We start from the raw sequence: 285,817 nt of genomic DNA on the forward strand, positions 1-285,817 counted from the left end.
GGGAAGAGGAGACCAGGGGGGGAGAGGGGTCTGAGGGAGGGGGATAGGGGTCAGGGGGGAGGGGAGGTCTGAGGGAGCACGGAAACATAGAAAATAGGTGCTGGAGGAGGCCATTCAGCCCTTCGAGCCTGCACCGCCATTCATTGTGATCATGGCTGATTGTCCCCTATCAATAACCCGTGCCTGCCGTCTCCCCATATCCCTTGATTCCACTAGCCCCTGGAGCTCTACCTAACTCTCTCTTAAATCCATCCAGTGACTTGGCCTCCACTGCCCTCTGTGGCAGGGAATTCCATACATTCACAACTCTGGGTGAAAACGTGTTTTCTCACCTCAGTCTTAAATGACCTCCCCTTTATTCTAAGACTGTGGCCCCTGGTTCTGGACTCACCCAACATTGGGAACATTTTTCCTGCATTGAGCTTGTCAATGCCTTTTATAATTTTATATGTTTCTATAAGAACCCCCTCATCCTTCTAAACTCCAGTGAATACAAGCCTAGTCTTTTCAATCTTTCCTCATAAGACAGTCCCGCCATCCCAGGGATCAATCTTGTGAACCTACGCTGCACTGCCTCAATCACAAGGATGTCCTTCCTCAAATTAGGAGACCAAAACTGTACACAATACTCCAGATGTGGTCTCACCAGAGCCCTATACAACTGCAGAAGAACCTCTTTACTCCTATACTGAAATCCTCTTGTTATGAAGGCCAACATTCCACTAGCTTTCTTCACTGCCTGCTGTACCTGTAAACCAACTTTCAGTGACCGGTGTACAAGGACGCCCAGGTCTCGCTGCACCTCCGCCTTAACTAACCTAACCCCGTTGAGATAATAATCTGCCCCCCTTGTTTTTTCCGCCAAAGTGGATAACCTCACATTTATCTATATTATACTGCATCTGCCACGCATCTGCCCACTCACTCCACCAATCCAGGTCACACTGCAACCTCCTAACATCCTCTTCACAGTTCACACTGCCACCCAGCTTTGTGTCATTCGCAAACTTGCTAGTGTTGCTCCTAATTCCCTCTTAACCCTGAATATTAAGTTCCCAGGCCCGATCTTCCTGCAGCCACATCTCAGTAATCCCCACAATGTCATATCTACCAACCTCTAACTGAGCCTCAAGCTCATCTACTTTACTTCTTATGAATCGCGCATTCATATACAATACTTTTAATTCCTTACGCATCTCACCTTTCACATCAATCCCTATTACACTCTCCTATCCCTTTGTGAGCTTCCTTTCCCGTTAATTCTGGGATCATTAACTATCCCTCTACTCTCTTTCCCTTTAACTCCATCCTCGACTATCCCATTTGACCCCCAACACCCCTTATTCAGTGTAAAACCACCCGTGTAGCAGTGGCAAACCTGCCTGCCAGAATGTTGGTCCCCCACCTGTTAAGATGCAATCCGTCCCTTTTGTACAGTTCCCCCTTACTCCAAAACATACCCCAGTGATCTAAGAATCTAAATTCCTGGCCCCTGCACCAGTTCCTCAGCCACACATTCAGGTCCCGTATCTCCCTGTTCCATCTCTCGCCAGCACGAGGAACCGGGAGCAGGGATTGAAGGGGAGAAGTAGAGGGGATCAGAAGGCGAGTAGATTCTGCGGATGTGTGTGGGAAGGGGTCTGTGGGAGGGAAGGATTTTGGAAGGAGTTCAGAGTAAAGAGGGTGCTGTGGGTGGGGGGGGGGGGTGTTGAGAGGAGGAGAGTGGTTCTGCGGTGAGAGTGCGGGTGGGCGGGGAGTCTAGGACCACAGGTCGTAGCCACAGAATAAAAGGTCGTTCCTTTAGAACGGAGATGAGGAGGGATTAATTTAGCTAGAGGATGGTGAATCTGTGAAACGTATTGCCGCAGAGGCCAAGTCAATGGGTATTGGTTAAAGCAAAGATTTAAAGGTTCTTCATTAGTAAAAGCGCCAAAGGTTACAGGAAGAAGTCAGAAGAAAGGAGTTGAGAGGGAAAAATAGATCAGCCATGATCGAATGGCAGAGTGGACTCGATGGGCCAACTGGCCTAATTCTGCTCCTGAGGGGGAGTGGAGGAGGAGTGGAGGGTGAGTCTGTGGGACGAGGACGAAGAAAATCTGGGGAAGGGGAGGGAGAGGCTGTTGAAGGGAGGGAGTAGGGATCTGAGGGAGGGGCGACCGTGGGGTGAGGAAGAGGAAGTGTACTCGGAGGGAGGGAAGCAGAGTTGGTGGAGGGTATCAGAGGGAGAGGAGGGGGTCGGGGGAGGGGAGCGGAATTGGAGTGAGGGAAGGGGGTGGGGAGGGGATCAGAGAACTTGTGACAATGAATGGGCAGGAGGCATGCAATGGGAGCTGAGAGGAGTGGTTGGTTGGATCATGGATTAGTAAGGAAATGGGAAAAGTATTTTCACTGGTTCAATTCCTGGGAAGGGATTATGTCGTCCAGGACAAGTTGGAAATTAAGGTCCCTGCTCCCACTAACTGGCGAAGGTTGGTCCGTCCACGGATTGATGGGGCAAGAATGGTTGGGTTCCTGGTCCAAGGGAAGATGGAGGTGCATGTGGGTGGTGATGCCTGTTCCAAGGATGTGGAAAAGAAATTAGGGATGTCAGGATGTGTCCTGACCCGAAACGTCACCCATCCTTTTTCTCCAGAGAAGCTGCCTGGCACGCAGAGTTACTCCAGCACCATGTGTTGGAGTAACTCCTATTTCAGGGGCATCAGGTGTTGTGTTGGCAGTGAAACAAGGGAGAAATGGGTCTTCAGAATTTCTCTTCAACTAGAGTTACACCGAGGAAACAAGAAACAGGCCCACCGAGTCTGCGCCGATCAGCTATCACCCCGTACACTAGCACTATCCTACGCTCTAGGGACAATTTACAGAAACCAATTAACATATAAACCTCTTTGCACGTCTTTGGAGTGTTTGGGTAAACCGGAGCACTCGGAGAAATGCCACACGGTCACAGGGAGAACGTACAAACTCTGTAGGACAACACCCACAGTCAGGATCGAATGTTCAAGAAGGAACTGCAGATGCTGGAAAATCTAAGGTAGATAAAATTTCTGGTGAAACTCAGCAGGTACGGCAGCATTTATGGAGCGAAGGAAATAGGCTACGTTTCGGGCCGAACCCCTTCTTCAGACTGAAGAAGGGTTTTGGCCCAAAACGTTGCCTATTTACTTCGCTCCATGAATGCTGCCGTACCCGCTGAGTTTCTCCAGCAATTTTGTCTACAGTCTGGATCGAACCCTGGTCTCTGGCACTGTAAGGCAGCAACTCTACTGCTGTGCCACTGTGCCGCCCTGTGAGTCATAATGGGAGCTGGGAAGCTGGAGTAGAAAGAATATCAAAGAACATGCCCATCCTCAATAATGATGGTGTTTGACTTCAGATCTCTATACTTCATGCCTGATTGTAGCAGCAAGAAGAGGTCATGGTGGGGATCCTTGATGCTCATTGCCACGTTCCTGAGGCAGTGCCTCACGGAGATGCCTTTGATGGTGGGGAGGGCTTTGCAGTGATGGACCGGGCTGAGACTGCCATTCAATGCAGCCTCCGGCATTTCTGTGCCATCCACATTGGGCAGTAGGCTTCTTGTCCTTCTTTACATTTTACAACAGCCCAAATAATAATAGTCACTTTCATGAAACTGAAAATCTCAACTAAAAATCAAAACTGTTTGCAGGTGTGAAGAGAAAAATGTTTAACGTTTCAGTCCATAACCTTTCCAGAACGGGAGCATGAAAACTTAGAAATCAAACATGTTTTAAACGAGAGAGAAGGGCGAGTTGTCTACAGGCCCCCAAACATTAGCCTGGATATAGGGTGCAAGTTGAATCAAGAGTTAAAATTGGCATGTCGCAAAGGTAATGCTGCAGTTGTTATGGGAGATTTCAACATGCAGGTAGACTGGGAAAATCCGGTTGGAACTGAACCCCAAGAAAGGGAGTTTGTGGAGTGCCTCGTGATGGATTCTTCGAGCAGCTTGTACTGAAGCCTACTAGGGAGAAGGCAATTCTGGATTTATTGTACAATGAACCGGATTTGATAAGGGAACTCGAGATAAAGGAGCCAACGTGATACAATTTTAGGGGGAGAAGGGTAAATCGGAGGTGTCGGTAATACAGTTGAACAAAGGGGACTATGGAGCCATGAGGGAGGAGTTGGCCAAATTTGACTGGAAAGGTACCCGAGCAGGGATGACAGTGGAACAACAATGAAAGGTATTTCTAGGAATCATACAGAAGGTGCAGGATCGGTTCATTCAAAAGACGAAGAAAGATTCCTAGGGGAGTAAGGGACGATCGTGGCTGACAAGGGAAGTCAGGGACAGTATAAAAATAAAAGAAGAAGTACAACATAACAAAGATGAGCGGGAAGCCAGAGGATTGGATAACTTTTAAAGAGGCAACAGAAGATAACTAAAAAGGCAATACGGGGAGAAAAGATGAGGTACGAAGGTAAGCTAGCCAAGAATATAAAGGAGGATAGTAAAAGTTTATTTTGGTATGTGAAGAGAAAAAGACTAGTTCAGTCCAAAGTTGGACCCTTGAAGATTGAAAACGGTGAATCTATTATGGGGAACAAGGAAATGGTAGATTAATTGAACAGGTACTTTAGAAACATAGAAAATAGGTGCAGTAGGCCATTCGGCCCTTTGAGCCTGCTCCGCCATTCAATATGATCATGGCTGATCATCCAACTCAGTATCCTGTACCTGCCTTCTCTCCATACCCCCCGATCCCATTAGCCACAAGGGCCTTTCTAACTCCCTCTTAAATATAGCCAATGAACTGGCCTCAACTACCTTCTGTGGCAGAGAGTTCCAGAGATTCACCACTCTCTGTGTGAAAAATGTTTTTTCTCATCTCGGTCCTAAAGGATTTCCCCTTTATCCTTAAACTGTGACCCCTTGTCCTGGACTTCCCCAACATCCGGAACAATTTTCATGCATCTTGCCTGTCCAACCCCTTAAGAATTTTGTAAGTTTCTATAAGATCCCTCCTCGATCTTCTAAATTCTAGCGAGTACAAGCCAAGTCTATCCAGTCTTTCTTCATATGAAAGTCCTGACATCCCAGGAATCAGTCTGGTGAACCTTCTCTGTACCCCCTCTATGGCAAGAATGTCTTTCCTCAGATTTGTAGACCAAAACTGCACACAATATTCCAGGTGTGGTCTCACTAAGACCCTGTACAACTGCAGTAGAACCTACCTGCTCCTATACGCAAATCCTTTTGCTATGAATGCTAGCATACCATTCGCTTTCTTCACTGACTGCTGCATCTGCATGCCTACTTTCAATGACTGGTGTACCATGACACCCAGGTCTCGTTGCATCTCCCCTTTTCCTAATCGGTCACCATTTATATAATAGTCTTCTTTCCTGTTTTTGCCACCAAAGTGGATAACCTCACATTTATCCACATTATACTGCATCTGCCATGCATTTGCCTACTCATCCCGCCTATCCAAGTCACTAGATCCGTCTTCACTAAGGACGACACAAACAATCTCCCTGATCCACTATTGGCCAGAGGATCAAGTGTGGCGGAGGAACTGAAGGAGATTCACATTAGGCAGGAAATGGTGTTGAGTAGACTGATGGGACTGAAGGCTGATCAAGAGAGTCAAGAGAGAGAGTCAAGAGTCAAGAGTCAATTTAATTGTCATTTGGACCCCTGGAGGTCCAAACGAAATGCCGTTTCTGCAGCCATACATTACACACAAATAGACCCCAGACACAACATAATTACATTTTACATAAACATCCATCACATAGCTGTGATGGAAGGCCAAAAAAACTTATCTCTCCACTGCACTCCCCCCCCCCCGATGTCAGAGTCAAAGTCAAAGCCCCCGGCTGGCGATGGCGATTGTCCCGCGGCCATTAAAGCCACGCCGGGTTGTGCGAGGTCGCACACCGGGTCTTGGTGTTGGAGCCCCCGGCGTGCGCTCGCAGAGTCCCGCGGCCATTCCAGCCGCGCGGGGCAGTGATGTAGGCCCCGCTCCAGGGCCTGATGGTCTACATCCCAGTAGCTCTAGAAACCGTGGACGCATTGGTGATCATTTTCCAATGTTCTATTGATTCAGGATCAGTTCCTGTGGATTGGAGGGTTGCTAATGTTATCCCACTATTTAAGAAGGGCAGCAGAGAGAAAACAGGGAATTATAGACCAGTTAGCCTGACATTGGTGATGGGGAAGATGCTGGAGTCGATTATGAAAGATGAAATAGCGGCACATTTGTATAGCAGTAGCAGGATCGGTCCGAGTCAGCATGGATTTATGAAGGGGAAATCGTGCTTGACTAATCTTCTGGAATTTTTTGAGTGTTACCAGGATAATGGACAAGGGAGAGCCAGTGGTTGTAGTGTATCTGGACTTTCAGAAAGCATTTGATAAGGTCCCACATAGGAGATTAGTGGGCAAAATGAGAGCACATGGTATTGGGGGTAGGGTGCTGACATGGATAGAAAATTGGTTGGCAGACAGGAAATAAAAGGTAGGAATTAATGGGCCCTTTTCAGAATGGCAGGCAGTGATTAGTGGAGTACCGCAAGGCTCGGTGCTGGGAACGCAGCTATTTACAATATATATTAATGATTTGGATGAAGGGATTAAAAGTAGAAAATTTGCTGAAGACACAAAGCTGGGTGACAGTGTGAACTGTGAGGAGGATGCTATGAGAATGCATGGTGACTTGGACAGGTTGGGCGAGTGGGCAGATGCTTGGCAGATGCAGTTTAATGTGGATAAATGTGAGGTTATCCATTTTGGTGGCAAAAATAGGAAGGCAGATTATTATCCAAATGGTGTCAAGTTGGGAAAAGAGGAAGTACAATGGGATCTTGGAGTCCTGGTTCATCAGTCACTGAAAGTAGGCAGGGAGGTACAGCAGGCAGTGAAGAAAGTGAATGGCATGTTGGCCTTCATAACACGAGAAGTTGAGTATAGGAGCAAAGAGGTCCTCCTGCAGTTGTACAGGGCTCTAGTGAGACCACACCTGGAGTATTGTGTGCAGTTTTGGTCTCCAAACTTGAGGAAGGACATTCTTGCTGTTGAGGGAGTGCAGCGTAGGTTCACGAGGTTAATTCCGTTCAGTCACGGGATGGCAGGACTGTCATATGTTGATAGATTGGAGCAGCTGGGCTTGTATACTCTGGAATTTAGAAGGATGAGAGGATATCTCAGTGAAATATAAGATCATTAAGGGTTTGGACACACTAGAGGAAGGAAATATGTTCCCAATATTGGGAGAGTCCAGAACCACGGCCATAGTTTAAGAATAAAGGGTAATCCATTAATAACGGAGATGAGAAAAAATGTTTTCACACAGAGGGTTGTGAGTGTGTGGAATTCTCTGCCTCAGAGGGCAGTGGAGGCTGGTTCTCTGGATGCTTTCAAGAGAGAGTTAGATAGAGCTCTTTGCGATAGTGAAGGGATATGGATATGGAGAGAAGGAACGGGGTACTGATTGTGGATGATCATTTGGTAATTTCTATGTTTCTATGTTTCTATGCAAAGACCTCCCCACCATTGAAAGCATTTACGTGAGGCACTGCCTCAAGATTGTGGCAACTATTAACCCCTAATGTACATATCCAACAGAGGGATTTGAGGGCAAGGCTGTGGAATTTAATCTTGATGAGCTTGGAACCAATTTGGATTGGAAAGCAAATATGAATGGAACTTGCCGTGGGGTAGAATGTGGGCAGAAAAAGAATGGGTCTGTGGTACTTTGCAAAAAGCTGCAACTTCAGTACAGATGAGAATGCAGAGTTCCCCGTAGATCCCCGTCGAACTTCAAGAGATGTGCTTTAAAAAGTATTCTGATGGGATGCATCTTAGCCTGGAATGGCAACTGCTCTGCTCTAGACTGCCTGAGCCTGCAGAGAGTGGAGAACTCTGCCTAGTCTATCACAGGCTCGGAACTTCCTTCCATCTGCTCCATATTCTCAGTGCATTGCCTCAGGAAGCCAGGGACTACTGTTATGGACTAGACTAAGTGGGACCCGTCACACAGGCCAGGTCACCCAAAGCACCCCATTCCCCCAACACAACCCGTTCCCCCAACATAATATTCCACCACTCACCCAAAGCCCCAAACTGTGCAGGCGCAGATCATTGCCCCTCATCTCCCAGCACTCCCTCTCCCTCCTCTTCATGTGTGGGAGGAGGGGAGGGAAAGGGGTTGTGGGATGGGAGATGAGTACGAGTGTGTGTGGGAGGGGGGAGAGCATAGTTCAGGGGGAGCGGCTGTGTGGGAGAGGGTGGTGTGGGGTGGGAGGGGATGTGTGTATGTGGGCAGAAGGGGTGTGGGAGGGATGTGGGCAGGGGAGGGTGGTGTGTGTGGGGGCGGTGGGTACGTGGGGGAGGGTGTGTGTGTGGGCAGGGCGTCGGGAGGTAGGATGAGGGAGGGGGAGAGGGGGGGTGTGTGGAGAGGAGGAGTGTGTGTCGGAGAGGAGGGGGTGTTGGCAGGGTGTGTGTGGGGTGAGGGGGGTTGTAGGGGGGAGGGGGTGTGTGGGCGTGGGATGGGCGTGTGGGGGGGGGGGGTTGTGGGGGCAAGGGGGAGGAGTGGGTTCATGGGGGCGGTTATGGGGCAGGGGGTGTTGGGGGGGGGGGGGGGAGGGCCGGCCTTAGGCCGATTGGACGTATTTATCCAAATTGGGCCCCGCGCCCAAGCGGGGCCCCGCGTTAATTTTCCGTATTTCATATGGAAATACAAATTCGCTTTGTTAAATTAAGATTTAAAAAAAACATTCGCCAGACGCATTTTTTTTACAAAACAAACATGGATAACAACCATTGCATGGCAAACGATCAGTTAACATAAACGACTTGTTAACAGCCAGTAGTTAACAAGTGGTTATACAATGGGTCATCAATGCATCGATCCACATTCCTCAGTAAATGTAATTGTGTTTTGACTCGCTGCCGCTGTAGCGGCCGAGACTCTGGCCTAGACCGGGGGGGGGGAGAGAGGATAGGAGAGGAGATGGGGGGGGGGGGGGGGCAGTACCAGCTCTGGGGGGGTGTGGGAGTGTCGCAACCCCCATAGACTACCATGTCCAGGCGCAAACAGGGCAGCAAGCCCCAGCACTGCAGCGAACTCAGCCGTGAGTATTCAATGCTAAACGCCGGGAACGGGAAGGCGGGCTGTGTGTGAGTGAGGGGGGGGGGCGAGAAAGGGTTGTGGGGAGGCGGCAACGGTGAGTGAGCTGGCGAAAAAGCGTAGAGCTATCGAGTACGGTTTTTGCACGAATAGAAAGACCTCGCAAACCGGAAGAGCACAAGATCAGAGTTTTAGACATAGATACATAGATGTATGTGTATGTATGTACGTACGTACGTATGTATGTATGTCTGTTACCCTGACCACTCTCGATCTTAAATCTTCTGGGACAAGATACAGGAGCTTGAAAACCCAGATGTGCAGACATACAAACAGCTTCTTTCCCACAATTATCAGACTCCTGATCCAACCAGTTTTTTTCCACACACCCTTGCTGGAGGCACTGCCACGTATGCTTACCTTCAGACTGTTATTATATGTTTAGGCCACTTCAGCTTGCACTAGACACTATCTGTACACTGTGGACGGCTCAATTGTAATCATGTATAGTCTTTCCACTGACTGGACAGCGTGCAACAAAAAGCTTTTCACTGTACCTCGGTACACGTGACAATAAACTAAACTATGTACAGTAGAGATTTTAGGGGGAGAGAGAGGTGAGGGCATGGAGCGGGGCAAAGGCTGGCAATTAATTAGTGGATCCATGGCCGATCAGTCTGGTGGTGGGGAGAAGGATGGAGATAGTACCTGAGGCTGGAGGTGATAAATGGAGAAGACAGATGGGTGCAAATAATGGGATCTGATAAGGAAGAGAGCGAAATGTAGAACCAGAGGGAGCTTTCTCTCCCTTACTCCATCAAAGTGAAGGAGGATCCCGACCCAAAATGCCTGTCTATTCTTCCACAGATGATTCACCCATGACTTTATTTTTTGCTCAAGATTCGAAATTCTTGTGTCGCCATTTGTGTGGAGATTTATTTCATTATTGTCGGCATACGTGGCTGTGAAGTAATAGGCAATCCTTCAATAATCTGCACGATTAAAGGGCCTGTCCCACTAGGCAATTTTTTTAGGAGACTGCTGGCGACTGTCAGAGTGGTAACAGGTCGCAAAAAAACGGTGACTGGACCAATGGGCCTGTCCCACTTAGATTTTGTAGGCGACTGCCGGCGATTACGACAATGGAATTCACCAAAGTCAGGAACGGCGACAACGTCATCCTGGCGACAACCTACGCCATCCTGGCAACAACCTACGATAGCACCTACGTCAGGAGAAGACGAGCAACGACAAGCCCACGGTCGGCAACTGTAGCTGAAAAGTTTTGAACATTTCAAAATCCAGCAGCGTCAGAAAGACACTATGACTCTTTGGGCGACTGAGGAGACTACTCACGCTCAAACAGGTGATGACCCCAGCGACCGTGTGGCGACAGCCTAGTCTCCAGCAGTTGCCGAAAAATTCACCTAAGTGGGACAGGCCCTTTACACATTAAAATATTTAAAAACACCACATAAAAGCTTCAAAAATGAAGACACAAGGAAATGCACATGCTGGATACAAATACAAAGTGTTCCATTCTTTCCAGAGATGTTGCCTGACCCGCTGAGTTACTTCTGCACTTTGCTCAAACAAAAATGACACTGGTTTAAAGACTGGGGAATGAAGATAGATAATGAAATAAAAAAGTGGTTAAGAAAGAACTGCAGATGTTGGAAAAATCGAAGGTAGTAAAAAATGCTGGAGAAACTCATCGGGTTGAGACATCACCCATTCCTTCGCTTCATAGATGCTGCCTCACCCGCTGAGTTTCTCCAGCATTTTTGTCTAAATAAGAAAGTGGCACGCTTCAGGAAAGATACAAAAGAAAAAAAGGGACAGTGATGGGAAGTGGATTGCCATTGTTCACTGTCGAAAGGAGCATTAGTGGAAGAAAAGTCCAACAATAGACAATAGGTGCAGGAGTAGGCCATTCGGCCCTTCGAGCCAGCACCGCCATTCAATGTGATCATGACTGATCATCCCCAATCAGTACCCCGTTCCTGGCTTCTCCCCATATCCTCTGACTCTGCTGTTTTTAAGAGCCCTATCTAGCAATTTCTTGAAAGCATCCAGAGAACCTGCCTCCACCGCCCTCTGAGGCAGAGAATTCCACAGACTTACCACTCTGTGAGAAAAAGTGTTTCCTCGTCTCCATTCTACATGGCTTACTCCTTATTCTTAAACTGTGTCCCTTGGTTCTGGCTTCCCCCAACATCGGGAACATGTTTCCTGCCTCTAGCGTATCCAAGCCCTTAACAATCTTATATGTTTCAATGATGTTTCAATGACACTAGCGCTTAGTCAGCCCAGGCCTATGAGATCTCCCGGTTACGCTTGGGTAGCTTACAACCCAGAGGTATGAACATTGAATTCTCGAATTATGTCACTTCTACCCATCTACCTACCCATAAGTTCACCACATTGTAACCCTCTTGCACAGTTCACCACATTGTAACACCTTCCTAGCCTTCTAGGGCACCACCCTGCCTGATATCATTTGGGTCCAACCTTCATAAGTTAGATTTAGCTCTTAGGGCTAAAAGAATCAAGGGATATGTTGAAAAAGCAGGAACCAGGTACTGATGTTAGATGATCAGTCATGATCATATTGAATGGCAGTGCTGGCTCGAAGGGCCGAATGACTTACTCCTGCACCTATTTTTCCATGATTGGTCCTGGCCTTTTCTTGCCTCCAGCACTTCAACCCGCCCCTGCCCCCCCACCCCGTACTTTCAGTCTGAAGGAGGGTCTCGACCCAAAACATCACCTATCCTTTTCCTCCAGAGATGCTGCCTAACCCTCTGAATTAATCCAGCAATTTGTGTCTATCACAAGTATATTTAAGACATTGTTCCACACTCCTTACTCATGGTAACATGCTGTTCTATTGCCCTCTGCTGGCTAGCTGTTCCCATTGTATCAAACAATGATTGGAGAAGTAATTGAATGAAGCTTTATTGAGTGTGGTAGTGTAATCCTTTGTTTTATTGCATTAAAAATCAGTAAGTGTATTTTTAATTTGGACCGTGGCAATTTGAATTCAGTTTTAATAATGTTGGGAATTATAAAAAGACCAGTGTTAGTAAACAAAAACAGAAACTGCAAGAAACACTTGCAAGTCATGCAGCGTCTATGGAGAGAGAAAGAGTTAATATTTCAGGTCAATGATCATTTGTACTCCAGCACTTTACGTTTTCCGTGATCTTTCATCAGAACTGAGTAGGGTTAGAAATCAAATGCACTTCAGGTGGCAGAGATTCTGAACAACATCTACAGATGCAGCGGAGAAAGTATCCTCAATAGGATCCCAATGGATGCATCACGACTTGGTTTTGGCAACAGTTCTGCCAAAGACTGTGAGAAATTGCATTTATGGATGTAGCCCAGTCCTTCACACAAACGAGCCATTCGTTTTGTAGATCCAACAACTTTATATTCCTCCAACTACTTTGCTCATTCACCTCCTCCCATGCATACTTGCTCCATACAGATTAGTTGTGACCAACAAGGCGTTGCCACTCTCTTACAGTGAGCACCACCACCCTTTGTTCATTCTCTCTTGGTCTCCACCCTATCATGAACATTCCCTTTGTCTCTCCACACAATAGACAATAGGTGCAGGAGTAGGCCATTCGGCCCTTCGAGCCTGCTCCGCCATTCAATATGACCATGGCTGATCATCAACTCAGTATCCCGTACCTGCCTTCTCTCCATACCCTCTGATTCCCTTGGCCACAAGGGCCACATCTAACTCCCTCTTAAATATAGCCAATGAACTGGCCTCAACTACCCTCTGTGGCAGAGAGTTCCAGAGATTCACCACTCTGTGTGAAAAAAGTTCTCCTCATCTCGGTTTTAAAGGGTTTCCCCCTTATCCTTAAGCTGTGACCCCTTGTCCTGGACTTCCCCAACATCGGGAACAATCTTCTGTACCAAATGTACCAAAACCCTGTCCAATTGCAACAAATCCTCTCTATTTTTAAACTCCAACCTCTTGGCAACAAAGGTCACATTTTTAAGCAAATAACAAGGTGCTTGAGGAACTCAGTGGGACCGATTGAACTATTCCCTCAGCAGATGCTGACTGACCAGCTAAGTTTCTCCAGCACTGTATTTTTCTCTCAGGATTCGGGATGGCTTTTAAAATCAATATGTAGATGAACCGACTAGGAAGGTAGACAAAAATGCTGGAGAAACTCAGCGGGTGCGGCAGCATCTATGGAGCGAAGGAAATAGGCAACGTTTCGGGCCAAAACCCTTCTAACTAATCCTTTTTGAGGAAGGATTAGTTAGCTACCTTCTTGTGCAAGGCCCCTTGGGCAACTGTGATCATAATATGGTGGAATTCTGCATTAAGGGCCTGTCCCACTTTCCCGAGTTATTCACAAAATTCTCCCGAGTTTTCAAACTCGCAGAATGTTCATAACGAGTGCGTAGGAGTCCGTGGATATATCGTAGCGGCTCGTTATGCCAGCCGTAGGTACTCGGGGCTATTTTGTTTACTCGTGGCCATTTTTCATCAGGCTGGAAAAAACGTCCCAACCTACCTGATGTCCCGAGAAAGGCAAAGATTTAAAGAGCGCGTGGATGAACTCCAAAAATTGTTCATCCCTGACTGGCGAAAAAATAAAACGGGGAAGGCAGCTCAACCGTGGCTAACGAGGGAAATCAAGGATAGTGTTAAATCCTAGGAAGAGGCATAATCCTAGGTAGACGTAAATCCACAGGGCCTGATGGTCTGCATCCCAGAGTACTCAAGGAGGTGCCCTTGAAATCGTGGATGCATTGGTGATCATTTTCCAATGTTCTATAGACCCTCGATCAGTTCTTGTGAACTGGAGGGTAGCTAACGTAACTCCATTTTTTAAGAAAGGAGGGCGACAGAAAACAGGAAATTATTGACCTTACAACGGTAGTGGGGAAGATGCTTGAGTCTATAATTAAAGATGTAATAGCAGCATATTTGGAAAGCAGTGACAGGATCAGTCAAAGTCAGCATGGATTTATGAAGGGGAAATCATGCTTGACTAATCTTCTGGAATTATTTGAGGATATAACAAGTAAAATGGATAAGAGAACATAGAAACATAGAAACATAGAAATTAGCTGCAGGAGTAGGCCATTCGGCCCTTCGAGCCTGCACCGCCATTCAATATGATCATGGCTGATCATCCAACTCAGTATACCGTACCTGCCTTCTCTCCATACCCCCTGATCCCCTTAGCCACAAGGGCCACATCTAACTCCCTCTTAAATATAGCCAATGAACTGGCCTCAACTACCCTCTGTGGCAGAGAGTTCCAGAGATTCACCACTCTCTGTGTGAAAAAAGTTCTTCTCATCTCGGTTTTAAAGGATTTCCCCCTTATCCTTAAGCTGTGACCCCTTGTCCTGACCTTCCCCAACATCGGGAACAAACTTCCTGCATCTAGCCTGTCCAACCCCTTAAGAATTTTGTAAGCTTCTATAAGATCCCCTCTCAATCTCCTAAATTCTAGAGAGTATAAACCAAGTCTATCCAGTCTTTCTTCATAAGACAGTCCTGACATCCCAGGAATCAGTCTGGTGAACCTTCTCTGCACTCCCTCTATGGCAATAATGTCCTTCCTCAGATTTGGAGACCAAAACTGCACGCAATACTCCAGGTGTGGTCTCACCAAGACCCTGTACAACTGCAGTAGCACCTCCCTGCTCCTATACTCAAATCCTCTTGCTATGAAAGCCAACATACCCTTCTCTTCCTTTACTGCCTGCTGCACCTGCATGCCTACCTTCAATGACTGATGTACCATGACACCCAGGTCTCGCTGCATCTCCCCCTTTCCCAATCGGCCACCATTTAGATAATAGTCTGCTTTCCCATTTTTGCCACCAAAATGGATAACCTCACATTTATCCACATTATACTGCATCTGCCAAACATTTGCCCACTCACCCAGCCTATCCAAGTCACCTTGCAGTCTTTGCAGTGATGGATCGGACTGTGGTCTCCAACATTACTGTGCCATCCACATTGGACAGTCAGACCAAGTTCCAATCATATTTGCTTTCCAATCCAAATTGGTTCCTAGCACATCAAGATTAAATTCACCAGCCTTGCAATTAAATCCCTCTGTGGGATATGTACATTAGGAGTGTACATATTGGAAGCTTTGTATTTTGGAGAATGCTTGTGCTAAAGAGTGAATACTGGGCATTGAACATTGAAGATAAAGAACAGAACATTTACAAAAAGCCTCGTTCAAATTCCAGCATCTTGAGTTCTGATCTTGAAACAATAAGGGTAAAGGGCAGTTTGCATTGAGTGAGAGGCATGTACTGTAGACAATTGTGTAGCTGTTCAATTTTAAGGGCTAGGTATCATTTAAATGGTGATATGGTGGGAAATGTTGTTGTACAAGTTTCCGGGTGTCCTCGTATAACAGTAAGACAATCAATGATACATATTCGGCACACACTCAAGGCTGGGATTGGACCATATCTAAAGCAATGTGGGCAGTTTTTGCCTTGCCTAGGGATATACTTGTCACAAAGCAAATGCAACAACGGTTTATAATGTAAAAACAAGAAACCATAGGTGCTAAGTTACAAAATAGGCATACAATTTGCCCGAGTAACTCAGCGGGTCAGGCAGCATCCCTGGAGAACACGGATAGGTGATGATTTAGATCAGGACCCTATTTCAGCTTATGGTCCCGACTTGCACAATCCGCATGCATTGCCACTTTTCATTTCACTGCACATCTCGTATGCGTATATGACGAATAAACTTGACTTGACAAAAGGTCACCTCTCCATGTTCTCCAGAGATGCTGCCTGACCCGGTGAGTTACTCTATCATTATTTGTCTTTTTTTGCCTCAAAGGTTTAGAAACATAGAAAATAGGTGCAGGAGTAGCCGACGTGTCTGATATTCGGAATGGAAGGCATACTGTACAAGAAGAGATTGGGTTAACTAAATTAGTATTGATTAGAGGAATGGGAGCAAATTTAATTGTTCTAAAGATGCAAAACTCTGCAGAATGTTCCTCCTTAGCTGGCCAACATGTCTTCATCTGGAACCATACGTCACGGAAATAGGGCCTCTGGCCCACATTGTACATGCTGAACAAGTTGCCAAACTGAGCGAGCCCCGTTTCAAGTCCCATCTGGTCAATGTTTCTGATCTTTTCTAAATGTTTCTAAACTTTTCTGATCCATGAACCTGAGCAACTTTTGAACATCATAATTGTAACACCATCACCTCTGGTTGCTTATTCCCGGTATGCATTCACCCTCTGAGTGAAAAAATTTGCCCCTTGGATTCCAATTAAATCTTTTCACTCTCACCTTAAGCCAATACCCTCTATCTTTAGACTCCCTCACCATAGGGTAAAGACTATTCACCTTATCTACGATCTTCTTGATTTTATAAACCTCCATAAGATCACCCCTCCACCTCCTATGCTCCAAAGAATAAAGAACCAGCCTATCCAGCCTCTCCTTATCTCTAGTCCCAGTAACATCCTCGTAAATCCTTTTTGCATTTTTTCAGGTTAGTGTTGATGGAGAGAGCAGTGTGGAATTCTGTCACAAAAGGCTGTGGAGGTCAGGTCATTAAATAAATGTAAGCAGCTTGATTTTCAGATACAAAAAACTTTTAAAAGAATGGGAATAGAGGGGAAAGAATCAGATTCATAGAACATAAAAAAGTACAGCATAGAAAAGGGCTCTATGGCCCTCAATGTCTGTGTCGAACATGATGCCAAGACAAACTAATCTCATCTGCTTGCACATGATTCATATCCCTCCAAACCCTGCATGTCCATGGGCCTATCTAAAGATTCAGATTCAGATTCAGATTCAGATTCAATTTAATTGTCATTGTCAGTGTACAGTACAGAGACAACGGAATGCATTTAGCATCTCCCTGGAAGAGCGACATAGCAAACGATTTGAATAAATAATAATAAGTGGGGGGGGGGTGGTGATTGGCAGTCACCGAGGTACGTTGTTGAGTAGAGTGACAGCCGCCGGAAAGAAGCTGTTCCTCGACCTGCTGGTTCGGCAACGGAGAGACCTGTAGCGCCTCCCGGATGGTAGGAGGGTAAACAGTCCATGGTTGGGATGAGAGCAGTCCTTGGCGATGCTGAGTGTCCTCCGCAGACAGCGCTTGCTTTGGACAGACTCAATGGAGGGGAGCGAGGAACCGGTGATGCGTTGGGCAATTTTCACCACCCTCTGCAATGCCTTCCGGTCGGAGACAGAGCAGTTGCCATACCATACCGTGATGCAGTTGGTAAGGATGTTCTCGATGGTGCAGCGGTAGAAGTTCACCAGGATCTGAGGAGACAGATGGACCTTCTTCAGTCTCCTCAGGAAGAAGAGACGCTGATGAGCCTTCTTGAAAGCCCTTAAACACCCCAATTGTATATACCTCCAACACCACCCCTGGCAAGCACATTCCTGACACCCACCTGCCTTTGTGTAAAAGGAAACTTGCCCCACACATCTCCTTTAAACGTTGACCCTCTCACCTTAAAGCTATGCCCACTAGTCTACCAGCTTTCTCTCTCAAAGGATACAAAGGACATTTATTATCACATACACCAATTGGTGTAGTGAAATTTGACTTGCCATTGCAGCACACAAATAAAGATAAGATTTAACATTAAAGAATTTAACAATAAACATAAAAACATCCCCCCACAATGGTTCCCATTGTGAGGGAAGGCACAAAGTCCAGTCTCCATCCCCTTGTCCACCCACCATAGTCGGGCCTATTGAGTCCTCTGCAGTCGGCGCTATGGCGGCCCGATGTTTCAGGCCCTCTTGCCGGGTGATGGTGCTCCGGCGTTGGGAGAACCCTCTCAGTGTCTTGGGACACCTGGAATGGCTGGTTCCTTACTGGAGACCGCGGCTTCCGAAGCAAACAGGCCGTGCTGGATGGAGCTTCACCACTGGTGATCTCGCCGAGAGATCCCAGGCTCCCGATGTTAAAGTTCAGCGCCGCCACTCCACAGACCCGCAGCTCCGCGATGTTCATCGGCGGAGTTCCATCGCAGCGACCCGGGCAAGTCATCGCCCGCTTTTTATGTTTATTGTTAAATTCTTTAATGTTAAATCTTATCTTTATTTGTGTGCTGCAATGGCGAGAATCTCATTGAAGGACACAAAGTGCTGTAGTAGCTCGGCGGGTCAGGCAGCATTCCTGGTGAACATGATAGGTGATATTTTGGATCGGGACCCTTTCAGAGATGAGACGGGTCATTTTATTCTTTGTGTCCTGCTTAGTAAACCAGTATATGCGGTTTCTACACTTCTTAAGAATGTAATTGTTCCGTTGCCGGTAATTAAACCCTCTTAACTCTTGGTCATTAAGATCTTAAAGTGATATGTGTGAAGGCAGAAAATACAAAGCTGAGATCTCGTATCCTCTCACCATTCACATGTATTTTTTTCACAGGTCCATATTCTCCTGGTTTTGCCTAGTCTAGATTTTAACAGCAAAATGCAGTTTAATTGTTCAAAGTGCACTTCGTATTAGAGTTTTCTAATGTGCTGAGAAAACAAAACACTTTCAGTGATTATAATATTTCTTAATCCACCTCAAAGCTTATCTTGGACAGTTTAAATATTTACACCAAGCTACAAACAAGACAATAAACTGCCCACATCTCCTGTGCAGTATGGTAAACTATATCAGATCTATTTATTGATTGTTTTTTTTTAAATAATATTAACTCATTCAGCCCCAGAACAGCCTTGTCCAACTGAAATAACGTGAACTTGGTGTGACTGTTTTTCTAACAATCAGCAGCATTTAACTATGGGTCTGCTGGATGTTGCAGGATAACACTCCCATGGTGCCATTTCCAATTAATTATTAACAGGGCATTTTGGGTGCACTGCAAACCCATTGTACATGATAAGAACAGAAAGTGCTGGAGTAACTCATGCAGTCAGACAGCATCTCTGGAGAACATGGATAGGTGATGTTTCAAGCCGGGATCCTTCTTCAGTTTGACGAGGAGTCCCGAACAGAAATGTCACCCATCCATGTTCTCCAGAGATGCTGCCTGATCTGCTGAGTTACTCGAGCATTCGGTGTCCTTTTGTGTAAACCAGCATCTAAAGCTGCTTGTTTGTACAAGATAGGACTGATTTATAGAATTTTTTTTGGTATGTTTTGCACAAAGTATGTCTTTTAAGTGTTCCTTCGTGTGTTTTTTGTGGGGGGTGGTGTGGGTGGGTGAGGGGGAAACCGTTTCGGCCGCCTCCTCCATGGAGAGGCGACTTTTTCCAGGTCGGCTCCCCCATGGCCTAACAGCGAGGATCGGCGCGGCCTTTCCCGGAGACGCGCCCGGGGCTCGGGGCTCCGGCGGCGGGTGCAGCGTGGACTGTCAGCACGGAGCTGGGGCTCGCTGGAGGGGAGCGCTCCGTTTCGTTGGCCCGCAGCAGAAAGGCAGCCTGAAAGCCGCTGGTCTGCACAGCTCCAGCTGGCGCGGCGTCTACAGAAACCCGGGATCCCCTCGTGGCCTGACCCACTGGGGGAAGAAGAAGCTCCCACCGCCGGTAACCCGCGGCACAAACTTCTACCGCGGGTGCAATATGGACTTAACATTTTCACCCTTTCCCTGGAGGGGAGCTTCGACCGCGGCCCTGCAGACTGCGGTGCTCTTATGGCTGCGACGTGGAGGGAACTTTAAATCTTCAGCCGCCGGCCTATACCAACTAAAAGCTGCGGTCTCCGGTGGGGAGGAGCCGACTCTGGACTTACCTGGACTTGTACCTTGTCCTTACCATCTGGACGCCCGCAGCGACTGCTGCGGAGGGTTGAGGTCCCGACCACGGGGGAAAATGGAGGAGGACTGGTCAAATTGTGTGCCTTCCACCACAGTGATGAATGCTGTGGTGGATGTTTATGTTAAAATTTTATTGTGTTTTTGTGTGTGCCCTTTATCATTGTATCGCTGCTGACATATCATTTCACTTGCACTTTTTGTGCAATGTGACAAATAAACCGTTGTATTGTATTGTATTGTCATCCAAGATGGCGCCTGCCTGCGGCGACTTTTGCAAAGCACAAGAACAGAAAATAATTCTCTACAACTCCCGTCAACTCACCGGGATCTGGAAAACAGCAGAAATCGGTGCCGTTTCGGTCAAGCTGCTTGGGCACCTGAAGGCTCTGGCAATTTTGTGATCTCCCGCAGCTGCGGGAGCCCCGGACTTTAAACTTTCCCACGCTGGCTGGAAATCACCCGACCCGACGGAGGTACACAGGCACTGTACCTGGAAACTCCAGGATGACCTCCAGAACCGACGAGCTGGATCTTCCAGGAACAACGGAGGAGCTGCCGACTTTGAGGGAACCCCCGTTCGTTACGGAGCTGGAGCTGCCGTCTGTGAGGGAATCCCCGTTCCAGCGCAGGTCCACAGATACAGCAGGTACAGTAAATACAGTACCTGGAAACAAAGGGGAAGCCTCCATCGTGGCCGGAAACGTGGCCGACGGGCAGGACTTCAGGTCAGACTGAAGCGCAGGGGACATCGGCCCCCTCTCCCTACTATCCTTCTGGCCAACGTACAGTCCCTTGAAAATAAAGTGGAGGACATAAGGGCAAGACTGCTTTATCAAAGGGAGCTGAGGGAATGCTCTGTGTTCTGTTTCACAAAGACATGGCTCACCCCCAGCTCCCCAGACTCAGCGGTCCAGCCTGTAGGGTTCTCCATCCATTGCATGGACCGTACACTGGCATCTGGGAAAGGGAGAGGAGGGGGCGTCTGCCTCATGGTCAACTCTGCGTGATGCTCAGATGTGGAAGTCCTGTCCAACTCCTGCTCTCCACACCTGGAACACCTGGCTGTGAAGTGCCGTCCCTTCTACCTCCCAAGGGAATTCACTTCCATCATCCTGACTGCAGTGTACATCGCACCCCAGGCAGACATCCGTCTGGCACTGGAGGAGCTGCACTTCATGGGCAACAAGCACCAGACGTCTTACCCCGAGGCGTTCACCACCATAGCTGGGGACTTCAACAAAGCCAACCAGTAGAAATCGCTCCCAAACTTCCACCAACATGTCTCCTGCTGCACCAGAGGACCAAACACCCTCGACCACTGCTACACCACTATCAAGAATGCCTATCGTTCTATCCCTCGCCCTCAGTTTGGTAAATCCGACCATACCACGGTGCTGCTTCTTCCTGCCTACAGGCAGCAATTGAAGAGCGCACCGCCAGATGTGAGGACAGCACAGAGCTGGTCGGGGGGGGGGGGGGGGGGGGGGGGTCTGGACAGAGGAACAACTCCAGCACTACTTGGAGTCTGTAGACTGGGCAATGTTCAAGGACTCGGCAATGGACTTGAACAAATACACCACAGTCGTTACAGACTTCATAAAGAAAATGTGGAGGACTGCATCCCAACAAAAACCTTCCAAGTGTTTCCCAATCAGAAGCCTTGGATGAACTATGAGATCCACACTCTTCTGAAGATCAGACACCAGGCATTCATGTCTGATGATACAGTGGTCTACAAGAAGCCCAGATACGACCTTGGTAAGGCCATCAAAAAGGCCAAAAGGGACTTCTGCTCCAAACTGGAGGATGAGACAGATTTTGGGCAGCTGTGGCGGGATCACGAGGCAGCTCGAATGTCGGCGAAGCATCACTCCCTGACGAGCTCAATGCATTTTACGCACGCTTTGATAGGGAGAATACTGATGTGCCTTCCCGAGCCCCCATTCGTTGTGATGGTATTTCAGTCACAGTCACAGAGGCCGACGTCAGAAAATCCTTCAGAGGGGTGAAGCCTCGAAAAGCACCTGGTCCTGATGGTATAACTGGTTGTGTTCTAAAAACCTGTGCGGACCAACTGGCTGGAGTTTTTACGCACATTTTCAACCTATCACTTCTGAAGTCTGAGGTTCCCGCCTTTAAAAGGCATCAATTATACCAGTGCCCAAGAAGAGTAAGGTGACGTGCCTCAATGACTATCGACCAGTGGCACTAACATCTGTGGTGATGAAGTGCTTTGAGAGGTTGATTATGGTGCAAATCAACTCCTACCTCGACAAAAACGTGGACCACTGCAGTTCGGTGGGGGCGCTGCAAGCCGGCAGCCCTGTCAGCAGCGTGTTAGTCTTTTCAACTTTTAAAAAAAAATTTTTTGTGTGTTTTAATGTATGTTTTTAATGTTTCTTTGTGTGTCTTGTGTGGGGGAGGGAGTGAGGGGGAAACAGCTTCCGTCGCCTCCTTCACGGAGAGGCTACTTTTTCCAGGTCGCCGCCCCCGTGGCCTAACATCGAGGATCGGTGCGGCCTTTCCCGGAGACGCGCCCAGAGCTTCAGCAGCGGGTGCAGTGTGGACTCTCGGCGTGGAGTGGGCGAGCGCTCGCCGGGGCTCGCCGGGGGGGAGCACTCCGTTCGTGGCCCGCGGCAGCTGGCAGCCTAAAGCCGCGGTCTGCAGAGCTCCAGCTGGCGGTGTCCGGAGCCTGAAATCCCTCGTGGGGGACCCGGGGGAAGAAGAAGCCTCAACTGCCGGCCCGCAGCCAACTTCTACCGCGGGCCCGGCGTGGACTTACCATCAGGCGCGGGGTCCCTCACTGGGGATCACTGGAAGGGAGCTTCGACCGCCGGCCCTGTGCTTCTGTCTGCGGCACGGCGGAGACTTTAAATCTTCGATCGCCGGCCTGCGGCCTACACCAACCCGAAGCCGCGGTCTCCGGTGGGGAAGAGGAGACTTACCTGGACACTTACCCGTCTGTACATCTGGACGCCTGCAGCGGCGACGGCGTGGTTGAGGTCCCGACCACGGGGGAAACTGGTCAAATTCTGTGCCTTCCACCACAGTGATGAATGCTGTGGTGGATGTTTGTGTTACATTTTTTGTGTGTTTTGGGTGTTCTTTATCATTGTACCGCTGCTGACAAATTCATTTCACTTGCACTTTATGTGACGAATAAAACTGATTGTTGTATTGTATTGTTCACTTACTGCCACAACAATCAATGGTGGATGCGATCTCGTTGGCCTCCCACTCTGCTCTGGACCACTTGGACAACAAAAACTCATATGTCAGGCTATTATTCATTGATTACAGCTCGGCATTTAACACAATCTTCCCCTCCAAGCTGGTTACTAAACTCGCAGAACTGGGTCTCTGCGCATCCCTCTGCAATTGGATGCTCGACTTCCTCATTCACAGACCACAGTCTGTTCGTATTGGTGGAAATGTGTCAGCCTCGATAACAATCAGCACAGGAGCACCTCAACGCTTTGTACTTAGCCCTCTGCTGTACTCTCTCTATACTCATGACTGCTTAGCCGGTGTAATGTAATGTGTCCAATGCCTTGAGGCTGGTCTTGTTTGCATACGACACAAATATTTTTTGTTGGGAGAATTTAAAACAACTACTGGACAAAATAACAAAAGAAATGGGCAAACTGGTTTGACAGGAACAAAATATCTTTAAACTTGAGCAAAACCAAAATAATGTTATTTGGTAATTGCAGATCAATTACACAAGCAAATATAAAGATAAATGGGGTTGAAATTGGAGTCATGAAAATTGTTACGATGGTTCATAATAATAATAATAATTTTTTTAGGGGTTAAAAACAAATAATAGCTGATAGTGCTGTAATCACAGCTGACAAAAATCACACATTAAAAATAACAATCAAAAGAACTGTAGGAAAAGACATGTTCTGTAAAGAAACATAAAAACACCACAAACAGAAGCAAAGCCTCAGGCATGGTCAAAAGCCAGGGAGTACAAATGCGTTTTAACACTGGATTTGAAGATGGACAGTGAGGGGGCCTGTCTGATGTGCAGCGGCAGGGTGTTCCAGAGTGCCGGAGCAGCAACAGAGAAGGCTCTATCCCCTCTGCCTGCAGAAGTCTGGAGCAGCTGACCAACTACCTGAGGGAAAGGAGTGTATGGGTACAGCTCAGAGAGGTAAGGCGGGGCGATTCTTCAGAGAAAAAAACAAATACAGTACTTAAAATTCACCCAATGCACCGGGAGCCATGTGGATGATAGAATCACTGGAAATCACACCATGTACAATCCAAAGTCAAAAAATGTATTAAATTCTGGAAGCATTCTCTGGTTGCTAATCTTACCATATTTAAATTACTGTGCAGAAGTCTGGGGCAATAACTATAAAAGTTCGCTACATTCATTAACTATTCTGCAAAAAAGAGCAATACGTATTATTCACAATGTCAGGTATCTGGGTCACACTAATCCATTATTCTTACAGTCAAAATTATTAAAATTAGAAGATTTGGTTGCATTTAAAACAGCACAGATAATGTTTAGGGCCAAAAATAAAAACTTACCTGGAAATATACAAAAATTATTCAATGAATTTTAAGGTACAAAGAGTCCGCACGACCAGAAAAAACTTTTTGTATTTCGGTCTGTGGAGTAGGATTGTGGAACAGTTTGAATGTGGAGTTAAAGCAATGTCCAATGTCAGTTCAAAATGACATAGAAAAAACTTTTTTTCACAAGGTACAGGGATGAAGGGGATGGTTGACAAACAGGGGTTAATGTTTATTTATTATTTTATTTATTATTTATTTATGTTTTTTTGTTACTTCATACATATTACTTGTATGTGTATATCAGTTGTATGTATATATATGTCTGTATGCATCTCTAAAAATTGTCTAGGGTATTATTATTATTAATTAATTAATTATTAAATATGGAAGAAGGGTTTAGGGAGAAGGGGTGAGATTAAATAAGTTATTCTTCTTCTCACTCCTTTTCGAGCTTGTAAAGAAAAAGTGTTGGACATTTAAATTTTGCTTTATGCTTTTCATTGCTTTGCAAATATTGCCTGGAATGTCCAATTGTTTGACTACTTCGATTTTGTTGTTATTTATTACTATTTATGTCTTTACTTGTTCGGAATCAATAAACAAATAAATAGTGCGAACTCCATCAACAAGTTCGCTGACGATACCACTGTTGTGGGACGTATCACTGATTGGGACGAGTCAGAGTATAGAAGTGAGATCGACCGACTGACCAAATGGTGCCAGCACAATAACCTGGCCCCCAACACCAGCAAATCCAAGGAACTGATTGTGGACTTTGGAAGGGGGAAGATGGGGACCCACAGTCCCATTTATATCAACGGTTCGATGGTGGAAAAGGTTCAAATTCCTGGACGTGCATATCTCTGAAGACCTTTCCTGGTCCAAGAACACTGATACGATCACAAAGAAAGCACATCAGCGCCTCTATTTCCTGAGAAGATTAGGGAGAGTCGGTTTGTCAAGGAGGACTCTCTCTAACTTCTACAGATGCACAGTAGAGAGCATGGTGACCGGTTGCATCGTGGCTTGGTTCGGAAACTTGAGCGCCCTGGAGCGGAAAAGACTACAAAAGTAGTAAACACTGCTCAGTCCATCATCGGCTCTGACCTCCCGTACATCGAGGGGATCTATCCCAGTCGCTGCCTGAAAAAGGCTGGCAGCATCATCAAGGACCCACACTATCCAGGCCATGCACTCTTCTCCCCACTACCTCAGATAGAAGGTATAGGAGCCTGAAGACTGCAACGACCAGGTTCAGGAACAGCCACTTCCCCACAGCCATCAGGCTATTAAACTCGGCTCGGACAAATCTCTGAACATTAATAGCCAATAATCTGTTTATTTGCACTTTATCAGTTTAATTATTCATGTGTGTATATATTTATACAATGGTATATGGACACACTGATCTGTTCTGTATTCGTGCCTACTATGTTCTGGTGTGCTAAAGCAAAGCAAAAATTTCATTGTACTATCAGGGACACGTGACAATAAAACTCTCTTGAATTCCATAGATCGAGGGAACTGTTAACACTCTCTCTGCTCCCATCTGCTATGTCTTTTCTTACTTAGATGTCCATGTTTATGTGGAGATTGTGTTATTGCACTAGTAACATTACTTCTACCCAGTAAATTTGAGGTCAGATTTTACCACAATGGGAAGAGAATTTGAACTCGGCATCACAAATCTGGAAATTAAAATTGGGAAGCAGTAAAAGGAGTCCTTTTTCTCAGCGAGACCAAGCACAGACTAGACTGGGCGATCACCTTCGCTCAGTCTGCTTTGGCCTATGTGATCTCCCGGTTGCCAACCATTTTAACTCCCCTACCCATTCCCCATGCTGACCTTTCTGTCCTGGGCCTCCTCCATTGTCAGAGGCCAGACGCAAATTGGAGGAACATCACCTCACATTTTGCTTGTGAAGCTTACAGCCCAGTGGTAAGAATATTAATCTCTCCAAACTCAAGTAACCATTGCATTCCTTCTTTCCTTGTCCCTCCCCCACTCTAGTCATCCTACTAGTTTCACCAAAGATCTTAGAGCAGAGCAAGATGGGTTACTTTCACGCAAACGTGTAGTCCGCTCATGGGCGGATTCATGGATGATTATAGGACCCATTTTAGCAACCAGCCCCCGCCATGTTGCTCCACCATCTTGCTTCCGGCCAAAGATCGGATCTTTGTTTCCGCAGCGGGAGAGGGAGTATGCGGCCCGGGGCAGCGGGGAGAGGGAGTGTGGGGCCCGGGGAGAGGGGCATAGGAGGGGGACATGTCCCTTGTCTAGTCTGAAATAAAGTTCATCATTGGATCAGAAGAAATATAATTGTGTGTGTTATATGATTATATACATTTATATCACATTCATGTATATGTGTTTATAAACATTTTATTCTTTAACAAGAACTAACAGAATTATGAATCTAACCCTATATCACACACAAAAACTTTCCCCGCAATGTCAATTATCCTGCGAGTCGGGTCAGGTTGGTTCCGGTTACTACAAAATCAACTCAAACACTGCTTGTGAGCCATTTAAAAAGAAATGATTTAAAAAACATTAAAAAAGACAATTACCAGAGTCAAATTTTATTCTTGACAAGAAGTATGAACTGACAGAATGATGAATCTAACCCACACAAACTGTTGCCCCGCAACATTGATTACACTGCGAGTTGGGTGGGGTCAGGTAGGCTCCGGTTACTAAAATGGGCGGTGAAAAATGCCCAGGATCCCCTCCGTAGCGTACTACACGTCAGCCCATTGTATTTCGCAGGAGTGGGCTATCTTGCTCTGCTATAAGATCTTTGGTTTCATTGTTTGTATCCACTCGTTATCACCTTTTCCACAGCCAACAATGGGCCATTCGGTGCAAACCAACACCTGCAGTTCCTTCCTACGCATTCATTACAAGTAATCAGTTATGATTACAGAAATTCACCCTTACAGAATGCTACCCAAATGCGGGAATAAAATGAATTATTTTCAACCTATGATTCTGGACACATGGGACACAAGATTTTGTATAGTGGAGAATCATGATACTGGCCATCTTGCCTACCGGACCAACAGGTCTACAGAGGACGCCATATCGGCGGCCCTACACTCTGCCCTGACCCACCTGGACTACAACAACTCCTACATCAGGCTGCTATTCATTGATTTCAGCTCTGCCTTTAACACCGTCATCCCCGCCAGCTTGATCACCAAACTCAGTGAACTTGGCATCTCCACCTCCCTCTGCAACTGGACACTGGACTTCCTCACTAACAGACCACAGTCTGTTAGGGTAAATAACCTCACCTCCTCCACTATAACACTGAACACCGGAGTGCCACAGGGCTGTGTGCTCAGCCCTCTCCTCTACTTCCTCTTCACCCACGACTGCATCCCAAAGTACGGATCCAACGCCATTATTAAGTTTGCTGACGATACCACGGTAGTAGGACTGATCAGCGACAACGATGAGTCAGCCTACAGGGATGAGATCCAGCACCTGACAACCTGGTGTGCCAACAATAACCTCGTCCTCAACTCCAAAAAGACGAAGGAGATTATTGTTGACTTCAGGCAGACCAGAGGAGGCAGTCATACCCCCATCCATATAAACGGGACTGAGGTGGAGCGCGTCTCCAGCTATAAATTCCTCGGAGTACATATCTCGGAGGATTTGTCCTGGTCCCTCAACACCTCCAAGCTGATCAAAAAGGCACAGCAGCGCCTTTACTTCCTTAGGAGGCTCAAGAAAGCCCACCTGTCCCCCCGGATCCTGACCAACTTTTACCGCTGTACCATAGAGAGTATCCTGACCACCTGCTTCACGGTATGGTACAGCAGCTGCACTGCTGCGGACAGGAAGGCACTGCAACGGGTGGTGAAAACCGCGCAGCACATCATCGGTGCCCCGCTCCCTGCCATGGATGCCCTCCACCGAAAACGGTGTCTGAGACGGGCTGGGAAGATCATCAAAGACCCCTCACAACCCAACCATGGACTGTTTGCCCTCCTCCCATCAGGGAGGCGGTACAGGAGCCTCAGGTCACGTACTAGTAGGATGAGGAACAGCTTCTACAACAACACAATCACATTGCTGAACTCGGAGTCCCGACAATAGATTTTCTCTGGTCCCTCCGTCCCCATTGTTTAATTATTCTGTATTTCTTGATTATTCTGTATCTTCCCTCTTTCTATTTGTTTTGTTTTCTTTATGTACAAATACTACGCACTGACCCAAAACTGCATTTTGTTGTACTGATACTTGTATTTGTGCGATGACATTAAAGTTGAATTGAATTGAATTTCTCAGAGACGCCCCCACTCTCCCACTTATAACATGCCAGAGAGGAATGGGGTGGGGGGGGGGGGATGCTTGTACTATCTTTCTGTACCAGTCTCAGTGCACTTTCAATAATAAAAATCAAATGAATTTGAAACAGAAATGTTTAAGGCATTCACTTTAAAGGATAAAGAGTCAGACAGAAACAATGCTAACAATGGAGATTAGATTAGAAACGGCCACGTGGGAAAGGGATATGGAAAGAGGGTGGGTAAATGTGATTAGAACTATTTGCTTGTGCAGTGGATAAACAGCAAAACACACCAGCTGGACCATATGTCACCTTGTCATGTTGCAACTTCTATGTATTTATTGATATTGTACTCGCATCACATGGTTATTTGTGGAAGCACAGCTTCACCAGACACACAGTTAATATAATACCATGCTGTATGTGTGGTTGAACGCAAGGTGCTGGATTAACTCAGTGGGGCCAGGCAGCATCTCTGTGGAGGTGACGTTGTGGGTCGGGACCATTCTTCAACAGACTGGATTTGGAGGGAGAACCCTGGAAACAAGAGGTGGGGGCAGGATAAAGTCTGGTAAGTGATAGGCGGATACAAATGAGGGGGAAGTGGTTTGATTGGCAGATGGGCGAACAAAGACCAGAGTTGAAAGGAAGTCAAAGGGGGAAGAAAGTGAGACAAAAATAGGAACAAGAGGGTCGATGAGTGAAACAGGAGTGAAATCCAAAGCCAAAGAGAGTGATATAGTTTAGTTGAGCTTAGTTTAGTTTATTGTCACATGTACCGAGGTACGGTGAAAAGCATTTTTGTTGCATGCTGTCCAGTCAGCGGAAAGACTAAATATCATCCCAATTGAGCCGTCCACAGTGTACACAGGATAAATGGAATAATGTACAGTACAAGATAAACTCCAGTAAAGTCTGATTAAAGATAGTCCGAGGATCTCCAATGAGGTTGATGGCAGCTTGGGACGCTCTCTAGTTGTTGATAGGATAATTCAGTTGCCTGAAAACAGCAGGGAAGAAACTGACCCAGCATTTTCACACTTCTGTACCTCTTGCCTGATGTGAAAGGGGAAAAGAGGGAGTGACGGGGTGGGACTCATCCCTGATTATGCTGGTGGCCTTGCTGAGGCAGTGTGCAGTGTAGACGGTATCAATGGACAAGAGGTTGGTTTGTGGGATGGTGCGTCTGCGTCCACAATTCTCTGCAATTTCTTGTGGTTTGGAATGGAGCTGGTCCCAAACCGTGCTGTGATGCATCCCATTGAAATGCTCTCTAAGGCGCATCTGTAGAAGTTGGTGAGAGCTGTCAGGGACATGCCAAGCTTCCTAAGCCTTCAAAGGACGTGGAGCTGTCAGAGTGCTTTCTTTGCCATTGCCTCGGTATGGCTGGTTCAGGACAAGTTGCTGGTAATAATTACTCTTAGGACCTTGAAGCTTTCAACCATCTCTACTTCAACACAACCGATGTATACCGACCGGGATATGTGTACCTCACTTCCTGACGGCGATCATTATCTCCTTTGTCTTGCTGACATTGAGAGAAAGGTTGTTGTCTTGGCAACAGGTTACGAGGTTCTCAATCACCTACCTGTACTTCGCCCCAAGCAGAATATGAGCTGCTGTTCCTCCAATTTGCACATGGCCTCACTCTATCAATGGAGGAGACTTAGAAGGATCTCGACCTGATACGTCACCCATCCATATTCTCCAGGGATCTTTGTGTCTTTCCGAGGACAGAAAGATCAGCATGGGAAGGGGATAGGCAATTAAAATGGTTGGCAACCAGCAGGTCCAGAAGGTCTTGGTGGACCGAGCGCGATGCAAAAGAGCGCGTGCGGATGTGGCGTTGACGGACAAGAGGCCAAAGCAAAGAAGTCGAAGTCAAAGAACCGAATGGAAACGACGCCAATGCCAGTACGAAGATGAAACGCCAACTAACCGAAAAGGATGGGATGACTAAATGTGAACTAACCGAAAGGGCGGGGCGCCTAAAAGCCAACTAACCGAAAAGCTGCGTCGCCTAAAAGCAAACTCACCGAATGGCCGCTCTGTCGAAACGCCATCTACCCGAAAGGTCCAGACCCCCACGTCCATCACATCACTGTGGAGGGATGAACATTGTCCCACACCTGCGCTGCACCTGACCCACAGCCCGCGGAGGGTGGCCATGTGAGAGTGGGGGCTGTCCCGAGGGATGGGATGCGAACCTTCGGCCGCTTACAACTTGGTGCTTGGGTTCAGCCTTACATCACCGCCCCGTGCGGCTTGGAATGGCCGCGGGACTGTGCGAGCGCACGCCGGGGGCTCTAACACCAAGACCCGGTGTGCGACCTTGCATCACCCGGCGTGGCTTTAATGGACGCGGGACAATCGCCATCGCCAGCCGGGGGCTTTGACTTTGACATCGGGGGGGGGGAGTGCAGTGGAGAGATAAGATAAGTTTTTTTGGCCTTCCATCACAGCAATGTGATGGATGTTTATGTAAATTATGTTGTGTCTTGGGTCTATTTGTTTGTAATGTATGGCTGCAGAAACGTCATTTTGTTTGGACATCAAGGGGTCCAAATGACAAATAAATTGTATCTTGATTGCCCAGTCACCTATGACTTGTGGGGAAAAATGACCCCCACCCTCCTGTCTCCCCCTTCTCTCTCCCCTCTTCACTGTCTTCCCCCTCTCTCTCTACCTTCTCTCTCTCTCCCCCTTCTCTCTCTCCCCCTCCCCCTCTCTCTCCTCCTCCTCTCTCCCTCCTCCTACTCTCTCTCCCCCTCCTCTCTCTCCCCTCTCTTTCTCTCCCCTCTTATCTCACTCCCTTTTCTCTCTCCCCTTCTCTCCCCTCTTCTCTCTCGTTTCGGGTCGAGACCCGTATTTCCCCATTCACCAACACACATTGATAAAAACCGCAGTTTGATTCATTCCATGATGCAATAGGTATTATTCGAATTTAAAATTTACTTTAGACTTTAGAGATACAGCGGGGAATCAGGCCCTTCAGCACACTGAGTCCGCACCAACCAGCAATCCCCGTACACTGGCATTATCCTATACACTAGGGACAATTTACAATTTTATCGAAGCCAATTAACCTGTATGCCTTTGGAATGTGGAAAGAAACCGAAGCATCTGGAGAAAACCCACAAGGAGAACGTACAGACAGCACCCATAGTCAGAATCAAACCCCGGTCTCTGACACTGTAAGGCACTAGCTCTTCTGCTATGCCTCTGTGTTGCCCTTATTTCTGGGTATAAATTGCTACTCTTTTAGTAGTAGATCTCAATGTACTTGGTCTCTATCTCAGTACTCTTGCTTAGTGTACACTTCATTCTACTGCAATTGGTGGACACAAAGCTATCACTTGATGCTATACCTGGCTTTAGATGTCCAGTACCCAGAGGCTCCTTTGTGACAGGAAGTATCGATTCCATGTACCGGCATCTTCAAAAAAATTAAACTCCATTATTTTGACCTGCCACACTTGTTTGTTAAGGGGGCATCCCAGCACCTATTTGTCGACAAATAAAAGCGATGCCAGAACCCACAGACAGACAAATATAATCCAGTGTTAATGTTTCCACTAAAGTGAAACACACACGCACACACACCCGCACGCACGCACACACACACGCACATGCACACACGCACGCGCACACACACGCACGCACACACACAGCGCGCACACACACACACTCACACACACATCTATATATAGGCAGAGGGAGGAAATACATGTAAACCTCTGCTCGCCTGGAGGGGGTGTTTAGGTCCCTGGATGAAGGTGAGAGAAGGGGTGCAGGGACTGCTTTTGCATATCCTGTGGTTACAGGAATAAGTGGCTGTAGTAGGGGAGGGTGGCGTAGGAGGGATGAGCAAACTAAGGATTATTGGAGTGAGGGGTCTTTGTGGAAAGTAGAAAGGGGTGGGGGCAGTAAGATGTAACTGATCGTAGTAGGGCCTCATGGAAGCTGATGGAAATGCCAGAGAATGATGTGTTGTGTGTGAAGGTTGGTAGGTTGAAAGTTCATAAATTTGTAAATCATAGGAGCAGAATGGACCATTTGGCCTCTTGAGTCCACCATTCATCCATGGCTGATCTATCTTTTCCTCTCAACCACATTCTCCTGCCTTCTCCCCCAAAACCTTTGGCACTCTTACTAATCAAGAAACTGTCAATCTCCTCCACAGCTGTCTGATTCACCAACCTCTGACTAAAGAAATTCCTCCTCATTTCTAAATGTACGCCCTTTAATTCTGAGGCTGGTTAGGGATAAGGGCTTCTGGTCCGAGACGCTCCCGCTAGTGGAAACATCCTCTCCACAACCACTATCCAGGCCTTTTGCTATTCTGTAAGTTTCATTGAGGTTCCCCCCTCATCCTTCTAAACTCCAACAAGTACAGGCCCAGTGCTGTCAAACGCTCATCATAGGTTAACCCAATCATCCCCAGGATCATTAAAGAGAAGAAACAAGGGAACAAGAAGCTGTGTGACTTGGGTGGGGGAGGAATGCATTCCATCTCTCACTATCTCTCCCCCACCCAAGTGGCATGGCTTCTCGTTTTTACTCAACAAACAGCTAACAATGGCTTGCTTCCTTTATCATCGTTACTTGTTTGCATATCTTTCATTCATTGTTCTTTATCTCTTTACATTATCGTCTATATCTCTTGTTTCCCTTATCCCTAACCAGTCTGAACAAGGGTCTCGACCCGAAACCTCACCCATTCCTTCTCTCCAGAGATGCTGCCTGTCCCTCTGAGTTACTCCAGCTTTTTGTGTCTTTCTTCGGTTTTAACCAGCATCTGCAGTTCCTTCCCACACGGGATCAAGCAAACTCTATCCCTGTTGTGCCTAGGGTGGGTGGTAGTGAGAGCAGAACTGCGTGGAATGGATGAGACATGGGTGAGGACTCGACTGTAGTGTGGGTGCGGGGGAGTTCTGGGTGGGGAGACACAATTTCTGAAGAAAGAGGAAGTTCTTTCTTGAAATAAAGTTGATACATTATCGTGTGACTTGAGTCACATACAGACAGGAATAAGAACAGATTTCTTTCCTTATTTAAAACCGGATAGATTTTTTACAGCAGTGTTTGCACCCGATTACTAATCCTAACTTATTATTCTAGAGTTATTAATCAAACTAAATTCAAAACTCCCCATTTGTTTTTGTGGTGGTGGGAATTGAACTCATAACCCAAATCCATTTCCATCGGGACTTGAGATGATTAATTCAGTCACATAAAGACTTCGCTGCTGATCTCCGCATTCCAGAGGCTCCCTCAATCTGTTTTTGTGCTGGAACTACTGAACTGAAGGATGTCCAATCCCCAGACCAGACTATTAATTACATCCTGTCTCAGCCACACATTACCAATAATGTGGTGTTTATATAAAATTCCCCTTAGCAGAGGTATTAAAGGATGCCATCATTCACCTGTTACCTCCAACTTAAATGAGAATTAGGAAATTAAAAATCACTGGTTAATGTGGTTATAGATCGTCAAAGATTCACTTAAAAAATAGTTTCTTACACTTAATGTGTTAAGGTATAAGTCCCCATGAGCTCTCGATATAACAATTCAACACATTTATTTCCCAAATGTCCATGTGATCTTAATTAAATGCTACATCAACAGACGGTTAACAGAAAGTCTATCAGATAGTCTAAAATAAGCAAGAATTAAGTCACTGACTGTAAACTCGTGGTGGGGCCCCTTGTCTGCATACAGATGCCTAAAGATGCAGATTTCAAAAAATTATTCCCTCTGTATTCTCATTACAGTCTCCAGATTTGGTCTTCGACTTAGACAGCATTGAAACAGGCTCTTCGGCCCAACTTAGTCCAGCATATTGCATCTATTTCTGTATGAACATGAATGAACTTGAAGAAGGGTATCGACCCAAAACATCACCCATTCCTGCTCTCCAGAGATACTGCCTGTCCCTCTGAGTTACTCCAGTGTCTATCTTTAGTTTGTTAATTAGTATTGTTTATTGTCAAGTGTACCGAGATACAGTGAAAAACGTTTTTGTTGCGTGCTATCCCGTCAGCAGAAAGACTACATGATCACGATTAAGTGTACAGAATGTTGAGGAAGGAACAGCAGATGCTGGTTTACACTGAAGATAGACACAAAATGCTGGAGTAACAAAACGGGTCAGGCAGCATCTCTGAAGAAAGGAATAGGTGATGTTTCGAGCCGAGACCCTTCTTCAGACTGAGAGTCAGGAGTCTCCTCTGCCTGAGGACATTGGACTTTGTCTAAGGATCTAATCCACTACAATGCTGAGAACTATATTCTGCACTCTATATCTTCCCCTTTGCTATCTCTATTATACTTGAGTTTGAACTGATTGTATCTATGTAAGGTATATCTGATCTGTTTGGATAGCATGCAAGACACAGCTTTTCGCTGTACCTTGCTACACTTGGCAATAATAAACCTCCAGCTAAATCTAAACTGTGATGCTGCTGCAAGCAAGATTTTCATTGTTGCTGCACCTCACTGTACTTGTGCATATGACAATAAACTCGACTTGACTTTCTTTTATCCGGCATGATTGTCTCCATCAGTAGCTTAATGATAGCACTCTCACTTCGACCCTAGCTACTGGTGTAACGCAATGCTGCACGAACTGTCCAAAGACCTGTTGGAGGTGTTGCTGTCTCATGATTGTGTTATTAAGACATTGGCCTACTTAGACAATAGATGCAGGAGTAGGCCATTCGGCTCTTTGATGTGAGTATTCTTTATTCAGAGTGGAGCATGCAAGTTATGTCATAGCGTCCTGGCGGATATTCAACCAGTGTCACTAAGTCATGTTTTCTCGTCAATAGAGACAAAAAAAACTTGAGATGCTGGTTTACACATAAAAAGCACAAAACGTGCTGAAGTAAATTAGTGAGTCACACAGCATCTCTGGAGGACATGGTTAAGTGACATTTTGATTCGAGATTTGAAACATCACTTATCCACGATCTACAGAGATGCTGCCTGACCTTCTGAGTTACTCCTGCATTTGGTGTGTTTTTCTTATCCAGCCAACAGATGTTTTTGACATCTGGGGACATGAAGCTAATGCAGAAAAATGATACAGAAGTACAAAAATCTGCCATGATCTTATCGAACGAACCGAGAAAGCTTCTGGGATTAATCGTTTAATTGTGCCTCTATTTCTTCTGACTGTTGACACGTTAACTTTTTTTTTGAAGATAGACACAAAATGCTGGAGTGACTCAGTGGGACAGGCAGCATCTCTGGAGTGAAGGAATGGGTGACGTCTGGTCAAGACCCTTCCCTCCTCTCTCCGACGAGTGTTCAGCAATATCTTCTCTCCCTGTTAAAAATATATTCGATTTAAACCAGTATCTGCAGTTCTTTCCTTAACATTTTTTTTACCTCTCTGAGTGCAAAATTGCTTCTGTGCACCCTGTGGAAACAAGGAACTACAGATACTGGTTCATAAACAAAAGTACAATGTGCTGGAGTAATTCAACTGTTCATCTGTGGAGAACATGGATAGGCCGCGTTTTGGGTCGGGACCCTTCTTCAGACATTTCAAGTCCTGGTCTAAAACGTTGCCTATCCATGTTCTACAGTGATGTTGCCTGACCTGCTGAGTCACTGCAGCACTTTGTGTATCACCTGATGAGCAGCACTGACCACATTACAACATTTCAAAGATATTTAATGGACTCTAACTGAAAAGTGCAAATCATTCCTCCTGTCATCAACCCCTGAGATCGCCCACATCTATTTTCACTCTGACCTGCCCGGTATGTCTAGCATCTTCTATTTCTATTTCAGATTTCTTGCATCTGCAGAATCTTATTTCTGTTTCAGATTCGGTTAGCGGCCACCCCTTTTCACCTCGAAGTAATTCTCCTCTTCTCTGCACCGGGTTTTACATTGTTGCTTTTTACCTCGTTCATCGACATTCCTGTCTATCCATGCTGATGATAGATAATTGAACTGAAACATCAACACAGTTTCTCTCTTCACAGCCGTTGAGTTTTTCCAGCATTATCAATTTCTATTTCGTGACACCCTTCAAACTCTGCATTCCGCTTAGAGTTTACTCTTTCCCGCAAAGGATTAGTCAGCATTATATCAATGTTACTGCTGTTCGCCTCCAGGTCTGTATACTTCAGGGATAGAGGAAAATAAATGAATCTTTGGTCCCCTGCTTTAAACGCATGCTGCTTTAAACGCATTGACAGAAGATGAATTTATCTCCAGTTAGTTTGCCATAGCCATTGAGTTTCTTCTTGTCGAGTCCACACACAAGATTCGAAGTTGTTCAGCCAGAGCTGCATGTTCATCTCAGCATCTGCATACAATGGTGTCTGTCTTGTCGCCTCTTGTGCGCGGTGGTGGAAAGATTGGTGGAAACGGGGCCACGATGTGAACGCTCCTTCCTGGACCCCGCCAGTGGAGAGGTGGAATATTGCATTGGGAGACCAGCCCTCCCATGTGAAGTTGGGACCCAGCGCGTCCCACTTAGTCTAGTATCTTTTAAATTCTTGAACTGGTCTTTCTGTTGGGAAGTTGCAGAGAAATCTACCATCATAAAGTAATTCCTATCAAATTCATTGAGGGGAGAAATTTAAAGGGGCTTTCTCATACAGAGTGCGTGAATAACTAGAGCGATCTGCCAGGGGAGGTGGTGGAGGCAGATACAAAGACAATTTAAAATGCTTATCACCAGGTAGCTGGATAGGAACGGCAGAGTGGGATACTGGGTTATTGCAAGCAAATTAGATTAGCATAGCAGCCAGGGTTGGCATGGACAAAGTGGGCCACAGGGCCTGTTTCTGTGCGGTATAGTACGTTTCCATGATTCTAGGAAGTCAACAAAGAAAAATATAATGATTGAGAAATGTTATAGGCTCATGCTGTTCTGAGTAAATGATTCAGCCCTTTGAGCTTATTTCCATCGTTCAACTTCCCAACTGTCATCGGGCAACTGAACTATCCGACCAACAAGTAGAGAGTGGTCTGAGCTACCATTAACCTCATTGGAGGCCCTCAGACAATCTTTGATTGGACTTCACTAGAATTTATCTTGCATTAAATTTTACTCCCTTTGCATCTGTACACTGTGGATGGCTCGATTGTAATCATGTATCGTCATTGTGCTGACTGGTTAGCATGCAACAAAAGCTTTTCACAGGCCAAAAGCTTACCCCCCCCCCCCCCCCCCCTTAGTCTAGTTCAGTTAAAACACTGAGTCAAGCACTGGAACAACTAAACTTTATTTTTGGTACAACAACAAGTCCCCCTATACGATACTTAAACCACCATGGGTTCGATCCTTGTCTCTGCCAGGCCAAGCCCTTCAGCTTCGTGCGAGCAGACACTGCCCAAAAGATCACACAGTCCCAAGCGCCCTTCCAGAAGATCGACACCGATCTAAATGGGGGCTACCTTTTATAGGTCAAGGAACCTTGAGGGGCCAAACGACATAAGGGTGGTTCCCCTTACAAACCAATCATACATATCAATTACATCAAAGTATTATTGACAGTTTCCCAACCCAATTACAAAGAGCCCCAAACAATGTTTCTTACAGAAGCTTCTGGAAGGAAGTCAGGTTAAGTGAAGAATTCAACATTTACCCTGGAACACAAACAATTCTGCCAGAGCTTCACACTCTGGCCAATCAACAAACAACTGTCTTGCGCATTATTTACATTATTTACAATCCCTTTGCAGTAATCCAATCAAACTCAGCATTTACAATACCTTAGAGTTTCTCTGCAAGATTCTAATACATATTAACAATTGCATAGATACTTGGACCCTTATCTGATGTACTGATCTGGGACCTAGACTTCCCGGCGCCAGCTGTCAGCCTGTGGCTTCTTTCACAGAAAGGGCTAACAGCCCTTGTAAATTCATGAATCCTCTGCTTTATTTTGGCTCTATTTTGGCCAGGTTTTACAACTGTACCTCAGTATATGTGACAATAAACTAAACTAAAGATGAATGATTGAATGAAGAGTGAATACGTTTGTGGGCCAAGTATTCACATACAAGGAATTTGCCTTGGTGCTACGCCTGCAAGTGACAACATGACATGCAGTGACAGTTAAGAATGATACATAAAACATTAATAATAAAACATTATTGATTAAACATGTGAATTAAATGAAATACCAGAGCAAAAGTAAACTACAGATTTTTGGTTATTGAATAGAGCAACTACTTGTGGATAAAAACTGTTTTTATATCTGGCTGTGGCAGCTTTGACAATCCGGAGTCGCTGTCCAGAGGGAAGTGATTCAAAGAGTTTGTGGCCAGGGAGAGAGGGGTCAGAGATGATCTTACCCGCTCACATCCTGGCCCTTGCAGTGTCCAATTCGTCAATGGAGGGAAGGTTGCAGCCAATAACCTTCTCAGCTGATCGGACGATTCGCTGCAGCCTCCGGGTGTCGTGCTTGGTGGCTGAGCCAAACCAGACCATGATGGAGAAGGTGAGGACAGACTCTACGATGGCCGTATAGAATTGGACCATCATTGCCTGTGGTAGATTGTGCTTCCTCAGCTGCCGCAGGAATTACATCCTCTGTTGTGCCTTTGACTGTGGAATCGCTGGTAGCCCCCCACTTAAGGTCCTTGGAGATGATGGTTCCAAGGAACTTAAAAGACTCCACAGATGTAACTGTGGTGTTGCTGATGGTGAGTGAGGTGAGGGGAGGGGGAGCTCTCCTAAAGTCTACACTCAATTCCACTGTCTTAAGTGCATTAAGCTCCAGGTTATTGCTATGGCACCAGGACGCCAGCTGTGACATTTCCTGTCTGTATGCAGATCTCTCCCCATCCTGGATCAGTCCAATTAGGGTTGTGCCATCCGCCAACTTGAGAGCTTGACAGAGGAGTCAGTGGAGGTGCAGTCATCGGTGTAGAGAGAATAGAGGAGAGGGGAGAGTATGCAGCCTGGTGGTTCTCCTATGCTGAGGGTTTACGGGTCCGAGATGTGCTTTCCCAGCCTCACATGCTGCTTCCTGTCTGTCAGGAAGCTGGTGATCCACCAACAGAGGGGTTCAGGCACAGTCAACTCAGAAAGTTTGGAGTGTAGTAGCTCTGACACAATGGTGTTGAATGCAGAGTTAAAATTAACAAACAAAATCCTCGCATAGGTCCCCCGGCAGTCTAGGATGAAGTGCAGGCCCAGGTTGACTGCATCCTCCACAGATCTATTGGCCCAATATGCAAAATGCAGAGGGTCCAGCAGGGGGTTCGTGAAAATGTTCAACTTGGCTAACACAAGCCTTTTAAGGGTCTCCATGACTACAGAGGTCACTGCGACAGGCCTGTAGTATTTTAGAGTAGTAATCCTTGTTAGATAGACACAAAATGCTGGTGTAACTTCTGAAGAAAAGTCTCGATCCCAAACATCACCCATTCCTTCGCTCTAGAGATGCTGCCTGTCCCGCTGAGTTACTCCACTTTTTGTGTCTATCTTTGGTGCAAACCAGCATGTTCAGTTCCTTCCTACACATTTTCTAAACTAAACTAAACTAAACTAAACTAATGTAGCATCTTTTACCCTCCTAATCTTGTAATTGTTATTACCACTGCCCATGAAAAATGATTCATCTCCTATATAACACCTCCAAATTTGAAACCCATTCTTCCTTCCCAACATCCCTGGCATTAGACCTGATAGATTTTTTTTGGACAGCTCTTGAATTCTACTCCCCTTTGTGTGAAAAAGCAACTAGTTATGTGGAGATTGATCACTTACAAAGAACAGTGTCATTGTCAGAAAGATATTTCCACATATCTTGTGGAAATGTGGAATGATTATATTTGGAATGTGAAAATGATTATATTTGGTCATTTATAAATCGTGTCATTGTTGTGAACTCATCAATTACAAAGGCACAGTATCGCTGTAATGCTTATGCTTTCTATTCATGAAATCGGTGAAAGGTAGCAAGAAAATCAGAGGATAACTTTGTTAGAAGCAGCACACAGAAGTCTTTCTGTGGAACATTACAAAAGACCAAGCCTGCGGATCAAAGTGTAAAATACTTCCTGCTCTTGGTTGCAGATATGAAGCACTACCCTGCACTGTTTGCCACCCCTTTCCGATAAGTCATGAGTTCCTCTTCCGAGCATTGCCCTGGGCTTGGCTCTGTTTAAGAATGACTCATGAATTTTAACAATTCAGAGCATTATAGGTGTGTTGCAGTGTGAACAATCTTATTAGCTTGAGCAGGAAAGAACTGCAGATGCTGGTTTAAATCGAAGATAGACCATCAGATAGACTGATGCCTGAATCAGGGTCATGACCCTAAACGTCACCCATTCCTTCTCTCCAGAGATGCTGCCTGTCCCACTGAGTTATTCCAGCATTTTTTGTCTATCTTCTTTGTTAGCTCATTTGGTTTAGTTGAGTTTAGTTTATTTTCACGTGTATCAAGGTACAGTGAAAAGCTTTTTTGTTGCGTGCTAACCAGTCAGCGGAAAGACTATGATTACAATCAAACCATCCACAGTGTATAGTGTATAGATACAGGATAAAGGGAATAACATTTAGTGCACAAGGCTTTCCTTGATACAGTGGTCAGTGGTCACGAGAGAAAGGAGCGGCACAGCAGTAGAGTTGCTGTCTTACAGCGCCAGAGACCTGCGCTCGATTGTGACTATGTGTGCTGTCTGTATAGAGTTTGTACATTCTGCCTGTGACTGCGTGGGTTTTCTCTGGGTGCTCTGGTTTCCTCCCACACTAAAGACGTACAGGTTTGTAGGTTAATTTTTCCTAGTGTGTAGGATAGTGCTAGTGTATGGGGAGATCGCTGGTCGGTGCAGATTCAGTGAGCCGACGGACCTGTTTCCTCGTTGTACCTCTAAAGTAAAGCCTAAAGTACTTACTAAAGTAAAGAAATAAAATACTGTAATATGGAGCAATAGACAATCTGCTGGAGGAATTCAGCAGATCGGGCAACATCTGTGGGAAAAAAGTAATTGTCAACTTTTCCAGTCAATAACCTACGTCTATCTCGTACCTCCACTTCTTCCCATCCCCTACCTAACTCCATTTGTCTGTCATTCTTCACCCCTCCTCAATCCATCAATTATCTCCAACCCCTATCTCACCACTCCCACTATCCACTCTGATTGATTGAAAGATACAGCGTGGAAACAGGCCCTTTGATCCACTGGTTCAACCAACCATCCATCACCCATCCACATTAGTTCTACACTAACCCACTTTCACATGCACTCGCTGCGCACTGGGCTCAGTTTACAGAGGTCAATTAGCCCACAATCCTGTACGTCTTTTGGGATGTGGGAGGAAATCGGACCCGCCAGACCCGCCGAGTTATTCCAGCACTTTGTGTCTATCTTTGGTATAAACCAACGTCTACAGTTCTTTGTTTCCACAACTCCATTTGTTCTATTTAATAAAATGAACTGCTTACATTACAGCCAACATTGAGTTGGTTTATAGCTGTTTTCTTATGTCTGAAAACAGTCAGAACCTTTTTTCCGCCAGTGTGAAAATGTCAAAGAATAGCTTTAAAGTAGGAACGGCAACATTTAAAGAAGATGTGTGTGGCAAGTTTTTTTACAGAGTCCTGGGTGCTGCCAGGAGTGGCGTTGCAGGCAGATATAATTGTGGCATTAAAGGGGCTTCTGCATAGACACCACATATAGGTTTAGATTTTGGTTTATTATTATTTTTATGTGTAACAAGGTATAGTGAAGAGCTTTGTTTTGCATGCTGTACATAAATAAGGGGCTGTCCCACTGCGGCAACCTAATCTGTGAGTTTAGAAGAGTTGGCCCTCAACTCAAACTCGCAGCATGCTCGACACATGGTCCTAGGAGGTCCTTTGAGGTCACTGGAGGTCTCCTTCATGCTTGAGAGAAGTTCCCGCCTCAGCTAGGTCGTGGAGACTTTTTAAGCATGTTGAAAAAATTTTCGCTAGTGAAAATTGGTCGGCATGGTTCTCATAGTGCAGTAGAGTGGGGTCGCTATATAGTTACAGGCAGTCGAGGGCAGCCGTAGGCAATCTCCTTCGCTGACCGGGCATTTTAATTGGCTCATTGGAGTTTTCAGGACCAAGGAAAACCGACTGGTGTGTTAAACGCCTGCTAAATTTTATTATAAGTTGTCTGGTTTCTTAAAAAGTGTCTCCACTCTTTCTCCCCCCTTTCTTTCCCCCCCCCCCCTTCTGTCCTCTTCTCTCTCTTTCTCTCTCCCCCCCCCCCCCTAAATTACTTACCGTACACTGTGCAGCCCATCTTTTACCTTCCTCTTCATCATGAGTGTGAATTTCAGACAGCGCTCCGCCGCTATCCCTGGCCCCCGCATTTGCGATGTGTTTGTGTGCAGTCGGTCAATCCAGCTCGCGGTTTCATCGCTGATGGTCGATCCAGCTCTAGGTTTTTCAGGCGAGTGCCCTCGAGCTTGAAAGTCGAAGACACTCTTCTGAACTCGCGGATTAGGTCACCACAGTGGGACAGCCCCAATGCAATTATGCCAAACTGAAGTACAAGTGCAATAGGTAGATACAGAATGCAGTATATAGTTCCTAGCATTGTATTGCACTAGATCCATACACCAATGTCCTCAACAGGGTAGAGGTGAATTGGGACTGTACCCTGGTTAAGGAAGGACCATTCAGAAGCTGTTAACAGAAGGTAAGAAGCTGGTCCTCATTCTGGTGGTGCATGCATTCAAACCTCTGTATCTTCTACCCAATGGGAGTGGGAAGGAGAAAAAATGATGAGGTGGGACGTCTTTCATTAGGTTGATAGACACAAAATGTTGGAGTAATTCAGCGGGACAGGCAGCATCTTTGGAGAGAAGGAATGGGTGACGTTTCATGTCCAGACCCTTCAGTCAGGGGAGGGGGAGTCGAGAGATGAGGAAGAGTAAGGTGTAAGGTTCAAATGTTTAAGAAGGGACTGCAGACACTGGAAAAATCAAAAGTAGACGAAAAATGCCGGAGACACTCACTGGGTGAAAAGGAGTAGGCTATGTTTCAGGTCGAGACACTTCTTCAGACTGATGCCCATCGGGGGGAGTGGGGACGGGAAAAAGAAAGGAATAGGCGGAGACAGTAGGCTATGTGGGAGAGCTGGGAAGGGGAGGGGAAGGAGGAAGAAAGCAAGGACTATCTGAATGAGAAAAGTCAATGTTCATACCGCTGGGGTGTAAATTACAAAAGCGAAATATGAGGTGTTGTTCCTCCAATTTGCGCTGGGCCTCTGACAATGGAGGAGGCCCAGGACAGAAAGGTCAGATTCAGAATGGGAGTGGGAGTTGAAGTGCGAGGCAACTGGGAGATCAGGTTGGTTAAGGCGGACTGAGCGGAGGTGTTAGGCGAAGCGGTCGTCGAGCCTACACTTGGTCTCGCCGATAAAGAGAAGTTGACACCTATGACAGCGGATGCAGTAGATGAGGTTGGAGAAGGTTGGGCAAGAGTGACCATAATATGGATGAGTTCTTCATTAGGATGGAGAGTGACATAATTAATTCAGAAACAAGGGTTCTGAACTTAAAAAAAGGTAACTTTGAGGGTATGAGACGTGAATTGGCCAAGATAGACTGGCAATTGATTCTTAAAGGATTGACGGTGGATAGGCAATGGAAGGCATTTAAAGACTGCATGGATGAACTACCACAATTGTTCATCCCAGTTTGGCAAAATAATAAATCATGGAAGGTAGTACATCTATGAATAACAAGGGAAATCGGGGATAGTATAAAAACAAAAGATGAAGCATACAAATTAGCCAGAAAAAGCAGCCTACCAGAGGGAGAAATTCAGAGTCCAGCAGAGGAGGACAAAGGGCTTAATTAGGAAAGGGAAAATAGATTATGAAAAAAAAACTGGCAGGGAACATAAAAACTGACTGCAAAAGTTTTTATAGATATGTGAAGAGAAAAAGATTAGTTAAAACAAATGTAGGTCCCTTGCAGTCAGAAACAGGTGAATTGATCATGGGGAACAAGGACATGGCAGACCAATTGAATAACTACTTTGGTTCTGTCTTCAATAAGGAAGACATAAATAATCTGCCGGAAATAGCAGGGGACCGAGGGTCAAATGAGATGGAGGAACTGAGTGAAATCCAGGTTAGCCGGGAAGTGGTGTTGGGTAAATTGAATGGATTAAAGGTCGATAAATCCCCTGGGCCAGATAGGCTGCATCCCAGAGTACTTACGGAAGTAGCCCCTGAAATAGTGGATGCATTAGTGATAATTTTTCACAACTCTATGGATTCTGGAGTAGTTTCTGAGGATTGGAGGGTAGCTAATGTAACCCCACTTTTTAAAAAGGGAGGAAGAGAGAAAACGGGGAATTACAGACCAGTTAGTCTAACATCGGTAGTGGGGAAACTGCTAGAGTCAGTTATTAAAGATGGGATAGCAGCACATTTGGAAAATGGTGAAATGATTGGACAAATTCAGCATGGATTTATGAAAGGTAAATCATGTCTGACGAATCTTATAGAATTTTTCGAGGATGTAACTAGTAGAATGGATAAGGGAGAACAGTGGATGTGTTATATCTGGACTTTCAGAAGGCTTTTGACGAAGGTCCCACATAAGAGATTAGTATGCAAACTTAAAGCACACGGTATTGGGGGTTCAGTATTGATGTGGATAGAGAACTGGCTGGCAGACAAGAAGCAAAGAGTAGGAGTAAACGGGTCCTTTTCACAATGGCAGGCAGTGACTAGTGGGGTACCGCAAGGCTCGGTGCTGGGGCCCCAGCTATTTACAATATATACTAATGATTTGGACGAGGGAATTGAATGCAACATCTCCAAGTTTGCGGATGACACAAAGCTGGGGGGCAGTGTTAGCTGGGAGGAGGATGCTAAGAGACTGCAAGGTGACTTGGATAGGTTGGGTGAGTGGGCAAATGCATGGCAGATGCAGTATAATGTGGATAAATGTGAGGTTATCCACTTTGGTGGCAAAAACAGGAAAGTAGACTATTATCTGAATGGTGGCCAATTAGGAAAAGAGGAGATGCAACGAGGCCTGGGTGTCATGGTACACCAGTCATTGAAAGTAGGCATGCAGGTGTAGCAGGCAGTGAAGAAAGCGAATGGTATGTTAGCATTCATAGCAAAAGGATTTGAATATAGGAGCAGGGAGGTCCTACTGCAGTTGTACAGGGTCTTGGTGAGACCACACCTGGAGTATTGTGTACAGTTTTGGTCTCCCAAATTTGAGGAAAGACATGCTTGCCATAGAGGGAGTACAGAGAAGGTTCACCAGACTGATTCCTGGGATGTCAGGACTTTCATATGAAGAAAGACTGGATAGACTTGGCTTGTACTCGCTAGAATTTAGAAGATTGAGGGGGGATCTTATAGAAACTTACAAAATTCTTACTGGGGTTTAACAGGCTAGATGCAGGAAGATTGTTCCCGATGTTGGGGAAGTCCAGAACAAGGGGTCAGTTTAAGGATAAGTGGGAAGTCTTTTAGGACCGAGATGAGAAAACAAAATTCATAATATTTGGAAATCGATCAACCAACAAAGCGAAAAAGCTCATGATAAATGGCACAGAAATAGATAGAGTATCTGAAATAAAATTTCTTGGAGTATTAATTGACAACAAACTAACTTGGAAACCTCACATAAATCATATTAAAGCCAAAATATCCAAATCAATTGCAATACTGAATAAAGCCAAAGACCTACTAAATCAAGCCTCCCTGCATATGTTGCAGTGCTCCCTCATACTCCCATACATGATCTACTGTGTGGAGGTATGGGGGAACATATACAAAACAAATACACATCCAATCTTCATCCTCCAAAAAAGAGCAATACGAATTATACATAAAACCATGTACAGCCAATCAACAAAACCATTATTTATCAGACTAAAAACATTAAAATTTCAAGATCTGACAGATTATAAAACTATCCAAATTATTTTCAAAGCAGCTAATCAGCAATTGCCTTGTAATATCCAGCGGTTGTTCCAACGGAGAGAAAGCAAACACAACCTGAGAGGAACCTATATGTTCGAAAAACCGGCAATAAGAACTAATGCAAAACTCCATTGTGTTACAGCAAAGGGTGTTAGTCTCCGGAATAACTGCCATGATGAGCTGAAAAAATGTAAGACTCTATTCAAACTAAAAACACTCTTCAGAAACAAAATATTGAATGGTTATGAGCTGGACCAGTGATTTTCTCTTCTGTTTGGTTATTTCTTGTTTGTGGACTGTTCAACAGATTTTGGGTCCATTTGTTCCCATTATTTTGTTTTTCCATGAAAATGTATAGAAAATAAGAGGGGTTAGGACCAGAAAAGTTTTCAAACTTTTTCTTACCCCTTTTGAACATGAATGATATTATTTGTATTATTTGAGTTACTTATTTGTTTGTTTTCCTTTGTGTTTTATTTTCTTTTTTTATTGCTTACAAGTTTATTTGTGTTTGTATTTTTTAACATGTTCAATAAATTAATAAAGTAAAGTAAAAGTAAAAGAAAAACATTTTTTACACAGAGAGTGGTGAATCTCTGGAATTCTCTGCCACAGAAGGTAGTTGAGGCCAGGCTACTGGAATTGGGGCTCAACACCTCCCTGTGTGCCTGGGTCCTGGACTTTCTCACCGCCAGGCCCCAGGTAGTCAAGATGGGAGGGAATACATCAAAGTCCCTCACCCTGAGCACAGGATCGCCCCAGGGTTGCGTCCTCAGCCCCCTATTGTACTCCCTGTACACACATGACAGTGTGGCTAGGTTCAACACCAACTCAATAATTAAGTTTGCTGATGACACTGTGGTGGTGGGCCTGATCTCAGACAATGATGAGAAGGCCTACCGGGAGGAGGTGGCTGATCTAGTACTCTGGTGCCAGGAGAACAGCCTCCTCTTGAACATCAAAAAAACGAAGGAGCTGATCATGGACTTTAGGAGGGCACATCATCCGAGGACGTACACTCCATTGAGTATAAATGGGGATCCTGTGGATAGGGTGAACTGTTTTAAATATCTGGGAGTCCACATCTCTGAGGATATGACATGGTCATCACACGCCTCAGCACTGGTGAGTAAGGCAAGGCAGCGTCTTTACCACCTCAGGCAATTGAGGAAATTCAGAGTGTCTCCGAGGATCCCACAGTGCTTCTACGCAGCGGCGGTGGAAAGCATCTTGTCCGGGAACATTACCATCTGGTTCGGGAATTGCTCTGCCAAGGACAAGAAGGCTATGCAGAGAGTAGTGCGTCCGGCTGAACGCACTATGGGAACTTCACTCACCCCCCTGCAGGAACTGTACAGCAGGAGGTGCAACTCCAGAGCAAACAAAATCATGAGAGACCTCTTCCACCCCTGCAACGGACTGTTCCCAGCCGCTACGGTCAGGCAAACGCCTCCGTTGCCATGCAGTGAGAACGGAGAGGTTGAGAAGGAGTTTCTTCCCAGAGGCAATTCGGACTGTAAACACCTTTCTCACCAGGGACTAACTCTACAGAACGTTTTTCTTCTATTATTTATTATGTAAAAGAATATGTGTGTTATGATTGTGTTTATAATTTGTTTGGTTGTTTTGTTGTTTGTCTTTTGCACAAAAGTCCATGAGCATTGCCACTTTCATTTCACTGCACATCTCGTATGTGTATGTGACAAATAAACTTGACTTGACTTGACTTGACTCATTGACTATATATAAGAGGGAGTTAGATGTGGCCCTTGTGGCTAAAGGGATCAGGGGGTATGGAGAGAAGGCAGGTACAGGATACCGAGTTGGATGATCAGCCATGATCATATTGAATGGTGGTGCAGGCTCGAAGGGCCGAATGGCCTACTCCTGCACCTATTTTCTATGTTTCTAAAGTACCTACTCAATTCATCTGCCATTTTCTTGTTCCCCATAATAGATTCACCCTTTTCAATCTTCAAGGGTCCAACTTTGGTCTGAACTAGTTTTTTCCTCTTCACATACCAAAATAAACTTTTACTATCCTCCTTTATATTCTTGGCTAGCTTACCTTCGTACCTCATCTTTTCTCCCCGTATTGCCTTTTTAGTTATCTTCTGCTGCTCTTTAAAAGTTACCCAATCCTCTGGCTTCCCGCTCATCTTTGTTATGTTGTACTTCTTCTTTTATTTTGATACTGTCCCTGACTTCCCTTGTCAGCCACGATCGTCCCTTACTCCCCTTGGAATCTTTCTTCGTCTTTTGAATGAACCGATCCTGCACCTTCTGTATTATTCCTAGAAATACCTGCCATTGTTGTTCCACTGTCATCCCTGCTCGGGTATCTTTCCAGTCAAATTTGGCCAACTCCTCCCTCATGGCTCCATAGTCCCCTTTGTTCAACTGTATTACCGACACCTTCGATTTACCCTTCTCCCCCTCAAATTGTAGATTAAAACGTATCATGTTATGGTCACTACCTCCTAATGGCTCCTTTACCTCGAGTTCCCTTATCAAATGCGGTTCATTGTACAATAAATCCAGAATTGCCTTCTCCCTGGTAGGCTTCAGTACAAGCTGCTCGAAGAATCCATCACGGAGGCACTCCACAAACTCCCTTTCTTGGGGTTCAGTTCCAACCGGATTTTCCCAGTCTACCTGCATGTTGAAATCTCCCATAACAACTGCAGCAGCCACAGAAGGTAGTTGAGGCCGGTTCATTGGCTATATTTAAGGGAGTTAGATGTGCCCTTTGCTAAGGGGATCAGGGGGTCTGGAGAGAAGGCAGGTACGGGATACTGAGTTGGATGATCAGCCATGATCATATTGAACGGCGGTGCAGGCTCGAGGGGCCGAATGGCCTACTCCTACACCTATTTTCTATGTTTCTATGTAGGAGGTGCAGGTGCACCTCTGCCTCACCTGGAAAGACAGTTTGGGTCCTTGGATGGAGTCGAGGGGGAGGTAACGTGGCAGTTGTCGTATTTCCTGCGGTTGCAAGGGAAAGTACCAGGGGAGGGGGTGGTCTTGGTGGGAAGGGACGAATTGACCAGGTAGTTATGGAGGGAACGGCCTTTTCACCACCTCCGACATTTTCACCAGCTCCCGAGATCCGACCACTGGCCACATCTTCCCATCTCCCCCCCTTTCTGCTTTCCGTAGAGACCATTTGGAGAGTTGGAGGAGGTGCTGTTTCTTTAGTTTTCGTGTGGCCTCACTCTGGCAATGGAGGAGGCCCAGGACAAAAAGCTCATTCTGGGAATGGGAGAGGGAGTTAAAATGGTTAGCAACCGGGTGATCTAGTAGGCCTCCAGCAGGTGAATGAAACTAATTGCAAGAGGCCAGAATGAGTTGAGCGCAGAGGGTGCTGGAGAGTTGTAGGACTGAAATGTTTGCAATGGGAGGGAGTAGCTAGAAATCCGAGAGCATTGTCAATCTGGAGGAGGTTACAGAGATAGAGAGGAATTTGCAAACCACATCCTTGTGCCTTAAAATTACAAAATAAATGCAAATGTCGCCATCATAGGAGACTCTGCATTAAACTGGTTTGCTTTGAGATCTTTATCGTTGCGTATTGAATGAAAAGCTTGAGTTAAGTTCTAGTTACACTTTGCCTGAAGCAAACACATTTTTTATACCCCACAAAATCCTGGAGTAACTCAGTGGGACAGGCAGCATCTCTGGATAGAAGGAATGGGTGACGTTTTGTGTCGAGATCCTTCTTCAGACTGGTTAGGAATAAAGGAAACAAGAAGTATAGACGATGATGTAGAGAGAGAGGATGGGGGGGGGGGGGGGGGGTCTGTTTGCTGGCTAGTTACCTGGGTTTCGACATCAGAAGCCTTTGGACCATCCCTATGAACAATGACCCAGTAATGGTGTTGGGTGTCTTGTCAGCTACTCTGTACTCCCATTTTCTTATTCATTTACATGTCCAAGTGTTTTTTTTTAAATGCTGAGATATAGTACCTGCTTCAACTACCTCTGGCAGCTCGGGTTCCTATTACATCTTGCCCCTCACCTTTAACCTATGTCCTCTAGTTTTTGATTCCCCTCTCCTGGGTGATAGACTTTGTGCGCCTGCTCAACTTCTCCTTATAACTCAGGCCCTGAAGTCCAGGCAACATCCTTGTAAATTCTCTCTACAACTATTCCAGCTAACCAACATCTTTCTTATGGCAGGGTGTTCAAAAACAAATGCAGTACTCCAAATGTGGCATTTTGTACAATGTAACATAATATCCCAACCTCTATACTCATTACCCTGACTGATGAAGGCTAATGTACCAAAACCCTTCTTCACCACCATATTTACCTGTGACACCACTTACAAGGAACTAATATCTTTTTTTTTTTAACCCCTAGATCCCTCTGCTCTAAAACACTCCCCAGTGCCTTGCCATTCACAGTGAAGGTCCTACCCTTGTTTGACTTACCAAAATACAACACCTCACGCTTATCTGCTTTATGCAGATAATAATTAACTACATTAATCATTCCTCCGCTCACTTGCCCAGCCGATCAAGATCCTGCTGCAATATTTGATAACCATTTTCCCTGTCATTGATACCACCCAGTTTAGTGCCATTTTCAAACTTACTAATTCTAGACAACATCAACATCCTTGGCCTGTTTTAAATATCTGGGAGTTCACATCTCTGAGGATATGACATGGACATCACACGCCGCAGCACTCATGAGTAAGGCAAGGCAGCGCCTTTACCACCTCAGGCAATTGAGGAAATTCATAGTGTCTCCGAGGATCCTCCAGTGCTTCTACTCAGCAGCTGTGGAAAGCATCTTGTCCGGAAATATTACAATCTGGTTTGGGAATTGCTCTGCCCAGGGACAAGAAGGCTCTGCAGAGTAGTGCGTTCGGCCGAATGCACCATGGGAACTTCACTCGCCCCCCTGCAGGAACTATACATTAGGAGTTGCAACTCCAGAGTCAATAAAATCATGGGAGACCCCTTCCACCCCTGCAATGGACTGTTCCAGCTGCTACTGTCAGGCAAACACCTCCGTTGTCATGCTGTGAGAACGGAGAGGTTGAGAAGGAGTTTCTTCCCAGAGGTCATTAGGACTGTAAACTCCTATCTCACCAGGAACTAACTTTTACTGTACCACTCTACTGCTTTTTTTTTTTTAATTGCTGTTTTTTTCCCTTTTTCCTTCTGCCCACAATATTTAATATGTAAAAGAATGTGTGATTCTGTTCCATTCTGCTTGTAGTTTGTTTGGTTGTTTGTTTGTTTGTCTTTTTGCACAAAGTCCGTGAGCATTGCCACTTTTCATTTCACTGCACATCTCGTATGTGTATGTGACGAATAAACTTGACTTGACTCGACTCAAAAACCTTTTTGGTTACCTCTTCAAAAGTACTCCATCAAATTTATAAGGTACGATCTCCCACGTCCAAAACCATGCTGACTATCCCTAAAGAGCCCTATGTCTATCTGGATAAACACATATCTTATCCCTCAGTATCCGGTAACTTTACCTACTAAAGATGCCACTGCAAAGGCTTTATGGGGAAGGACCACAGTGTAAGATTCTACATGTACAAGATATTAAGGGGATGAGCTCTTTGTAAAAGCCTTTTAAACACTTGAAGTTTGTACCATCTAAAGAGACCACATAATGGTAATGGTTCATGTGGACAGTCCTTGCTGTCCATCTGAGGAAGAGCCCACAGTTCCATCAGTCACCTTAAAGATGCAGAAGTGGGCACAAGTTATCCACAATCCTCTGGCAATACCTAAGAAGAAGAAAAAGACACAATTGAACTGAGCCGCACAGCCAGCAAAGTTTCAAGTTCAGTTTTAAAGCAGGACAGTAACAAGCTGGTAGAGCTGCTACCTCGCATCATCAAAAACCTGCGTTCAATCCGGACATCAGCTACAATGCCGTCTGTATGAACTTTTCACGTTCTCCCTGCCACCGCATGGGTTTAATCTAGGTGCTCCAGTTTACTTCCACATCTCTAAAGACCTGCACATTTTGTAGGTTAATTGGCCTCTGTAAAATTCTCCTTAATGCACAGGGAGAAAGTGGGATAACATTAAACTAGTGTGACCGGGTGATCGCTAGTCGGCATGGAGTCAGTGGGCTGAAGGGCCTGTTAACATGCTGTATCTCTAAACTAAACTAACCATCAACGTCTGGCCACCCATCTGACCCCAGATCACCGTCTGGGCACCCATTTTACCACACCATAACCAGAGTAGAAACAAAGAACTGCAGATGCAGACAGACACAAAGTGCTGGAATAACTCACTGGGTCAGGCAGCATCTCTGAAGAAAAAGGATGGGTGAGGTTTAGGTTAGGAACCCTTCTTCAGACTACACCACACTGTCTGAAGAAGGGTCTCGAACCGAAACGTCGCCTATTTCCTTCACGCCATAGATGCTGCCTCACCCGCTGAGTTTCTCCAGCAGTTTTGTCTACCTTCGATTGTCCAGCATCAGCAGTTCCTTCCTAAACATCACACTGTCTGGTCACCCATCTCCCCTGACCACTCTGTCTGGGCACTTGTCTCCCCTGACCACGCCATCTGGGCACCGGTCTAATGACACTGTGAATTAAAGGTAGGAAAACAAGTTGTTTTTTTCTTAACTTGCAAGCTCTCGTCCAGTCAAAAATCAAATTTTAGCAGAAATTCTACCAGGCGGGAAAGAGAAAGGAAGGAGCTCCCAGTTTTGACTGAAGGGGAGCGGTGCGGCGAGAGGGCGGCTCCCAGCGCCGGGTGGGCGGAGGCTGAAGGATTGGGATCGCTGCGAGTCGGCATCGCTTCGTCTCCCCACCCCACGGTCCTTGTCCCGCACACTGCGGGAGGGGCTGGACATGAACCCTCCCAACTTCGGCAGAGAGCTGGCGAAAAGTTTCTGAAAGGAATGTCTCCGCGACACAAGGCGGCGGTTGAGGAGCCGGTAAGAGCGACCTGTTGCAGGGTCCCGGGGGTAGGTGTGGATGGGACCACCACCTCGCTGGCTTGCAGATGTGGTGGGCACGCTTCAAAAGTTACGAGGAGCTGTTGCAATTAAAAAAAAAGTTTCAAAACTTTCTTTAAAGGACTATTTAAAGAGGTTACTTAATGCCAGCAGTTCAGTTAGAGATTGAATTTCAAGGAACTCAGAGGGCTGTTCCTTGGGCTGTTGGGAGGGCTACTGGGAGAAAAGCCACAGGGTGGACCACAATCTGGAGCGAGATACCAACTGCTCGAGAGACTCAGCAGGTCGGGCATCATCTGTAGAGGGAATGGATTGACCACCTATCGTCTGGGTCAGATGAAAGGTCAAGACCTGAAACATGTTGTTCAAGAAGGAACTGCAGATGCTGGAAAATCGAAGGTAGACAAAAGTGCTGGAGAAACTCAGCGGGTGCAGCCGTATCTATGGAGCGAAGGAAATAGGCAACGTTTCGGGCCGAAACCCCTTCTTCAGACCTGAAACATCATCTGTCCATTTCCCTCCACAGATACTGCCCGACCCGCTGAGTTCACCTCGCCACCCTCTGTTCTGCTCTGGATTCCAGCATCTGTAGTCCCTTGTGACTCCCCTAACTGTGTTTTGTTGTAATGTTGTTGGGAGTGAAGGGGGTCCAATTTGAGGAGGGGCTGAGGCAGAGCTGTGAAAGAGGTCGTGCAGCTTTCAATCAAAGATACTAGAGCAAGCTTTGCTTTCAGTGGTTCATTTCACCTCGGCTGTGGTCCGCGGGTGGGTGGTGATCCGTGCTAAACCTGCCACTCGCACCAAGGTTTTCTGGTTTAGTTTTCTTTCCCGTGGAGCGAGGAAAAGTTTTTATCCAGCGCTTAACGCTTTTTATGCTGCTGCCAGGGACGATTTGTCACCGCTTCTCTTTTCAGTGGTTAGTAAAATTGTTCTTTTTAATGTCCCGGACCGCGGTTCATCCGCTACTCCTGGGTGTTGGCATTGGGTGTGTTCACAGTGTTCTCAAACCCCGGTGACTCAGAAGAAAAAAGTTCACTCCGTGTTTTCTGAATGACAGTGAGTGAGGTGGCTACCCGCTATCAGATACAATTGTGAACTACCTGCAGCTCGGCTTAAAGCAAAGCGCAGCATCGTGCAAAGTACAACGTTTGCACTGCACATGAGGCGCATGATTCCGATTCCAAATATTTGCTTGCAATGGATAAGGAGGGCCCTTCCGCCCATTGAGTCCATGGCGGTACATCAGCCCTGTTCCTCCACTCGTTTCTCTGTCACCTCTCTCCTTACAACAGAGAGTGGCGAGTGCCAGAGAATGTGATGGAAGCAGATATGTGGTACATTAAGGTAGCCAAGGAATAACGACAGGAAGGATATGCGCTAGCAAATGGGATAGGTTTAATTGGGCATCATGGTCAGCTGAGACATTGAGGTTTAAAGGAGTGCAGGTACATGCACGAAATGCTGGTGTAACTCAGCTGGACAGGTAGCATCTCTGTTTAAGTAGGTATGTTACAAAACCTACCTGAATCGTCATTGAGAATCTGCCCCAGCCCGTGTGTGTGATTTTGCCGCTGTTTAGAGGGGGCGGGTTTAAAACGCGATTTTTACTAGGCTGTTGCAATCGAAAATGTTCAGCCTAGTAAATCATTAACGGAAAATCGCTGAAAGACTCCGTCGCAAAAGGTATTATTAGTTTTTATGGCCTTGTATAATAGTTATAGTAGTTTAAAAATCACTCTCTCAACCCGCGACCTCTCGCAGCCCCAGGGTTTTATAAAGCAAACAATTAAAGGTGTGTACCTTATTTTTACATTAAAAGGGGCTTCTTAAGAAAATTGTATATAAAGTTTTCTATAGCAAATAGTTCATTTTGGGCTCTTTATATCCCGCAGTATTTTTCTGGGCATTTGAGGGCAAAAATCCACTGCATTGTGAATGTGCTAAACCAGCGCGTTCACAGGAACCCACTAGAAAGCCGATTTTAATTGACTTTAATTTACAGCATTTGAACACTAAATTCCTTCCATTTGGCCTATAAATTGATGTAAATGAGATTTAAAAATCATGTTTTATTGTGAATTATTTGTGAATATTATTTGGACACTTAGGCTATTTAAAAATGTTAATCATTTATTAAGAAATGGATAGATGTCTAGATCTAGTAATTGAAGTTTGAAATTAGCTACAATTGGGTAACTAACTAATTATATGCTTTAATTTCAGGTCCTCCAAGTAAGATTATTTTATATTTGTTTCAGAATGGTTCAATCTATGATAACTGAAAATTTCATTCAGTTCTCTTAATTGTTAAGAAGGTTATGGGCTTTTGACTGTCCTCGATCACAGCTTTTTTGTTATGTCCATAGAAAATCAATAGAGAACAAGGTGCTAATTTCCGAGTATGAAAATGGCCATAACTTTTTTATTACTTGAGATATGAAAGTGAATTAGGTGTCAAATTAAACTTATTGTTATGCTTTATCTGATGGGATAAATTGCAGACTTGATTTTTTAAATCTCAAAATTTTGTTACATTGCTAGTTTAAGAAGGATCTGCAGATGCTGGAAAATCGAAGGTGCACAAAAATGCTGGAGGAACTCAGCGGGTGCAGCAGCATCTAGCGAAGAAATAGGCAACGTTTCGGGCCGGAACCCTTCTTCAGACTGAAGGCAGCATCTCTGAATGCGGGTAGAGTTTCGGGTAGAGACCCTTCTTCCGACTTCACAGTGCAGCAGGTTCAGAGTTCCTTGACAGTGGTGTCACAGGTAGATAGGGTGGTCAAAAAAAGCTTTCGACACATTGGCCTTCGTCAGTCAGAGTGTAGAAGTTGGGAGGCCTTGTATTTATGGCTGCGCATCGGTAGAGTTGCTGCCTCACAACGCCAGAGACCCGGGTTCGATCCTGACTGCGGGTGCTGTCTGTACGATGTTTGTACGTTCTCCCCGTGACCTGCTCGGTTTCCTCCCGCACTCCATCGGCTTGCAGGTTTGTAGGCGATAATTGCCTTGGTATAATTGTAAATTGTCCATAGTGTGTGTAGGATAGTGTTGGTGTGTGAGGATCGCTGGTCAGTGTGGACTCGGTGGGCTGAAGGGCCTGTATTAAGTTTCAAGTTCCTTGGAGTAAATATCACCAGCAACTTGTCCTGGACTAGCCATATCGAAGGGCCTGTTTCCATGCTGTATCTCTAAGTTCTAACAGTGGGAATAGACAATAGGTGCAGGAGCAGGCCTTTCGGCCCTTCGAGCCAGCACTGCCATTCAAAGTGATCATGGCTGATCAGCCCCAATCATCCCTTTCCTGCCTTCTCCCCATATTCCCTAATGCCGCTATTTTTAAGAGCCCTATCTAGCTCTCTCTTGAAAGCATCCAGAGAACCTGCCTCCACCGCCCTTTGAGGCAGAGAATTCCACACTCACCATTCTCTGTGAGAAAACGTGTTTCCTCGTCTCCGTTCTAAATGGCTTACTCCTTATTCATAAACTGTGGGCCCTGGTTCTGGAAGTGGCTAAGATATAAAAAGTATATGGTCCTAATGCAAGTAAATGGGATTAGTGTAGGGCAAAAGGGTCAGGATGGATGTGATGGGCTGAAGGGCATGTGTGAAGCACACTGACACATGTGTTATTAAAGCATGTTGTAGGAAGGAACAGCAAATGCTGGTTTAAACTGAAGGTAGACACAAAATGCTGGAGTAACTCAGTCAGTCTGTCGCGCTGAGTTACTCCTGCATTTTGTGTTATTAATGCATGATTGAGGGATGGATGTTAGCCAAGATAGCAAGAAGACCAGCCCTGCTCTGTCACTTCAGTGTGGTGCTGCTGTTAGAATCCCTCCGGTTGCTGACTCGGGAGTGATGCTGCTCCCTGCTGAGGGTTTATTACCCTTTGCCACGTAGAATGTTGTGGGAAGGGCAGGCACAAATGATCCAGTCCACGATTGCGCAGTTCCCTGATTAGATAAAGAGTCAGCAGTAAATCAAGCGAGCGGGTGGACTTTACTCTTTACAGATTGTATAGGTGGAGGAGAAACTTAAAAAAACAGTAGATTCTTGACAGACACAAAATGGGAGCAATTACACAGAGGTCATATTGATCAAATTCACATTCATCCCTGTGTTTCTTTGTCCTTGGGTCAAAGATCTAAGGGTCCAACTTTAGGTTTGGTTTTATTATTATTGCAAGAGTCAAAAGTGTTTTATTGTCATATGTCCAGAAACAGAAACAGAACAATGAAATTCTTAATTGCAGCAGCACAACAGTTATGTAAACATAGCTTCAATGTTCTAGGAGTAAATATCACCAGCAATAGCCATGTCAAAGCAATAGCCAAAAAAGCACATCAACACCTACCTTCACTTCCTCAACAGAAATAGCATGTCCCCTACAACTCTCACCAACTTGTACAAGTGCTCTGTAGAAAGCTTTTTATCGGGATGCATCACAGCTTGGTTGGGGAACAGCTCCATCCAAGAACTCAAGAAATTGCAGAGAATTGTAGATGCAGCCTAGACCATCACACAAACCAACCTCCCTCCTGTTGACTCCATCTACATTTCACGCTGTCTTGGCAAGGCCACCAGCATAATCCAGAATTAGTCTTACTACACTCTCCCACCAGGTAAAGGATACAGATGTGTGAACATGCACATTTCCAGATTCAGGAACAGTTTCTTCCCAGCTGTTATCAGGCAACTGAACCACTTTATTAACAATTAGAGAGCGATCCTGAGTTATAGCTTTTCACTGTATCTCAGTACACACGATAATACACTAAATTAAACTGGTACTCTCTGAATACCATAATAAACAGAAACAAGTTCTGTACAGTATTTATCTATATATTTAAAAAAAACAATACCTGGACTGAGGTACAGTGAAAAGCTTTGTTTTGCATTTTATACAAACATATCAGATACACTATACTTAAATACAATCAGTTCAAACTCAAGTACAATACAAAGGGTCTGGAGGAAATTTACGAGAATGATCCCAAGAATGATTGGGTTAACAACATATGATGGATGTTTGCAGTACTCGCTGGAGTTTGGAAGAATGAGGGGGGACCTCATTGAAACTTACCAAATAGTGAATGTGGAGAGGATGTTTCCACTAGTTGGAGAGACTAGGATCTGAGGCCATAGCTGTAAAAGAAAAGGGCGTACCTTTAGAAAGGAGACAAGGAGGATTTTATTCATTCAGAGTTTGGTGAAATTCATTGTCACAGATGACTGTGGAGGATGTCATTAGGGTATTTTTAAAGCACAGATTGACAGATTCTTGATTAGTAAGTGTATCAGGGGTTGAAAGGGAAAGATAGATTAACCATAATTGAATGGCAGTCGACTTAATGGGCCGAATTCTGCCCCAATAACGTATGAACATGACCAATAGGTAGAGAAAGGTACAGAGTGCAAAAGGTAGTTCTCAGCATTGTAGCACATCAGTTCCTTAGGCAAAGTCTTGGGCAATGTCTAATGTCATTGCAAAAGGATTTGAGTATAGGAGCAGGGAGGTTCTACTGCAGTTGTACAGGGTCTTGGTGAGACCACGCCTGGAGTATTGCGTACAGTTTTGGTCTCCAAATCTGAGGAAGGACATTATTGCCATAGAGGGAGTGCAGAGACGGTTCACCAGACTGATTCCTGGGATGTCAGGACTGTCTTATGAAGAAAGACTGGATAGACTTGGTTTATACTCTCTAGAATTTAGGAGATTGAGAGGGGATCTTATAGAAACTTACAAAATTCTTAAGGGGTTGGACAGGCTAGATGCAGGAAGATTGTTCCCGATGTTAGGGAAGTCCAGGACAAGGGGTCACAGCTTAAGGATAAGGGGGAAATCCTTTAAAACCGAGATGAGAAGAACTTTTTTCACACAGAGAGAGTGGTGAATCTCTGGAACTCTCTGCCACAGAGGGTAGTTGAGGCCAGTTCATTGGCTATATTTAAGAGGGAGTTAGATGTGGCCCTTGTGGCTAAGGGGATCAGGGGGTATGGAGAGAAGGCAGGTACGGGATACTGAGTTGGATGATCAGCCATGATCATATTGAATGGCGGTGCAGGCTCGAAGGGCCGAATGGCCTACTCCTGCACCTAATTTCTATGTTTCTATGTTTCTATGTCACTATGGGATAGAAGTGAATTGAACAGTCCCTTAGTTGGGGAAGGATCATTCAGAAGCCTAATAACGGTGGGGACGAAGCTGTTCGTGAATCTGATGGTGCACGCTTTCAAGCTTCTGTATTTCCTACCGGATGGGAGAAAGGAGACGAAGGAATGACTCAATAAACTTTGTCCTGGTTGCACTGATTTGCAACACTTCTAATTGTTAAAACAACCATCTGTGTCTCCTCAAGTGTCGATCAAAGGGCTGAGTCAAAGAATAGCTATGGAGTAAACTAGTAAAAACTGATCCATCACTCGGGGCAGATCATCTAAAACTTAGTATATGGACAAATGGGACTAGCTCAGGTCGACATCTTAATCAGCATGTATGCATTGGGTCTATGGTCCTGTTACCATGCTGTATAACTCTATGACTTTAACCATCTGGTTTCACTGCCCATGCAGTTACTGGGGTGCAGCAGTGTGAAAACTGGTGGTTTACCAGAACAGAAAGTACAGTTTAAAAACATATATTTCTTTTGCTTAGTTTAGTTTTTAATTTTGTTTAGTTTAGAAATACAATGAGGAAACAGGCCCTTCAGCCCAGAGTTCATGTAGACCAGCGATCCCTGTAAACTAGCACTATCCTATACATTAGGGACAATTTACAATCATTACCAAAGCCAAAATAACCTGCAAACCTGTATGTCTTTGGAGTGTGGGAGGAAACCGGAGCACCCGGAGAAAACCCACGCAGTCACGGGGAGAATGTACAAACTCCGTACAGACAGCACCCGTTGTCAGGATCAAACCCATGTAACTGATACTATAAATTTGAAACTCTACCATTGCACCACCGTTGCACCCACTTGGAAATTTAGAATCATAAAAATATATACAAAACATGAGCAGTGCCAAAACTCTTCTGTCATTCTCAGCTTTCATACATTCATTAGTGTTACACAAAATATCCTTACACCAAGCACCAACGCCACTCACATGGCCCCCGAGTTGATATATCTTCCCTTATTTGAGGGGCGTCTTCTCCCCCCCCACTCCCATCCACCACAGAAGGATCCTAGACTGTGGTCCTTTCCCACAGAGCCTTGGCGTTGGCTGCATCAAGCTTCAGAGACTCCGACAGCACGTACTCCTGCAGTCTGGAGCGGGACAGCTCGCTCTGCTGGAAGATCAACAAGTTTTGAGCAGAAAAATATTTCACTTGTAATATTGAAGCTGTGAATGTCTCTTAAATTGTGAATTTTTTTAGTTTTGTTTGAGTTTTTCTTTTTCGACATACAGCTTGGAAGCAAAGACGGTGGTATAAATCGGCCCACCAAGTCCGCGCCGATCTGGGACTCCCATACACTAGCACTGTCCTACATACTAGGGACAATTTACAATCTTTACCAAAGCTAATTAACCTGTACGACTTTGGAGTATGGGAAGAAAGCAGAGTGCCCGGGGAAAACACACTAGGTCACGGAGAGAATGTACAAACTCCGTACAGACAGCACCCGGAATCGGGATCAAACCCAGATCTCTGGCGCTGTAAGGCAGCAACTCTACCACTGCGCCACTGTGCCGCCTCCTCTTAAGGTTCTTCTCTTGTAAGTTTACAGATCTGAATACAGCATCAAACCATGAGCTAATATGGAGGCACAGGTCAGCAGCTGCAAAATTATCTTGGCATAAAATAAAATGAGAGCAGCATTGCAAACCACTGTATTTGCTAGAAGTGGGCATAATGCAACTGTTGTCGAGTAGCATTAGCTGCTTTGAATGGATTGTGCAGTGAAGGGTGGTGAGCCATGGGCAACTGATGTATTGTGGGGAAGTTTATTACTTAAGATTGTGGTGTTAATTTAGGTTTAGCTATGTTATTGTAAAGCCTACCGAGGTAAAGTGATAAGCTTTGTGTGGCACAAAATCCAAACACATTTGATATGCTGTCCAAGCCAAGTCATTGTGTATTTTTAAAGAAGAAGATATTTTTGCGAGGATGTCGTCAAGACACGAGGGCCTGAGCTATAAGGAGAGGTTTAGCTGACTCAGACTTTATTCCTTGGAGCGCAGGAGGATGAGGGGCGATCTTAGAGAGGTGTATAATATCATGCGAGGAAAAGATCAGGTAAACGCACAGAGTCTCTTGACCAGAGCAGGGGAATCGAGAACGAGCAGACACAGGTTTAAGGTGAGGTGGGAAAGATTTAATAGGAGCCTGAGGGGTCACTTTTTCACACAAAGTGTGATGGGTATATAGAAAGAGGTGCTGGAGGAGGTGTAGGAAGAAACTACAGATGCTGGTTTAGGTAGTTGAGCCAGGTACTAAAGCACCATTTAAGAAACATTTGGACAGGTAGGTGGATAGGGCAGGTTTAGAGGGATATGGGCCAAATGAAGGCAGGTGGGACTAGTGTAGATGGGGCGTGTTGGTCATGTGGGCAAGTTGGGTTGTGGGACCAGTTTCCAAGCTGCATGATGCTATGTTGGAGCTTGATAGGTTCTTGATTAGTACGGGGGGTGGGGGGGGGGGGGGGGGGAGAAAGCAGGAGAATGGGGTTGAGAGGGAAAGATAGATCAGCCATGATTGAATGGCAGGGTATACCCAATGGGCTGAATGGCCTCATTCTCCTCTGACATGAACTGTACATGAATACGATCAATGTTCATCTCGAGTACAATAGACAAAGCAAAGGGGGAGGTCCTCTGAGTTACTCCAGCACTTGGAGTCCTTTGGAGATTGGATGACAGGAAAGCTATTCACAGTTGGAAAACATTTAAACTGTACCTGCATCTGACATGGGCGGGAGGGATGGGGTGGAGGTAAGATGTGTTTGATCTAGAGAAATGTAGTCACTGTTTGGAAGGGGGGGGGGGGGGGGGGGGATTAATTGACAACAAACAGCCAATGTATGCAGTTGCTGGTTTACAAAATAAGATACATGTTGCTGGAGTAGCTCAGCGTATCAGGCAGCATCTCATGACAACGTGGATAGACTCTTCTTCCGACACTGCTCCGCAAGGTATGCATCCTTGCAGTTCTGTCTGACGAAAGGGTCTCGACCTGAAACATCACCTACCCATGTTCTCCATAGATGTTCCCTGACCTGCTGAGTTACTCTAGCACCCTGTGTTTTATTACACAAAGGCCAATTTACGCAGCAAACTAAATCTTGTTCAAACTAACTCTTGAACAAACTTGGATTATTTTCTCTGGGGCATCAGAGGGTGAGGGGAGATCTTGATAGAAGTTTATAAAATTATGAGAGGCATAAAACCTATTTCCCAGGGTGTGAAAAATACATCTTCTAGATGTGATGTGACCTGGGGTCATCGGGTGTTTCGGGCCTCACAACATCAGACACCCTCGCCCAGGCGACCCAGCCAGGGTTGATCAGGCCCCGACTTGCTTCCCAGCAGCAACCGCCCACGGATCAGCCCTCTTAATCCAAAGCCACCTAATGGCTATCTCTGCGGCTCCGCTTGCGGATTGAATCGCCCTCTTCTTTGCCAGCCCCTTAATGCCCAACTGGTTGAGGACTTTGCCGAGTGAGTATCCTGCAAAACCTCTACAGCCCACCTCTATGGGCTCATAGTATGTCTTCCAGCCTCTGTCCTGGCACATCTCCACCAGTTCCTGGTACTTTGCGCGCTTCCTCTCGTTAGCCTCTTCAATACGCTCTTCCCAGGGCACTGTCAGCTCCAGAATGATCAGCTGTTTTGTCACTTCGGAGGTGATGATCATGTCTGGCCGGAGTGATGTTGCTGTGATGTGCTGTGGAAATTTCAGCTGTTTGCCCAGATCGACGTGCAGCTGCCAGTCGGTGGCTGTGTAGAGGAGGCCCGTCCTTGTTTTTGGTTGTGGAAGAGGCTTCTCTACAGCCTTAGGTAGAAATATCAAAGTCTAGCGGAAAAAGCTCGAAGGTGCAAAGGGCAAAGTTGCAAGGAGATGAGCAGGGCATGTTTTTTAAAACAGAAAGTGTGGGTGCCTGGTATATGTTGCAATATGGGGGGTGGTGGAGGCTGATATGATAGTGGCATTTAAAAGGCTGTTTGGTAGGCACATTGAAATGCAGGGGATGGAGAGATATGGATCACGTGCAGGCAGAGGTAATAGGTTTAACGTGGTATCATGTTTGACACGGACATAGTGGGGAGAAGGGCCTGTTTCTGTGCTGTACTATTCTAGGTGGCGCAATGGGCTAAGTGTTCGGCTGGCGACCGGAAGGTAGCCAGTTCGAATCCCGCTTGGAGTGCATACTGTCGTTGTGTCCTTGGGCAAGACACTTCACCCATTCTTGCTTGCGTGTGAATGTGTGTGAGTGATTGGTGGTGGTCGGAGGGGCCGTAGGCGCAGATTAGCAGCCACGCTTCCGTCAGTCTGCCCCAGGGCAGCTGTGGCTACAGAAGTAGCTCACCACCACCGAGTGCGACTGAGGAGTGAATGAATAATGCGATGTAAAGCGCTTTGAGTATCTAGAAAGGCGCTATATAAATCCCATCCATTATTATTCTAAGTTCAAACGTGAAATATCTTATATAACTAAAAGTCTCATCTTGACCGCTTCCTGTCTGCGCTGTATATTGATTTTAGAAAGAATGCTGCTTTATATCGCTATGATTTTTGGCCATCTTACTCGCAGTCCTCCTCTGCTAAGGCAGCCCCGAGGATTTTTCCGATCGATTAAAAATATAATAGTTATGAGTGTTTAAAAAATCTTCAGCTGATTAGTCCCTCGCTTGTCAATCACCATGATGAAGGTAACGCCCCTTTCGGGTGAAGGGCAGAACTACATAACCCTGGATATGAGTCGGTTACTCTGAGGGAACGGTCACAACTCTGATTCTGCTGTGAGTCTACTGAACTGTGAGTCTACCCTTTATGTGCTTTATGTGGTTAACTCTGTATGTGCTTGCAATAAAATGATTTTTTAGCTAGCAATGTGCTTGCAATGAATAATGATTAGCTAACCCTTAATGTGCTTGCAATAAATAATTTGTTAGCCCTTAACGAAATGAAATTAGTTGTTTGGCCTGCCCTGTGCTTTTGCTTTGCTTGAGCTCACCTGAAATGAAAGCAAATGGATTGTATTGTAGGCTGGCCCCGCCTGCCCTGTACTTGACTTGACTTGCAATGGATTGACTTGACATGAAATGGATTGAAATGGATTGTTGGCCTTGCACTCACTGTGCTTGATTTGACTTGACCTACAACACCCATGCTAGCCCCTCCCCCCCCTTCTTGGTGGAGAAGTGGAATATTGCGTTGGGTAAACAACCCTCCCGTGTGAACCTGGGACCCAGCAGGTCCCACTTAGTCTAGTATAAATATATTCTGTGGAGTGGGTGGGAGGAGTGGGGGTGGAGGGGGTGGAACAGAGGGTACAGAAAACTGTCCCAACAAAAGCAGGGTAAATTCCCCAAAACAATCAGTCAGTGGAGAATACTTTGATACAAATCATGGGCAAAAATCAATCCCACTCATTTGCAGTGCTGCGATTAGAAGATTGATTAATGTGTCTCCACTCTACACACCTATTGTATTGTTACTGCATGCTTAGGTTTTGGTGTATTGTTGTGTGTACTGAGGTGCAGTGAAAAACTTTATTTTGCGTGCTGTTGCTCAGATCAGATAATGCTACACATAGATACAATTAAGTCAAACTCCAGTACAATAGGAATAGCAAAGGGGAAGATACAGAATGCAGAATATAGTCCTCAGCATTGTAGAGCATCAGTTCCACAGATAAAGTCCAATGTCCGCAATGGGTAAGAGGTGAATCGAACAGTACTCTAGCTTATGGAATGATTGTTCAGAAGCTTGATAACGTTGGGGGGGGAGAAGCTGTTCCTGAATCTAGTGGTGCATGTTTTCAAACTTCTGTACCTTGTATGGGATGGGGGCGTGGAGAAGAAGGAATGACCGGAGTGGGACAAATCTTTGATTATGTTGGCAACGTGAAATGTAAATGGAGTAAATTGTGGAAAATTAAGTCTGTGGGAAGGACTGGGCTACATCCACAACTCTATGTATTTCCTCCCGGTCCTTGGCAGAGCTGTTTCCAAACCAAGCCAAGATGCAATCTGACCTGATGCTTTCTAGAATGTTATTCCGTGGAAATTTTGTTGAAGTAATTGGAGACATGCCGAATTTCCTCAGTCTCCTATGGAACGTGCCATCTTGGCTGTCGCTTCAGGGTAGTGGGTAGATCAGAGGATGTCCTGATTGATTTACTCCTAGGCCTGTCCAAGCGTGGGTCACGGCGCCAGGCAGACGAAGGATTTGCTCGAGGTGACTGCAAGCCCCTTTTCCGGAATTTTGTCTGTGCCCGGGTGCGATGTTCACGATCAAGATCAGGGACCGCTGGGCACCGCAAGGCATTGAGTGTGTCCTGGATCAGGATTGTAATGTAATAATTTGATGTTTAGTTGTAAGGAATACTTGTCAATTTTGTATTATGGTGGTGGGTGGTTTATTATTGTTTATCGTGTAAATGATTAAATACATTTAATAATGTAACAAAAGCTGTGGTTGGTCCTCGACAAATCATTGGTAATATTAGCACCAGTGAACTTGAAGCTGTCAACATTTCCACTACTGCACCATTGATGCTGATTAGGGCATGTACTCCCACTCTGCTTCCTGAAGTCAATAACTAACTCCTTCATCTTGCTGAGATTGAGGGAGGGTTTGTTGTCCTGACACCACGTCACTAAGTTCTCTATCTCCTTCCTGCTTGTTTGTGATCAAGCTCACCACGGTAGTGTTATCTGCAAACTTGGAACCAAATGTGACTTCACAGTTGTGAATGTAGCGGGAGTATAATAGGGGACTGAGAACACATTCTTTGACACTAATCTCCAGTTATTAAATGTACCATAGCTGGCTGGGGTTGTCCAAATGTAGGTAAGGTAGTCTTGAAATGTTACAAGCTGATCTCTTTTCATCACGCACGTTGCCTTTTCTTTCTCTCTCCAGAGTCTGAATGTGCAGGATGCTATTTCTCGTGGAAGGCCACCTAGTTAATGTGAAGGTGATGATGGAAAGGTTGTAAATGGATACTTTACAATATGAAATACCGGTTACATTTCTGCAGGGCTGTGATCTGCAGACACAATACATGCATTATTAAAAATACTCTGCCCATTTCTGGAAGCTATGCTTGATTTAAGAAAGGGTTCAAGTTGTGACTTTGCATCTGATCACATGTCACCACAGTGCTCCAAAACTAATGAGTTAGTTTGTAATTTTAGACTTTGTACATCGAAATAGCTGTCAGTATGGCCTTTCCATGTCCCACAAACAATAGATGTACAATGTGTAGGAAAGAACTGCAGATGTTGGTTTACACCAAAGATAGACAAAAAATGCCTTGTAGAATTCATCCACCCGTACCAAATCTGTGCTGTACCTGGCAGGAAAATCTCAGACAGCCTGGCGCTGCTGAGAGATACCATTGCCTATGTGCCGGACAGACGGGTGGATGCCTGCCTAGTCAGCTTGGACCAGGAGAAGGCCTTCGTCAGGATATTGGACATGTACATGAGGGACGTGCTCTCCAACATGGGCTTTGGGGATGGAATCCGAAATTGGATCCAACGACTCTACATCGATATCTTGTAGTGCAGTCCAAATCAATGGGTGGGAATCAGACAGCTTCCCCATCAGGTCTGGAGTCAGGCAGGGTTGCCCTGTCTCCCCTGTCTTGTTCATCTGTTGTATTGAACCTTTTGCCAAGTCCATCAGGAAGGACGTGAGCATAAGAAGAGTGACATTGCGATGGGCCACAATGCACAAGTCGGCAGACAACGGGGGTAAAAGCGTGCCTAACGTCACCCTCACCCTGATGGCCACCTTCGTGTGTGCCTGCATCAGGCGGAGCGTAGAGCCAAGGCACGTGGGCAACAAGTGTCACTACTTGCTGAGGTTCTACCTGTCCCCAGTGTTGCGAAGAACGGGCCTGGCACAGATGCCACGCAATGTGCCAGCCAGCTGGACATTGCCGCACCATCTGTCATTCGTGGAAAGGTTCTTCCGGACCAACACCTTTGACCACAAGTCCATGGGGCAGTGGTCACCACGGAACGTCCTGCAGGCACTGCAGGGAAATGACTCTATGGATCCTGTGGTGTGGTTCCCAGAGCAGACTGCCCAGCTTGTCTAACGAAATGCCTCATCGCCAGAACTCACCAACAAGCACCATGGCCTGGCTTGGCTGGCGGTGAGGGGAGCCCTCCCTGTCAGATCCTTCCTGCACAGTCAGAACCTCACTACCAGCGCACGCTGCCCTCAGGACGGCTGCTATGGAGAGGAGACGGTTGCCCACCTCTTTGCGGAGTGTGGATTTGCAAAGACAGTCTGGAGAGGTTTGCAAGGGTCCCTGTCATGATATATTCCGACAGCTCTGTCATAGAGGACTCTGTGATTTATGGACTGTTCCCAGGGGCGCATTCAGAGACTGACATCGAGTGCTGCTGGAAGGTCATCAACTCTGTGAAAGACGCTCGTTGGTCTGCCCGAGCTTTGTTGACCTCCCAGCCGAGTGAGATGTCCGTCGGGGAATGTTGCCGACTGGCCCGCTGCAGACTGCAGGAGTACGTGCTGAGGGATGCACTGAAGCTCATTGCAGGGTCTAGGGTCCTTCTGCTGCTGGACATGGAGGCCAGGGTGTGTGGGGGAGACACCACTCAAAAATAAGGGAAGGGATTCCATGACAGTGGACCACATGAGTGGCAAGGGTGGGGGATAAATTTGTGTAAACAGTATTGAATCTATCCCAGTCGCTGCCTCAAAAAGGCTGCCAGCATCATCAAGGATCCACACCATCCTGGCCACTCACTCATCTCCCCGCTGCCTTCAGGTAGAAGGTACAGGAGCCTGAAATCTGCAACATCCAGTTTCAGGAATAGACTCTTCTTCCCCACAGCCATCAGGCTATTAAACTCAACTCAAACAAAACTCTGATCATTAATAGCAAATTGCACTTTATCTGTTTATTTATGTGTGTTTATATATATATATATTCATTGGTCACACTGATCTGTTCTTTATTTATTTATACCTACTATATTCTGTTGTGTTGAAGCAAAGCAAGAATTTCATTGTCCTAACTGGGACACATGATAATAAACTCTCTTGAATCTTGAATGTTTGTACAGCCTCCGAGACTGTTGGATGGAGTCTTGTGAGGATCATGCATTGGATATATTTATTTCTCGAATAAAGTATATTTTGAAATTTAAAAAACATATATATATCTAAAGTCTGAATGGCGGGTGCAGTGTCATTTGGGTTTTTACGTCCCGTGCTTTCAGTTCTGTTGTGGCTGTCCCAGATCCGGTGTGACTGGTTTTATCTTGTGCAATTCAGAGTGCTCTGGAGAACACTGGGATTCCTGCCAGGCCACCTGGGGAGCGAGGTTATGCAACAACAAGTTGCATGTAATGTGGTCAAATCCCCCCTAGGCATGAGTATAATCAAATAGTCTAACCTAGTGTAGCAGAGTTACAGAGCCGAACAGATGCTGATCAAAGAGATATTGCAGAACACAGTAAAAGGAGAAAAGACAGGATTAGCAAAGGGATTCCAGCAAAAAAAAAGGAAATAAGAAATTTAGTTTATAATCATGGAGTGATACAGTGTGGAAACAAACCCTTCGGCCCAACTTGCCCACACCGGCCAACAATGTCGCAGCTACACGAGTCCCACTTGCCTGCGTTGGTCAATATCCTTCCAAACCTGTCCTATCCATGTACTTGTCTAACTGTTTCTTAAATGATGGGATCCCTACCTCAATTACCTCCTCTGGCAGCTTGTTCCATACACCCACCACCCTTTGTGTGAAAAAGTTACCCCTCGGCTTCCTATTAAATTCTTCCCCTTTCACCTTGAACCTATGTCCTCTGGTCCTCGATTCCCCTACTCTGGGCTAGAGTCTCTGGGCATCTACCCGATCTATTCCTCTCATGATTTTGTATACGTTTGGAGAGTTACAGCATGGAAACGGGCACTTCGGCCCACCCATTCACACTGGTTCTATTCTACACACTAGGGGTAATTTTCAGAAGCCAATTCAGCTACAATGCTGCACGTCTCAGGTGGGTTTAAGCTAAATAGCGGGGGGAGGGGTTGACAAATTGGGAGTATAAGGATGGAGTTAAAGGGGAAGAGAGTACAGGAAAAGTTATGAAAAACACCCAAATTAATGGAAAGTTCAAGAATGGATAAGAGAGTAAGGTCAGGTGAAATGGGAACCGGTGTGAGAGGGGAGGTGAATACCCAATTAAAAGTGTTGTATCTGAACGAAGTATAAGAAATAAAGTAGATGCGCTTGAGGCTCAGTTAGAAATTGGAAAGAATGATGTGGTAGGAATTACAGAGACATGGCTGCAAGAGGATCAGAGCTGGGAACTGAATATTTAGGGTTATACGTCCTCTCGAAAAGGCAGGCAGGTGGGCAGAAGGGGTGGATTGGCTCTGTGGGTAAGGAATGAAATTCAGTCCCTTGCGAGGGGTGACATAGAATCAGAAGACGTAGAGTCATTGTGGATGGAACTGAGGAATTGTAAGGGTAAAAATACCCCAATGGGAGTTATCTACAGGCCCCAAACGGTAGCCTGTATATAGGGTGCAAGTTGCAACAGGAGTTCAAATTGGCATGTAACAAAGGTAATGATACGGTGGTTATGGGAGATTTCAACATGCAGGTAGACTGGGAAAATCAGGTTGGTACTGTATCCCAAGAAAGGGAGTTTGGGGAGTGCCTCTGAGATGGATTCTTATAACAGCTCGTACTGGAGCCTACCAGGGAGAAGGCAATTCTGGATTTAGTGTTGTGTAATGAACTGGATTTGATAAGGGAACTCAAGGTTAAGGAACCATAAGGAGGTTGTGACCATAATATGATAAGTTTTAATCTGCAATTTGAGAGGGAGAAGGTAAAATCGGAAGTGTCAGTATTGGAGTTGAACAAAGGGGACTATGGAGGCATGAGGGAGGAGCTGGCCAAAGTTGACTGGAAAGGGACCCTAGCAGGGATGACAGTGGAACAACAATGGCAGGAATTTCTGGGCATAATCCAGAAGATGCAGGATCATTTCATTCCAAAGAGGAAGAAAGATTGTAAGGGATATAAGAGGCGACTGTGGCTGACAAGGGAAGTCAAGGACAGCATAAAAATAAAAGGGAAGACGAATAACACAGCCAAGATGAGCGGGAAGCCAGAGGATTGGGAAACTTTAAAAGATCAAAGAAGGTAACTAAAAAGGCAATACAGGGAGAAAAGATGAAGTACAATGGTAAGCTAGCCAAGAATATAAAGGAGGATGTTAAAAGCTTCTTTAGGTATGTGAAGAGGAAGAAATTAGTTAAGACAAATGTGGGTCTTGATGAGAGAACAGGTGCTTTTACTATGGGGAACAAGGAAATGGCAGACAAGTTGAACAGGTTCTTTGGTTCTGTCTTGACCTAGGAAGACACAAACAATCTCCCAGATGTACTAGGGAACAGAGGACCTAGGGTGATGGAGGAACTGAATGAAATTCACATTGGTTAGGAAATGGTGTTGGTTAAACTGATGGGACTGAAGGCTGATAAATACTGGGCCTGATGGTCTGCATCCCAGCGTACTTGAGGAGGTGGCGCTAGAAATCATAGATGCGTTGGTGATCGTTTTCCAATATTCTATAGATTCAGGATCAGTTCCTGAGGCTGGAAGGGTAGCAAATGTTATCCCACTTTTTAAGAAAGGATGGAGAAAGCAGGGAATTATAAACCAGTTAGCCTGACATCAGTGGTGGGGGAGATGCTGGAGTCGATTGTTAAAGATGTAATAGCGGCACATTTTGATAGCAATTACAGGATCAGTCCGAGTCAGCATAGGTTTATGAAGGGGAAATCATGCTTGACTAATCTTCCGGAATTTTTTGAGGATGCAACAAGTAAAATGGACAAGGGAGAGCCAGTGGATGTAGTGTACCTGGACTTTCAGAAAGCCTTTGATCAGGTCCCACACAGGAGATTAGTGGGGAAAGTTAGAGCACATGGTATTGGGGGTAGGGTATTGACATGGATAGAAAATTGGTTGGCAGATAGGAAACAAAGAGTAGGGATTAACAGGTCCCTTTCAGAATGGCAGGCAGTGCTACAAGGTGCTGAGACTGCAACTATTTACAATATACATTCATGATTTAGATGAAGGAATTAAAAGTAACATTAGCAAACTTGCAGATGACACAAAGTTAGGTGGCACTGTGAAGAGGATGCAGGTGACTTGGGCAGGTTTGGTGAGTGGGCAGATGCATTTCAGATGCAGTATAATGTGGATAAATGTGAGATTATCACCTTTGGTGGCAAGAACAGAAGGGAAATTATTTTCTGTATGGTGTCAGGTTAGAAAAAGGGGAAGTACAATGAGACCTGGGTGTCCTTGTACATCAGTCACTGAAAGTAAGCATACAGGTACAGCAGACAATGGCATGCTAATGGCATGTTGGCCTTCATAACGAGAGGAGTTGAGTATAGGAGCAAAGAGGTCCTTCTGCAGTTGTACTGGGCCCTGGTGAGACCACATCTGGAGACTTGTGTGCAGTTTTGGTCTCCTAATTTGGTGAAGGACAGTCTTGCTATTGAGGGAGTGCAGCATAGGTTCACGAGGTTAATTCCCGGGATGGCGGGACTGTCATATGAAGAAAAGAATGGAGCGATTGGGCTTGTATTGATTGGAATTTCGAAGGATAAGAGAGGATCTAATAGAAACATATAAAATTATGAAGGGATTGGACACGCTAGATGGAGGAAACATGTTCCTGATGCTGGGGGAGTTCAGAACCAGGGGCCACGGTTTAAGAATGAGGGGTAGGCCATTTAGAACTGAGATGAAGAAAAACTTTTTTCTCATCGCAGTGTGAATTTGTGGAATTCTCTGCCACAGAAGGCAGTGGTGGCCGATTCACTGGATGCATTCAAAAGTGTTAGATAGAGTTGTTAGGGGTATCGAGGAATATGCAGGGAAGGCAAGAATGGGGTACTGATTGTGAATGATCAGCCATGATCCTATTGAATGGCCTCACGAGGTTAATTCCTGGGATGGCGGGACTGGCTCGAAAGGCCGAATGGCCTACTCCTGCACCTATTGTCTATGTATCTGTGTAACATGGATAGGTGATGCTTTGGGTTGGGGTCCTTATATATAACAGCAGTCTGAAGAAGGGTCCCGACCTGAAATGTCACCTGCCCATGTTCTCCAGAGATGTTGCCTGAACCTCTGAGATACCCTAGCACTTTGTTTCCTTTTGTTTTTTAACTGGCATCGGCAGTTTCATGTTTTTCTGTTAACCAGAGTCCCTGGCACTGTGAAGCAGCAGCTCTACCAGCTGCGCCACTGTGCCGCTAAGATTATGGTGCAATTATTTTTGGACCATTAAAGCTGGGGATGTCTTGTAGACGTAGCACCAAATAGTGTTAAATCCTGTTACTTCCACCTTCTGATCTCACACTCCTCAAAGTCCATTGAAAATTGTGCTGAAGGGAGAGAAGTCCAAGAGTAGTTTGGAGACGCAAGGAACGGCAGATACTGGAACCTAGCGTATAGCACAAAGTGCTGGAGTAGCTCAGCGAGCCAGGCAGCATCTCTGTTTAGTTCAGTTTAGTTTATTGTCACGTGTACCGAGGTGCAGTACTAAACTTGTATTGCGTGCTAACCAGTCAGCAGAAAGACAGAAAGACGATACATGATTAACAGAAAGACAATACATGATTATTGTGTCGAGGACATGAATAGGTGACATCACGGGTCGAGACCCTTCATCAGACCAAAGAATAGCTTTTTTTTAGGTTTAGGTTCATTATTGTCATGTATACTGTTGTACTGTCACGCGATCCAGTCAAAGGCGACAGCGGAAGGCCCTGCCGGAGCCTGGGTCCTGCCTGGATCGGGTGCTGCTCCAGTTGTCTGAGGTAGGGCGGACAGGACTTTGGAAATGGCTCCAAAACACAGTGGCGTCTGCATGTATAAATATGCAAACAGAATTTTGCTGTGCAGTTGGACATGTAACAAATAAAGCGACATTGAAGCTTTGCTTACATGTGATGATATCAATGCATAAATAAATGCAATCTAGTCAATCTCAAGTACATTAGGTAAAGCAAATGGGAATCTACGGAGTGCAGAATATAGTTCTCAGTATTGTAGCACAACACAATACATGATCAAAGTCTAATGTCCTCAATGGGGTAGAGGTGAATGGGACAGAATCCTAGCTTATGGAAGGATGTTCAGAAGCTTAATAAAATAACACAGTTCCAGAGTCTGGTGGTGCGCACTTTCAAGCTTCTGTACCAAGTATGAATGTGATTGTTCCGTTGTCGGTACATATAACAATGAGACAACCTTGACACTTGATATACTGTAGTCCAAATGGTAAATGTTCCACCAGGCTAGGGCAGCTTTCTGATTACCCGATTCATTCATTCATTTTGAATAAGTGATTAAACATTAATTAATCACTTCGCTGTGATTAAAATGATTAATTTTCAAAGATCAAATTTTCATGATTTTCAAATTAACTCATTCTTTCTTGTCAAATTTACCTTCATTTCACAAACGTAAACCTACTTTAGACAGTCATTTCGTAAGATCTCAAAAAACACAAGGTGTCACCGGTCTGATCACTCAATGATGTGCACAATTTTGTCACAAAGATGCCAGCAGCACTAACACATCTTTCAAATTCAACTGAGCTAGGAGGAATTGTCAAGAGCGTTTTCCAAGTCTGCTAAGGGATTTCAACTTAGTTTCCAGGACAGCCGTTTCTCACCAAAATCTTCAAAATGTCTTGCGGGTTTGAGTGTGACTGCATCCATCGGCTTTGGCTTCTTGACATTCTTTCTGGAGAGAATGGCATCAAGCTCTTCTGATGTACTTTGCTTCGCAGTGGGTGCGGTTTGATCATTATCTTCTTCACCATTGTCATAAATTAATTCATTGTCTTTGTTTGAGAACAGCCACATTGTATTTCTGATGGCGCTGGTGCTAGCTGCCTCCACCTTCAGCCCGGTATCTTTTTGTTTTTTTTGTTATGTTGAAGTGCGTATTTGTGTGGTTTTTTAATGTCTTTATGTGGGGGAAGAGGGTACGGTAAGGGGGATACCGTCCTTCAGTCGCTTCCTGGAGAGGATGCAACTATTATTCGAGTCCCAACCTCGACCCCTCCCCCAGCGAACCTCCCTACTGGATTGGCACGGCCTATCCTGCCGGGACCGACCAGAGCTCCAGCAGCACCGGTGCAGCGTTGGATACATCGTGGGGCGGACGATGCCTCACCGGGGATCGCCGTTTGGAGCCCCGGGTGCTGGGCCTGCTGCACCGACATCGCGATCGGGGACTTTAGAAGGGCACATCATCCGAGGACGTACACACCATTGAGGATGAATGGGGATACTGTGGATAGGGTGAGCTATTTTAAATATCTGGGAGTCCACATCTCTGAGGATATGACATGGACATCACATGCCGCAGCACTCGTGAGTAAGGCAAGGCAGCGCCTTTACCACCTCAGGCAATTGAGGAAATTCAGAGTGTCTCCGAGGATCCTCCAGTGCTTCTACTCAGCGGCTGCGAAAAGCATCTTGTCCGGAAATATCGCAATCTAGTTTGGGAATTGCTCTGCCCAGGACAAGAAGGTTCTGCAGAGAGTAGTACGTTCGGCCGAACGCACTATGGGAATTTCACTCGCCCCTCTGCAGGAACTATACATCAGGAGGTGCAACTCCAGAGTCAATAAGATCATGGGAGACCCCTTCCACCCCTGCAACGGACTGTTCCAGCTGCTACGGTCAGGCAAACGCCTCCGTTGTCATGCTGTGAGAACAGAGAGGTTGAGAAGGAGCTTCTTCCCAGAGGCCATTCAGACTGTAAACTCCTATCTCACCAGGAACTAACTTTTACTGCACCACTCTACTGCTCTTTTTTAAATTGCTGTTTTTTTCCATTTTTCCTTCTGCCCACAATATTTAATATGTAAAAGAATGTGTGATTCTGTTCCATTCTGTTTGTAGTTTGTCTGGTTGTTTGTTTGTTTGTCTTTGTGCACAAGGTCCGCGAGCATTGCCACGTTTCATTTTTACTGCACATCTCGTATGTGTATGTGACGAATAAACTTGACTTGACTTGACTACATGTTTCTTCAATCAATGTTAAAAGTTTTAAGTTTATTGATGATCAGTTTTAGCCCTTTCTCAGCAGGCATTGATCCATTGGTTCATATCATCCCACGGCCAACGAGCCTGTCAGTGTGATGTAAACTCGGAGACATGCCGTGTCGATTTCTCTTTGAGATCCACTCATCTAAAGTGAGTGGAAAAAAATGCTCCCCAGATTCCAGTATTCTCGGATTTTTGATCCAAAATTCATGACCATATCACAAATTCTCTTTCTCATCCTTGGGATTTTCAGACCTTCCAGACGGAATTGTGTCTAAAGCTGTCAAGCATACAATAACAAACTTGGGTGTTACTGGAAAATTCTTCTTGAATTGCAAAATAATTATTCCCTGATTTGTGCAGGATGGAATGCCAACTGACTTGTTAGAAGACACTGAGTTAAATCTGCAGGCATGTTTGTGTTCCAGATATTTGAATGATGACGGAATGGGTGATACATAGCGAAAGTTACATAGAAAATAGGTGCAGGAGTAGGCCATTCGGCCCTTCGAGCCAACACCGCCATTCATTATGATCATGGCTGATCATCCCCAATCAAGGTTTCAAGGTCAAGATTCAAGAGAGTTTATTGTCATGTATCCCTGATAGGACAATGTTCTTGCTTTGCTTCAGCACAACAGAACATAGTAGGCATGACTACAGAACAGATCAGTGTGTCCATATAACATTATATAAATATATACACACAGTGTCAGTTTATTGTCGGGTACCAATTAAGGTACAGTGAAATTTGAGTTGTTATACAGCCAATACTAAGTGAAAAGCAACAAGCCACACATCCACATAAAAGTTAACATGAACATCCATCACAGAGGATTCCACATTCCTCACTGTGTACCCTGTTCCAGCTTCCCCCCCCCCCCCCCCCCCCCCCCCCCCCATATCCCTTGATTCCTTTAGCCCCAAGAGCCTTAAGTTGTTTCACAATCCTTGCATTTCACTCAATTCCTAACGCTTTTGTTCATATGAAAGATGTGCCAAATGCGACTTGCATTGAAAATCAATCCTGCAATACAACATATTGGCACGAGGTCTGAAAATCGGGCAGCTCAGTGGTGCATTGGTGGAGTTGTTGCCTTACAGCAGCAGAGACCTGGGTTTGATCCTGACTGCAGGTGCTGTATGTACAGAGTTTATACGTTCTCCCGATGATCACGTGGGTTTTCTCCGGGGGCTCCGATTTCTTCCCACACTCCAAAAACGTACAGGTTTGTAGGTTAATTAGCTTTGGTAAAATTGTAAGTTGCCCCTTGTGTGTAGGATAGTGCTAGTGTACGAGGGGGATTGCTGGTCAGTGTTTCGATGGGCTGAAGGGGCTGTTTCTGCGCTGTATCTCTAAAGTATAACTTTGCTGTTTGAAATTTTTTAAACGCATTTAACTGATTGATTATATTTGTGGGAGAAAACCCACATGGTCTCAGAGAGAACGTGCAAACTCCGTACAGACAGCACCTATAGTCAGGATCGAACCCGGGTTTCTGGCGCTGTGAGGCAGCAACTCTACTATTGTGCCACTGGGCTACCCATATTGTCATATGTCCCAAAACGGAACGATGAAATTCTTACTTGCAGCAGCATAACAGACATGTTAACCTCTGTAAGTAAACATAGTACTGAGCGCCAAAAAAAAACTCAGTATATACTGTAGATGACATATGCATGTGACCCTTAATATAGTTACCTCATCACTACTAACCACTCCCCACATCACAAGTATAATTACAACCTCCCCACCCACATATCGCTCTCTAGTTTCCGTGACAGATCACGTACAGCCAGTCCTCTCTGTAATGCCACAGTATGAATGTAATAAAGAAGTAAAGTCACAGTGTGTCGATAACACTTCTTTACATACACAAAACAAACAGATTAATAAATAGATAATAGTGCAAAATAATGTCCCAAGTCTCATGTAGTTCAAAGCCTATTTCGAAGTTGTAGTGTTTAGTAACATGATTGCTGTCAGGAAGAAGCTGTTCCTGAACCTGGATGTTAGATTTCAAGCTCCTATATCTTCTTCCTGATGGCTGGAGTGAAATGAGTGTGTAGCCAGGGTGATGTGGGTCTCTGATGATGCTGGCTGTGTTTTTGGGGTAGTGACTTCTGTAAATCCCATCGATGGTGGGGAGGTCAGAGCCTGTGATGGACTGTGCAGTGTTCACCACTTTTTGCAGTTGGCTTCGCTCCTGGGTGATGCAACCGGTCAATATGCTGTCTACTGTACATCTGTCCAAGTTCAAGAGAGTCCTCAATGACATACTGAATTTCCACAATCTTCTCAGGAAGTAGAGGCGTTGATGGGCTTTCTTTATAATTGCATCAGTGTGCTGGGTCTACAAATGTCAAGTCAATTTTATTTCTATAGCACATTTAAAAACAACTCTCGTTGACCAAAGTGCTTCACATCAATGCAGGTATTAATGTGCTACATACAATGGTACATAGATCTAACAATACATACATAAATACATACATACAGCGCTCCCTCAGAGGACCTCAGGAAACGCTTGTGAGTAGAAATAGGTTTTAAGTCTAGACTTAAAGGTGTCGATGGGAGGGACAGTTCTGATGAGAAGAGGGATGCTGTTCCACAGTCTAGGTGCTGCAACTGCAAAAGCACGGTCGCCCCTGAGCTTAAACCTGGACTGCGGGATAGTCAGTAGCCCCAAGTTGGCCGACCTGAGGGACCTAGAGGTAGGGTGGTGGGTTAGCAGATTTTTGATGTAGGTGGGGGCAAGCCTGTTAAGGGCTTTGTATACATATAGGAGGATCTTCAGGTCTTCAGAAATATGCACTCCCATGAATTTGAAGCTTTTGACTCTCTCCATCATCGTCCTGTCGATATAGACAGGTTTGTGGGTCCTCATACTTTTCCAAAGTCTACAATCAGTTCCTTAGTCTTACTGACATTGAGAGCTAAGTTGTTGTGTTGGCATCGTTTGGTCAGTCGATTGATCTCACTGCTATACTCTGATGAAGCTGCTCCTGAACATTACAATTGTCAGACTCCTATACATTATTCTCGATAGCAGAAATGAGAGTGTGGTTCGAGTCGTGTGGGTTTCTGATGCTGGCTGCTTTTTTGAGGCAGCGACTCTTGTTGATCCCTTTGATGGTGGGGAGGTCAATACCCATGAGGGACTGGGCAATGTTCATCACTTTTTACAATCATCTTCGATCCTTGGCGTTTGCGTTGCTGAACCAGGCCGTGATGCAACCAGTCTATATGCTCTCTACTGTACACCTGTAGAAGTTCAGGAGTGCATTCGTTGACATACTGAATCTCATCAATCTTCCACATATCTCCAACATAACACCAGACTGTCAAATATCTTAACTAAATATCAAATTACTATTTACAATCTTGATCCAAGATAAAGTCGATCCCCTCTGACACCCAGCAATGCCGAAACTCCTCCATGATGCCAGAGATCACCGACAATTATTTTTCAAGAGACACTTGGGCACGAACGTAACTCTGGACGAGGGCAGGCAGTTGGCTTGGGCAGAGCCCTAGTCTGCTGGTGCTGTGACCTGCAAGTGGCCAGCTTGGTTAGGCCCAGGAACAAACCAGCCAGGACTTCTGATCTACACGCCCTCCGGAACTCTTGTTCTCCCTGATGGTGGGAGGAGGTGCGGGATAGTTAGGAAGTGACGGCAATGAAGACTCGTTGAGTTCTCCAATGGATGATGTACACTGGCCACAGAGCGGCAGTGAATGTTTGGTCTTGTGCGCGTCAAATAGTCCCTCATGATAGTGTTCCGTTTCCCGACCATTATCCAAACTATTAGAAAGGAGATGAGGAGGAATTTCTTTAGTCAGAGGGTGGTGAATCTTTGGAATTCATTGCCACAGATGACTGTGGAGGCCAAGTCAATGGATATTTTTCCAACGGAGATTAACAGATTCTTGATTAGTACGGGTGTCAGGGGTTATGGGAAGAAGGCAGGAGAATGCGGTTGAGAGGCAAATATAGATCAGCCATGGTTGGATGGTGGAGTAGACTTGATGGGCCAAATGGGCTAATTCTGCTCCTAGAACTTATGATCTTAAGGGCCTGTCACACCAGCATGCGACTGCATGTGGCGAGCGCGACCTAACGTGGTCGCTTGAGCCGTACGGCACCGCGGTGCCGGTCCCACTTCGATCGCCGGAGCCATATGGAGTTGTGCGGGGCTGGTCCCAACATCGCGCGGGGCTCTGAAAAACTGTCACTGTCCAACAATTCCGCGCGGCAACGGCCTGTCAGCCCGCAGCTGCATTGCGGCCAAACGCAGAGCCTCGACGGGCGTACGCAGCTTCTCGGCGGGGGTACGCAGCGTCTCAACGCCGTACGCAGCGTCTTGCCGACGTACACAGCGTCTTGACGGCGTATGCCTAGCGCGTGGCGTTGCGCAATGACATCACCGCCCGGCGTGCCATTCAGTCGGCCCGCCTCCTGCCCAGCTGATTGGTGAGTATGATGTCGGGACCAGCCCCACATAACTCCAGACGGCTCCGCGGTTGGAAGTGGGACCGGCCCCGCGAGGCCTTACGCCTCAAGCCGCCACATTTGGTCGCGCTAGACGCATGCAACCGCATGCTGGTGGGACAGGCTCTTAATGAACAATTAGAGTATTCTGTAATGCAATGGATTTCTGGATGGTCAGAAAACGTGGGATATCGGGTGGAGAAGCACCTGCAGCAGGATTCTAAGCTTTTAACGTGGCAAAGTATTAATGTGGTTGGAGTAGGTGGGTTACTGCTCCATGGTGAAGTGTTTGATTGATGATGGCTTCGCGACTGTAATGCCATTAAAATGTCATGGCTAGGTAGTTAATCTCCCACACTTGGCTGTAGTGTGGACTTCTATGGGGCAAAGGTTTCCTACCATTGAGTTTTGATGCTATCCAGGTCTTGTTGCATGTGGTCATGGATAGATTCGTCTAGTTATGGTAAATAAAGAAGCTGTGTTGTAAATAGAGAAAGTTACACATTGTCATATTGCAACTCCGGTGAAGATTGAACCTCCAGTACATAATGGAATTTGGCATTTGTTGTTTGCAAAAGACATAGCATTTGTCATAATAATTAACCTAAATTGATTACAACTAGTTGCTAATGTTTGAGTGACTTGTTCTAATGTAGTGTGGTTTACCATAACATTAAATTGCTCTGAAAATAATTGCAAATAATTGGGTTTCATTTCATTTCCTTTAAATTACATTTCTTTGCACTTTAATTTCTTCTTCTTGTTTTAACCTCCTTGCATATAATCCTTGAACTTCTAATGCATAAAAGGTTTAGTTAATTTAGTTTAGCGACAACCTTTCAAACCACCGAGTCCACGCCGACCATTGATCACCTCTTCACACTAGTTCTACTTTCCACTTTCACATCCTCTCCCAATACAAATTGCAGAGGCCAATTAACCTACAAACTTATGCATGTTTGGGATGTGGGAGGAAATCCGTGCGGTCTCGGGGAGAACATGCAAATTCTATTCAATCAGCACCTGAGGGCAGGATTGATCCCGGGGGTCTGGTGCTGTGTGATAGCAGCTCTATCAGCTGTGCCACTGTGCTGCCCTGCTGTGTCACTGTGGTTGCAAAAATGTCGTTTTAAAACTGTTTCAAATGACAGCAGTAAGTAATTTCAAAAATCTACTTCCTCTGAGGGGAAAAAGGATTGTGAGGGAAGGGCAAAAGGAACAATAAGGCACATAGAATCTATTCGGTTAGAAAACCAAAATAGAAATTGGTGGATTGAAGAAACTGAAGAATTGACTCAAAGTACAGGAGTAACTCAGCAGGTCAGGCAGCATCTCTGGAAAAACGGCTGTAAAGGGATTATGGGGAGAAGGCAGGAGATTAATATTGAGGGGGAAAGATAGATCAGCCATGATTGAATGGTGGAGTAGACTTAATGGCCTAATTCTGCTCCTATAACGAATGAGTTTATGAAAAGGAAAAGATGACGTTTCAGGTCAAGAACCCTCTTCAGACTGAATCAGGGAGAGGGAATCTGTGCAGAACAAATTGGAGCTGGCACCAATGGCCCAAGGAGCCCACAATGGTCTATTGTTGGCTGTGGAGGAGGTGCGGGAGATTTAATGGAGAGATCCATTTTTCAAATTTAATTTTAAACTGGGAGAAACAGCTGATAATTAAAATGACGCCGAGAATGTTAGTGAGAATCCGGCCATTAGTTTCAGTGAGTCCATAAATTCTCGATTGTAAGATGAAGAACTGCAGATGCTGGTTTAAATTGAATGTAGATACAAAATGCTGGAGTAACTCAGCGGGACAGCATCTCTGGAGAGAAGGAATAGGTGACGTTTCGGGTCGAGACCCTTCTTCGGACTGAAGAACCAACCCGAAACGTCACCCATTCCTTCTCTCCAGAGATGCTGCCTGTCCCGCTGAATTACTCCAGCATTTTGTGTCTGCCTTGTAGTGCATCAGTTTCATAGACAAAGTCCAACGTTTGCAATAGGGTAAGGGTGAATTGAACCGTACCCTAGCTTGTGGAAGGACTGTTCAGAAGCTTGATAATAGTGGGGAAGACCGGAGTCTGATGGTGTGCATCTGCACCTGTACCTGTAGCTTCTGTACGTTCTGCCTAATGGGAGCGGGGAGAGGAAAGAATGGCCAGTCTTTGATTATGTTGGCTGCTTTTCAGAGGCAGCATAAAGTGTAGATGGAGCCAATGGGTGACGGGACTAGGCAACATCCACAACTCTCTGATTTCTTGCAGTCTTAAGCAGAACTGTTCCCAAACTAAGGTATGATGCAACCCGGTAATTTGCTTTCTATGGTACATCTGTAAAGGTTTATACAGAATCGGCTGCATGGGCTGAGATGGCATAATATTTGATTTCCAGATCTATGCAGCAAAGTGGCAGCAGGTAGAGGTGCTGCCTCACTGATCCAGAGGCCTGGATTCAAGCCTGACCTTGGGTCTGTCGATGTGGAGTTTGCATGTGTTCTTCCTATGATCACATTCGTTTGACTTTTTCTACTGCAGTGCGGTTTACCAAAGAATTAAATTGTCCTGAATGTAAAAAATGGATAAAGATAGGTATGAATTGGGTTAAATTTCATTTTCTTTAAATTAAATTTCCATGTTTCACTCCTTCCCGTTGTTCCTGAGCTTCAGCCTCCTTGCGCACAGACCTTTGGATTTTGATCACAAAATGATGGTCAGGGTGCTCTGTTTTTCATCCACAGCCCATAGACTTGTGCAAGGTGGCAAGGTATTTGGCCACTGTCTTTGGATCAGTGGTGGAATCTGAGGAGAATGGTTGCAAATCTGGGGAGAATAAATAATGGGAATAGTGTAGGTGCTGAGGACTCTATGGCTGAAGAGGCTCTTTCTGTGCTGTATCTCCCCATCACACTACTTGAATTTCTGTTTAATGTGCAGTTTTGGTCCTCTATTTTGAGGAAGGACATTCTTGCTATTGAGGGAATGCAGCGTAGGTTTACAAGGTTAATTCTCGGGATGGCGGGACTGTCATATGCTGAGAGAATGGAGCGGCTGGGCTTGTATACTCTGGATGAGAGGGGACCTTATTGAAACATATAAGATTATTAAGGGTTTGGACACGCTAGAGGCAGCAAACATGTTCCCGATGTTGGGGGAGTCCAGAACCAGGAGCCACAGTTTAAGAATAAGGGGTAAGCCATTTAGAACGGAGACGAGGAAACACTTTTTCTCACAGAGAGTTGTGAGTCTGTGAATTCTCTGCCTCAGAGGGCGGTGGAGACCAGTTCTCTGGATACTTTCAAGAGAGAACTGGATAGGGCTCTTAAAGATAGCGGGATATGGGGAGAAGACAGGAACGGGGTACTGATTGGGGATGATCAGCCATGATCACATTGAATTGCGGTGCTGGCTCGAAGGGCCGAATGGGCTACTCCTGCACCTATTGTCTCTTGTCTATTGTCTATAAAGGCTTCAACATTGCAATGGCTTACACATGGTTTTGTATGTCAAATGTCACATTACTATGGAAGGGCAGTACTCCAAAAGCAATTGCTTGGCCACATATTCTTGCAAGAAAAGGAATAGAAATCTGAGGGGTAACTTATTCAGACAAAGTGTGGTGGATGTATGGAACGAGCTGCGGTGGAGGTAGTTGAGGCAGGGACTATCACAACATTTAAGTAGCAATTAGACAGGTACATAGATAGGACAGGTTTAGAGGGATGTGGGCCAAACACAGGCAAGTGGGACTATTGTAGATGGTGCATGTTGCCCGATGAGGGCAAGTTAGGGCGAAGGGCCTGTTTCCACACTGTATGACTTAAAAATAAAGTGCTGCTGAAGGAACTCAGCATCTGTGGAGGGAAATAGATTTGATGTTTCAGGCTGGGAACCTTCATCCCTCTGCATAGATGCTGCCTGACATGCTGAGTTTTTCCAGCAACTGAGAAGGTGAGTTTATTGTCATGTGCAAAAGTATTTTGGGATGATGGTACAAAGAGAATCTTGGCTGCAACAGGAGCAGGAGCAAAATCACATAGACCTGGATAATACATAAATCCTGCACAAACCATGCAATTCTACAAGCCAGTGAAAGGATAATAAGCTGTGTGGGAGAGGGTGGGGGGGGGAACAAGTAATTTACTGCAAAAATAAACATTTAGAAAATAAGTCCACAGTGCTGCAAGAAGTGGAGAACAGTGTTCTGTTGCTGAGGTAGGATTAGAGTGATGTAGGTTGGTTCAGGAGCCTGATATTTGGAAGACCGGAGTTGTTCTTGAACCAGACTTCTGCCCAATAGTAACAGTGAGAAGAGGGCATGGCCTGGATGGTGGCGATCCAAGATTATAGATGCCATCTTCTTAAGGCAGCGCTTCTTGTAGATGTTTTCAATGCTTGGGATGTTACTGCACCCGTGATGGTGCAGGCTGGGCCCACCACTCTCATAGAGTGATGCAGTGTGGAAACAGGTCCTTTGACCCAACTTGCCCACACCGACTATCATGTCCCATCTACACTGGGGGCAATTTACACTGGTTAATTTACCTACCAACCTTGAGACATTAGAGATACAATGTGAAAACAGGCCCTTCAGCACACCGATTCTGCGCCAACCTGCTCTCACCCTGTACACTGGCACTATCCTACACACTAGGGACAATTTACAATTTATTTTACCAAGCTTATTAGACTACAAACCTGAAGGTAGACGCAAAATGCTGGAAAAACTCAGCGGGACAGGCAGTGTCTCTAGAAAGAAGGAATGGGTAAGGTTTCGTGATCGAGTCCCTTCTTCGGTCTCAACCCGAAACGTTACCCATTCCTTCTCTCCAGAGATGCTGCCTGTCCCGCTGAGTTACTCCAGCATTTTGTGTCTACCTTCGATTTAAACCTTTCCTAGACTACAAACCTGTACGTCTTTGGAGTGTGGGAGGAAACCGGAGCATCCGGAGAAAACCCACGGGGTCACAGGGAGAACGTACAAACTACCTATGGACAACACCCGTAGAAAGGATTGAATCTGGGTCTCTGGCGCTGTAAAGCAACAACTCTACTGCTGTGCCACTGTGCTGCCTGTATGGCTTTGGGACAAGGGAGGAAACTGGAGCATTTGGAGGGAACGAACAGAATCAGGGAGAATGTACATACAGCACCAAAGGTCAGGATTGAACCCAGGTCACTGGAGCTGTGAGCAGCAGCTTTACCAGCTGCAGCATTAAGCCACGCTGCCCTCCTTTGATCTCGTTGCTGCAGAAGGAAGTTAGTATTTGGGTTGATTCGGATGGATGGCCAGGAAAGGACTAGTGTAAAAGTGTATAAAAGTGTAACTGTTTTGGAAGCAGCTTTTTTGTGTAACCTAGTGTAAAAGTGTAACTGTTTTGGAAGCTGGGACCTTCCAACTCCTTGCCCTGGGCTGCAATTACTCCCATCTGACCCCAGTCTCAACATGCAGTGGTTGTAAATGAAGGTGACATTGACTCGTATAACACTTGGATTGCATCAGCTGTCACGCAGTTGAAAATGTTCACTGAACTGCTATTATGTCCAATCAAGCCATGTGTTTTTGTATGTGCGTGTGCGTTGGGGGGGGGTGGATATTGTTCACAGCAAGCATTGAAACACAACTATAACATACACTTGTGTGGTAGAACGCTGTACTTTGTGCAGTCTTTGACCTGATCCATTCCCTTGCCATCTCATTCGTACAAAAACAAGGAGCTACAGACACTGGTTTATAAAGAAAAAAAAAAAGCACAGAGTACTGGAGTAACTCAATGGGTCAAGCAGTAATTCTAGAGAACATGGATCGGTGATGCTTCAGGTCAGGACCATTGTTCAATCAATGGTTCTTTATTGTCACGTATGCACAGCACAGTAACATTATTTTGCACAATCCACAAATACACAAATCACGATATTTTAGGCAGTAGACAGTAGACAATTTTGGCAGTGTTTACAAAGAGAAAGGAAAAGTGCAAAGTAACAGTGAGAAGGTCTACGTGTTGGAAGCCCAGGTATACCCCAGGCTGCTGCAGGCCCATGACCCAACGTCCCTCTCCTCGCCTGATCGCTTCTGCGTCCCAGCGATCCACTTCTGCAGCTGACCTTTAAGGTGCTGGAGTCAATACCCCGGTCCCTCTACGACCGGTCCACTCCTCGTGTCCATAGTCGCCGGCAGTTCCCTTCTTGACTCTGTGGTCTTTGGGCTTCCAACCTTCCCCCTGCAGGCAGTGGCCTGCCGGGCCCTTCGTCACAACGGTGACGTGGCTGCGGGGGTCTTTGTTCTCAGCAGCCGCCAGTTCCACCCTTGCTCTCGGCTGGTCACCAGGGCAGCTCTTGCACAGCTCCAGCTTCCCTTCGTGTGGTTTTTCCCAAAGTAATCTGTCACGTGTTGATGATAGGTGATGAAATATAACAATTTGAGTAAGTGGTTCTGCTGGCCAGGTTAACATCTCCCAGTTATTCCATCTGTCCCAGAACCAGCTCTTTCACACCACCATCTTTCATAAAATTCAGTCCTTTCAAACTTTCATCCCATTATAGATCTTCCCTTTAGTTCACTCCTGCCTTCTCCATCGCTTTCCAACCCTTGATTGTGCCCTTGCTTTAAACATTTGTTATCGCTCACTCTTTCCTGGACTCTTAAAAGGCCATTGAAATTTTTAGATGGAGATACAAGACTTTTCAAATGCCGGAATGTTGAGCAAAACACAAATTCCTGGAGTAACTCAACATGCCAGGCAGCATCTGTGGAGAAGGTAGAGAGATGACGTTTTGGGTCGGGACCATCATAGCAGTCTGAAGAAGGGTCCCGACCCAAAACGTCACCTCTTCATTCTCTCCACAGATGCTGCATGGCCCCTGAGTTATTCCAGCACTTTGTGTTTTTTGCCATCGAAACAATAACTTCTTCTTTAGAGGCTAACTGATTATTATTTATGTTATTCATTCATAAAATCTTTGCTTATCCGTAATTAATAACCAAGAAAACAACATATATTTAGTGAAAATATTTTAGAAGGAACTGCAGATGCTGGAAAATTGAAGCTAGACAAAAATGCTGGAGAAACTCAGTGGGTGAGGCAGCATCTATGGAGCAAAGGAAATAGGCAACGTTTTGGGTCGAAGAAAGGTTTCGACCCGAAATGTTGCCTATTTCCTTTGCTCCATAGATGCTGCCTCAACCACTGAGTCTCTCCAGCGTTTTTGTCTACCATATATTTTGTGAATTCTACTTAGTTTTTATTGTGAGTTATCATATCCTTTTACTGTGTCATAAATAATAAATTACTTGTAAAAATTGTTATCTGCTTATCCATGCTCCCAAAGCATTATGTCGTTTTTTAACCTATCATTTCTCAGTAATCATACCTTAATTACTTCTGAATGACTGAAAGTGAAAGAATAATGCCAGGAATATAACCAGCGTTATCAGTGAACTTGAGGGTTCAAAATGAAAGGCAAAGCTTGTACTTGGTATCTCCAGTGACCTCCCAGTTTCACAAAGTGCTTCTCAGAACATTGAATATTCAGAGGGGCAGTTACGAGCTTCTATCCACCTCATTGGCGACCCTCAAACTATCTTTGATCCGACTTTACTGGACTTTATCTTGTACTAAATGTTATTCACTTTATCCAGTACCTGTACACCCTGGCCAACCCGATTGTAATCATGTATTGTCTTTCCACTGACAGGTTAGCATGCAACAAAGAGCTTTTCAACGTACCTCAGTGCACGTGACAATCAACAAAACTAAACTCAATTATTTGCGATAGCCATTTTATACAGAGCGAGCATCTATAATTGTGAACGGATAATCTGTTTCTTGTTTGCCATTATTGCTGACTTAGAGATATTAAGAAGAGATCTGAGAAAAGGGATTGCACTTGCTTGATTTCTTCTTATCAATCCAATTGTCAGCACTGCCTTAGAGTCATAGAGACAACTTGGAGTCATGCTTCATGGGACTTGCCCATGCCGACCAAGATGCCCCATCTTTATAATTTATAATTCGACAGTCTGGTTAATTAATCAAGTGTAATTGACAGAAATTGCTACCCAATTCAACAGCTTCACAATTATTGTTACTGCAAAATCCCACTCGCTAAAGCTCTTTATTTCTCATCTTCTCTTATCCCTCTTGCCCACGCTTTTGCTCTCTAGCACACACTCATCCTCTGCCTCGACTCTCCTCCTCCTCCCTTTCTTTCCAAGTATCAGCTAGTTTACACGGCATCTGTTAAGTCTTGTCAGATATTCCATCCACATTCTTCCTCTAACCTATGATTGCACCCACAGTCTAGTGTTACGGAGCAAGGGGATCAAAGCCACTTATTAAAAGACTGTTTCCAATAATTCCAGTTTGATACATCCGTGTATTGTACATGAGACGCATTCTTTTGTCGGCTAATCTGATTGTGTTATTTAAAACAATCAGACGCATTCACTTGAGTAAATATAGCAAAACAGTTTGGTGAGGGGATATTATGAAAGAAATGCTTTTATTTATATCGGGCCTTTACATCATCTCAAAATGCTTTTGGAACTGATGGAGCAATTTTGAAATGTAGTCAATTCTAAAGTGTAGTATTTCAATGTTTCACCATTGAAATGTAGGAAGTACAAGTCCATTTTGTCACAGCAAGGTATCACAAATATTAGTGATAATGGGCAGATCATCTGTTTCAGTAATATTGTTTAGTTTACTTTAGTTTAAAGGTACAGCGTGGAAACAGGACCTTCGGCCCTCCGGGTCCACGCCGGCCATCCTGTGAACCTGTTTACACTAGTTCTATGCTATCCCACTTTACCATCCAATTCTGCCACACTAGGTAGTTGAGACGGGTACTATCGCTGGTACATGGATAGGACAGGTTTAGAGGGATAAGGGCCAGGTGCAGGCAGGTGGGACTAGTATAGATGGGACATGTTGGTCAGCTTGGACAAGTTAGGCTGAAGAGCCTGTTTCCATGCTGTACGACTCTAGGAACAATATACAGAGGCCAATTAACCATGAGAGCTGCACCAAGTAACCAAGAAAGCCGCATGTCTGGGATGTGGGATGAAACCAGAGCATGATGAAATTTACACTCATCCCATTTTATTTTCCCAACAACTGCCCTCCCAGATTCTACCATTTACATTACCAACCTAAGAAGTGATATGTCCCTGGGATGGAGGAGGAGGCTTGAGCACCCAGAAGATATCTAGAGGCTCACGGGCTGAACATGCAAACAATACAGACAGACAACATTGAAGAACAAGTCTGACCACAGGTCACAGGAGCTCTGAGTCAGCAGCTCCGTAAGTGTCAGCATTCTGCTGCCGATTGCCGGAATGTTCCAAAGTGCATAAGTGCCAGCTAAGCATTTCTGACCAATAACTGTGGTTATAATTTGTAAAATAGACTGGCACAGGGCATGCAGCACTGGGATAAAAGTTGAGTTAGTTTTAGCAATGTTGAGCATCTTTAAGTTAATGGTTTAAGTACTTTTAAGTAACAGAATTCGCCAATACTAGTCAGTGGAATTACATGGAGACTAAATGGGTAGGAAGGAACTGCAGATGCTGCTTTATAATTAAGATAGACACAAAGTGCTGGAGTAACTCAGTGGGTCAGGCAGCATCTCTGGAGCAAGGACTAGGTGATATTTTTGGGTGGAACCCCTCTGGGACCATTGGGACTGGGACCATTGAACACCCATTCTTTGGTTTAGTTTGATTTACTATTGTTATGTATACTAGGATACAGTGAAATGTTTTGTGTCTATCCAGTCAAATCAAACTACGTGGGTCACAAGCCATACACAAGTACAACAGAGAGTGGAAAGAGATAAATCCCAGAGGGTAGAATATGGTGTAACAGTATTATAGCGTTACAGCTACGGAGACAACGGTGAAGTAGATTGGAAGATCGGGACATGTTGGTCAGATGGGCAAGTTAGATAGATGGGACATGTTGGTCAGCTTGGGCAAGTTAGGCTGAAGAGCCTGTTTCCATGCTGTACGACTCTAGGAACAATATACAGAGGCCAATTAACCATGAGAGCTGCACCAAGTAACCAAGAAAGCCGCATGTCTGGGATGTGGGATGAAACCAGAGCATGATGAAATTTACACTCATCCCATTTTATTTTCCCAACAACTGCCCTCCCAGATTCTACCATTTACATTACCAACCTAAGAAGTGATATGTCCCTGGGATGGAGGAGGAGGCTTGAGCACCCAGAAGATATCTAGAGGCTCACGGGCTGAACATGCAAACAATACAGACAGACAGTATTGAAGAACAAGTCTGACCACAGGTCACAGGAGCTCTGAGTCAGCAGCTCCGTGAGTGTCAGCATTCTGCTGCCGATTGCCGGAATGTTCCAAAGTTCATAAGTGCCAGCTAAGCATTTCTGACCAATAACCGTGGTTATAATTTGTAAAATAGACTGGCACAGGGCATGCAGCACTGGGATAAAAGTTGAGTTAGTTTTAGCAATGTTGAGCATATTTAAGTTCATGGTTTAAGTACTTTTAAGTAACAGACTTCGCCAATACTAGTCAGTGGAATTACATGGAGACTAAATGTGTAGGAAGGAACTGCAGATGCTGCTTTATAATTAAGATAGACACAAAGTGCTGGAGTAACTCAGTGGGTCAGGCAGCATCTCTGGAGCAAGGACTAGGTGATATTTTTGGGTGGAACCCCTCTGGGACCATTGGGACTGGGACCATTGAACACCCATTCTTTGGTTTAGTTTGATTTACTATTGTTATGTATACTAGGATACAGTGAAATGTTTTGTGTCTATCCAGTCAAATCAAACTACGTGGGTCACAAGCCATACACAAGTACAACAGAGAGTGGAAAGAGATAAATCCCAGAGGGTAGAATATGGTGTGACAGTATTATAGCGTTACAGCTACAGAGACAACGGTGAAGTAGATTGGAAGATCGGGATGGAGGTTAAAGATACAGCAAGGAAACGGGCCCTTCAGCCCACTGGGTCCATGCTGACCGACATCTCCGGCAGTCTGAAAAAGAGTTCCGACCCGAAATGTCACTTACTCCTTTTCTCCTGATGCTGCCTGACCAGCTGAGTTACTCCAGCATTTTGTGCCTATCTTCAGTATAAACCAGCATCTGCAATTCCTCGCTACACACGTAGTCGCCATGTAATTTCACTGACTGGTATTGGTGATTGGAAAATCTGATACTGGAATTCTGTTATGTTTTAATTATATTTATAATGCAAGCCTCTCTCAGTATGAATGCTTGGAAGCACGGCATTCCAGCGTGTGGTACTCAGGATTTGTACGTTGTTGGAGGTGACAAGCTTCAGGCATTAAGGCAATGTCCTCCCAAGAGGAAAATTGCAAATTGTAAATGGGGCAATTGGAGGAAGATCAGAAAGCTCCCAACCTGTGAAGCATATTTACCTCTTAAACAGGATATTTGGAAATATTTCTATTTGGAAACATTGATCCTTAAAGTTTGACTTTCTACATCTAACCACTGCCCAACAGTGAATGCATTTTTACTGTTAGAAACAAAGAACTGCAGATGCCAGTTTATACACAAAAGGGCAAAGTGCTTGAGCAACTGCCTTTACAATTCTTCAAAACTGCCTCATGTCTTCCTTTCTTTCTTATCTTAGGCTACTGGTTAAAACAAAGGCCAATCACCCATACCCCCCCTGCCCCTCCAACCTCTACTGCATCCGCTGTTCCAGGTATCAACTTCTGTATATCGGCGAGACCCATTGTAGACTCAGCGATTGTTTTGCCGAACACCTCCGCTCAGTCCACCTTAACCAACCTGATCTCCTGGTGGCTCAGCACTTTAACTCCCCCTCCCATTCCCAATGTGACCTTTCTGTCCTGGGCCGCCTCCATTGTCAGAGTGAGGTAAATTGGATGAACAGCACCTCATATTTCGCTTGGGTAGCTTACACCCCAGCGGTGCGAACATTGACATCTCTAACATCAAATAGCCCTCGCTTTCCCTCTCTCTCCACCCTCCCCCCCTTCCCAGCTCTCCCATCAGTCTATCTCTGTCCCGCCCACTCCCCTGACATCAGTCTGAAGAAGAGTATCGACCCGAAATGTCATCCATTCCTTCTCTCCAGAGATGCTGTCTGTCTCGCTGAGTTGCTCCAGCATTTTGTGTCAACCCACCTCTCTCGCCTAAGTCTACCTATTATCTGCCACACGGGCCCTGTCTCCCTCCCCTTTTCCAGCTTTCTTCACCCCATCAGTCTGAAGAAAGGTCTCAACCTGAAATGTCACATGGCCCTGTTCTCCAGGGATGCTACCCGACCTGCTGAGTTACTCCAGCACTTTGTGTCCTTTTGTGCCTTTTTACTAGTGATCGATTTGCTGTGAAGTGCTTTGAGATGTTCAAAGTGCATTAACTTTTTTTTTTTTAAATTGTCTTGTCATGTCGAGTCTTTTTTTAAATTGTCTTGTCAATTCTTGTCTTTTTTTAATTGGCCCAGTTAGTTTGTAGAAACGAGGAACTGCAGATGCTAGCTTACAAAGTGTTAGCATAGCTCAACAGGTCAGGCTGCATCTCAGGCAAACCCTCTGACTGAGAGGATGCAAATGTTCCTCACAAATTCAAAACCTTTATATACTGATTTAAAATGAAACCACATTCTGCAGCATTTTTTTCCACAGCGAGGTGAATAAAAGTCTGGAAGTCTCTTAACCAAAGTTTGGTAGACTACATCAATTGGAGCTTTCAAGTCTGGGGTAGATCTTTTGTTGGGTAGGGATGTAAAAGGAAATAGTGTGCCTGCAGGTAAATAGATTTATCACAGATAAACCACAATCTAGTTAATGTGAGAGCATGCTTAACTAACTCACATGGCCATTCCTGGTTGTACACAAAAACTACTTGGTTAAATCCCATTGAGAACATTGGAACATCTAGAGTAATCTACTCAAAGTAATTATGTTTAATACATTCCTTTATCTCAAAGGAAAGGACATGGTGACAAGTTTCTTCAGAAAAGGTGGCACAGTGATGTACTGTAGCTAGTAGAGCTTACTGCTTCACTGCGATAGACCGGGTTTGATCCTGACCTCTGGTGCTATCTGTGTGGAGTTTGCATGTTCTCCCTGTGATCACGTGAGTTTCCTTCCACATCCCAATGACATACAGGTTTGCAGCTTAGTTGGTCTCTATAAATTTCCCCTAGTGTATAGGAGAGAGGTTGAGAAAGTGGGATGACAAAGAACAAGAGTGAACGGGTGATCGATGGTTGGCATGGATTAGGTGGGCCAAAGGGCCTCTTTCCATGCTGTATTTTGGTACATGTGACAATTAAACCTACTTGACTCTAAATTCAAGTCCAGATCCAAATGTTGACCATCCATTTCCAAGTTTGTTCTTTGCTCAGGACATCAGCACCTGCAGTCTCTTGTGACTCCTCCAGCAGTTTATATTTTGCTGAAGGTGACAATGGGAGCAGACCTGGTTCCGTCTGCCTCTTATTTGTCTCGTTTGTCTGCCTCCATTGATCACCCACCTGCCTCTGTCTCTATACCTTTCCCTCTTCCCCCATATGGCTCCAAATTACCCGTCATTCTTCACCCCTGTTCACCGATCACCAACGGTAAACCAATACCTCTCGCTTCTATCTCGCTTCTTTCTTCTCCTCGTTATACTGACTCTCACTCTCAGTCTAGATGCAGGGGTTTGACCCCAAATGTCACCACCAATCGATGCTGCTCTCCCCGCTTAGTTCCTCCGGCAGGTTGTCTGATGCCCATTGCTACGCGAACTAAGCTCAGTGTCTCAATTCTGATGCAGCACCAAGATGCTGTTGTGCTGTCAAAGCTGATGTCTACACTCTCTTGGTTGGAAGAGTTATGCCCCTGTCCCACTTAGGAAACCTGAACGGAAACGTCTGGAGACTTTGCGCCACACCCAAGGTTTCCATGCGGTTCCCGGAGGTTTTTGTCAGTCTCCCTACCAGCTTCCACTACCTGCAACCTCCGGCAACCACCTGCAACCTCCGGGAACCGCACGGAAACCTTGAGTGGGGGCAAAGGCTCAAGAGGTTTCTGTTCAGGTTTCCTAAGTGGGACAGGGGCATTAGGCACTGTGCCACTTTTTAAAATCAGACGATTTATATATCGCCGACCTGACCAATATTTATAGTTTGATCAACATCACCAAAAGTGATTATCCAGTCATTTTCACACTGCCATTTGTGAGGGCTTGCGATGTGCAAATTGCTGCCATGTTTCCTTCATTGTACAGCAACATCACTTCAGAATATTAGCTGTAAAATGCTTTGTAGTCTTCTGAGTTTGTGAACAGAGCTGACTCAAAATAAGTATTTTCTTTTATCTGCCTTTAAACTAATTGACAATAACTTTAGAAAACACATCTCGCTCTCAATAGAGAGGCTAAGTATCTGACCCATCCTTCTCTTTTCTGATTGGCTTAGAGCAGCCAATCCGAGATGTTGCCTTTGCATGGGAACCATGGCAACCGCATTGTGTAGATAGGCCACGTGCTGATTGGCTCTAATAATGAAAGATAACAGTATGTCCAGTGTTCATTGGATGATCCTTCAAGTAAGTTGGTGTGTACCCAACACTGAAGTGCTCGAGATCGACACAAAATGCTGGAGTCATTCAGCGGTTCAGGCAGCATCTCTGGAGAGAAGGAATGGGTGGTGTTCATCCATGGTGGTGTTCAGACCCTCATCAAGGGTCTCATCCCAAAATGTCACCCATTCCTTTGCTGCAGAGATGCTGCCTGACCGGACAGTTCCCTCAACCCAAGTAGTAGCAGTCAAATATGGGGCAAGGGCGGTCCCGTATGGGACAAACCAATTTAGCCCAATATACCGGATGCTTTGGCTAATACGGGACAGTTGGCAACCCTGATAATAATATACAAATGGAATTTGTCAGCCTCTGCATGCCAAAGTAGTAAAGACCTCAGCTGATGTGTGGAGACACAAGAACTGTGTGATTATTTGAATTTCAATATCCTGGCTACCATGGCAGGATATGAACTCAAAACTCTCTGTAGACAGACTCCAGATACACTACGTGATCCAAAATCATCTTTAATCAGCACATACTTTAACAGCACAAAGGATGGTTAGATGTCAGAACATTCCAACTGCTGCTTGAACTGAACAGTGCCGGAAGCAAGCGTTAATATAAACGTTATAGTGGGGTGGGGTTAGTGATGCTAACTGTATGCGATTGGTTGACATGCATAATCAATCTACACTCTCCATCCTTTCTGCCAGCCATTTTAACTCCCCTTCCAATTCCCATACCGACCTTTCTAAAGGGTCCCAACCCGAAACGTCACCTATCCATGTTCTCTGAAGATGCTGCCTGACCTGCTGTGAGTGTTTACCAATACCCTGCATTGATGCATCTGCTGAAAATAATGCAACAATTTTGGCAGATCCCATCTCACCAGACATCAGAAGTAAAATGTAAACTTGGTTTATTGGCATTGTCTGTGCTATTTGCTTTAAGATGTAGAACATGCCAAAATTTTAAACTAAATTAAATGCTAAAGCTGCATTTGTTTACCGTGCAAGAAGTTTGATTCACCCATGGTGGGAGATGGAGGTTCAAATGCAAAAAAAAACAACCTGCTGGAGAAAGTCGGCAGGTCAGGCCGCAGATGTGGAAGGAAATGGACAGATGACATTTTGGGTCGGAACCATTCTTCAGTCTGATGGAGTAGAGGAGAGAGAGCTGGTAGAAAGAAATGAGGTCATATAAGGAACTGCAGATAAAAAAAAAAGACACAAAGTGCTGGAGAAACTCACCGAGTCAGGTAGCACCTCTGGAGCACATGGATTTGTGACATTTTGGGTCGGGACCTTTCTTCGGACTGAGAAGGGGCGGTACAGTGACACAGTGGTAGAGCTGCTGCTTCAAGGCATCAAGGACCTTAGTTCGATCCTGACTACTGTCTGTATGGAGTTTGCACATTCTTCCTGTGATCTCGTTGGTTTTCTCCTGGTGCATCAGTTTCCTCCCACATTCCAAACATATGCAGGTTAATTGGCTTCTGTCAATTGTCCCCAGGATAGAACTAGTGAACAGTCAGCGTGGACTCGGTGGGCCGAAGGGCCTGTTTCCACACTGTATCTCTATTAAAAAAGTGAGTAAAGGGTGGAGGAAATGTGGGCAAATGATAGGTGGACACAGATTGGGCCAAGTATGAAGAATGGTCTCATCCTGAAACGTCATCTGTTCATTCCCTTCACAGATGCTGCCTGGCCTGTTGAGTTCCATCAGCACTTTGTGTTTTGCTCAGATGGGGAGGGGTTGATTTGAAGGCATATCAGGTGGGGGAATTTGTGTTTTGCTTAGATGGGAGAGGGGTGATTTGAAGGCATGCATATCAATAACTAATATGGTGTGAGGGTTGTTTGGATTTCCAGGGGATTTGGAAATAGGTGGGGGATAATATGGTGGAGATGGAAACCAAGGCTGGAAATGATAAGTGGAGAAGACAATGAGTGTATATGGTGGAATATGTTTAGATGCACTCTGTCTTTGTAGAAATAATATGGTGTGAGGGCCTGGGGTAGAAATGGCTTTTTGTGAAGGAGTTTATAAAGCACTGTGATGTCACTGCCCGTGGTAACGGAGCAGTTTAGTGTAAACCCCAGGGTTTAGTTCAGCATCACTTGGCATCCAAGTCATGAATAGAAATCACTCGAAATTTGAAAGACTTGGCAGCTGTTTTTCCAGTTTCCTTTTGCTGTGTTATGGAAATTAATTTTGTTTGGAAAGGAATGTAGAGCTGCGTTCAAATTATATCTGGTATTTCCCCTCTTCCTGACCTTGACTAATAATAAAATGTATCCGCACCACCCTCGCCACACTCACGTTTCACTCCTGCATTTGGGAAGAAGGCATACTGGAGGAGCCTGAAAACTGTAACGTCCAGGTTCAGGAGCAGCTTCTTCTCCTCAACCATCAGCCTATTGAACACTACCCACTCCAACTGAACTCTGAGCAATGATTGCACTTGGGACTTGTTTTTTTTTGTTTTTGCACTACATTTTTTTAATGTATTGAATTTCCTGTTGTTTATTATGCCATCAACTGTGTATCATGTCTACATACCTGTCGTGCTGGACATATGACAACAAAACACTCTTGATTCTTGATTGGTGTAGGAAACGTTGCAAGTATAATCATTCTTGGGGATCTATCTGGCCATCTAAAATTAGTACCCTGTTCCTGCTTTTTCCCCATATCCCTTGATTCCTTTAGTCCTAAGGGCTAAATCTAACTGGTGGTCAGCCATGATCATATTGAATGGCAGTGCTGGCTCGAAGGGCCTACTCCTGCACCTATTTTTCTATGTTTCTACACTAGGGACAATTTACAATTCATGGCCCCGACCACGGGAGGACAATGGAGGAGGAATTACTGTACTTTGTGCCTTCCACCACTGTGACGAATGCTGTGGTGGATGTTTGTGTTAAATCTTATTGTGTATTGTGTGTTCTTCTTTGATTATGCCGCTGCTGGCAAATTCATTTCACTGCACTTATATGTGTATGTGACGAATACAACTGATTGATTGATAGATATATTAACTCCCTCTTGAAAACATCCAGTGAATTCTGTGGCAGAGAATACTAAAGATTCACAACTCTCTGGGTGAAAAGGTTCTTCCTTATCTCAGTTATAAATGGCCTACCCCATATTCTTAAACTGTGACGCCTGGTTCTGGACTTCCCCAAACATCGAGAACATTTTTCCTGCATTTAGGCTGTCCAATCCATTAAGAATTTTATATGTTTCTATAAGATATCCTCTCATCCTAAATTCCAGTGAATATAAGCCCAGTCAACCCATTCTTTCATCATATCTCAGTCCTGCCATCCAGGGAATTAACCTGGTGAACCTATGTTGCACTCCCTCAATAGCAATAATGTTCTTCCTCAAAATTGCACACAATACTCCAGGTGCGATCTCACCAGGGCACTGTACAACTGCAGTAGGACCTCCTTGCTCGTAAACTCAAATCCTCTCGCAATGAAGGCCAACATGTCATTAGCTTTCTTCAGTGCACCTGCATGCTTACTTTCAGTGTTTAAGAAGGAACTGCAGATGCTGGAAAATCGAAGGTACACAAAAATGCTGGAGAAACTCAGCGGGTGCAGCAGCATCTATGGAGCAAAGGAAATAAGCAACGTTTCGGGCCGAAACCCTTCTTCAGACTTACTTTCAGTGGCTGATGTAGAAGCACACCCAGGTGCATGGGATAATGCTAGTGTACGGTGTCATCGTTGGTCGGTGCAGTCTCAGTGGATCGAAGGACCTGATTCTCCACTGTATCTCCAAAATCAAAAGTCTAAATTCTACTTATAGCTTGGAGTCTGCTGCCCTGACAGGACCAACAGACCCAAGTTTGCGTGAACTGAACTCGTCACCCAAACTACTGCTAATTTCCATAAATCATTTCTGGGACAAGTGTGGATCCACGGAGAGACACTCCACCCACCAGAACTGGCTTGGCTTGATTTGAGTTCATAAGACATATAGCATGGAAACAGGCCCTTCGGCCCACTGAGTAGGTGATAACCTTCAACCACCCAATTAGCTTAATCCTACACTAATCCCATTTCATTCTTTTAATCGTCATAGAACCATACAGCAGGGAAACAAGCCCTTTTGCACAATTTGCACACCAAAATGCCCCATCTACACCAGTCTCACCTGCCTGTGTTTAGTCCATATCCTTCTAAACTTATCCTATCCATGTACCTGTCCAAATGTTTCTTAAATGTTGTGATAGTACCTACCTCAACCACCTCCTCTGACAGCTCTTTCCATACACCCACCACTCTCTGAGTATTAAAAAAAAGTTGCCACTCAGTTTCCTATTAAATCTTCTCCCCTCACCATAAACGTATGTCCTCTGGTTCTTGATTCCCCTACTCTAGGTAAAAGACTGTGTTTACTCTATTCCTTTCATGATCTTATACACCTCGATAGGATCACCCTTCATCCTCCTGTGTTCCAAGGAATAAAGTCCTCGCCTACTCAACCTCTCCCAACAGCTCAGGCTGTACGCTTTCCAGTTTAACAACATCTTTCATATAACATGGTGAGCAAAACTGAACACAATACTTCAAATACGGCCTCACTTCTCCCCCCTTTGGTTCTCCTACACACTAGGACCAAATTACAGTGCCCAACAACCTACCAGCCAGGTTGGGCTAAGATTAAGGGATGGTCTAATCCAGTGATTCCCAACCTGGGGCCATGGCAAATTTCAGGGGGGCCACAGAAAAAGTTGGGGATTTAGGGGGCCACAGATTCAATGAAGGGGGCCACTTTTTTCCCCGCTAATAATGTCAGGGGGGGCCACAGAAAAATGAATGAGCCCAAGGGGGCCATAAACTAAAAAAGGTTGGGAACCACTGGTCTAATCAAGTAGTTCAAATGTATAAAGGAAGCTGGTCCTGCAGATACAAATAAACTATTTTTAGCTGAAAATAATCCAGAACAAAGGTGGATACATTTAAAATGGGCCATTGGCTGTGAAATCTGCAGGCAACTACTAATCTCTCTCTTTGATCTTGGGTTGATGAACTCTGATATTGAAACTATTCTCTCTCTACAACTGTATAACTCACTATTGCTTAATCTTCACCATCTCCTCTCGGCCTTGTTTGCTACAAAGAGAACAGCCTCAACTGATCTAATCTCTTTATACTTCACTTGAGGGCAGCACAGCGGCGTGGCTAGTAAAGCTGCTGCATTTCAGCTCTGGTGACCCAGGTTGGATCCTGACCTCGGTTGAAGTCTGCGTGGAGTGCGCATGTTCTCCCTGTAACAGTTTTGATTTTGCCCAGATTACCCTGTTTGAAATGAAATGAAATGAAATGATTCAATTTATTGTCATTGTCAGTGTACAGTACAGAGACAACGAAATGCATTTTTAGCATCTCCCTTGAAAGGGAGACACAGGGCGTCGCGGTGTGCCCGCGCCTGCCGCCGTAACATTCCATTACAGGCAAAGGTGGGTGAAGTGTCTTGCCCAAGGACACAACGACAGTATGCACTCCAAGCGGGATTTGAACCGGCTACCTTCCGGTCGCCAGCCGAACTCTTAGCCCATTGTGCTATCTGTCGTCCTGTGATGCCAGAGGAAGGAATATAGGTGAATATAGGAAGAAAAATGTTTCCTTCCACACAACAAAGATGTGCAGATCAAGCAGTTCATGGTCCAATGAAAGTTATCCATAGTGCGGAGGCGGGTAATAGAATCTAGAGGGATTGATGGGAATATGAGGAGAATAAATCGGAATTGGTGTAGAATTAGGACTAATGGGTCAACAAGGTCCCATTGAGCCGAATAGCCTGGTTCTCTGTTGCATAGTCCATGACTACACCTCTGCTGTCTCCTCTCTAGGACCTCACATACTCCCTAAGGTGTAATGACAAGAACTGGACACATTAAACCAGTAGACACAAGGAACTGCAGATGCTATTTTAGAAAAAAAGACACAATGCTGGAGTAACTCAATAGGTCAGGTAACATCTCTGGAGATCAAGGATAGGCGATGTTTTCTGTTTGGATCCTTCTTCAGACTGACTGTATCAAGTTCAAGTTCCATTTATTGTCACCTGCACCAATTGGTACAGAGAGATTTGAGTTACCATAAAGCCATACGAATAAAAAAGAACACGATACACGATAGAGTTTAACATAAACATCCCCCCACAGCGGAATCAACGTTTCCCACTGTGAGGGAAGGCAATGAAGTTCGGTCATCTTCTGCATTGTTCCTCATTGTATGGAGGGGTGGGGGGGGGGGGGGGGGGGGGGGGGGGGGGGAGGGAGCTGGAACATAGGAGGGGCAGGACAAAGCCTGATTCGTGGTAGGTGGAAGGACACATGATCTTGGAGTAACTCAGTGGGTCAGGCAGCATCTATGGAGAACATGGATGGTTGATGTATCAGGTTGAGACCTTCAGACGGATTGTGGAGGGTGGGGAGAAAAAGCTGGAAGAGCGGAGGGGCAAGGACGATGGCCAGAGTTGAAAAGACAAAAGTTGTGAAATAATGATAGAAGAGGTGCGAATTGTGATGCCAGAGGAAGGAATATAGGTGAAAGTGGAGAAAATAATGTGAGTCCAGTTGTAGCACGGGGGGGGGGGGGGGGGGGGGGGACAATTCTGGCTGTTGATTTGGCTGACAATTGCCGCAGGCCACACAGATTGTAGGTAGACAAAAATGCTGGAGAAACTCAGCGGGTGAGGCAGCATCTATGGAGCAAAGGAAATAGTCATCGTTTCGGGTCGAAACCCTTCTTCACAATTCATCCATTGAACACAAATTGAAGTTGTGTAGAATGGATGAGGTGGAAAAATGAAAGCATATATGCTGTTCAAACATTATGGCAACATTTCATCTGTTGGGCATTTGAATGTTTATCCCTCAGAGTGATAAAAAAAAGAGGCTTGGACTTGCTCCCCAAGCAGTAGAGAACATAGTAGCAAAAACAACTCCCCAATAGGAATATTGGAAGGAGCTGATATTTTTGTCCTGGGAGCATGGCCAGTTAGACTGTGAAACTAATTTGGGCGCAAAGTTTCCTGTGAAAGAACGCACGCGCTTAAGAATGTATTGTGGCCAACATTTAAAGACACAAAATGCTGAAGTAACTCAGTGGGCCACGTAGCATTTCTGGAGAATATGGAAGGGTGACATTTCAGGTCGGGGTCCTTCTTCAGACTGATTGCAGGGGTGATGCAGGGCTCGAAATTAGCGGTTGCCCGGGTGCCACTGACCACTCAAAGAGCTGCTGGGCAACCTAAACACCGAGTCATTTTGCCCGGCTTGGCAACCAGATACTGAAGAACTGGATTAACTCCGCGTGTCAGGCAGCGGAGAGGAAATCCCAATGGCCAAGGCAGCGGGCGATGTTGTCCGAGGAGCGCTGACCTTCCTTCCTCCCCACCTCGCCCCCGCCCTCCCTCTCTCTCTCTCTCTCTCTCTCTCTCTCTCTCTCTCTCTCTCTCTCTCTCTTTCTCTTGTACGCCCCCCTCCACCCCCCCCCCTCTACATCCCGCACTGATCTCCATTCCCGCCTCTATTCAGTCCTCACTGACATCCCCTGTGCTACCCTCCCCATCTCCCCCCCCCATCTATTCATCCTGCGCTGATCACTCTATCCACCTCGCATTAATTCTCCTGCCGCCCCCCCCCCCACCCCATCCATCAATTCACCCTGTACTTACCCCTTTCCCATCCATCCTGCACTTCTCCACCATCCATCCTGTACTAATCCACGCATTCATCCCGTACTGACCCACCCTCCATTTACCCTGCACCTTCCCCTCATTCATCTTGTAGTGATCTCCCATTCATCCTGCACAGATCCTCCGATCCACACTGTACTGACCCCCCCATTCATCCTGCGCTGATCTCCCCTACCCATCCATCCTGTACTGATCCTCCCATTCAATAAGAATGGGGGGAACAGTCTGAAGAAGAGTCTCAACCCGAAACGTTGCCTATTTACTTCGCTCCATAGATGCTGCCTCACCCGCAGAGTTTCTCCAGCACTTTTGTCTACCCCCATCCATCCCGTACTGATCCCCCCCATTCAACATCACTGACATCCCCCGTGCTCTCCCCTCACAATTTTACATACTCCAACCAACACGTACTAATTCACCTGCCTCAATCCATCCATTCTGCACCGACTGCCTTCTAACCCCCCCGCCATCTATCCACCCCACTCTGATTCACACAACCCCCTCCCTGACCCTATAGTCATGGAAATGTCTTCAGAGCGAACATTGACTATGTTTGATAATGGAATGCAATCAAATGTGTTTTAATTCCCAATGTTATTATTTGTTTTAATCCATAAAGATGGATTAATTAAATTGTGAACACGTGGAACATTAAAACCGCAGTGTTTGATTGTCACTGCTACCGTTGACACGTTGACACGATACAGAATTCATTTTAACGACAAATCAATGCTCTTAATATGGAGTATCAGTGCTGTAGTTATTTAATGAGCAACACTCACAACTCTACGTACGCATATATGTTACCATGGTCCAGGATTTATTGACACAGGTTGATCATACGCTGAATAATCCAACCACATTTTTGTTTGGAGGTGGAAAGAACTAATAGAAATTGCATTAATTGCAATGTGTAAAAAGAGTTGAGATACTGTCTTATAATTTCGCTGCGTGTCATTGTGGGATATATCATGTCTTGATTGGTGAATGTTTAGTTTGTGACTTTATTTGAAACAGAAATAACATGTGAATGCTTCATTGAGTATAATTCCGAATGGTAACCACGCACTTCGTCCGAGCACATTATCGCACGCATCATGCAAGCCGTCTTAAATGACTACCTAAACTGTCATTTGGCAACTTAAAAAGCTGCCAAGGTTGCCCGGCTGGCAACAGGGAAAAAAAGTTAAGCGAGAGCCCTGTGAAGGGGAAAGAAGGCTAGAAGAGTGGAGGGGCAGCACAAAGCCTGGCAGATCGCTTTGTCATCTCCACGTTCACCTATCCATGTTCTCCAGACATGCTGCCAGACCCGCTGAGTTACTCCAGCACTTTGTGTCCTTTCTTGTAAACCAGCATTTGCAGTTCCTTGTTTCTACAGGTGGTCCATAGTGTTCCATTGTCAAAGTACGATTGGGGTGGCGTGGGTTTATTCAAGAAGATGATACTGTAGTTCTAGGAGAGATAGCTCTCTGAAACTGATGGCTTCTGTACCTCCTGCCCGGTGGCAGCAGCAGGAAGGCAAGGCAAAGACTTACCGTAATCTTGGTGGGCTGCGTCCACCACCCTCTGCAGCCTCGTGCATTCACGAAATTTGGAAATGCTGTACCAGTAACTAAACTAATACGGCACCATTTTGAGACACCTTTCGTATCCTATAAAGGACATGAAAAACGATACGTAAAGTGCAAATGTGATTATGCTTTAGCAGCTTGCTTCAAATTAGGTTTCTACATTAGAGGAAGATTGAATAGCTTATGGCATAGGAGTATAAGCCAGTGTAATTGGCCTGCACTTTAAGCCAGGTTTCCAAGGCAATTTGCCAACACATTGCATGGAACAGTATACCGTGCTTAACGTCAGAGTATAGTACAGGACACAATCTTCTGATTTAGATTTGAGATAATGGGAGATTATAAAGAGGACTCCAATAGGTGAATGTTCTGTGTTCATCACATTTACAGCCTGACTGTAAAATGTTTTTCTGATTATGACACTTTAAAACAAAAACATAGCAGCCAGTTGTAAAGAGTTCAGAATGTTGGCAGTCTTTTGCAAAAGAACTATTTCCACTGCGACTTTTTAACAGACGTGGATAGGCATATGGATATGCAATGAATGGAGTGATATGGATTAGTCTTTACAGATACAGCACGGAAACGAGCCCTTCGGCCCACCGAGTCCGCGCCGTCCAACTTACACTATCCTACACACTAAGGACAATTTACAATTTTCACAAATCCAATTAACCTACAAACCTGTACATCTTTGGAGTGTGGGAGGAAACCAGAGCACCCGGAGGTGGTGGCGGCAGAAGGTCTGGCCTGGAACCGGCGCAAGCTGAGGAGGCAAACTCTGTGCAGATGGCACTCTGCACAGATAGAACTCTCCACGTACAAACCCGGATCTCTGGCACTGTATGGTAGCAGCTCTACCACTGCGCTACTGTGCCCCTGATTATGTTCAGATAGATAAGCGATGGTCTTAGCATCATGTTTGACATACGCATTGTGGGCCAAAGGACATTCTGTTTTGTGTTGTTCTGTTCCATGTTCTAATGCTACCCCTTTGAAAGATGGCACTTTATTGACCTGCATGCCTGTGGGAAGAAATTGGTTATGTGTGAAGTTCAATTTCACTTGGACTAGAGAGGGGCGGAGTTCATTGAAACCACAAACTCGCTGCTCTTTGTAGTGACTGATGTGCGTGGAGATTCTGTGGGAAAGCTTGGTTGGAATGAAATGTCCTCTTTGGCTTTTGACAATGATTTAAGTTTAGTTTATTGTCTCATGTTCCGAGTGAAATGCTTTTGTTGCGTGCAAACTAGTCAGTGGAAAAACTATACATGGTTACAATCGATCCATCCACAGTCTTCAGGTACATGATAAATGTTTAGTGCAAGGTAAGGTATGATTAAAGTTGGTCTGAGGGTCTCCACCAAGATAGATAGTAGCTCAGGACCACCATCTGGTTATGGTGGTAGGATGGTTCAGTTGCCTGATATCAGCTGGGAAGAAACTATTCCTGAATTTGACTGACAGTCATAATGACAATTATTTATTAACTGAAAGAATGACCAAGAAATATGTGTTGCACACTGAATTATTACTCTTAAATAAATATTTCCATTTACCATTCGAGAGTCAGTGTCACACAGCACAGAAACAGGGACAGTCGGGGGTTCTGCCTGAGTCGACTGTGTGCCCCTCTTCCGGGCCTATGTCCGTGCCCGCGTGACCCTGGAGAGGGAACATGCGGTGTCCATGGGGACTCAGGAGGCCTTCCATTGATGCTGGTGGCCACAGGGAGTCGACTGCATCATGGATAATGATCATGACATTGTAATTTGCTGATTGATTAATGTTTTCAAACAGTCGGGCAGTTTTTCCAGTATTTTGTAGCTGATTATTTGAATAAAAGTTCCTTGTTAATGGGGGGGAAAAAAAGCTCAGAAACAGGCCATTCAGCTCAACGATTCCATGCTGACCATCACCACCCATTTATTCTCATCCCATTTTATTCACCACCTTATTCGCCATCAATTAACCCATCCCCCCCCCCCTCCGCCCACCCTCCTCCCCACAGATTCTACCACTCAGTCACATACTATAAACCATATGATTTGACTTGTAAGTGAAGAATGATCAGAGAGCAAAAGGTTTTCAGCAATTGTGTGTTGCAGTCACAGCATCTATAGCAAAAGGAATGATAGGCTTGCACTGGGGCAGGTCTGGAGTAGATTCACATGGAGGTTACTTGGGATGAAGGGTTTCTGATATTAGGCAGGGCTGCCAACATTGGGTGAGAGTTGGGAGTGAGAAATTGCGAGAGACCAAGCCCGAGGGAGCGTAGCCAGGGTCGGCCTTAGGAGGTGCGGGGCCCAATTGGGAAAACATTTTCATTGAAATATAAATAAATAATTATAAATGAGTCATGTGGCGTGAGTAATATGACAATTCGGGGGAGAGTTCCTTTTCACAACGTGTGGGGAGTCTAGCCAGGGGTAAAGTTGTGGGGACGGCAGGAGCGTTGAGAAGGATGGGGTCGGGTTCATGCCAGTAACACTCTCCGCTGCCGCGGCACTCCGGGCGCGGAGCTACCGCATTGTGGCCGGGGAGAGAAGCAGCTCGCCTATGAAAGGCCTCCATCACCGGACAGCGGAACCGACTGCCATCTTAGCGCATTCTGCCGGCCCGCTCATCTCTGGCAGTGCTCCCCATCTGAACAGTGAGGGGACTAGCTCAAGAGCAAAGATCATAGAGCGGAGCGGGTCAGCGGGTGATGGATAACATCACAGTGGGCGGTGGAGCTTATTCCTGTGTCAGCACGAACAAGGGATCAATTGAGGTTACTCGCACCGCCATATGGAGTAAGCTCCACCGCCCGCTTGCCTGTTATCCATCGCCCGCTGACCAGCTCTTGAGCTGGATGATCTTCAGCCGACCCCCTCCTCAACGCTCCTGCCCTCCCCGCAACTTTACTCCTGGACAGACTACCCACACGCTCTGAAAGGAACTTTCCCCCCCCCAGCAACGCTGTCCTTTTACAGCCGCTTCCCACTTTACAGCCGCTTCCCGTCAGCTGCTAGCAATGAGGGATAGACTTGGCTATCCCTCAGTACAGCAACATTGTTTTTGATGTTGCTGTACTGAGGGATAACAAAGTCTATCTTTCTTGGCTAACAACATAACCTTCAGCCTCCAAGATCTTATAGAAACTTACAAAATTCTTAAGGGGTTGGACAGGCTAGATGCAGGAAGATTGTTCCCGATGTTACGGAAGTCCAGGACAAGGGGTCACAGCTTAATGATAAAGGGGAAATCCTTTAAAACCGAGATGAGAAGAACTTTTTTCACACAGAGAGTGGTGAATCTCTGGAACTCTCTGCCACAGAGGGTAGTTGAGGCCAGTTCATTGGCTATATTTAAGAGGGCGTTAGATGTGGCCCTTGTGGCTAAGGGGATCAGAGGGTATGGAGAGAAGGCAGGTACGGGATACTGAGTTGGATGATCAGCCATGGTCATATTGAATGGCGGTGCAGGCTCGAAGGGCCAAATGGCCTACTCCTGCACCTAATTTCTATGTTTCTGTTTCTCTAAGATGCAGGTACATTTTCTAGCAATGTTACAACATTTTGAGATTTTTAAAATCAAGCTGCAATTTATCCCATCAGATAAAGCATAAAAAGAAGTTTAATTTGACACCTAATTCACTTTCATATCACATTCATTCAATGTGATCATGGCTGATCATCCACAATCAGTACCCCTTTCCTGCCTTCTCCCCATATCCCCTGACTCCGCTATTTTTAAGAGCCCTATCTAGCTCTCTCTTGAAAGCATCTGGAGAACCTGCCTCCACCGCCCTCTGAGGCAGAGAATTCTGCACTCACCACTCTCTGTGAGAAAAAGTGTTTCCTCATTCCCGTTCAAAATGGCTGACTCCTTATTCTTAAACTGTGGCCCCTGGTTCTGGACTCCCTCAACATCGGGAACATATTTCCTGCCTCCAGTGTGTCCAAGCCCTTAACAATCTTACATGTTTCAATGAGAATCCCTCTCATCCTTCTGTACAAGCCCAGCTGCTCCATACTCTCAGCATATGACAGTCCCACCATCCCGGGAATGAGTAAAATATACTAAGGATGTAAAAATTTGATACTTTTTAACACATAGTCATACCGTAGTAGCTCGTGAGTTTACCGTAGTAGGGCCTGGTGTCCTATATCACTATTGTATGTTCATGATGGAAATAAGAATACTCAGTATATTCATTACCTTTGAATTGTAGTTTGATGTAACTGCAGAAGGATCATTGGTTCCTATATAATTTTCCTCATTGTTATAAAGAGTCTGTTGATCCATATCAGCGCTAACGGCAGGTAATTGCATTAAAGGTATTGTCGTGAAGATTTTTCAACGTGTGAAAAATAATCCATCATGAGTAAAATATACTCAGGATGTAAAAATTTGATACCCCCACCCCCAACACCTAGTCATACCGTAATAGCTCGTTTTACCATTAGGACCATTTGTCAATATATCACTCAGCTGCTGTATGTTCCTTCCTGGAAATCTCTGTATAAATATCTCTGTCCCTATCTGCCAATTCCCACCTTGAAATTTTTTTTTAATATTTTATTTTATTAGAAGTAAGCACAGTATATGGCACCAAAGTGCCCTAATATATTTTTCATAATACATTTTATGTACAACGTTTCTTTTTTTTTCCATTCGGAGTTACATTGAAAAAGACCAGAGAATAAAAAAAAAGAGGTTAGAATCGAGTAAGGATAGAGAAAATTGAAAAACCTATCAGAGAGCTAAGAAAAAACGAGTAAATTGAAAGCGTATTGTTTTAACCGAGGAGAGAGAAAGTTAGTGAAAAGAAAAGGAGATCATTATTTATAGTCTTGACCAACCCTCGTCCATGTCCTGTAAAAAAACGTAGCAAATTATTTTTTACAATTGTGTATTGCACAAAGCATTTGATTCCAAAAAAAACGGAAAATTAAATGGAGACCAACTATGAAAATCAGATGAATTGGTCTGATTTATCCAGATTCATTTTATTGTCATTGTTGAATTGTAGTTTGATGTAGCATCCTCACAAGAAGAACATTAGTTTTATTTGAATTTAAAAAAATGTACCATCCGGGGGGAGTCGGTTGATCCATTGGCCAACAAACAGTTGTGATGTTTGCATAAAATGTATTATTGTCTAAGAAGCTGTTCCTCGGTGTCGGAATGAGAATCTGTCTCAGTACTCGGATTTAGGCAAGTCCCAAGCTATAGATAGCTTCCTTGGCGATGCCCCCCCCCCCCGCCGACAGATCTTCTTTTGAACCATTGTACCATTTGACCAATAGCAATTTACTCAGCTGCTGTAACGTTTCCGGTCCTATCAAAATCTCTGTGTATAACATCTCTGTCCCTATAAGGATGCCTCGATTCCCACTTTGAAATAAAATACAAATTTCGACTTCTTCAGTCTCCTCAGCAGAAGATTGCTATATAAATGCAAAGATATGGTATTTAATCCTAGTCATCCCCCCCCCTCCTCTTACCACCACACTAGAAACACGTTAACTTGAAGCGTTTCCATGGGGGAGTGCGTTCGATACGGACTTCCTGAAAATCAATAGCTATGGTCTTCGAGTTAGGGCAGGTTGTTGTCAGCGCACGAGATGCTAAGATTGGAACACCTGTCAGATCGTTGTTGCTGAAGAGGCCAATCATCCTAAATCTGCATACTTGTATGGTGTTTTAACATGAGGATTTTTCATAGGTGAAGAGGGAGTAAAGTTGTATTTTACTACGCCCTGAGGAACACCGGTGTGCAGGGTAGCAGTTAACACATCGTTTGTTACCCACAGCGTCTGTTGTTATCCATGTTTGCAGAGGGAAAAAAAATGCCCGTATGGCAAATGTTATTTTGATTTTGTTGAATCTTTATTTAACAAAGCGCAATTTGTATTTCCTGTTGTCAAGGTGGGAAATACGGAAATTAATTAACGTTGGGGCATCCCAATTCATGCATGAAAATCAAACTTATAATCAAACACGACCCATGTTGACACCTGGGTCTCACTGCACACCTGGTACTACTCCTGACCCTGACTCCAGTTGCATACCTTCTCTCATTCCTGACCCTGAGTCCAGCCTTACACCTGCCCCCTCCCCCTGTTCTACCCTGAGCATTAGCTGCTTACCTGCTTAGGTCCCAGTGCTGAACGCTCCCAGCTTTGACTGCACACCTAGTACTATTCCAGACCTTGACTCTGGATGCACACTTGGCCTTGTTCCTAGCCCCTCTGCACTGACAATATATCTGGCCCTCACATAAAGCCCCATATCTGACCTCCTGGACTTAACCTATTATGTTATCTAATGCAGTAATCTTTTATGGGGCACTTCACAGACCAAATTATCTATAACTAAATTTGCTACATCCATTGGCTTCCTTGTTATCTAACATGCTAGTTGCTTTGTCAAAGAAGTCATCAATTGGTTGAACACAATTTATCATCCATAAAATTATACTCACTCAGCTGTGTAAGTATTCTGTTACCATTTTTCAGTTTCCTAACAAACTGTCCTGAAGTCATTTTCACCCCCAATATTTTCAGTATTTTGCTGTATTCCTCTCAGCTGGGACGTTTCCGAAATGCAAAGTCCAATAACTATATATTTAAGCAATATTATTCTATTAAATGTGATCTTGAGAGTACATAATATTTTCTGTGGTATTCATAACACAACAATGATAAAAAAAAAGATCTTTGTTTTGATTGCATCTACCAACATGCAGAAATTATTATATTACAGTTAATATGTACCGAGGGCAAATTTTTGTTCCAATGCTCCCCATTCCCAATTACTTTTACATTGAAGTGATTGAAATCCAAGTGAAGATTAAATGGCATCATAAAAGTCAAACCTCCGGAATGGATGATATTCATTATGTGGTTGGTTGGGGTCAGTATCAGTACAATTATTATATTAAACTTTGAATCTTCAGATGTCCTGGTTCACGCTAAAACTAAAGACAAATGATAATCTCCTCACACATTCCCCTGCAAGCATCTGTGTCACTCCCCTTCTTTGAACATGCTCTTAAATATCGCATCTGAATCAGTTTCCATCTGATTACACTCCTTGAGGATGTTAATCTACGAGTTCAATTAATAAAACAACGAGATTGGGGACATTTCTATTCAACCTGTCAAAGGCATTTTGTTAGAAATAGTCAGTGAGGTAAACAAACATAATAGTTGAGTGGAAAATGACAATAGTGCTACCTATCCAATATTTAACTGAAGGAAGTAATGGGTTATCGGGGCTATATGTTGTGATAGACAGCCTGACACCTTGCATGTCATTTCAATATTACACTTATCCCATCCCCCTGGATATTCCAGATTAATAAATTAAGGTTTTGTCAACTAATTACAAATCAGGCTAATTACAAATGAATAACATTAGCCAACTCTGAAACATGAAGCGCTGAGCATTGGGATCCAGACATCATGGACAACTGGCCTCAGTTCCCTGCTCACATCTGGCAGTGTTCTCCATCTGAACCAGGGACCGCAGAGCGTTTTTTGAAAGTGAGGAGGCTGAGCGATCACTGATCACTGGCTTTGGGGGTACCCGGTGAGGGAGTGGAGCAACCGAGTGGGGAGAGAGTGTGGAAGGGAGGTGTCCCCCCTCCCAAGGTAGGGACTTTTTGAAATTTGATGTATCAAAATCATGTTTCAGTGCATTGTAAAAGTATGATTTCAATGTTTTTTGTATGAATTATTTTAAGAGGTAATTTTTTAAGGGGTAATTTTTTCCACACATGGTGTTGGGTGTATGGAACAAGCTGCCAGAGGAGGTAGTTGAGGCAGGGACTATCCCAACATTTAAGAAACAGTTAGACTGATACATGGATAGGACAGGTTTGGAGGGATATGGACCAAAAGCAGGTCATGTAGCTGGGAGATGTTGGTGGGTGTGGGCAAGTTGCGCCGAAGGGCCTGTTTTCACATTGTATCACTCTATGTCTACATTATACCTCCACCATGCATGAATGCTTCAAAATCAAGCGATTGAGTTTTATTGCCATATACTCAAGCATAGAAACATAGAAAATTGGTGCAGGAATAGGCCATTTGGCCCTTCGAGCCAGCGCTGCCATTCAATAAGATCATGGCTATTCATTTAAAATCAGTACCTCTTTCCGAGTTTTTCCCCATATCCCTTGATTTCATTAGCTCCAAGAACTAAATATGACCTTCGGAACAGAGACTCTCACGGCAACGGCGCAATGCTTCCGACGCCTCCGACGGCCCGGGACTCTTGCACTGAAGCTGCTCCATGGCTGGAGCTGCAGCGAGCCACTCACCAGCCCCGCAAACACTCACCAGCCCGGTAAACACTCGCCAGCCCCGCAAACGCTTGCCAGCCCTGGCTTCCTGCATCTGTCCCCGCCGCTGGTTCTGCTTCCATCCTTCCCTCAGCCCCGGCTCTCCCAACACCCACGGCCCATGCAGTTTATATGAGTTTTGAAATTATCGTTGATCACAGAATTTCTCAGGACAGAGCGTGAGAAATTTGTGATCAGTGTGAGAGCATGAGAATTTGCCCAAATGCGTTATTCTCATGCTCAAAGCCTGAGAGTTGGCAGCCCTGTATTAGGAAACTTAGGTAGGACTGGTTTGTTTACCTTTCCGTGGAAAAGATTGAGGGGTGACATGATCTGAGGTGTTGGAGATTTGAGAGGTGCAGGTAGAATGGATAGAAACAGCCTCCATAGCAGGCGGCACAGTGAAACAGTGATAGAGTTGCCGCCTTACAGCGCCAGAGTCCCAGGTTCAATGTGACTGTGGGTGCTGTCTGTGCGGAGTTTACATATTGTCCCTGTGACTGCATGGGTTTTTTCCGAATGGACTGGTTTTTCGTCACATTTCAAAGACGTGGTTTTGTAGGTTAATTGGCCTCTGTAAAAATTGCAGTAGGTCTGTACGTTAATTGGCTTCGGTAATTTGTCCGAAGTGTGGAGGTTGCAAAAGTGGGATAACATAGAAGTAGTGTGCGGGTGATCGATAGTCAGAGTGGACTCTGTGGTCCGGAGGGCCGGTTTCCAAGCTATATCTCTGAACTAAACTAGGTAGAGGTGCCTGAAATGTTTACTTGTACCACACTGTATGGGGATATGGGGAAAAGGCAGGAACGGGGTGCAGATTGGGGATGAACACAAAAAAGCTGGAGAAACTCAGCGGGTGCAGCAGCATCTATGGAGCGAAGGAAATAGGCAACGTTTCGGGCCGAAACCCCTCTTCCTGATTGGGGATCATCAGCCATGATCACATTGAATGGCGGTGCTGGGTAGAAGGGCCGAATGGCCTACTCCTGCACCTATTGTCTATTGTACTATAATAAATTTGACTTGACTTGACTGGAGGACATGGGTTTGCAGTCATGGGTGGGGAGAACTAAGGAAGAGTTTTTCTTATCCAGAGAGCTGTTGGAATCTGGAAGTCACTGCCTGAGGGGAGTGCTGGAGATGGAGACTCTCAACGTCTTAACGAGTATCTAGTCGAGCACTTGAATTACAAAGGCATAGGAGACTGAATGTCAAATGCTGGTCAAGGGTGTGGTCACACTACTAGATTTCTAGCCACATTAATCGAGAGATACAAATTCAAATCCCACCATAGCAACTGGCGAAGTTGTAGTCAAGTAATTGAGTACATATGGGTATGTTTGAGAGCGACTCTGTGGCACAGCTTGTAGAGGCTTTGTCTCCCAATGCCCGTGGTCCAGATTCAATCCTGACTTTGATTGCTATCTGAAAATAGACACACCATGGTGTAACTAAACGGGTCAGGCAGCATCTCTGGAGGAAAAAGGACAGGTGATGTTTCAGGTCGGCACCCTCCTTCAGACTGGAGGGTCCCGACCTGAAACATCACCTGTCCTTCTCCTCCAGAGATGCTGCCTGACCGGCTGAGTTACTCCAGCACTTTGTGCCTATCTTTGGTATAAACCAGCATCTGCAGTTCCTTGTTGTTTCTTTCTTGATTACTACCTGTGTGCAGTTTGCATGCCTCCCTGTATCCTTGGGGAGCTCTGGTTTCCTCACACATTCCAAACATGTACGGTAATTGGTCTCCCCAATTTGCCCTGAGAGTGGAGCTCAGCAGTAGAATTTGTGGAAGGGGTTGATAATTGCTCGTTTCTAAGCTTCCCCCCAGTCTAGTTTCAGTAAAAACACTAAATCAAGCACTTGAAACAACTACATTTTATTTTACCAAAAGCGCGTCACAGATCAGATGCTGGTTTATCACAGATGCTGGTTTATACCAAAGATAGGCACAAAGTGCTGGAGTAACTCAGCCGGTCAGGCACTGTACCTATCCCACCGCGGGTTCGATCCTCGTGTCTGCCTGTTCAAGCCCTCTAGGCTTCGCTCAGACAGAGACACTCCAGAATATCACGCAGTCCCGAGCGCTCTTCCAGAAGACCAACGCTGAGCCTCGTGATCGCGGACTTTTATATGTCCCGACACCTTGAGGGGCCGAACCACATGGGGGTGGTCTCTCAATAATGCTGGTCAGCATGGATTCACTGGGCCGAATGGGCTGCTTCTATGCTGTATGATACTGACTCTACAAAGTAAATAATGTGGAATTATTTGTTTTTAAGAGAAATAATTCAGTTGGAACAACTTTCTTGATAGCCACTAGTAATTCTTTAGTTTAGTAAATAAGTGTCAATATGAATGACTGCATGAGATGAATCACCAATGCTTTAATCATCGGAAGCCGTAATAACTATTCTTTTAGATGTGGATCTCCAAGTCAGGGGGAGAAAATAATGAAGAAGCAAGGAACTGTAGATGCTTGTTTACCAAAAATGGCACGGTGGAGGGGGGGAGGGGAGAGAAGATATTTGGGGAGGGAAAGATAAGTCAATTTGTCCACTATAACCGAGTAAGGTATTATCATTGTACAAGTGGCAGAAACAACCAACTGCAATTGCTGGTTAATACCCAAAAGAACCAAAGTGCTGGAGTAACTCAGCAGGTCAGGCAGTATCTCTAGAGAACATGGATAGGTGACGTTTAGGGTCAAGACCCTTCTTCAGACTCTCTGTCTGGAACTGGTCATGGAATGCAGGCGTGTTGATGGCCCTGGCCTGCTGGCAGCTGGGGAAGTGGCAAGGATTGGCAGAGTCAATGGTCGCGGCCCGCGGGCAGCTGGAGTGAGGGTCAGGGTCGGCAGTGCTGGCAGTGGGGCTGCCTGGAAGCAGCCGAGGATGTTGTGAGGGCCGGTGGCGGCGGCAGAAGGTCAGGCCTGGAACCGGCATGAGGTGCATCGGGCAGCCGGGGAGGCGGTGCAATCCGGGGTCAGCACAGGCAGCCATCGGTAGAGCCGTCTGCTATAACTGAAATCCATTGTAATGAGGTCCATTAAAACAAGGGTTTACTGTACTGTAATCACACTCCCATTGGAAACAATTCTTGCAAGGATTGCTTGCAGCTTTCCAAGGTCATATAGTTATTTATGCGTTGCCATGGCTGAACGAGGTAGTAAGCATGGTAATGGCATCTGTGGAACACAACATTCATCTGTGGTCAAAACTCACTGAGGAATGGTGATAGATTTTTTAAATCTAAATGAACCACAGATGCCGTGAAGTGCTTGTCTTCATTACAGGCTGCATTTCAGTAGCAACTTTGAAATGTTCTTTCTCTATGGAAGGTTTGCACACTCGGCCGTTCAGCAGTTTAACTTGCGGGGGAAGAGATGAATGGGATGTTGGATTTTACTTTTGGGTTGCACTGACCTTGTTAACATTAAATTGCACTGGCTTCTGGAGTTAATAAAATACAATTACATTGCAGTTTAAATCTCTTGCCAGAGGGTGTGGTTGTTGAAAGACTAAACTGGCACACGAGCCCATTTCCAATGGAGGAACTTTGACTTGAAACTTCAACATTGCTTCTCTTTCACAGATGCCGCCTGAACAGCCTCCTGCGTTTTTTATTTACCGTGAAGCAGTTGGAATAGATACTGCTTGTAGGAGACTGGAAGTCCAATATTTTATAAGGGCCAGATACATTTTCGTTTGCAGTCATTGGCATTTCTGAAAGTAGCATATTCTAATCTTTCTTAAAACAACACCCCATTGGCACAACGGGTAGAGCTGCTGCCTCACAGAGCCGGTGACCCAGGTTCAATCCTGACCCTGGCTGATGAGTTTAAGAACCAAAAGCAAAAGAGTTTAACACCAAAAGCAATTCCTTTTACCTTGGCTGCATATTCTTGCAAGTAAAGGAATAAGAATCTGAGGGGTAATTTTTCCGCACAAAGTGTAATGGGTATATGTAGCAATGTTACAAAATTTTGAGATTTAAAAAATCAAGTCTGCAATTTATCCCTTCAGATAAAGCATAAAAATAAGTTTAATTTGACACCTAATTCACTTTCATATCTTCAGTATAAAACAAGTTATGGCCATTTTCATACTCGGAAATTAGCATCTTGTTCCCTATTGCTTTTCCATTGACTTAACACTGTGTTCAAGGACAGTCAAAAGCCCATAACTTTCTAAAAAATTAAGAGAACTGAATGAAATTTTCAGTTATTATAGATTGAAGCATTCTGAAACAAATATAAAACATCTTACTTGGATGACCTGAAATTAAAGCATATCAATAGTTAATTACCTAATTGTAGCTAATTACAAAATTGGCCGTTGTGACGGAAACAGTAATAAACACCCAGACTGCCTTGAAAATTCAAAAATGTGATATTCTCAAGATCAGAACTTTAATATTATTGGATTATATGCTGTAAATCCGTAACAGATAGGTAAATAAATTACAATGTCTAGCAATAGACCAAGTCTTTATGGGGAAGATCAGTTGCTAGCTGGTACACTGGCATATCACAATCAATAGCATCATCATACTCCTTAGATTGTAACTAATAAGCAACTCTGTACATCTTGTTTTTCCTCAACTTTTCAAATTTGGCATTGTAAATTACAAGTTTTTGCTCTTCAAACCACGCATGACATGCCTTTCTGCACACTACTTTCCTATTAAGAATGTCCTGGTGAACATCACATTTGGAGTAGTCCAAATTAGGATAATCTCTGCGAATGCTGTCTAAATCAGTCTCTTTTGCTGGGTATTTGGATTAACAATTTTGCATTTCTTCTTCGGAGATATCTGTTTAAAATGTAAAGTGAGAAAAACACTGAACAGCATTAACAGAAACAAGTTATTAGTTGCATTTAGAAAAAAGGTAGACATGATAAAGTTAACAAATAGTAAATACCCAACAAGAAATTCATATTCATTAGTTTCATCAAATCAATTAAATTAATCTAATCAATTAAATTCATCTAAATTCAATTACTAGATCTAATCTATCCATTTCTTAAGAAAAGGATTTTTTTTTAATAGCCTAAGTATCCAAATAAGTAATCCCATTCACACAAGAATTCACAATATAACATGATTTTTAAATCTCACTGTCATGAAATTATATGCGAGATGGAAGGAATTTAATGTTTAATTCCCATAAATTAACCTAGAAACATCCACTCTCAATATAATCAAAATTAATATGTTTTGCACAATACATGTGGCTAAAACTGTTGTGGATATTTAGTATACAAATATTCACTATGGATAGACAATTACACAAAATATAGATGATTTAGATGCTCTTATGACATGATTGTCCAAAAAAATGAGGATTTAAATAATCTTGCGAGTGGGTGTTTCTGGAATGCGATCGATTGGATCGTTGCCCTGAACCCCATATCGGCAGGCAGACACTGCCGGTTCGTATGGGGCCTAAATAACATTTTTGCGTTGTAAAATGAGTTTAAAGCCACCCCAAGAAGCAAGATTATATGTGAAATATACGACTTATCCTTTGTTTTGTCCTGAATTTGCGATCCGTCACGTTGTAGGCGTTGAGGGCGTTCAAAGTCACCTTTTACTTTAATCCAACTATTAAATTGTCCAGCGCTTTTTTTTATTTAAAAAAAACGAGAACGGAAGTCCAATCGATTTTTCTTCATCGACCAGCAGCCCAAGGAAATCCCTCTCCGACAAGCGATACAAACCTGCATTTTAATCCCACCCCCCCTCAAAGGCGCCAAAGTTGTGCACATGGCCAGTGGCAGATCTGCAGCGCCACTGAAGATAGGTTTTGTAACATCGCTAGTATATGGAATAAGCTGCCGGAGGAGGTAATTGAGACAGATACTATTGCAATTTTTGAGAAACATTAGCACGGGTACATATGATAGGATTGGTAGATATGGAATAAACGCGGGAAGGTGGCACTGGCGTAGCTGTGGATGTTGGTCGGCCTGGGCAAATTAGGCCTAAGGCTCTGTTTTCCCGCTCTATGAATCTATGGCTGCTGTATGTGCACTATTTGTATGTTCTCCCTGTGACCACATGCATTCCTCTGGATACTCTGGTTTCCTCCCACGTCCCAACATGTTAATTGGCCTCGGTACATCACCTGCTAGTGTGTAGGGAATGGATGCGAGAGTGGGATAAAAAAGAACTGGAGTGAACGGGTGATCGATGGTCAGCATGGACTCGGTAGGCTGTAGGACCTGTTTCCTTGCAGTATTTTTCAATCAATTAATAAAACAACGAAGACACTAAGATTAAGAGTCGAAACGATGAACTGCAGATGCTGGTTTACAAAAAAATTACACAAAGTGCTGGAGTAACTCAGCGGGTCAGGCATCATCTCTGCAGAACATGGATAGGTGACATTTTGGTTTGGGACCCTTCTTCAGACTAAGATTAAACCTGGAGTACAAACATCCATGTTGACGTCCGGGAAATTGCTGCACTCCGTGCTATTGTCTTTTAGAACAGACCCACGAGTCATGTTCATGTGATAGGAGCAGAATTAGGTCATTCAGCCCATCAAGGCTACTCTGCCATTCGATCATGGCTGATATAACTCTTGACATCTTTACTAATCAAGAATCTGTCAATCCCTGCTTTAAAAATATCCACTGACTTGGCCTCCACAGCTATCTGTGGAATTGGCTTTAGTCAGAGGGTAGTTCATCTGTGGAACTCATTGCCACAGAGAGCAGTGGAGGCCAAGTCAGTGGATATTTTTAAGGCAGAGACAGACAAATTCTTGATTAGAACGGGTGTCAAGGGTTATCGGGAGAAGGCAGGAAACTGGCGACCTTTGCACTGGTTGGACACCTCCACTGTTGTCTCTGCTCCGGATGCCACCCTGAGTGTGAATGACAGACTACCCTGGGGTCACACCGGCTCCTGCACCACATCACAATTATCTTCACTGAGTGGGCCGGTCTATATGTCAATAACGATCATGTACTGATATCGTTCTTCATGCAACAAGGATTAGATCAGCCATGATTGAATGGTGGAGTAGACTCGATGGGCCGAATGGCCTAATTCTACTCCTATAACTTGTGAAATGAATTCCACAGATTCACCACCCTCTAACGGAAGAAATTCCTCCTCACCTCCTTCCTAAAGGTATGATACCCTTTTATTCTGAGGCTGCACACTGATCCTAAACTCCCCCACTAATGGAAACATACTCTCCACGTTCACTCTATGCAAGCCTTTCATTATCCAGTAAGTTTCAATGAGGTCCCCCCCCTCATCCTACCAAGTCCTATCAAGACACATAAACATGTCTCTTCCAATATCTTACCAAATTATACAGCATTTATGTTGACTTTGCTTGCAAACATTGAGTTAGTGATTTTATAATTTCTATTCCTTGTTCTGCTGGAGAGTATTGACCTCTTGTCTGAGCTTCCAACTGATGTTAGCACTCTGGAATTTTAAGTGATGGATGTAGTTTTAGGTGAAATTGTTGACCCATGTGGTCTGCATTAATGATACTCAAAAGGATTGAAGTGAGATTGTTCTGGAGATGTTATTATAATGGGTCATGAGTTATCATGCATAAAGTAGCAAGTTAAAAATGGTGCTTGGCAACTATTATAAGCAAAATAAAAACATTAAATGTGGACACAAGGAACTGCTGATGCTGGAATCTTGTAGAGAGCACAAAGTGCTGGAGTAACTCAGCAAGACAAGCAGCATCTCTGGAGAACATGGGCAGGTGATGTTTTGGGTCGGATCCCTTCTTCAGAGCTGATTAGTCATCTGACTACATAATAGCAACTGTATGGAGTGCAATTTAATGTTTCGACATTTGAGGATGGTGTATTTAAACTAGAACTAGTGCAGCTATCTGATTTCTGAATTCAAGTAATTTCCATATTGTTCTGGCCTCCCTATCTTTCAATCTGAAGAATAGTTCTTCCATTTACTCCAACGGTACTGTCTGACCCACTGAGATTGTGTTCTTTGCCGGAAAGTAAAGTCGTGCTGGCTTCCAATAATTTTGGATTAAGTATGTGAAATTTTTAATGGAATGCTTTTCTGTTTAAAACATGACTGCTTACCTCTGGGTTTCTTTTCACAGGTGAGACTTTAACGGTGCTGGAATGAGGCGACCTTTGCACTGGTTGGACACCTCCACTGTTGTCTCTGCTCCGGATGCCACCCTGAGTGTGAACGACAGACTACCCTGGGGTCACACCGGCTCCTGCACCACATTGCAATTATCTTCACCGAGTGGGCCGGTCTATATGTCAATAACGATCATGTACTGATATCGTTCTTCATGCAACAAGGACGGACTGGAAAGGGCTTGCATAAATTTGTGGTGGTAGTTGATGGATGCAATTGAAGCTTTAAACCTTGAAGGCGGCAAGGGAGGGCAACAGGTCATGCCTTCCAGTGGACATACCAAATCCATGTTACTCCTTGTCGCCAGTGAGGGTTGCAAGTCTAATAATATACCAAATGGCATTGGGAAAGGCCAGAAGAATCCAAAGGAATTTGTCCAGATCTCTGTCCCAGACTCAAGCCATAAATTTCCACTGGAGTGGTGGAAAACAGGCATTGCCTTTGTTTATGCGCTTTTCAACTTGATTATGACCAGTGTGATGATCACTGTGGTACACGAGAGAGTCCCTCCCAAGGAAACAAACCCTCCCCTACCCGACACTTTCTTTGACTACGTGGACCGGGTCGAATGGGCTTTCAAGATTTCGGAAGTCAATGGCTTGATCCTGGTTGGTCTGTGGACAATTCAATGGTTACTTCTCCGCTACCGGTGAGTGACGTGTCATGTAGTCAAATAATACTGTTAATAATACTCCCCTTACCATGGAGCGGCACACTGGCGCAGCGATAGAGTTGCTGCCTCACAGCGCCAAAGACCCAGGTTTGATCTTGACTATGGATGCTATCTGTAAATAAATTATGTACATTCTCCCTTTGACCACATGGGTCTTCTCTGGGTGGTCCGGTTTCCTTCCACATTCCAAAGACGTGCAGGTTTGTAGGTTAATTGTCTTCTGTAAATTGTCCTTGAGGAGGTATAGGATAGAACCTGTTTACAGGTGATCATTGGTCGGCATGGTGTTGAAGGGCGAAGGGCTTGTTTCCATGCTGTATCTCTAAATTAAACATAGAATTCTTCATGATACTAGATCAAATGTATGCGTACCCCTTGTATTCCCTCTCCCTGCATCCTGCTGAAGCCCTGGTCGTTTCACTGTTTGTATCCCTTAATGGAGGGACCGCCTCTTCCACAGCCAACAATGGACCATTGTGGGCTCCACCTTTCTTGAGTCTTTGGTGCCAACTGTAATTTGTTCTGTACCTTTTCATACCTCTAGTTTCCTTCTCCCCTGACTCAGTCTGAAGAAGGATCTTGACCCAAAATGTCACCTATACCATTTCTCCAGAGATGATGCCTGACCCACTGAGTTACTCCAGCAAGTTGTGTCTATTGTCAGGGTTCAATGGTACTTTATTGTCGCATGTACACAGTGTACACATGTACAGTGAATTTCCTTTTTTGCATAGTTCAGTAAAAATCTTTCTACACGTAAACACTATCATACTTCGGGACATAAAGACTATTTCACATCTCAATCACTGGCGGGTTTGGATGTTAATTGGCCTCTGTATATTGTCCTGAGTGGATGCGAAAGTGAGATAACTAAGAACTAGTGTGAACGGGTTATTGATGGTCAGCCTGGACTTGGTGAATCCCTTTTTTTATTTTTAGTTTGTTAAAAAGTTTTGTTCTGGAGGCCTTTTAGTCTTTTTATGTGGGGGATTGGGGGGGGGAAGGGGAAAACTGTTTTTTCCAGTCCCTACCTGGGCGAGGATGCGTCCTTCCTCCGAGCCGCATCTTCGCCCCCTCCTCGCGGTCTACCACCTGGATTGGCGCGGCCTTTCCTGTCGGAGACTGGCCAGAGCTTCGAGCTGCAGCTTCAGCGCTGAGGTACCATCGCGGATTGAGGAGATGCCTTACCCGGGTCGCCATGTTGGAGCTCCGGAGTGCTGGGCCTGCCGACTTCAACATCATGGATCTGAGGTCTGCGGAGCTTCCAGCCGCGGCAGCGCTGACTTTATCATCATGGAGCCTGGGATCTTTCGCCAGGGTCGCCAGTGTTGGAGCTCCGCCCAGTGCGGCCTGTAGACTTCGGGAGCCGTGGTCCCCGGGAGGAAACAGCCGTTTCGGAACTCTAAGCCGCTGAGAGTGTTCTTCTGTTCCAATGCCGGAGTTCCATCATCTCGGCGAAGAGGCCTGAAACATAGGGCCGCCGCAGCGGCGACCTCAATAGGCTCCGACCACCGGCGAACATTGTGGAAGTGGACTGACCTTTGCTGCCTTCCCTCACAGTGGGAAATATTGATCCTGCTGTGGGGGGGATGGTTTTTTATGTTTAATACTAAATTCTATAATGTGTTTATTTTATTTGTGTGCTGCAATGGCAACTTAAATTTCATTGCAGCAATTGGTGTATGTGACAATAAATGTCCTTTGTCCTTTGTCCGAAGAGCTTGATTCCATGCTATATCCTTCAATCAATCTTTGTAAATCAGTTCCTCCTGTTTTAATTTTTACAAGTGAATGCTTGATGTTAATAATCCCAGAGGAAAACCCATTTTCTAGTGTTGTTGAAACCATTGATGTTTACACCGAGTGCAGAAAGTCCCTCACATGTTCCACTTTCTAAACTTCCGATATGTACCACGATGTTTTGCAAAGTGAATAAGTAACCTGTCGGCAAGAATTAAAGGATATACTTTGTTGGTTTTGAGCAATTGATAATGAGTAAATATCAGATTGTCCTCACAACAAGTCACGATCAAAGTCCCGGCAGCAAGCCTACAAACATCTACCCCCATGCTGCATGCCTTGATTCCAATTTGCTTTTTCTCTCACCTTTGGCCACCTTTTACTCGCCAGTACTTTGCATGCATTGATTTTAAAATAACACAAAATAAGAGTGTGACTGAGCCACCAGGTCCCTCAAACAAGCTCTTCATTCCACAAGATCAGAACTGATCTGCTACTCGGATACATAGAAAATAGGTGCAGGAGTAGGCCATTCAATCAATCAATCAATCAACCTTTATTGTCATCTTGCAAGCAACAGTTGTACAGTGCAAAATGAAAAGACGTTTCCCAGTGAATAGCGGAGCATCGCACATGAAATTTAAAACATTTCACACATAATAACACTAAAAACAATCCAGTCCCTGATGGAACCGTATAAATAGTTAAAAGCAGGTAAAACACAATATTAAAATACAATAAACCAATCATAAAAATGTCCGGGGCAGCTGATTTGAGTGGCCAGTGCCAGTTATTAAAGTGTCCGTGCCAGCCGCAGAATCAGGTGACTGCGAGTACAGAGTGACTGTTTAGCAGCCTCACAGCCTGTCGTAGGAAGCTGTTTAGCAGTCTTGTAGTCCGGGCTTTGATGCTTCGATATCTCTTGCCTGATGGCAGGAGATCCAGGTGTATGTGGAGGGGGTGCAGTTTGTCCTTAGCAATTCTCTGAGCTTTTTTCAGACAGCGGCTCTGGAACAGTTCTTGTACCGAGGGTAGGGAGACGCCAATGATCCTCTCTGCTCCCCTCACTACCCTCTGCAGAGCCTTCCTGTCCGAGCAGTTGCAGGTGCAGTACCACGTATTTATGCAGTACGTGAGTACAGACTCCACCGTACCCCTGTAGAAAGTCCTGAGGATGTTGGTGGGGAGTGAGGCCTGTTTTAGTTTCCTCAGGAAGTGCAGTCGCTGATGGGCCCGTTTGACGGTCCCAGTGGTGTTCCTGGACCAGGTGAGGCTGTCTGTAATTTGCACACCGAGGAACTTTATGCTCTCCACTCTCTCCACTGCAGTGCCACTGATGTTGAGGGGTGTATGCTTTGGCTGCGCCCTCCTGAAGTCGACAACCATCTCCTTCGTTTTGTCGACATTTAATTCTAGATTATTTTTGCCGCACCAGTCCACTAGTTGTTGTACTTCCTCCCTGTACATTGATTCGTCATCTCCACTGATGAGTCCCACCACTGTAGTGTCATCCGCGAATTTTATGATCTTATTGTCCCTGAATCTGGCAGCACAGTCATGTGTGAGCAATGTGAACAACAGCGGGCTGAGCACACAGCCTTGAGGGGAGCCGGTGCTCAGCGTGATCGAGCCTGAAGTGTTCTTGCCAACACGGACTGACTGCGGTCTCTCTGTCAGAAAGTCCAAGATCCAGTGACACAGGGTGGTGTTGAGGCCCAGCAGAGTTAGTTTCTCCACAAGTCTCTGTGGGATGATGGTGTTAAACGCTGAGCTGAAGTCAATGTACAGGATTCTGGCGTATGTGTTTTTGTTTTCCAGATGCGTGAGTACTGTGTGCAGCGTGGTAGAGATGGCATTCTCTGTAGAGCGGTTGGGGCGATAGGCAAACTGGAGGGGGTCTAACGATGAGGGGAGGCTGTAGTCATTTAGGCAGGCAACCACTGGTTTCTTCGCTATGGGGATTATCGTGGAGGTTTTGAGGCATGTGGGGACAATAGCTTGACTAAGGGAGATGTTAAAGATGTCTGTTAGCATATCTACTAACTCCTCAGCACATTCCTTGAGCACACGTCCTGGGATGTTGTCGGGTCCGACTGCTTTCCACGGGTTGACCTTAGACAGGATTCTCCGTGTGTCCATTGAGTCTATGGTCAGGACTGGCTGGTCGGTTTGTAAGCAGGGGCTGGCTCTCCCCTTGGGTGTGGTGTTTGCTGCATCAAAACGTGCAAAGAAGTTGTTCAGTTCATCTGGGAGAGAGATCTGTAACCGTGTCGGTTACCTGCTGCCTTGCCTTGTACCCCGTCAGTGTTTGGATTCCCTTCCACATCCTCCTGGTGTCTCCTGTGTCACAGAGGTGTTCCTGGATTTTCCCCGCGAAGGCACGTTTCGCTGCCCTGATTCCTTTTTCCAGTGCAGTCCTGGTAGATCGAAGAGCGGCTGTGTTACCGGCTCTGTAGGCTGCATCACGGGCCCTCAGCAGCGAGCGCACCTCTGCTGTCATCCATGGCTTTTCGTTTCCACGTGCAGTGAAGGTTTTCATGATAGTGACATCCTCGGTGCACTTGGCAATGTAGCTGGTTACAGTCTCTGCGTACTCCTCGATGTTGATGAGGTCATTATAGGATGCGGCTGTCCTGAACACATCCCAGTCAGTGTGCAGGAAGCAATCCTGCAGTGCTGAGGCTGTTCCCTCTGGCCAGACCCTGGTGTGTTTTCTCTCCGCTCGGCCCTTGGAGCCAACACCGCCATTCAATGTGGTCATGGCTGATCATCCCCAATCAGTATCCCGTTCCTCAACATCATTTTCCTTACGCCATTCGTACATCCCATGATCTAGTGTACAGTAATCTATCAGACTCTCATCTTCCATCCAATCAACCACTAAGCCTCCATAACCCTCGAAAGGCAAAAATTGCATAGATTCAACCCTGTGAGTGAATAAATGTCACTTTGTTTCAGCCATAGAGTCATACAGCATGGAAACAGGCCCTACTGCCCAACTTGCACAAACCAACCAACATGTCCCATCTACCTGCGTTTGGCCCATGTCCCTATAAACCTATCCAATCCTTGCACCTGTCTAAATGTTTCTTAAATGTACGATAGTACCTGCCTCAACTACCTCCTCCAGCAGTTTGTTCCATGCACCCACCATCCTTTGTGTAAAGAAGTTATCCCTCACTTTCCTATTAAAACTTTCCCCCCTCGTCTTAAATCTTTGTCCTCTGGTTTTCGATTCTCCTACTCTGGGGAAGAGACTCTGCGTTTACCCAATCTATTCCTCTCTTGATTTTATACATCTCTATAAGATCACCCCTCCTCCTCCTGCACTACAGAGATTAAGGTCCTGCTCAACTTCTCCCTATAGCTCAGGCCCTCAAGCCTGGCAACAGCCTTGTAAATCTTTTATGTACCTTTTCCAGCTTGAGAACATGTTTCCTATAACATGGTGGCCAAAACTGAACACACTATTCTAAATGTGGCCTCACCAATGTCTTTTGCCACTGTAACATGACCGCTCAACCTCTATACAGATGCTCCTCGACTTACGATATTTCGACTTTATGATGGTGCAAAAGTGATACACATTCAGCAGCAACCGTACTTTGAATTTTGATCTTTTCCTGGGCTAGCGATATGCGACACGATACTCTTTTGAGATGCCGGGCAACGGCAGCGAGCCGCAGCTCCCAGCCAGCCGCACATTCACGAGTGTAAACAACCGATACTGTACAGTGTACTGTGTTGCCAGTGTGCACAGTGTACTGTGTTGCCAGTGCCTACAGTGTACCTGTGTTTAAGAAGAATTTCAACTGCTGCCTTCTGAACACTGATCAGGTTTCCAGTTTTGAATATCAACTAATCATAGTTGGTCTAATCTGTCCACTTTTAATTGTTCTTGTGTATCGCCCACCAAAGATGCATAAGGACTTCCGTCCTTGATTCTGTTGCTCCTCTTAAAATGAAAAAGCCTAAGCCTAAAGGCTGGCCGTGGCTCAATGATACCACCAGAGCCCTAAGAAGAGAGTGCAGAAAATCAGAACGGAAGTTCAAATCTGATAAGCTTCAAATTTCCTTTGAACTCCTGAAAAATAATCTTGACAAATACCAGGAAGCAGTAAAATCTGCAAGAACTAAATATTTTTCCACCCTTATTTCCAAAAACGTGCAAAATTCCAAGGTCCTTTTTAGCACCATCACCTCTATCATCTGTCCTGCCACCAGCACCAGCCTAACTGGGTCCCCTGCTAAGTGCGAGGAATTTACCACATTTTTCACCAGCAAGGTAAAGAATATAAGAACAAATATTTCCCCTCCCACCCGTGACCTGGCTGTCTCATTGGTCTGCTCTTCAAAATTAGACAGTTTCCAACCCGTTACTCTACCCCCCCCTTGTAATACTGATCACCACCATGAAACCTACCACCTGCCCCCTCGACACTGTCCCATCTGCCCTCCTAAAGGACGTCATTACAACAGCTGGTCCCAGCATCCTCGCCATCTTCAACAGCTCTCTGGCCACTGGCACTGTACCTACCTGCTTCAAGCATGCGGTGGTCCAACCACTCCTGAAAAATCCTAACCTCGACCCCACCTTGCCAAGCATCTACAGACCCATTTCTAAACTGCCTTTCCTCTCAAAAGCCCTTGAAAAGGTAATTTTAAGTTAACATATACCTTACCTTCACCAAAACACTATCCAGGAAACTTTCCAATCAGGTTTCAGGGCTCACCATAGCACAGAGTCTGCCTTGTTGAAGGTACACAATGACCTACTGCTCACCGTTGACTCCGGCGACTATGCTATTCTGCTCCTTCTTGACATCAGTGCAGCATTTGATACTGTTGACCACACCATCCTAATTAACCGTCTCCGGTATGGGGTTGGTATTGATGGCACTGCCCTGAGCTGGTTCATCTCCTACCTCAAAGGTAGGAGTTTCTCGACTAACATAGGCAACTCTTTCTCCTCCCCAGCTAATCTCTGCTGTGGGGTTCCACAAGGTTCCATCCTTGGCCCCATTCTCTTCTCCCTGTATATGCTCCCCTTAGGCCAAGTCATTGAAAGGCACGGCATTTCCTTCCATTGCTACGCAGACGATACCCAACTCTCTTTCCCTGAAGCCCAAAAACCAAACAAATCTGTTTAACCTTACCCACTCCAACTAAACGAGAGTAAGTCTGAGGTCATCCTTCTCGGCCCCTCGGACTCAATCAAAATGATAGCAGGCAGCCTTGGAAGCCTTACCCCACTACTCAAACCTCAGGTCAAAAACCTTGGCGTGATATTTGACTCAGCACTGAAATTTGACAAACAAGTCAATGCCGTGGTAAAAGCTAGCTTCTTTCAGCTTCGGACGATAGCTAAAATAAAACAATTCCTCCACTTTGATGACCTGGAAAAGATCATCCACACATTCATCTCCTCCCGCCTAGATTACTGCAACTCCCTTTACACTGGCATCAGCCAATCTTCCCTGTCCCGCTGCAACTGGTCCAAAACGCCGCAGCGAGACTCCTGACGGGCACCCGAAAAAGGGACCACATCACCCCGATCCTGGCCTCTCTCCACTAGCTCCCTGTGTGGTTCCGTATAAACTTCAAGATCCTCCTCCATGTCTACAAAGCCCTCAATGAGCTTGCCCCCACCTACATAAAAAGTCTTCTCACCCACCACTCCACCTCCAGGCCCTTCAGATCGGCCGACTTGGGGTTGCTGAATATCCCACGGTCTAGGCATAAGCTCAGGGGCGACCGCGCCTTTGCGGTTGCAGCCCCTAGACTGTGGAAGAGCATCCCCTTTCCCATCAGAACTGCCCCCTCCATCGACTCTTTTAAGTCAAGACTAAAGACTTATCTATACTCCCAAACCTTTCCTGACGTCCTCTGAGTGAGGGCTACATGTATATATGTATGTAGTTTGTTTTGTTGTGCTATTCTTATAACAAATGTAAAGCACTTTGGCCAACGAGAGTTGTTTTTTAAATGTGCTATATAAATAAATGTGACTTGACTTGACTCCCCCCCCACTGCATAACGCTACCTCTGTACGGCTCCTCCCACCGTGCCATAGTGTCTGAATATGGTCTCCCTGTGGGATTTCCTGGAACTTTGAGGCTGTGTGGGGAAAGTCTTTGTGCGGCTGGAATTCACCGGGACCCCCAGTTCAAACGCTGCATCCAATCCGTCGCCAGTGAAACACTTCACCAGTCTCTCCAGAGGAGGAGGTGTGAGCGGAAATGGGGAGAGAAGGTGGGAGAGAATGGGATAGAGGGAGAGGGGGATCAAGAGATTGGGGGGGGGGGGGGGGGGGATAGAGAGGAGGGGGTGGGAAGACGAGAAGGAGGAGAGATAAAGGGGAGGTTCCCATTTCTCGGCAGCTGGTACAGAGGTGTGGGGCGCTGTGACCACTCGAGACGGAAGGGACAGTCTCAGTCGGTCCGGGACATGGTGGGGCTGGCAGCACGTGCCCCCATGGGTCAAGGGGTGTCTGTCAGGAGGGGGAGGTCCCCGTACACTGGCCCTCTGATGGCTGGCAGGGACGCGATAACCCTCACTGGACGCTGAGCTGTGGACCAGGGGCTGGGCTGGGCTGGGCCAGGCAGCGAGGGCTAGAGTCTCTGCACTACCAGTAGTCGTGTTTTCTGGGCTACACTGCCCTTGTACACCTGTGGTTGAGTAGATGTGAGTGAGCCCACAGGCACATTTTCGACTTACGATATTTACGATTGGTTTATCGGAATGTAACCCCATCGTATGTTGAGGAGCACCTGGACACAATAGACAATAAACAATAGGTGCAGGAGTAGGCCATTCGGCCCTTCGAGCCAGCACCGCCATTCAATGTGATCATGGCTGATCATCCACAATCAGTACCCCGTTCCTGCCTTCTCCCCATATCCCCTGACTCCGCTATCTTCAAGAGCCCTATCTAGCTCTCTCTTGAAAGTATCCAGAGAACCAGCCTCCACCGCCTTCTGAGGCAGAGAATTCCACAGACTCACAACGCTCTGTGAGAAAAAGTGTTTCCTCATCTCTGTTCTAAATGGCTTACCCCTTATTCTTAAACTGTGGCCCCTGGTTCCGGACTGCCCATGTCCTTCGCCATAGCTTGCATAGAATGCCCTGTGATCAAAAAAGAATTGGTGTAAATGCAAAAATATTCCTTTTAGTACTGCTCACTTCAGCAGTACCACGCCAGTGAACATTTGACTTTGACAAAGCCAATATTTGTTTTTAGTTTAGTGAAACAGCACGGAAATAAGCCCTTCAGCCTACTGAGTCCGCGCCCACCCCCTCACATTAACACTATCCTTTAGTGTTATTAGTGTAATTAACCTACAAACCTGTACGTCTTTGCAAGGAGCGAATTAAAATATACACTCATATAGAGAAAATCGCAATACAGACGTAAAAAAACTAGTTGCTGGAATCTGGAACAACAAATAACCTGTTGGAGGAACTCAGTGGGTCGAGCAGCATCTCGGGAGATGGGGAGGGAGGGGGAAAATCGACAGTGGGCATTTCAGATCTCATCAGGGAGTCTTGTATTCAACTTGTATTTTTGGTGTGCCATCTATTGTCTCAGGGGGTATTGAATTGTTTTACACTGTGAGCTAGTTTAAAGGTAGTCATTATTGTAACGTTAGACATGTTTGTATTGGAGCAGAATTAGGCCATTCGACCCATCAAGTAACCACTGCCATTCAATCATGGCTGATCTATCTTTCTCTCTTAACCCCATTCTCCAACCTTCTCCCCATAACCCCTGCCACCCATTGTAATGAAGAATCTATCCATCTCCACCTTAAAAATATCCATTGACTCCACAGCCTGCGTGGCAATGAATTCCACAGATTCACAACCCTCTGACTAAAGAAATTCCTCCTCGTCTCCTTGCTAAAGGTACATCCTTTTATTCTGAGGCTACGGTCTCTGGTCCTAGACTTTCCCACTAGTGGAAACATCCTCTCCACATGCACTCTATCCAGGCCTTTCACTATCTGGTAAATTTCAATGAGCTCATCCCCCACATCTTTCTAAACCTTCGTGAGTACAGGCCCAGTGCCGTCAAACGCTCATCATACATTAACCCAATCATCCCTGGGATCATGGTCTTAAACCTCCTCTGGACCCTCTCCAGCACATCCTCCCTCAGATATGGGGTCCAAAATTGCTCACTATACTCCAAATGCGGTCTGACCAGTGTCTTATTAAGCCTCAGATATGAGTGCCACTTTGTGCACAGCAAGCTCTTTAAAACTGTAATGTGTTAGTGATGATGGATGGGGATGGATAGTCAGAGAGCGTCATCGAGCAATGCAACATAGAAACAGGCCATTCGTCCCAAACAGACCTGCAAATTCCTATCTGTATTAATTCTATCTTCCTTTAACCTTAAAAAAACATTTGGACAGGTACATGAATGGGATTGGTTTAAACGGAGGCAGGCTAGTTTTACAAGAAGAAAAAATGAATGTAGATGCAGCATTTTTTGGCGACATGTGCAAGTTGGGCCGAATGGCCTGTTTCCCAACTGTATTGCTCTTTGATTCTATAATGATGCTGCTTGAGCCATGGAGTTCCTCCAGTGCTTTGTTTCTTTGTAACTCTAGATTTCAGCATCTACAGTCTCTTGTGTCTCGATTGCAACTTTCTATTTACGAGTGAAAACCTCTTGAATATTTTGTGTAGGAAGGAACTGCAGCTGCTGCTTTACACCGAAGATAGACGCAAAATGCTGGAGTAACTCAGTGGGTCGGGCAGTGGGTCGGACAGATAATGTTTCGGGTTGAGAACCTTCTTCAGGTTGATTGTAGTAGGGGAGCGAAAGCTGGAAGAGAGGTGCGGGGGGGGGGGGGGGGGGGGGGGGGGGGGGGGGGGGGGGGGGGGGTTGGGTTGATTAGCGATGAGTGAATGTAGCACCCACATTGGTGTAGCGTAGTCTTTTGCTGATGGACTAAGGTGAGTGAGGAGAGATTTAATGGGAACATGAGGGACATCTTTTCACACAGTGTGTGGCGGTGTGTATAAAACAAGCTGCCAGGGGAAGTAGTTGAGGCAGGAGGATGAGGGGTGATCTTATTGGGGTGTATATAAAATCATGAGAGAAATGGGCAGGGTAAATACACAGAGTATTTTACCCAGAGTTGGGGAATCGAGAACCAGAGACAGGTTTAAGGAGAGAGAGGAAATATTTAATAGGAATCTGAAGGGCATAAAGTTTTCACACAGAGGGTGGTTAGTATATGGAACAACTTACCAGGCAACATTGAAAAGAGATTTCGACAGTAAGGTTTAGAAGGATGTGGGCCAAACATGGGCATGTAGGACCAGCGTAGATAGGGCAGCTTGGTTGGCATGGGCAAGTTGTGCCGAAGGGCCTGTTCTGTGCTGTATGACTCCACGACTCTATGACAGGGGTCGGCAACCTTGTTCTGCATAGGGGCCAGGACGCATGTCTGTAAGCGTATGGGGGAGCCACATCTATCACGTGTACAGATGGATCTCGCCCACATCCCGCCCCAGATGGCAGGCATCAAATCGCGTGTTCAGATAGATCCTGCCCCTTTGAGGACGCCACCCGGAGCACTGGCCCCTAGTTACAGGCGCTCACGAACATGGCGTACCTATGGACCATTGCCTTGGCTCTGTCCTGAAGGCGGTGGCTCAAATACTCGCGCCCACTCATCCCTGGCCTATTGACAACCCCGATCCCGACAGTGGAGCCCAGACACAGAAGGTGCGCGGCCGTGCTGGCGGCTTTGCCGCATCATCCTTGCGTGCTTGCATCGCCCCGACCTCGGACCCGGGAGGTACTGGAGATGATGGAAGTCTGCGGGCCGGATAATTACAGGATTAAAAAAAACGCCTGCGGGTTGGATGGTTTTGGGTTTTGGCCGCATAAGGCCCGGGGGACATAGGTTGTCGACCCCTGCTTGATGACTCCAAGACTAGGGTCATTTAATATTTTAGTGTTCAGGAACACACAGCTTACTGACTCACCAGGAAATGCTAAGCGCCGAGTCACGGTTGACACTGTTGCACTGTAGTTATGCAGGAAGATGACGTCATTCTTGCAAAATTATCTTGTGGTATTTAGGACTGAAAGACTGCCACAATATTTTTTTAAAGGAACTGAAAAAGCCAGTGACTCAAAACATCCTGAAGCAACTGGCAGGAAATTAACAAGGCATATTCGAGCTCCAACCATAATCCAACCAAACAAACATTTCACAAACATACCAGAAGATTGTGGTCAGAATATTAAGGGGTGATTTGGCTTAGCCTTAAAAATCACCATACTTTTTCATCACCATACTTTTAAACAAGCATTTTATGATCTCTTTGTTCCCTTACCATTTTCCCCACATTTAAAGTGTCGCTTAGGGTAATCAAACTTTCACTGCAGGCGGTCTGTGTGTGGGAATTCTCAAGTTCAATTTAATTTTAGAGATAAAGCATGGCCAATGAAATTCCTCGTATGTTGCAAAACATACTTGGCGAATAAAGTGTGATTCTGATTCTGATTCTGAAACAGGCCTACCGACAACCTTTCCAGACACTCTCTTCTCCCTCTCCCATCAGGCCAGACTTTACAGAAGTTTGAAACACCTCCAGATTCCTCCAGATTCAAGGAAAATTTCTTCCCAGCTGCTATTAGACAACTGAACCATCCTATCACCAACCAGAGAGCATCTTCTGACCTCCCATCTAAATCATTGGAGATCCTCAGACTATCTTTAATTGGACTATTATTGGACCTTATCTTTCACTAAACGTTATTCCCCTTATCCTGTAAGTGTACATTGTGGATGGCTTGACTATCAGCATGTATAGTCTTTCTGCTGACTAGATAGCACGCACCATAACAGCTTTTCACTGCACCTAGGTATACGTGACAATAAACTAATCTAAACTAGAACTATGTTATCCCACTTTCGCATCCACTCCCTTCACCTAGGGATGATTTACAGAGCCCAATTAATCGACACCTGCACGTCTTTGGGATGTGGGTAGAAACCCAGGTGGTCACAGGGAGAGCATGCAAACTCCACACAGACAGCGCCCAAGGTCAGGATCGAACCCGGGTTTCTAGCACTGTCAGGCAGCAACTCTACCAGGTGAGCCACGGTGCTGCCCTTGGTTGAATTTGGGAAGATTTGAAATTCCTGGTTTTCAGGTACAGTGCAGCTCCATACTGTTCATTCAGTAACTCCAGACAGTCAGGACTTGGATAAGCAGTGGCACTAATGTTTTGATTGAGAACACTGTGGGTGTACGCCATGACTAATATGCTGGCTGGATTGTATTGATTTAGGATGGATTCAACATGTTGGCTTAAAGGTTGTACCAACTTCCGAAAGACTCTGCTAGCTGCCTAAGTTGTTGACGAAAGAAAATAGTTTGTAATTGTACATCCACCTTCTTAATTTTGTGACATTTTGTGGTACTTTCAAGAGAGAGCTCTTGAAGATGGCGGAGTCAAGGGATATTGGTAGACAGCAGGAACTGGGTACTGATAGTGGATGATCAGCCGTGATCACATTGAATGGCGGTGCTGACTTGAAGTTTCATAGCCAAGTGCCTTTCAATCATGGTCTTTGCACAATACAACATCCCAATAGGTTGAACTAGATCATTGTCCAGATATAGACACAAAGTGCTGTAATAACTCAGCGAGTCGGGCAGCATCTCTAGAGGAAAAGGATGGGTGACGTTTCAGGATGCGACCTTTCTGCTGAGCGAATCAAACATACTCACAAACATGGTGGTACAGCAGTATGCTTCCACAAACATGTTGCCTCTACTGTAAAGCAGCATGGACTGCCTGCGCACATAATATGAACAGTGTAGTAGTAGGCGGAGCCTCTACTAATAAAGCACAACATTGGCTAGTAAGTAAAGTAACCAATCTACACCTTTCCTTGTAGGAATGAAAATGAAACACATCTAAATCAAAGTGACATTTATGAATAAACACGTTATTATGTGATGACTGAATAATATAGTAACCAAAATGCTAATAGTGCACACAGGGAAGTACAGATGGTTCAAACAGAATCCCCGTATCTCAAGGGCGGCCTCCACACCCGTCCCGCGCGCGTACAGTACAAATACGCGTCTCCTCCCTTCACCGGCAAAATAACTGGGGAGCTATGCGGCGAGAGCACTGGTGACCCGGGAGAGGAACATGGAGAGGCTGACAAGTGGGGCACTGAACGTGGTGGTGAGGGTGTAGGGGGCGTAACCAATGTTAGGTCTGCAGCAGCAGGGCGGGAGGGAAGAGACTGTCCGACAGCAGAAGGGCGCGTTGCATCGGGATACGAAACAGTAGGACGTGGTTCCTTCACAGGAAGTTGATGTTGACAGTTGCGTCTGTAGATTCCTCCGTCTGTGCTCACCAGGTATGAGAGGCTCTTTTGCGGGACTGTGGATGTGACCTAAATAGCCATAGCCCTTGTTGGTTCGAAGGAGAACGATTTGCCCACTGGAGAGAGGTTTAAGTGGTTTGCTGGACATCGAAAAATCGCTTCTGGACATCGCGTTTCAGCTGGAGTTATATCTGCACAGCAGGTGGTGAACGAACCTGTGGCTGTAGCAGCTGCTGCGGCACGGGCAGGGTAGCATGGGTGTGTCGAGACATCATGTGTTGGGTCAGAGACCCCAGTATTGGGTCACGGGCGATGTTCCTTAAGTTGAGCAGGTCCAAGTAGACATTGGATTTGGCAAAGTGTGAGCGCTCCATTAAATGTTTGGCGCTCCGGACAGCCCGTTCTGCAAGTCTGTTTGACTGTGGAAATTCAGGACTGCTGGTGACATGGCAAAGTTTGTTGAGCAAAGTTTTTGAAACACTGGTTGGTGAACTGACTGCCGTTATCTGACAGGAGGCGTGCAGGGGCGCCATGCACGGAGAAATAGCGCAACAGCTTTTAGATGATTGCATCTGATGTGACGTTTTGGAGCTGGTCGATTTCGAAACAGCCCGAATATGTGTCAACGAGAACCAGATAATGTTTGCCACGCCACTCGAATATGTCGGTAGCGACCGTGGACCAAGGCAGAGGAGGAACAGGGTGCTGCTTCTGTTGGTGTGGAATCAGGCTGTTGCAGACGGCGCAGGCTTGAACTTTTTCGCGCACATCCCGGGCCAGTAAAACATGCTCTTTGCTTGTAATAAGGTTGCTTTCACGCCGGGGTGGTCCCTGTGGACGGCATCAAAGTATTTGTCCTGTGGAACAGCTGGGATGACTGCTTTGTGACCCTTGATTATGACATCGTCCTGCAGTACCAGTTCATCGCGAACCAGGTAGAATTGGCGAATCGTAAGTGGGGCATGATGTTGTTTATCCCGCCAGCCACACCGGATGACCGAGGACAGTAGTTGAAGAGTTATATCAGCAGCCGTGTGCTCTGCCAGGTTGCTTAGGCATTCTGTATGTATGTATGACACTGTCATTACTGTGAACTGGTCTATCTCAGACAGCTGTTGTTCGCAGGTCGTTCGTGGGGCCCTTGATAGCGTGTCAGCCAGATGCATGTCATTGCCGCTTTTGTAGACTAGGGTAAAATCGAAGTACTGCAGCTGCATCATCATCCGTTGCAGGCGAGCAGGAGCAGCATGAATGGATTTGTTCAGAATGGTGACCAACGGTTGGTGGTCTGTTTCAACCGTCACAGACTTGCCAAAAATGAAGTCCTTGAATTTGGTGCAGGCAAAAACCACGGCAAGTAATTCCTTTTCAATCTGGGCGTAACATTGACAGGGTACGGAAGGCGTAAGCAATAGGTCTGTAGTCTTCTTCGGCGGAGGTCTGTAGGCAGGCAGCTCCCAGTCTATATTGGTATGCAACACACGGAAACGTCACCGGTCGGTTTAAATCAAAATAAGCGTGGGTTGGGGCACTGGACAATTGTAATTTGAGGATTTCAAAAGCTCTCTGGTGTTGTGGGTACCAAACCCAGCAGTGTCTTTGTGAGCCAGTTGTCATAGGGGAGCAGATATTTTGCTGAGGTTGGGAACGGATTTCCCCAAGTAGTTGACCATTCCCAAGAATCTCTGTAAAATCGTAATGTCAGTGGGAGCTGGCATCTCGTTGATGGCAGTGGTCTTGGAGGGGTCCTGTCTGAGGCCATCACTGGTGAATATGTGTCCGACATATTGGATCTCTTTGACACGGAATCTGCATTTTAGAGGGTTGATCTTGAGATGGATGTCTTTAGCACGGTCTAGTATTTTTTTTAAGCAACGAGAATATCGTTGACAATGATGGCGCATGGATCCCCCGCAGATAATTGTTTCATTGTGCATTGGAATACCTCACTGGCAGAATTGATGCCAAAGGGCATCCGCAGAAATTTGTAGCGGCCAAAGAGGGTGCCGAATGTGAGATTGGACGAGTCGGGGTCCAGTGGGAGGCGTGGGTTTGAATCCCACTTCCGACACATTGTTGAGCGAATCAAACATACTCACAAACATGGTACAACGGTATTTATTGAAAGGCATGTATTACATACTACAGCACGTTGCTTCTACTGTACAGTCGCATGGACTACCTGCACACGTCGAGTTGCGATAATATGATCAGTAGTAGTAGTAGTAGGCGGAGCTTCTAATAATACAGCAATTGGTTAATAAGTAAAGTAACCAATCCACACTTTCTTCAGGCTTAGCTCCAGGCCCACAGCCTCCACACTGCAGGCTCCTACACTTTGTGGTCTGATTCTCCTGGGTCCTACTGCTACCCCCCTCCTACAGGGAAACTCAGACTGCCAATTGTCCAGTTATGCTTGCCAATGCTGATGGAGGAATACATGTTGACCAGAATACTGTGGGAACTCCCTTCCTTATATGATATAGGAGCACCCTGTATCCTAGGAGTCAGAGTCAAGTCTCATGCAGGCACCTTTCCAGTTAATTTATCCTAATTGTAAGAACATTTTCTACGTTTAAATTCAGATGCAATATCAAGTGAATAGTGCTTCTGAGTGCTGGAGTAACTCAACGGGTCAGGCAGCATCTGGGGAGGGCATGTATAGGTGATGTTTTAGGTTGGGATCCTTCTTCAGGCTAATTGGAGTGGGGGGGGGGGGGGGGGGGGGGGGGGGGGGATAAAGCTGGAAAACAGGTGAGGGTGAGAAAGCCAGGCAAATTTAGTTTGGTTTAGAGATACAGCGTGGAAACAGGACCTCCAGCCAAATGAGTCTGCGCTGACCAGCGATTACCTCGTACACTAGCACTATCCTACACACTGGGGACAATTTACAATTTGCGGAAAACAATTAACCTACAACCCTGTGCGTCTTTGGAATGTGGGAGCTCATGCTCCCGGAACTGGAGTTCCCGGAGAAAACCCACGCAGTCACGTGGAGAGCGTACAAACTCCGTACAGATAGCATCCACAGTCAGGATGGAACCTGGGTCTCTGGTGCTGTAAGCAGCAACTCTACCATTGTGTCACTGTGCTGCCCACAATGATTGTGATACGTGGACAGTGAATAGTGCATCATGCCATGAGCTCAATGCCCACAAACTTGTCACTTTGTGACTCTGTTCTCTTCTGCCATTGCCTCTCCCACGGACGAATATAGTTACAAATGTTCATGATATTTGCATTTATAACTTCCTGGTTTAGCTTATTTGAGCAGTGCAGGGCCCGTGGACTGTGAAACATCCTTCTAAGGCTCGGATGTTATTCCTTAAAGCGCAGGAAACCTATAGAGGTGTATAAGATCATGAGGGGCATGACAGAGTGATGGCAGTCTCTTTCCCAGGGTTGGGGAATCAAGAACTAGAGGGCTCAGGTTTGAGGTGAGAGGGGAACGCTTGAAGAGGAACCTGAGAGGCAATGTTTTTTATGCCGAGAGTGGTGGGCTTATGGAACAAGCTACCAGACAAAGTGGTTATAGCATGTACGATAGCACTATTTAAAAGACAGTTGGGAAGGTACATAGGAAAGTTGATTAGGAAGGGTGTTAGGGGTTATGGGGAGATGGCAGGAGAATAAGATAGATCAGCTGTGATTGAATGGTGGAGTAGACTTGATGGGACGAATGGCCAAATTCTGCTCCTAGTACTTATGAAGGGTTTGGAGAGATATGCGTCAAATTAGATGGGACATCTTGGTCATGCCAGAGGACCTGTTTCTGCGCTCTATCATCCTTTCAGCAACACCAGCCAAAGCCTAGCTGCCTCAGACACCCTGGAGGATTTTTATTATTCACACTTCCTATCGGGCAATCCCGGATCTATCTGAGACAGCAAGGGGTTTTATCTGTGAGCTGATCTGGCATTCTCAGCTGTGTTGCTGCCTTAGCAGGGAGTGCGACGCTAAGCAGAGACAAGGAATGGTCCTGAGAGAAGGGGAAATATTCAGGCAGCTGGCAGAGTCATGCAGTCATGAGTCACATTTTCCTTAACAATCAGCAGCATATCTTGAAAAGAGCGTAGTATGTTGAGATCCACAAGGCGTGGTACTATGTAAACATGGATTCACCCGCATGGGTTAAGAAATTTAATTAGTGATATGAATGAGTCAGAACAATGTTATTTCAGCTTCTGGTGTCCATTTCACGGCGGTGAACTGATACAGTAAAAATGAGGGCATTTGGCCAGTAAAAATATTGAATAACTATAACATTGTTTATGCTACGTGATGGCTCTTACAAATGTCTACAGATGCTCTGTTGAAAGCATTCTGTCAGGTTGTATACCCACTTGGTTAGGAACAGCTCTGCCAAAGACACTAGAAATTACAGAGCGTTGTAGATGTGGCCCAGTCCATCACACAGACCAGACGTCCCATCATTGACTCAATCTACACTTCACGCTGCCTTGGAGCAGCAGCCACCGTAATCAAAGACTTCACCCACCCTGGTCACCTTGTCCCTGTGTCTGTACGGCAGGTTTGAGAACGACCTCATCTAAGACCGCAAGAAATTGCAGAGAATTCAGATCACATCTCAGACCAGCACCCAAACCAACCTCCCTTCCATCGACTCTATCGACAGCTCACGGCACAGCTACCAGCATAATCAAGGATGCGTCTCACCCCGGTCACTCCCGCTTTTCCTCTCTCCCATCATGCAAGAAGTACGGAAATGTGAAAACACATACCTCCAGACTCAGGGACAGTTTCTTCCGAACAGTTATCAGGCAACTGAACCAATCTATCACCAACTAGAGAGCGGTCCTGAGATGCTATTTACTTCGGCGCAACCTACGCGGCCTGTAACCAGAAATCATCCGGACTACAGGTGAAATTTTTTTCCAGTAATTATCTGGCCCGTAGACTTCCGTCATCTCCGGTATCTCCCGAGGCCGTGGCGCCCAGGAGCGGTGACGCAAGGAGGCCTGTGCTGGCGGCCGCAATGGCGGAGCCACCAAGCATCGAGCAGCGCCGAGCTTTGGCTGTACCGCATCCTGCGCAAAGCCGCCGGCACGTCCGCGCACCTTCTGTGTCTGAGCTTCACTGTCGGGATCAAAGATCCAGTCTATGATCTTTGGTCTGGATCAGGGTTGTCAATAGGTCGGGTCCAAGTGAGTATGAGTGACGTCCTCGAAGGGGCGGGATCCATGTGTACACGTGATAGATGTGGCCCGCCATCCGCTCACAGACATGCGTCCTGGCCCTATGCAGAACAAGGTTGCCGACCCCTGATCTACTTTATTGGATGCCTTGGACTATCTTTAATCAGCCTTTACTAGACTTTATCTTGTGCTGACCATCAGATTAGTTGTAAATTATCCTGCATCTGCATCCACTCCCTACACACTAGGGACAATTTTACAGATGCCAATTAACCTATAAACACATCTTTGGGATGTGAGAGGAAACCGAAGCACCTGGAGGAAACACACAAGGTCACGAGGTGAACCTGCGAACTCCATACAGACAGCATCCAAGGTCGGGATCGAGCCTGGGTCTCTGGCGCTGTGAGGCAGCGGTTCAACCAGCTGCTGCAAGTAACAATCTCATTGTTCCCTCTCTGGTACATATGACAATTAAACACTCTTGACTCTCTTCTGTTGTAGGTCCATCATAGGACGAAGGTTTTTCTTCATCATGGGAACCTTGTACCTTTACAGGTGTATCACCATGTACATCACCACTCTACCTGTGCCTGGAATGCACTTCCAGTGTGCACCAAAGGTAAGCGCTTCTCACTAGGACCAGGATCTCCATGCATTTTAACCACTTATTAATTGTTTAATGAAGTTTTGGTATTTTACTCCCCTTATTTAAGAAATGATGGATTGGCGTGGGAGACTGTCAAGAACAGAGTCACTCGGGCTAATTCCTACAAATCCTAGGGGTTTCCTATCACGAGTGACTGAAGAAATTAAATCTACCATTACCAGAATGCTGCCTGGATTAGAGAGTGGATACAAAATCCTGGAAGAACTCAGCGGGTCAGGCAGCATCCCTAGAAAATATGGACAGGTGACTTCAAGCTGCTGGTCTGAAGAATGGTCTAGACCCAAAACATTACCTATCCATATTCTCCAGGGATCCTGCCTGACCCACTGAGTTACTCCAGCATTTTGTGTTTAAGGAGGAACTGCAGATGCTGGAAAAATCGAAGGTAGACAGAAATGCTGGAGAAACTCAGTGGGTGAGGCAGCGAAGGAATAGGCGACGTTTCGGGTCGAGACTCTTCTTCAGACTGATGACTTTCCTTGGTAAATCAGTCTGTACAGAGTGTGTACATTCTTCCTGTGACCACATGGTTTTCTCCTGGTGCTCTGGTTTTTCTCCAGTGGTGCTTCCCACACTCCAAAGTCATACAGGATTGCAGGTTAAATGGCGTTGATAAAATTGTAAATCGTCCCTAGCGTGTAGGATATTGTTAGTGTACAGGTGATCGATCGCTGGTTGGCGCCGACTCGGTGGAACAAAGTGCTGGTATCTCTAAAGTCTAAAATAAAGTCTGAAAAAAGCATCTGCAATTCCTTGTGTTTAAGAAGGAACTACAGATGCTGGAGAATCGAAGGTACACAAAAAAGCTGGAGAAACTCAGCGGGTGCAGCAGCATCTATGGAGCGAAGGAAATAGGCAACGTTTCGGCCCGAAACTTTGCCTATTTCCTTCGCTCCATAGATGCTGCTGCACCCGCTGAGTTTCTCCAGCTTTTTTGTGTATCTGCAATTCCTTGTTTTCTACATCTCTTTTACAGCATATTAGCTATATGGAAAAGTTGAGCAACTTGTATTGTTTTCTCTGGAGCATCGGCTGCTGAGGGGTGAGCTGATAAAAATATGTAAAATAATGGAGGCATATATAGGGTAGACAGAAATAACCTTTTTCGTAGATGGAAATATCAAAGATTAGCGGGCATGGCTTTATGGTGAGAAGGGCAAAGTTTAAAGGAGTTGTGTGGGGCAAGTTTTGTTTTTACACAGAGAGTTTTGAGAGCATGGAATGTGCTGCCAAAAGTGACATTGGAAAGCAAATATGACAGAGGCTTTTCAATGGGCACATGGATATGCCCAGAGTGGAGGGACATGGATTACATGCAGGCAGAGAGATTAGTTTAACTTGGCATCTTGTTCGGCACAGACTTCGTTAACGGTGGTGAACTCCTGGAAGTCTCGTTGCTGGAGGATTGTGGAAATCAGATCGTTGCGGGTTTTTGGTTTATTTCAAAGATACAGGGCAGAAACAGGCCCTTCGGCCCACCAAATTTGTGCTGACCAGCGATCCCCACACATTTACACTATCCTACACACACTAGGGACAATTTACTCATACATCAAGCAAATCAACCTCCATACCTGTACGTCTTTGGAGTGTGGGAGGAAACCAAACATCTCGGAGAAAACCCACGCGGTCACGGGGAGAACGTACAAACTCTGTACAGACAGCGCCCGTAACCGGGATCGAACCTGGCCCTCCGGCACTGTCAGGCAACAACTCTACTGCTGTGCCACCGTGTCGCCCTCCAATTGGAGAGGAATTATTTGCAGATAAATTTTTGAAGGGTCAGGGAATTAAGGTGTATGGAGTACTTGAAGGTGAGGCCTGTGGCAGATCAGCCCTCAGCTAATTAAATGGTGGGGCAGGCTTAAGGGGCTGAGTGGCTTCACTACTCTTGTTCATGTTTCCTCTTGTTCACTGAGTAGAGCAACACAGTGACGCAACTGGTATAGCCACACAGCGCCAGAGACCCGGGTTCAATCCTCACCTAATTGAGATCAAGAAATTCCTGCTTTTGCTCTGTTTTGCATCAGGTAATCTTCCCCAAACAACAATGGGGAAATTATAAGCTTGTGTTGGTGTTTGACAGAGGGAAACCAGCCCCTCTGATCCCTTTTAAATAGAAACATACATAGAAAAAGGTGCAGGAGGAGGTCACTTGGCCCTTCGAGCTATTTATTGTGATCATGGCTGATCATCCACAATCAGTAACCCGTGCCTGTCTGCTCCCCATATCCCTTGATTCTGCTAGACCCTAGAGTCCTATCTTACTATCTTTTAAATTCATCCAGTGAATTGGCCTCTACTGCCCTCTGTGGCAGAGAATTCCATAAATTCATAACTCTCTGGGTGAAAAAGGTTTTTCTCACCTCAGTTTTAAATGGCCTCCCCTTTATTCTTAGACTGTGGCCCTTGGATCTGGACTCCCCCAACATTGGGAACATTTTTCCTGCATCTAGCTTGTCCAGGCCTTTTATAATTTTATATGTTTTTATAAGATACCCACTCCGGTGGGCGGCGCGACTCTGGTCAGCAGCGGCCTCTGCAGTCTGTCCGCGTTTTATTATTTTCTGTCTGTGTTTAAATGTAGTTTTTGTTATTTTTTGTTGGGGTGTGTGTGTGGGGGGTGGGGGGGGGTGGGAGGGGGCTGGGAAACTTTTTTAAATCTCTCCCTGCGCTGGAGACCCGACCTTTTCTCGTCGGGTTTCCGTTGTCGTTGGGGCCGCAACGAGGAGCGGCCTCCAACAGGAAGAAGCCGGGGACTCTGGTGCTACGACTCACCGTCACCGTCGCGGGGCTGGCCGAGTCCGGAGCGGGTGGAGCGGTGGAGGAGCGCTGCTGCTGCTGCTGCTGCTGCTGCTACCGGAGAGTCGGAGGCTCCAACGGCAGGTCTGTGGACGGCGGCACCGAGAGCCCGCGGCTCCCTGTAGGGAGACCGCTTTTCAGGGCTCTCGCAACAGCGACTTCCCCCGCCCGAGTTGCGGGGTTGAAGAGCTCCTGGAGCGGGGCCTAACATCACCGCCCCGCGCGGCTTGGAATGGCCGCGGGACTCTGCGAGCGCACGCCGGGGGCTCTAACAGCAAGACCCGGTGTGCGACCTTGCATCACCCGGCGTGGCTTTAATGGCCGCGGGACAATCGCCATCGCCAGCCGGGGGCTTTGACTTTGACTGACATCGGGGGGGGGGGGGGAGAGAGTGCAGTGGAGAGATAAGTTTTTTTGGCCTTCCATCACAGCGATGTGATGGATGTTTATGTAAATTATGTTGTGTCTTGGGTCTATGTGTTTGTAATGTATGGCTGCAGAAACGGCATTTCGTTTGGACCTCAAGGGGTCCAAATGACAATTAAATGTATCTTGTATCTTGTATCTTGTATCATCCTTCTAAATTCCAGTGAATACAAGCCCAGTCTTTCCAATCTTTCCTCATATTAGTCCCGCAATCCAGGGGATTAACCTCGTGAACCTACGCTGCACTGCCTCAATAGCAAGGATGTCCTTCCTCAAATTAGGAGACCAAAACTGCACACAGTACTTCATATGTTGTCTCACCAGGGCCCTATACAACTTAACTCATTGCCCTCTAGATTTAGACTCCTCTGGCCTGGCCAAAGACTATGTCCATCCATAGAAACATAGAAAATAGGTGCAGGAGTAGGCCATTCGGCCCTTCGAGCCTGCACCGCCATTCAATATGATCATGGCTGATCATCCAACTCAGTATCCTGTACCTGCCTTCTCTCCATGCCCCCTGATCCCTTTAGCCACAAGGGCCACATCTAACTCCCTCTTAAATATAGCCAATGAACTGGTCTCAACTACCTTCTGTGGCAGAGAATTCCAGAGATTCACCACTCTCTGTGTGAAAAATGTTTTTCTCATCTCGGTCCTAAAAGATTTCCACCTTATCCTTAAACTGTGACCCCTTGTTCTGGACTTCCCCAACATCGGGAACAATCTTCCTGCATCTAGCCTGTCCAACCCCTTAAGAATTTTGTAAGTTTCTATAAGATTCCCCCTCAAATTTCTAAATTCTAGTGAGTACAAACCAAGTCTATCCAGTCTTTCTTCGTATGTCTATGCCATCATAATTTTATAAACCTCTATCAGGTCATTGCCCAAAATTCTTCATTCAAGGGAAAACAGTTCCAGCCTCTCCCGTCTCTCCTAATCATTCAAGCCTTGCAGTCTCGGCAACATTCCTGTAAATATTTTCTCCTGAGCTCAATCCCATCGTACGACAACCAGAACTGCACGCAATATTCCAGGCTACTGTTTTCACCAATGTCTTGTACATCTGTCACTTGGTGTCCCAATGTATATTTCAAAAGATACCTTTTGAAAATATATACAGGAAATACATTACAGAAAGTGTGTACCCTTCTTTAAATTAATTAAGTCATCAAATCAATAAATTTATTGGGCCAACAAACCTTTGCAAACTATCTACAATATTGTGCCATTCCCATTCCTCTTTTCAGTGTCTGGGCTCACTAAAAAAGAATGATCATGGCATATCACATGGCAGGAAGGATTTAGTACCTTTTAGTTGAGATGAAAGGAAAGGTTTATGAGGAGCAAAAGAGCGCTCTGGGCAAAACCAGTGTTGTAAATTTCTTTAAATAACTTTAATTTGATCTTTTCTCAGTGTTGGCAGTTGGCTCTGTAACATTTTGTTCATAAAATATAACCAAAACATGGCTGGGGATGCAATAATACATCTAAAATGTTTATTCTTTAAACTTTAAGATAGAGCACGGATACAGGCCCTTCAACCGAGTCCGTGCCGACCAGCGATCCCCGTATACTAGTGCTATCCTACACACTAGGGACAATTTACAATTTTATCAAAGCCAATCAACCTACAAACCCGTACATCTTTGGAGTGTGGGAGGAAACCGGAGCACCCGGAGAAAACCCACACGGGTCACAGGGAGAACGTGCAAACTCCATACAGACAGCACCCGTAGTCAGGATCGAACCCGGTTCTCTGGAGCTGTAACGCAGCAACTTTACCGCTGCACCATCGTGCCGCCCCATTGTTTTGTCAGTGGCATACTGAATTGATGCTGTCATTCATTTGTGGTTAGGGTTCACAGCACGTTAAACAACGTTAAAAAGGCCTAATATCTGGGGTTCTTAAAACTAAAGACAGCTTACGTTAACCTTTGCAAACTCTATGAAACAGACATGCTGACATTGCCAAAAGCAAACTCCCACAAACATTGGAAATGTGAAATGCAAACAGAAAATGCTGAATGCTCCCAGCAGATCAGCAAATAACAGTGCACAATGTAGCAAGCTTTCAAGCCAAAGATCTTTAGTTCAAAAAAATTCTGGAATATTATACTAGTTATCAGTATTGGTGAAGAAACTACCAGAGCACATTTAAAAACTAGACACAAGGAACTTCAAGAGCTTTAACCTTGAGCAAAAAACTCAAAATGCTGGAGGAACTCAGACACAAAACGTCTATCCATGTCCTCCAGGGATGCTGTGTAGGAAGGAACTGCAGATGTTGGTTTATGCTGAAGATAGACACATAGTGCTGTAATAACTCAGCAGGTCAGACAGCATCTCTGGCGAAGAAGGATGGGTGACGTTTCAGGATGGGTCTGTAGAAGGGTTCTGACCTGAAACGTCACCCATCCTTTTTCTCCAGAGATGCTGCCTGACTCGCTGAGTTCCTCCAGCACTTTGTGGGTTTTTTTAGACATTAAAAACTCGTCTGGTTCTCGAAATGTCCATCAAGGAAGGATATCAGCTGTTCTTCCTTGACCTGGATCTAAACATGACTAGATCTGTAGAAATGTGGCTGATTCTTAACTCCCAAGCCAAGGCATTCAGTCGAGGGTCAATTAAGAATGGCCAATAAATGTTGACTTGGGCTTCATCCCAACCAACAGTAAGTACAGGCGTCACTGCTCTACAAGCTGCTATGGGAGGATCAACAATTTGTTGAAAGACTCCCTTTGTTTTAATTAAGACTTTTGGTTCCCAGGTGCCAGGAGTTGTTGGCTCCTGACTGGCGCCTGCCCTTCTGCAGGAATATGTGCTGATAATGCACTGTGGTTTGGTACAGTCACTGGAAAGAATCTATAAGGAAATGCTCATCATCATAGTGGGCTAGACTGGTACATGGATAGGACATGTTTGGAGAGATACGGGCCAAACGCAGGCAAGGTGTGACTTGTTTAGCTGGGACATGGCCTGTTTCCACACTGTATCACTGTATGACTATGACCATTGGGCATGGAGGGAGGTAGAATATAAGGCAATGCAAAGGTTATGCCATGTTGACATAATATAAATATTGTAAGCAAACATACTGATAATGCGTGGTACAATGAATGATGGCAGAAAAATGCCCACCACTGTAAGTGCAAATTTTATGATTCAATTAAAAATAAACATATTTATTGTCATTGCACAAGTACAGTGAGGTACAGTACAGTGAAGAACTTGATTACAGCAGCATTACATAGACTCAGACAGCACACAAAAACATTACACTACATTAATTACACATAAATTATACAAGACTGCAAAAAATAGAATGTTTAAAAAAACTAATCAGGAGTGCAAAAGCACAATTAGAAAACAAGTCCATGGCAATAAAAGAGGTATAATTTAGTTTAGAGATACAACATGGAAACAGACCCTTCAACTAACCGAATCCAAACTGATCATCGATCACTTATAACTCTAGTTCACTGTCATCCCACCATTTCATCCCCTCCCTATACACTGAGGACAATTAACCTACAAAAAATAGTTTGCAGTATTCCGCTGCTGTGGTATGATTAGGATGTGCAGGTACTAAGGGCGGTAGAGTTGCTGCCTTACAGCGAGATTCCTGGGTTCGATCCAGACAACGGGTGCTGTCTGTATGAAGTTTGTATGATCTCCCTGTGGCTTTTCTCCAGGTGCTCTGGGTTTCTTCCATATTCCAAAGATGTACAGGTCTGTAGGTTAATTGGCTTTGGTAAAATTATCCCTAGTGTGTAGGATAGTGGTAGTGTATGGGGTGATTGCTGGTCAGCATGTAGGATTGAGCCGTAGAATCTTTTTCCGTGCCATATCTCTCGTCTAAAGGTCAGTTCAAGAGTCTAGCAAAGTGGCTGTTCTTGCACTGAGTACTGTGGGATATCAGGCTTCTGTACCTCCTGCCTGATGACAACAATGAGAAGAGGGCATGGGCCGGATGGTGGGAATCCTTGATGATATGTCCACTGGGTGGCGCCTTCAGTCATGGCAGCCTCACCAATGGTCTGTCTGTCTTTCCGTCTCTTTTGTTATTTTTAGTGTGTTTTGTTTTATGTGGTGGGTGGGTGGGGATGTGGGTAGGAGAAACTTCTTTTCAATCCCCTACTTTGCTGGAGTTGCGATTGTTTTCCGGATCGTATCTCCGGTCGCTCTGCGGCCAAACATCATGGAGCTGGCGGCCTTGCTCGAGACTGACTTTGAGCCCCACCACGGGGCCGTGGACTTACCATCGGAGCCTGCGATCCCTTGCCTGGGATCAACGCTCCAACCCCGGCCTGTGGATTTCAACATTGATGAGCTCACATTCTCGGGTAGAGACCGATGACGGGAAGCTCCAAAGTCGCAGGAGGTACGACTAGCCCCGACCCGGGGTCCGATCGCCCGGCGCTGGGAGTTGAGATCCCCCCGATGCGGGAGCTTGATTGCCCCGACGCGGAGGGCTCGCCCGCCGGCTACGGGATCCAAGATCGCCCTGACAACTGGCTTGAAAGGCTTGAGGCCCCTGACTGTAGGAGAACAAAGAAGGGAAGAGATTGAACTTTTTTTTCACCTTCCATCACAGTGAGAAATGTGGAGGAGTTGCTTTGGTGGATGTTTATGTTAAAATTCATTTTGTGTGTTTTGTTGCTTTTTATTAGTATGACTTTACGGCAAATTAAATTCCTCGTACGTTGCAAAACATACTTGGCTAATAAAGTATGATTATGATAGATCCTGCCTAATTGCGGCAGCACCTCTTGCAGATGTTTTTAATGGTGGGGAGGGCTGTGCCCATGATAGACTGAGCTGATTTCACCACTTGCCTCTTGTGTTCCTAAGCAATGGAAATGTTCTAGCAGGCCACGATGCAACCAGTCGGGATGGTTTGTAACATTTGTAGAAGTTAGTGAGAGTATTCGGTGACATGCCCATTTTTTTTAAACCTCAACGAAAGCAGAGATGCTGACGCACTTTCTTTGCGATTACATCAATGCGCAAGGCCCAAGAAATCATCCGAGATGTTAACCCACCGGAATTTAAAATGAATAAATCTTCCCCCACCGATCCACCAATGAAAACTGGCACGTGGTCTCCTGGCTTCCCCTTTCTGAAGTCAACAATGATATCCTTGGTTTCATTGATGTTGAGCATGAGGTTGTTGTGTCACCACTCTCCCAAGTGTTCTATCTGTCGCCTGTGGGCTGGCTCATCACGGCCCATGATTCAGCTGACTAATGTGGTGTTGCCAGCGAATGTACTGAAGGCACTGGAGCTGTGCGTAGCCACATGGTCCTGAGTGCAGAGAGAGTAGATAGAGCAGGAGGACACGCACGCAGTCTGGGGTGCACCTGTTTTGATAGTCAGTGAGGAGGAGACATTGTTACTGATGGAGGTCTGCCGATGAGGACGGCAACGACTCAGTTACAAAGGCTGGTAGAGAGGCCCAGCTTGGTGATGAGTTTGGAAGGGGTGGTATTGTTGAAGACTCATCTGTTGACAATGGACAGGCCCATGTATCCCTGTCATCCAGATAGCCCAGAGCAACTGCAAGTCAGAATTTCATTGTTCTCTCTGGGACATATGACAATAAAACACTCTTGACTCTTGAGTGGAGAGCCAGTGAAATAAATATTAACTTCCCCACTCAGCTGGTGTCCCTTGTATCGAATCAAAGTGGTGGAGGAACTCGATGAGTCGGGTAGCATCTGTGGAGGGAATGGATAAATTACAGTTTGGGTTGACCCCTCCATTCCCTCGACAGACGCTGCCTGACCCGCTGAGTTTCCCCAGCAATAGACAATAGACAACAGGTGCAGGAGTAGGCCATTTGGCCCTTCGAGCCAGCACCGCCATTCAATGTGATCATGGCTGATCATTCACATTCAATACCTCGTTCCTGCCTTCTCCCCATATCCCCTGACCGCTATCTTTAAGAGCCGTATCTAGCTCTCTCTAGAAAGTGGCCAGAGAACCGGCCTCCACCGGCCTCTGAGGCAGAGAATTCCACAGACTCACAACTCTCTGTGTGAAAAAGTGTTTCCTCATCTCCGTTCTAAATGGCTTATCCCTTATTCTTAAACTGTGGCCCCTGGTTCTGGACTCCCCCAACTTTGTGTTCTTCTCAAGATTCGTGCTTCTGCAGTTCCTTCTATCTCCAGCACATATGCCTTGAATATTTTTGTTGAAAACTGTTGAACAAACAGACAATTTATTATGGTGAATGGGACCATAATACCAACAGCAATGTTAACTCAGCAGGACAGGCAGCATCTCTGGAGAGAAGGATTCCTTCTCTCCAGAGATGCTGCCTGTCCCGCTGAGTTACTCCACCCTTGTGTGTCTATCTCCGGTTTAAACCAGCGTCTGCAGTTCCTTCTTACACAGCAATGTTAACTGATACTTGAAGATCGATGGGTAGCTGTCACCTTTGGGACATGTTGCACGGTTCATCACTGTAACATCATTGTACCGTGCTTGCAGCTTCAGTTTTAAATCTCAATAAACTGATGTGTTTTTGTCCTCATGACCTGATTAAGTTACAAGGCACAAGAGAAACAGAGTACACTAGAAGTCTGTTTAATTTTGAAAACAAAGGAACAATTCACAGTTTAAGTTCCAACTGAGCAATTGAGTCTAAGGTGGATGTGCCGTTTTTTAATTGAATATAATGCAAGGAATTCCACGGATGACTAACTGTTGTTAAATTAAGCAACATACTCTTTTATTTAATTTTTACTGCTGTGCTAGTATATTGTTGGTCGGCACGGACTTGGTGGGCTGAATGGCCTGTTTCCACACCATATTTCTAAACTAAACTAAAATAAACTAGTTTCCAGTGGGGATACCTGATGTTGTAATCAGACCATGGTGACTGAACCTGCTTGGTCGTGGGGTGATTTAAGAACTTTGAACAGTACAGCCCACAACGCCTGTGCCGACCAGGGGCGAAAGGGCCGGATCCTGTGCTGTACTGTTTGACTACCTTGCAAGGAGTCTGCAAAATGTCTCACCCATTGTTTTCTTCTCTTGCAGCTGTATGGGGACTCTCAGGCCAAACTGCAACGAATCTTAAAGCTGATATCCGGTGGAGGGCTTTCCATTACGGGGTCACACATTATGTGTGGAGACTTTCTCTACAGTGGTCACACTGTAATGTTGACCATCACTTACTTGTTTATAAAAGAATGTAAGTGGTTGCTGTGTGGGAATAGCTGGTGATCTTATAACTTGGGCTGCTGCACGGGTGGAGATGCATTGGTGCTCTGGCGCATTGTCCCAGGATGTAGTGTCGTGAAATGTATGTTTGCATGTCTGACTTTTCATGTAAATTCCTAATTTGCCAGGGGACAAGCAGATCCAAGCATTGTCCTAGGATGGTTAAAAAGTGTCCTTCATAGACCGTGCTGGACATTAAGGGTCCAAGGCCAGATCATCTACCAGGAATGATTTTAACCAATTTCCTAATTTTTAGATGTGGAAGACTGATTTCTTAGTTTGGTTTAGTTTTGCGATACAGCGCGGCCCACAGAGTCTACAGCGACCAGCAATCACCTGTATACTAGTTCTATCCTACGCATTAGAGATAATTTACCGAAGCCAATTAACCTACAAACCTTCACGTCTTTGTTGTGTGGGAGGAAACCGGAACACTCGGAGTCACAGGGAGAATGTGCAAACTCTGTACAGACAGCACTGTAGTCAGGATTGAACCCGAGTCTCTGGTGCAGATAGGCAGCAACTCTACCACTGTGCCGCTTTCTCCTATTTATGTTTACAATAGCCCTGTAATTAAATTAGTGCCAAAGTCCCAATTCTAGATTTTGTATTAATTAATGTTGAGAATAGAAGAGACTTCCTTATTCTGAAATAAAATAACTGCATTTGAGATTGAACAACTGATTCTACATTATCCTTCCCTTCCTCGCTTCCTTTCAATGCTACGAACTGACCCATCGCATACTCAGCTGGCCAGGCAGATTGAAGAAGGATCCCAACCCCAAATGTTGCCTTCCTTTCCTTCCGCAAATGATGCCTAACCCATTGAATTATTCTAGCACTTTGTACTTTGCTTTAGATTCTATAGTTCCTTGTGTCTCCATTTACATTATCAAAAGCTGCCCAAACCCAGTGAAGCCTGTAGCGTTAGTCCTTACTATATACAGCGCAGACTCTTTCTTGAAAGACAAGACCAGTAGGCAACTGAACAGTTCGAGCTGCTTCCTGACCATTCACTGGCATTCCTATCATGCACTTCACTTAAGTAGCAACACTAGGGTATGAATGGTATTCCTTGGAGCACAGGAGGCTAGCGTGGGATCTTATAGAAGTGTTTAAAATCAAGAGGGGAATAGATAGGATGAATGCGCAGAGTCTGTTCGCCATGGTAGGGCAATCAAAAACAAGAGGCCACGTGTTTAAGGTAAGAGCAGCAAGATTTAATATGAACCTGAGGAGCAAGTTCAGTTTAATGTCACGTATACCGAGGTTCCGTGAAAAGCTTTTGTTGCGTGCTAACCAGTCAGCGAAAAGGCAATACATGATTACAATCGAGCCATCCACTCCTATGATAAAGGGAATAACATGAATAACATTCAGTGCAAGATGAAGTCCAGTATAGTCCGATCAAAAGATGGTCCAAGGGCCTCTCTTGATGTAGATGGTAGCTCGGGACTGCTCTCTAATTGTTGGTAGGATGGTTCAGTTGTAAACTAAACCTAAGATTATGCTTCAGTCTATCTGCATGTGCTGTCTGCATCCTCCCATGCGTCTCCCCTTCATGCTGTGGCAATAGGGCAAACAATGTGTCATGTTGTGGAAAATGATGCTTCTTCTTCTAGCGTATGGCGTGCACAGCCTAAAGTTGTACGACAACTTGTTCTATTTGATCGTATTTGATTGTGCACGCTGGGTTGATTGCATTCGTCGAAACAGGGCGGATCACGTGAAGGTTGCAATCTCCCACCCCTGGAAAATGATGCAATAGAACAGTAAGTAGAGTTGCACCACAACACAGAAAATATGGAATAGCACAGTGACAACAAAACCAATTTCATTGTTTCTTTTTACAAAAAATCCACACAGGCATCCATGGCTGCACATGGGCCCATTTAATTGCCACCTATCAGGAGTTCAGTTTAGTTCAGTTTAGTTTATTGTTACGTGTACCAAGGTACAGTAAAAAGCTTTTGTTGCGTGCTTTCCAGTCAGCAGAAAAATGGAACATGATTATAGTTGAGCCATTTGCAGTGTAGATACATGATAAGGGAATAACGTTTAGTGCAAGGTATAGCCAGCAAAGTCCGATCAAGGATAGTCTGAGGGTGACCAATGAGGTAGATAGTAGTTCAGCGTTGCTCTCTGGTTGTGGTAGGATGATTCAGTTGCCTGAATACAGCTTGGAAGAAACTATTTCTACATCTGGGGGTGTGCATTTTCACACATTTTGCCTGATGGGAGAGTGGAGGTGGGAGTGGCCAGGGGGCCTGTTTCCGTGCTGTAAGACTATGACTCTACAAAGTAAATGATTGAATTAAGCAACAGGTCAATTGGCAGTATATTGGCAGGCAGATTGTGGCCCGTTTTGCCCTCTTCTTCTATATGTTCAATTGCTTGTAACGCATTTACAGGTTATTTGTGTTTATTTCATTGCTCTATATGTTGGAAGGCTTTTTTGCAGCCAGTTACCAGAACATAATGGTTTTTGCTAAATTCTTCAATATTGCAGAACATTCTGTGACTTGTCTGTAGCTACATTTCCATATCCTGATATTTTCCAGATGGTATACATTAATGTATTGCACCACACACCGCTCTCGAGAAAGCTAAGTTCTGATGAGAAGCAGCTGCAATCATTTGATATAAGTTTAAACAACAGGGGATAATAGTAATGCAAGATTTTATTCCATGCTCAAAACCAACTGGCCTTAAGCCTGGGAGAGACCTGACGCATGAGGTGGCACGGTGGCACAGCAGTAGAGCTGCTGCCTCTCACTGCCTACCAGAGACTCAAACTCAGAGACCCTGGTTCGATCCTGACCTCGGATGCTCGGATGTTTGCCCGTTCTCTGTCCCAAAGACGTGCAGGTTTATAGGTTAATTCATTCTGTAAATTGTCCTTGGTGTGTAGGATGGAACTAGTGTACAGGTGATCCAAGGTCTGGGTGGGCCCAAGAGCCTGTTACCACACTGTATCTCCAAACTAAAGGTACTTTAATATTGAACAAATATTTAAATCTTTTGACTGGAGAATGTTTGAAAACTGAGATCAGTTGACTGACCGACAAACAACTCTTATTTATTTATTTTTATTTCTATCTTTTTATTTATTTTATATTCCTAGTGAGCAGGGAGTGGATGCGTAAGTGGGATAACGTAGGACTAGTGTACGGGTGATCAATGGTCGGTGTGGATTTGGTTGCGGATGGGTCTGCTTCCACACTGTATCTCCAATCCATAGTAAGCTAAATGAGGAATACAGCCATTTCCTGCTGCTCTGATACAATTAGAAATAAAATTCATTATATTCAGAGAGTTTGAACTTCCTGCCCATAAGTATTTCACACTCTGGCTCTGGAACTAATTTTGCGGCTCCCCCACATGCTTCCCCTTACAAACCCTGAGGAGCCAATGATCATATTTGGTGATGCAGTTGCCCAGTTGCCAGCAACACAAATGTTGTTCCATTGGCAAACATTCATCTGTGAGCTCTGAGCCATGAAACTCTTCGAACACAGATAGGATAGCTGCAAACACCGACTCACTTGACCAGGATCCTCACTTCGTATAAGCAGACAGTGGCAGAACTCTGACCTCATTTATTGCTTGCTTATCCCCGGGGAGTTAAGGCTGACACTGGTCCAAGATGACTACATGCAATTCAGTACAGTTTGTGACACGGAGGCATGTTAGAATCTCTGATACAATGAGTAGATACACAAGGATATTCAACCCTGCTCTTCAATGCTTTTCCCTGCTTTCTGACTTTATTTTTGTCTTTATTGTTACGTTGCAATGGGCACAACCAACATAAGTGTGTGTAGTCGTGTTATAGTTCCCAGAGGTAGCAATTGCTGATATGCAGGTGTAAGATTTTAATTATAAAGATTAACTGGAATAATCAAATTATTCATCTGGACATTGGAAGTAAAGTACACTGATTTTCCGGCAAAGTTGGTTCCAGAGCCTTTCTGGATTACCCATTTTGCCGGACCAACAGAGGCCACGGCCTTAGGGGGCCGAGATACCGCAAAGTAGGCCATGGAAGTCGGCTATGGGAACAGATCTGCCGGCTGTGGTCGGGCCAGAGTTCCGGAGCCCTGGCCATAGGGGGCAAATTTGACCTGCCGATCAGCACAGAAGTCACAATGAGATTGAGTTTGGCCGCCTCACCCAGCCTTAGGCGCCACATTTTCGGGGGGGATTTCAGAAGGAGATTTTGCCCATCTTAAAAGGAGGGGTGGATCACCAGTTGCCAGAAATTCGGCATTGGATCAGTCATGGGGAAATATTTGATACAATATTTGTTGTATCTGCACAGTACCATAATGTTGCAAAGTTGAAAATTACATAAATGCACAAATTTGAACAATATTTCACATATTAACACAAGTGCCAGTGCTTCGTAGTGTAATTTAGGTGTGGGATATTTCTCCATACTTTTTTCTAACATCCAAGACATGTGATATCCAAAATAACCTTCTCACCCACCTTTTCAACCACATTTGTCCAAAGAACTGCAGATGCTGTTCATTCACAGAAAAAGCAGCTTTTAGTAATGCTAAAGACTCAAATTGAATGCTGCTTAAAGATTTCATCATTATAAATTTGCATTCTTTGTCAGATGTTGTGCAAGACTACATTAATATACTGATAGTTACTCTACTGCAAAGTACCAACCCAACACTGATGCTTCTTGCATCATCAATGCTGCCACCAAAGTCGACTTATTGTGCCCAGACTAGGAATTGTAAATGCTGGTTTGCAAAAAAAAATACACAAAAGTGCTGGAGTAACTTAAATGCTGGAGCAGCATCTCTAGAGGACATGCACAGGCAAAATTCTCAGGTTGAATCTGACGAAGGGTCTCAACCTAAAATGTTGTCTATTCATGTCCTCCAAAGATGTTGCCTAACCTGCTGATTTACACCAGCACTTTGTGTCTTTAACCCATTTTTACTGTGTCTACCTATATGTACGCACCTTGAACTGCTGTTCATACATTACATGGGGATGTGAACGGCATCTCTTGGATACCCCAGACACGCGAGGGGACCTGGTCACCTGGCCTCAACATCCTTGCCTCAGGGATCATTCCAGACTGCACCTGCTATTCTAGGCAACATCTCCAAGTTCACCGGTCACTGATGGATTAGGCACATCAACGATCCTCTTCCCCAGTCAACACTCCATTCACTTCTAAATCAGCTAACTAGGTCAAGCAGAATAGGTACAGATACATATCTGCACTGCAGGCTTTCCCCAAGGTACAGAGCTGTGTCCCAGAGAAAGCTCCTGGCAATTCCTGCAGGAACACCGAGCTATAACACTGGAGGTTCTTTGTCAGGGTAGCCAACAATCCTGTATTAGAAGGGATGTCCTGTTTACAGTGGAAAATTGTCTCCCTCTGTTCAAAGCAACATCCTCTCCCTTGCGTGTCGGAAGGAATGCGGATGCTGGTTTAGACCAAAGATAGACATAAAATGCTGGAGTAACACAGCGGGACAGGCAGTATCTCTGGAGAGAAGGAATGGGTGACAATTCGAGTTGAGACCCTTCTTTCTGAAGAAGATAAAAGAATGGATCGACTGGGTTTATTTTCACTGTAATTTAGAAGGATGAGAGGATATCTTATAGAAACATATATAATTCTTAAGGGATTGGACAGGCTAGATGCATAATAAAATGTTCCCGATGTTGGGGGAGGCCAGAACTAGGGTTACAGTTTACGAATAAGGGGTACACCGTTTAGGACTGATATGAGGAAAAACCTTTTCACCCAGAGAGTTGTGAATCTGTGGACATCTCTGCCATACAAGGCAGTGGAGGCCAATTCACTGGATCATAGCAGAAGGATTTGAGTATAAGAGCAGGGAGGTTCTACTGCAGTTGTACAGGGTCTTGGTGAGACCACACCTGGAGTATTGCGTACAGTTTTGGTCTCCTAATCTGAGGAAAGACATTCTTGCCATAGATGGAATACAGAGAAGGTTCACCAGACTGATTCCTGGGATGGCAGGACTTTATAAAATCATATAAGGTTTATAAAATCATGATGGCATAGACATATGAAGAAAGACTGGATAGACTTGGCTTGTACACGCTGGAATTCAGAAGATTGAGGGGGGATCTTATAGAAACTTACACAATTCTTAAGGGGTTGGACAGGCTAGATGCAGGAAGATTATTCCCGATGTTGGGGAAGTCCAGAACTAGGGGTCACAATTTAAGGATAAGAGGGGGACTGAGATGAGAAAAACATTTTTTACACATAGAGTGGTGAATCTCTGGAATTCTCTGCCACAGAAGGTAGTTGAGGCCAGTTCATTGGCTATATTATCAGGGAGTTAGATGTGGCCCTTGTGGCTAATGGGGTCAGGGGGTATGGAGAGAAGGCAGGGATGGGATACTGAGTTGGATGATCAGCCATGATCATATCGAATGCTCGAAGGGCCGAATGGCCTACTCCTGCACCTATTTTCTATGTTTCCATGTTTCTATCATAATAAATGACCTCATCCTGGATCTATTTTCTCTGTTTCTAAGTCTTCTCCAGTCTGAAGAACGGTCTCAACCCGAAATATCGCCCATTCCTTCTCTCCAGAAATGCTGCCTATTACTCCAGCATTTTCTGTCTATCCTCTTCCTTAAATTTGAAATGCATTGCATCTTCGGCAATGAAGAGGAGAAATAATTGCAGCCAAGTTTTTTGTACAGAGAGCGATAGGTCAACTATCAAAGTAATTCTTCTTCTTCTTGCGTATGGCACAGCCTAAAGTTGTAGGACAACTTGTTCTATTTGATGTTATTTGATTGTGCACGCCGGGTTGATTGCATCCGTCAAAACATGGCGGACCACGCGAAGGTTGCAATCTTCCACCCCATCAAAGTCATTGAGCAGACTTTAATATAGTTTTTAAATTTTCTCTTGGGTAATTGGTTCAATTGTTTTTAGGGATTCAGTGAGTGACTTAAGGACCTGTCCCACTTGGCCGTCATTCGCGTACCATTTACGCGACCTGCTAGTGCGTGTGTAGTGCATGGGTAGCGCGGTATGGGCGCATGGAGTGGCGTGGAGTGGCGTGGAGGAGTGTGGACTTCGTCCTGCACAAAATCTTCGCGAGCCACCGGCCAGTTGCGGAACTGACGGCTAAAGTGGGAGAGACCCAAGACCCTGGCGCGACGCAACGTCTCACCTCCAACAGAAGCAGGCAAACGATCGCCGAGCTCAGCCTGGGACTCACGTCCGTTGCGGATCCGGATCCGCCACTACTCCTACTCCCAGAGTGGGGCCAAGACGATTGGAGATAGACACAAAATGCTGGAGTAAGTCAGCGGGACCGGCAGCATCTCTGGAGAGAAGCAGTGGGTGACGTTTCGGATTGAGACCCTTCTTCCAGACTGAACCCGAAACATCATCCATTCCTTCTCTCCAGAGATGCTGCCGGTCCCGCTGAGTAACTCCTGCATTTTGTGTCTATCTTCAAATGACGTCACGCGCTCCAGACGGCTGCGCGGGCGCATGATGACACGTGCGTCCGTCGTGCGTCAGTCACTACCGGCATATTGAGTAAATGATGGCCCAAGTGTTTTTAACCTTTCCCTAGCACACTCCTCCGTGCCAACGTGCCTGAAAACCACCACTATCATCCCGGTGCCCAAGCAGAAAAACATCAACTCCCTCAATGACTACAGGCCCGTTGCTCTTACATCTGTAGTCTCTAAGTGCTTTGAAAGGCTGGTCTTAGGTCACCTCAAATTATCTCTTCCCCCCCCTCACTCGACCCACACCAGTATGCATATAGGGCTAATGGATCTACAGAGGATGCCATAAACACTGTCCTCCATGCTGCACTACAACACCTAGAGGAGAAGGGGCCATATGTCAGGATGATTTGTGTTGATTACAGCTCAGCTTTTAATACAATCATACCCAGCAAGCTGATCACAAAAATGCTAGACCTTGGCCTCAGCAGTCAACTGTGTCGGTGGATATTGGAATTTCTCAGTGAACGCCCACAGACGGTGAGACTTGGACCCTACACCTCAACATCCCTGACCCTCAGCACAGAAGCACCGCAGGGCTGTGTGCTCAGTCCGCTCCTCTACGCCCTATACACACATGACTGCTTGCCCCAACACCCTGCAAATAGGATCATAAAATTTGCGGACGATACAACCGTGGTGGGGCTCATCTCAAATGGGAACGAGGTCGCCTATAGAGAGGAGGTGCACAGACTTTCTGAGTGGTGTGCTCACAACAATCTCTGAACACTAAAAAGACAAAGGAGATCATCACTGATTTCAGGTGACATAGAGCGGAGCACAGGCCACTGGAGATAGGGGGCGAGGCGGTGGAGAGGGTGCCTAGTTTTAAATTTCTGGGGATCAACATCAGTGAGGATCTTAAATGGTCTGTGAACTCTGCTATATTTGTAAAAAAGGCGCAACAGAGACTTTACTTCCTCAGAACACTGAGGAAGGCCCATCTGTCTGCTAAACTGCTGGAGTCTTTCTACCTGGTTTGGGAACTGTTCAGCAGCTGACAGAGCAGCTCTCCAGAGGGTGATAAAAACTGCCCAGGGTATCATTGGACTCCCCCTGCCCTCTCTGGAGGACATTTACCACTCCAGATGCCGCAGCAGGTCCTGTAATATCATGAAAGACATCACACATCCTTGTCACCACCTTTTCACACTGCTGCCCTCAGGAAAAAGGTACAGGTCGCTAAAGTCACGCACTGCCAGACTCAAGAACAGCTTTTACCCATCAGCAATCTTGGAACTGAACTCTGTCTCGGGAGCGGGTTATGGGGAAGGAGGGGGGTGGGAGACAGTGTTAATTTATGTAAATGTGAATCCATGGGTGGGTTTGGGGAGGGAGGGAGTGTAAAAAGTATGAGTATGTGAATGTTTGAAGTTCTTTTAAATGGAGAGACACAGTAATCTCGTTGTATGTGACACATGCAATGACAATAAAGCATTCTGATTCTGAAGTGGGACAGGCCCTTTAATTTTCTCTGCTGGGCAGGAATCGATTGGAGTGAAATAAGAAAAAAAAACACAATTCTCAATCCATGTCTGTATGTACAATCCACGACTCTACGTAGTCTAACTGGTTCACATGCCTGTAATGGAATATAGAACAATACAGCTCAGGAACAGGTTCTTTGGCTCAAAATGTCTGTGCCAAACTTGATGCCAAGATAAATGAATCTCATTTGCCTGCACCTGATCCATATCCCTCCATTCCCTGCATATCCATGTGCCTATCAGAAAGCTTCGTAAAAATGCCACTATGGTATCTGCCTCAATAACAAACCCCGGATGCATATTCCAGGCACCGACTGCCCTCTGTGCAAAAAAAAATTTACCCCGCACTACTTTATATATGCGTTTCTCACCTTAAAACGATGCCCTCTAGCCCTTGACATTTCTACCATGAGGAAAAGTTTTTGACCGTCTACCTTATCTATGCCTCTTGTAATTTTATATACTTCTACCAGGTCTCCCCCCTCAACTCTATCGTTCATGAGAAAACAATCCAAGTTTGTCCAACCTTATAGCTAATACACTCTAATTCAGGCAGCATTCTGGTAAATCTCTTTTGCACCCTCTACAAAGACGCTACATCCCTTCTGCACACAATACTCTAAATGCGGCCTTGCCAAAGTTGTTTAGAGCTGCATCATGATTTCCTGCCTCTTATACTCTCATACCAACGAGGGGGAACATACCATACACTGCAATACCATATAAGATCAATGATTCAATTGTACTTATCACATACACGTAGGTACGGTGAAATTAATTCTTTGTTTTTGCATACAATACCCCTCCCCACCACCGGTCCTAACATCGCCGAGCCCACTAAAATCGCAGTGAAGTAAAAGGCAAATGCAGATAAAGAAGGTGCAATTCTAACCCAAGGATTTCTTGGTTGGTATAAATAAATGGTTCAAGATCCTAATGTTGTTATCTTTGCTTTCCACAGATTCACCACGTCGATCGTGGTGGTACTCGTGGTACTTATGGATCTGCTGGCTTCTCAGTGCAGTAGGAATCATATGCATCCTAATAGCCCATGAACATTACAGTGTGGATGTCTTAGTGGCCTATTACATTACTACTAGACTCTTCTGGTGGTACCACACCATGGCCAATATCCCGGTGAGGTTCTAGCGCTTCATGGAAATACATTTTCAAGATTATTTTCTGGAATGTCACACTTTCAAGCAAAACGAAACAAATCCTCCATTTTACTGCTTCACTGATCTACATTGTGTCTTCATTTTACTGCTCCAGTGTGAAATCTCTCCAAAGTGAAAGGCCTAGATAGAGTGAATATGGAGCAGATGTTTCCACTGGTGGGAGAAACTAGGATTAGAGGTCATAGCCTCAGAATTAAAGGACGTTCCTTTAGGAAGGAGATGAGGAGGAATTTCTTTAGTCAGAGGGTGGTGAATCTATAGGCCGTCAATAGATATTTTTAATGCAGAGATTGATAGATTCTTGATTACAATACAATACAATATACAACACAATATTTATTCAATGTCATTTGAACCTCATTGAGGCTCAAACAAAACTGTTTCTACAGCCATACAAAAATAAACAATTTCTACAAGACACACAAACAATTCAATTCACACAAACATCCATCACAGTGAATCTCCTCCTTACTGTGATGGAAGGCAAAGTCTTTCCTCTCCCCTGTGTTCCATTTTTCTCCCGATGTTAAAGCACCAGGCGGGCGATGGTAAGTCCCACGGCCGTTAAGGCCGCGCAGGGCGATGTACGGCCCCGCTCCAGGTTTTAATGTCTCAACGGGGAGCCAATGTTGTTCCTTTGTTTAAGAGGGGAAATAGAGATGGAGTCATAGAGTTATACAGTGTGGAAACAGGCCGTTCAACGAAAACATGCCCACACCGGCCAACATGTCCCATCTACACTAGTCCCACCTGCCTGCGTTTAGCCCATATCCCTCTAAACATGTCCTATCCATGTCTGAATGTTTCTTAAACGTTGCATTAGTACCAGTCTCAACTTGGTTGAGGCGTTGAGTATAAGAGTCAGGAAGTCTGGTTGCAACTTTATAAAACTTGGTTAGGCCACATTTGGATTATCGTGTGCAGTTCTGGTCATCTCATTACAGGACGGATGGGGAGGCTCTGGATAGGGTGCAGAAGTTTACCTGAACATTACCCCATCTCCCCACTTGTGCTAGAGTGGAACAAGCTGCCAGAGGAAGTAGATGAGGCAGGAACTATCAAAACGTTTAAGACGTATTTATTCAGGTACATGGATAGAGTAGGCTTAGAACGATATGGCCAAGAGCAGGCAGGTGTAGATGGGGCATGATGGTCTAGTGTAGATGGGGCATGATGGTCAGCATGGGCAAGTTGGGCCGAAGGACCTGTTTCCACGCTGTATGATTCTACCATTGAGCAGTAGAGCACAGGAAGTGGACCTTTAGCCCACCATGTCCGACATGGACATGGTAACGTTTAGGCTAATCTCCTCTGCCTGCACCTGGTCCATATCCCTCCATTCCCTAAATTCTTAAGAGATTGAACAGGCTAGATGCAGGAAGATTGTTCCCAGTGTTGGGGAAGTCCAGAACAAGGGGTCACAGTTTAAGGATGAGAAAAACATTTTTCACACAGAGTGGTGCATCTCTGGAATTCTCTGCCACAGAAGGTAGTTGAGGCCAGTTCATTGGCTATATTTAAGACAGAGTTAGATGTGGCCCTTGTGGCTAAAGGGATCAGGGGTATGGAGAGAAGGCAGGTACAGGATACTGAGTTGGATGATCAGCCATGATCATATTGAATGGCGGTGCAGGCTCGAAGGGCCGAATGGCCTATTCCTGCACCTATTTTCTATGTTTCTACACCCACCACCCTTTGTGTAAAAGAGTCACCTCTCAGGTTTCCGTTAAATGTTTCCCTGCTCAACTTACAACTGTGTTCTCTGATTCTCGATTCCCCTCCTCTGGGCAAAAGACAGTGCTTTTACCCAATCTATTCTTCTCATAATTTTGTACACCTCAATAAGATCACCCCTCATCCTCCTGCGGTCCAAGGAATAAAGTACTAGCCTGATGAACCTCTTGATATAGCTCAGTCCCTCGAGTCCTGGCAACATCTGGTAAATCTTTTCTGAAGATTTACCTTCTACTTGTTCTATCATCTTAGATGTATAATATCCTAAAATAAACTACTTTATTTTCAAAATAGACACAATGTGCTGGAGTAACCCAATGGGCCAGGCAACATCTAGAGAAAAAGGATGGGTGGCGTTTTGGATCGGGACCCTTCTTCAGATTTCTTTTCTCTCTCTCTCTGTGCCTTTTTCTATGGGAAGAAATCCTCACCAAGCAGTGATGACCCCCTTCTCCCGTCTCCATTGGTCCTCCTCCTCTTGGACTCTCCCGGATGACTTTCTACCCTCTGTAGACCTTCTCATTTCTAACTGCCGGTGGGATGTCAAACGTCTTAATTTTTTTTTACCTCCCTTACCTTCTCTAACATCACCCCCTCTGATCGTGCAATAATTTAAAAAAAAGTGAGACTATCTTGTTTGTTCTCCACAGACCTTGAAAACCCCATCACAGACCAATCAGTTTTCCCAGGTCTGGTGGTTCCAGCTTTTCCTTTTCCTTGAGAAGAACGTGCACTCATCGGTTCCGTGCTCCTATGTGTGGCCTATCACCTGGCCTCCAAGCTGCCTGAAGTTGCCATGTTGGAGATACTCCAGGGTTCAGAAATTGTGAAGCACCGACATGGACAGAGTATTGTATTGTTTCCTGCTCCACACTCATCGAAAGAGAAAAAATATATTTTTGCTTTACATTCAGTTCCATCTAATAAATTGATCAAATATTTTTTTCCCCCACAGCTGGAAGATAAGCTTAGGATATCTAAGGTAGTGGGGAACTAATGTTGTGCAAGTTCCATTGGCCTTTTTAATGTGCATTTAACTTCAACCTTAACTACCACAAGAAAGGCATTTGAAATTAAGTAATTACTTGAATCATTCCTAAAGTGTTGCTTGCATGCATGAACCAGAAGATAGGATCTCGACGGATCTTAGCGGCACAATGCTACAGGTGGTAGAGCTTCTGCCTCATAGTGCTAGAGACCCAGGTTCGGTCCTGACAGCGGGTGCTGTCTGCGTGAACTTTACCCATTCTTCCTGTGGCCACGTGGGTTTCTCCCACATCCCAAGGACATGCGGGTTTGTAGTCCTTTTCAAATTGATATCTGCAAAATCGCTCCCTAATATGTAGGGAGGGATAACATAGAACTAATGTGAATGGGTGATCGATGGCTGGCATGGATTCGGTGGGCAGAAGGGCCTGTTTCCATGCTGTATCTATCAATCAATTAATTGATTTAGGTCTCAGCGGTGACCTAGGTTACAAAGATATGCACTCAAATAATCTGCAAATATAGTCCTACCATCATAGAACATGCTACTTGAAAGGCACAGCTGGGTGCTATCTATTCTACTGATTATGATTTAACACATTTATGCAACAAATTATTTTGCACATTATTTCTGATGAAACTGTGAACTTTGAATTACCAGCATAACAGTCCCATCTCCACACAAACTGGGATTCCATCATGACTGATTTGTCGTTTCAAAGCATGCAGTATATGCCAAAGAAAAGGCAAAAAATGAACAGAACGAGGGGTTTCGGTCTGGAAAAGCTGCTTTCTCTTTTCATTCTGAATATGCAACAAGGAAAATAAGGTTTGTAGGCTCCTCCCTGCCAAAGGCTTACATGTTAATGCACTACAGAAATTCTCAGTTCAGATAGGAGAAAACACAGTTGACTTTAGTGCCATTGATTGAGGCTAAGGGAGGCATCAGGCAGCAGACTCCTGATTGCTATGGAAGGACTGATGGTAGAATCGTGCAAAGGCAAATGTTGGGGCCGGCCTGTGATGCCTTTGCTGCTGCTCTCACTTTTAAATGCTTGCAAGCCAGACTTGCAAGTGAAATAAGCAATTTGGCTGAGTTCTGCAGAACTGCCTGGTGGCTGTTTCTTAGTATGGAATCACAACTTTTTAGTTGGAAAGATGAAAGTGAGGGGGAGAAGTGGGTGGGAGGAAATGTCCTTCATCAAATGTAGGTCAGTACAATCCGCGGTGATTCATTTTTACAGATCAACACACAGTTGAAGATGAGGTTCAGAAACAATTGTTAGTTGATATTCAATAGTTAAACGCTGACAGCAGTTGCATTGTTTAATTTTGAAGTTTATTATCTAATACCTGCAGTGGTCAGGACATTTTTTGATGTTTGTCTTCAATATTTGGAGTTTTCCTTTTATCAGCTAAATTCCATTGACTAAAATTTGATTTTTGCAACTTGTTTTCATCCAAATCACTGCCCACTGTGAAAGTAATGTATTTATATATTTACCCCACTTTCAGTAAAAGAGAACAAACACATACAACGCGTTATAAAAATCAGTGTTGCAAATATATTAAATCTACAAAGCATTATTTTTCTTAATTAATTCATATTACCAAGTGTTAGTCCATATGATCATTCCTTGAAAGGATAGACCATCTTTGCTAAATCTTACTGGTGCCAAATATCTGTTATCCTTACAAATAAAGTTTTTGCACAATGTAAAATAAATATTGAAGATAGACGCAAAGTGCTGGAGTAACTCAGCGGGTCAGGCAGCATCTCTGGGGAAAAAGGATGAGTGACGTTTCGGGTCGAGACCTTTCTTCAGACTGAAAGTAGAGGCAAGGGAACTGGAGGTAAAGAAAAAGGCCAGATGCAGGACCGGCAACCAATGGCTAAGGAAGGGTGGAGCCCATAATGGACCATTGTTGGCTGGGGAAGAGGTAATGACCAAGCGATACAAGGCTGCGGAAAGTGGAACTAGTAGGATGACTAGAGTGGGGGAGGGAATGCAGAAGTTACTTCAAATTAGAGAAATCAGAATTGATATTGTTGGGTTATAAGCTCCCCAAATGAAATGAATATTGCTGCTTACTCTTGAGTTGAGAGCAACCACATTCCTTTTTTGGTGAAAAGGTAGGTTCCTGCTAGTGGAGAGGCTGCAGTTGTTTCATGAGCAGCCATTTGCATCTCTACCTAGTCCTTCAGTTATTGCCTGAAGAAGTATGCATTGATAAAGCAAAAATGAAGAAAGGTTTTCCACCGGTCAATCAGAATAAGTAAAGCATGTCTGCGAGCCTTCTCCCTCTCCCCCCTAAAACACACCAACATTTAGTTGATAAACCTCTCTCCAGGAATTTAGACTTTCTTTAGACTTTAGAGATACAGCGCAGAAACAGGTCCTGCCCATGAGTCCGTGCCGACCAGCGATCGCTCCGTACGCGAGCACGATCCTACACACGAGGAACAATTCACAATTTTTTTGCCGAAGTCAATTAACTTACAAATCTGTACGTCTTCGTTGTGTGTGTGAGGAAAATGGAGCAACCGAGAAAACCCATGCGGTCAGTCACGGAGAACGCACAAACACTATACAGCCAGCACCCGTAGTCAGGATTGAACCCGGGTCTCTGGTGCTGTGCCACTGTGCCACCCTAATTAATGGAGCAACATTTGATAATCTTTCCTCTACTCCCTCAGGCAGACAATTTTGACAATATCCAATGGGAGATCCTTCGAATGATCTTCTCAAATTCCATGCACCTATGGAGATATTTTCCATTCACATGCTTCAGAGCTGTTCTGTTGGAAAGGGAAGTCTCGATATACTTATTTGTATGTCACAGTCAACTCTTGATTCAATTGATTGGAAGGATACCTTGAAATTGGCCCCTTTATAGAATGGTAAGGGCGGCACAGTGGCGCAGCTAGTGGAGCTGCTGCCTCACAGTGCTAGAGACCTAGAATCGATCCTGACCATGGGTGTTGTCTGTGTGGAGTTTGCATGCTCTCCCTATGACTGCATGGGTTTCTTCAGAATGCTCTGGTTTCCTCCCACACCCCAAAGGGTTTGTAGGTTGATTGGCTGCTGTAAATTTCCCTTTAGTGTATGGATGAATGGATGAGAGTGCAATATAGAATTGTGTGAATGGTTAATGGTTGATGTGGATTCAGTGGGCCGATAGGCCTGTTTCCATTCTGTATCTTTCAATGATTCAATGGTTTGCAGCTTTCATTCAGCTGCAGTGCCGAAGAAAGAATTAAGTTGAATCACTAAATTACCTCCATTCCCTAGGGTTGAACTCTAAGCCATTGTAACAAAGATGACATGGATAGGACAGGTTAAGAGGGATATGGGCCAAATGCAGGCAGGTGGGATTAATGTAGATAGGACATGTTGGTAGGTGTGGGAAAATTGGGCCTGTTTCCAAGCTGTACGACTCGATGAATGTAGCATACAGACAAAAAAAAACCAAAGTGCTAAAGGAACAGTGAGTCAGGCCTCTGTGGAGGAAATATTCCACCATTTTGTTTTTGTTGAAAATCACAGCATCAGCAGTTTCTTGTGTCTCCACAACAATTCAGACATTTTCCTTTTGAACAATGTAATATTTGTAGATATATTTCTTATTTTAAGAATGTAGATAATTCTAGAGGCCTTTAAGATTTGATTTGAACGTCCGTACAGATTGCACTTGGCTCTCATTACCTAAACGTTTTGCAATCTAAATTCAGGTTGTACAAAGAATTGAAGAAATGTAAAGTTTACTAGGGATACAATCATTGGTATTTTTATTACTAATAAATGCTGCTTTTATATCGGAATAATTGTTTTTTATTAACTTCTTGTAAGTTAGCCTTAATCTCTGTATATACACACCATACAATGATATATTTCTAGACCTAATTTGTCACACAAAATATTTCAATAATTGTGTACAATTAGAGTAAAAATATTCGATTATTACAAATGATTTTCTTTGTTGGTAATTATTATTACTTATGACTTAGTTATTTCAACGGTGACATAGCCAGTAGTCGCTGCCTCAGATCGCCAGAGACCCGGGTTCGATGATGGCCTGTGTGGAGGTGGGGAGTGGCTGAGAGCGTGGAATAACATAGAACTAGTTGTTCTATGCATAACTTGGGTGATATAGTGGCACAGCTTTAGCGTTGCTGCCTTATGGCACAAGACACCCTGGTTCGATCTTGACGAGTGGTGTCTGTACCGTCTCCCTATGAATGCGTGGGTTTTCTCCGGGTGCTCCGGCTGGTCACTCTCAGCCACTCCCCACCTCCACACCAGTTGGTCGGCGTGGGCATGTTCGCTACACCGACCAACATGTCCCATCTACACTCGTCCAACCTGCCAGTGTTTGTCCCATATCCCTCCAAGCCTGTCCTATCCATGTACCAGTCTACATTTACTTTGCAATTTCTGGTGCCCCTCAGTGTATCTGAAGAGTGGAACCATGGAGAGTCCCAATCAATACCTGACTGTTCATTTCCCTCCACGGATGCTGCTCGACCAGCTGAGTTCCTCCAGCAGATTGTTTGTTGCTCCAGATTCCAGCATCTGCAGTCTCTTGTGCCTCCCGAACCTCAGCACTCCTTGTTTAAAAACAAATTCTAAAGATGCTATGTTCCTGTTGTTTCTCTTTATCCTGAAGACCAAGTACTCAGCCACCAATAGACAGCATTGATGCCTAACAGAACATAGGAACAGGCCGTTCAGCCCATAATATCTGCACTGAACATGATGACAAGTTAAATTGATCTTCTTTGCCTGCTCATGATCCATATGGTTCTATTCCCTTCCTGTCCATGTGCCCATCGAAAAGTTTCTTAAATGCCTCTGTAAATTGCTCGTTCGATGCTTCCCCCCAGTCTAGTTTCAGTCAAAAATCACTGTCAAGCACTTGCGCATCTAAATTTTATTTTGACAAAACACAATTACAGTTCCCACTACTGTACCTACCCACTGCGCGTTTGATCCTCGTATCTGCCTGATCAAGCCCTCTAGGCCTCGCTCAAACAGAGAGGTCACGCAGTCCCAAGCGTTCTGCCAGAAGATCGACACAGGACCTCGTGGGAGCGGACTTTTATAGATCCCCGAACCTCGAGGGGCCGTACCACATGGGGGTGGTCTCTTTACAATCCAATAACAGATATTGATTAACCCCACACATGAGACATTTCCCTAACCCAATAATACAGTGGCTAGCACATTGTATTTGAAAGAAAGTTCCAGAAGGAAACAAACAAGAATAAACATTGAAATATGTGCCCTGAGAATCAAACAATTTCTTCAAGACTCAACAGGTCGACCAATCATCGATTAACAGGATGACCGTCTCGCAACATTATTTATACTATCTACAATCCAGCGATCCAATCGAAATGATGCATTTAAGATTCGTTTGCAAAACTACTATACATTTTTATCAATTTAAGAGAAACAGGGAGAACATCTGGACCCCTCATCATCCTTCATACCAGTCTGAGACTAGACTGGCTGGCGCCATTCAAAGCCTGTAAAGTTCAGCTGACAAGGATTAAGTAATTCTGACAAGTGTAGGGATCCTCGCATTTAATGGTGTCTTTAATTTGGCCAATATTAACATTCTCCCGTTTTATCATTCATGATAACGCTCATCATAAATGATAACTCCAGAATACAATGATGACTGCTATACTTTAACAATGTTCTAACAAGTAGATGTTGATGTAGATTCTCAGAATTTCATCGAGCTTCCCGAGTTTTCGTGGGCGTAGCTCCATGATTTCTGTCTGATGAGACTTCACCTCCCGAGTTTTCATGGGCGCGAATCGCATCCATCAATCTTGATAGTCCATTGGTCCTTGATTCGTAATTGAGTGGAGAATTTCTAAGAAAACCTGGGAGGAAACAAGTTAACCACTGATAACTTCACTAATACTTTTACAATGATGAAGATGCACCCAAGCATTTCTTCCCTCTACTTTTACTGCTGTCGGAATCATTAGAAGAACTTGGTACGGTCCTTCCCAACAAACTTCTGATCCTTTCCTTACCCAATTCTTCACTAGAGACATAGTCTCCAGGTTTTACTTTAATGGGAGTTACTAATGAAGGCATATCCTCATAGGCTGCTCTCACTCTACAATGTAAATCCCTTAAGGCTCTTGTCAAGGCTAAGATATAGTCGGTCATCTATGCAGTCATATGGTGGAAATTTTCATCGCATTTTGGTTCCAAGGGGTTTTTTAGGGTCTACCGTAAATAATTTCTGCTGAGCGTAATTTAGATTTCCCTGCAAGCGTGACTCTCATCCGAAATAGTGCTATTGGGAGTAATTTAATCCATCCAAGCCCAGTCTCCATCTTTAATTTAGTTTTAAGTGTCTGGTTTGACCTTTCTACAAGTCCAGCAGCCTGTGATCGATAAGTACAGTGTAATTGCTGCTGGATCCCCAGCTGTTCACAAAATTATTTATTGATTTGTCCAATAAAGTGTGGACCGTTATCTGAGCTAAGTCGAATGGGAATGCTGAATCTAGGGACAATTTCTCTCATTAGCTCCTAGACAACAGTAGCCGCTTTATTGTCAATGGTTGGATATGGGATATTATTGTCAAGGGAAGCACCGATTCAGGACTTACCTGAAGTTTATCTGGACTTTATCTTGTCTGAACATCTGGTCGCCCACAGCGGCGGCTGCGGAGGGTTGAGGTGTCGACCACGGGGGAAAATGGAGGAGGACTGGCCAAATTTTGTGCCTTCCACCACAGAGATGAATGCTGTGGTGGATGTTTATGTTACATTTTTATTGTGTTTTTGTGAGTTCTTTTTTTAATTGTACAGCTGCTGGCAAATTCATTTCACTTGCACTTTATGTGCAAGTGACGAATAAAACTGATATTGATTGATATTGAATCGATTGGACCCTTTCCCAAGCCCACGAATGATCGATCCACTCCGACTAACGAAGTGCTGAAACCCGATGTGAAAAATGCACAGTGGACCCGATTTCTGTGCTCGCGATCGAAACAGCTCAACACCCTTGATCGCAAACTTGTGTTTGGGGGTCCATTGAGATGCCGGACGAGCCTCCAATGTAAATTGCTCGTTCTAAGCTTCCCCTCAGTCTAGCTACAGTCAAAAATCAGTGAGTCAAGCACTTGCGCATCTAAATTTAATTTTGACAAAACACAATTACAGTCCCCACTACTGTAAATAACCACCACGGGTTCGATCCTTGTATTTGCTTGGCCAAGCCCTCCTAGCCTCGCTTAAACAGAGACACTCAGAAGGTCCCGCAGTCCCAACTCCCAGAAGATTGACACAGGAGAGAGCGGACTTTTATAGGTCCCCAAACCTTGAGGGGCTGAACCACATGGGGGTGGCCTCTTTACAATCCAATAACAGATATCGATTAACCCTGTACATGACAGATATTTCCCTAACCCAATAATACAGTGGCTAACACATTATATTTGAAAGAAATTCCAGAAGGAAGCAAACAAGAATAAACATTGAAACGTGTCCTGAGATTCAAACAGTTTCTCCAAGGCTCAACAGTTCGACCAATCATCGATTAACAGGATGACCGTCTCGCAACATTATTTACACTATTTACAATGCTTTTGCAGCGATCCAATCGAAATGATGCATTTAAGGTTCGTTTGCAAAACTGCTATACATTTTATCAATTTAAGAGAAACAGGGAAAACACATGGACCCCTCACCATCCTGCATACCATTCTGAGCCTAGACTGGCTGGTGTCATTCAAAGCCTGTAAAATTCGGCTGACAAGTGTTAAGTAATTCTGACAAGTGCAGGGATCCTCCATGTTATGGTGTCTTTAATTTGGCCAATATTAACACCATGAGGTGCTCGCATATTTTTGTTTTTAAAAAAACTCGTCCGTACATCATATCTTTATACTTTTAAAACTCTGTGTGTGTGTGTGTCGTTTTGCCTTTGAAACGTATTTCCCCGAAAACGAGACGCAAAAACGCGGAGATTTTCACATATTTCGGTAGGGATTTAATTTATGATTTCAGAAATCCGCTCCTCTCTAAATTTGCTCAATTATTTCCCCAGATTTTGAATACAATTGTTCACAGAATTCACTTAAAAAAAATAATCACCATTTGCCAGCTGCTGACATCACAATGCCCACATAACAAGGCCCACCTGCCTCTCTCCCCTCCCCCTCCTCTCTCTCTCTCTCCCCTATCTCCTCTCTCTATCTCTCTCTCCCTCACCCATCTCTACCCTACTCTCTTCTCTCTCCCTCTCCATCCCCCTTCTCTCTCGCATTCTCCTCTCCCCTCTCTCCCCATCTCTCCACCCTCCCTCTCATCCCCCCCCTCTTTCCCTCCCTCCCTCTCTCTCTCCCCCTTCCTCTCCCAACCCACTGCCCTCCCTCCCCAAATCCCTCCCCTCCACCCCTCCCCTACCCCCTTCCCTCCACCCCCTCCCCTATCCCCTTCCCTCCACCTCCCCCTCCCTTCCCCCACCTCTCTCCCTCCCTTCCCCTCTCCCCTTCCCCCCTCTCAGCCCCCCTTTACCCCCTCTCTCTCCTCCCCTCTCTCCTCCCGCTCTCTCTCTCTCTCCTCCACCACCCTCCCTCGTCACCCACCCTCCCTCTCCTCCTCTGCACCCCCCCCCCCCCTTTTCCTCTGTCTCTTGCCCTTCTGTCCCTGCCTCTCTCTCTGTTTCTCCCCACTCTCTCTCTGTCCTCACTCTCCCGAAGCGACAGCGAGTTGGGGGCTATGTGTCAGTGGATAGGGCGGTTATGGGGTAAAAGGAGAAAATTAGGAATATTAATATAATATCAAAGGAGGTAGTTAGTGTGTGTGTGGGGGTGGTTAGTGTGTGTGGCCCCGCCCCCCCCCCCCCCCCCCCCCCCGCTCCGCAAACGCCCGTTGGGGGAACAGACCCAACGGGTCCGCACTTGGTCTAGTATCAATTAAAACTGTGTGTGTGTGTGTGTGTTATTTTGCCTTTGAAACGTTTTTCCTCGAAAACCAGATGCCGAGACGGGGACATTTTTAAGTATTTCAGTAGAGATTTTCCCTGTGAGCTTAGAAATCCACTCCTCTGTACCTTTGGTACATTATTTTCCTGACTTTTTAAATGAAAATTGTTGACAAATCTGACCTTTTTTTAAAATCTGACCGCTGCCCAGCTGCTGACATTCCAATAACAGTGATTTTTTAACATCTTCTGGTAGAAGTTTTCCTTATGATTTCAAAAATGCACTCCCCAATAAATTTGGTCCATTATTTCCCGAGATATTTATTAAAATTTATCACCAAACTGACATTTAAAAAAAATATTAAGCTTGCCCAGCTGCTAACCTCACAATGGCTTTCCACCTGGCCCAACTTCCCTCCTGGCCCCGCCCGGCCCTGTTCCCCACCTGGCTCCTGGCCCTAGTCCCCCCAGCCTGCCAGATTGGTGATTCCATTGTTTTTTAATTTAATTTAATTACATCTCACTTAACATTACTAATTCTTAACAGTTTTTTAAAAATAAATTTGCTGTCTTCATTGACTGCTTAGATCGGACCCGCTGTGTGTGTGTGTGTGTGTGCGTGTGTGGGGTGGGGGAGGTTAGTGTGTGTGGTTCAGGTTCCTCCCCTGAATTCCATAGAGCTGCCGACAGCTTTCGTGCATGAGAAGCGCACACTTCATTTCCAGAACATTCTGAACGCGTGACGCACGGTTGCATTTCGCTCTCTCTCTCTCCCCATCTCTCTCTCCCCATCTCTCCCCTCTCTCTCTCCCTCCTCTCTCTCTCTCTCTCTCTCTCTCTCCTCTCCTCTCTCTCTCTCTCTCTCTATCTCTCTCTCTCTCTCTCTCTCTCTCCCTCTCTCTCTCTCTCCCTCCTCCCCTCCTCTCCCCTACCCCCCTTCTTCCCTCACCCTCCCCGCCCTCCCCTAACCCCACTTCCCTCCAACCCATCCCCTCCCACCTCCCTCCCCTCCCTTCCCCCCCCACCTCTCCCCCTCCCTTCCCCCCCACCTCTTCCCCTCCCTTCCCCCCTCCCCGCTTCCCTTTCCCCCCTCTCCCCCCTCTCCCCCCCCTCTCTCTTCCCCTCTCTCCCCTCCCCTCTCCTCCCATCTCTCTCACCCCTCTTTCCCCCCCCCTAACCCCCCTCCCTCTCTAGATGTGCCTGCGAGTTGTGGGCTATGCGTCAGTGGACAGGGCGGTTATGAGGTAAAAGGAGCAAATTAATAATATTAATATAATATCAAGGGGGGTAGTTAGCGTTTGTGTGGGGAGATAGTTAGTTAGTGTGTATGACGCCGCATGCCACCCCCCCACCTCCCCCCACTACCATACATTGGGGGACCAGACCTAACGGGTCTGCACTTGGTCTAGTCTCCTTTAAACTTTGCCTCTCTCACTTTAACGTTGACCCTATCCCCTTATTCTGTGATTATATTTAACTAGGTATGTTAACACAAAGTTTGGCAAGTCTTTCTCCAATCGTTGCTGCCGAGTAATGCTGGAAACAGTTGTGAAACAAGAAAAAATGATTAAAAGCCAGTGATCTTTCCATGTGCTCCATAAAATGCTACTTGACCTGCTGTGTTACTCTATCACTTTGTGTCATTTTATAATGCAAAACTAATTTTGCTCAGTGACAGAATAAGGTGGAATATAGCACTAATATAACTGCAGTAACTTGAGCATAGCAAAATGCATTCATCAACATAAAGCCTCTCAGTTACGATCATGCTTCTTTTCATTTTAAAAAGTAATTATTTTGCTCTCAGCAATTTTAGAAAAGCCATTGCACAGCATTTCTGGGTTTCTCAAATGTATGGAAACTCCAAGAAGCCTCCTCCATTGACTGGAATTTAATTGTGCACTAAATGATCTAATTGTGCAACTTTGTAAATGGGAGGCAGCAACTGAATAAAGAGATGACCAGCAGTTCACCAGCAATCTGTCACAAATGGGTGAGGGAGGGGGAGGTCATTTTTTTGGCCAATCCCCACCTCTGTCCTACCCTCCTGAAGGAGGTGATTTAAATTATGATCTGTTTCTTGAGTATAAGAGCCAGGAAATCATGTTGCAGGCAGCTTTAAGCACTGGGGTGGCACAGTGGCAAAGTAGTCGGGTTGTTGCCTTATGGGCCTGTCCCACTGTACGAGGTAATTCAAGAGGTCTCCCCCTGATTCGAACTCAGAGAATGTCTGAAACGGGTCTGTAGGAGTTCATGGATGTCTCGTAGCAGCTCGTACGAGTCAAAAGTAACAATTTTTTTCATCACAAGTATTTTTTTACTCGTGGACATTTTTCAGTGTTGCAAAAAAGTCACGAGTTTACCGGATTTCCTGAGTGCCTACCGTTACGCGTACGAGCCGCTACGAGACATCCACGGACTCCTACGGACATTCCCCGAGGTTGAATCTGGGAAAACTCAGGAGAACTCCCGAATTTCTTCATACAGTGGGACAGACCCTAAACAACGCCAGACACCCAGGTTCAACCCTGACTGCAGGGGGTGTCTGTGTGGAGTTTGTACATTCTCCGTGATCATGTGGGTATTCTCCAAGGGCTCTGTTTTCCTCCCACATTACATAGAAACATAGAAAATAGGTGCAAGAGTAGGCCATTCGGCCCTTCGAGCATGCACCGCCATTCAATATGATCATGGCTGATCATCCACCTCAGTATCCTGTACCTGCCTTCTCTCCATACCCCCTGATCCCTTTAGCCACAAGCGCCACATCTAACTCCCTCTTAAATATAGCCAATGAACTGGCCTCAACTACCTTCTGTGGCAGAGAATTCCAGAGATTCACCACTCTCTGTGTGAAAAATGTTTTCATCATCTCTGACCTAAAATATTTCCCCCTTATCCTTAAACTGTGACCCCTTGTTCTGGACTTCCCCGACATCGGGAACAATCTTCCTGCATCTAGCCTGCCCAACCCCTTAAGAATTTTGTAAGTTTCTATAAGATTCCCCCTCAATCTGCTAAATTCTAGCGAGTACAAACCAAGTCTATCCAGTCTTTCTTCATATGAAAGTCCTGACATCCTAGGAATCAGTCTGGTGAACCTACTCTGTACTCCCTCTATGGCAATAATGTCCTTCCTCAGATTTGGAGACCAAAACTGTACGCAATACTCCAGGTGTGGTCTCACCAAGACCCTGTACAACTGCTGTAGAACCTCCCTGCTCCTATACTCAAATCCTTTTGCTATGAATGCTAACATACCATTCGCTTTCTTCACTGCCTGCTGCACCTGCATGCCTAACTTTAATGACTGGTGTACCATGACACCCATGTCTCGTTGCATCTCCCCTATTCCTAATCGGCCACCATTCAGATAATAGTCTACTTTCCTGTTTTTGCCACAAAAGTGGATAACCTCACATTTATCCACATGATACTGCATCTGCCATGCATTTGCCCACTCACCCAGCCTATCCAAGTCACCTTGCAGCCTCCTAGCATCCTCCTCACAGCTAACACTGCCCCCCAGCTTCGTGTCATCCGCAAACTTGGAGATGTTGCATTCAATTCCCTCGTCCAAATCATTAATATATATCGTAAATAGCTGGGGTCCCAGCACTGAGCCTTGCAGTGCCCCACTAGTCACTGCCTGCCATTGTGAAAAGGACCCGTTTACTCCTACTCTTTGCTTCCTGTCTGCCAGCCAGTTCTCCATCCACATCAATACGGAACCCCCAATACCGTGTGCTTTAAGTTTGTATACTAATCTCTTATGTGGGACCTTGTCGAAAGCCTTCTGAAAGTCCAGATATATCACATCCACTGGTTCTCCCTTATCCACTACTAGTTACATCCTCAAAAAATTCTATAAGATTCGTCAGACATGATTTACCTTTCATAAATCCATGCTGACTTTGTCCAATGATTTCACCACTTTCCAAATGTGCTGCTATCCCATCTTTAATAACTGATTCTAGCAGTTTCCCCACTACCAATGTTAGACTAACTGGTCTGTAATTCCCCGTTTTCTCTCTCCCTCCGGTTTTAAAAAGTGGGGTTACATTAGCTACCCTCCAATCCTCAGGAACTACTCCAGAATCTAAAGAGTTTTGAAAAATTATCACTAATGCATCCACTATTTCTGGGGCTACTTCCTTAAGTACTCTGGGATGCAGCCTATCTGGCCCTGGGGATTTATCGGCCTTTAATCCATTCAATTTACCTAACACCACTTCCGGGCTAACCTGGATTTCACTCAGTTCCTCCATCTCATTTGACCCCCGGTCCCCTGCTATTTCCGGCAGATTATTTATGTCTTCCTTAGTGAAGACAGAATCAAAGTAGTTATTCAATTGGTCTGCCATATTATGGTCACTCTTGCCCAAGGGGCTACGCACAACAAGACTGCTAACTAACCCTTCCTCATTACTCAATACCCAGTCTAGAATAGCCTGCTCTCTCGTTGGTTCCTCTACATGTTGGTTTAGAAAACTAACCCGCATACATTCCAAGAAATCATCTTCCTCAGCACCCCTGCCAATTTGATTCACCCAATCTATATGTAGATTGAAGTCACCCATTATAACTGTTTTACCTTTGTTGCACGCATTTCTAATTTCCTGTTTGATGGCATCCTCAACTCCACTACTACTGTTAGGTGGCCTGTACACAACGCCCACTAGCGTTTTCTGCCCCTTAATGTTTCGCAGCTCTACCCATATCGATTCCACATCCTCCAAGCTAATGTCCTTTTCTATTGCATTAATCTGCTCTCTAACCAGCAAGGCTACTGTAGATGAGATATGCATGTGCCTTTAATATAGTTACCTCATCACTACTAACCACTCCCCATATCACAAGTATAATTACAACCTCCCCATCCACATATCGCTCTCTAGTTTCCGTGACAGACCACGTACAGCTAGTGCTCTTTGTATAAAATACAGTATGAATAAAATGAAGTAAAGTTACAGTGTGTCACTAACACTTCTTTACATGGTGTCATACCTCGTACCTTTGCGCCTCCTGTTTATCGGTTTATTATTTAATTTTGCCCCAGTTTTCTGTTCCCCCTCCCCCTCTCATTTCCTCGTTATGGCCACTTCTTGCCGCAAGCCCGATGTGCTCGTTTTCGATTCAGACATTGCCCATCGATGGGATGTCTTTAGACGTGACTTCGACCACTATGTCACAATCGCTCATCCTGCCGCCACCCCTGAAGTCAAAGCTTCTCTACTTCTCAACCTGGCTGGTCCCGATGCCCTGGCTCGGTCAGACTTCTTCGTCTACGCTGCGGGTGAATCTGCTCGGGACCCGGTATGTTTATTGGCTAAGTTTACCGCGATTTGCGACATTCCCTCTAACTGCATTTTAGAACGTTTTAAACTGTTCGGGCGGCGTCAGCACCCTGGTGAATCTGCCGAGAATTATGTCGCTGCACTGCGACACCTGGCCAGGCAGTGCCGCCTTGACACGCTGACCCCCGAGGAACTGACCAGGGACCTTCTGGTTTACGGTCTCTGCGATGAAAAGCTCAGGGCTGAACTTTTGCGCAAGCCCGACCTGTCTTTTAACGAGGCCATGCATGCCTGCCGTTTAGCCGAAGCTGTCACCTCGGCGGTGTCACCGGCTGATCAGGACATTAATTTTGCCAGCGTTACCAGCCGTCGGCAGAACACGACCCCGCCACGACCCCCGTGGTCCGGCACTGCTCCCGGGGGACGCGCCCTGCAAAGGTGCCCCAATTGTAACTTTGCCACTCATCAGTACAATGTATGCCCTGCTTTAGGCAAAACGTGCAATTACTGCAAGAAACTGAACCATTTTTCTGCTGCCTGCCGTTCCTGTGGGAAGCCTGCTGCTGCTCCAAGGCGTATGTTAAACAACTTGGAGCAAGCTGATAGTGAGCCCGGTTCCCAGTACCATATCAACGAACTCCCTGTGTCTGAATCTGGGTCCTCTCAGGGGAGACCAGCATATTTTCTCTGTTGGATGCACCTGCTGTGATAACAGACCCTTCAGTTTGTGTAACTGTGAACAACTCGACCTTCACCGCTAAGATTGATACGGAGCTGTTGCAAATGTTATGTCAACAAGCCTCTTCAGAAAGATAAGGACTAATGAGCAAGTTACTTCTGATCGCTCCACTTTACATGCCTACGGGGGAGGGGTGCTTGTTCCTGTGGGAAAGGCAACCCTGTGCTGCAAGATACTGGAAACCTCTCGGCCCCTCACTTTCTATCTTCTCGATTCCAACTGCATTACCCTGTTGGGCATCCAAGCATGCCAGGACTTGGGCCTGGTCTCCTTCCACCGTGACATCCACAAGGTGCAGGCCCTAATGGACCCGTTGACTGAATATCCTGACCGCTTTGATGAAGAACTGGGCAAGCTGCCCTGCCACTACAAGATTGTAGTCGACCGCAAGGTCGAGCCAGTGGTCCATGCGCCACACCGTGTTTCCTTCGCCATGAAGGACAAAGTAGAATCAACGCTGCACAGCATGGTAAAAAAGGCGGTCAGCGAACCCACCAGGTGGGTCTCCACCATGGTTGTTGCCGCGAAAAAGGACAAAAGCGAAATGCGCATTTGCATCAACCCCAAAGACCTAAACCTTGCCATCAAACGCCCGCACTACCCCATGAGAACAGTAGAGGACGTCGCTGCACAGGTTGGTCCAGCCACAATCTTTTCTGTCCTCGATGCCAAGAGCTCCTTCTGGCAGATACCGCTTGACGAGCAGTCCTCAGACCTGACAACTTTCAGCACCCCCTTCGGCAGATTTAAGTTCCTCAGAATGCCATTCGGAATCAACTCTGCCAGCGAGGTGTTCCAACGGACAATGGAGCAGCTGTTTGCCGGTCTACCGTGTGCCATCATCGTTGACGACATCCTGGTCTACGGCAAGGATGTCGCTGAGCACGACTTCAACCACCGCCAAGTCCTAGACCGGGCCCGGAAGATCAACTTGAAACTGACCCCAAGAAGTGCCGGTTCCGCATCCCGGAGGTCACATATGTCGGGCATGTATTCACAGCCTCGGGGCTGAAACCCGACCCGCAGAAAACGGCTGTCATCTCCGGGATGTCATCACCTACTGATGTGCCCAGCCTGTAACATTTCCTGGGCATGGTAAACTACCTGGGGAAGTTCATCCCCGACCTCAGAGAGCTCAGCACACCCCTGAGGGATTTGATAAAGAAGGACACGGCCTGGGCTTGGTTCCCGCAACACCAGAAACCCTTTGACATTCTCAAATCCAAGCTAATCAGTACCCCCACACTTAAATCTTTTGACCTGCAGCGTCCCATTATCATCACCTGCGACGCCTCTCAGTTCGGGCTCAGTGCCGCTTGCCTACAGCTCCATGACGGCCTGCAGCTGCCTGTCTCCTTCGCGTCCCGTACCATGACCCCTGCCGAACAGCACTACGCACAGATCGAGAAGGAGTTACTAGCCGTGGTGTTTGCCTGCTCCAAATTCAAGGACTACATTCTAGGCAACACCTTTACCATCGAAACTGATCACCAGCCGCTCGTCACCATCCTCAACAAGTCGATCCATGTTGCCTAATCCCGACTGCAGCGCATGATGCTGCAGTTCCAGCGCTTCACTTTCGAAGTTGTTTATCGTAAGGGCAAAGACATGTTCGTGGCCGACACGCTGTCCCGCGCCCCGCTAACATCCACCGATCGCCACACATATGAAATGTCTGACCTGATGGTGCTCAATGTGAATATTGTCCCTTCACAGCAGATGAAGTCCCTGGTCCAGCACACTGCCGATGATCCTGCTCTGCAACAACTTGCTGCCGTCATCCAGCAGGGCTGGCCCGTCCGTCCTTCCGCTTTGCCGACTGGCGCCGTGCCCTACTTCCTGGTCCGTGATGAGCTCGTACTACACGACGGCGTGGTTGTGAAAGGACACGAGGTTGTTGTGCCTGCTGCGCTGCACGACCACTATTTTCAGGCCGCTCACCACGGTCATCCTGGGGCCGAAGCCACCTTGTCTCACGCCCAGAGCCAGTTCTACTGGCCTGGTATGGCTCAATACATCCGGGAGAGGGTCTCCTCGTGTTCCACCTGCAACAGTCTCGCCCCCCACCACCACCAGCCGCTTCTGCAGCAGGCTGCACCGGAACTGCCCTGGATGGCGGTTGCCACTGACATTTTCGAGTGGCGAGGCAAACACTTCTTGGTCCTCGTCGACTCCTACTGCAACTGGTTCGAGGTTGACCAGCTGCACTCCCTCACCTCTTCGGTCGTTGTCGATAAGCTGTGCCTCCATTTCTCTACCTTTGGCACCCCGGCCAGCCTGCAGTCGGACAATGGCAGCCAATTCACGAGCTTCGAGTTTAGGGCTTTTGCTACCAGCTGGAACTTGCTGGAACAATGTCGCTTGTCTAACTCCGACTTCTTCCTAGCCTTCCTTAACCTTCGCAACATATCCCGTGACCCTGCTATGGGCTCCCCTGCTCAGCGGCTCATGTCTCGCACTACCAGACCCCCGATCCCGGTGGCCCAGCGTTCACTCATCCCCTCTGTCCTCAAGCCCGCTGCTGTTCAGGAGCGCACTGCCCTTAAGCGCGATGTTCAGAAGCGCTCCCATGACAAGTCCTGCCGCCCCCTGCCGCGCATTTTCCCCGGTCAGGTCGTCAGCATGTAGACCCCCTCCGGTCACTCCAGGCTCGCTATCGTCGTTGCCTCTACTGGGTCGCCTAGGTCCTATCTCGTCGACCATGCCGGAACCGTCTACCGCCGGTCCCGCCAACGAGCCGCGACCGCCGCCCGCGGATCCTTTTGCTCCCCCACTGCAATTTCGGCCTCCGGGCGATGCTCTGCCCGCCGCCCCTCGCATGCCACGGTCTCTACCCTCTCAGCTCTATCAGTCCAATCCTTCTCCGGCTCGTCCTCCCTCGCACTGCCCGCGCACTGCCCGCTGCTGACCCTGCATCCCCTCCTGCCTTTCTGCCCTTGCCTTCTCCGTCCCCTCCCAGCTCCCCCGTTCCAGTTCGGCCGTCTGCACCTGTTCCGCTTCTTCCTGCAGGGAGGGAAGATGGCGAGATGCGAACCCGGTCGGGACGTGTTGTCAAGCCGCCTGTCCGCTATGGCGACTTTGCATAACCGTTTCTAGCGCATGAGACGTGGTCGCCCTGTCACTACTTTGTTTGCCTTTCGTTTCCAAGGGGAAGGAGGTAGATGAGATATGCATGTGTCTTTAATATAGTTATCTCATCACTACTAACCACTCCCCATATCACAAGTATAATTACAACTTCCCCACCCACATATCGCTCTCTAGTTTCCGTGACAGACCACGTATAGCTAGTGCTCTTTGTATAAAATACAGTATGAATAAAATGAAGTAAAGTTACAGTGTGTCGCTAACACTTCTTTACAGCCACCCCACCTACTTTTCTTTTCTGTCTATCCCTCCTGAATATTGAATATCCCTGGATGTTCAGCTCCCAGCCTTGGTCACCCTGGAGCCATGTCTCCGTGATCCCATCTATATCATAGTCATTAATAGCTATCTGCACATTCAACTCATCCACCTTTTTACAAATGCTCCTTGCATTGAGACACAAAGCCTTCAGGCTTGTTTTTACAACACTCTTACCCCTTATACAATTACGTTGAAAAGTGGCCCCTTTTTGATTTTTGCCCTGGATTTGGCTGCCTGCCATTTTTACTTTTCACCTTGCTACCTATTGCTTCTACCCTCATTTTACACCCCTCTGTCTCTCCGCTCACACATTTAAGAAACCCTTTCCCTTTAACTCCATTCTCAACTATCCCATTTGACACCCCTTATTCAGTTTAAAACCACCCGTGTAGCAGTGGCAAACCTGCGTGACAGAATGCTGGTCCCCCACCTGTTAAGATGCAATCCGTCCCTTTTGTACAGTTCCCCTTTACTACAAAACAGATCCCAGTGATCTAAGAATCTAAATCCCTGCCCCGTGCACCAGTTCCTCAGCCACACATTCAGGTCCCGTATCTCCCTGTTCCTGCTCTCGCCAGCACGAGGCGAGATATGTAGATCCCATCCAAGCTCATCTCCAAACCCGTGAAACATGGAGACAGCACTCATCTCTGCAACTGGATCTTTGACTTCCTGACTAACAGACTACAATGAGTGAGGATGGGTGATGAGTCATCCTCGTATGATAATCCTTATCTCTGGTACTCTGCTCCCTTCTTTACTCCTTAAACACCCACGACTGTGCAGCCAAGTACAACAGCACAGTAATGGGCCGGATATCAAATAACGATGAGACGGATTACAGGAAGGAGATTGAGAACCTCGTAACCTGGTACCAAGACAACAACCTTTCTCTAAATGCCAGCAAGACAAAGGAGGTAGTGATCAACTTCAGGAAGCAAAGTGGTACACACCCCGGTATACATTGACGGTGCCAAAGCAGGAATGGTTGAATGTTTCAAGTTCCTTTGGAGTAAATATCACCCACAACTAAACCTGGACTAGCCATATCGAAGCAATGGCTGAGAAAAAACACCAAAACCTCTACTTAGAAGGCTTAGTTAATTTGGCATGTCCCCAAAAATGCATTTAATCCATATCCCTCCAGACCTTTCTTTTGCTTGCATCTGTCTAAATGTCTTTTACACTAGAGCAAACGGGTGATCGATGATGGGTATGGACACGGTAGTCGAAGGGCCTGTTTCCGTGCTGTATCTCTTGGATATTACCAGTTTTTTAAAATCAGAAAGTGGCCTCATCCAATACAAGGTCCATGGTCCCACCATAAAGGCGAGATCTGGAAAGAATAGAAGTGAAAAATGATCATGGATTTTTGACCTAGTTTATTCCATTTTTGTTGTGAGTCCAACAAATAAGCTTATTACGTTTTGGAACAAAGTGCTGAGTGATATTTCCAACTCCCTATATGTATTACTGATGAATATATTTGTTCATGACCTCTGCAATTCTCTGCAGAAAGAGCTGTTCTGTGCCAACATTTGCAAAATGTTAGTTTAACAGTCAACAAATAGGTCTAAGTAGAAATAAATCTTTTTTTTTCTCTTTTCTCCATTTTTCACTCCAAAGTTTCAAAGTTCCTTTTCCATAAATAAAAATTGAGTGTTAGCCTTGACACATTTAGTAATATTATTTATTCTGAGTAGAAAGCTGTTTCTCACCCTGAGAACTAAGACATAATGCAGCCTGAGACATTGAGAAACATTGTGCGCAATTGTATAAAAATAAATAAGTTTAGAATATTCACAATACATAGATTGTTCTCATTACAGGTGTTTTGACGTTTCAGGTGCATTGTCCCGTGGCTGCATGGTGCCATCTACTGTCATATCCAGCTACAACAAGGCAGCACAGTGCTGTTGGTCGAGCTGCTGCCTCACAATGCCAGAGACTGGGTTTGATCCTGACCTCTGGAGCAGTCTGTGGGGAATTTGCCTGTAACCTCATGGACTTCCTCCAGTTGCTCCGTTTTCGTCCCACATTCTAAGGAAGTGCAGGATTGTCAGTTAATTGGTGTGTAGGGAGTGGATGAGAAAGTTGGATAACATAGAACAAATTCTATTTTCTGCAATATTATTAAAGCATTCTTGTCCATTTGCTTCTCTTGGATGTGTTAAAAAAAACAGACCAGGAAACTTTGAGAACATTTTGTAAATAATACGCTCAAGTAATTTTATTCAATATAATTATAAAATAAATAGCAACAGAAAGATAAAATGAAAAAAATCCTATATGAACCATTTCACAGTGCATATACTATTAGGTCATAACTTAAGAAAAGTTATTCATAATTGTACCTTCTCTATTTCCCTGTAAAATATTTAAGTAATCTTTTGCCTTTGAATTTTGCCAGCTACTTTCCAAGGTTAAACTTTCCTCAGTTCAAATAACAGTGGATTATTTTACTACAAACCTACTGGCATCCACAGTTATCTGGACACCATGTCCTCCCACACTGCTTCTTTCAAAGGCACTATCCCATTCACCCTGAACTCCGAGCAGGCAATTGGGAGTCTCAGAGTGGGACAAGGTTTCTTCACTCTGCCACCCCAATGCCCCAGACCTCCCATTTTGCTAAATCTATCTCTGAATGCGGAATCAACAACAGGGACAGCGGTTATTGCCGTTCCCCAGCTGTGCTGCACAAGGTGGTGCCAGATGGCCTCCGTGGGCCGCTGGTGAGGGAGGTCCCACTGGGCTCTCAGTGACGGGGCTCCAGGATTCTGACTGAGTGCCCCGGCAGTGAAGTAAATGGGAAAAAAACCCTAACTTGGTTATAGCGAGCAACATTCCCCTCCCCATAGATGGACACAAAAAGCTGGAGTAACTCAGCGGGCCAGGCAGCATCTCTGGAGAGAAAGAATGGATGATGTTTCGGGTCGAAACCCTTCTTCAAACCAGCATCAGTAGTTTTTACACATTCTCCTCCCCATGGTCCGTTATAACGAGGGTTTACTGTACAATGCCTTGTGTGAGTGCAATTTAACTACAACCATCACTAAGTTCTACAGAAATAGTATCAATTAAAATGTTGATACAGGTGCACAACCTTTTATCCGACAGCCTTGGGACCAGACACTTTTCGTAATTCGGAATTTGTCGGTCTTCGGAATGGAAATTTTTTTGCATAGATTTTAATGGCTGGCTCAGTGGTAGAGTGCTCGGCTCATATCCGCAAGGTCGCGAGTTTGCGCCTTGATCCCGGCAGTTCCTCGGTCGCGAGTTTGAGTCTTCAATGTAGTTTTTTCTTGCAGAATAAATGTCTGTATGAAATGCAGTGTGTTGAATGAATTCCTGAATTTGTAAATGTGACCACAGCATTGAATCACCTCTCGCACTCATGTCACCCTAGCGGGGCTACATGCCCTTAGGCGGCCTAAGGCAACATTTTCACACTCTTATATCCGTGTGCAGCAGAGGCGACGTGCGTTTGGCGCCAAACGTGAGCTTTGGTGTGCAGACGACATCCTGGAAAAAATGTCCGGTTTCTTCCAGGTAGGCGATATACCCTCCCGGGCAATATACCCTCCACTTCTCTTTTATGAAGGGGATTTAGTTCCCCTTTCTTCCAGGACCGGCCGGAGGTTCCGCTGTCACCTCTGCGGGCCACCCTCGGTGAACGCTCACTCAACTTTGTCTTGGGATTCCTACTCTCCCACGCAATGTACCCTCACCTTCTCTTTTATGAATGGGGATTTAGTTCCCCTTTCGTCGAGGACCGACCGGAGGTTCCGCTGTCACCTCTGCGGGCCGCCCTCGGTGAACGTCCTGTCCCCCTGTCCCTGGGATAGCAGGGGGCGATCAAACAGCACAATAGGGTGATTTCACCAAAGGTCAAATGAGCGTAGATCCCCCCCTCACGTGACCGAAAAATTTAACTGGAGGACATATGTCACTTCGGTACATGTTAGTGAATGGGGAAACACGCACTTTCACACCTGTTAAAAACATGGAAAACGGCCGGGCTAGTCGGGATGACCGTGAAGCACAGCGACCTAAATTTTCAGGCAAAAAAAAAGATAGAAAGTAAGGTAATTACAAGAGGGAACTGAAGGTTGAAAAACAGCGGAAGTGAACAGCAGACATTTGCCGTGGAGATTTAAAGGTCCAAAATATCGGGAATTATCGCATTTGCTCGCTGAATTTTATCAAAAGTAAGTTAATAATGCCTTACTTTTGATGAAATTCAGCGAGCAAACGCGATAATTCCCGATATTTTGGACCTTTAAATCTCCGCGGCAAATGTCTGTTCACTTCCGCTGTTTTTCCACCTTCAGTTCCCTCTTGTAATTACCTTACTTTCTATCTTTTTTTTTGCCTGAAAATGTAGGTCGCTGTGCTTCACGGTCACCTCGACTAGCACAGAAAATTTCAGCTCAAAAATCGGCCGTTTTCCATGTTTCTAACGGGTGTGAAAGTGCGTGTTTCCCCATTCACTAACATGTACCGAAGTGACATATGTCCTCCAGTTAAATTTTTCGGTCACGTGAGGGGGGATCTACGCTCATTTGACCTTTGGTGAAATCACCCTATACCCCCCTCCCCCTCCAACTCCAGAGGAATCCGCTCCCCGATGGGCCGCTACGGCGACAAGTGGCAGTTCGCCCACAGCCCGAGCTGCGCCACCCCAAGAACAAGACGTACCTTGCACACCATCAGCTTCTGCCCATACCTCCTCTGGAGTTGGAGCGGGGCTGGAGTTGCTGATCTGGGATCTCCGTGCTTGCAGTGGGCCTGGGGGTCGGTGTCCCGATGAGGGGGCACAGTTCGGGCTGTGGGCGAACTGCCACTTGTCGCCGTAGCGGTCCATCGGGGAGCGGCTTCTGGTGGTCCTGATGTCTGCCGCTAGTTTGCAGTTTTCCTCTGGAGTTGGAACGGGGCTGAGCTGCTGCTGGCTGTGGGTCTCTGGGATCTCCGTGCTTGCAGTGGGCCTGGGGGTCGGTGTCCCGTTGGTCCTGACGTCTCCGGTGATTGGCACTGTATGCTGGCTGGCATCGCCGACTTGAAGACAATGCAAAGCCCCCACGCCGGTGCAATGGGCGGGGAGCTGGAGAGGGGAGGGAAGGGGTCACACACATGGCCGGGAAGCAGAGGGGTGTAGGTGGGGTGAAACTGAAGGGAGCGACAATCTGCTGCTCCCTGCCCGCTGAGTTAAAAAGTTCCCACGCAAGACTGTGTATCGTGAGTCTACCGTGGGAACTTTTTAACTCAGCGGGCAGACAGCAGCATATTGTCAATTATTAACCCTCCCGCACAATATACCATCACCTTCTCTTTTATGAATGGGGATTTAGTTCCCCTTTCTTCGAGGACCGACTGGAGGTTCCGCTGTCACCTCTGCGGGCCGCCCTCGGTGAACGTTTTCAAGTACCTTTCTTCAAGGACTGAAAAAATGTCCGCTATTCGGAGGTTTTCGTTATTTGGATCTTCGGATAAAAGGTTGTGCACCTGTACATGTTAAGCTAAAGTGGAAAAATGCTGCTTGACCCTCTGAGTTCCTCGATCACTTTGATTTTTGCTCAAGATTTCAGCATCTGCAGTCTCTAATATCTCCAAAATTCTTACAGAACGTGATAGGCTGGAATGCATGGAGAGTATGTTTCCTGAAGATAGATCCCGATCTAAAATGTCACCTGACCAGAAACTGCAGATGTTAAAATCTTGAATATTGAATCTAGAATGCATGAAGCCACGCCTCACTAACTGGACAAGGTGCTCCAGCTCGACATGGGTGGTATCAAAACCCACTGATGATTGATAAGACAAGGTGCTGCACATAATAATAAAGCCTTGCATCTGGAATTAAAAAAAACAAAGTGCTGGAGTTCATTCATCCGAGAAGCGAGACACAAGAAAATGCAGATGATGGTTTACAACAGCAGGTCAGGCAAATCTCTGGTGAACTTTCAAGTTCCTTCCGTAGTTCATAAGTTCATAAATGATAGAAGCAGAATTAGGTAATTTGGCCCATCAAATCTACTGTGCCATTCAATCATGGCTAATCTATCCCTCTCTCCAAACCCCATTCTCCTGCCTTCTCCCCATAACCCCTGACACCCGCACTAATCAAGAAACTGTCTATCTCTTCCTCGTTTCTTGGCTCCTGAACGATTGACAGGAGCAGTGCTCCGTCCGTATCTACAATGGGCTAAACCATAAAGATTCCAGCATCTGCAGTTTCTGGTCAGACAATATTTGGGATCGTTGATCCTTCTTCAGGAAATACCCCCGATGCATCCAGCCTATCAAGTTCTGTAGGAATGTGTAGGAAGAAACTGCAGATGCTAGTTTACGCATAAGATAGACGCAAAATGCTGGAACACCTCAGTGGATCAGGCAGCATGTCTGGACAAAAGGAGTTGGTGACATTTCGGGTCGAGACATCTTCAGCATTTTGTGTCTAAGTTCTTACAGAACTTGGGAGTCATAAGAGACTGGAGATGCTGGAATTTTGAGAAAAAATTCAAAGAGCTCGAGGTTCAAGTGGTCAGGCAGCATTTTTCGACTTCTTTAGAACCTGGTTATGGTCATAGCTAAATTGCACTCGCACAAAGCATTGTAAATAGTTTGTAGGAAGGGACCCAGAGAGTGGTCAATCTGTGGAATTCTTTGCCATAGAATGCTGTGAAGACCAAGTCAATGGATATTTTTAAGGCAGAGATAGTTTCTTGATAAGTACGGGTGTCAGAGGTTACGGGAAGAAGGCAGGAGAATTGAGTTAGGAGGGAGAGACAGATCAGCCATGATTGAATGGCAGAGTAGACTTGATGGGCCGAATGGCCTAATTCTGCTCCTATCACTTATGACCTTCTGAGAGAACTACAGATGCTGGTTAGCACCGAAGATAGACACTAAATAGAGAACGCCCTCATGATTGACAAGGCAAGCGCTCCACCCCTAACATGATTGACAGTGTGAATACAAAAGGTGAAAACATAAAGCCTGTAACGTTTGACGAGGGCAAGCTCTACGCTGCAGTTAGAAGACCCGCTGGTAAAAATAGGCACATCACTACTCCACCAGGCACAAAGATTAATGCAAAGGCAGGTCCGTCTCCAAAATTATTGACAAGGTGTGGTGTTTCATTGCAAAAATGATTGCCAAGGCTCCGCTCCAGTCCGGTGCAATTATTGACAATTGAAGCACTCACCCTCCAGAATGAGTGACAAGGTGAGATGCTCTACTCCTGACATGAGTGACAATTGAATTGAATTGAATTGAATTTATGTTATTAGCCAAGTATGTTCGAGTGGTGGCAGCCTCGCCTGCAGCTGTTCGTTTTTCACCCTTTTTTTATTTTTAGTGTGTTAAAAGTTTTGTTCTGGAAGCCGTTTAGTCTTTTTATGTGGGGGGGATGTGGGGGAAGGGGGAAACAGTTTTTTCCAGTCCCTACCTGTGCGAGGATGCGTCCTTCCTCCGAGCCGCATCTTCGCCCCCTCCTACCACCTGGATTGGCGCGGTCTTTTTTTCCTGCCGGAGACCACCCAGAGCTTCGAGCTGCAGCTTCAGCGGCAACACAGCAATGATTACATTCTGTTAAAGTTACATTCTGTTTGTAGTTTGTTTGGTTGTTTGTTTGTTTGTCTTTTTGCACAAAGTCCGCGAGCATTGCCACTTTTCATTTCACTGCACATCTCATATGTGTATGTGCCGAATAAACTTGACTTGACTTGAGGTACCATCGCGGAACAGAGCGATGCCCGGGTCCGGAACTCCGGAGTGCAGGGACTGCCGATTTTAACATCGTGGAGCTGTGGTCTGCGGTGGTTCCAGCCGCAGTGGCGCGGACTTTAAACACCGCGGAGCCTGGGAACTTTTTACCGAGATCGCCAGTGTTGGAGCTCAGACCAGCACGGCCTGTGGACTTCGGGAGCCACAGTCTCCGGTAGCAAGCGGCCGTTTCGGAACTCCAAGCCGCTGAGAGCCATCTTCCGACGCCGGAATTCCATCATCTCATATATGTGACAATAAATGTCCTTTGTCCTTGTCCTTTGTTTTCATACAAGGAATTTGCCTTGGTGCTTTGCTCGCAAGTAACAATGTGCAGCACTCTCCAGACATTGATTGACTGGGTGAGACTAGTCCGGCATGGTGGTGCAGTGGTAGAGCTACTGACTTACAGCAGCAGAGACACAGGTTCGATCCTGACTACGGGTGCTGTCTGTATGTTATCCCTGTGCCGCATGGGTTTTCTCTGGGTACTCTGATTTCCTCCCACATCCCAAAGTGTTTTGAGTTGGGGCGCCTTTGAGTATGGCTGCCCAGCCTGCAGCTGTCCATCCTTTCACCCTTTTTTTAATATGTTAAAAGTTTGCTTTTGGAGGTCCAATTCTTTTTTATGTGGGGGTTAGGCGGGGAAACTGTATTTCTCGATCCCTACCTGGTCGGAGTTGCGGCTTTTCTCCGAGCCGTATCTTCGCCCCTTCCTCGCGGCCTACCGGGACCTGCCAGAATCTTCAGCTTCGGCGGCGGCGCAGCGCTGAAGCACCATCGCGGAGCGGGCGATGCCTTACCCGGGTCGCCGTGGGGTAAGCTCCGGAGTGCTGAGATCGGCGACTCCAACATCGCGGAGCTGTGGGGTCTGCGGAGCGTCCAGCCGCGGCAGAGCTGAACTTTAAACACCGCGGAGCCTGGGATCTCTTGCCGAGATTGCCTGTGTCGGAGTTCCAACCAGCGCAGCCTGTGGACTTCGGGAGCCGTGGTCTCTGGCAGCAAGCGGCCATTCCAGACACTCCAAGCCGCTGAAGAGAGTCCTCCCGACATCGGGCCGCCGTTGCGGCGACTGCGGAGGCCTCAAATAGGCCCCGACTACGGGGTGAACTAGAGGAGTGGACTGGACTTTGTTGCCTTCCCTCACAGTGGGAACCATTGTGGGGGGATGTTTTTATGTTTTATGTTAATTTCTTCTTTAATGTGGTGTCTTACTTTTATTGGTGTTCTGCAAATGGCAACTCAAATTTCACTACACCAGAAATGGTGTATGTGACAATAAATGTCCTTTGTCCTTCAACTTACAGGTTTGTAGGTTAATTAGCTTCTGTAAATTGTAAATTGTCCCTAGTGTGTATGGTAGTGCTACTGTATGGGTGATCGCTGGACAGTGCGGACTCGGGGGCTGAAGAGCCTGTTTCAAGAGTTTTGTTGTCATAGACAGTGGCTTGCAAAAGTATTCATATCCCTTGAACTTTTCCATATTTTGTCACGTTACAACCACAAACGTAAATGTATTTTATTGGGATTTTATGTGATAGACCAACACAAAGTGGCGCATAACTGTGAAGTGGAAGGAAAATGATACATGGTTTTCAAATTTTTTTACAAATAAAAAGTGTGGCGTGCAAAAGTATTCAGCCCCCTTTACTCTGATACCCCTAAATAAAATCCAGTGCAACCAATTGCCTTCAGAAGTCACCTAATTAGTAAATAGAGTCCACTTGTGTGTAATCTAATCTCAGTATAAATACAGCTGTTCTGTGAAGGCCTCAGAGGTTTGTTAGAGAACATTAGTGAACAAACAGCATCATGAAGCCCAAGGAACACACCGAACAGGTCAGGGATAAAGTTGTGGAGCACTTTAAAGCAGGGTTAGGTTATAAAAAAATATCCCAAGCTTTGAACATCTCATGGAGCTCTGTTCAATCCATCAACCGAAAATGGAAAGAGTATGGCACAACTGCAAACCTACCAAGACATGGCCGTCCACCTAAACTGACAGGCCGGGCAAGGAGAGCATTGATCAGAGAAGCAGCCATGATAACTCTGGAGGAGCTGCAGAGATCCATAGCTCAGGTGGGAGAATCTGTCCACAGGACAACTATTAGTCGTGCAGTCCACAAATCGGGCCTTTATGGAAGAGTGGCAAGAAGAAAGCCATTGTTGAAAAAAGCCATAAGAAGTCCCGTTTGCATTTTGCCACAAGCCATATGGGGGACACAGCAAACATGTGGAGGAAGGTGTTCTGGTCAGATGAGACCAAAATTGAAGTTTTTGGCCTAAATGCAAAACACTATGTGTGGCGGAAAACTAACACTGCACATCACCCTGAACACACCATCCCCACTGTGAAACATGGTGGTGGCAGCATCATGCTGTGGGGAAGCTGGTCAGTTGATGGGAAGATGGATGGAGCCAAATACAGGGCAATCGTGGAAGAAAACCTGTAATCTGCAAAAGACTTGAAACTGGGGCAGAGGTTCACCTTCCAGCAGGACAACGACCCTAAACATACAGCCAGAGCTACAATGGAATGGGTTAGATCAAAGCATATTCATGTGTTAGAATGGCCCAGAAAAAGTCCAGACCTAAATCCAATTGAGAATCTCTGGCAAGACTTGAAAATTGCTGTTCACAGACGCTCTCCATCCAATCTGACTGAGCTTGAACTATTTTGCAAAGAAGAATGCGCAAAAATTTCAGTCTCTAGATGTGCAAAGCTGGTAGAGACATACCCCAAAAGACTTGCAGCTGTAATTGCAGCGAAAGGTGGTTCTACAAAGTATTGACTCAGGGGGGCTGAATACTTTTGCATGCCACACTTTTCAGTTTTTTATTTGTAAAAAAATTTGAAAACCATGTATCATTTTCCTTCCACTTCCCAATTATGCACCACTTTGTGTTGGTCTATCACATAAAATCCCAATAAAATACATTTACGTTTGTGGTTGTAACGTGACAAAATGTGTAAAAGTTCTAGGGGTATGAAAACTTTTGCAAGCCACTGTATGTCCCAGATAGAACAATAAAATTATTACTTGCAGCAGCACAACAGAATATGCAAACATAGTACACTGTAAACAATATAATAAACGAGGAAAAAAAGTTCAGTGAGCGGAGATATACACATACCCACATTTCCATATATATATATACATATATTATACTTTTTTGTATATATGTGGAGGTTGTAGTGTTTAATAGCCTAATGGCTGTAGGGAAGAAGCTACTCCTGAACATGGACTTTAGTTTCATGTGTACCTCAGCACACATTACAATAATAAACCTCGAAACATTCTGCGTCTGCTTGTCTGTGAGATACACATTCTCCTTGTACACACTTGGCAAACCTCAAACGTACTGCCCAACGCATGTGTTGAAGGTCTGCAAAGAACCCAGTGGGAGAGGGATCATCTGATGTTGGAACCTATTCTCCTCGGAGCGGCGTTCCCGTTTCACAGCGCCAGAGACGAGGGCTTAAAGTCATACAGGTTTGGAGGTTAATTGCCTTTGATTAAAATGGTACATTGTCCCTAGTGTGCAGGATAGTGTTAGTGTAGGGGATCGCTGATCGGCGCGGACTCGGTGGACTAGTTGGCCTGTTTCTGCGCTGTATCTCTAAACTAAACTTCTGAGGAAGCTGGGAGGCTGAAGAAGGATCGCGACTGGAAACGTCACCCATTCCTTATCTCCAAGGGCGCTGTCTGACCCACTGAGTTACTCCAGCATTTTGTGTCTTATCTTCAGTGTAAACCAGCATCTGCAGTTCCGTCTTACATACTCAAGCTGAGTTGAGTTTTTTTTTAATGTCAAAATAAACTTTATTCAAGGAAAAAAATATGTGCATAGAAACATTGAAAATAGGTGCAGGAGTATGCCATTCGGCTCTTTGAGCCAGCACCGCCATTCAATATGATCATGGGTGATCATACAAAATCAGTACCCAGTTCTCATGAGCTAAATATAACTCTCTTGAAAACATCCAGTGAATTGGCCTCCACTGCCTTCTGTGGCAGAGAATTTCACAGATTCACAACTCTGGGTGAAAAAGTGTTTTCTCAGCTCAGTCCTAAATGCCCCCCACCCCTTATTCAAGTCAAGAGAGTTTATTGTCACGTGTCCCTTAAAGTGTGACCCCTGGTTCTGGACTCATTCAATATGGGAAACATTGTTCCTGCATCTACCCTGTCCAATCCCTTAATCATTTTACAGGTTTCTACAAGAGGAACAATACAGGAACCGTGCAGAAAATTCGTCCCACATTCTCGGAGGCTATACTGTACTCGTATTCTGTGCTGTATTCAATGCTGTATTCAATATACTGTATTCAATGCTGTTTCACAAATCACATAATCTTACCCCACACCATTGTCATTCATGTGGCCCCCCTGGTGTGAAACCCCATCCCCGTCGCTGAGTTACTCCAGCATTTTCCAGTCTATAATAAACTGGCCTCGCCTCCCTCACAGTGACTGACGGCCGGGACAGGGCAGGACAGGGCGCTGCTCCACCCCGGGCCGAGTGGACACATGAAGTGTGTAAGGAGGAGCTGCAGGCGCTAGTTTAAACCAAACATAAGACACAAAGTGCTGGAGTAACCGAGCGGGCAGGGCAGCGTCTCTGGAGAGAAGGGACGGGTGGTGATTCGGGCAGAGACCCGACTTCAGTCGACTGAAGAACCGACCCGAAACGTCAACCCGCCGCTGCTGCCCAGAGACGCCGCCCGTCCCGCTCACTTACTCCAGCATTTTGTGTCTTATCTTTGGTTTAAACCAGCGCCTGCAGTTCCTTCTTACACACATGAAAGCCCCGGCCCCGACTGACACGGAGACGCCTCTCCACCCCTTCCCCAGCCACCAGCAAAGATCTTATAGATCCTCTGTAATAGGATCTTTGGCCACCAGGAGCAATGATCTTTGATCAGGAGCGCAGCTCCCTCCGCTCCCACCCCCTTCCCCTCCCTCCCTCCCTCCGGCCCGGCTCCGGCCCTCCTCCCTCCCTCCGCCTCCCTCCCTCTCTCCGGCCCAGCCCGGCCCGGCCTCCTCCCCTCCCTCCTCTCTCCGGCCCCTCTCCCCCTCCTCTCCCTCCCTCCCTCCCTCCCTCCCTCTCTCCCGGCCCCTCCTCCCCCCTCCCGCCCCCAGCTCGATGATCGGCACCGCAGCTGCCGCCGGCCCTGACACCCACGGCTCCCTCTCGCCGCCATGGCCTTTTTCACTCACCGCTTCCTGCGCTCCATGTCTTCCACCAACAGCCTGGCCATCAAACACATCACAGTGATCGGTGGCGGGCTGATGGGCGCTGGCATTGCCCAGGTAATGGCGCGGCGACCGCTGACAGCTCCTTCTCCTTCTCTCCTCCTCCTCTCTTCCCCCTCCTCTCCCCTCCCTCCCCCCCCCTACCCCCCCCTCTCCCCTCCTCCTCCCCCCCCCCTCGCCCCCCCTCTCCTCTCTCCTCCCCCCCCCCCCCCTCTCCTCACTCCCTCTCTTCCCCCCCTCTCTCTTCTCCCCCCTCTCTCTTCTCATGCCTTATCCCTCATTCATCCCTCTCTCCCTCACTCTCCTTTGCAAACTCATGCACGGTTTTCAGATTGCTGTCTGCTTTGCTGAAATCCCAAACTGTTGCAAGTGCAGGACCAAGAATCTGCATTCCTTAAAATGGATTAATTAATGAATAAAAACACTTGCATCATGAGAGCACAGCTTTACGTGGGTAGGAAAAGTTCAGAGGTATTAGGGTTAATGCAGGCAAATGAAACTGGTGTAGATGGTGCATCTTGGTTTGCATGCGAAAGTTAGGCTGAAGGGGTTTCCATGCTGCATAACTCTTGAGCAACCTGTTTGAAATTAAAGATTCAAAGTTTCACTGAAGGCCCATTAATTAATAACCACATTTTAAACATGGAGTTTATTTAACCTTTGACCTAAGGCAGTATGTGACTGCAGATTGTGTGCATATCCAGTGAAAGCCAGGAAGGGCACGTAGCTATTAATATTGGGATTAAACAGAAAACAAATATCAGTCTGAAGAAGTATTCGATCCAAATCAACGTTTGTCCATTCCTTCCACAGATGCTGCCTGAATCTCTGAGTTCCTCCAGCACTGTGATTTGCTCAAGATTCCAGCCTCTGCAAATCCTTGTGTCAGCTAAACAAAATGGCTAGATGATGTGTGTAGGAAGGAACTGCAGATGCCGGTTGAAACCAAAGACCAAAAAAGCTGGAGTAACTCAGCAGTCAGACAGTATCTCTGGAGAAAAGAAATAGGTGACGTTTTTGGGGCCCTTCTTCGGACTGAAAGTCAGGGGAAAGGGCAACAGATATAGACGGGGATGTAGAGAAATATAGAACAAATGAATGAAAGATATGCAAAAAAGTACCGATGATAAAGGAAACAGGCCATTGTCAGCTGTGGCGTAGGTGAGAACGAGTACAGACAATGATGCTCAACTGGACGACTTTGATGCTGGTACGACTTGGGTGGGGGAGGGATAGAGATTGAGGGGGCCTAGAACAGTAAGGGAGTCAGTGTGGGAAGGGGAATTTTGCAACCGGGAGATCAAGTAGGTCCAGACGGACTGAGTGAAGGTGTTCAGCGAAATGATCGCCCAGTCTACGTTTGGTCTCGCCGATATACAAGAGTCCACATCTTGAACAACAAATACAGTAGATCTCACCGATGTTTAAGAGATAAGGCGGCCATTTCACAAAACACTTTGCACTCAGTCCGCCAAGGCCTATTGGGTCTCCAGGTTACTAACTATTTAAAATCCTCTTCCTATTCCAAAACTGACCTTTCTGTCCTGGGCCTCCTCAATTGCCAGAGTGTGACGACATGCAGACTGGAGGAATAGGTAATTTTAGGTAACTACAAACCCTCCCTCTCCACCTTCTGCCCTAAACCCCCTTTTTCCCTCCCTTCTTGTCCTGTGCCCCATCTGGACCAGCACCTATTTCTCCCATTTCCCCTCCCCTTCCATCTACATTCCTTCCTCTAGCGTCACAATTTGCAACTCTTCAATCCTTTTGGCTCGCATCTTTTGTCTTTTCATCTCTGGCCTTTATCCAACCATCTACCTATCAACCCCCTGCCCCTCTCCTGCATCAACTTATTAACTGCCAGGCTTTGTCATGCCTATCCCCTCATCCAGCTTTCTTGCCCCGGCTACAATCAATCTGAAGAGGGGTCCCGATCCGAAACGTCACCTAACCATGTTCCCCAGACCTGATGCCTGACCTGCTGAATTACTCCAGTACTTTGTGTATTTTTGGTGTAAATCTGCATTTGCAGTTCCTTGTTTCCACATTTATTCATTATCCTTAAGACTTGAGATGTTTTAATATAATTCATTGCCAACAAATTATTTTTGAAGTGTAGCTGTTATAAGGAAGTGTGGAATCATGTTTACACATAATTAGTCCGAAGGAATGAAACAAAAGATTTGAGGAAGGTCATTCTTGCTATTGTGGGAATGCAGCGTAGGTTCACGGGGTTAATTCCCGGGATGGAGGGAATGTCATAAGATGAAAGAATGGAGCCACTGGGCTTGTACTGCCACAGAGGGTAGTTGAGGCCAGTTCATTGGCTATATTTAAGAGGGAGTTAGATGTGGCCCTTGTGGCTAAGGGGATCAGGGGGTATGGAGAGAAGGCAGGTACGGGATACTGAGTTGGATGATCAGCCATGATCATATTGAATGGCGGTGCAGGCTCGAAGGGCCGAATGGCCTACTCCTGCACCTAATTTCTATGTTTCTATGTATTCACTGGCATTTAGAAGGATGAGAGGGAATCTTATAAAATTATTAAGGGATTGGACACGCTAGATGTAGGAAACATGTTCCAGATGTTGGGAGAGTCCAGAACCAGGGGCCATAGTTTAAGAATAAGGGGTAGGCCATTCAGAACTGAGAGGAGGACATTTTTTTTCACACAGAGAGTTGTGAATTTGTGGAATTCTCTGCCTCAGAAGGCAGTGGAGGCCGATTCACTGGATGCATTCAAAAGAGAGTAGGATAGAGCTCTTCGGGCTAGCGGAATCAAGGGGTATGGGGAGAAGGATGGAATGGGGTACTGATTGTGGATGATTAGCCATGACCACATTGAATATCGATGGGCCGAATTGCCTACTCCTACACCTATTGTCTATATATCGTTGTCTATGTATAAGATAATTAGCCAGATAGCCCCTCTTTAGGTTCTGTTGATTTGAAGTATGATGTTATCTGAGCAGATTCCATTAAGTACCTGTGTTGGAAGGAACTGCAGATGCTGGTATATACTGAAGATAGATGCAAAGTGCTGGAGTAACTCTGGGGTCAGGCAGCATCTCTGGAGAAAAAGGATGGGTGGCATTTCGGATTGGAACCCTTCCTCAAAGTCTTAACATTGGAGAACATCTTGTCCAGTGTCGTGGAGTTTGCATTGTCCACAGAAATGTCACCTATCCTTTTTCTCCAGAGATGCTGCCTGATCCGCTGAGTTACACCAGCACTTTACGTCGATCTTCCATTAAGTGTGACCACCTTATATTTGTCTTTCCTCCATGGTACTAGAATAATTATTCAAGCTTAACTATAAAAGTATCATTAGGTTTAAAGCACTTTCAGACAATTGAAGATCATGTTCAATGCAAAACAGTGACATATCCTCGTATGAATTTAATCACCTTGGTTTGTAATCCTTAATTCCTTGTCATCCCATAGCCCAATTCAATTTTTTTTTAAAGAACACAACACAAAGTTTATTTTCTAGTGAAAATGTCTTCTATGTTATAGATGAAGAAAGAATGCTTCTTTTGCCAAAGATTCCAGAACTAATTGGTGGCTCAGCGTACTTTATAGAATTTGTGGTGGTAAAGTTTGTTCGCTCGTGCATCAGACGACGTGTAGCTCACTGTTGGCCTCTCTCGTCGTCCAACATGTTGACTCCGTTATATCCTCTGGATGATCTTTCAGTTGTGCTCTTTATTAAAAGTCATTGTTTTCTTGACTTACAAAAAGTTGGATTTAATTTTTTTAGCCAAGTTTAAAATTTTAGAATCTTGTATGTAAGTTGCCAAGACTTCATTTAAAAATATGTATATAATAAAAATATGTATTTAACTTTTATTTCCAGATCGGAACGTTTTCAGTTACTAATTAAATAACCAGTAACGAAGAGCATACTTTCTGCAGAAGGCTGACTAAAGTGTGACGTGTTTACTTTAGTGTGTAAAATACTGTTGTTTCTTATTATTCAACTTGAACTCGTGTTATGTATGTTCTTTATAACTTTGACTATCTGACTGCTTCATCTTCATTTCACAATGTGGAAGTGCTGGATATGTGCTAAAAGGGATAAAAGGCTTTGCATTTGCCTGGTAGCATATCACCGCTATTGTTCAGCTTTATGATAGTATTGGTTAAAGGAGGAATGATTAGCTCTAACATTGGAGAACATCTTATCCAGTGTCGTAGAGTTTGCCTTGTCCACAGATAAGATGTACTATTTCTCAGTTTTTATCTTAATTAAAGGACAGAAAGCAAAATAGTGTATTGTTTCCTTGTACCATCAGACTCATAACAGCTTCTTCCCCTCTTTTATCAGGCTTCTGAAAAGTCTTTCCATAAACTACAGTACTTTAATATTTTAGCTCAGATTATATGAACAAACCCTGGAGTGAAAATTGAACCCATAACCTTCTGATTCCAAGACTACAAATGGAATATCAGGAAAGGGAAGAGCGAGAAAAGTTTACTTACTTACCTCTTCAACCCCGATCCCCTAAAGTCTCTTGTTAATTAATATATTATTGCAAACATTTAAACTCCTTGAGCATTGTTTTACTAAAATGTTTAAAATTCATTTTTTGTTGAATCAATTACATTTTCGCAACAGTTTGTTTGATCTTCTGGATCTTCTGTCGTAATATTCAGTCAGACATTGTTGGCGAGAAAAACAAAGTTAATATTTCAGGTCAAAGTCCTTCCGTCAGAGTTTGAACCAGACATTAACTCTGTTTTCCTCCCACCGTTCATTTAGCTTGAACACCGGAGTATTTCCTTTTTTTAATTTTGCTTTTTTAAATTTTAAAGCAATTGTAATATTTTCTTTTTGATCAAATTTTATAATATTTAGACCACTATTATGTTTGGTCCTTGCAAGGCAACAGAGTAAATATTTATCCTTGGCTGCCCAGGCAAAATGCATGCATGAGGATTGGCTACAAATTGTATTTACTGTAATTACACTTGCATATTTAGTTCCATTTAGCTGCCTCGGAAAAGCACCCAACATAATGAAAGACTTGAACCACTCCCATCATCCCTTCTGCTCCATGCTACTGTCAGGCAACGGGTACAGAAGCTTGAAAGCGCGCACCACCATACTCATAACAGCTTCTTCCCCTCTTTTATCAGGCTTCTGAAAAGTCTTTCCATAAGCCACAGTACTGTCTGATTCACCTCTACCCAGTTGTGGGCAATAGAGTTTGTCCATGGAACTGCAGTACAATGCTGAGAACTACATTCTACACTCTTATCTTCCCTCGCTCTACCTACTGTACTTGAATTTAACGAATGTAAAGTGTTATCTGATCTGATTTGACAGCATGCAAAATAAAGTGTATCACTATATCTCAGTACAGGCCAATAATAAACCTAAACCAAAACCATTTAGAATCAAACTTTGGGGGTATGTATAAATGACAGCCATTAGCCTTGTGTCGATGGTGCTCCTGGGGAACGTAGTCATTTCTCATCTTTCGTCACAGTCCTGGTCCATTAACGTTGGAATTATTCTATTCATGTTTCTTTTAACTCTTTCTCTTACCTATAATAGAGGGAAAAGAAATGAACATTTGAGATGATGATGGGTGTTACAGCTCAACATTTGGTTCTTTTAATATTCTTTCAAATTGCTTGTTTATATTTTGATACTGAAATTAGGTTCATTCACATTGATGATGTTATCACAAATAATCCCATATAATTTGTATTGGCAACATCTCGAGCAGAATTAAACCCCGATAACTAGGCAACTTGGTACTTCTGGGCTATTGCTAATCACACAATCCTGGAATGGCCCTAAACCCATAAATGGAATGGTCCTACCCCTTTAAGATCACATTTTCATTTATATCACACCATTTCCAGTTGGTAAATTCTTAGTAACATTGAAGTAAAACATACCTTGAGGGTCACTAAGTTGGGCTACCATGTCATTGATGGATTGATGTTTCTACTTCTACTAGGTAGCTGCTGCAACAGGGCACTCGGTAATTCTGGTGGATCAGGCTGAAGATATCTTAAAGAAATCATTGAAGAAAATCGGAGACAGCGTTGGGCGTATAAGCAAGAAGAAGTTTATAGATAAGCCTGAGGTGATGCTTTGACAGTTATGATCTTGTTAAGTGTATAGGAATTCATTACTTTTTAATATATATATTGCCAGTTGCCATTTCAATGAAAGTCTTCACATATTCACCAAGCAAATTGTTTAACTAAATTCTACTTGTTCCACTGTACTGTGGAATGCTGATCATTAGAAGCCACTAATCTAAGACAATGTAAAGTTTCTAATTTTAAATTGGTATTGAGATACCTCTGGTGACAGAAACCCGCAACTGCGACTATATTTTAAATTTCTCGTGAAGTTTTATTCCTTCTTGTAACTTCCTTCACGATGTCACTCCAAAGTTAAGCCCTTCATCTGCATTACGTGATGTTATATGTTGGTGTGCAATTTGGCTGCAAACGACAACCCAACCCTAGCCCAGTTAATGCACTGGGCTAGGTACATATTATTTTATTTTATCCTCTCTCCAGGTAAAGTCTACCAAATCCGCCCACATCACAGACTGCATCCTGCCTCTGACTTTAACTGGATCACACTGGATATACAGAGCTTGATTAGTGATAGTCAGCGTTGCTTTTGTAGGTGGGAGATTGTTTATCACAAATCTCTTATGGATGGTAAAGAACTGCAGATGCTGGTTTAAATCGAAGATAGGCACAAAATGCTGGAGCACTCAGCGGGTCAGGCAACATCTCTGGTGAGAAGGAACGGGTGACGCTTCAGGTCGAAACCTGTCTTCAGCTGAAGAATGGTCTCGACCCGAAGTGTCACCCGTTCCTTCTCTCCAGAGATGCTGCCTGACTCACTGAGTTGCTCCAACATTTTGTGTCTACCCTCTCATGGATGGGAAAGGTATGGAAGGATATGTGCCAAGTTCAGGTAAATGGGATTTGTTTAGATGGGGCATCTTGATCGGCATGGACGAGTTGCGCCGAAGGGCCTGTTTCCATTCTGTATAACTGCACAACAATTCATTGGCTGCCCATTTAGGTTATGTACCACAATAATCCTTGAAAAATAGAGCTGGATTCTGCTGATCCCATATCCTAATTCCCTTGTGTTGCACACCAAATAATTTGATTGTGATTTTGTTTTCCTGTTCTTTACACTGGTTAGCAGATTTCTGAGCATATGTGAATTAATATGACAACATATTGGTCCAATATGTCACGATTGGAAAGTATTTTGTGCAGCTACTGCACTAAATATGTATTGGCAGCTTCCATCTAATCAACCATTGTAATCCAAAAAACCAATCGTCAGTGCCAATCAAAGATCTAGTATCTTTGATGCCAATATCTGTGTTATGGAATTGATTTGTGTCAAGTGAAGCGTATGTTTTATACCACTTTTTATTTTAGATAAATGTTTCTTGGCATTTCAGAGGTGAAACATACTGATGCCAAGTCAAGAGTTAAAATGAGGATTTCAATAAAATATATTGTTTTATAGAATGCTTTACGACAGGAGGATGATGTGCCAATACACTCGAACAAGTTTAGGTTGCAGGGTGACTTGGATAGGTTGGGTTAGTGGGCAAATGCATGGCAGATGCAGTATAATGTGTGTAAATGTGAGATTATCCACTTTGGTGGCAAGAACAGGAAGGCAGATTATTATCTGAATGGTGTCAGATTAGGAAAAGGGAAGATGCAACGAGACCTGGGTGTGCTTGTTCATCGGTCACTGAAAGTGAGCATGCAGGTACAGCAGGCAGTGAAGAATGCTAATGACATGTTGGCCTTCATTGCGAGAGGATTTGAATTTAGGAGCAAGGAGGTCACTATGGATATGTGGAAAATGGCTCCCATCTAGAAGGAAGTGAATAAAATCTTGGGAGCTAAAGAGAAGTTTGAGATGTGGGCATTAAATGAACTATTGCCCAGATCCTTTACAATGCAGAAACAAATGACTAAACAGCTTGATCTGTTTCCCTTTGCCTCTGTGTCCCTCAATGTATAAGCAAAATTAGGATCTTGCTGTGTTGAAATTTATGGATGTGAATTTACATCCAACTGTGGCACATTTTCTGGGATACAAATGTATTAAGCTAATCATAAATCAGATTCCATTTTATGAAGGTCTGTTAAGAGACCTTATTACATGCTCCATGTGTGGAATTGAGTGGTAATGGCTGTGACTGTCTCGCCTACATATTGGACCAAATTTTTTCTTTTGATCTAAAACTTCAAAGCTTAAAGTTTAGACAAATCAGGCCTTTTGGAACAGACATAATTAAAGTTTAAAACTTCTGCTGTAGATTGCAGTTTAACCCCGTTTTTTTTAACAACCGCAGCTAAATTGGAACAGAAGCTGTTTGTAGACATTCAGATGTGTCTATGTAGACCAAGACTACAAGTCTGTTTAATTGAATGTTAAACATTATAAGTCTCTTTGTTTCTGTTGAAGCTGTTACAGGAAAAAAAAAGCCTGTGATAAAAATGTTCAGAATTACATTTTCTTGCTTCATTATTTAACAGGAGAGCATGCAATGAGTCTCTAAAAAGATTGGTTCCATTTCGTTATTGATGTGCTGACTGACCTCAGCACTACGGTGGCCTTCATATTTACCTGATAATGTGATTAATGGTGCTTTCAGGAATGGCTTTCTCAAATATATTTTTTACTTTTGGATTAATATCCCTTTATCTTTATTTAAAATATGGCATGTATTCTTTCAATGTTTCTTGTTTGCTGCTGGAATGTGGCCATGCTATGTAATCATGTACCAGGAAAATTGACTCCAGGATAGCACTTTCATCATTCAGTGGTTCGATGGTAATTTATTGTCACATGTTCCTAGGTATGGTCAATTTATTTTTTTTGCGTCCACTTCAGTTAAAACCTTACTATGCATAGGCACAATCATATTTAAGTACAAATGTTTAGGAAGAGTAGATTGCACTGAGGCAGAAGACTAGAGTTGCCATGTTTCTGGCGCCATCTTATACCCTTCAGGTTCAGAGGGGTTGGTAAATATGTTATAGTTTTAACTTGGTCATATAGGCCCTTTATCCTGGTGGTGGCACTGAGTTGGGTTTGCAGGGGTCGGCCTGACCAGATGATTTTGTCAATGTCCTCCTCCGTTGATTCGTGCCAACACCTTGATACAGACACGTCGATCCGTGAATCCGCCATCCCTCACCTCGTGCCTATTGCTCAGCTTCTGTACCCCACAGGCGACCTGGGGAAACCCAGAGTGCCTTCAAGGGCACGAGATGTAAGCCACTAGCCAGCTCACTGGCACCGTTCCTTTCCTCCATTTCAGGCCCTTCTGAACAGCTAGTTTCAATGCTGGTGAGTTGTGTTCATTTAGGTTGAACTGCCCCACCAATACATCATCATAACAATTAGAAACATAGAAACATAGAAATTAGGTGCAGGAGTAGGCCATTCGGCCCTTCGAGCCTGCACCGCCATTCAATATGATCATGGCTGATCATCCAACTCAGTATCCTGTACCTGCCTTCTCTCCATACCCCCTGATCCCCTTAGCCACAAGGGCCACATCTAACTCCCTCTTAAATATAGCCAATGAACTGGCCTCAACTACCCTCTGTGGCAGAGAGTTTTCACCATTCTCTGCGTGAAAAAAGTTCTTCTCATCTCGGTTTTAAAGGATTTCCCCTTTATCCTTAAGCTGTGACCCCTTGTCCTGGACTTCCCTAACATCGGGAACAATCTTCCTGCATCTAGCCTGTCCAACCCCTTAAGAATTTTGTAAGTTTCTATAAGATCCCCTCTCAATCTTCTAAATTCTGGGTGGAGTTACAATATAAGAAAATACTCACAAATTGTGAAATTAGTTTCCACATTTAAAATCTGTAATGGTTGTAAATTATCAGACTCTGTGCTTTTTAAAATTCTAGAAACATCAGTGATCATGCATAATTAATTATCTGAGGAAAGACATTCTTGCCATAGAGGGAGTACAGAGAAGGTTCACCAGACTGATTCCTGGGATGTCAGGACTTTCATATGAAGAAAGACTGGATAGACTTGGCTTGTACACGCTTGAATTTAGAAGATTGAGGGGGGATCTTATAGAAACTTACACAATTCTTAAGGGGTTGGACAGGCTAGATGCAGGAAGATTGTTCCCAATGTTGGGGAAGTCCAAAACAAGGGGTCACAGTTTAAGGATTAGGGGGAAATCTTTTAGGACGGAGATGAGAAAAAAACACAGAGAGTGGTGAATCTCTGGAATTTTCTGCCACAGAAGGTAGTTGAGGCCAGTTCATTGGCTATATTTAAGAGGGAGTTTGATGTGGCCCTTGTGGCTAAAGGGATCAGGGGTATGGAGAGAAGGCAGGTACAGGATACTGAGTTGGATGATCAGCCATGACCATATTGAATGGCGGTGCAGGCTCGAAGGGCCGAATGGCCTACTACTGCACGTAATCTCTATGTTTCTATGTTTCTATCTCCAGTCTCTTATGACTCCCAAGTTCTGTAAGAACTTAGACACAAAATGCTGAAGATGTCTCGACCCGAAATGTCATATTTTCTATGTTTCTATAAATAATCATGGTGTGGGAGCAACCATTTCATTCTCCAACAAGAATCAATGCATACCAAGAAGCTTTTGCACACGGCTTGTCAGAATGGTGTAAATTAATAGCTTATTTATTAATAATTCATTTGCAGTGCTCTATTGTAAGTTTGCAGATTAATGAACATATGGGAAGGAATACTGGGCTCCACTGTTCATTTCTGCTCTCTTCCCACAATAGGCAGGTGCAGAATTTGTTCAGCAGACTCTTCAGAAAATCAGTACCAGTACAGATCCAGCTTCTGCGGTCCGAAACACAGACCTGGTCGTGGAAGCTATTGTGGAAAATGTTAATGTTAAGCAAGAACTTTTCAAAAAACTGGATCAGTGTGCACCAGAGTAAGTATGTGAGTTATCTTTGGGTCTCTGGGTGAAATTAATAAGATTTAAATTGTGCACTTTTCCAAACAAATATTTCCTGTGTGAAACTTGTCAGACAAACTTTTGTACACAACACTGAAGATAGGCACAAAAACCTGGAGAAATTCAGCGTGTCAGGCAGCATCTCTGGAGAAAAGGAATAGGTGATGTTTCGGGTCGAGACCCTTCTTCCGAATCATCACCTATTCCTTTTCTCCAGAGATGCTGCCTGACCCGCTAAATTACTCCAGCTTTTTGTGTCTACCTTTGGTTATCAGGTAACCTTCTATAATCATAACTGAGATATAAATATTGGTGAGAAAATAGGAAAACTCTCCTTCACTTATGTCCGCATTGGTTTAATATTACAAATGCACAGATGTATCTGTTCTAGAGTGGAGGCCATTTACTACTTCACAAGGTTATTGTTTGTCTTTCATTTAACGGTATTTGTTTATTGTGGAATGCCTTGTGTATTTTGTTTAATGGGCAATAATAAAATGTTTTGCCCAGCGCTGCCATTTTTGATTTATTTTAGTTTAATTTTTAATTTAGAGAAACAACATGAAAACAAGTCCTTTCACCCATCATGTCCACAGTGACCATCGAAGAGTCGTTCACACTGGTTCTATGTTATGCCATTTTCTCATCCATTCCCTACATACCAGGGGCACTTTACAGAGGCCAATTAACCCACAGGTGCACATATCTTTGGGATGTGTGAGGAAACCGGAGTATCGGGGAGAAACCCTATGCAGTCACAGGGAGAACGTGCAAACTCCACACAGAACAGCACCTGAGGTCAGGATCGAACCGGGATCTCTGGCGCTTTTAGGCAGTAATCTCCACCAGCTGTGCCACTGTGCTACCCTGCGCCACTGTATCACCGGATTGTTGGTGAACTGATCATATCGTTAGATTTCCTTGGTGTCTTCCAAATCCTCTGTTCATGGGTGATGCTGATTAATTTCTGATCGGTTGTTTTTAATTCTTGGTAAATTCAGGCAAATTAAAAAGAAGTTGACATGTAATAGAGTGGAAATTCATCCTTAGTTATTTACGTAATTGGAGCTTCTAAAATTCAGTTCCGTTTCAGTTAATCTACAACAATAGAGTAACAATTCATGAATGAAGTACAATGAATAGTCATTATTGTGTTGCATGTTTAGAGCAAGTGGCCAAGGACACTTGTCCTATATTGTATATTATTGATATATATTTTATGATGTCATGGAAATAATGGCACACGTTTTAGTGAGACAGGAACCTCTTGAAACTTGGAAATATCCTGGAAATGATTAAATCTGCAATAATAATTGTGGGTTTTATTGTATTTACTCTTGATTGTAACGCAAGTTGCTTTGAAATGTGGTTTTAATTGAGAATGTAACTTAGTAAGCTTTGTTGCAAGGATTTGTTCAGTGTGAGGTACTGTGGGCAATTGGCAGCAGCAGACCTCTCTACCTCAGCACAATTGTAACCTTATGCCCAGCTCTTTTCATAGAAACATACAAAATAGGTGCAAATAGGATATTCGGCCCTTTGAGCCAACACCATCATTCAATATGATCATGGCTGATCATCCGCAATCAGTAACCAGTCCCTGCTTTTTCCCCCAAATCCCTTGATTCCTTTAGTCCTAAGAGCTAAATCTAACTCTCTCTTGAAAACATCCAGTGAATTGGCCTCCACTGCCTCCTGTGGCAGATAATTCCACAGATTCACAGCTCTCTGGGGGGAAAAAGTTTTTTCTCATCTCAGTCCTATATGGCCTACTCCTTTCACTCTATTACTGGAAAATATTCCTTCACTCTTCTTCCCTTCTCCCTGCATCATGATCCTGAAACTCCCTGCCTAGCAACATTGTCAGGGAATTGTCAAAACACAGACTGCATTTGTTAAAAAAAAAATCAGCTCACCATCATCTTCTCAAGGGCAGCATAGAACAAACACTACATTCTGGCCTCCCACAAAGGGATAAACATGTATTTTGTTGCTATGAAGAAATCATTTGTTTTCTTTCCTTTTCTGATAGGAAAACTATTTTTGCCAGCAACACTTCATCACTCTCAATTGGTGAAATGGCAAGCGCTACAACAAGACTGGATCGATTTGGTGGGCTCCATTTTTTCAATCCTGTACCCTTGATGAAGCTGGTGGAGGTTCGTTTCTATTGTTTGCAAATGAGTTGAAGGACCAATGGAAATAAATAAAATAAGGAAACTTTAAGCTAACCCCATATGCCTTCTATTATATTGAAAGAGTCAGTAATTGAATTCATTTTTTTAAATAGGAATAGCATGACTAATGATTTACGTGTAATTTGTGTTTGTGCATTTGTCTGAGTCGATGTGCCTGTGATGCTGATGCAAGCTACAATTTTCATTGTACCTGTACCTTGGTGAACCTTTGCATATTAGAATGAATGCAACTTGAACTGAATTCGATTTATTGGTATCACATTTTACATAGTTTCCACCATAAAGCAAGCCATGTATGTCTGTGTTAATATTTGTATTCTACACATGGCTCCTCTTCCTCTCTTAAATCAATGTTTTCAACACAACCCTCCATTGTTTTCTCTGCCAGTGTTATTTGCTCCAGCTTCCATTTCTGTTTATATCTTCTAATGGCATTCTAGTAAAGTTTCAAATAAGCTATTGGTTTAATTGGTGACTTGTGTTTAGATCTTCCCCCAGAAGCAGAAATTGCGCCATATTTTCCTTATCAAACACTTCACTACTTCTAAAGACCAGCAGATTCCTGTGATCCTTCTCTTTTCCTGAAAGAAATCTCAGTCGGCTTTGCATGGATAATTTATTAACCACGTTCTTTCTTACGCTTTGGCATCAGTTGTGTCTATTCCTTACGTTATGTGTCTAATCAGCTTCCAGGGAAAAAATGGGGCATGTAGAATCCTACACTTGAATAATTCAATGAAAATAATAATATTAATCAAAGTTAACAGTATTTTTTCTGTTTTTAATCAATACTATTTTGTTAAGTTCAGTTGTTTTTACACTAAACTCAAATTAAATTATTCCATAAACAAATTGTATCACTAGAATCAAGGAATCAATGGTTGATAAACTGTTCTGTGGATGAGAATTTTGTTAACAATTAGACTTATTTTAATGTGTCTTTTAATCCTTTTGATTAGGTGATTCAGACTCCAGAGACCAGCCAGCAGACATTCGAAGCATTAATGAATTTCACCAAAGCATTGGGGAAAAAACCTGTGGCTTGTAAGGTAGGTTTCTTCCATATCCACTAATTCTATCTTCCATAATCGGCCATCTTGATACTGCAGTGGTAAAGAAATTACAAATTAATTTCTGGGGTAAAGAGATCTTCCCTTCCTCTCTACTTAATTCCCTTTCAGCATTTTGAAGGGACTTTTCCCATTGGGACCTCCTGGTCTTCTCTTTCATCACCACCAAACATCACCATTCTTGTAGCAGTTAAGTACAAAATCACAGGAGAAATGACATTGCCCTGTTAGCTCTTTTTCTGATTATCCATGGAATCAACAAATCCTTTCAAGTGAAGCAGTGTTTCATTTGCACTTGGTGCTCACATTGTGATTTCTTCTACATTGGAGAAACCAAACACAGGTTTGTGACGTCCTTGTGAATCATCTGCATTCAATCCGCAGGAGTCTGAGCTTCCTGCTACCTGTCCCTTTAATTCTCAATCCCACTCTCACACCGACCTGCCAACCTCGGGCCTCCTTCACAGTTATAGTGAGATGCAAAGTTAGCCTGAGAAATGGCTCCTCATTTTCGACCTGATACTTCCTTCTGGGTTATTGATGGAAAGTCATGTTTGAAGGTTCTGTTGGAAGTTGAATCCCAGAATAAGTAAGAGGGAGCCGCAGTGTATGTGATGTATTTGAATTTTCAGAGAGGCTTCGATAAGGTGCCGTGCAAGAGGCAACATTTGTTTATGGAGTTGACGTGTGAAGTGAGGATTAGTTAATGGACAGAAAACGTTGTGTAGGGAATAGGTGGACTATTTTTGGTACGTTGAGCTGCCTTGTAAGAGGATTTGTGTAGAACTTACTGGAATTACATTAGACTGGTGAGTTTGCAGCTGGGATATTGTGGACAGGTTCCACCTCCCCACCCAAGAAAGGGTGTACTTGTGACAGAAGGAGCAAACTTAGGGTTCATCAAATTGATTCCTGAGATGGGAAGGTTGTCCAATATGTAGAGATTAAGCAGACCAAGCTCAAAGAGTGAAAGGTTACTTTCTTAATTGGTTAAATTATTATATTATATCTCCTGTCTAGAATGGTTTGCAATTGGGGATCTCAATAAGAAGTCAGCTATTTACCACAATGATAAAAATAATCTTCAGAAGGGAGTGAATCTTAAGAATTATCTTTGTAAGAGGGCTTTGGAGTTTCATTGCTGAGTACATTAAAGACAGGGACAGATAGATTATTGGATATGAAGGGAATTACAGTGCCCTCCATAATGTTTGGGACAAAGACCCATCATTTATTTATTTGTCTCTGTACGCCACAATTTAAGATTTGTAATAGAAAAAAAATTACATGTGGTTAAAGTGCACATTGTCAGATTTTATTAAAGGCCAATTTTATACATTTTGGTTTCACCATGTAGAAATTACAGCAGTGTTCATACATAATCCCTCCATTTCAGGCACCATAATGTTTGGGACACATGGCTCCACAGGCATTCGTAATTGCTCAGGTGTATTTAATTACCTCCTTAATGCAGGTATAAGAGAGCTCTCAACACCTAGTCTTTCCTCCAGTCTTTCCATCACCTTTGGAAACCTTTAGTGCTGTTTATCAACATGAGGACCAAAGTTGTGCCAATGAAAGCCAAATAAACCATTATGAGACTGAGAAACAAGAATAAAACTGTTAGAGACATCAGCCAAACCCTAGGCTTACCAAAATCAACTGTTTGGAACACCATTAAGAAGAAAGAGAGCACTGGTGAGCTTACTAATTGCAAAGGGACTGGCAGGCCAAGGAAAACCTCCACAGCTGGTGACAGAAGACTATAATAAAGAAAAATCCCCAAACACCTGACAGATCAGAAACACTCTTCAGGAGTCGGGTGTGGATTTGTCAATGACCTCTGTCCGCAGAAGACTTCATGAACAGAAATACAGAGGCTAGACTGCAAGATGCAAACCACTGGATAGCCTCAAAAATAGGATGGCCAGGTTACAGTTTGCCAAGAAGTACTTAAAAGAGCAACCACAGTTCTGGAATAAGGTCTTGTGGACAGATGAGATAAAGATTAACTTATATCAGAGTGATGGCAAGAGCAAAGTATGGAGGAGAGAATGAGCTGCCCATAATCCATTGCATAACACCTCATCTGTGAAACACAGTGGTGGGGGTGTTATGGCATGGGCATGTATGGTTGCTGAAGGTACTGGCTCACTTATCTTCATTAATGATACAACTGCTGATGGTAGTAGCATAATGAATTCTGGTGTATAGACACATCCTACCTGCACAGGTTCAAACAAATGCCTCAAAACGTATTAGCCGGCGGTTCATTCTACAGCAAGGCAATGATTCCAAACACACTGCTAAAGCAACAAAGGAGTTTTTCCAAGCTAAAAAATGGTCAATTCTTGAATGGCCAAGTCAATCACCAGATCTGAACCCAATTGAGCATGCCTTTTATATGCTGAAGAGAAAACTGAAGGGGGGTTAGCTCCCAAAATAAACTAAAGATGGCTGCAATACAGGCCTGACAGAGCATCACCAGAGAAGACACCCACCAACTGGTGATGTCCATGAATCGCAGACTTTAAGCAGTCATTGCATGCAAAGGATATGCAACAAAATACTAAACATGACTGCTTTCATTTACATGACATTGCTGGGTCCCAAACATTATGGTGCCCTGAAATGGGGGCGGGGGGGGGGGGGGGGGAGCTATGTATAAACACAGCTGTAATTTCTACATGGTGAAACCAAATGTATAAACATGGCCTTCATTAAAATCTGACAATGTGCACTTTAACCACATGTGATTTTTTTCTATTACAAATCTCGTAGTGAGTATGGAGGCAAATAAATAAATGTCCCAAACATTAAGGAGGGCACTGTATGAAAATGACTCATATTCATAATGACTATGAGATGAGATGGCCTTACTTAATGTTGACGTAGGTGCAAAGGCCTGATAGATTACTCCTGCTTCTATTTTTACATTCTTACTTATCAGTGACGATTGCATTTGACAGAATCATAGAAAAGTTTAAGACTTCTCAGGATTGGATTTGGAAAATGGTAATTTTAGTGAGGAGAAAATAATCTGATTCAATATCACTGATGCAAAAAGTAGTTCATTGAAAATTGAGCTTTGAGAAGCCTTCAAATTTGAGATGGGTAAAAGCATAAAATAAATAACTATATTTATAGAATGTCTTTATGAATAATGTTCTGTAAATGAATAGATTACTGAAAGTGGAACTGTGGAAACATTATGACAAGTATAGAACTGTAAGGAAGAGGGGAAATAAAATATGTGAGAAGGGCTAAAACTGAACCCGGTAAATGAGAATTTATTTTTAATAATGGCTGGAAAAGCAGAGAAATTATGATAAATATATCAGATTTTAATTTAACCAATGATGCATGGTTTTGATATCCATAATCCAAAAAGTATGCAAGGCATTGGGGGCAAGGGAATTAAAAAAAATAAATCACAATAATGGTTCTAGAACTGAGAGTTCAGTATTAAATGGAGAGGATGAAAAGTACAAGGTACTTTTGTATTAAAAATGGAAGACTGAGTGGGAACATATAATGCTTTAAAATTCTGCAAGGGAAGGGTAGGGATTTCTATAATGAAGAGTCCAGAACTGGAGATCATGAATACAAGATTGTCACTAATAAATTCAGCAGGAAAGTCAGGACTACGAATAAATTTACAGATATTTATTAAGACAGACAGCAACGTATGTTTTAAGAACAGGAGAAAGACAGTAGGACGTAGGAAATTGGAGCAGTTACTGGAAGTGTCTTTAGAGTAGTCAGGGTTACTGTCGAAGAAGTAATGAAGGTACTGTCGTGTTTGAAGGTAGACAAATCTCTAGGGCCTGATCAGATATATGTGAGGACATTGCAGGAAACTAGAGACGAAATTGGGGAGCCCTGGTTGAAATTTACGAGTCGTCCTTAAATACAGGAGAGGTGCCGGAAGACTGTAGGGTGGTAAATGTTGTAAATCTGGAGGGTGGCAAATGTGGCAAATCTGACTTATTAGTGAAGAAGTGACCAAAAATGTTGATGAGGGCAGAGCTGTAGATGTTGTGTACATGGACTTCAGTAAGGCATTCAACAAGGTTCTGCATGGTAGACTTCTCTGGAAGGTTAGATCGCATAGGATCCAAGGAGAGATAGCTGAATGGATAGCAAATTGGCTCCATGGAAGGAAGCAGAGGGTGATGGTGGAAAGTTGCTTCTCGGACTGGAGGCCTGTGACTGGTGGGTTCAGTGCTGGGCCCGTTACTGTTTATCATCTACATCAACAATTTGGGTGAGAATCATACAGGGCAAGATTAGCAAGTTTGCTGATGATACAAAAATTAGAGATTTTGCAGATAGTGAAGATGGTTGTGAAAGATTGCAGCAGGATCTGGATCGATTGGCCAGGTGGGCAGCAGAAGTGTTGATGGAATTTAATACAGAGAAGTGTGAGGTGTTACATTTTGGGACATATAACAAGGACTGGACCTACACAGTAAATGGTCGGCCTCTGGTAGTGTTGTAGAGCAGAGGGATCTAGGAGTGAAGGTGCATGTTTCCTTGAAGGTTGAGTCGCAGGTAGATAAGGTGGTCAAAAATGCTTTTGGCACATTGACCTTCATCAGTCAGAGTATTGAGTATAGAAGTTGGGAGGTCATGTTGCAGTTGTATAAGACGTTGGTGAGCGCATTTAGAATATTGTGTTCAGTTCTGGACACCATGTTATAGGAAAGATATTGTCAAGCTTGAAAGGGTTCAGAAAAGATTTACAATGATGTTGCTAGGACTAGAGGGTGTTATCTATAAGGAGAGGTTGACTAGGCTGCATCTCTATTCCATGGAGCGCAGGAGGATGAGGGGAGATCTTATAGAGGTATATAAAATCATGAGAGGAATTGATCGGGTAGATGCAGTCATTTGCCCAGTAGGGGAATCAAAGACCAGAGGACATAGGTTCAAGGTGAAGGGGAAAAGATTTAATAGGAATCTGAGGGGTAACTTTTTCACACAAAGGGTGGTGGGTGTATGGAACAAGCTGCCAGAGGAGGTAGTTGAGGCTGGGAATATCCCATTGTTTAAGTAACAGTTAGACAGGTACATGGCTAGGACAGGTTTGTAGGGATATGGACCAAGTACAGGCAAGTGGGACTTGTGTAGCTGGGACATTGTTGGCCAGTGTGGGCGAGTTGGGCTGAAGGGCCTGTTTCCACACTGTATCCCTCGATGACTATGAATCTAAAGGGCCTGTCCCACTTACACAATTTTTTTCAGCGACTGCCAGCACCAGTCATAGTTGCAGCAGGTCGCTGAAAATTTTCAATATGTTGAAAATCCAGCGGCAAACAGAAAAAGGTACGACTCTTTGGGCGACTACTCACGACCATACAGGCGTCACATGGGACATCGCGTAAGTGGGACAGGCCCTTAAGAAGTTAAATAATCACATGTGGAAGAAAGGAGGAGACAATTATACTAATATGGTTAGTCGGAGACAGGTTGCAACTTGATTTATATAGGCTGTTCTACATAGGCTTGCATTGACCAGTTGGACTCAGACTGTTTCAATGCTTCTAAGTGAGTAATAGAAAATAATTGCAATTGTCCTTACAATTATGCTGCCGGCGGGAATGTAGATTTGCTCGCTAATGTAATGTTGGAATCCTTGAGAGTTAATACTGAATAAAATGGATATAAAATCATGAGCAGAACTCTGGGTTCATACTGTATGTTGAGCTGTTGGAAGCAAACAAAAGCTGAAACTCTTCCTGCATGTTTCCATTCCCATTCCTTTGCAAACAGTCAAATTACATCTTGGGACCTTGGCATTCCAGTGCTTTGCTGAGGAAAACAAAATGATAAAAGAAGAACAGATATTTCCTTTCAACATTAAAAAACCTGAGTATTCCCACAAGTATTTTTGCTCATCCATGAAGTACCTTTAGGGCTTGAACTTATCCTTAGTCACAAAGGCATTAAGGAATGCGCACTTTTACTTTCCTTGCTCTTATTTTTAGATATTTTGTTCTAATTGTATGTGATTGTAGCCAGACAGTGGTGCAGCTGGGAGCACTGCTGCCTCACACGGCAGAGACCCGTGTGCTATCTGTGATTAGAGATTACTAGTTCTCCCTTTGACGGCGTACGTTTCCTTCAGGTGGTCAGGTCCCCCCACATCCCAAAGATGTGTATGCTTGTAGGTTACTTGGCCTCTGTAAATTGCCCGTTGTGTGGAGGTGCGTGGTGGAATCTGGGGGAATTAATGAATATTGGGAGATAATAAAATTGGATTAGATTTGTGTAGATTGAGTGTAAATGGGTGATCAATGATCAGTCTGGACACAGTGGGCCAAATGGCCTGATTCCATGCTTTATCTCTCTAAGAATTCCAAATGTGAATGCAGAACTTTAACTTACTCCTGGGTAAAATATTTTTGATTGTTTGTGGTCGTGTTTTTGATCTGGTGCAATATATAATAAAAATCTATTTTACCATTGTAATAAAACTCTTGTAAAGCATAGTAAAGCTTTGTCACTCAATCATATCATTTAGTCTACAAAGCCCTTAACGGGTTTGCCCCCACCTAGATCAAAAGTCTGCTTACCCACCACACCACCTCCAGGTCCCTCAGATCGGCCGACTTGGGGTTACTGAACATCCCGCGGTCTAGGCATAAGCTCAGGGGCGACCACGCCTTTGCGGTTGCAGCTCCTAGACTGTGGAACAGCATCCCTCTTCCCATCAGAACTGCCCCCTCCATCGACTCTTTTGTTGAGACTTAAAACTCATCTTTACTCTCAAGCCTTTCATGATGTCCTCTGAGGGAGGGCTATATGTATGTATTTATGTATGTACTTATTCTATGAACCAATGTTGTATAACGTTAGTACCTCCACCAATTGTAAAACACTTTGGCCAACGAGAGTTGTTTTTTAAATGTGCTATAGAAATAAATGTGACGACTTGACTTGAATCTGTTCTTTCATCAGGACACTCCAGGATTTATTGTGAATCGGCTTCTGGTACCGTATATAATGGAAGCTATCCGGCTGTATGAGAGAGGTAGTGATAATTTAAGCCATACAGGGTTAATTACAAGTTAGGTCATGGAAATCTATTATTTCAGATTCAGCTCTATTTCACAAATTGTTCTCTATTTTTTTTCCCCCTTTACCTCTGTAGGAAAACCGTTGTTTTAACATAGCACAGGTGTTGAAATATTGCACACTGTGGACTTAATCTGCTGAAGCTTGCCTCTCACCAGGCTGGTGGGTAGTGACATAAAAACACAATTAAACAAGCTATGGCTCCCACAAGAGCCGTAATATTTGTGAGACTCTCACACTCCTTTATGGGTGTTTGACATCTCCAATTTTATAAGTTGGCAAAGTTGCTTTCAGCAACTTACATTTTCTGCATTGCTTAGTCCACCTCCAGTGCATCCCACTACCCTCGTATCGTACTGCCAGTGAGACTGAGCATCTCTATTAGACAATAGGTGCAGGAGTAGGCCATTCGGCCCGGAGCCAGAACCACCATTCACGGTGATCATGGCTGATCATCCACAATCAGTACCCTGTTCCTGCCTTCTCCCCATATCCCTTGACTCTGCTATCTTTAAGAGCTCTATCTAACTCTCTCTTGAAAGCATCCAGAGAATCGGCTTCCACCGCCTTCTGAGGCAGAGAATTCCACAGATTCACAAGTCTCTGGGTGAAAACGTTTTTCCTCATCTCCGTTCTAGATGGCATACCCCTTATTCTTAAACTATGGTTCCTAGTTCTGCATTACCCCAACATCAAAAACATGTTTCTTGCCTCTAGTGTGTCCAATCCCTTAATAATATTATGTTTCACTAGGATTCCCTCTCATCCTTCTAAATTCCAGTGTGTACAAGCCCAGACGCCCCATTCTTTCAACATATGACAGTCCCGCCATCCCGGGAATTAACCTTGTGAACCTACGCTGCACTCCCACAATAAGAAGAATGTCATTCCTCAAATTTGGAGAACAAAACTGCACACAATACTCCAGGTGTGGTCTCACCAGGGCCCTGTACAACTGTAGAAGGACCTCTTTGCTCCTATACTCAACTCCTCTTATTATGAAGGCCAACATGCCATTAGCTTTCTTCACTGCCTGCTGTACCTGTATGCTTCCTTTCAGTGAATGATGAACAAGGACCCCCTGATCTCTTTGTATTTCCCCTTTTCCCAACTCGACACCATTCAGATAATAATCTGACAGCCCAGTCTTGCCACGATAGTGGATAACCTCACATTTATCCAAAATTAAACTACATCTGCCATGCATCTGCCCACTCACCCAACCTGTCCAAGTCACCCTGCATCCTCATAGCATTCTCCTCACAGTTGATGCTGCCACCCAGCTTTGTGTCATCTGCAAATTTGCAAATGTTACTTATAATCACTTCATCTAAATCTATAATGTATATTGTAAATAGCTGTGGTCCCAGCACCGAACCTTGCAGTATTTCACTAGTCACTACCTGCCATTCTGAAAGGGACCCGTTAATCCCTACTCTTTGTTTCCTGTCTGCCAATCAATTTTCTATCCATGTCAGTACCCTAACACCAATACCATGTGTTCTAATTTTGCCCACTAATCACCTATGTGGGACCTTATCAAAGGTTTTCTGAAAGTCCAGGTACACTACATCCACTGGCTCTCCCTTGTCCATTTTCCGAGTTACATCCTCAAAAAATTCCAGAAGATTAGTCAAGCATGATGTCCCCTTCATAAATTCATGCTGACTCGGATCGATCCTGTTACTGCTATCCAAATGTGCTGCTATTTCATATTTTATAATTGACTCCAGCATCTTCCCCACCACCGACATCAGGCTAACTGGTCCATAATTCCCTGTTTTCTCTCTCCCTCCTTTCTTAAAAAAGGGGGATGACATTAGCTACCCTCCAATCCACTGGAACTGATCCTGAATCTACAGAACATTGGAAAATTATCACCAATGCGTCCTCGATTTCTAGAGCCACCTCCTTAAGTACCCTGAGATGCAGTCCATCAGACCCTGGGGATTTATCAGCCTTCAGTCCCATCAGTCTACCCAATACCATTTTCTACCAAATGTGAATTTCCTCCAGTTCTTCCGTCACCCCAGGTCTTCTGGCCATTAGTACATCTGGGATATTGTTTGTGTTTTCCTTAGTGAAGACAGATATAAAATTACTTGTTCAACTCATCTGCCATTTCCTTCTTCCCCATAATAAATTCACCTGTTTCTCTCTTCAAGGGACCCACATGTGTCTTAACTAATTTTTTTCCTCTTCACATACCTAAATAAGCTTTTACTATCCTCCTTTGTATTCTTGGCTAGCTTACCTTCGTACCTCATCTTTTCTCCCCGTATTGCCTTTTTAGTTATCTTCTATTTCTCTAAACGTTTCCCAATCCTCTGGCTTCCCATTCATCTTTGTTATGTTATACTTCTTCTCTTTTATTTTTATACTGTCCTTGACATCCCTTGTCAGACACAGTTGCTTCTTACTCCCCTTAGACTATCTTCCTCTTTGGAATCAACTGATCCAGCACCTTTTGTATTATACCCAGAAATATCTGTGATTGTTGTTCCACTGTCATCCCTGATAGGGTCTCTTTCCAATCAACTTTGGCCAGCTCCTCCCTCATGCCTCCATAGTCCCCTTTGCTAAACTGTAATACTGACACTTCCCATTTTTCCTTCTCCCTCACAAATTGCAGATTAAAACTGCATATTATGGTCACTACCTCCTATTGGCTCCTTTACCTTGAGTTCCCTTATCAAATCCAGTTCATTACACAACACTAAATCCAGAATTGCCTTCTCCCTGGTAGACTCCAGTACAAGCTGCTCTAAGAATCCATTTCAGAGGCACTCCACAAACTCCCTTTCTTGGGGTCCAGTACCAACCTGATTTCCCCAGTCTACCTGCATGTTGAAATCTCCCATAACAACCGTAACATTACCTTTACTACATGCCAATTTTAACTCTTGATTTAACTTGCACACTATATCCAGGCTACTGTTTGGGGGCCTGTAGATAACTCCCATTAGGGTATTTTTACCCTTACAACTCCTCAGTTCTATCCATACTGACTCTACATCTACTGATTCTATGTCACCCCTCGCAAGGGACTGAATTTCATTCATCAACAACAGAGCCACCCCACCCCTTCTGCCCACCTATCTTTTCGATAGGACGTATACCCTTGAATATTCAGTTCACAGCCCTGGTCCTCTTGCAGCCATGTCTCTGTAATTCCCATGACATCAAACTTGCCAATCTCTAACTGAGCCTCAAGCTCACCCACTTTATTTCTTATACTTCGCACATTCATCTACAACACTTTGACTTTGGTATTCACCTCCCCTCTCAAACCGGTCACATTGGCCCTGACCTTACTCTCTTATCCCTTCTCCAACTTTCCTTCCCATTAATTTGTAACTTTTCCTGTACTCACTTCTCCTTTAACTCCATCGTTGTAATTTGTCAACTGCTCCTCCCCGCTATTGAGTTATTGCATAAGGCAATTAGTCGTTTCCACTATTTTTAGATATTTTATTAGACTGGCTCAAAAAAAACTCAGCCTAGGACTTTCTTTAAACAGAGACTTTGATTTCAGCCCCACAGTATTAGCAGAAAGGAAAATAAAAAACACAGCTATTCCTGCCACAGTAGAAGGAAAAAAATGGTTTTGTAGATCTTGGCTCAAAGTCCATGGTTTTCCTTGGGTGAGGTATCAGTTGTTTGATTTCACTTTGAAATTAAAAGGCAGCGCTCTGACTAACTTTATTTATTTTAGCCTGGGCAAGGATCAAAGTACATTTACGACTGTCAGTACAATATGACCACAGCAAAGCTTCAGCTGTATCAAGTATGATGCAGCGAGGGGAAGAGTTCATTTGATTTAAATTCAGGAATAGAATATTTCAGAGCAATTAGCTGAAGGCAGGGAATGAAACCAAAGGTACATTTAGACACTTCAGATTGACCTTGGAATTGCAGAGAACCTATGTAGAATTACCAGTACCTTGGAGTGTACCTGGACAGTAAACTGGACCAGTCCAGGAATGCTGAGGCCCTGTACAAGAAGGGACAGAGCCAGCTGTATTTCTTGAGAAGGCTCCGCGCCTTCAATGTCTGCAGTAATGTTCTACCAGTCGGTGGTAGCCAGTGCCATCTTTTCCCTGTCGTGTGCTGGGGCAGCAGGGCGAAGGCTGCGCACGCCATTAGGATCAATAAACTCATCAGGAAGGCGGGCTCCGTCCTGGGGGCGGAATTGGATTCATGGGAGGTGGTCTTGGAGGGGACGATGCTCCTCAAACTGCGGGCATCCTAGACAATACAGCTCACCCCCTCCATGACACACTGGTCATCCTGAGGAGTATCTTCAGCAACAGACTGGTTCTACCAAGAAGTAGGACAGAATGCCACAGGAGATCCTTCTTCCCTGTGGCTATCAAACTTTACAACTCCTCCCCCTTCTGTCATGGGGTAGACTGGGACTGACTCCCCAACCCCCCCTCCCCCTCCTCATTGTTTACACATCCCCCAAGCCTTTCCACTCTTCACTTTAATTTCATGTTTCGGGTAGTTTGTGTTTTTTATGACTGTTGGCGGTTCAATTTCCCTCCTGGGATAAATAAAGTTCTATCGTAGAAGCACAGTTCTTAGTGTATTGTAATCGAGAAGATTGAGATCAATTAAAAGATGGTTGAAAAAAGGCTTGACAATAATAAATCTGAATGTACACCAATTTAAAATCTCCCAAACTGTGGTGTTCAATGTGTCTTTGGGAAGCATGCAGGAGTGACAAATGTATGAGCTCCCATGGTTATTAACATTGGGGGGAAAAAGAGATGGTATGGATTCGTCGGGCAGAAAATCGCAGTATACAGTCATGCAGCTAAATAGCAAATATATCAAGCATTTGTTCAGTGGAGAAGATCAGGCATCAGGTCAGAGATGGGTGTGGAGCAGATGGCGAGATTTGATCAGGCAGATGATAAAGGAGATGGCTGGACGGAACAATGGGGCCTGATTGTCTTGAAGATTATAATTGCCATTTAAAAAGTTAACATATAATATGTTTGTGGCAGGGTATGGATTGTGCCAAATTTTGAAGGAAATATGCAATGAAATTTGGTTAAATTGACAGAACATGAGAATAAAATGGGTGAGGGTAAGATTAATGTTAAAAAAAAAGTTTGGGTGATGGTTGGTGTAATGAGCCAAAGGTCCCTGTTTCCATTCTGTATCTCTTTATGACTCCATTATTATCAGTCTAATCAGAATAGAAATGTATTTGTCAGATAATGATGAACAACAACGCTTTTAACTCTGCAAAATAAATCCTCCTAGTCCAGACCGCATTAATGTTATGCCAGGGGATGAATTTACCAAAATGCATATTTTTAGTAAACGGATCTCTCTCTAGAGAGAAATTGGATGTTACTGTGTTTGTAACTTAAAACTAAGCTGAACTATACTTGGATTGACTACTATGTGACAAAAATAATTTCATGTAGTACTATACTATTTTGTTTAGAATGATAAAGATCAGATCGCATTAGGCTTTGATATTCTGTCAGGCTGAGAAAGATCAAAGTAATCGTGTAGGAATAAGCAGGAACTCTGACACTACTTCACTGTGGGTACTAGTAGCAAACAAGCGCTGACCAAAATACTAATTCTGTAGCGATCTATGCATCCACAGTCCTAGTCAATTCAATGATGTATTACATGAGCAATACACAAAGATCCGGAGGAACTCAGTGAATCGGGCAGAATCTGTGGATGGAATGGATAGGTGACTTTTCGGGCAAGGAAGGTCATGACACAAAATGTCACCCCTCCATTACCTCCACAGATGCAGCTTGACTAGCTGATTTACTCCAGCACTATGTTTTACTCAAGATTTCAGCATTTGCTGGTCCTTGTGGTCTCCATAATGTAGTACATGCTGTTAATGTATGTATTGATTGAATGGAAATACAAAATTGATTTTGTGCATATTGCAAAATGAGAGGCTGCTTAGCACTCAGCACTTTTTAGGCATTACTGTTACATAATTGAAGGCCACATTGTGTGGAAAGAACACCACAGGCTCAAACTTGGAATTGTAGGCCTTCACTGAAAGATGAAAGCCTACTTAAGCTTGAGTTGAAGGACCAATCCTTACCTTAGCTCTTGCTGGGGAGTCTACCTCTAAAATCAGCCATAAAATCCAACCCAGTGGATCAGACATCTGCATGTTCCATGTGAGGTCTCCTATAATGGGAGGCAACCGCATCATCCTGTTGCATCCACTGCAGCCACCACATTGTGTAATTGTTCATAGGTGAAGTGGGGTTCCCACATCCATCACTCATGGTCACATCAGTAGATGCAGCCTGCTTCTTGAAGCAGTGACTCTCAATGAGAACCACCACTACAGGCGTTGCTACAGTGATGGGAAATTGCATGTTAAATGTACTTCTTACGTAAATCTGGAAAAGATACATAGTGTTACACCAAGGTTGGAGTAACTCAGCGGATCAGGCAGCATTATTTGGTGATGTTTTGACCCGAAAGTCACCTCTCCATGTTACTCCAGCACTTTGAGTCCTTTTGTGGATTAACCAGCATCGGCAGTTCGTTCTTTCTACAAAGATATGTAGTTGATGGGTGAAACTGCATTAAAGGACAGGATATCTACCATTTACAAAGGCTCAACTCTATGCACATTGGTCAGGTAAGAACGTACTTCTCTATGGTCTTGGGAAGAAACTGATGCAATCTATTCCACTGCCTGACATCATTTTGGTACACATTTCCACATGCAAAGCAGTTTCTAGTCCTTTGTGTCTTATTCTATTTTATACTTTAATTCACATAATTGATGCTTTTGTACCTTGAGGATACAGCAAGTAGTTCAGGGGCAGTTCAGACAAGTGCCTTGTGTTAGAACTTTGCACAATTTGCCCTTGCCCTGAAGATACATCAGAGCAATTAACATGCTGTTGAGTAAAAAATACTTTGAATTATACATCACTTTCTTTTTGATACCTCTTTGTTAGTCCAGTCACATAAGTAGCAGATTGATACATTTATTTTGATGTTTTTCGTAGGTCATGGATCAAAGGAAGATATTGATGTTGCAATGAAACTGGGCGCTGGATATCCCATGGGTCCTTTTGAATTATTAGATTACGTTGGACTTGACACCAGCAAGTTTATTATTGACGGTATGTGGAGCGAGTTGTTTTTAATGTACTAATATTGTTCTAATGCTGCTGTTTAATAGAAATGATCAATATGTTTGGTCTTTGCGTGAGAACCAAATGCTACGATTCTCAGCTTCACTTTGGCTAGCAGTGTGATTTATTGGTGAGTATTGATATCTAGTAGCAGGCACACTTGATACTAATTAGATGAGAAAAGCAGTGAGACTGAAGGTGATGTAACTCGGGTAAACTATTGGGAAAGGCAGTGAGGTGAGGACTGGGTCAAATTGTGTAAAGCTGTTCTAGCACGGCACAGATTGTTTAGTTTAGCTTAAAGATGCAACGCGGAAACAAGACCCTTTGGCTCACCAAGTCCGCATCGACCAGCGATCCCCACACATTAACACTATCCATCACACACTAGGAACAATTTACAAATTTACCAAACCAATTAACCAACAAACCTGTATGTCTTTGGAGTGTGGGATGAAACCAGAGTTCCTGGAGAAAACCCACGCAGGTCACAAGGACAACGGGTGATGTCTGTAAGCTACGCAAGCAGAATATGAGGTGCTGTTTCTCCAGTTTGCGTATGGCCTCACTCTGGCAATGGAGGAGGCTAATACATAAATTTGTTGCTCACTATCTGCATTGCATTTCCTCAACCAATTTTGATTTCAACGTAGCTTCTGGTTTAGCTACCCTGTTAAATGAAAATTGATTGAAAAATTGATTGCAAAGCATCTTTTTAATGTCAAACCTATTGTGTGTTATATGGTCCAGAATGGGTTTATAATGTACTTCAATCTTATGAACACTACTACTGTATTTGCATCATTGAAAATGTAACTGAAGATTAGGTGTTAATGAGCATTTTGCTTTCAACTGTGTAACTTTAAATATTTGGCATAAAAAAGTAATATAGTCACAGAGTGGCACAGCATGGAAACAGGCCCTTCGGCCCAACTTGCTCACACCGGCCAACATGTCCCAACTACACTAGTCCCACCTGCTTGCGTTTGGACCATATCCCTCAAAACCCATCCTATCCATGTACCTGTCTATCTGTTTCTAAAACGTTGGGATAGTTCCAGCCTCAACTACCTCCTCTGGCAGCTTGTTGCATACACCCATTACCGCTCAGGTTCCTTTTCCTCTTCACCTTAAACCTATGTCCTCTGGTCCTTGATTCACCTACTCTGGGCAAGACACTGTGCGTTTACCCGATCTATTCCTCTCATGATTTTATACACCTCTATAAGATCACTCCTCATCCTCATGAGCTCCAGTGTCCCAGCCTACTCAACCTCTCCCTATAGCTCAGACCCTCCAGCCCTGGCAAAATTTGTCGTAAAAAAGGATCTATGTTTTCTTGAACTGTGATTAATACACCAAATTCTGCTGAGGAGATGAATGTGCAAGTGACCTTTTCTCTCACTTGGCACCAATGTTGCAGAGAAACCCTGCAGTTAATGAAATAGCAGATTTATTTTGCCAACAGTTTGCCAAACTAACTCTGCATTAGAATGGTGATGATCACAAATAAGCGACAAGCCCCATTCTAAAGGCACTATGATTTCAAGCTTCTATGCCCTGTGGTTGCTTCAGCTGCCTCTTCCAGGTCTTTGAGTGCAGATGTAAATTATATTCATTCTGATGTTCAGTAAATGCTGTCATGTGACGTTTGACATCCTGGAAGTCTGGAAAAGTTTCTAATGCAATACTTTCCCAGACTGATATTGAAAGTGACTGAGGAAATTTGGCATGTCTCCAATAACTCTCACAGAGCTCTACACATGCACCATAGATATCATACTGGAGACACAAGGAAATGCAGTTGCTGGTATACAAAAAAAAAGGCACAAAATACTGGAGTAACTTAGCTGCAGGTCAGGCAGCATCTCTGGAGAACATGCATAGATGTATTTGTTTGCGACCCTTCTTCAACCTGGGAATGTATATTGTCAGTTACATCACAGTTTGGTTTGGAAACAGCTCTGCCCAAGACTGTGAGGAATTGCAGAGGGTTATACATGTAGCCCAGTCCATCACACAGACCAGACTCCCCACCACTGATTCCATCTGAACTTCACAATGCCGCGGGGAAAGCAGTCAACATAATTAAACACTTGACCTCCCTGCAATTGACTGAAGATACAGAAACTCGAAAGTTTGCACCACTAGACTCAGGGACAGCTTCCTCCCCACTTTAATCGGCCTTCTGCACAATCTTTCCATAATCTAGGGTAGTGTCCGATCCACTCTATCTCGTTGTGTCAATGTAACTAGTGCACTACTGAGAACTACACTCTGTGCCGTCTCCTCTGCTCTACCTATTGTACTTGCGTTTGAATTGAGTGCATTTATATATGGTATGATCTGTTTGAATAGCATGCAAAACAAAGCTTCTCTCTGTACCTCCGTAAACAGGACAATAATAAACCTGAAGGGCCTGTCCCACAACGGCAACCTAATTTGCGAGCTTAGAAGAGTTTGTGCTCAACTCGAACTCGCAGCACGGTCGACACGTGGTCTTAGGAGGTCCTAGGGCGTCACTGTAACTCTCCTTCATGCTTGAGAGAAGCTCCCGCATAGTCGCGGCTGAAAAATTTTCTGCGAGTAAAAATTGGTCGGCATGGTTCTTTTGAACTCGTAGTGTAGTGGTGTGGGGTCTCTAGGCAGTCGAGGTAGCCACAGGCAATCTCCTTTGCTGATCAGGCATTTTAATTAGATTCCTTTATTGCCATTCAGACCTTTCGGTCTGAACAAAATTATGTTGCCTGCAGTCATACACAGAACCAATAAAACCAAAACATACAATAAACACAAATTAAACAAATAAAAACAAAACATACAATAAACACAAATTAAACATCCACCACAGTGAGTTCACCAAGCACATCCTCACTGTGATGGAGGCAAAGTCTTAGTCTCCGTCTCTTCCCTCCTTGTTCTCCCTCTGTGCTGAGGCGATTGATCCAGGCCGGAGATGCCGCCCTCCAGTCCAGCGGACCTCCGTGGTGATGTCGCCGCCGCCGAAAGCCGGAACGCCGTCTCCGCTCCGAGACGGCCCGCCACAGCATCAGCTCCGGGCCGCCGCCCCAGCTCCGAGCCATCGCTCCCGCTCCAGGCCGCTGCCCCAGCTCCGGGTCCCGCAGTCTCCGTTCCGGGTCCCGCAGTCTCCGCTCCGGGTCCCGCAGTCTCCGCTCCGGGCCGCCGCCCTAGCTCCGGGTCCCGCAGTCGCAGCGCTCCAGGTCCCGCAGTCTCCGCTCCGGGCCGCCGCCCCAGCTCCAGGCAGCCGCCCCAGCTCCAGGCCGCTGCCCCAGATCCGGGTCCCGCAGTCTCAGCTCCGAGCCCCGCTGCATCAGCTCCAGGCCGCCGCTGAAAGCCAGAACGCCGCTCCAGCAAGTCGGGCCACCACTGCCTTAGCCCCAAAGATGGCCAGCCTCTCGTTGGTAAGTCCTGGCTGGCTCTGCCTCCGGAGCCTCAGGGTTGGTCGCAGGTTGGAGGCCGCCAGCTCCGCCATTAGGCCTCAGCGCAGACGGAGGCAGAGAAGGGAGATACGACACAAAAAAGTCGCATTCCCCCGAAGGAAGAGACAGAGAACATGTTTCACCCCCTCTAACACAACCCAACACAAGTAAAGACAGACGGACTGCAGGCAAGCCGCAGCTGTTAACAGTGCCGCCACTTACGGAAACTGGCTCATTGGAGTTTTCAGAACCAAGGAAAACCGACCGGTAATGTTAAATGCCCGCTAAACTTTATTAAACGTTGTCCGGTTTCTTAAAAGTGTCTCCACTCCTTCTCTTTTCTTTTCTCCCCCTCAATGTGTGCTTCTAACTGGCAGATTAACTCATTTAATTTCACTCTATCAGAGATATTCACTTTGTTCCAGCCATCCCTCCTCTACCTTCTCTGCTGCTGAAAACAAGCTTGTTTTCTCTCTTTCCCAGTTATTTCTCAGTTCCGAAGTGTTTCTTTTGCCAAAGATGCCATATAATCTGCTGAGTGTTCCCATCATTTTCTGTTGTTATTTCACACATTCCAGTTTTATGGTAATATATTGCCATCCATTAATTATTATTATTATTAAGCATTATTAAACTGCACTCAATCTGATTAAAATGACTATTTTTTAAAGGTATAGACATCTTTCCAGTGCCATTCCCCAACCCTATCAATTGCATTAAAAGGTAGTGTTAAAAGAGTGAACAGTAGGTGGTGCCACAGTAAAGCATGAAACCTTACGGTAAATAAAACCACTAAGGACATTTTATAGATTTGCACTGAGCAAGCCTTTCATTTTCTGGAAAATTTTAGGTTTGAAGATTGTGAATACTAATTAATAGCCAAGCTTGTTAAGGAAGCTTGTTGAGGTCTGAACTTTCTGCAAATGAATCATCAGTTGCAACCTACTTTCGACTGCAAACTTGACATGAAGTACAGAAAACCCTCGTCTTAATAGACCAGTTGGTGAAAAAGGCTCGCTGATGCAGACCAGCAGCATCGACACCTAGATTTAAGATGAAATGACACAAAGTGCTGGAGTAACTCAGCAGACTGAATCAGTCTGAAGAAGGGTACCGACCCGAAACATTACCTATCCATGTTATCCAGAGATACTTCCTGTCCTCCTGAGTTACTCCAGCCCTTTGTATCTTTACTTTAAACTTTAGAGATGCAGCGCGGAAACAGGCCATTCAGCCCTCCATGTCTGTGCCGACCAGTGATCACCCCGTACACTAACACTATCCGAGACACTAGGGACAATTCACAATTTTACCAAACTTATAAACCTCTATGTCTTTGGAGTGTGGGAAGAAACCGGAGCACCCAGAGAAAACATACGCGGTCACAGGAAGAACGTGAAACTCCGTACAGATAGCACCCATAGTCAGGATCGAACCCAGCGCTGTAAGACAGCAACTCTGTCCTTTTGCGTATTAACGAATATCTGCAGTTCTATGTTTCTACTATGTATAATGATAATCCCCTACTCGGTTATAGTGAACAATAGGCAATCACGGACACCACTCCCACCCCCCAGCCACATAGTCCATTATAATGAGTGTTTACTGTATTTTTAATTAATTTTCTCTTTGAACCTATTGAGATTCTAATTTGGATTGTGTTCACTTCAGTGGTTGTGGGATTATTCTCTTTGCTTTGCTGCACTTCATAATTTCCATTTCCTTCCATTTGGACTCTTGTTGGATTCTGGTTTAGCTGGTTACAGCTTTCTGTATTAGGTTTGACAGTCTGATGCACCAGTTCTTCATGCAGTCTCTGCACCTTTACCTAAATGCCTACACAATATCTCTTTGATAACATTGTCTATGTGAAGCAGCTGAAGATGTGATCCAAAGTGATGGGGTTATAATTGAAGTTAAGTAAAAAAAATCTGAATAACAGAGTACAAAATTGAAAGTGGTTTTCCTCAAGTTGCCAAACCCCCATTAAAACATTCTCGTTGCATAAAGCAGCATGGTGATAAAACATCCAGGATGTGGAAAGTGAGATTAAGATTGTGTGATTTCCGCATTATGATTTAGCGCCTATGTGCCATGTTAAAGTCACAATGAACTGCAGATATTGCTCTACACACAAAAAAGACATAAAGTGCTGGGGTAACTCAGCTGGTAGACAAAAATGCTGGAGAAACTCAGCGGCTGAGGCAGCATCTATGGAGCGAAGGAAATAGGCAACGTTTCGGGTCGAGATGCTCAAGCTGGTCAGGCAGCATCGAAGATAGACACAAAAAGCTGGAGTAACTCAGTGGGTCAGACGGTATCTCTGGAGAAAAGAAATAGGTGACATTTCAGGTCGAGACCCTTGGGAAAACATGTATAAGTGATGTTTTGGGTTGGGGCCCTTTTTCAAACCAGATTCACATGAAGGATATGATTGAAAAATTATGTAAAAATCATCTCGACCATTGATTTGCATTAATGTTGTATCACGGCATAGCAAAACCACAAACACAAACAGAGAAATACCAAGTACTTCTCAAACACAAATAGAGAAACGTCCTGAAAAAAAATCAGAGAACTGGCAGGTTGGGAATGGCTCGCGGTTGCCTGTGTCAAGTGGTTTAAAAATCCAGTAATACTATAAACCATGAAAACAAAATTCTGACCAAACCATTAAAACTCCCTGAGTGTTAAAATGCTAATTTGGGCAACATTCTCGCATCTGTCACTGATTACGGCATTGTTTCATCTAACAAGAATGGAACAAATGCTGGTGCAGATTCACACTACATAGCTCAGCAGACTCCTTGGCATCGATTCCTGAATTAAATAAGATCCTGTTTTGGGGGGGAGGGGGGACTAGGAAGGTGGTATGTATTTACTCACTACTGTCTTAATGAAGTGTTTTGCAATTCTGACAGTGTCTGAAGAAGGGTCTCGATGTGAAACATCACCCATTCCTTCTTTCCCAGTCTGAAGAAGGGTTTCGGCCCGAAACATTGCCTATTTTCTTCGCTCCATAGATGCTGCTGCACCCGCTGAGTTTCTCCAGCATTTTTGTGTACCTCCAAAGATGCTGCCTGTCCCGCTGAGTTACTCCAGCTTTTTGTGCCTATCTTCAGTTTAAACCAGCATCGGCAGTTCCTTCCTGCACAGTGAATATCTGTTTGTTGACCAGTTTGAGTGCCTGTTGTAATTGTGTCCTACTGTCACAATGCTCATATGATTGCAGCCATCAACACTAAAATGAAGAAAACCATACATATCGGTTGAAGTTTTATGTAAAATATGGAAATAACTCAAGGGGTTAAAATGAAGTACCATCCTGGTGCACCTTTACATTGTTTTGTGAATCTTTTTGTGAATAGGCCAGAATTGTGTTATTTTTGCATTTTCCCAACCATTCTTTCATTAATTACATCTGTTTCCCTTCTCAGGGTGGCACAAGATGGATCCAGACAACCCCCTCTTTGCTCCCAGTGCCCTATTAAATAAACTGGTGGATGAAGGAAAGCTGGGTAAAAAGACCGGTGAGGGTTTCTACAAATATTCCTAGAAGACAAGTTGTGTTGTTACAGTTTTTGGACACTGAATCATGCAAGCTGCCAACTGTTAGCTCAGATAGACACAAAATGCCTGAGTGACTCAGCGGGACAGGTAGCGTCTCTGGAGAGAAGGAATGGGTGACGTTTCGGGTTGAGACCCTTCATCAGACGTCACGCATTACTTCTCTCCAGCATTTTGTGTCTATCTTCGATTTAAACCAGCATCTGCTGTTCTTTCCTGCACAACTGTTAGCTCAGTGTGTGTAATTTCTCTGGCAATTACATTATACAAATTGCTATGTAATATTTTGAAAATGTGTCTGGTACAATGACGGTAGTATATATCTGTAAAAGAAAAAATATTAAAATCATTATATTGTTTCTACCTCGAAATGCCTTTCAAATTATTATACATCCAAAGATGTTCAGTAATGTACTTGGAGTGATTGTGGGCTTTGAATTTGTAAGTTCTTTATATTTTTAACGTATCAATAAAGTGTCACTTGACTCGGATAAATCCAAAGCAGTCCTATTTATTTTGTTTACTCTGGAAGGTCGAATGTATGGTGGGAATATGCAGTTAGTGGCAAGACTCCTAATGGCATTGATGTGGAGAGAGATCTCGTGGTCCAAGTCAATTAAAACAAATGATATCTCCACGTTAGAGATGGCCATTAAATCAGCATTTGCCAAATAATTTGGGCTGGACATTTTGGGTCCAGACAGTGGTATGGAGGCAATAGTGAATGACAAGAGACACTAAGACAAAGGCAGGTCGTTGAGGATTCTTCAGTCACTTGATCAGTAGGCTGGCATTGGATGGGCAGAAAAACAGACGGGATCTGTGAGCACGCTCAAAGTTTTAACATGTAAAGCAAAAATTAGAAATCGCTCCGTATCAAGTGTGTGTGAGGAAAGTGAGAAAAAAATTCTATATATTAAAAAAAAAACCACCATGCTGTTTAAGGGACCCTGTCTACGGGCACCCTGAGGGAGTTCCGCGACCACTGGGCACTGAGGGGGGTTGAATGTATCCTGGACAAGGATTGCAATATAGTTGTTTAGCAGTTGCTTAGCATATTTGTTCGTCTTGTATTATGGTGGTGTTTTGTTTTATTGTATTGTAAATACTATTTTAATATTTGAATAAATATTTTTGTAAAAAAAAAAAAATGCTGTTTAAGGGTGTAGCAGAGAATGCATTGAAGAGGATAGAAATACTTACGTGGTGCAGTGGTGAAGAGCTAGCGGTATAGACAGTTAAAATAAGGTTAGTTTAGATAGAATATGTTGTGTGAACAGTCTGCATGACCAACAATCACACGTGCATTAGATACATCCTACACACTAGGAACAATATTTACAGAAGCCAATTAACCTCCAAACCTGAATATCTTTGGAATGTGGGTGGAAACCGGAGCACCCGGAGAAAACCCAGGCATAGGCTAGAAACTGAAAATTAGAGCTGTCATGGAGTTTTGTTGAGACAAATTCGGGAAAAAAATGTAGCCTAGATGCTGCCTAGGAGTGAGGAAAGATACTCCATACATCTCCAGGTTTTGGTTAAGTGAAATGTATTACAAAATGCAACGTGAATGGAGAGAGCCGCATTAACTTGTCATCTTGAAGAATTACGCAGTATGGGCTTCTAAGATGTACCTAAGCTTTCCATTTTACATCCTTTTTTCTTTACAATCCTGGGCACTGGCGCTCATGGTATCTTTTTTGCAGCTGTGCAGTGCATTGTTTGCTAAATGTATCAGAGGATGTTGCAGCTAGATTTCAAGATCTCTTGTATGATAGACCTCACCTACATTAACTTGACCCAGAATAAAGACCAACCACAATAATAGGGCCAAGATAAATCATGAGAGGTAAAAAATCATAGACAGCCTAGCATTCCAGCCTTAAAATAAAATGCTGCAAATATAAATTTGTGCTTACAACTCCTCAGTCTAATGTTGTTAACATTCCACTGTTTAATTCCTTTACTGACTCATAAGTTTTGGAAGAATGAGTGGGTCACCCCATTGCGTGTAAATTGATATCTCCAAATATAATCCAAAATTAACACAGTTTCTCTCAGAATAGCAGTTCTCTACTTCAATCAATCTTTATTCCAGAGCATTCCTAACTCTAGCAATTGACAATTTTGTTAAACCCTCTACTTGCTGAGGATGATAAATCGTGTCCCTTCACCAACAGTTTCTGGATGAGAGAAAAGAAAGGCATGCTTTTGTATAATCCCTTTTAGGAATGCAGAACATCTTAAAGTAGGGAAGTCCTTTTTGAAGTTGTAATGCATGATATGTCTCAGCCAGTTTATGCACACCAAGGTCTCAAACAAGATCAAAGTAATTAGTGGTGATGTTGAGGGTTAATGTTGACCCTGGACTCCAGGAGGACCCTTGTCATAAAAATACCACCATGGTTCTTTATGGTAACCAAGGGAAAAAAGAAATGTTTTATACAAATGTTTCATAAAAAATTACTACCTCACACAGTATAGCATTTCTTCAGCTTGAATAATTGCTGAAGACTATGGAACTAGTGTTCTTAGTTTTGGCCTTGCAAATATTACAGTTATGAAGACCTCAAAACTGCCTAGCTTCTAGATGAAACAAGCTGTGGTCTATAAGGGTGTATTACCTATTAGATAGGGTTGTTACAATGACCCTAATAGATTTTCTCTATTTATGTAATTTAATGTATATATTTTATAGAGGTTAATAGGTTGGTAATTACGTAAATAGAGTTGCTGCCTTACACTGCCAGAGACCCGGGTTTAATCCTGAGTAAGGGTGCTGTATGTACGGAGTCTGGACATTCTCCCTATGACCGTGTGGGTTTTCTCCAGGTGCTCCGGTTTCCTCCTATACTCCAAAGACGTTTGTACATTAATTGGATTCTGTAAATTGGCCATAGGGTGTAGGATAATGCCAGTGTAGGGGTGATCCTTGGTTGGCGCGGACGCCGGCTGAATGGCCCGTTTCCGCACTGTATTTCTCAAGCAATGAAAGGTATATCAATATATATACTATTAAAAGTCTCGTCGTGTTTGTCTGTCTGTCTGTGATATCAAGGAACTAAGCCAAAAAATCTTACTCGGCTTTTTTCTGTGGTCGTTCGTATCTTCACATTTGATGTTATATTTTACAAGAAATGTTGCATTTTTAAACTTGAAAACTCAAGATTTGGGAATAAAGGGGGGGGGGGAGGAATGGCCTACTCCTGCACCTATTTTTCTATGTTTCTATGTCCCGTGGTCGTTCCTGTCAAGTTTCCTTCAGATTTGATGTTATTTTCCACTTTATTGATATTTAAACGCTTCAAAAATCCAAATTCTCAGAATGAGTTATTACGCTATGAGGTTTCTGACAGTTGCAGGGATGACGTCACAATGGCATCTCACAGACCAGAGTGTCGGGGCGAAGGGCTAGGCCATGAGACATATGAAGAGATACAGAGAGAGAGAGAGAGAGAATATTGCCTTGAGGAACGGGTTGCGTTGGTGGACCAGACCTCCCGTGGGTGAGGGGTGCAATAATGCTTTCTGGGACCAGGCCAAGGGGTCCCATTTGGTCTAGTCACTATTAGAATGATGAGATTTCTGCAGGGATGTGGGCCGTTTGTCACACCTTGTCTCATTCATTCAGATTAACTGTATAAACTCTTCACTCCTGCACCTATGTGTTTATTCAATATTATCAGCTTTTATCACCCTGCCAGGAAGTTCATTCCAACACTGTTTGTGAACTCTAATATTACTTTTAGAATTTAAGTGGAATAGTGGCAGAACAGGTAGTGCCGCTGCCTCACAGCTCCAATGTTCAAGCCTTACCCCATTACTCAAACCTCACGTCAAAAACCTTGGCGTGATATTTGACTCAGCATTGAAATTTGACAAACAAGTCAATGTGGAGGTAAAAGCTAGTTCCGATCATAGCTGAAATAAAACAATTCCTCCAGTTTGACGACGTCGAAAAGATCACCACACATTTATCTCCTCCCGCCTCGATTACTGCAACTCCAATCTTCTCCCTGTCCCGCCTACAACTGGTCCAAAACGCCGCAGCGAGACTCCTGACGGGCATCCGAAAAAGGGACCACATCACCCCGATTCTGGCCTCTCTCCACTGGCTCCCTGTGCGGTTCTGAATAAATTTCAAGATCCTTCTTTATGTTTACAAAGCCCTTAACGGGCTTGCCCCCACCTACATCAAAAGTCTGCTTACCCACCACACCATCTCCAGGTCCCTCAGATCGGCCGACTTGGGGTTACTGAACATCCCGCGGTCTAGGCATAAGCTCAGGGGTGACCACACATTTGCAGTTGCAGCTCCTAGACTGGAACAGCATCCCTCTTCCCATCAGAACTGCCCCCTCCATCGACTCTTAAGTCGAGACTTAAAACTCACCTTTACTCTCAAGCCTTTCTTAACGTCCTCTGAGGGAGGGCTATATGTATGTATTTATGTATGTACTTAATCTATCAACCACTGTTGTATAACGTTAGTACCTCCACCAATGTAAAGCACTTTAATAATAATAATAATAATAAATTTTATTTGTGGGCGCCTTTCAAAAGTCTCAAGGACACCTTACAGAATTTAACAAGAGTAAAAAACATATAATCGGAGTAAAATAAATAATAAAGACATCACCAATACACAAATTAAAGACAGAATTCGATCCAAAGCCAAAAAAATCTAAAACACAATGTGAAGAGAGAGCAGCGGCAGCTAAACCGCGCTAGCGTACACTCTCCCTTCCGACAGCCATCTTGGACTCAAACTAAAATAATCACTTACACACAAAAATCATCCCCCCACAATGGTTACCACTGTGGGGGAAGTCACAATGTCCAGTCCCCATCCCCAGTTCTCCCAAAGTCTTTTTGGTCAACGAGTTGTTTTTTAAATGTGCTATAGAAATAAAAGTGACTTTACTTGACTTGACTGACCTGCAGTATTGTTTACACATTATTCATCCCCCCCACTCCCACATTCCTAAAATGGCCAGGTTGTAGAAACAAGGAACTGCAGATGCTGGTTCACCAAGGAAAGACACAAAATGCTGGAGTAACTCAGCAGGTCAGGCAGCATCCCTGGGGAACGTGGATAGGTGATGTTTTGGGTCGGGACCCTTCTTCAGACTCATCTTTATGGAACCAGAGGCCCTTAAGAACTTCCTGGTGGGGGATGGAGTATTAGAGGGACTGGATTTCCCTGGTAAAAATGAGGCAATGGGGGCCTAGAAATGGAAAGTATTGAAGAATTGAAGGGTGTGTGAGGTTTCTTGGATGTAGGTCGGAAGAGACTGGATAGATTAAGTTAATTGGCTGTGTGAAATGTCCTTTGTTTGGGGGATTGATAAAAATCTGGGAGGATCTAATGGGAATGTGGGGAGAATAAAATAATATTTGTTTTAATGGGTCTTTAATAATGTGGACTCAATAAGCCTGTTTCTTCATTGTATACACCAGTAACTCAATTATACGATATGCCAGTATAAAATCAGGTTCTAAATTAAACAGAGCAATACATGGGTTAACCCTTGAGTCTAAATTGTAGGCTAAATTACCTAGTTGCTTGATAAAATAGTAAGATTAAACGAGAACTTACCAGTTTGAAGTTTGATCTGTATTTTATGAGGAGTTACGATGAGGGATTACGTGAAGAAGCCCGCTTCCACGCATGCGTGTCATACTTCAAAGCAGCGGTGTGAGGTCACAGGAACCTATAATGATCTAACATAGTAAGATTACCAAAGAGATACCAGTTTTTGATATGATCATAAGAGGGTGGGAGCGGAGGGCACGTAATCCCTCATCGTAACTCCTCATAAAATACAGATCAAACTTCAAACTGGTAAGTTCTCGTTTAATCTTACTATTTTACTTCGGAGTCACGTGAGTGACTACGTGAAGATTTCAAAGCTCTGTGACCTCATGCCGTGGAACGAGTCCATGCTTCACAAACTGCCTTGGGTATTGGGAGAGAGCATCATTAGTAATTTTAAACACAATTATACAAAGAGTTTGTGTGGTATAACGAAAAAATATATAACATTTTTTTAAAAATTTGAGAATCATAGCCCTGTAACCTTTCGGGCAAATTATTTTGTTGAACATAAAATGTTTTTCTTAATACAATGATGGCTCCAAAAAATACTGGTTTATTATAAAACCTGTGGAAAACCCTTTTTTAATGACCATCCTGCCATTCTGAGGATTAGGTCTGTGGGTACCTGTACAATTTTTGCTGCGGATGTTGCTGCAGCCCTGGTGGAATGAGAGTTAAAACATTAGTGTCTATTTCTGCCATTTTTAGGACCTATTTGAGCCACCTTGATATAGTTTGAGTCATGACCCTTTCATGCGGTTTCTTGTAAGAGATAAACAACTCCATTCTCTGACCTCGAATGTTCTTAGTATATTCTATTATTGTTATTGTCTTTATGTGTCTTGCTATACAGTCGTTTGCCATATGGGTGTACCATAAATTCAATCACTTGACTCGAGGAACGCGATCTGTTTTCTTTTATTAAATCCTGTATGACAACACCAGTTTCGCGGTGAGATGATCAGGGAGACCAGGCTCAGTTTGCTTAATGGCTGGACTTGTTGTGCGGTAAATAACACACCATGAGCATAACCATCTTCCTGGACTGTTACTGAAGTGACAACGCTGTTGTTATGAGCTACAGGCTCCTCAGCATGTTGAGAAACGACACCCACGTCCCAGATTTCGGAGTACCTGTTTTTTTCTTACCAGGGTGCGCTTCAACCGCGTGCCGCTCCGTTCCTTGTGATAGGTAATTGGAGAGTGCACTTGTGGCACTATTGAAGGCACTGTAGCTCCATCGATTATCCTAATGGAGGCTTGTAAAAATTCCAATACGGCCAGAATGTTCTTGGCCTTTTGGTCGAGATTGTTGTCCAAGCAGTATATGCCCCATTTTCTTGATGTGTCCAAGGTACTGCTTCCGTGTTGACAGTCTTAGTGCAGATGAGATGAGATTCATCGTCCTGTCTGACAGTGTAGTGGGTCTGTTTAGACTCTACAAATCATAAAATCCATAGTGTTATGGCATGGATGACTGCCTCCCGTCACTGGATAAATCAATAATTTTTTGGCAATGTTCATAGGGAAACATGGTTCTAACACCATCCCCTGTAAGACTGAAATACCATGATTGAGAAGGTCAGTCGGGTACTCTGAAAATTCCAGATGCCGAGTGTGGTTGAATTATCCCTAGTACCCCAATGATGGGTCCGAACGGGGGAAAACCTCACCCTATGGCTTATTTACATAACAATGCCAAGCTGGTTTACGAATTTTAGTACATAATAATGGGGCTAATGATTGCCCCTTATGTAAGCTCTATATTGCCAAAGTTCCTCTATTGAGTCAATGCCTGCCATATAGAACCCACAACTGACACCAAGTCTATATCAATAATAAGAGCATCCATCTTAAAATGAATATCTAAAACACATGTGACTAGCGTTAAAAGCAATGATAATCCCCCAACCCTACTCTATCTTATATTTAATAAATATGTTCAATCCCATCTTTTGTGTACAATTCTTGTAGCACCATGTGGGTTTTAGATTGTTTGGTTTATGTAAGGACAAAATGCCCTTCTGGTGTATGATGTACTGTGGTTAATGGGATGAGAAAAACCCTATCAGATAACCCTGAATACTGCTGAGATTATATGAATCTGTAGTGATTATATACCATACATAACTGTAGTGTTGCAACCTCCCCTACCCTCGTAGGTCCCTATTTTAACAGAAGAAAACCCCACCCACCTACCTCCCTGGTTACCGGTGGTTTTGTTATTTCCTTGGTTTTTTGAAAATAAGGTTCTGGTTTAATATTTCTTGTTCGGGGTTGTGTGGGAGGTTGAGGCTTCCGCATCTTCCAGGGTGGCCGCCCTGGCCATACCCTAAAACGGATCCTGCAGGTTATATTGATTTCTGACACTGCTACTGGTATGAGCCACATTTTTTATGGCCTTGCCTGTGGCTGGTATCATGCTCCAAAATAGGCCCTTGCGCTGGCCTTGATGAGCCCCAGTGTCTTGGCTTAGTCCACACACGGTTTTTATTTGCAAATGGTAGCATTTTTGGGGTCCTAGTGCTGGCTGAATGGCCGCCTTCCACGTGTAGTTCAGGTTATATTGCATATTATTAAACAGATCTAGTGCGTCTTGATGGTCTTTGGTTACCTACGTTTAGTCCAGGGTGCTGGTGTGTGCTATGATGCCTTCCGTCAATCCCTTGAAGGTTCTCTGGATCTTGAGGTCCTGGTTCCTGATGTTCGTCCATATGCTGCCAAATGCATTGGTTTACACTGGGCACCTGTAATGCCTCACCGTTGCCAGGTGGCAGATGTCTGGCCAGTGTTTGTAAATTTTTCTTGTTGGCGTTTGTGGCCAGACATATAGTAATACTATTGCCATCCTGGATCCAAGTCTACCCATGTTTGACTTGGCTAAAGTAATCGGCCACCATGTCCAGCAGAGTCCCTGCTGTGTTAGGATCATGGGACGCTGTATTACCAGGCTCTGGCCCATCAGGGTCCTGCCTACTCTTTTTTATAGAGTTAGAGATCTCTAGGGTCCCACACGGGGTACCCATGTGGGGCTAAACTGCTGCCCACTTGTCTTTTGTTCTGCGGACCCCTCTTGCAGGTCAGCCCAGAACTGACCCACAGTGCTCCCCTCTGATGGGGTAGAAGCATTGTGCAGCCCTCAAAGAGGTACTGCTGTGGTTTTATCACGTTGGAGCAAGGCTCCATACACCGCTTCTTCCCGCTCCAGCCCTCTCGGGCACTGGTTGCCGGCGGTTTTATGCAAAGTCGGACCCTTCCGAGTCCACTACCTTGTTTGATTTGTGTCTAGCCTACCGCTCGGTCACATGGATCTGGCCGGTGCGGGGCCGACATCGGGCACAGCTGATCCCACTACGGTTGATCCAAGTGCCGCTGGCTGCTGCTGGCTGCCCGCTGTTCCATGGTCCTCCTTCTCCAGTTTTGTCCTTCCTTCCGTGAAGTGGATATGGCCGGTGTGGAGGATAACTGGCACAGCTGCTTCCATCTATTCCTTTAACCTGACTTCAACGCTCTCAGCACTCCTGGCTGCTCCTTTATCTTAGACCCCTGGGACCCACCCCCGTACTGACGGTACTGGTCCCTTATGGTCGTTGCAGCCGGTCAACCCCACTCTAATGCCCTCAATTCTGGGCACTCCTACTTATATGGTCCTTAGATAAGGGACATATAAGACATTAAAACTGATGATAACAGCTACTATAGTTTTTATATAATATATATAGTCCCTAGATAAGGGGTGTATCAGATATTAAACTGATAAGAACAGATACTACACTTGATCTTAGACAAAAAGCCGAGAAGCGATTATTGTAACTAAAACCCCGCTGGGACCGATCCTGGTACTCACATACTGGTCCCTTGTAGTAGATTGCAGCCAGTCAACTGCAAAGTCCTTTGCTGCCGAGAAATGAACTTTCTCACCATGCTGGAGCGAAGTTGGGCACAGGTGTTTTTCCCCCTCCGGGAATCGATGTGCCCATGCTGCTCCTGCCGTTGCCAGCTCCTCACGAAGTGCCAGCTGCCACTGCTGCTGCCTGTGCTACTGCAACTGCCGGCTGCCACTGCTGCTGCTACTGCCGCTCCTTCGCGGTTCTCCCGCCGGCCTTCTGCACCTTACATGGACCTGGTCCATGTCTGCACCTAGAAGGTAAGTTGAAGGAAACGCTGGGTCTCTTACCTGCTGTTCCCGACTTTCCTTCTCCCGCCGGTGACCGTCGTTCCCTGTGTCGGGTTCGAGCCGCTTGGACCGACCCCGGTGTTCACGGGTCTGGTCCTTCGCGGCAGTTCCGCAGCCGGTAACCCCGGCTGTACCTATGGATCCCCTGGACCCTGGTGCTTACCTTGTGAACAAGGTTTTCAGCCCGAACGTCCAGTTCCGACTCCATAAGTGCCGCTGCACTCGCTGAGCGTTTCGAGCCCCGGTACCGCTGGTCCGTGCTGTCTGTCCCGCAGCCTCTGTGCTGGCTGCTACCGACTGCTCCCAAGCCAGTCTCGTTTGAGACTGGCATAGGGACCTTTTTTACTTTGCTTCCCGCCCGGCCGAGAGGTGAATTTTGCCGGTGCGGGAGCAAAGTCGGGCACAGGTTGTTCCCCCCCCCAGGGAAACTCGTGCTGTTGCTGCTGCTGGCTGCTCGCCCTCCACGGGTCTCCCCGCCGGCTTTCCGCAGCCACCTAAAAGTAAGTAGTAAAAAGGAACGCAGAGTCTCTTACCTGCTGTTCCCGACTTTCAAATCTCCCGCTTGGGGAACGCCGTTCCCCCCTGTGTGACTCGTTGCAATGCGTGTAGCGATATGACACGCATGCGTGGAAGCGGGCTTCTTCACGTAGTCACTCACGTGACTCCGAAGTAAAATCACCTATTGGACACCTCTAGACTGAAATACCAAATATGTTCAGCCTTCCAATATGTGGATGCATGGCTCAGGATAATTATCAAGGCCTGTCTCTGGAACATCTCCAATGCTAGAATATCTTCCTTGGTCTAGTACTGAAGGTGTGCTCTTACCACAAGACTGTACTGCTTGATCAGGCTATACTGTGGTACAGCCAATAGAGTCACTGCCTCATTGTCCCCATTAATGACCCTCATTCAATCATGAACTTACTGTCGGTGTGGGGTTTGCATGTTCTACCTGTGAATGCTTGGGTTTCTTCCAGGTGTTCCGGTTTCTTGCCGCATCCCAAAAATGTGCGGGTTAGTGCTGTGGTCTGAAACTAAGTCGTGGAATCTAGGGGAATTGATGGGAATATGGGGAGAATAAAACGGGAGTTAGTTTAGTTTAGAGGTACAGCGCAGCAACAGGCCTCTCGGTGCACCGAGTCCACGCCGACCACAGATCCCCGCACACTAACAGTGTCCTACATACACCAGGAACAATTTACAACTTTACCAAGCCAATTAGCATACAAACCAACAAAATCTTTCGAGTGTGGGAGGAAAACGGAGCTCTTGGAGAAAACCCACGCATGTCACAAAGAGAATGTACAAACTCTGTGCTGACAGCACCCATAGTAAGGATCAAACTTGATGGGCCGACGGGCCTGTTTCTGCGTTGTATGACTTTTATCATTTTATGATACTGACGTATTCTGCTAACTTGACAATAACTCAGCAATCTTTGCATTGTTGGTTGGTGTACTTAATAGATTGAACATGTGAAAACATTAAGTCTACTTACAAGAGTCTACTTTTGCTCCTACATCGCTTTCAACTATATTCTTGCTTATTTTTCCCCCAGGCAGTGCATATGTCACTGCTTTTCCTTTATATGTAAATAAGATTTGTTTTTTTGGCACTGAGAGTCTCCCATTCTCTAAAAAAAAAACTAGAATTACTAACAGTCCAGAAAAATCAGGAATTTAGCCAGCAATGAGGTACACGGTAACGATTTACGATGGGGAAGGGAAAAACAGGTGTGTTGTGCCTTTAATTTATTTATTCAACACTGTAAAGTATTGGTCTTTGTGAAAGTGTTGATCAAAACCATACCTAGTTGAGAATTTCTGAGAGTTGAGTTCTTTGTTAGTTCAGCTGATTGTGCGCCCACATTTTCCCGGTAACCTGTGAAGAAAGGCTACACTTCAATAGGTTGAGTGGGCAGAGAAAACTGGTTAAAACTTTCAGCCTGTGTGTGGTTTGAGTTACCGCGTGTGGGCTAGACTTGAGCTGACACATTTGCACTCTTTTCTCAAAAACAAAAGTGGTTGATTAGACAAAAAACTTTGATAAGCTGGTAAAATGTTCACCAAGCACACAACATCTTCCTGAGCTAAGTAATATATAAACAGGTTAAGATAAAAATGGCACAAAAGAAATGGAATTGTGATTTGTGAAATATTAAATCCTTATTGAATTTTCAATTACAAACACAAATATAAATACTGTAGGTAAAGGGCCTGTCCCACCAGGCGATGTTTTTTGGCGACTGCCAGTGATTGTCATGGTCGTAGCAGGTCGCCGAAAAACCGGCGGCTGGACTAATGGGCTTGTCCCACTTTGGCAATTTTTCAGGCGACTGCCGGCGACTACGACAATGGAATTCACCGAAGTCAGCACCGATGACAACCTACATCACCTGGCGACAACCTACACCATCAGCCATGATCATATTGATCAGCCATGATCATATTGAATGGCGGTGCAGGCTCGAAGGGCCGAATGGCCTACTCCTGCACCTAATTTCTATGTTTCTATGTTTCTATCCTGGCGACAACCTACGACAGCACCTACGTCAGGACAAGACAAGCTACGACAAGCCCACCGTCGCCGACTGTCACCGAAAAGTTTTGAACTTTTTATAATCCAGCGGCGACCAGAAAAATGCTACGACTCTTTGTGCGACTCACGACCATACAGGCCACACCCCGACAACCGTGTGGTGACAGCCTAGTCGGCGGTAGTCACCTAATAAAATCACCTAAGTGGGACAGGCCCGTTTGGCTGAGTAGGGTCCTGACCTGAAACATTGCCCATCCATGTTGTCCAGAGATGCTGCCTGATCCGTTGAACTGCTCCAGCACTTTGTGTTTGTTTTTTTTGTAAATCGGCATTTGTAGCTCCTGTAGACACACTCCAAATGGTTTAGTTCATTTATCTGTCAATCTTTTTGACATCTGAGACATGCAAGTGTATTAAAGAACTACAGTGAAGTGCTTGAGGGAGCAAATTTATTTATCCTCAAGGCAGATGAGATGTGAGCATTGTGGTCCTGAGCTTGCGTTAACGATTCAAAGATCTTGAGTTCAAATCTCACTTGACCTTCAATGCCCCACACAAATAAAATTGGGTAACGTGTCAAGAATGTGGAGAGGCATCTCAATGGTTACTATGGAAACTGCCAGATTGTTGTGCGAAATTCAAAGACCAAGAAGATGAACTGAATGGCATTGGGGACTATGAGAAATTAAAACAACATCTATGATGCAAATTTGCAGGTCATAAGTTCTAGGAGCAGAATTAGGCCATTCAGCCCATCAAGTTTACTCCGCCATGGCTGATTTATCTCTCCCTCCTAACCCCTTTCTCCTGCCATCTCCCCATAACCTCTCACACCCGTACTAATCAAAAAGCTATCTATCTCTGTCCTTGTTAAGGGAGGATGTACATTAAAGTCTTGTTTTAACAGATCCCTTTATAACAGATTTCATTTATTGCAGACGGACCTGCCGACACCACCAGGTTCATGTGGCTGTTGTTGCCGCTCATGTTGTAGCCCCATGGGATAGCGCTTTCTTCATGCCTCTGCCACCGACGGAACGCGTTCGGTCACCGTGAGGCTCCCTCTCCTCTCACCAGCTGCCGCTTCTTCCTGACAGCCATCGCTTTGTCCAGTCCCCGCTCCACAGCCGCCTCCTCCTCCTCTTTCTCCCCCAGATTCGCCGACATACTCCACCTTGGAAGACGTCGGAAGGGTGAGAGGAGATCTTATATACAAAATCATGAGAGGAATACATTGGGTAGATGCACAGAGTCTTTTACCAAGAGTAGGGGAATCGAGGACCAGAGGACATAGGTTCATGGTGAAGGGGAAAAGATTTAAAATGAATCCGAGGGGTAGCTCTTTCACAAAGAGGGTGTATGGAACAAGCTGCCAGAGGACGTACTTGAGGCTGGGACTATCCCATCGGTTAAGAAAGTTGGAAGGGTACATGGATAGGACAGGTTTGGAGGGTTATGGACCAAGCGCAGGCAGGTGGGACTAGTGGGCGAGTGGACCGAAGACCCTGTTTCCACACTGTATCACTCTATGACTGTATCTAAGTAGTCTTAGCAATACTGACCGCAAAAACTACCAGGTCATCGCAACAATCCCAACTGGACGCTGATGTTCTTCAGCAAAGAGAATCTGTCGTCATGACCTGGTGTGGCCTATGTTTGACCTGGATCTATTCCCCGAGTTTGTCTCATAAATGCCTCTGAAAATAGTCTAGTAAGCTCCTCCATTAGGCTGCCCCACCTTCTCAATGAGCAATAAGGAATCAGCAATTAGGAATGGGGGCTTGCCAGCTGCATCAAGGTGCTAAATAAGTTGAAACATAATTTCCACATGTGCCCATTTATTCTATCTATCTATCTATCTATCTATCTATCTATCTATCTATCTATCTATCTATCTATCTATCTATCTATCTATCTATCTATCTATCTATCTATGTGCCCGAAGTCCGTCTGCCTTTCTGCCTTTTGATTCATTCCCATCGTGTCATGTCACAATGCCCAATGCTCGCAGATGTCCAATCACAATGCCCAATGCTCGCAGATGTCCAATCGGAATGGATCCATTTACATGTACGGCTTCCGGCTGCATTTCTTCCTTTGATTCACTGCAACTCCGAAACCAGATGCAGAATCGCCGACATATTTTCCATTTCGGTAGAGATTTCACTTTTCTTTCCAAGTATCCGCTCCTCATTACATTTCGTTGTGTTTAAGTACACGTTTTAAATCAAATCCTTCCCCCCCCCCTTCCACCCCAATATTTCAAAAATAAACTGGCTTCTCACCCATAGAAGCAGCACCAGCCCCTGGTGAACATTCCATCGTGTGATGTCACAATGCCCAATGTTCACATATGTCCAATCGGAATGGATTCATTTACATATGCCTTTGCAGGAGCCCCAGCCCATGGTGAATGTTCCATCGTGTGATGTCACAATGCCCAATGCTCAAATACTTTGTAGAGGGAGTACAGAGAAGGTTCACCAGACTGATTCCTGGAATGTCAGGACTTTCAAATGAAGAAAGACTGGATAGACTCGCCTTGTACTCGCTAGATTTTAGAAGATTGAGGGGGTATCTTATAGAAACGTATAAAATTCTTAAGGGGTTGGACAGGCTAGATGCAGGAAGATTGTTCCGGATGTTGGGGAAGACCAGAACAAGGGGTCACAGTTTAAGGATAAGGGGGAAATCCTTTAGGACAGAGATGAGAAAAACATTTTTCACACAGAGAGTGGTGAATCTCTGGAATTCTCTGCCACAGAGGTAGTTGAGGTCAGTTCATTGGCTATGTTTAAGAGGGAGTTAGATGTGGCCCTTGTGGCTAAGGGGATCAGGGGGTATGGAGAGAAGGCAGGTACAGGATACTGAGTTGGATGATCAGCCATGATCATATTGAATGGTGGTGCAGGCTAGAAGGGCCGAATGGCCTACTCCTGCACTTAATTTCTATGTTTCTATGTTTCCCTCTCTTCACCCCTCTCCCTCTCCCACCCATCCCTCTCTCCCCCACCCCCGTTCCTCTCTCTACCCCACCCCCTTCGCTCTCTCGCCCCGCCCCCCCCCTTCCCCTACCACTCTGTCCCTCTTCCACCAGTCCCTCTACCCCTCCCTCCCCACTCTTCCACTTCTCTCTCCCCTTACCCCACCCCTCTCCCTCCCTCACCCCTCTTCCTTCCCCTCCCTGTCACACCCCTTCCCCTACCCCCTCTGTCCCTCTTCCACCACTCCCCCGTCCCTCTTCCACCACTCCCGCTACCCCCTCCCTCCCTCCCCACTCTTCCTTCACTCTCTCCCCCCTTCTCTCCTCCCCCTCTCCCTCTCCTCACACCTCTCCCATCCCTCTCTCCCCCACCCCTTACCTCTCTACCCCACCTCCTTCCCTCTCCCCCCCGCCCCTTCCCCTCTGTCCCTCTTTCCACCACTTCCCCTACCCCTCCCTCTCCCACTTCTCTCCCCTTACCCCACCCCTCTCCCTCCCTCCTCCACCCTCTCCCCCTCCCTTCTCCTCTCTCCCCCACCCCTTCCCCTACCTCTCTGTCCCTCTTCCACCACTCCCCCTGTCCCTCTTCCACCACTCCTGCTACCCATCTCCCCCTCCCTCCCTCCCTCCCTCCCCTCCCCACTCTTCCACTTCTCTCCCCCCCCCCCCCCCCCCCCCCCCCCATACTCTTCTCCCCTCTCTCCCCCGACCCCTCTCCCCCTCCCATCCCACTCTCCCCCTCCCTCCACACTCTTCCCCCTCTCCCTCCTCATTCCCTTAACGTGCACAGTCTCTGTCTTTAAGAAGGAACTACAGATGCTGGAAAATCGAAGGTAGACATAAAAAAAAGCTTGATAAACTCAGCAGGTGCGGCAGCATCTATGGAGCGAATTGAATGGTCAATGTTTTTTGGCCGAAACCCGAAGAAGGGTTTTCGGCCAAAAACGTTGCCCTTTTCCTTCGGTCCATAGATGTTGCTGCACCCGCTGAGTTTATCCAGCTTTTTTGTTGTTGTACCAACCTCTCTCTCTCTCTCTCTCTCTCTCTCTCTCTCTTCCCTTCTTTTTTCTCTCTCCTCATGCACGCCTGCTCAACCCCCCTCCCCCCTCTCCCTCCTTCCCCCCTACTTCACCTCTCTCCCCCCATCCTCTTCCTCCCCCCCCTTCTCCCCCCTCCCCCTCCCCCCCCTCCCCTGACCCCACCCTCCTCCTCCCCTTCCTCACACAATATTTTTTGTGGGGGTGGGTCCACAGTGTGTGTGACTGTTTGTGGAGGCGGCCACGCGCTCTCCATTCAAGAAGACGCTCATCTGTTTGTGGAGGCGCGTGCTTAGTATGTGACCAAAGATCTTATAGCGGAGCTCTCCACTACAAGATCTTTGTGTGTGATGACACACGCTCCCCCCTCCCCCCCCTTCGGTGCAGGAGGCGCGCGCAGCATCTGAACGCTCAGCGATTATTCGAATTCTTCACTAACCGTCATTCTGACTTTGCTTGTGAAGAGAAAAGTCCTGAATTGCATTTGTCTGATGCAGGAAGATTGTTCCCGATGTTGGGGAAGTCCTGGACAAGCAGGACACAGTTTAAGGATAAAGGGGAAATCATTTAGTACTGAGATGAGGAAAACATTTTTCACACGGAGAGTGGTGAGTCTCTGGAATTCTCTGCCACAGAAGGTAGTTGAGGCCAGTTCATTGGCTATATTTAAGAGGGAGTTAGATGTGGCCCTTGTGGCTAAAGGGATCAGGAGGTATGGTGAGAAGGCAGGTACAGGATACTGAGTTGGATGATCAGCCATGATCATATTGAATGGCGGTGCAGGCTCGAAGGGCCGAATGGCCTACTCCTGCAATTAATTTCTATGTTTCTATGTTTCCCTCTCCTCACCCCTCTCCCTCTGCCACCCATCTCTCTCTCTCCCCCACCCCCCTTCCCTCTCTACCACCACTCCCTTCCCCCTACCCCTCTGTCCCTCTTTCACCACTCCCCCTACCCTTCCCACCCCACTCTTCCACTTCTATCCCCTTACCCCACGCCACCCCCCCCCCTCTCTCCCTTCCCCTCTCTCCCCCACCCCTTCCCCTACCCCTCTGTCCCTCTTCCACCACTCCCCCGTCCCTCTTCTACCACTCCCGCTACCCCTGTACCCCTCCCTCTCTCCCCACTCTTTCACTTCTCTCCCACTCTCTCCCTCCTCTCTCCCTCTCCCCCCCACCCCTCTCCCATCCCTCTGTCCCCCCACCCCCTTCACTGTCTCTACCCCCACCCCCTTCCCTCTCTCCTCCCACTCGCTTCCCCCTATCCCTCTGTCCCTCTTCCATCACTCCCGCTACCCCTCTCCTCCTCCCTCCCCACTCTTTCCACTTCTCTCCCCCTTCCCCTCCACTCTCCCTCCCCACTCTTTCCCCTCTTTCCCCCCACCCCTCTCCCCATCCCTCCCCCTCCTCCCCTCCCTCCCCATCCCCCCTCCCCCACATCTCTCTCTCCCCATCTCTCACCCCCCTACCCCCCGCTCTCCTTTCCCTCCCAAATCTATCCCGTTTCCTCCTCCTCCTCCCTTCCCTCTTCTCACATCCCATCCCCCCCCCCCCCCCCCCCCCCCCCCCCCCCGCAAAAACGCCGTTTGGGGAAACAGACCCAACGGGTCTGCACTTGGTCTAGTTATTATATAAACTGTGTGCCTGCAGTCCGTCTGCTGCCTTTTCTGCCTTTTGATTCGTTTCCATCGTGTCATGTCACAATGCCCAATGCTCGCAGATGTCCAATCACAATGCCCAATGCTCGCAGATGTCCAATCGGAATGGATCCATTTACATGTACGGCTCCCGGCTGCATTTCTTCCTTTGATTCACTGCAACTCCGAAACCAGACGCAGAATCGCTGACATCTTTTCCATTTCGGTAGAGATTTCACTTTTCTTTCTAAGTATCTGCTCCTCATTACATTTCGTCGTGTTTAAGTACACGTTTTTAATCAAATCCTTTCCCCCCCCCCCCAATATTTCAAAAATAAACTGGCTTCTCACCCATAGAAGCAGCACCAGCCCCAGCCCCTGGTGAACGTTCCATCGTGTGATGTCACAATGCCCGATGCTCACAGATGTCCAATTGGAATGGATTCATTTACATATGCCTTTGCAGGAGCCCCAGCCCCTGGTGAACGTTCCATTGTGTGATGTCACAGTGCCCAATGTTCACATATGTCCAATCGGAGCTTAAGAGGGAGTTAGATGTGGCCCTTGTGGCTAAAGGGATCAGGGGATATGGAGAGAAGGCAGGTACAGGATACTGAGTTGGATGATCAGCCATGATCATATTGAATGGTGGTGCAGGCTCAAAGGGCCGAATGGCCTACTCCTGCACTTAATTTCTATGTTTCTATGTTTCCCTCTCCTCACCTCTCTCCCTCTCCCACCCATCCCTCTCTCCCCCCACCCCCCCTTTCCTTCTCTACCCCACCCCCTTCCCTCTCTCCCCCCGCCCCCTTCCTCCCTACCCCTCTGTCCCCTCTTCCCACCCCACACTACCCCCCCCCCCTCCCTCCCCACTCTTCCACTTCTCTCCCCTCTTATCCCACCCCTCTCTCCCCCACCCCTTCCTCCTACCCCTCTGTTCCACCACTCCTCCATCCCTCTTCCCACCACTCCACCCCGCTACCCCTCTACTCCTCCCCCCTCCCTCCCCACTCTTCCACTTCTCTTCCCCTTCTCTCCTCCCCCTCCCTCCCTCTCCTCTCCTCACCCCCTTTCCTCTCCCATCCCTCTCTCTCTCCCCACCCCCTTCCCACTCTACCCCCACCCTCTCTCCCTCTCTCCCCTCGCCCCCTCCCCCTATCCCTCTGTCCCTCTTCCATCACTCCCCCTACCCCCTCTCCTCCTCCCCCCCCACTCTTCCACTTCTCTCCCCCTCCCCCCCCTCCACTCTCCCTCCCCACTCTTTCCCCTCTCTCCCCCCACCCCTCCCCCCCCCCCTCTCCCTCTTCTCCCCCCCTCCCCCACATCTCTCTCCCCACCCCCCCTCTCTCACCCCCTACCCTGCTCTCCTTTCTCTCCCAAATCTGTCCCGTTTCCTTCCTCCTCCTCCCCTCTCTCCCCTCCCCCCCCTCTTTTCAGCCCCCCCCCCCCTCCCCCACCTGTGTGTTTGGGGGGTGCTTAAGGTTAGTGTGATACCGCAGCAGGCAGGGGAGGTGCAATTGTGTGATACCGCAGCAGGCAGGGGAGGTGCAATTGGATTTTTTTTTTAAATCCACTGCTGAGGGAGGCAGGGGAGTGCTGGAATCTTACATTTGGGAACGGGTTCAGTTCCGTTGGAGGAGACGGGTGCATGGTGGAATATTGGGTTGGGGGATCACACCATTGGGGGAGCAGACCCAACGGGTCTGCACTTGGTCTAGTATTTTATTAAAACTTTAGTCAGAGGGTGTTGAATCTGTGGAATTCATTGCCGCAGAATGTTGTGGAGGCCAAGTCCATGGATATTTTTAAGGCGGAGATTGATAGATTCTTGATTAGTGTGGGTGTCGGGGGTTATGGGGAGAAGGCAGGAGAATAGAGTTGAGAGAGAAAGATAGATCAGCATGATTGAATGGCGGCATAGACTTGATGGGTTGAATGGCCTAATTCTGCTTCTCTCACCTACGAACGTCTGATACTGTACAAAAACTATTGGGCACAATATTATTCTCTGGAATAGGGCTGTTTTCAAGCCCAGTAGCAGTTTGGACTATTTGGCAGATCCACGGTAGCAGGTGTAGATGCAGGTATACTTTCATCCTTTGAGAGAATATGCAGGGTCCTCTTCTCAAGGAGCCAATGCCACACTTAGGTCACTGCCTCAACTGTTTTAATGTTAAACTGGGCAGCTCTAACATTCTGAAAAGCCTCTCTCCACACCAGCACTCTGAGCCAAAGTGGCAAGCTTCTGATCTCACTTCCATCTGGTGCTGATTAAGCTGTTTGTTTGTTCCCCATTGGAAATGATAGGCTCGATACTCTGAAGCACCAACATTATCACTTGAGAGAGAGCACTTGGATTAAAAAAACAGGGGGTAGCAAAAACTGTTAGTTATAACAGACTAAACATTTCAGTAATCCACAAATTTAGGCAGCTCAAATATAAAACAGAAAATGGAATGGGTGAGATTACGATGAAACTCCTCTCCAAAACTGGGAAACGGGTGACCGTGCTTCCAGTTTGCACTTGTAAGAAATTAAAAGAGTCAAATTACAACCAGCCTGCAGATGCACCGTATTCCTTCGTGCCTCCACAGATGGTGGTTTCCAAAGCCTGGGAGAATGTTGGAGAGGCTGCAGCAAGAAGCCAGTCGCTCACAATTTATGGTCAGAGATCCAAGCTCACTGGCAGAAGAAAATGTACCGAATGGAATCCAAGACCAGAGAGCAGACCAACAAATCAGCAGTGGTCTTCTCAACAGTGAGATGTGTGAACCTGGCATTCAGCTCACCACAGTCCCAGGCTCTAAGCCCAATGCAGTGGCACAGACAGTCACAAAGCCAATGTGGGTGAGCCCAAACTAATTAATTTATTCATTGAAATGAAAATGGAAGGTAATCTCCAGAACCGCTCTTTAATTCATGTCCCACTGTCATATTTTAATCCGGATTAGTGGTGGCTTGCCGAGCGTACCTGGTCCATGGAAAGTTGTAAACGATGGAAAACAGAACACAAAATGCCAGATCAATATCATTATCATCACTGCACTTATCCCAGGTCATTGAGGAAGGTAAGAGAAGACCTTGAAGAGGATTTTTGTTCTCTAGCCACAGGTGACGGGAGAGTAGCCAATGTTGTTCCTCTGTTTAAGAAAGGTAGTAGAGAGAATTCAGGGAATTTTAGGCTGGTGAGCATCAAGTCAGTGGTGGAGAAACTATTGGAAAGAATTCTTCAAGATAAGATTTACTCTCGTTTGGAACCGAATGGGCTAATTAGGGATAGCCAGCACAGCCTTGTATGTGGCAGGACATGTCTCACCAACTAGATTCAGTTTTTTGAGGAGGTGAGAAAGTAGATTGATTAAGATAAGGGAGTGGGTGTGGTATAAGGTCCCTCATGGTTGGCTGCTCAAGAACATCTAGAGCAGGGGTCGGCAACCTACGGCCCATGGGCCGAATGCGGCCCGTAACTCGAAATCATCCGGCCCGCAATTGTATTTTTTTTGCTCAGCGTGACTCGGAAACATTCCGGCCAGCAGACAGAGTCCATAATGGCCGTCTCGCAAGCAGCCTGTTGTGGCCCTTCTCTGTTTTGACTATGTGTTAAGGGTATGTTTTGGTGTTTCTTCGTATGTTTTATGTGAGGGAGGGGGCGGGAAACAGGGGGAAACTTTTCTTGTTGTGTTGCAACCCATCCCGACGCCGGAGTTTCGATCATCCCGACGAGAGGGTCCGAACATCAGGCCATCGTCACAGTGAGGAATGTTGATTCCACCATAGTGGATGTTAATGTTAAATTGTGTTGGTTGGTGTTAAACCGTTGTTTTTGTAGTGTTGATTCCACTGCAGTCGATGCTTATATTAAATTGCGTTAAATGGTTGTGTTAAATCAAATCGTTGTTTTTGCACAATAAACGCGGTTGATCTTAAGATTCTTGAGGGTTGTTTCAATACCAGTGTCTCAAACTAACTCCTATGTTCAATAGACATAATATTTCTTAAATATATAAATATGTCAAAGTTTTTTAATTACGGCGATAGATGTGACCCTCCAACCACTCACAGACCCAGGACCCAGCCCCTAGTCAGAACCGGGTTGCCGGGCCCTGATCTAGAAGATTAACATACGGGATTCATCATTACTTGGTCATATGAGTCATATGGATTCTGAACTGGCTTATTTGTAGAAAAGAGAGGATTGTAGTGGATGGTAGATGATCTTGCTGGAGGTCTATACCCAGTGGAGTTCCGCAGGGATCTGTGCTGGGACCGCTTCTAAAATTGGAGGAGTTGCAGACAGTGAGGAAGCTGTCAAAAGACACAGCGGGATATAGATCAGCTGCACAAATGGGCAATGAACTGGCAGATGGAGCTTAACCAGAGCAAGTCTGAGGTGTTGCACTTTGGGAGGTTGAATATAAGTTTACAGTTAATGGGAAGACTCTTAATAGCATTGATGTGCAGAGGGATCTTGGGGTCCAAGTTCATAGGTCACTAAAGGTGGCAGCACAAAGTAGATAGGGTAATAAAGAAAGCATATGATTGCCTTCATTGCAAGGGGCATTGAATAAAAGTCAGGAAGTCATGATGCAGATCTATAGGATTTTGGTTAGGCCACATTTGGAGTATTGCATGTGGTTCTGGTCGGCTCATTACCGGAAATATGTGGAAGCTTTGGAAAAGGTGCAGAAGAGGTTAACCAGAATGCTGCCTGGATTAGAGGATTCCAGCTATTGGGAGAGGTTGGATAGACTTGGGTTGTTTTCTCTGGAACAGCGGAGGTTGAGGACAGACATGATAGAAGTATAGAAAATTATGAGAGGCATAGATTAGGTAGACAGTCAGAACCTTTTTTCCAGTGTAAAAATGTCCAACACTGGAGGGTGTAGCTATAAGGTGAGAGGGGGAAAGTTGAATGGAGATATGTACGGCAAATGTTTGATGGGGACCTGGAACGCATTGTCAGGAGTGCTGGTGGAGGCAGATATGATAGTGGTGTTTGAGAGGCTTTTAGATACACACATGGAAGTGAAGGGAATACAGGATCATGGACCATATGCAGGCAGATGAGATCAGTTTAGCTAGGCATCATATTTGGCGCAAACATTGTCGGCTGATAGGCCCTTTCCTGTACTGTACTGCTCAATGTTCTTTGTATGTTCCAAACATAAGTGATAAGGCCCAACAACATTTTGTGTCTTGGACAAAGTGCTGGAGTAGCTCAGCAGGTCAAGCAGCATCTCTGGAGAACATGGATAAGTAACGTTTCAGGTCGGGACCAGAGTGATTGTGAGGGGGGGGGAAAGAAAACTGGATGAGATAAATGGGGATCCTGTGGATAGGGTGAACTGTTTTAAATATCTGGGAGTCCACATCTCCGAGGATATGACATGGGCATCACACGCCTCAGCACTCGTGAGTAAGGCAAGGCAGTGCCTTTACCACCTCAGGCAATTGAGGAAATTCAGAGTGTCTCCGAGGATCCTCTAGTGCTTCCACGCAGCGGCGGTGGAAAGCATCTTGTCCAGGAACATTACCATCTGGTTTGGGAATTGCTCTGCCAAGGACAAGAAGGCCCCGCAGAGAGTAGTGCGTTCGGCCGAACGCACTATGGGAACTTCACTTGCCCCCCTGCAGGAACTATACATCAGGAGGTGCAACTCCAGAGCCAACAATATCATGAGAGACCCCTTCCACCCCTGCAACGGACTGTTCCAGCTGTTACGGTCAGGCAAATGCCTCCGTTGCCATGCGGTGAGAACAGAGAGGTTGAGAAGGAGTTTCTTCCCAGAGGCCATTCGGACTGTAAACGCCTATCTCACCAGGGACCAACTCTACTGAATGTTTTTCCTTCCATTATTTATTATGTAAAGGTATATGTGTGTTATGATTGTGTTTATAGTTTGTTTGGTTGTTTGTCTTTTTGCACAAAAGTCCGCGAGCATTGCCACTTTCATTTCACTGCACATCTCGTATGTGTATGTGACAAATAAACTTGACTTGACTTGACTTGACTTGAGGAGAAGCAGGACAAAGCATGGCAGGTTATAGGTGGACACTGAAAGGTTTGTGGGGGTGGGGTGGGGGGGTTGCTAGGCAGATGGTGGGCACAAAGTAGGGAGATTAGAACAGAAGTTTTGAGGCGAACAGATTAAAAGGTTGCAAATTGTGAAGGCAGAGAAAGGAATGTAGGAGGTGGGAGACGGAGAGGGGGAGGAGAGAAATAGATGCCAATCCAGGTTGGGCATAGCAGAGAGGGTGGAAAGAAAGGGGGCGGGGGGCATATGTGGGGGAGAAACAGAGGGGGATGGGGGTGCTTGTGGTTACCTAAAACTGGAGGTCAATGTTCATACCGTTGGGTTGAATGCCACCCAAGATAAACAACACTTTTGGACACACAAGAAACTGCAGATGCTGCAATCTTGAAAACAAAACTGTTGGGGAAACTCTGCAGGTTAAGTTGCATCTGTGGAGGGAATGGATAGACGACATTTTGGGTCAGGACCCTTCGTCAGATGATGGAATTTTGAGCAGAAAACAAACCGTCGGAGGAGATCAGCAGGTCGGGAGAATGGACCCGAACCGCCGTCTGTCAATTCTCTCCACAAATGGTGCCTGACCTGCCGAGTTCCTACACCTGTTTCTGTTTTGCAGGAATTTGTGTTGGCATTAGTTTCCAGATCATTGGAGCGATTCAGATTACATTCATCAGCTCTGTACTGCATCACATGCAATTCCTACTAACTAGTGTTGGTTAAGGTGTAGGAGAATAAAGGTCCTTTGTGTCTGTTGCGGCTTGTGCCTCAGTCAGGTAGCAGAACCAGAGTTTTGTTCAGGCGTGTAGAATAAAAGATGCCTGGTTTGATGCCTTATCTGTGCTGAATTATCACAGTAACCTAGAGTGGGTGCAAAAGCATTGAAGATAACAGTGCATTTTAGTAAGGTAAGAGGTTATCAGACAGATCTCCATTTTTGATTGCTGCCTGATTAGCAGCAGACAGATATGATGTTCCCACATGTTTTTTTTGCCCTCACACTTGGGAAAGTCCACTTTGCCTTTTGAACGATACGAGGACACAGTGGAGCAGCGGTAGAGTTTCTGCCTCACAGCGCAAGAAACGCAGGTTCGATCCTGACTATGAGCTTGTACGTTCTCTCTGTGACCGTGTGGGTTTTCTCCGGATGCTCGGGTTTCCTCTCGCTTTCCAAAGATATGCAGGTTAATTGGCTTCTGTAAATTGTCCCTAATGTGTAGGATAGAACTAGAAGACGGCACGGTGGCGCAGCAGTAGAGTTGCTGCCTTATAACGCCAGGGACCCATGTTCGATCCTGACTATGAGTTCTGTCCGTACAAATTTTGTACGTTCTCCCTGTGACCTACATGCTTTGTCTCCAGGTGCTGCAGCAGCCCATAACGTTGCCTATTTCTTCGCTCCATAGATGCTGCTGCACCCGCTGAGTTTCTCCAGCTTAAACAGGTTTGTAGACTAATTGGTTTGATAAAATTGTAAATTGTCACTAGTGTGTGTAGGATTGTGCTAGTGTGTGGGAAACGCTGGTCGGCGCGGACTCGGTAGGCAATTTCCACGCTGTATCACTAAAAAAAAACCGAATGTGAATGGGTGACCGCTGGTCGACATGGACTCGGTAGACAAGTGACTGATACCTGGTAAACAGGTTCCATCTTGTGTATTTTTGAAACTGATTTCTCTGCTTGTATCAGGCCGATCTGCTATCATCTTGTAAGCTGCATTGTACGATAACCTACTTTTCTAACGTTTGTGTTATCTCCCGATTACCTAAGTGCGCTGGCATCTACTGACGCACAATTGCATCTATGGCTTCCTTCAGGTAACCATTCTTCACACGTGAAGTCAAACAATGTGTCGAGGAAGCCACAATTTGAAGGTGGCTGATCAGAAAGGAACAAAAAAAAGAGAGAATAATGAAGGGAAATGACTAACTTCCTGTCCTCAGCTCTGGGTTCTTGACATTTAAAGGGCTCGTGTATGAAAGCCACTTTCAAGTGAAAGTTTCCCAGATCTAGTGGTAATTTGTCAGGTTTTGTTTTGATAATGAATAATACTTTGATTGGCCTGAACTGTTATTGCACATGGACATCTCAGATTGGCATCCAAAATGATAGCAAGCATAATGTTTTATACTGACTGGTTGCAGTATATGACCTGTTAGGGCAATTCCAAAAAACAGCCGTGCAAAAAGGTTGCGGAGAGTGGGGGGACTCAGCCCTGTCCATCATGGGCATAGCCCTCACCGCCATGGAAAATGTCTACATGAAGTGTTCCCTCTCGAGACTGGGATCTTTCATCATGGATTACCGCTAACTGAGCCATGCCCTCTTCTTGCTGTTACCATTGGGTAGGAGATCCAGAAGCCTGAGATCACATGCCACCTTGTTCAAGAACAACTACTTTCTTCACACTTTATTTTAGGGATACAGTGCGGAAACAGGCCCTTCGGCCCAACGAGCCCGGGCTGACCAGCAATCACCGCATACACTAGCACTATCCTACACACAATTTAAGGGACAATATAAACTTTTACCAAAGCCAATCATCTGTATGCTCGATGTGCAAGATTGCAGGTGCCTGATAATCGCTCTGGAGTGATGTGAGGAAAATCCAAGTGTGAAAGATGCCGGGATACCATAAATGCAGTCATCAAGACATTTCTAGCAGGATATACGTACCATATGCTTTGTCTCAAATTGTTCATGGAAACAATCTCTTCAGCCCAGCTCGTCCATGTTGACCAAGATGCCCCCGTCTAAGCTAGTCCCATGTGTCCCCATTTGGCCCATATCCTTCTAAACCAGGGGTGGGGAACCTGTGGCCTTAAGGCCGCATGCGGCCTTCTAGGCCATTAAGTGTGGCCTTTTGAATGAATCCTTTTATTTTTATTAATATGTTTTTGTTCGTCTTTTATTATTTTTATTTTAATCTTAAAATGAACGTATTTAAAATACCAAAGAGTAAAAGAAGATTCAACAAAATAATCCTATATCTAATTGAAGTTTCTTAGATGCGGCCTTATTATATTACAGCTAACTTAATGCGGCCTTCCAGCATGAACAGGTTCCCCACCCCTGTATCTGAACCTTTCATATCCATGTACTTGTCCAGCTGTCTTTTAAATGTTGTTATAGTACCCTGCCTCAACTACCTCATCTGGCACCTCATTCCATTTACCCACGTCCCTCTGAATGAAAAAGGTTGCCCCTCTGGTTTCTATTAAATCTTTCCCTTCTTACCTTAAATCTATGTCCTCCATTTCTTGATTCCCCTACTCTGAATGAATAAATAATGAAAGAATAAATGAATGACTGAATGATGATGGACTGAATGAATGATGACTGAATGAATGAATGCATGAATGAATGATTGAATGCATGAATGTATGAATGAATGAATGAATGGATGAATACTTTATTGTCACATGTGACACATCACGGTGAAATTCTTTGCTTGCACACCCAAGGTATGCAAATATTCGCCACATAACTAGAGACGGAAATTAGCTACTGATTGGCTACAATCTCGCATATTTACATGCAAAATGTTAATAAATATGCACTGTCCCTATAAACAAAACATTATTATTATTATTATTATTATAAAGGGCGCTTTCAAAGTTACAAAGTACCCCCGCCGGGTCCCCCTTTGTTTCTCCACGCCCATAAAGGGGGAAATCTGGAGGGCAAAAAGAAGAAATGAGATAGATTTGGCAGACGTATTAAAGGAAAATCTTAAGATATTCTGCAAGGGAAAAAGGGTATAAAGGGAGGGAATAGGCCTCTCAAGGATCAACATGGTTGTCTGTGTCAAGCCACAGTAGAAGGTTCAGAGGTTAAATGGATGCCTCTTATTTGTATTTACTGAGAAGAGAATTTTGGAAGCAAAGAAACTGAGGAAAATAAGTAGAAATGTGCTGGTCTATTTCTGAATCACAAAAGAGGAGTTGCTAGCAGTATTAAAGAATATTAACGTGGTTAAATCCCCAGGGCTTGACCAAGTGAATCCTTGGAGATTGTGGGAAGGTTGAGAAGAAATTGTTGGGGCCCTGGCAGAGGAATTTACATTTTTTTTAGTCATGGGCATATACCAGAAGACTGAAGGGTGACTAATGTACCTATAATTACAAAGGGCTACCAGGACAAATCAGGGATGTATTTGCCATCAGTAGTGGGGGTAGTTTCTAGAGGGGATTCTGAGGGACAGGATCAACCAGCATTTGGGTAGGCAAGAACTAATTAGGGATTGTCGGCATGACTTCACAAGTTTGATAGACCTTTTTTTGGGGAGGTCAAAAATGTCTATATCAAGAGGATTGATACTAGCAGAGTGGTGGATGTTGTCTATATGGGCAAAGCAAGGCCTTTGATAAGGGCGAGCATGGTAGCTTAGCATGGAAGGTTAGATCACATGAGATCCCGGATGAGCAAGCCAACTGGGTTCAAAATTGGCTTTGTCGAAGGGGTCAGAATGGGGTCATGTGGGTTGTTTATCTGAATAGAGCCTGTGACCAGTGGTGTATCACAGGGATCTGTGTTGGGTTCTCTGTGGCTTGCCATATATATTAATAATTTAGATAACAATGTAAATTACATGTTAGGAATTCTTTGTATGGACATATGTGGAGGCCAAGTCTTTTGGGTATTTTTAAAGCAGAGTTTGACAGGTTCTTGATTAGTAAGGGTGTCAAAGGTTACGGGGGAGAAGGCAGGAGAATGGGGTTGAGAGGGCAAGATAGATCAGCCATGATTGAATGGCAGATTGGAATACAGGAAAATTGGACTAGCTCAGTTATAAAAACAGGATTGGCATGGACAATTTAAGCAGAAGGACCAGTTTCTGTGCTGCACGAATCCCTGACTATAAAAACCCTTTTAATGGAGAATACTTGGGAATGATTTGAAAATTGACGTCAATTTGGATCTGTGCTTGATATTTTCTTGTGTCAATTAATATTTATTACCATTAGATGTCTTACCACTTTAAACACCTTGATGATAGCAGGGGTCCAGAGCATAGCATTGGAACTCAATGTCATCAGTGTGGGTTTTTTTGCACAGGTATTTTTTAAATGTAGCAGAATGTAGTGCTGGAGTAACTCGGCAGGTCAGGCAGTCCGGAGTCACTCCAGCATCCATGTTCTCCAGGGATGCTGCTTGACCCATTGAGTTACTCCAGCACTTTGTGTCATTTTGAAGTTCTGCACCTGCAGTTCTTTGTTTCCACACTAGGCAGAACCAACGTTCGATGAAATGAAACTCAGCTGCAGTCTATAACCTATTCTTCATTAAGCTGAAAGCACAGAACAATAGTTTATGATCAGATTTGCTTTTCTCAATTAGTGCCAACATTTATCTGCCATGAAATCTCGCCGAAATAATGAGAGCACAATGCAACTCAAATCTTCCGAGTCGCCCGACTTCATTTACACGGAATAAAACCTCAACATTCTGTCCGTCGCTTTCTGACGGTGCCTCCTCTCCCTGTCTTTGTTGATCCTTGTTGTTGGGCTCACTCTGCAGTACCTTGTTCCCAAAAGCCATGCTCTATTTGGGCCACTGTACCTCTTTCCTTCACCCCTGCTTTACAGACGGAAAGAAGATCAAAGATTTACCAGCACAATGGATTTCAGTATTTAGCCAGTAGCCTAACCAATATGTTATTGCTTGTTCCCTGCAGAGAACAACATCTGACTGGCATATGAACTACCTGATCTACGTCCCAGAGGCTGTCCAGATAAATTTATCCCTTTGAAGCTTTGACTTGAAAAGCACATTTTATCATTAAAATTACTGATACTCATGAATGAATGATCTCTAAAGTGCAGAAATGTAACATAGGTTCTTACCCAGAATAGCGTTTACCATGTTTCTCTTTTGGCAAATCAAAGGTTAATTGAAATAATTGTTGCAAAAAGCACAACAAATAATAAAACAATAATTGTCTTATTGTCATGCAACTGAAAGAAGCCAGCTTTCACACTATCACATTTGAACAAAATCTGCTTAACCTGTACAACTTAACAGCTGCTTCTGCTTTGTATCTCAATGAGAATTCAATAGACAATAGACAATAGGCCATTTGGCCCTTTGATCCAGCACCGCCATTCAATGTGATCATGGCTGAGTCATGGCTGAATTCAAGTCTACATAGAAATAAAATACATAGAAATTCTTCTAAAACCCCATTTTACTGACTCACAAAACTCCTTCCCCCATAACACCACCGATTATCTGAATGTCATGAGGTGTCCTTTAGACTTTAGAGATACTGTGTGGAAACAGGCCCTTCAGCTCACTGAGTCCACACCAACCAGCGATCACCCTGCACACGAACCTACACACATTAGGGTCATTTTGTACAACTTACCAAAGCAAATTAACCTACAAACTTGTATGTCGTTGGAGTCCAGGAGGAAACCACAGCACCTGGAGAAAACCCACGCAGGTCACGGGGGGAACATTCAAACTCCATACAAACAGCACTCATAATCAGGATCGAAACCGGGTCTTCGTCCCTGTAAGGCAGCAACTCTACTGTTGTGCCACTGTGCCACCCTCATTACTTAAATGCACAGTAAAAAAGTTACTTAATCAGTGATTAGAGGATGGAGCTCACTCCTAAGAAGTTATTGAAATAAATGCCATAAATGCATCTAACGGGAAGATCGATAACATGAAAGATAAATAAATGGGTGATGGTGGATGCAGATTCGATGGTGGCATTTAAGAAGCTTTTAGATAGATGCTTAGATATGTAGGTAATGGAGGGAAGTGCATCACGTGCAGCTAGAAGAGTTTAGTTTAACTGCATCGTGCTTGGCACGGACATTGTGGGCTGAAGGGCCTGTTCCTGTCCTGTGATGGTCTATGTATAAATAGAAGCATATGTTGCTGAGTGTGAAAAGTGACTTGTACACAGCAGCAAAGTCAGGTAAGATGATGCTGGAAAGTCATGGCAATATTATTATTAGCCCTGGGAGTTAGATCATCACTTGTAAAGTTCTAAGCTAAAAGGCATGGATGGGGAGCTCATAAATGAGAGTATTCGAAATGGTGTCATATTTGGCTGGAATGGATGCAATGACCCAAATAGCTTCCTTCGGTGCTAGATTTACATGATACTACAACCTTAGGTCAATGGTTACTTCAGACACTGATTTTGATCATTCAGTGTGGCTTCAGTTCAACAAGGTTTATCGCTAAAACTCAAACTATACAGCAGTTCATGCCATTTTTACTTTGTGTCATGAGTCCAGTGCTTGTGTGATCATTGCTAGTGGTATGGATTCATTATTGTCATGTATACTGATATACAGTGGGAAAGGGCAGCGTGAAGTGTAGATGGAGTCAATGGTGGGGAATCTGGTCCGTGTGACATCTGACAGTATGCTTTCTAATGATGCATCTGTAATTTGTGATCTGTTCCTTTCATTCGGCTTTTTGAAAAGATAAGTTTCTCCAGTACAATGTAGGTATGTTACAAAACCTACCTGAATCGTGGCTGAGCATCTGCCCTACCCCGTGTGCGCGATTTTGGCGCTGTTTAGAGGGGGCGGGTTTAAAACGCGATTTTTACTAGGCTGTTCCAATCGAAAATGCTCAGCCTAGTAAATCATTAACGGAAAATCGCTGAAAGACCCCGTCGCAAAAGGTATTATTAGTTTTTATGGCCTTGTATAATATTTATAGTAGTTTAAAAATCACTCTCTCACTCCGCAACCTCTCGCAGCCCCAGGGTTTTATAAAGCAAACAATTAAAGGTATGTACCTTATTTTTACATTAAATGGGGCTTCTTAAGAACCCTGTATATGAAGTTTTCTATAGCGAGTAGTTCATTTTGGGAGATTTATATCCCGCAGTATTTTTCTGGGCACTTGAGGGCAGCAAATCCAGCGCAATGTGAACGTTCTAAACCAGCGCGTTCAACCTCCCACTTGGTCTCAGCCGATACAAATCTGCTTTAATTTACAGCAAATGCAATAGATGAGGTTGGAATTCCTTCCTCTTTGGCACCTATAAACGATTTGGGTAAATGAACGGAGTAAAATCATGTTTTATTGTAAATTATTTGGGAAAGTGTTGGACTCTTGGGCTATTTAAAAATGTTAATCATTTATTAAGAAATGGATAGATGTTTAGATCTAGAGGATTGAAGTTTGAAATTAGCTACAATTGGGTAACTAACTAATTATATGCTTTAATTTCAGGTCATCCAAGTAAGATTATTTTATATTTGTTTCAGAATGCTTCAATCTATGATAACTGAAAATTTCATTCAGTTCTCTTAATTTTTAAGAAGGTTATGGGCTTTTGACTGTCCACGATCACAGCTTTTTTGTTATGTCCATAGAAAATCAATAGGGAACAAGATGCTAATTTCCAAGTATGAAAATGGCCATAACTTTTTTATTACTTGAGATATGAAAGTGAATTAGGTGTCAAATTAAACTTATTGTTATGCTTTATCTGATGGGATAAATTGCAGACTTGATTTTTTAAATCTCAAAATTTTGTAACATTGCTATACAATGTTCATGAAAATGGGCACTATTTGAATATTACACAACTCAGAAGAAGATATTTGAATGTGTACTGCCGAAAAAGACCAACTCATTACACGTGATATGAACAAAGGAGTGTGACCATCACCTCCTTCACACCCTCTTACTCTTCATTTTAAACCAGGGTGGCAGAGCAGCGCAGCAGTAAAGCTGCTGCCTTACAGCGCTAGAAACCTGGGTTCGATCCTGACTATGGGTGCTGTCTGTACCGAGTTTGTACGTTCTCCCGGTGACCATGTGGGTTTTGTCCGGGTGCTCCGGTTTCATCCCACACTCCAAAGACGTAGATGTTTAGAGATTAATTGGCTTTGGTAAAATTGTAAAATTGGCTCTAGGATAGTGTTAGTGTACAGGGTGATCGCTGAGTGGCACAGACACGATGGGCCGAAGGGCCTGTACCCGCACTGTATCTCTAAAGTCTAAAGTCAATGCCTTTTGCTTTTAGACATCTCTGTGATGGGGAAAAGTTTCTCATTATCCTCCCTGTCTGGGTCCTTTATAATTATGTAGTCCTCTTTCAGGTCCCCACTACAAGAAGGAACAAACCTAGTCTATCCACTCTCTCTGCATCGTTAAAACAATCCATCCCAGGCCATCGCCTGGTGTATCTCCTCTGTACCCTCTCCAGGGCAATTGCTAACCAAAGCCAAATGATTATTCATGGTTATTAATGTTGGAATTTTTGGCAAAAATACATAAGATGAAAGACAAGATCACATAGGTTTTTTTCCCCCCAATGTTAACTTTGATTTTTGCACGTCTCCATTATGGAGAGAAGAAAGGACCATTAGACGCAGTGGTGCTTTCACAATGAGTCTTTCTAAGTACAAGTGCTCTATTCACGACATGGGAACGACTGAAAATGTCACTGCCTTTTTAAGAGGGATACAGGGAAGAGGGTTAATTTTTGTTCTTCCAAAACAAAGTACAAATTGTGTTCGCAAACAACCCCCGATTTAAGACCATGCTCATTGTTTTATTATTCCTCGGCCCTTCCTGCCTTCTGATCTTGTGCAACTCGGAGGTAGTTTATGAACAAGAAGTCCTTCTCCCTGCACATAGCTTATAAATGTGCAGTTTATTTGTTAATGTGCAGCTCCAGGGAATGTACCTACTGGAGTTTGAGTCAGCGTTCAAATTCAATTAGATAGACACAAAACATAGTAGTAACTCAGTGGGTCAGGTAGCATCTCTGGAGATAAGGAATGGGTGACGTTTCGGGTCGAGAGTTTCAGTTTGAAGAAGGGCCTGTCCTGCTGAGTTACTCCGGCATTTTGTGTCTATCTTCTGTTCTATGTTTAGTTTAGTTTAGAGAAACAGTGTACCTTAATTAGTATGCGTGACTATAAACTGGCCTTGAAAACCTTCACACCTTGAATGCGCTGATATCAGCAAGAACTGATTCACTAGTTATATCTGACACACCAGGGAGAAATTACAGAAGCTTATTAACCTACAAATCTGTACATCTTTGGAATGTGGCTGTAAACTGGAGCACCTGGAGAAAACCCATGCGGTCACAGTGAGAATGTACAAAGAGAGCACCCGAGGTCAGGATTGAACCCAGGTCTCTGGTGCTGTAAGGCAGCAACTCTACTGCTGCGCCACCGTGCCGCCCCTTAATGTTCTATATATCTAGATTAGTGTGAATGGGTGTTTGATGGTCAGCATAGTCAGCCAAAGGGCCTGTTTCTGTGCTGTATCTCTTCTTAAAAAAAAATGCTCCTTTTGCAATGTGAAAGATATATGCAGCTGAATCCAATTTCTAGACTCCTATTTCTCATAATGCCATGGGAAGTCACACACAATGTGTAAGATCATGAGAGGAATAGATAGGATAAATGTGCAGTATTTTACCCAGAGTGGGGAAAATCAGAGGACATAGGTTTAAGGTGAGAGAAAAAGATTTAATAGGAACCTGAAGAGCAACCTTTTTACCCAAAGGGTGTATGGAACAAGCTGCTGGAGGAGTTAGTTGAGGCGTTCGCTATCACAACACTTAAGAAGCATTAAAACAGGTACATGGATAAGATAGGTTGAGAGGGATATGAACCAAACAAGACTGGTGTACTGTAGATGGGGCATCCACACCGGCAGGTTGACCTGATGGGCCTATTTCCACGCTGTAAAACTCTATGCATCCATGACTCTATAAATGTACAGAGTCTTTTACCCAGCATAGGGGAATTGAGAACCAGATGAATTAGGTTTAAGGTGAGGGGGGGAAAGATTTAATAATAATACGCGAGGCAACTTTTTAATACACTATGACACTGTGATTCTGTGACATATAAGGAAGCGTGCACTCAAAGAGACATCTTGCACAAATAGGCATACAAATACATAAATAGGTATACAACACATACAAATACATACATTTGTGCAAGGTCAATGGACAACACTAGGCATCATCAATCAAATTTAATAGCCTCTTCCTCACCCCCCAAAACACAACAGCCAGTCACAGAGTTCTCACTGTCCATTCTGCGATCAGCTAACATTGTAGCCTTGGAATCAGATCAGGGTCCTTTTTGATCTGTGTATCTCCGTAAGCATTTAATCACCGGGGAATCTTTTAATTAACTTTTAAAAATCTCTTCAGAGGCAGTCGATTGAATTGGAAAGCTCCAAGGATGTGAAATTGCCCTTGGCTAGAAAACTGAAATGTTGAAATGTTTTCAATGAGGATCTTTTTTTTGTCTGTGAAGAAGTTTCTTTAGTAATGTGTTCTGCTCTCAGTGTCAACATGGTTTGTGAGTTGGGGGATAATTGGCCCACGGAAAAATAATCGCACTTAGTCCCCATTTAAACTCATATATTCTGTCATTTTCATATTATGCTTTGATTTGATATTTTTGGATTTAATAGAGAGGCCTATGGCAGTTGAGGAGCAAACATGCTCAGCAAGGGAAAGGCAGGGTTGGTGTTTCAGATCAATTACCTTGCATTGGAAGCACTTGGATTATTGAAATTTCCTAGCATTTCGCATCGATGGAGCTGCAAGGAGATTTAACATTGAGCACTGCCAATGTAACTCAGATGCAATAGCAAAGTGATGAGTTTACATAGGCAGATTTCAGTATGATTCTGTACAGGGGAGTTTACAATGCAAGAACACAACTGGGATTATACACAGCTTTGAGATTTGTCAAGTCAAGACTTCAAGTCGAGAGAGTCAAAAGAGTTTATTGCCATGTATCCCAGATAGGACAATTAAATTTTACTTCGGAGTCACGTGAGTGACTACGTGAAGAACCCAGCCAGGACGCATGCGTGTCATATCGCTACACGCATTGCAAGGAGTCACAGCAGGGGGAACAACGTTCCCCTTAGCGGCAGAATTTAAAAGCCGGGAACAGCAGGTAAGGAGACTCTGCGTTCTTCCCACTTACTTTACAGGTGGAGGCATGGACAGATCCACGAGAAGGAAGGCTGCGAAAAAGCTGGCGTGGGAGAACCGCGGAGTTGCGGGCAGCCAGCAGCAGCAGCCGACGGCACGCCAATCTCCCGTAATGGGAACAGCTGTGCCCGACTTCGCTCCCGCACCGGCCAAATCTACACCACGGCCGGGCGGTAAAGCGAAGCAAAAAACAGACAGAGTCGTTGACTCCGATGAGTCCGACTTTGAACAGCCGCGAGCGGCCAGTGCCCGTGAGCATTGGGGCCGGTTGGAGCGGCTGGGGGAACAGGAGCAGCCGCGAGCGGCCAGTGCCCGTGAGCATTGGAGCCGGTTGGAGCGGCTGCAGGATCAGGAGCAGCCGCGAGTGGCCTGTGCCCGAGAGCATAAGAGCCAGTTGGAGCGGCTGTTGGAGGAAATACTCCAAAGTGGCAGGCTCCGGGAGATGGAGACTAGCCACAGTGGGCAGCTAGTAAGTCCTACAGCAGTACCTCTTGTGGGGCTGCACAGTGTTTCTCCCTCATCAGAGGGGAGTACGGGGGGTCAATTCTGGGCTGACCCTGAAGAGGGGTGTGCAGAACATACCCCTAGTGTGCATGGGGTGAAAGAAAACCTGTTGGATATGGTGTCCCAGTTTATTCAACCCGACCAAACTGGCCAAAACCTGGAGCCCAAAATAGCTGCAAGTATTGACTACATGTCATTCAACCAGCTACAGGGACAGGCATTATTGGACACCACGGCAAGACACTTACCACCAGGGAACTGCAAATCACTAAATGTTCCCAGTGTCAACCAGTGCATCTGGAAACATGTTGGGGCATCGATCAGAGCCAGGGACTTGAAAATACAAAAAGTTCTGAAAGTCCTAACAGCAGGAATTACGGCTTTCGCCCGCACATTGAACGAACAAGACATGACCCAAGATCACCAAGATGCACTGGCTTTATTTTGCAACTCCCAATACGAGTTAAACAGTATTAGGAAGAGTGCAATCCAACCGGCGTTAGACCCCAAATTTGCAGGCCTCTGCAAACCTGGAACCTCCAAACCACCAATACTACTTTTTGGAGGGGACTTATCAAAACAGGTCAAAGAACTGGACGAAGAGGCTAAAACCCTGGGGCTCATAAAAGCAGCGTCCAAAAACTACTTCGGCCAGAAACAGCACCCCTACGCACCCACCAGTCGGCCAAGACAAACTGGAGAAAGCGCAAAGGCCAGGAACACCCAACATCGGTCTATTTTAGGCCATGGCCCAGACCGGCCTTCCTGGAAAATGTGCAAACCCTCAACATCAACCCAACTACAGACCCAGAAACCGGCGCCTCAATGTCCACGGAGGATGCCGAAAAAGTAACAAACCTACTACTGGTAACCATGGAAGTAGGTGGGTCTGGTTCCTTACGAATTGAAGGGAGCATGGAGGTTGGTGGGAGATTACACTTCTATCTGGATGCATGGAATAAGTTAACTACCGACACTTATATTTTAAGCAGTATCCAGGGTTATACCATAGAATTTATACAAAAACATAACCCTCCAGTTCAGCATGTACCGAACCGAATGTTCGTGCTTACAGGCAAAGAAAAATCAAAAGCACACGCTGAACTACAGTGGCTTTATAAAAAATGAGTAATTGAGAAAACCCAACATGAATCACAGGAATTCGTGTCCAACATCTTTATCAAAAACAAGAAAGATGGTGGTTGCCGCATCATCATCGATTTGACTAATTTGAATACTTTCGTACAATATATTCATTTCAAGATGAAAACCTTTGTTACTGCTAAGCAATTGATTTCCAAAGGTTACTACATGGCAAACATCAATTTAAAAGATGCTCACTATACAGTCCCCATGAGAGGTGACCACAGATGTTATTTAAAATTCAACTGGATGGGCTAACATCAGCGCCCAGGCTGTTCACAAAAATTTTGAAACCAGCCCTAGCGTTTCTGCTGAAACAAAAACACATGGTAATGGCATATCTAGATGACATACTTATTGTGGGCAAAACTTTGGAATTGGCTAAACAAGCGGTAACAGCCACAAAACAATTATTTGAAAAACTGGGGTTTATCATCCATCCAGTTAAGTCTAAATTAACGCCTTCAACCAAAATGGATTATCTAGGGTTCACCATTAACTCAGTTCACATGTCAGTGACTTTGCCGAAAGAAAAGGTTACAGCCTTAATAGAGGCTTGCAGCAAAATCATTGACATCACTAAACCATCCATCAGACTGGTAGCAAGAATAATTGAGAAGATAGTGGCTGCATTTCCACCCACACAATTCGGACCTTTACATTATCGAAATTTACAGAGAGCAAAAATAAGAGCACTCAAAATTAATGGTGGTCATTTTGACAGACCAATGAAGCTACCAACAAAAGCCATAATGGAACTAAAATGGTGGGAACATAACATAACATAACATAACATTGTTCTAATCCAATCATTATCAGCAACCCGTCTATGGTACTACAAACTGATGCCAGTGCACTTGGTTGGGGTGCTACCAATTCCATCTCCAGCTGCGGAGGGAGATGGAATGCACAGGAGGCATCATTATTACAAACACTGGGCATAAACTACCTGGAGATGTTAAGTGCATTCCATGGCCTTAAGTCATATTGTTCTGGGTTAAATCACCAGCATGTTAGACTACAAATTGACAACACCACCGTGGTAGCATATATCAACCATATGGGTGGAAACTAATCGAAATCATGTGACAATCTGGCCAACACAATTTGGCAATGGTGTATCCAGAGAAATATTTGGATATCAGCTACCTACTTACCAGGTAAACTAAATTTAGTGGCAGACACCAGGTCATGCAAATTCAATGAAAACACTGAATGGATGTTGGATAAAAATGTATTTGCTGAAATTATAGCACGGTATGGACCACCAGATATCGATCTTTTCATATCCAGGCTCAATCACCAGTTATCGAATTATGTTTCATGGGAACCAGACCCTGGGGCAGCGGCAACAGATGCATTTTCGCTGCATTGGGGGAAATTGTTTATTTATGCATTCCCTCCTTTCTGCCTCATCAGTCGGGTATTAAGGAAAATACAGCAAGACTCTGCGTCTGGTATTTTGATAGTACCCGATTGGCCTACTCCACCATGGTTCCCGGTGATACTCGACATGGTATTAGAACCATGCATCACCATCCATCATAGACCTAATTTACTGGTTCATCCCATAACAAGGGAGTCACCCATGTCATAATTATACAAACCTATTAATTTGTAGAGTTTGAAAGCACCTCTACTACACCTGGGACTGACGGACCGAACAGTGGATATGATTGCATCGGCCCACAGACAGTCCACCAAAAAACAGTACTTGGTGTACATCAAGAAATGGGAAAAGTACTGTCACAACAATAACCTCATCCACAGATCAATCAACATCCCGTCTGTTCTGGAATTCCTGGCAAGCCTCCATTACGATGAGGGGCTCAGTTATAGTGCCATCAACTGCGCCAGAAGTGCTCTGTCAACATACCTGTGGCAAGGAACAGAGCGGCATTCTGTAGGGACACACCCCCTGGTAACCAAACTCATGAGGGGCATTTTTAATGCTAATCCCCCAAGAACCAGGTACACCCAAATATGGGATGTGAGCATTGTACTGACCATGTTAAGAAACTGGTCTCCACCTACAGCTCTGTCCCTACAGAAACTGACAATGAAAACAGTCATGCTGATGGCCTTGGTCACGGCACAAAGGGTCCAGTCGCTACAGAAACTAAGGCTGGACAACATGACTATTTCATCTGGGAATTTGACTTTTCACATCTATGAATTAGTCAAACAGAACAGACAGGGGTCAGCAGGACTAAAAATAGAATTCAGGGCCTACCCGACAGATGATCGTCTCTGTATTGTAACTCACTTACTATTATATATGGAGTATACTAAGACCATCAGAGGCAAACAAATGGCACTTTTAATCAGCTACAAACAGCCACACAAAAAAGTGACAGTCCAGACCATCTCGAGATGGCTAAGACAGGTCCTAATAAAGGCTGGAGTAGGCACTAACATTTTTAAATCTCACTCCACCAGTGCTGCAGCTACATCGGCAGCTATGAAGTTGGATGTTCCAATGGACCAAATCCTCAAGACAGCAGGATGGTCAACGGAGAGAACTTTCCAACAATTTTATAATAAACCAGTCATTGAACCTGGAACATTTGCAGAAACAATTTTAAGTTCTGTAATATGATTTTACCCCACAAATAGGGGCTATGATTTGGTGTTAATAAATTTATCGTTGTTTTCAATATCGTATTGATGTCTAATGATGTTAACACTATTCTCCCCATAATAAAGGCAAATGTGATGCATGGACTCATTTTCCACGGCATGAGGTCACAGAGCTTTAAAATCTTCACGTAGTCACTCACGTGACTGCGAAGTAAAATAGTAAGATTAAACGAGAACTTACCAGTTTGAAGTTTGATCGTTATTTTATGAGGAGTAACGTTGAGGGAATACGTGCCCTCCGCTCCCACCCTTGATCATATACTCAACTGGTATCCCTTCTCAAATCTTACTATGTTTAGTCATTACAGTTATCTGTGATTTCACACCACTGCTTTGAAGAATGACACGCATGCGTCCTGGCGGGGTTCTTCACGTATTCCCTCAACGTTACTCCTCATAAAATAACGATCAAACTTCAAACTGGTAAGTTCTCGTTTAATCTTACTATTCTTGCTTGCTGCAGCACAACAGAGTATTGTAAGCATAAATCCAGAAGTTCAGTGTACCTTTATAGCATAAACCATATATATACACATAAAGAAACAGATTAAGTGCAATAGGCTGTTATAGTTCAGAGTTTGTTTGATGCCGAGTTTAATAGCTTGATGGCTGTGGCGAAGAAGCTGCTCCTGAACCTGGATCTACCAGATTTCAGGCTTCTGCACCTTCTACCTGATGGCAGCAGAGAGATGAGTGTGTGGCCAGGATGGTGTGGGTCCTTGATGATGTTGGCAGCCTTTTTGAGGCGGCAACTGCGATAGACCCCTTCGATGGTGGGGAGGTCAGAGCCGTTGATGGACTGGGCAGTGGTCACAACTTTCTGTATCGTTTTCCACTCCTGGACGCTTTTTGTAAAAGGTATAAGGTGATTAAACCCTGCTAACTAAATGCTATTGGATCAGAAGGATCTTGATCTATTCCAAGATTACAACACTGGCTGTTCTTAGAAGGGACAGAGGGGATGGGGGCAAATTTGTTGCAGAAATTTCAGAAAGGGATAATGAACCTTGACTACTAGTTCCACAGAGCACAAAAGGTAATTGGGACATCGCTACCAGCCTTGGAGGGCATCTACCACACACGGTGCCTCAGGAAGGCCGTCAGCATCCATAAAGACTCCTCACACCCTTGTAATGGACTGTTCGAACTACTTCCTTCCGGCAGGCGTTACAAGGCCTTCTACGCCGAACCTCCAGACTCAGGAACAGCTTCATTCCCAGGGCTATAGTGGCTCTGAACCGGCCCTGCTGAGTGCCCCCCACCCCCCCTGGACTGTCTCCCTCGGATGGTCACGTCGCACAGACACATCTGCACTTTAGTCTGTTTGAACTGTTTTGACTATTTACTGTTGTAATGTTCTTTTTACAAACCATGTTCTCGGGGTATCTAAATCTAAATTTTATTAGTTATTTAAGTTATGACATCGGATGGAAGCTGCATACCAAATCTCGTTGCACTTATATGCAATGACAATAAAATATAAAATATATTATTATTATTATTATTATTATTATTATTATTATTATTATTATTATTATTGTGCATTGACCTTGTCTGTATTTTTTAATGTGTGTGCTTCAGTGTGTGTCATTATACTTATAGTGTAATTGTGTGTGTGTGTAAGTGAGTACGAGAGAGTGTGCAAGTGTGTGCATGTGTGAGTGCGCGTGGATGTGTGTCTGTATGTGTGTCTGTGTGCGTGAGTGTGAGTGTGTGTATGTCTGTGTGTGTGCCTATGTGTGTGTCTGTGTGTGTGTTTGTCTGTGCGTGTGAGTGTATGACTAAAGCATGTTGTGAGGGAGTGGATCTATTAGCTACAATACTCAGTTTAGTTTAGAACATGGAAACAGACCCTTCGGCCCACCGAGTCCACGCTGACTATCAATCACCCGTTCAAACTAATTCTATGTTACCCACTTTCTCATCCACTACCTGCACACTAGGGGGAATTTACAGAGGCCAATTAAGCTACAAATCCGTACGTCTTTGGGATGTGGGAGGAAATCGGAGCACCTGGAGAAAACCCATGCAGTCACAGGGACTATATGCAAACTCCACACAGAAAGTACCTGAGGTAAAGATCTAACCAGGGTCAATAGTGCTGTGCAGCAGTGGTTCTACCAGTTGCGCCACAGTGCTGCCACACATATGAACAGAAATCAGTGAAAAGAACGGAATATAGTGGGTCATAAACAAAGCAGAGAAAGTGGAGACTAGGCTTAAAGGCCCTGTCCCACATTCCCGAGTTACTCACGAACTCTCCCAAGTTTCCCCCTCGATTCGAACTCGGGGAATGTCGGATAATGTTGGTAGCGAATCCGTAGGAGCCCGTGGGAGCCCGTAGATATTTCGTAGCGGCTTGTAATGCCAGCCGTAGGAACTCGGCGATCAGGTAAGTTGGGGCGTTTTTTCAACATGTTGAAAAAAGTCCATGAGTTTAAAAAAATAGCCCCGAGTTGCTACGAATGGCATTACCGTAATTATCCGAGTTCGAATCAAGGGGAAAACTCGGGAGAGTCTGTGAGTAACTCAGGAAAGTGGGACAGGGGCTTAACACTAGATAGTTCAATTGGATGAGAGGTCAGTGCCATAAACATTAATTCCTTTATCTTGATCACAGATGTTTTTAGTCTGCAGAGCATTTCCTATATTTTTTGTTCGGTATTTCAGGCTTAACTACAGGAGACTATACTTTTCAAGGATTTACAAGGGAACCAATCCATTTCTGGAGAAAACAATCTCATCAAACCAAGTGTGGCAAGGAATGTGAGATGATCAGAAGATTTCAATGTGTGGCTGTTAAGTACCGCATGAGCAGACCTTCAACAGGCCAGAGGACACGTTGCCATGGGTAACAGATGAATTCATGGCTGCCAGAATTGTGGATGTATCAGTGGGAGAGATGTGTGGCAACAATGGTGGTGGAAATTAGTAATGATAAGAACAAACAGCTAATGGAAGATGATTGCTTTACACCAGCTGCTCCCAGTGAAGAGCCAAGTAATGAAGTGTACATCTGCAATATAGGACCACACAATTATGACAGCCAAGGATCTCCTGGCCCCTCTCCTCCCTCTCTTCCTTGTACCCCAACTGGATGTGCAACCATTTCTCCCTTTCCAGCCATCCTTCCCCTCCATCCCCCTTTACCTCGTCCCTTTCCCCCACCCACTGCTCCCCCGCATCTTTCCACCTATATTCCTTCCTCTGGCTTCACATGTCACGCCACTTCTATCCTTATCTCTTTATCTCACTAACATTTCCTTTTTCATCTCTGGCCTTTGTCTAACCATCTGCCAATCCCCCCCCCCCCCCCCCCCCCCCCCCCCGCCTTTCATCTTATCCACCTTTCACATGCAAGCTTTGTCTTGCCTCCCACCTATTTCCCAGATTTCTGCCCCCCCCCCCCCCCAATCCGTCTGAAGAATGGCCCCAACTCAAAACGTCGCCTCACCTTGTTTTATAATGATGCTGCCTGAGCCACTGAGCTACTCCAGCACTTTGTGTGCACTAGCATCATTGTGTCTCCATCTCTTGCCCTTCATGTCTGATGCACAAGGTCTGCGATTAGACTTCTCTTCACCATCAGCAGTCTCTTAATCATAAGGAAAGGTGAAATAGAAACCTTGAAAATTACTGCTTGAGAAGATAAATATAAATATTTTCACAGAGGTGATGGGTATATGGAACGAGCTGCCACAGGTAGTTGAGGCAGGGACTATAACTGCATTTAAAAGATGCTTGTACAAGTGCATGGACAGGAAAGGTTTAGCGGGATATGGGCCAAGCATGGGCAAATGTGACGTGTAGTTGGGGCATCTTGCTCGGTATGGACATGTTGGGCCAAAGAGTCCTAGTTCCATACTCTGTTTGCATACCTTGCATATAAAATGATGGGAGACATAGATAAACAAAGTATTTCTAGTATCATTTTCCCCCAAGCAGAGAGAGGCCATTAATTTAACTAAACTGATGAAAGAATTGGAGATGGGTTGAAGGAAGAAATATTTGCCGAAAGAGAATTTCAACTCACTGAAAGACCAGTAGGGGGAGCAACACTCATTACCATCAAAAGGTATCTTGAAGAGCATTTGATGTGCTCTGATGTACTGGCCAACTGTTTGAGATCTGTTTAGACTGTAGACTTTGGAGATTTGGCCCACCGAATCCACGCTGACCTGCGATCACCCCGTACACTAACATTATCCTACACACTAGGGACGATTTGCAATTTAACCAAAACCAATTAACCTACAAACCTGTATGTCTTTGGAGTGTGGGAGGAAACTGGAGCACCCAGAGAAAAGCCACGCAGTCACAGGGAGATAGACACAAAAAGCTGGAGTAACTCAGCGGGCCAGGCAGCATCTCTGGAGAAAAGGAATGGGTGATGTTTTGGGTTGAGACTCTTCTTCAGTCACAGGGAGAACGTACAAACTCCATACAGATAGCACGCGTAATTAGGATCAAACCCAGTCTCTGGCACTGTAGGGAGGCAACTCTACTGCTGTGCCACTGTACCTTTTAGAATGATTAGTTTAACATATTTTTGCTGCATGCACATGATGTATCCGATGAGTGATTTACTGTATGTTGAATGGATATTATATTTTGATCCATATTCCAGCATCTGCAGTCTCTTGTATCTCCACATACAATCTTTACAAGACAGTCTATACCTCAGCCATTAATTTAGCCAGCTTTCTCTGTTAAAGATTCAATGGTTCAATGGTACTTTGTTAGCACATGTACCGAGGTACAGCGAGATTCCTTTTTTGCGCCAATTTCTGTTATAACTCAGCAGGTCAGGCAGTTTCACTGGAGAAAAGGAATAGGTGACATTTCGGGAAGAAGGGGTTCGACCTGGCGCAGCAGTGGAGTTGCTGCTTTACAGCGCCAGAGACCCGGGTTCAACCTTGAACATGGATGCTGTCTGTACATGTTTGTACGTTTCCCCTGTGACTGCATGGGCTTTCTCTGGGTGCTCCAGTTACCTCCCACACTCCAAATACGTGCAGATATATAGGTTAATTGTCTGTGGTAAATTGCAAAATTGTCCTTGGTGTGCATTTCTTGTGTAAATTGCAAAATTGTCCTTGGTGTGCATTTCTGGAGAAAACAATCTCATCAAACCAAGTGTGGCAAGGAATGTGAGATGATCAGAAGATTTCAATTTGTGGCTGTTAAGTATCGCATGAGCAGACCTTCAACAGGCCAGAGGACACGTTGCCATGGGTAACAGATGAATTCATGGCTGCCAGAATTGTGGATCCCCCCTGCCCTCCAACTGTACGGCCACATCTATCCCCCCTGTCCTTGGTGTGTGTTGGTTAGTATACAGGGTGATCCAATCCAATATAGACAATAGGTGCAGGAGTAGGCCATAAGCCCCTTCGAGCCAGCACCACCATTCACTGTGATCATGGCTAATCATCAACAATCAGTACCCCGTTCCTGTTTTCTCCCCGTATCCCCTGATTCCACTATCTTTAAGAGCTCTATCTTTAAGAACGCTCTCTTGAAAGTATCCGGAGAACTGGCCTCCACCACTGAGGCAGAGAATTCCATAGATTGCCGACCCTCTGTGCAAAAAACGTTTTTCTTCACCTCCGTTCTAAATGGCTTACCCCTTATTCTTAAATGAGTCCCCTGGTTCTGGACTCCCCCAACATCGGGAACATGTTTCCTGCCTCTAGCGTGTCCAAACCCTTAATAATCTTATATGTTTCAATAAGAACCCGTCTCATCCTTCTAAATTCCAGAGTGTACAAGCCCAGCCGCTTCATTCCATCAACATTTGACAATCCCGGGAATTCACCTCGTGAACCTACGCTGCACTCCCTCAATAGCTAGAATGTCTTTCCTCAAATTTGGAGACAAAAACTGCACACAATACTCCAGGTGTTGTTCCCCTGTACAACTGCAGAAAGACCTCTTTGCTCCTGTACTAAACTCCTCTTGTTATGAAGGCCAACATGCCATTTGCTTTCTTCATTGCCTGCTGCACCTGCATGCTTACTTTCATGACTGATGAACAAGGACCCCCAGATCTCATTGTACTTTCCCTTTGTGGAGGGGAAAGGGGAACTTTGCCTTTGGAGGCAAGCTCTTGGAGGCAACTCTTTGGAGAGTGCGGGAGCATTGTGATTGGTTCTTGATGAATATCTAGAAGCATGGCTGACTAATTGAGAGACATGAATTTGAATTCTTCCGGACAGCTGAGGATTAAAATTCAGTAAATTAAATTTGGAATAAGAAAAGTTAGTATTGATAATGGTGACCATGAAACTGCAGTATTATTATAAAAGTTAATCTGGTTTATTGTTTACTAGTTTAGTTTAGTTTATTGTCACAGGTACCAAGGAAAAGCTTTTGTTGCGTGCTAACTAGTCAACAGAAAGACAATACATGATTACAATCGTGCCGTCCACAGTGTACAGATACATGATAAAGGGAATAATATGAATAACGTTTAATGCAAGATAAAGTCCAGTAAAGTCCGATCAAAGATAATCCATGCTCTGCAAGTTCTTCAAGTTAATAAACTTACCACACGAACACTGATCTCTATTTGACTCCGATTCCACCAACATTATTAAATGTATTCACAAGTGGTCTGGCCAACTGTTCATTTCAGTGGCACTTTGGGATGGGCAGTGCAATGCATATCCAATGAATAATTATATTTTGAAAGTTCTTGACTATGCCTCGATACAGGCAGCGCACACCGATCATGTTAGCTGGCAGTTAATTTGTTATTCTGATTCGATGGTAAAAAAATGTCTTCATTTTTTCCGAGGATCTCCTTTGAATTCCTCCTTTAATCTACCTTGGTGCATGGAGAACAGCCAATCTTCTCTGGTCTCTCCACAAATTTGCAGCCTCACCACTAAATCTCCTTTGAACCCTCTCCATGACTTGGCCTCCTTCTTCGAACATGAACCATTCAAAGGACAAAACATCAGCTGGGAAACTGAAAGCTGGAGACATTTGCTGAGGGGAAATATGTAACCCTGGAAGTGAACTTTTGCCAACACTTTATCAAAGACTAGCAGGGAAAGCAAAATTGTGGGTGAGAGGAGAGTGTTTTTATTTTGTGTTTCATGACTGTTGGCAGATCAATTTCCTTCCAGGGATAAATAAAGCTCTATCGTATTGCATCATATCGTATCATATATCGTATAAGGCTAAAACATCATAGAGTCACATCAACTTGTGAAGAAGTGTAGGAGCCTAAAAACCGTGACCACCAGGACAAGAGTCTCTTCTTCCCAGAAAAGGCGGGGTGTTGAACACCGCACAACATTAACCCCAGCAAACAAAAAGCACAAAGTGCTGGAGTAACTCAGTAGGTCAGGCAGCATCTCCGGAGAACATGGATAGGTGGCGCTTCAGGTCGGGACTCTGTTTCAGATTGATTGCAGTGAGAGGGGATGAGGAACTGGAAGCGAGAAAATGTGAGGTGCTTGCTGTTCCTCCATTTTGCATGTGGCCTCGCTCTGGCAATGGAGGAGGACCAGGAGCAGGACAAAAAAAGTTAGTAGGCGAAAGGGAATGAAAATAGTTTGCAACCGAGAGATCCAGTCGGCTTTGACGGACTGAGCATAGGTGTTCAGTGAAATGGTCGGTACTTTGTCTCGCCAATGTGCAGGAGCCCACATTGGGAACACTGGATCCAGTAGACGAGCTTAGAGGAAGTGCATGCGGACCTCTGTCTCATGTGGAAAGGCTGTCAGTGGCACAGGATGGAGTTGAGGGAGGAGGTACAGGGACATGTGTTACATCTCCTGCAGTTGAAGGGGAAAGTACCTGGGGAGTTTCAGAATGATGAAGGGTCCTGACCCAAACTGTCACCTTATCCATCTTCTCCTGAGATGCTGCCTGATCCAGTCACTCCAGCACTCTGTGTCTTTTTTTGTAAGCCAGCATCTGCAGTTCCTCGTTACATCATTAACCTCAACAACTATGATCCTCTATGGACGGAGTCTTTGGTTGCTCTACGGATTTCAGTTTTTGCATTGTTATGGTTTTATTTATTGTATTTTGATTATTAAATGGCATCTGTAAATTATTACGTTTATGGTCCTGTCATGCTGCAGCAGGTAAGAATTTCACTGTTACATTGTAGGTGCATCTGACAATTAAACACTCTTGACTCCAAGATAGACACAAAGTGCTGGAGTAACTCTGAGTGAGGCTGCATCTCTGGAGAAAAAGGTGTAGGTGACTTTTCAGGCCGGGACCTACAGAAACGTCACCCAACCGTTTTCTCCAGAAATGTCGCCTGGGCCGCTGAGTTAGTCCAGCACTTTATGTCCTTCTTTGGTATAATCTGCGGTTCCTTGTTTCTACTCTTGACTCTTAACGGGTTATTAAACACAAGTGTCCTGCTTTGTACTCTGTGTACCTGTTTATGCAGCCGGAAATCCCAATCACATTTCATCCAGCCATCTCAACCTCTGCTGATGCCTCCAAAAATCTACGTCCATCTACTCGAGGTCTCTGATTTCCTCTACCCCTTTTAGATATTATACAGGTTCGCAAGGAAGTGAGCCGATAGTGTGCTCGCATTGCAACTTCCACATAAATACTTTGACAGCTGGATACCCTTCCCCATCAAAGCTGCTAAGTAGCTTGAATATTTGTGAATGGTTCTGGCATTCGAAAACTATTAAAAAAAGTGAGCTATTAAAATCTGTTGAGACCTATTAAAGTTATAAAGAAACACTCAAACACAATTAAATAAAGAAGTGTTCCGACCTATTCTTTTTGTGCAGAGATGCAGCTTGATGCGCTGAGTTACACCAGCATACTTTGTTTTATAGTTTAAGAGATACAGCACGGAACCAGGCCCTTCAGCCCACCGAGTCCGTGCCGACCAGCGATCCCCACACATTAACACCATCCTTCACACACATTAGGGACAATTTTACACATGCACCAGGATCGAACCTGGGTCTCCAGCACTGCAAGCGCTGTAAAGCAGCAACTCTACTGCTGCGTCACCGTGCCGCCTAATCTTAAGTACATTATAAGTTCCTCAAAGGTCAACACAATATAACCTACCAGCCAAGCCCGGGTTATGAATGTAGAAACAGAGAACTGCAGATGCTGGTTTATACCAAAGATAGACACAAGGTGTTGGAGCAACTCAGGGGTTCAGGGAATAAAACATCTTTGGAGAAAAAGGATGGGTGATGGTTTGGGTCATAAGGGTCCTGACTCGAAACATCGCCTATTATTATTCTCCAGAAATCCTGCCTCACCCACTGAGTTACTCCAGCACTTTGTGTCCACTCCAGGTAATAAATGCCTGACATTGAAACTGGCACATATGAACGAGCTCCTGCGTTATTGCATTCAAAAGTCCAACATATGTACATAGTCGGCAGAATTAGTTTCCTCTCTCCCTCTACTTTCAGTAATTGTTCTTTCTCTTCAGCCTTATGTGCTTTTGATGCCATTTATTGGAATACTGTAAAGGGTTGGTTACCGTTTGGGTGATTTTTGTGTATTTTACCATTTATGGATAAAATCGATTAATGGTTGTCTATAGATACGGATCCTGTTTGTTACACAGGGATGGGATGTACTTGTAAATGACCTGTGTCCTTCTTCATCGCAGTGAATAGAGTCACTCAACCAGTGCCAAACCCGCTCCCCCTCCCCTTTCTCTCCCACACCCCACTTTCTTCTACTTTCCCCTCCCCCTTTCTGTGCACTACTTTGGAGACTTGAGAGATGGAGCTTGGAAACAGGCCTTTCGGCCAAGTGAGTCTACACCAACCAGCGATCACCCCATGCACTAACACTACCCTGCACACTAGGGACAATTTACAACTTACAAACCTGCACATGTTTGGAGTGGGGGAGGAAATCGGAGCACCCGGAGAAAACCCACGTGGCTACAGGGAGAACATACAAACTCCATACAGACAGCACTCGTAGTTAGGATCGAACCCGGGTCTCTGCCGCTGTAAGGCAGCAACTCTACCACTACTATCCGGTAGGCGGCGCGACTCTCGTCAGCAGCGGCCTCTGCAGCCCGTCTGCGTTTTTATTATTTTTTGTCTATGTTTCTATGTAGTTTTTGTTATTTTTTGTTGGTGTGTGTGTATGTGTGTGGGTGGGAGGGAGGGGGTAACTTTTAAATCTCTCCCTGCACGGGAGACCCGACCTTTTCTTGTCGGGTCTCCGTTGTCGTTGGGGCTGCAACGAGGAGCGGCCTCCAACAGGAGAAGACCGGGGACTCTGGTGCCGACGACTCACCTCACCGTCGCGGAGCTGGCCGAGTCCGGAGCGGGTGGAGCGGTGGTGGAGCGCTGCTGCTGCTGCGGCCCGACCTCCGGAGAATCGGAGGCTGCAACTGCGGGTCTGGCGGACGGCGGCACCGGGAGCCCGCGGGTCCCTGGAGGGAGACCGCTTTTCAGGGCTCTCGCAACGGCGACTTCTCCCGCCCGAGTTGCGGGGTCGAAGAGCTCCTGGAGCGGGGCCTTACATCACCGCCCCGCGCGGCTCGGAATGGCCGCGGGACTCTGCGAGCGCACGCCGGGGGCTCCAACATCAAGACCCGGTGTGCGACCTCGCACCACCCGGCGTGGCTTTAATGGCCGCGGGACAATCGCCATCGCCAGCCAGGGGCTTTGACTTTGACTCTGACATCGGGGGGGGAGAGTGCAGTGGAGAGATAAGTTTTTTTGGCCTTCCATCACAACGATGTGATGGATGTTTATGTAAATTATGTTGTGTCTTGGGTCTATTTGTTTGTAATGTATGGGTGCAGAAACGGCATTTCGTTTGGACCTCAAGGGGTCCAAATGACAATTAAATTGAATCTTGAATCTTGAATCTTGAACTATCTACGTCATTGGTAACCCTCGGACTATCCTTGATTGGACTTTTCTGGCTTCACCGTGCACTAACCATTATAACCTTATCATGTATCTATCCACCGTAAATGGCTCGATTGCAATCATGTTTTGTCTTTCCACTGACTGGATAGCACGCAACAAAAACTTTTCACTGTACTTTGGTGCACGTGACAATAGACTAAAATAAACAAGAGGCAATTCACAGAGGCCAATTATCCTACACACCTGATGGTCTTTGGTATGTGTGAGGAAACTACCGGAAGAAACCCACATGGTCACAGGGAAAAAGTTCAAACATCACACAGACAGCACCCGAGGTCAGGATTGAACCCGGGTCTCCAGCGCTGTGAGACAAGAGCTCTACCAGTTGCACCACTGTGCCTACTGCCAGCAAACTGCAGGATGTTGTTGGCCTTCCTTTGAGGAGTCTTCTGTTGAAAGGCCATCAGATTGACAACAGCAAAGAAGCTCTAAGGAAGCTTCTGTGTTTGCGTACAGGAATGCCACATTTTCTGACTGCCATGTAGGGGAATGCCAGAGGTTATGCAGGATTTCAATATTCTTTGCAAACACAGTAACTACAGTAACAATAATAGGAATGCCCAACGGCCCCAGCATAAGTGAATCAAAAGGGGCAGATGTTGTTTGACCACTTGCCACTGATCCATCAAATCTCAGGGGTTTCTTCTGGTAATGAGAAGCATTGCATACAGCACTGTGTGACCACATCTAAAATACATTTGGAAAGGTACATGGATTAGAAAGGTTTCAAGGGATATCAACCAAATGTGGGCAAGTGGGACTAGTGTAGATGGAGAATGTTGATTGGCATGGGCCAGTTGGGCTGAAGGGCCTGTTTCAACACTGTATGACTCCAAGACTCTATGGTGGCATGGTGCCGCACAGTGGAACAGCACAGTGGTGCAGCAGTAGAGTTGCTGCCTCACAGCACAAGAGACCTGGCTTCAATAGACAATAGACAATAGACGATAGGTGCAGGAGTAGGCCATTCGGCCCTTCGAGCCATTCAATGTGATCATGGCTGATCATCCCCAATCAGTACCCCGTTCCTGCCTTCTCCCCATATCCCCTGACTCTGCTATCTTTATGAGACCTATCTAGCTCTATCTTGAAAGTATCTGTGGGTGTTGTCTGTATGGAGCTTGTACGTTCTCCCTGTGACCACGTGGATTTTCACCGTCACTGGGAGAAAGTATAAACTCCGTACAGACAGCAGCAGCTAAGGTCAGGATTGAGACCGGGAATGCCATGCAGAACAACAAGAAGGTGAGAAGTGAGAAGCGCAGTCAATTGGTTCAGTCACATGTGGTATTCAAATAACGTTTAGCTTGAGGTTACACATAATAACGCAGTATTTTTCACACAAAAATACAAAAACTTGCGACATACTTGAATTTGGCAATTGTACACAGAAACCGAAATGACATTTCTTTTGAAAATAATACTAATAGCGTCAGCCCATGATAATCAGTTACATTGCAACAGATACATTCTATTGATGGAAAAAGTAATGCTAAGGTCTAACCAGCAGATAATTACAACATATGGTAACAAGTATATAATCAACTGAAGAATTTAAAAAAAATCATAGCAGTTTAAGTGCTGAGCTTTTGAAAGACCAGTGTGTGAAGGGTTAGCGTACAGGTCTTCAATTCCCCATGTCTGAATAACAATGTCAATACGTTGATATTCCATGAGATGATTTGTTGCAATACCTGTAAATCTTTTGTTGTGGATTTAGTTTAGTTTAGTTGAGCTTAGTTTAGTTTAGTCTACTTTAGTTTAGTTTCCTTTAGTTTAGCTTAGAGATACAGCATGGAAACAGCTCCCTTTGGCTCACCGTCCATTGATCACCCGTTCACACCAGTTTTAGTTTTCAAGATACAATATGGAAACAGGCCCTTTGGCCTACTATAGATAGACACAAAAAGCTGGAGTAACTCAGCAGAACAGGCAGCATCTCTGGAGAGAAGGAAGGGGTGGCATTTCGGGCCTGAAGAAGTGTCTCGACCTGAAATGTCACTCATTCTATTTCCCCAGAAATGCTGCATGTCCCGCTGAGTTACTCCAGCTGTTTGTGTCTATCTTTGGTTTAAACCAGCATCTGCAGTTCGTTCCTACACCTTTGGCCTACCAAGTCCACGCTGACCATTGATCACCCATTCAAACTAGTTTTATGTTATGCCACTTTTTCATCCACTCCCTACACACTAGCGGCAATTTATAGAAGCCATTTAACCTACAAACCCAAACACCTTTGGGATGATAGAGGAAATTAATACCCGGCCAAAACCTGTGCAATTACAGAGAGAACATGCAAACTTCACACAGGCAGCACCTGTGGTCAGGATCGAGCCCGGGTTTCAGGTGCTGCAAGGCAGCATTGCTACCAGCTGCGCCACTGTGCCACCCTATAAGTTCTACGTTAATCCACTTTCCAATCCACCGGGTGGCGCCAGCAATGGCTGCCTCGCCAACAGTCTATCTGTCCCTTCCTTCTCTGTTATTTTTTATAGTATGTGTTAAATGTATCTTTTAGTGTTCCTTAGCTTGTTTTAGATGGGGGGTGGAAGGGGGACTGGGGAAAACTTTTTTCTAATCACTTACCCCGAAGGAGATGCAATTTTTTTCCACATCGTATCTCCGTCCGCACTGTTGCCTAACATCGAGGAGTTGGTGACCTTTTCTAGAGATCGTCCTCGGAGCTCCAACCGCAGGAGTCTGCGGACTTTAACACCGTGGAGCTCGCAGTCCCTGGTTAGGGACCGACTTCGGGAGCTCCAAGCCGCAGGAGCTTCAACCTCCCCGACGTGGGAGCTTCGATCACCGGCTGTGGGAGCTTTGAATGCCCCAACTCCGGATGATTTGACTATCCCCGACCATGGGAGCAAAATGAGGGAAGAAGATTAGACTTTATTGCCTTACATCACAGTGAGGAACGTGGGGAATGTTTATGTTAACTTTTATGTAGTTGTGTGTCTTGTTGCTGCTTTTTTCACTATGGCTGGACGGTAAG

The 285,817-nt window shown here is 45.0% G+C and overlaps 2 protein-coding genes and 1 pseudogene across 4 annotated transcripts; 2 read left to right on the plus strand and 1 right to left on the minus strand.

Annotated features, from left to right (window-relative positions):
- Nucleotides 1-51,758: 51,758 nt before the first annotated feature.
- On the plus strand, nt 51,759-168,995 carry sgms2a (sphingomyelin synthase 2a). Of its 3 annotated transcripts, XM_055641886.1 has the most exons (6): nt 51,759-53,562; nt 120,673-121,368; nt 141,167-141,284; nt 151,608-151,761; nt 161,784-161,959; nt 164,385-168,994. In XM_055641886.1, the coding sequence occupies exons 2-6, from the start codon at nt 120,926-120,928 to the stop codon at nt 164,562-164,564; spliced, it is 1,071 nt and encodes a 356-aa protein (XP_055497861.1). In that variant the 5' UTR covers nt 51,759-53,562; nt 120,673-120,925; the 3' UTR covers nt 164,565-168,994. The 3 variants fall into 3 exon arrangements, with proteins under 3 accessions (XP_055497861.1, XP_055497869.1, XP_055497879.1); XM_055641894.1 differs by lacking the exons at nt 51,759-53,562; nt 120,673-121,368 and adding an exon at nt 140,239-140,388 and having other exon boundaries at nt 164,385-168,995; XM_055641904.1 differs by lacking the exons at nt 51,759-53,562; nt 120,673-121,368 and adding an exon at nt 140,461-140,671 and having other exon boundaries at nt 164,385-168,995.
- A 27,032-nt stretch (nt 168,996-196,027) lies between these two features.
- hadh (hydroxyacyl-CoA dehydrogenase) lies at nt 196,028-232,147 on the plus strand. Its single transcript, XM_055641916.1, has 8 exons — nt 196,028-196,210; nt 202,128-202,256; nt 206,965-207,122; nt 209,179-209,305; nt 210,304-210,393; nt 217,378-217,450; nt 224,517-224,633; nt 231,523-232,147. Exons 1-8 carry the CDS (start codon nt 196,100-196,102, stop codon nt 231,639-231,641), a joined length of 924 nt encoding a protein of 307 aa, XP_055497891.1. The 5' UTR covers nt 196,028-196,099; the 3' UTR covers nt 231,642-232,147.
- Nucleotides 232,148-240,951: 8,804 nt separating this feature from the next.
- On the minus strand, nt 240,952-241,059 carry LOC129705111 (U2 spliceosomal RNA; annotated as a pseudogene).
- Between the last annotated feature and the right edge of the window lie 44,758 nt (nt 241,060-285,817).

This window comes from Leucoraja erinacea, chromosome 1 (assembly GCF_028641065.1).
Source record: "Leucoraja erinacea ecotype New England chromosome 1, Leri_hhj_1, whole genome shotgun sequence".
NCBI lineage: Eukaryota > Metazoa > Chordata > Chondrichthyes > Rajiformes > Rajidae > Leucoraja > Leucoraja erinaceus.

Coding starts and splice junctions, on each gene's coding strand:
- hadh (XM_055641916.1), top strand. CDS start 196,100: ATGGCCTTTTTCACTCACCGCTTCCTGCGCTCCATGTCTTCCACCAAC. Junction 209,306..210,303: donor CCTTGATGAAGCTGGTGGAG/GTTCGTTTCTAT, acceptor CCTTTTGATTAG/GTGATTCAGACTCCAGAGAC. Junction 217,451..224,516: donor TATCCGGCTGTATGAGAGAG/GTAGTGATAATT, acceptor TGTTTTTCGTAG/GTCATGGATCAAAGGAAGAT.
- sgms2a (XM_055641886.1), top strand. CDS start 120,926: ATGGATGCAATTGAAGCTTTAAACCTTGAAGGCGGCAAGGGAGGGCAA. Junction 121,369..141,166: donor TGGTTACTTCTCCGCTACCG/GTGAGTGACGTG, acceptor CTTCTGTTGTAG/GTCCATCATAGGACGAAGGT. Junction 161,960..164,384: donor ACACCATGGCCAATATCCCG/GTGAGGTTCTAG, acceptor TGTTCTCCACAG/ACCTTGAAAACCCCATCACA.